The sequence below is a fragment of the Corvus moneduloides genome, chromosome 11, assembly GCF_009650955.1.
Source record: "Corvus moneduloides isolate bCorMon1 chromosome 11, bCorMon1.pri, whole genome shotgun sequence".
NCBI lineage: Eukaryota > Metazoa > Chordata > Aves > Passeriformes > Corvidae > Corvus > Corvus moneduloides.
This window is the reverse complement of record NC_045486.1, coordinates 13455770-13676974: the sequence shown is the minus strand read 5'-3', so window position 1 is coordinate 13676974 and position 221205 is coordinate 13455770. Positions and strand designations below refer to the sequence as shown.

Below are 221205 nucleotides of genomic sequence, written 5' to 3'. Positions count from 1 at the left end.
ACAGAGGAATATATCTTAAAAATATTGCAGTGTTTAAAAACTTCTCAGTTTGTAGTAATCTACGATATCAGATATAAAGTCTAATTTATGGACATCACGTAAACCCCCGTTTGGAATTATAGTTTAGAATCAGAACATGCAGTCCTGCATCAACTGGAGTATCAAATAGCAAATTATTTTCTTTAAAGAAAGATTTTTATTTTATTTTAACACTCAGTTTATTTGGCACACAGATCACACGTTCATTCCATTAATCATCAAGTGTGTGCTGGCTAAAGATTAACACCATCTCATGCTGGCATTTGATTGCATTCAGTTGATAGTTACTCTTCATTTTGTTGCTTTTGCAGGAAGCAATCACAGAAACAAGTCTAAAAACTTCCATTTGCATTACCTAAAATGTATTGGAAGCAAGGCCAAAACTGTTTAGGCTTCCCATTTAACTCCAGAAGCCCTGAAAGCTACCCAAGAATTTGAAACCTTAAGGACATTCCTGATTTACTTTACTGCAATGCCTGGGTGTGCCAGAGAAACTACATGCTTGTATTAAGAGGAAGAATAATGATTTCTGCCCATCACTGTAGGGTATAAGGATACACTTTCTATGCAAGTCACATTATTCTGAAAAGGTTTGGGAATCCCTTCCTCCAAAAGTTAAAAAACAGAAATTAATGGACTCAAACCACACTAGCAGTATATTCAACTATTTAAAAAACACTTGCCCATGCAGCAACAATGCCAAATACAAATCTGGCTACATTCCATATACAAGCCCCAAAGAAATGTATTCTTGTGGGACCCTCTCAGCTCCATTTGCATTGTAAATACATTTGCAAACTGAATTCCAGACCAGACCCCCATTGTTCCAGCTTCCACAAGGCATCACTAAGAGTGGTGAATTTAATCATTGTGCCAATCCATTTATTCACCTAGAAAACAAACACAACCATTCTGAGTGGAGTTCTCATGAGTGTGCGATTTAAAAATCAATGTGACTTGTTCTTGTAAGTCAATTAAGACCAGATATTAATGGTATTTATGTGTCTGAGATCAAGGCAGACACCTGATGGGGCTTTCATAACACCTACCTCCCACTGAAATCTCATCCTCTTACCTTGCTTATATGGGCTATTAAAAAGTTTAATGAATGAGTGATTGAAGTGCTTGTATAGTGTTTCATGATCCTTAGGAGAGATGCATGTAGCCTGAAAGCATTTTTATTTAGTCCTCTAGAATGATAAATCAAGGACTTAGGAATGCTGATGATTATCAGGAAATGAAATAGAGCCTGGTAATGCTTTTCCTGCAAGCACTGCAACAGTCCTTGCATTTTAGAAACAAGCATTACCTCCTCTATTCTCCTTTCTAAAGGCATAAGCACTGTAAATAACATTTTTGGACAAGCAGTAAAGGAAACAATCTTTACATTTCTTTAGATATTTCATTTCAACTCCTATGCTGTCCATTATGTTGGGTTCTGATATATCCACATGAAATTCTGCAAAGAATCAGTAAATGAAACTATTAAAGGTAATTATAATATGGAAGCATGACAAGTTAGAATATAGTCCATGCAATCAGACTTACTGTTATGAATAGATACATTATCCACAGTTTGGAATGTGTAACTAAAGCATCCAGTCCAAAATAACAAAATGCCTAATGATAATATGTAGATTCTGCAGCCACATACTACAAAAATATATGTCAGTTGGAGGCAATTAATTTCATGTCTTGCGAAAAGATACAGGCAAGATAAAAACCACAGCTTAAGGCTGGAGTTTTACTACCTGATGCAACCTATGATAAAAGCCTTTAAATAAAATAGTTGTCTTAAAGCTGAAAGGTTCCAGTGATTTAAAATAGTAACAAATACTGAAGGGTGAAAAAAATGAAGTATTTTTTTAAATGTGTATCAGAACAGGATTTATCTTCAAGGACTCCTTTGTTGGTTTTCAAAAAAACATTTTAAATTACAGCATGTAGGTAAGATTTCCATGCCCATTTAAGCAAATGTGTCAGTTGGCTGTCTTAAAATTTGTACTATCTGCATTAGTGCACAATGTCCCCCCAGTGCCAGACAGGTAACTGACCTGCTGAGGGACAGAGTAATTCTCCTTTCCATCTTTGATAAAGAAATATTTTGATACAGTCCTGCTCCAATATGTAAACATTCCATAGGGACTCCTTGTGAAACTGCAGCTCTGTTAAGAGACTTTGGGTATTTTTAGAATTCTGCCTCTTAACACAGGAATGACATTTCCAAGGCAGTTTGAAAACAAAAAAGAAGCTATCTGTCCTTCATGATAATATAAAGCCAAGTGTAGATTAATGGAATCAGTAATTTTTTTACCATGTAGGAAGTCCTTTTACACAAGTTACAATCTGCTTATTTGGCCAAATAATTCTACTTTGTGTAGTATTTTATCAAATGCTTGAAAGACTTGCCAGTTTTGAAAGATCCAGTTCCATATATGTAGGACAAGTTTTGTAGATAGTCTTGATAGTTCTTTGTCCACAAAGAACACAACAATACTGATTTTTCCCCAAGTTCTGAAACCACCAATCAATTCCTATCAGCTTTTTGAAAGAACATATCACTTGCCTAGCAAAGCACTGATAACTTACAAAATATTAAAATAAAAAGAAATCTAAATTGACTATGAAACGTGTTTTATAGTTGTTATGATTTTCTCTATGACAAAGTTTTGAAAAGATGCTTGAAATTATATTGCCACCTGCTGTTTCTAACAAAAAGCAGGAGCCAGGTCTGGTTGGCTATATTACTTAAAATTCTGCAAGTATAATGGAAATCCATTCATTTAAGTAATGCTTTGTGAAGCAGGGGATTGGAATCTCACTGCTCTTATCACCCATCTTGTATGTTCTGTGCTTCACTGGACTTCATATACAGTGCATTACTGAGAAAAACTCCAGGCTTTCTCTTATTTTCCTCCCTTGTTCTAGTCCCTAAATGAAAGTTTCAAAGACTTTTTAGCTGTTGTATAGATAAGTACCAAACAATAAGCTGCAAAGCAGTATTTCGGGAAAAAAAGTCATAATTTTGTCTGATGAGTGATAATTTCATAGAAATACAAGCAAAGCAGTTTAAGAGATTTTTGTGCACACTATAATCTCCACCTCGCCGTCTATTTCTCTATTATTGCTCAGTTTCCTGTGCAAACTCACAAGGGCAACACTTCTCTTGCTGTCAGCTGGAGAACACACCAGAGGATCTGCCCCTTCATCTACGGTACCTTTGGCCAGACAAAATTAACCACATCCAGAAGCAACACTATTCCAGACAGATCTTGAGGTCTTAACCTCCTTTGAAATAATGCAATTCAGTAGCCATTTGGTCTTAAACATACGCCTAAATGCCATCCTGAACAGTAAAATAACAGGCTCTGAAGCATTTTATTGAATCTGACTGTATTCCTTAACACAACCAAATCCTCCTTTGCAAAACGTAGATTCATTTAACTTGCAGGTTTACGGGTCCCATTATTCCAGAAGCTGTACCCACACAACAGCAGTGCTCAATCTACAGCTCCTAAAACGCTTCTGGAGCATCACAAGCAGCCCAGGAACACGCACCAGCACCTGGAGCGCGGTCTGGCAAACCAAGCCAGGGGCGATGGCCAAGGGCCGGATCGCCCAATTCAGCAGCAGCGTGCTGCAGAAATCACTCCGGCAGCGCAGCACGGCGGGGCCCGCAGAGCCCCGGCCGGGACACGGCAGCCAGGAGGGACGGGACGAGTCCTCCCGGGGCACGGCTCCCGCTGGGAGCTCCCCGCCCTCCGCCCCCGGCCAGCCCCGGCCCCGGGCAGTGGCTCGGTTCTTCCCGCAGTGCCGGGACACCCGAGACCGCCGGTCAGTCCCCCACCTCCAGCCTCTCGCCCCCCTCCTACCTTGTCCGCTTTGCCCACACCAGAAAATAAATAAATAAATAAATAAAACAAGCAAGCGACCGAGCAGCCGCCGCCCTCCCGCGCCGAAGGCAGCGGCCGGCTCAGACCCTCCCCACACCCATCTTCTCTCTTCCCCCACGCCCGCCCCTCGTTTTCCTCCGTCCTTCCCAGCCGCTTGAGGCTGGGGATAATCGCCCGGCAATTGCTTCGCACCCTCGGTGGGCCTGCAAGACCCCATGCCCCGGGACGAGGGGCTGCGGGACCCCCATGCCCAGCGCTCCCGGCCCAGGGGGATGTGCGGGTCTCCATCGGGACCCCGTGCCCAGCGCTCCCGGCCCAGGGGGATGTGCGGGTCTCCATCGGGACCCCGTGCCCAGCGCTCCCGGCCCAGCGGGATGTGCGGGTCTCCATCGGGACCCCGTGCCCAGCGCTCCCGGCCCAGCGGGACGTGTAGGACTCCATTCCCCGGCGCTCCCGGCCACGCCGCCCCGCAGTGCTGCGGGCGCCCATTGGCGGAGGCCCCCCCGCGGGCAGCCAATCGGCGTGCGGCTCCTTCAGCGGGGAGCGGAGCTGAGGGCGGGCGATGCGCGGGGCTCCGCGCGGCTCCGCGGCCGCCGGGCAGCGCCATGAACCTGGGGTAAGGAGCGAGCGGGGCCGGGCCGGGCGGGCAGCGAGACGCGGTCTCCACGGGGTGAGGCTGTTCGGGGAGGGACGGCCCCGCGGAACGCGGCAGTCCCGCGCCAGGGCGCGCAGTGCCGCGCGGCCGAGGCACCGGGAGCGATCTACGGGACAGAGCCGGGGGCTAGCGACCCTTCTTCGGTGGGAGTGCCTGGGAAGCGGTGGAGGGAGGGGGATGCCCGGGACAGCGCGTTCCGGCGGAGCGGGGGCAGCGCGCACCCTCCGCGTCCCGCGGTGCCCGCGGCTGCGGCACAGAGCGGCCGGGGCCGGGGTACGGGGGTGCCGCTTACTGGGGTGCCCCGGAGAAAGTTGCGTGCGAGCTCGAGCTGCGCTGGATTTTTAAACTCTGAACTTTTTTTTTAAATGAAATTTGAAGATGAAGTGTTATTTTGAGGACTTATCGTCATATTGGATTGTCCGAGCGCACGGAAGAAAGAAAGGCAGTTGGGTACTTTGCCACGTTTTTCTCTTCTCGTAAACGCTTATAATAGCGCTTGTTCCACTTGCAAAGGTGGATTGTTGTGCATGGAAGCACAACCAAAGGCTGTTTCCAAAGTACAGCCCCTCTTTGTGATCAGCGCTGGCATCCCGGGAGACTTGGTTAGCGATTTTTGCAGCTCGCAGTTGATATTGTTGGATTAATAAATTCTTGAGGCACATTGCTCTGTATAACAATATTGAGTGACACCTTTAGTGTCAAAGATCTACTTTGCAACATGCAAATCCAGTTTTTTCAGTATCAATAATAAAACTATACCCTCTTCAAGACGTGTTGATTTCTTTAAGTAACTTCTCAAAACATAGCTTGGGATGTAAAAGACTATCTGGAACAACAGTAAATACTGTGTTGTAATTAAATACTATTGTTCTTGTTATTAATGTAAGAATCTTACCATTATCAGATTACTTAATATTTCAGATTCCACTCTCTCTCTCTCATTTTGCAGCGATGGACTGAAGCTCGAAACTGAAGTGCTGGATGGAAAGCCTAGGCTAATTTTAGCTTCTTCTGGTATTTTTTTAATCATTTATCTCAAGTAATCTTTAAAGCTTCTTGAAGTTAAACCTAATATCCAAGCGACATGAAGCCCAGCTTTCCTGAAATATTTTTCAGAGTAGGAAGAATGTTTGTGCATTGTTATTTACAAGTCCTCTCTCTCACCAGCTCGATTCTGAACACTGGGTTGATAATGAAGCTCTGAATAGTCTGCCCACCAGGGAACAGGTGGCAAATAGTCTCCGCTCCTTAGGTTGTCATAAACAAATAAAAAGGTTAAGTGCTATTGTGTATCAACTGGCATAACTTGATAATTTCTGTAACTTTATAGCACATTACTTGCCCGGATAAAAGAGGCCTAAAAACTGCTTAATTTACACAGCATTACAGTCACATTTTTCAAGTAGCTTCGGTGTTTGCAATTAACATTTTCAATTTTCAATAAGCTGTTTATTTAGGCCGAATCTCACTACTGCCATCTGAGATATATATTGGAAAAATCTATGTTGGTAATTAAGTGTTAATAAATTCTGTTTCTGTGATTTGTCAGCATATATCTCTGTAATAAATTCCATTTTTGTGATTTATCAGACATACATTTCTGTACAAGCCGACTTTTCCTAACTGTTCTACATAGTCAGGATACAGAAATTCTCCATTAAATGCCCTTTAAATTATAATTGATTTTCTGCATTTACCAGACAGCTGCCTAATGAGACATTATGTGGTGTTTTGAGCCGCAAGGAATTCCAGTGCTCTTTACAATCATCCTTAGCATCTTTGGCTGGGGAGGGGCAGTCTGTGTTCCAGAGTGCTCCAAGATAAAGCCTTGCCTTGGACTGTGAACTAGCCTTGAATAAGCTGTCTTTTCCAGAATTGACTTGTTTATACACTGATATGAACAGCACTTCCTTGAATTGAATGGTGTCAAAAATTGCATCAAATTGTATTTGTTCTGAATTTTGGTTTCTGTGCTGAAAAACACTGCTCACATTCTTAAGAGCTAAAGTAGGATTACTGTCTCTCTATTACACAGAAAAAAATTCCAAAAAAATAGCTCTGTGTACAGGATTTCTTGAGTACCATCTTCCCTCTATTAATATTAGAACATTCTTTATTCATAAGTATTATATGGAACATGGTACTTAGTATTTTTGAGACTACCACACCTCTATGCATCCTCTAGGATGTGGGTTAAGAGACTGAAGAGGAGACAGGTGTGGGGAGCAATGCACTGTGGCATCTCAGTGATGGAGACAAAAAACCATCATGGAACCAAAGAAGGCATCGCCACAGGGTTTTCTGAGAAACAATGAATAGCAGGGGAAGGTCAGACTGGCACAATAATTTGATTAGATGTGTATAAAACTGGAAATAGTTTCTGAAATATATCTAAATTTTTTTCCAACATGCTTTTGAAGTGTGTATACTGAAATAAGTAAAAAAAGTAAAATAATCAGGGCTGATGGTACGGGGGAAGTACTTCCCCCCGACTTACAAAAATCAGATGAATATAACATTTTACTAATTTCTCGAGATTGTTTTTCAGGAGCAAGTTGTTATTAAATACTTCTTTCATATGTTTGTGTTTGTTTCCCAAAAGATAAATCAAAGCCTGCCATGAAGGTAAGTGGAAAAGTTTTTAGAACACGCAAGTTTACTATTTATTAACAGAAAATTTGAGAACTAACTGAACTGTTTAAATACTTGTAATCAATTATATTTATGAGAGAGAAGTATGTGCTTATGGGTTCCTTCTAACTTGAGATATTCTGTTATTTCTCAGGTTTATAGTAGCTGTTCAAAATGATGAACTCAAAGTTCTGTGACTATTTTTACCTTTTCAAAATGCTTTAGTTTCCTTGGCCAAGAAGTTAGAGCAGCAGAGAAAATCATCTAGATCAGAACGTTCAGAGACCTTAAAGGAATTCTGGTAAAATAGAGATCAGAACTGTGTTTAATTTCAAGTTTGGTCATACAGGTTGTCTCTGAGTAAACTGGAATGCAGTGGGCTTGGGAAGGAGAAAAAGCAGAAAAAGGTCCCAATACATAGGAAATAATTACAAGTGTACACAAAGGACCTTGGAAAGGATAACTCTTTAGTACAGAATGGAAAATCAAGATTGAAATACTGCTGGCTGCTGGGTGAAAACATGTACCTGTTTGGAGCCAGGCTTCAGAAACACCAAAGTAAAGCAGAATTAATGTTTATTAAATTCTTTTAAATGTCATGCTACATAAAGTTATTGTTCATACTGTCACTTTGAAATGCTCAAATTCAGGTGCTGTGTTCTCCTCCAAAGTATTCCTGGTACTCATGAAGATATTTCATTAGCTTATACAGAGTTTCTACTGATGGAACAGAAAAGAAAAATGACACCTGTTTTACTTGTTGCTTCAATCTTGTTTTCATTTGTTATGAATACAGTTTTATTTCCTTTCTTAATAGATGGTGAAATCTTTTTGCTTTAACAGATGGGTAATAAAGCCAGAGCACCTAAACAGACCTTGAGAATAAAGCACACTGGGCTCGTCTTGAGGCCAACACAAAATGCTTGTATCAAGCAGGAAAATTTAACAAAACCAAGGAGTGAATCAAGCTTATCAATGACAAAAGGTGAAAAGCTGCAAGTTAATAAACGCTCCTCACATGAAGCCACAACTAAAGATCACTCTTTGATTTTCCAAAGAGATAAGACAAACAGATACCCTGATTCAGAGGATCCTAATATTGTGAAAGAAACTAAACAGAAACCTCAAACCCCATGTGTATCAGCTGAAGACTTTAAAAGTTTGGTGTGTTTAACACAAGAACAGCTTCAACAGATACTGATGATTGTTAAAGAAGGGAGAAGCATCTCTGAGACTCATAATGAAAAGCAAGAGGAAATGGGTAAGATACAAACCATAGCATACATTTGTTTTGTGGAAACAGAGCAAAATGTGAAAGCTGAACTCTTTTGCATGTTGGAGAGATGTTACTCTTATGTTGGATGGTCTCAGACAAAGTACCATTTGCCATTATGGATGTGAAATTGTTACTGTGAAGAACCAAACATTTCATAACTGTAACAGTAAAAAGGACTGTTTGATCGATTTCCAGTATTTCAAAGAGCAAACCAGCAAGAAATGCTTCACGCAAAATAAGAACCATTTTACACTGGCAGGGAAAACACAGAACTGCCCCAAGGAGCAGGGGCCCTTCTGGTTTGTGAAGAGTTCAGGCCTTCCTGTGTGTCTCAAGAGCAGTTCTGCCATTTTCCTGTGGCCCAGAGATGGACTGTGTCTTTTTGCCTAACTGGACTATTACTGCTGAATAGTATTTTTCTTTTCCCCTCCCCAGTTCTTCTATTCAGAAGTGTAAGAGTTGTTGCTTATCTTCCTTCATTGCATCCTTCCTCCTGTTGGTGGATCTGTGGAGGGGTCAGCTCTTTGCACCAAGAATAAGACATCCTGCAATTAATAAGAGTCCCAAATTCTGAGCCCTTAGCCAAGAATAAGTGATTGCTAAGTCTAGCATTTTAAGAATACCCTGTGAAGGTCTAACTTATGTGCCTTAACTATATAAGTAGGGCTGAAAACACTTCTGTTAAATTGTGGGGAATCTGCAAGTTTCTTCTGCTCTCAAAATACTTACTCAAAGCTGAAGGAAGTTTAGTGGTTATTTACATTTATATATTTATGTTCTACCACAGCTTCTTATGAGGCATCAGAGGAGAATGTTACACCATCACTCCAGAAAGATTGTGAAGTGTCCCTGGTTCCAGATGAAGCAAACTCTGATTCAAGCAGGAAACAAGAAGAACATCCACAGCCAGGACAAAAAGTTACGTACGTACATTTGAGTTATTGTCTACAAAAATTGTGTCTCCAATAAAGGTTCATATCATATGTTCTTAATAACATTAATATTGTTTATAGATGCTAATTTCAAAGTTACCTTTAAAATTTAATGGATCAGCTTTCTAGATAAAAATCTTCCCCCTCATTCCTTTTCTCTAGAAAGGATTCCTGGAAACCTGCTGACATGTTTAGTACCTTGGGTGAAAGAGAAGGGGAGAAAGCCTTATTGGAATTTAAAAAGGCCCAGTGGAAGAAGGAATTAGGTATTTATGATGTATAAAGTACATTTTTGATCAATTTTCATTTCACTCAAAATGCCAAGAAACTTGATATTCCTTATGCCCGTTTAAATTTACTTATATCAGTACAGTTGCTACAAATTGAAAAGTAAATAATAAGCCTCCAAGACAGATTAAGATTCTTGAATTTCAAAAGTTTATGCAAAGATTATAAATTCTTGCAAGAAACACTTCTTTGCCAATTAAATATTATCTCAAATAGATGTATTGTTATGCTTTGTATTTTAGGTGCTACTTGCCAGCAGTTTTGTCACATTCTGACAGTAGTTGGCAGCCATTATCACTAACAAATGCATTTGGTCTTTAATGGGAACAGCATCACCCCAATCTACAAGCGTGACTGCATGAAATTGCAGTTTGAACTTCAGAGAGTTTGCAGTCCAGCTCCATCACCAACCAGAGGGAATCTCTGGAGAAAAGTAAAAATGTTTAAGACAGGAATAAATTCTTCCTGACAAATTAAGCTTTTTGTGATTCACATGGAGGAGTGCTGTGTTTTGTTCTGAACTTGGATTTAGGCCATTTGGTTTCGTGTTTAATTCTGCATTGTCACTAGCTTCCAGTATTGCTCTGTTCGTTTTAATAATGTTACAGTTGTTCAAGACTGGTATAACAAAATGGAGAGAGTTTATATACTTGGTTATTTGTTAGTTTTCCCTCTTTCCCTGGGAAATTAAGCCTTTGGTGCTTTTTAGTCTTCTCAGAGAGACTCCCCAGTTACCTGTACAGACACTCACTTTGCTCTTAAGAGCAAGGTCATGACTGAGTGGTCAGACAATGGTGACAACTCTTGTTTGAGTCCATTTTACAGTCCAAATGACAGGGGAGACATGTATTGTTGTCTTTTTCAGTTTTTTAAACTGCTAAATACTGTTTGTAATAGGAACTCTAGTAATTGCTAGAGTTTGGTTTTGTTTGTTTTTTTAAGATGAACAAGTAGCACTGAAGAAGAAACTGAAAGAAACTTCGGAGGGAAACGTGGGCGATTTCTGGGCAAAACCTGGCAATAATAAAACCCATAAAGTGGAAACACCTGACCCAGACCAGGTAAGGCTGTCAAGAAATACAAGAGCACACAGTTTCCCCAGTACTGCTGCAGAACAGTTTAACTTCTAATTAATAGAAGATTTTATTTTCTGTACAAATCTGTACAGATCTGTAGAATCCAATACCACTGGTGGTTTAAGCCCTCTCAGGGCATGAATTGCTGCATCTCCCTGGTCCACACTTACTTGTTGCTCCAGTTTGTAACCTCTCAGCTTAAGATCTTTGTAACCTGAACAACCCATTCCTGTCCTTTCATTTGGATTCTTGACTAAAAAGTATAAATCTTTTCTTGTTCTGTTTGAGGAGTAGTCTCAAATGTAATTCCTGGCTATATAATTGTATACATTGCTCATGAGCTCTCACACATATTTGATTGCTTACATAATGAGCATAGCAGTATGACTTTTAAAAAGTCAGCTGTCATTCTGAAAACACTGTGTTAGATAAATACATTATATTCACAAGAGACTTCTCCAGTGAAATTTATTGCTGTTAAACAGAAGTTAGAGTTGTATCTGCTATCAGTTCTTCCAGTAAAAGCAAATTGCACTTTTTTTGGTGGCATATTCAGCATTCCTAGCAAAGTTTTGACTGCCCCATAAGAATTTCTTTCAATCCGCAAAATTGATAAATAGTGGATAAAAGACGCTTAGTTACAAGTTTGGGCTGAAGTTTTAATGAACAGCAGCTTCTAGAAGTATAATTTTGTTAACAAACAAAACGGGTGAACTAAATAAGTCTTAAAATGGTCCCTTTATTTGCAGACAATGTTTCCAGCTGATTCAGTTCATGGCACTGAGGAAAACTCTGCCTGTACAGCTGCTTTAGCCACAGAGCCTGATGGAGTTGCACTGAATATTCCAGGAGCTCCAGCTGGGCAGTCTTCTGATTTCAGTTCTTCTGACTTTCCAGCTGGCAGTTGCACAGCATTGGCTTTCAGGGTGAGATCTTAAATTGCATGCAGGGTTTTTTTACTTATTTATTAACAACAAATGTTTGTCTCCAATAGTTATTTTAAATTAGAAGAATTCCTCAGACCTTTTTGCTGTATCTAAATAATTGTGTCTGAATGAATGTTTACCAAAATATCAATGCTTTGAAGACAGCACTTCCCAGGCTGATGTGAAGAACAGTACTAGAGGTGTGCCAAGCAGTATTAATTAGTTTTTAAATACGTGTTGAAGAAATAGAGAAGTGGGAACCTATATAAAATAAAAGATACTGATGGCAGAAGGTTCAAGAAGTAGGTTTTGAGTTAGGCTGGTAGGCAGTGACTGAAGGGAGTTTTTGGTCAGATGGCACTGAAAGTTCTCAGTGCTGCTGGAGCTTATTAAATAATAGACATCCATTAAGAAGCAGAAACAGAAGAATGAAGATGGTAGCTCCTTAATTTGAGACAGAGTACTGCTAATTTGATTGTGGTGCTGAATCTACCTGGAACACAGACTGAACAGTGAACCACAGGAAGAAAAAGGGATTTCTGTTCATGATACAAATAAGTAAGGTTTTCTGGAGTGAGAGGCTGATGGTTCAAGTTAAAGTAATATTCAAAGAATTCATCTTTCTGTCAGCAGTCAGACACTTGCTGCAGTTACAAATGTACATCCTTTGTTTGTGCAAGAGAAGGGCCCAGTTTTGCTCACCAACTGAAGGCCGAGCTTTCTGCCAAGTCTTTATTATGTGGTAGACAAGATACTTAATTTTTTTGTACAAGAACTAGCTGTTACCTTATTTCAGGAAGCTGTGCCACAGGAACGACCTTTTAGTGCTTTGAAACATGAGCAACAGAAGAAGTGGCTTGAAGAGTTGGACAAGCAGAAGGAAGAAGCTAAATTACGAAAAATAGAAGAAAAACTTAATTTATCAAAGGTATCTGTGGTTTAGAGGGACTTTTTGAAATAAGAGAAGTCTTTCTCTACAGTTTTGTTCTAAGAAATAAAAGATGTAATTAGTGAAGTGGCAACAAAGATGGGATTTCCTGCAGCATGTCCAGGTTTTCACCGTAAGGATGGACTTACTGGACATTGAGCCAGTGGCTGTTCAGTATTTCAGTGTCTGGTAAGAGAGCTTGCTGCAGGCATGGAGGCAGTAGTAGTGCTACACTTTCTTTCTCTGTTCCACCATTTGTAAAAGCACTTGGGTTTGCAAGGTGGTGTAGAGACCACGGCTAGACACTTAGGAAAAAGAAATTTTGTGTAGACTACAGGAGATGAGAAAAGACAAGTAGAGTGTGTCACAGTGATGCTTAAATCCTGTTTCTAGAAATATTATTTTAATACACATTCACACTCCTGAAAGTTTAAAAAAGTTTAAAAGCAAGCACTTCTCCAGAAAGTATTGAAGAAAATAGCCTTACCTTTTTTCATCCCCCAAAGACAGCCTTGCTGCCAGGAGTAGTTACAGACCTACACACAACACAAGTCGTGTCTTTTCCCAAGTTGTTGAAGGGATCAGGCTTCCTTTGTAAATTGGGTTTTTTAGGTGTGGGAGGAGGGCTGCAGGAACCCGGGAGTGACCTTTTTCTTTTTTTCCATGAAAATGTAGTAGCAGTATGTTTGTGCTGACCAGGTATGGATCAGCATTATAATTTGTGATCTGACTTGCATTTTAAGCAACTGAGACACTTGTTTTCTCACTTAAGGAATTAACTGCTGTCTGCATTGTAGCTTTTCAAATGTTCCTGTTATACAAAACGTGTATTTTCTGTTTTGTTAACCACACCTTACAGAAACAGTGTAATTGAATACTTTTTCTTTTTTTTTGTTGCTTGATACTTAGGCAGAAGAGCATGACAGATGGGCAGTGCATTTTGATTCTTTTAAGAACCACCTTAATGCTAATGCACAACATGGAATGTACAGAAAGCCTGAAAGTCTTTGCCTGTCACCTGACCACAAGGACCCGACTGCTTTCATTCACCCTTTGTCACCTGCAGCTTTAGGCAACCTCATGCCTTTACAGGTGGGAACTGCAGAAAAAGCTGCTAAAAGTGGTGCTTTGGAACAAAGTCAGAGAGTCAGGTGAGTAAGCTTTGTAAGGGTAATTATTTTCCCAACCAGTACATTTCTGGTACCTCCTCAGAAATTAAAAAAAAAAAGAAATTAAATAAGATTCTTTTAATCTGATCTTTGGATCTTATTGATTTGGCTTTTGCTTTTTTTTAAGTACCTGTTGTTTCACTGTTGAAAGGCACAAGTGGTTATATTGTTCATTAATAAAATTTACTGCAAATAACCTTACTTTTCTCCTTAATAAAAGGAATTTCATAATTTTTGAATTATGTGTGGATTTATAATTAATATAATGAGAGAACCTCCATATGAAAATGAAATCTAACTGATTCCAATTAAGAAAGGCTTTAGGATTATTTTCTAATGATTAAAAACATTTACATGTCCCTTTTTTCACAGTTTTCTCCGTTCCATGACAGCTCTGCTGGACCCTGCACAGATTGAGGAGAGGGACAGGAGACGGCAGAAGCAGTTGGAACATCAGGTAGACTTTGGTTTTACACTTTTTTTCACACTTTTTTAATAAGAAGAAAGGATGGAAGGTATTGTCTCATGAGTAAAGCATGAGATTTAATACCAGAATTCAGGGAGGCACTTGACTTTTATGCTTTAGATGACATGTACATTGCTTGGCAGTATTTCCTTCAGTCAGACTCTACAGTTCTCTTTCAATATTTGCAGAAGATTATTGCATTTCTGTAACTGAATTCCTGCCTCAAAAAATGTACAGTTGAGTCTTTAGAGCTCTAACAGGTTTGTGTGCATTTTCCTTCAGTCTCCACTGTTACGGAGGACTGATATTTACAGATTGCCACTCCATGAATCTTTAGTCTTTCATCTGCTTTACTGACATTTACATAACCTCTGTGGCACTCTGACAATGTGTATCTGCATGCTGGTGTCTCTAGCATGGTGTGAAGAAGTCTCAGGATAAATGTAAAAAGACTGTTCTGGTCATACTGTTGCTCTGCTGGATCAAACTCTTGGATTACTGACACTTTACCATGCCATAAATCAAGTCCCTCCGGATGGGAGAGAATTTGCTGAAAGTCCTTGCAAGGAGTTTCAAAGATTAACCGAGACTTTTCTTTGAGTTTCAATGCTTCCAGATAGTTGTTTATTAAGTCTTATCAGAGGAACAGAGCCACTAGCGTGACCCAGGTACAGCATAGAGCACAGAAAAGCAGGAGTGAGGCCTCTCTATCAAGATTATTAAGGTGTTACAGCCTTTTAAAGATATTTTAACCAATAGTTACTAAAAACATACATTATTTTCACTTTCCTACCAATTATTCAGTAACACGGGCAGGAACTGCGGAATTCTCTATCCAATCATCCCAGACTACTTTTACTGCAGAACATGGAGTAGTAGAAGAAGAAGGTTTAGAGAACAACAACAATCCTCCATTTTGATATTTTTACTCTTATCTATTTACTACAAAGAGAAGCCCAAAACCTCAAAATTTTTCACCCTGTGACAATCTTACATAGTAGTCTATCACCTAATTCACACCACTGTATTTTCTAGTTGTTATCTGACTGTTGGTAATTTTTTCCAAGGTTTGAAGCTAAAACAGTGTTGTTCAGGGGGGTAAGAACCCTTAAAAACAGGCAGAGAAATATTCTCGGCACTCTGGGCTCCTACAGATTACCATATGTGCATAAGGTGAAAATCAGACCTTCATCTCTTTACAAGAAAAAAAAAAGCATTTTCTAAAACATAAAAAGCTCTTTTTTCTGAGTATTTCAGAGTGCTCAATTGGGCTGGTGGTTTTCCAGAGACAGAACCAGGAATGCTTGAAATAAATTGTCTTGAATTTTTTTTTTCACTTGTTCAAATCCAATTCTACACATATACAAAAATACACAAATAAATACCTTACATTACTTTAGTGTTGTATCTTTTACTTTGCCTTTTTTTTTCTGATCCTGCCAGAAAGCAATAATGGCTCAGGTGGAAGAAAAACGGAAGAAGAAACAACTGGAGGAAGAGCAGAGAAAATGGGAAGAACAACAGGAAGAACTGCGCCTGGCACGAGAAAAAGCACAACTGCAGAAACAGTTTGAAGAAGAAATGCTGAAACAAAAACAAAAGGAGGTGGGGTTTGCATTATCTTTAGTGTAGATAGTCAGTGATAATACTGAATTTTGAGGAAAATGTTTCGTGTTCCTCACCTGCAAAATTGTGTCACCACATCATTTTGAAAATGAAAACTATCCAAAACGTCGACATTTGAAACCAAAATCTGCTTTTTTAATTAATAAACTTACCACACCATACAAGAGTAAGGCCAGATTGGTTTTTTTAACAATGGCCTTTTCAAGAAGAGAAATTAAAGAACTGGCAAAAATAGAAATGTAGTTTTAAATAGTGCAGAAACACCCATTTTAAAATGGAAATTTAAAATTTAAAAATACCTGAAAGTATGTGATCCAATTATTGTAATTGGTAACTTGATGCTTTTAAGGTGCTTCAGTACCATAAGTTCATCTGAGTGAATGTGCTTTCAGTCTGAATTAAAGACTTCTTAGGATATAGTGTGGAGAAGTCAATTTAAAAGTCATTCAAGTTCTACAGGTTTCCCCTGTGTAGCTGTTGCTAAGCTTTACACAGTGCTTTCATATAAAAGGTAAACCAAAAGTAGATTTTGACCTTTGGTTGGTACAGATTTTGCATTTCTATCTGTTCTTACCTCTGTGGAAGGTTAAACACTTGGTCTGACGTTTCATTCTTCCTTTTGGCACAGTAGCAGCTATTATTGTTTGCTTCCTCTTTGGAACAGTAGCAGATTCCATGGTGTCATAAGACAAGGTGATTCCAAAAACAGTCTTCTTCAAAGCCTGCAGAAATGTGGATTCCTGATTTCTCTGCATTTCCTGGATGGAAATGTGTAGCATCTGCCTGTAGATTCTTGAACAGACTGGTACAACATGGGGAAAGTCATCCTTCTCTGTAATTGCTCAGCTGCATGTTACAGCACCAGTTGTTCTTTCCAACTGCAAATGCAGGGGGAAGTGGGATCAGCTGCTCATAACAGTTTGGAAATGAGATTTTCCTTTTCCTGGTCTCCTGCATCTTGAACCCACTGAGTCAGGGAACAGTAACCCCCTGACATTTGCTGGGGAGCTTTTACTGACTCCTTCCTGTGAAAGTAGGAGGAAAATGGGGTTTATTAGTTTTGTTTAGGCACCTTTCATTTCATTAAACCACGTGTTACAGGAAGTCACAGATGGCTGACATCAGATGGCATCTAGAAAAAGAGGAATTTTTTAGAAAGGAAATAAATATCCAGATAACTTGGAGGATATAAATGCTCACTTTTTAGTGCTAGGATTGAAGATCTTTCATTAGTACACCAGAGGTTCTGAATTTATGATCATAGAAATTATAGGTTACGTACTGCACTTACTCAACTAGTTTTAGTTTTGAAAAAAAATATTTTCTCTAAATAAGAATATATGTAAACCTTGAGGATTATATGGTGATTAAATAATCCAATAGATTTTATTCTCAAAATAAATGAAAATAAATGATCACATATTTAACTTTTTCTTTTTTTTTTAAGGAACTTGCAACTCTTAAAGCCAAAGAGCTTTATCAGACAATGGAAAAAGCTCAGGAATTAGCCCATGGATCAAAACAACAACAGCACATTCCAGACTTGGCTCAGAAGGCACATGACATTTCAAAACTTCAGAACAATCTTGGTAGTGGCAAGTACAAGTCTTCTCATACTCAGTTTGCCTGCTCCTTTGGTGTTAGAAAGCAAGTTGTTTCTGGGGTTGGAGTTTTTTGGTTTTGTTTTCCTGTCTGCATTTGAGTTAGAAACAGCTCTTTTGCTTCACAAACCAAATTTCATTACAATTTATTTACCTTTCAAAACAATAGAAACGTTAACAACTACGGAGAATATTGTGTTTTAGTAAGTTTCAAATAGTGTGTTACATAAAGGAAGAAATGTATAAAGATAGTAGCAGGAATGCACAGGAATATTCTATGTGCTGTCAGATTTCCAGTGGAAAAGGGCGAGTATTGGGATCTGGACCAGAGTTCTCAGTAGTGCTTTGAGCTCTAAATCACAACAGCCTGATAACTCTGTAGCATGGTTTAAATTGAACTGGGGTTACTAAATGGAACAATTTTGCCACTTTTCAGGTGATACACAGTTTGAAAATTGTAATTCTGGCATTTCAGCACAAAGTACTGATTTCCCTGATGGTGTGAAGAGTAGTCCCCCTGAGCAGCAGGCTTCTCCTCGGAGGGACACCGCGGTGCAGACAGGTACAGATCCCGCACCTGAGTCACTCCAGACAGGCAGGGGGACCCCATTTGTGCAACTGAGCCAAATCACTGTTACTCGCAATGAATAAAGCTAGAAAGAAATACTTGCACAGACACAGACATGCTGGTGTATCACTTTGTTCCTCTATTTATCACTCTTTATTCTTCTAAATAAATTGTATTTCTGTATAGTTGTTACTTACCAGTTACAAATCCCACAGTCCGGAATATAGTGTTGACTTAGGGTCACAAGCCACATAGGCCCAAATTTATTAAGTAACTTGATTTGGTTCTCCAGTCTTCTGTGTTTTATCTCTTCCTTACTGAGTTTGCTTCTACTGGTCCTCTGTTCCACAGAAAAAAAGAATAGAAAAGCATTATAAAACTGTAGCAGCCATTTTTTAAATAAAATCAGTAATGGTAGATTGATACACATACAAAAGTCAACCAAGTAATTTGAATAGCTCAGACTTGGAGTTAAAATATAATAATTTTTTTTAGATTGCTATAATACTTCAGCATACACTGAGTCAGCTGAGGAAAGAACTGCATGTTGTGAATCACCTGATATTTCCATAGAATATAAAGAAACCTCTAACAGTAAAAAATACCAGAAGGAAATGCAGTATACGGATAAAAATAAACTTTCAGGAAAAGAGACTGGTGGCATTTACAGTGATCTATACGAGCAATATGCAAGAAGAGAAAGACAAATTAAGTCTTCAGAAAAATACAGCAAAAGACCTGACTGGAACATAAACAAGCCTGGGAAAAGATACATTCCAGCCTCAGAAAGGTACCCTAAACCACTGCAGAAACAAAGGGAAGAGAACAAAGTGCGCCGCCAAATGGAGCTGCTGCAGTTGGTAGAAAGGAACAGCCCTGGGCAGCTCAGTACAAGAAGAGGGGGGCACTCAGCCAGGTCTCTCTCACCTCGGGAAGAAACAACTGGGAAGAACAAGGGCCACAGAGGCAGGAAGGTGGGTCACCCTCTGCTCTCTGAGAACAATGATGTGTTTTTAAGATTCTTGTTCCTCAGTTTTACCTGGGTGGGAATTCAGTTATGTAACCAAAGCATTGAAGCTCTCCTGTTGCTCAGCCTTGTGTCAGCACTCTGTTGTTCATCAGGAGCAGCAGAACATTTTCAGATTTTGTGACTGAGTTTTTACTGTTATTTCAGTCTTCCAAAGTGTTGATTCCTTTTCATTTCTAGACTAACACTGATTCATTATGTAAACAGGGAGCTTGATTGCAAGCAGTGTGCAGGACACAGTGACATCACTGACTTGCTTTTTTTTGCCCAGTCATTGTGTTGTGCTGACAGGTGAGGTACAGCAGTACCTGCTCAAGAAAACAATGTTTATTTTTGCAGAGACTGGATTATTGAGAATGTGTACTCCATTGCCACAGAAATGCATCCTCCTTAGTGGAGTCATTGTCCATTTGCAGTAAGCATTATATCAGTAGAGCTTGTGGCTGGAAAAAAGTCTTTTAAAGAAAATACTACTGAATGTATTCTTGGCTTTCCTCTCTCCCTCTACTCACTCTGTATGCACAAACACCTCACTTTCTCACACCTTCAAATAGCAAAACTCTGGACCTTTCCTTTAATATCTTGGATTGAACCTTTCAGGTTTATAAATTTTTATATGCCAAGAACATAAGAAAATATACATAATATTTTTGATAGTGCTTAGAGCTGCCAAAGACAGAAAATTGGGGCAAATCCTCTTGTAATTTGTTCATTTATTTCATAGGCACTACAAGTCTCTTAAATGCAAATCTTTGATAAATACCTTTCTCCTGAACCCAGGTTAAACAGTCCTTTTGGAATTTCAGAACAAACTTGCTCTGGAAAATGAAAGCTTTTAATATTAAAAAAATGGAGATTTTTGGTTTTACTTTTGACTTCTTTGATTTTCTCCTAGGAAGAACAATTTCATAAGAATCACTTGAATGAAGAAAGGTACGTCAATACTCTGCATTAATGAAATGTAGAAGCACATTATTACTGAAATATACATGCTTTTCTTTCCTGATTTTTAAAAAGAATTTAGATGCATCTAATTTAGTATTAAAAACACACAAGACCAGACAGATTTCAGGTATAAAAGCAGAGTAAATGAACAAAAATCCTGTCCTCCAAGGTTTCTTTGTGTCTGCTATTTGAGAAATGAATCACATTACTGAAGTATTGTCTGAGCTTTTTTATAACCGCGATTGTTCCGTACAGGTCTGAATCCCCACCTGTTCCAGCAGTTAGGAACAGATTACTCCAAGTACAACAAAGACAGATCCAGGCTTCTCATTTCCTGGTGCAGAACCACCATGGTAGGAGAGAGAGGAGCAGCAGGGCAGACGCCCAGCAGAGGAGCTCCCCCGCTGCCGTCCCCGAGGCCGCGAGACCTCCCTCGGCACAGTTCGTGCCCTACGTGCGCACGCGGGAGGTTTATTACCTCGACCCTGAGGCACCGCTGAGCCGGCCCTCAACACAGGACCCCCAGCATCGACACCTGCACGGTACTGAAAGGATTCATGGAGAGGAGAACAGATGTTACAGTGATTTACAGCTTCAGCCAATTCCGTATTTGCTTTTTACTGAATTTTGCAGTGATCTCTCTGTGTCGCAGCAGTGCTGTGCAAAAAAAAGGCTGTGCAGACAAATTATACTCTGTATTAACAAAAAATAACTAACCATGAGATAAGTTTTAAAAAATCAGAAAAGCAACAAAAAAATTCTTTTATCCGTTTTTTGTCTGTTTACCTTTCATGAAGTATGATTGCACTTCTTGCATAACTGTATAGAGATTGGGGTTTAGGAATCTCAGTGTTGTTTTCATTTAAAAGTAGAGATTATAATCTTGATAGCAACCAACCCCTGATTTTCACAAACTTTCAAAATCTGCTGCTTTAAAATTAAAAGAAAATTAACAAAGAATATTATTAACTGATTTGATATATGTTTACTTTTAGATTCTTACCAAATGCCACGACAGATTTTTAGCTCAGATCACATTAGAGATCCTCTTCTCAATCCTGATGTAGTTACAATCAGAGAGAGACAACAAGCAATTCTCAAAGGATTGTCAAAATTACGACAGGTAAGCAAAAATATATTGGATGAATGTGCATGTGTATATATATACTGAAGTAAAAATTATCACATCATAATCTTAATTCAATTTCCATCATATTATTTATGTTTTGAGCCCTGGCCTCCACTTTTATTCCATTTCACTAATTTTGCTTTTCACGTGTTGCTTCCACCTTTGGACAGGACTTAGAGAGAGAATATTAGTCCTTAAATCAGCTATGAAACAGTGGAGTGCCTGAGCAAACCTGAAACGAAGAGAAATGGCTTTGTTTGGCATCCAGGTTTCCATAGTTAGGGTTGCTTGTAGGGAATGGATCAGTTCCAAAAGAATAGAATTTTAACACAACACTAGAACCTTGCTAATGAGATTTCCCCTCTGCAGTTCCCAGGTCAGGACAGAGCAGTGGGGTTGGTGCAGAAAGGTTGGTGGGGTAGTCTCCTGTCAGGCCTGGAAAAATACTGTAATTTGCAAACTGGAAGTGTGAACACTTAAAAAAATCCTTCCAAGACAGCTGCTACTTATTAGCATTTAAAAAGAAAACTCAGGATTTGTCAATCAGCCAGGTTTTCTGTAAAGAAAATGGAAATGAGTTTAATGCCACAGACACATGAGCTCCTGAGATAAAAGCCTGTGTGTGTTTGTGTACATTGTTCTATTTGTAGTCAGTTACTGTAATGGCATCTACTTATTAAAGCCTGAGTGAATTTGATACTCCACCTGTTGGCAATAAGGTGTGGGCCACAGCCACTGAAGCCACAGGTCTGGACATGCACATGAGCACTTCTCTTTTGTGCTTCTAAATTGCCTGACAGGGCTGCAAGACAAAAAAATATTTACTTCAGGCTTGCCTTTTCTTTGTGAAGAACACTGAAAATAAACATGTACCAGTATCTTCCCTTGCTTTTGAATGAGTCCAATCTAAAAGTGCCTTAGTGCTAGCAGCAGGATTTTTATCTGCCTTGAGAGAGGAAAATTTCATAAATAATCAATATAAAGGGAAGAAAACCTGACAGAATGAAGCACAGCAAAATTAACAGCAGTTAATGCTATTGATTACTTGTGCTTTAGAAAGAGCATCACTGCCACGTACACACAGTGCTTCAGCAGTAGCTAAATTCCTTGTGCAAACAAAGGCTTGTAACTCTCCCCAGGTCAGTAAGAAAAGCTCTGACCCAGGAACACTGAAAGGCTGCCAGTTTCTAACAGCTTCCAGATTGGTTTCATCAGATCTGGTCCTCCTCCCTGCTTGTTAACATTTTTGTTAAATATCTGCAGCTGTTAAGTATTTTGTATTCAGGCTTCTGATCCAAAGGAATCTACTCCACAGCACCTTTACTGGTGCCAGGAGCACGCAGGGGTCAGCACCCCCATCTGCACATCCCACTGTTGTTCATTTTATACTTTTACAAATCTGCCCCCCACCCCTGCCAGTTACTTATCTTGGAGTCCCACATCTGGGGGTTGGGGTTTTACATAACCTGTGGTTTTCTTATCTCCAGCTTACAAACACAACACACCATTCCAATCTAGCTAACACAAATAACTACATCTTCCTTTATGACACAGAGATGTTCACATTACAGTTATGGGCCACCTACATCTATTTCACTGATTACATTCTAGTTCCCTATCTGTTCTAGCAGAACCCGTGACTTTGCATCTTCACTCTTTCCTGCTGGTACTTTGGGAGTTTCCCACTCGTTACCACTTTCAGCTGGCCGGGGCTAGGTCTCTGCTTGGGAAGCAGTTACAGTTATCACTCCTAGCCTAGGGCTAGGTCCCTGCTTGGGGACCTTGTAGAACAGTTACAGTTTGCAGTAGAAGCTGGGTCCTTGTACTGTTCACAGCCTGCAATGATTCACCTTCTTTGGGCAAGTCCATGTTTTATACAAGTCCATGTTCTGTATTTCACTTCACTTGCCAGTGGCATTTTGCTTAAGATGGAAGCCAGATTCAAGGTACAATTTGATCTTTGTGCTTGCTGCAGATACAAAAGCCATGGATACTTAAAAAGGTTAAAGCTGGCACGCCTAGAAAAGACAGGAACCTAAAGTCATTTTTGCAGTGGCTAAAAAGTAACAGTAAGGTTAGTCTTTCAGTGGATCTTGGTTCTGCAAGAGAGTTAACTTAAACCATGTGGAGTTCCTTTTTAAATACCCTGCCAGCTGCAGAAGGCATTTAGGACATGAACTGTTCAACTTCAGTATATCTTGTATACCTATACCTAGTATTGTGTACTCCTCCTGATGTACAGGTTACACTTGTTTTGCATCAGTTACTTCATTGAGAAAGTACGAATAGTGCAGAATTTTGTCTGAAATACAGACAAAAAGCCAAGTTTTCTGTTTCAGAAGATAATCTAGTCTTGCTTTTTTACATTGATATATACAGATATAGAGTGGACTGGTAGTTTCAGACTACATACATACATATCTATATTTACAACATATTTAGCCATTGTTTTGTCCGGGGAAATTCACATAATATTCACATAATTTTGAACATTCTTTAGTCTTTGAACTCCAATACCGCTGAACTGAATACAGCTGGGCTGGTGCAGGAAGAGCCCAGGGAAAACACCAGGGAAAAGAGAAGGCAAAGGGAGGGTCAGTCTGACACTGCATTTGCTACAGGACAGCAAGTCTCTTCCTGTGTCTCAGGTCACAGCAGGAATAAGAACTAGCAACAGACTCACTTTCCTCAATGAAATCAAAAGTCAGTGGATAAGCCCAGCAAAGTGAACTATTTGTGACAGAGAAGGGCCAAAGTTTAAGAAAGAGGAGCACACCCTCCTCACCCCAGGTCAGTACTGCCAAGGCATCCCATTGTTCCTGAGGCAGCAGCCCAAGGGCTGCAGGTGACAATGGCTGGGTGGAGACACACCCCCATGGCTCCCTGGGGAGCTATTTGCCATTGCTGTGCACCTTCGTAGTAGCTGTGCAACCCATGGGATAAACACTGAACTCCCAGCTTGCAGGGTTACTTGTTCCTCAGCTCTTGGTCTATTTAGGGCAGTTTATTTTATAACTTGTTTTTGTGATGTGCTCCTAAACACAAGAAATGCTCTGTAAAAATAGTAATTATTGACACAGAGACTGAAAACACTGAGCCGTTAATAGAAATAAGCAGATCCTGTTGATTATTAGAAAGCAATTCATCAAGTGATTGAAAGTAGGCAGCTGCTGCCTTTGAAGGAGCCAGAGTGGAGGCTTACAGGCTGCTGTGCTGACTTTCCTTTGGTGCCACCAGGAATGTGTGTCTAAATTGCTGTAGGAGCTGCTGTCATGCATTAGGTCTGTACTGAGCTGTGCCAGCAGCCTTGTAACTCTTACCTTTGAGAAAGGCCTTGGAACTCTGAGAAAAATAATTTACTTTTCTTTGCTTTTTAGAAAACCTCCATGGTACCAAATTATTTTTGACAAGTCTAAAATAGATGGAAAGCAAGGGGCCAGTTGTATCACTATATATGATCCTATTAATTACAGTAAAAAGACTTATTTTTAATTTATGCACATACTTGGCATAGTTCTATCATGTGTGATAAATATGTGACAAATCCAGGAACTCCATTTTGCCAATCACAAAATTTTATTAATAAGCAAGCAAGGCAAAGGCAAATACCGCGCTGGGCGGCAGGGGAGTCTCCGCTCCACCAACTGCCGCGCCTTCCGCCAGTTCCAGTTCCTTCTTACACAGTTTCTTTTCCGGTTAACGCGTCTCTTTCATGGTATTCTGCGCATGTGTGACTTGTTGCTAGGGGGTCTTTTTTCCTCTTGGTGGTCGCAGAATGAAGGTTAGTAGTCATCCTCCGGTGTCTTTTGGTTGACCCCTCCTTATATGGTCATTATGCTCAAGGTCCTGGAACTAAAAGCTGGCTAAGCAAGTACAGATAGGGATTAGGCAAGCATATATTTGTCTCTGGCTCTTATCTAGATCTAGGCAGCTGGTTTCCTGCTACTTGATATTTAGTGAACAAAACATCCTGTATCCTTAACATCATGTATTACTTGATAGACAAGGATACATTTCCTGAGGGTTTTTTGTGACAGGTTTTCTCTATCATCAGTACTTACAAGAACCATTAACAAAGCAGGAACCTGGAACCTTTTGACAGCAAATCCGTATCTTAAAGTGTCTGACACTGCTCTGGTTCCAATGGCAATGCTGCTCTTAGAGTACTGTTTGTGTTAAGGCTAAAAGCCAATGCCCATCAAAGTTCGGGGTTCAGCGTCCTACAAGAATTCACTACAACACTGCAAAGGCAGAGACAGTGCACAAAGGAATGAGAAAGTTCAATTTCATACAGTGGAAAAGTCTGTTTTCCCTCTGCATGGTCATCCCTGCAAACTGGCCTGGCTTCTATGCCAGTCACGAAGGCTTCTGTAGAAGTTCCCTCTCCCTTGAGTGTGTGAGGTTCTACTGTTTTTTCTGAAGTTGTGTATTTCAAAACCATTGGGCCTTAACAAGGAAATTGTTTTTAACTATGAAACAATGACACTTCGTTAGTTCAGGCTGCATGAGGAAGACAGAACATTCACATTTCTATTTATTTCAGGGCCTCCTGCAGAAGCAGAAGGAGTTGGAGAACACTCTGATTCCCATTGTAGCTCAAGAGAACTTCATGCCACCGTTTTGAGAGGTACTATCAATGTTCTGACTTCTTAAAATGGAAATGCACAGCACTTTGCTACTGTAATTAATTATGAACCACCTCTAGTTTTTTTTATGAAAATTAAATTATGAGAATTTTGATAGACTACAGGGTCATGTTACCTTTTATATTGAAGATACATTAAACTAATGATGGTTTGTCTGTTTAGAATAAAGATGTGTCAATTTAATATAAACCACCAAAAACATGGAAGAAACCTGTTACCTAGGTTTTTGTAGAACTCAGTGTGTGAATTTTGATAAATAAAAAGATTAAGATGTATTCTGAATGGCTTATTTTTAACTATACAAAACTGCTTGTATTTCAATATTTAGCCACCTTTTAGGCTTATACAGTGACTATTCAGTACTCCCAGATTTTAAGACCACAGTTCATCACAATGTGGAACAATTCATTGATACAAGGGAGTTCTTTTTTTCAGAAAAGATTATTTGCCATGTTTGGGGGAGGGTAATAAGTGCTACACTAGTCTGGTACTGGTTCTTAACTTGAACAAATAGATCAATCCACTGTTTATAGAGGGAAAGAATCAACTTTAGGCAAAAGTCCATGGGTTTGGGGGTTTTTTTAAAGCTGCCCTTTTTAACCAGTAATTTTGTCCCTACTAATTTTGTGAGTTTAGTTACATAGTTTCAAACACTCACCTGGTACCAAACAACACATCCCAGAGAAAAGCAGTAAAATCAAATTACAAACAGGAAGACCCCCAAGCTCAGGACTTGGACAACCCGAAGACAAGCAGCAAAAGTTAAGAGTCTCAGCAAAACCAGCACTGCAGCAGCAAGGGTTGTGTGGAGACTCCACAGCTGCTCACTGTGGCTGCTGCCTGCCAGAAGCCCAAGGCAGAGGACGATGAACAAAACGAGCCAAGTAAGAGAGAATCGCTGAGGGGGAAAAAGTTGGTAACTCAGCAGATGTGAAATTAAAAAGACAGGATTAAGAAACAGGTAAAACTGTACTTACCCCAGTGCTAGTTCACAAAACAAACAAAACCAAACCAAAAAAAAGCCTGAAAGCCCAGGAATCATTAAGCTGAAGTGGGAGAGGATTGAGGTTTTTCTGATGCAAATTGAACTCCCACAGTCATTAAACCCATGTTTGTCCTCTCATTACAGTAATTACAGTGGCCAGATAAAAGCTAGGAGGACACTGATGGTGCTGCAGTAGCACAGAGCACCAAGTGAGATGAACAAATAACTGCTGTGCATGAAACCAAGCCTGGGTGTTCCCCAAGTACTTTGCAAACTATAAAAACCACAGACAAAGCAAGGTGTTAGCAAGTCCCTTGTGCATTAAGAGTTTATTTGATTTTTTGTAACGGAACTGCACCATTGGTTACTCTAATTGAGGTATTTAGCCAAAAATCCAGTATAGAGTCGTGAAAATAAGTACACTGCCTTAGAGCTATGTAAAAACATTGTACAAAATTTGTGTCAATGTCAAATAAATACATTAATTTTAATATTTATGTAAAGAAACGTGACTTGGATACTCTTACAGTTAAAAAAAGAAAACAACTGGCTCTTTCACATATTTTAGGCAAACATTCAGCTTTACATTAAACAGACCTCAAACTGAAGCCTAGGTAACAGGTCAGATACAAATGTAGAAACTTAAAAGTGCCAACGAACAAGATAATTCAAGTACAGTAAACGTTAAAAAATATATGCATTTATTTAAATTTTCAGATGGTTCCAACAGGGACAGGCCATCAGGAATTTAAATAGAACATGAAAACATCTGAGATAACAAGAAACATTTTGTTCCAGAATAAAATAGAAATCATTAATCCAACATTTTAGAAACAGGAAAGTCCACAGCAACTTAGAAAAAGAGACTTAAGAGTTCATTTCTTTTCTGAATATGGCCTGGAAGAATCACAGCAGCTATCCCAGCCACCAGGTGATAATGACTTTTCTGTATCCATGCTCTGAGTGTAAGCAGATAGAAAATAATTGCTCCCTTCTTGGTTTTGATTTGCAGGAGAAATTGGGTATGTTGTCCCCAGAAAAGTCTGATGAGTGAGTACATTAAAGTGGCTGAATTGATGGGACATGTTTAATTGTCTGCTATAAACCTGGAAGTTACTGAAAGGAGTTTGTTCAACTGCATTGTGTTTTTCTCCTTCAGCAGAGCATGTTGTAGAAACTGGAGTAATTGGCTGCTTCTCTTCCAAGTCAGTTTTGTAAGTCTTTTCCACAAGGCCAGTTTGTGCTTCAGGAGATAACTCTGTAACTGATAAGCAGCTTTCTTTAGCATCTACTCCATGTGGGCCCTTGGCCTCTGTCTGCAAAGCTTCCACATGAGTATCAAACTTAGAGGCATCACTGCAGATTTCTATTTTTGACAACTCATCCCCTGAATCCAGAGACATGTCCTCCTCATCCTTTTCATCCTTTTCTACAAGAACTACATTAAAAGAGAGAGAAAGACCTATTCTATTGAAATACAAACTTTGGTTAAAAAGGCCATACACTACTCACAGTGTTACACTTCAGGTCTGCCAGTCCAACAGCATTTAAGTCTTGGTCTTCTGCCACTCGTGTTCACTTACTCAACACACACACTTAACCCTCTGTGGGAGTGTCCAGTTACTCGGTGCTAAAAGCTTCTGCACACCATGTTCATATTTAGTGCTGGGAAATCCCAACTCCCAGCTCCAAAGGGGGCAATGTCAAAACAGCATCTAAAGTTACACAGCAGGTGAGTATTTGATCAGACAATTAAAGGAGTACAATTACTGACATCTCAGTACAGTTTATCTACTCTAAGTAGATAGAGATAAGTTTATCCTTTTCCTGAAAACATGCCCTGTCTAGTGCCTCAAATACCATCTTAGCCTGTACTTCTGTATTTAAGGTCTCTGGTGCTCCACCCCAGTTGCCTTTCCCCCATCATTTCAAATAGACAAAGAGTAGCTTGAGAGTTGGGTTTTCGTTGCCAGCTGTGTGTTCACTGACCAGAGTCAAGGCACACTGTCCCAGGACCTCCCCCCACACATGCAGTTTGGAAAGGAAAGCTTAAGTGTGTTTGACATTACCTGATTGTCTTTGGCCAGCACTGCAGGGAGGAAGGTGGTTCTGCTCAGTAACAGAGTTGTGATACCCAACAAGACTTCTGAAGTTACACATGAAGTCATCAACAGCAGCAACCACTATGCCATTATCAACATAAAATGCTCTCGAGTTGAGATTCTTTTCTAAGTACATAAAAGAAGGGTTTGTATTAATATTTAGCACCCATTATCAACAAAGGGGGAGAGGTGTTCCCAAATGTGGTGTTTACCTGTTAGGAAGACAACATGTCTCTGTTGTATGTTTTGAGCCTGAAGCCTGATGAGACAGTCCAGTTCTGGAGCATTTCGAGTTTGAGAATCACAGTTATGGTAAGACAGAATCTCAACCAAGTGCTTCTTTTGATAGGTGTTCAGAAGGGTGAGCAGGTTCAGGGCATTGGCATTCATCCTGCAGGGGGGGAAAGGTCACCATTAGAAACTATTTAAGGTCAGTCCAAATATCAAAAGACAAACATAAGAGTAACTTCTATTTAAGTGTATTTTGGAGGGCATAATGAATGCTGAAGCGTTTTAGCAGCTGGTATTGTAGAACCCTACTTACCTCCCCAGTTCCTTAAGTTTTTTTTGTATTTTGCAGTGGACTTTCCACTGCCATTTCCCATCTGGCGTATTGAGATCCTCCAGAAACTTCAGGAACTGTTTTAGTTTATCTGTTATAGAGATATTGAATAAAAGTTAAATTTTGTGGTATGCAGACTGAAAATACTGCTTCAGTATATACAAAAAGCTGTTTTCTTTTTCCATCACAGTACAGTCACGCAATTACAAACAGCAGCCACTCACTTCAAGTTTTCTTCCAAGCAGACTGGCCAACAACAGTATCATAAAACTGAGCTGCTGTTCTGTACCTCAGGTGCCCAGCAATGGTATTTAAAAGATGACCCCAGTCATACATGCTCTGCCTTGCTAAAATATTTTTTTAAATTGTAACTTCATCAACTATTCAATTTCAAATAAAGAAAATAGCATATTTGTGGATGGAGTAGTAAGGAATAAAAGGTTCCAGAGACATAACTACACAATGTGATACAAACTGAAGACAAAATCTCCCTGTTCATATATTGTTCAAGAAAGTCACTGAGCTGAGACAGAGACTGAATTAGCTGAAGTTCTCAAAGAACATCACAAAAATTGGAAGACCTGATCCTTTACTGTGGTGAGTTTGGGACCTCCCCAGGTACTGAAATATCAGGATTTGAGTTCTAAAGCTCCCAGAAGCATCACACCTACCTGTAGTGATGGACTCTGGGTTAAGGACAGATTCATCTGACACAAGAAAACCCCCAGAAACAAACAATTCATTGTAAGTGCGATTTTTCACATCATCCAAACTATCAACCCCTGCAAAGCTGACACAGGAGAGCCTCTTCAGAGTCACCAGGCCAGGGATCTGTTTAAAAACATTTGAAATCAGAGATGTAACCAGAGGTCACACAGAAAAAGGAACTACAGAACTCTCCTACCTACCAATGCCAGGCACCAAACTTCAAAACACATTTTCAAAAAATTAGTTTCTTGTCTTGCCTGGCAGGTGCTCTCTGGAGCATTACAGGAATAAGGTAAAGGCACACTGAGTACTTGGAGTAGTTTTACTCTCTGTCCAGCACAGGGTCTTAAGCCCCAGCTATCAGGAGTAGCTCAGGTCATCTGAGAGCTGCCTTCACCTGCTGTTAGAGCATCCCAGAAGCAGAACTACTTAGGCCTCTACAGCTCTGCAGCTACTAACAATAAATACGCACTAGCACATGCATGGAGGTGGAAGAAGTTACGGGTGAATGGTGGGACAAGACCATTTTTACCACAACCCTTTTGTTTCTTCAAACAGCAGCTGAACACAGGGCACTGTTCAATGCTGTGCTGGGAAGGAAGCAGAACTGCTCCAAATGAGCTCATCTCACTATTGGCAACAGCTCTCTGTAGCACACAGTTACTTACGTGGGACATACCTTATGGATGAGGTTGGCAATGTCTTCATTTTGGATAATGATCAACAGTTTATCTGAATCAGCTCTTCTTTTAAGGAACTGCTCTGGATGGCACTCTATATTCCCTAACTTTCTAAGATACTCCTGCCACCACAGAAAGAGGAGACAAGGAAAAAGTTAGTGAGTAGTTTGGTAAAAACAGTGCCCAGATGACACCCACAACAGGAAGGTTTTCCACATCAGTGAATCCCAGAGGGACTGGGCTTCTTTATCTCTCCCATACATTCATCAGAAGGATGCAGCAACACAGAGCAGCTGTTTCAGCAAGTCAGTCATTCCTATCAAATCACATACCCATGGCCAACTGACAGTATCAAACTGCCTGAGTTTTCAAGAAAAGCCAGAAGTTTTCAACTTTCATCTTACACATTTAACTACAGAAGAACAGTGATTTCTCTAAGTTCTCTCTACTATTAATTACAGGGGAAGGGAAAAAAACCCAAAGGCACATAGAGTGACTTTTCATACATTCTTTCTAAAATGGTAAGCTATCACATTTCTTCCCTTATTATCTTTTTTCTGTAAGGCCACCCCCTGGCAGGATCTTAAGAACCAACCTCCAGCCTGTTCTGTTTTCCAGCTCTAAGAAAAAGACTTACGTAAAAGCTAAATATAAGCAAGACTACCTCAAAAGCTCAAGGAAGAAATAGGACAGGACAGCCTACTTTTACAATTCACTTTCACAGTGAAAGTGAGTCCAGTTTCATACAAGTGGATTTGAAAGACACACTGTTCTGACACGAGAGAGAGGTTGAACTCAAACAGACTTACCTTGATTTCTCTGCAGAGAACACTTTCTTCCTCTTCATGAACATAAAATTGGACAATGTTTTTCTGTACATGTTTCATAATTTTGACCAAACTGTTAAAGTCTTCAGGTTTTAACTGACTTATAAAATCAGAAAAAGCTGGTTGAGTTGAAACATTTAAGTTTTCTGGGGATTTCTGAGTCTTTTCTGGTGGTTCCACGAGATCACCAGCAGAAGTCGTCTGATCCTCTGGTTTAGCATTCCCATGATCCGTTTTCTCCTTTCCTAGGGGGAGGCTTGCTGAAGGCTGCTCATGAGAGTGCAGCTCTTCCCCCAGGTTATTGCACAGTGGCTCTGGGAGCGGCGCCGTGTCGCTGTCCCTGCACACGGCCACCGTGTCGGGCACAGGCCTGGGAGCAGTGCTGCTCACCACCTCCAGTGCCTCAGGACTAGAATAGACTGGGGGAGTCTGCTTCATGCATGAAGAAGCCAAAATGACACTACTCAACTTTTCACTCAGGGTCTCTATATATTCTTGGACAGAAACCTCTGATGCCTGCAAACTGATGTGTTCAGAAAGTCTCATTATCCTCTCTTGGGCAGACAGGACTGGTGTGGACATGCCACTGACATAAGCAATGTTCTTTTGCTCCAAAATTTCTTGAATCTTTCTTGCAAAGAGCTTATATTCTTCTAACAGTGTTGTCTCTATTACTGCACTAATGGAATGCTTAGCTGTAAAAGGGTGATCTGTCAGCTCATACTGATCTTCAGGTTTCTCCACTTGTCCTGTGTAATGTCCATCTTCTGCTGTCCCCTTCTGTGTGTCTGAAAATGGAGAGCATGGAAACTGATAATCAGAATTCCTCTGTCGATTTACTACCCGGGGGTCATTGGGAAGTGCATCTGTTGGTGGCAAGTACTCCAGTGGCTCTTCTGGTGATTTCAGACCTGCAGAGGAAGAGTTCATCATCATCATCATCATCTCAAAAGTCACACACAACTGATACACTAAAACCTCCAAATCACAGCCCAAAACCAGCATTACTGTTATGTCTCTTCCACCAACCAACTTAAATCCAAAGACTCAAGTGTTACAGTCTGCTGAGGTACAGAAGCACAGTACATTTAACAGCTCCTGAAACAGTAAAACAACACAGTCCAAGTCTACTGAAAAAGCAGAATACAAGTCATTTTCCCAGAGATAACACAGGGTAAGCACAACATGATATGCCTCCATTACAAATTAAAAATTAAATTAGAAATCAAGCAGGGCAACATATTATTCAAGTATTTTCATTTGCTACTAGGTTAAAATCCTCACTTTGAAAAAGCTTATTTTGGACACAAATGACTTGGTGGAGTTGGACTGCAAGCTGCATCTGATCTTGCACCTGTGAACACAAGTTTTTTTGCTTAAAAGGGGAGGATATCAGTCTGATTGATTACTGGCACAGCTTCAGTGGTGCTGCAAGGACTGCTGAAAGCCCCTCATAACCCCAACTCACTTTCTTCACCATCCATATTCAAACCTATAGTTTTGTTTGTTTTTGAAGTGTTCACATTTCTAATTTGTGTCAATATGAAGCCAAACCAACATTCTCCACCAATATCTGTTTTCATCCAGCAGATTTCTGTATTAATCAAATACAAGAAACAACTGCATAGGCTACAGATGAGCTTGTGTACCAACATGTGATCCAAGAACAAATCTATGAAAGCTACACACCTTTAGAATAGGTTTTCATTCACTATTTGTAGGAATAGAGGAGTGAAAACCCATGTTACCTGTAATTGGAATAAGTTTCCAGTGCATTCCAACTTCCCCTACATTATTTGAGATGGGATGTTGCGTGTGATAGCCGTGTTCTATAGGTGCACTGGGACAGGCACCATAGTCTTCAAAGGTATTCCCAGTGCTTGCTTCCTAAAAAACAAACAAAATACCCATCTCAAAACAATACCTTGCTACTATTAAGCCTTTACATTCTGAGCAGTTGACAGAAAGAACACATCTGAGTTCACCAGCACACTGGCAATTCTGCCATCAATCAAGTCCAGTCAAACTTGGAAACGTTTCCATGAGGTACTTCCCTGGTCTGTCATGAAATAACTGAGGCAGTTATTTCCTGAGCACTGGCCTTACAGTATGGAAGCTGGGGGGGGGGGGAGGAAAGGAGAGGAGAACTGGCTGCTCCCTTGCTCTTTGCAGGCTGTTATATTGATACCCGACTAAAGCCATGAGATGTTGGCTTTGCTGAGGCACTGCCTGCAACTAGTATTGGTCTTAAGCCAATTTCATCTCACATTCCGTAGAAGCAGCACGGTGTGGATATTACAGGTAGGACAAACTCATTCCTGCTCTGTGACTTAGAAACTGGGCTTTGTGTGTCAGTACCAGTAACAGAGATCATGGAACAATCACTCTTGTAGGGTAATAAGCTGGAGCAAGCAGCTGGGGCACTGTGATCCCCAAGCACAAGGGTGATCTGCTAGTTGTGAGCTGACAGAACTCGTGTACACCACTGCACCAAGAAGGCACACAGAGAGCTGGGCATGCAGTGAAGTGCTCAGAATTCTTCAACTGCTCCTTTTTTATTACAGAAAGAACAGATATAAAGAACCAGGAGCACACGCTTAAGAGTGAAGAGAATTTCCATGTATGCTCCTACCAAACAGAAAAGCTTCACAGAAAAGTTAGTACTTATCTGTGTTTACCTCTGTAAAAAAGTAGAATTTTTTTTCATACTGTCTCACAATATTTATGAAAATAGTACTTTCACTGTCAGCATCTTAGCAGTTTCACTTACTTGCAAATGTAGTGTGTGCTCAAGGCCTGCTTCATTAGGTGGGAGCTGCAGACTGACATCGACAGGGTAGGGCAAGCACAGCACGCCAGCTTCCAGCACGGCCGGGCTCTGCGGGTCCGTGAAGGTAACACTGTCAGCCTGAGCAATGTTAGGAAGCTCGTGATCATCTCTGTCCTGAGCTGGAATGGATTCATATTCATATTTTTGTCTCATATCCTCTTCAATTTCCTCAGTGCCTATTGCTGAGGCTTGACTGACAAACTGTGCCAGGGCCGGGTCGCAGCGGTCAGCAGTGGCCAGCCTCTCCAGCAGCACTTTGAGGAACCCATGTGTGTTGGCAGCAGGGTCAGACACATCCACCTGCCTGAAGTCACTCTCGTGGCCACCATGCTCAGAATTCATTGAGAACACAGAGTGTGGTGAATCCAAGGTTCTGCCCCCTTAGAACAGGGCAAGGAGGGGAAAGGGAATCCATTACTAAGTCTTAAAATAAAAACAAAACCAGATCCCCCTGCAAACATGTGCCACGTACCCACAGTCTCACTCTTTAGCATTGGTTCATATGTATACATACACTTATTTTAACAAAAATGTAGACATGCATTCATCACATATTCTACATTAATAATCACTATTAAAAGACTTTTGAAGGTTCACAGAATTCCAAGCAGAAATCCCAACCATAAAGCCCACCCTTTGCCTCCTTCACCCCAACATGCCACTCAGTAGCTTTTGACCCTCTCAAGAGGACAACTAAGATCAGTCACTTCCTTCCAGTGATTCACACACACGAGAGTGACTGGTGCTTGATAGAAATCCCCTCTTCTTTGTGTCACCCTGCTCCCCAGTTTCCCCCTTCTGCAGGAGGCCTCTATCATTGCCTTGAGGAAAGGGTCAGGGAAACAGAAATCAAAGGGGTTTCTTCTGGCAGATCTTAAATCAGAAGATATCTGCGATTATTCTCTAGATAATTTCATGTGTAGAATAATTTAATCTTATTACTATTAGGTTGTTTCCTTTGTCCCACTACACACATTACTGGCTATTTCCAAACTTAACTATGCTTTTTCCCTTCAATCTAAACTTCTTAGGTATTATAGAAGGTTTTGGAGCCATAAAGAATTACAGCAAAGTCAAACTCTGCAGAAGACGTTACAATATCAAGTCTGCTGAGTGTTCTCTATTTGAAAGTCTTTGGATAGCTCCAAGGCAAGTAAACTCTTTGAAAGTCTGCCTTCTTTCCAAAGAGGCAGAACAAACACAACCTGCAGGACAATTCCAATTAACTTGTCTCCTAGAAAGAAGAAACCTGCAAAAAATAAACTATCTCTATGGATAGATCTCAGGCCAATGTTTAAATGAACCACCATGCATTAAACATCCACAGCATGCAAAAAATACTTAATCTATAATGATTAAATTATAAATATGCTTTGAATAACAATGTTTAAAGAAGAACTCTAAACAAATACTTTCTTACCTTCATACTGACAAATATTCTCTGAAGAGTCACTCATTTTTAGATATTTCTGTAAATTTTCAGGTTGGTTTTCCAGCTTTCTTTTCACACCACTTCTAATTCTGGGGTCTTCAGAATCAGAATCTCCACCTACATTTTTCTTCCTACACTGGATCAAATTAATAAGTTCTTGGAGTCTTTCAGTATCATCATCTCCAGGAGGAGGCAGTTTTTGTTTGGCAGCAGGGGCTTCATATTTGGAACGGATTCTTTTCCCACATTTTGCCTTGGCAAAGTCAGAGTAGTCTTCTGTAGCTTCGTAATCTGAGATGGGACTGAAGCGCTGAGGCTTCCGATTTCTGTCCAGCAGTTCCGTAGCTCTGGAAACGAGGAGCTGATAGGCCTCACAACCAAAAATATAGTTCTGTAAGCAGCTGTCAATGTGAGATTTGTATCTCGGGGCAGGATACAGAGATGTTTTGTCATCCAGCCGTGATGAGTACTCATATAATATAAATTCTCTACCAGTGCCACTGTAGAGTTTTTTAAAATATTCATTTATGTACTTTTCCACAACAGCATTGAAATCTGCACTACTGTCTTTACGGGACTGAATAAAAGCAAAATGTAGAGACTGAATCAGCTTTTTGAGTTCTGGAATGCTTTCCTTTCTTTCATCCAAAACCATGGTAGTTGAATTTTTCTGTGTTCCATATGGAACACTTTTTTGTGCTGCCATAGGAGGAAAGGGAACCCACAATTAAAATCAAACCATGAAGCTATAAATAAATGATGACTAGTTAGCAATATTCTGTGTTAATACATATTGGGTGAAACACAGTTTGGAATGACTGTGAAGAAATAATTCAGAAGCCAGGGAAGCCATATCAAGAAATTTCAACAAAGTTTTACTTTCTCAAACATGAACAAAGGAACCTACAATGTGTGATATTTTCTTTTGTGAAGAAACAAATATTTTAAAAGACCAACACCATGGCCGTAACCAATGCAAACTGTTACTCTAAGTCCATACTGACTGTGAGCAGTACAAAGTCTTCAACAGAATTTCATCTCTGTTTAAATAAACCTGTACACAACAGTGAACAAACCTACCTGAGTTAATTACATCTCTAGACTCTGGAAACAGAAACAATGCATGAAGCACACGGGACCATCCAGTTTGGTGGTCTAGAACACAAAAAAATAAAAACAGGTAAAAGGAGAGGACCACTACACTCCAAAAGACAATCCAGTACTCAAAAACCGACTCCCCTAAAAAAACCAAAACAACAAACCCAACTCAAACCCAAAAAACCCAGAGTATGCTTACCATAAGGGGACATCATTTGCCAAGGAGAAAGAAGAAAGAGAAATCCTCTGTCCACAAGTGGTTTTACAAGGACCTGTTTTCAAGCAAAAAGAGCAAACTGCTTCAAAGACATTTGCTCACTAGGAATACTCTTCCTGACTGTCAGATAATTCTGTCTTGGGCAGAGAAGTGCCCTGATACTTAAAAATATGCCAGCTAAAGAATTCCAGTGAGATTGTGGATCTTGTAGTATGCCTCAAATTACTAACTAGTAAAATTATTTTTAAAAACAGGAATAGTCAAATCTGTTGCACTCACAAGTTTCTCTTTCTCTAGTTTTTGAAGTAAACCCTCTAAGTGACTCCCAGAACGGGACTTCTCCACAACTTCATACAGGCTACAGTACATGCCATTCTTCAACACTGACACGATACAAGGGGAGAAAGAGAAAGTAAGAAAAAAAGAAACAAAATTGTAATTCAGAAAACTTGAAAATTCTAAATTTAAAGAAATTAAGCAAGAACTATTTACCTTCTTTTCCTCCTTGGTAAGTTTCTTTAAAGAACAATGCTGGTGAAAATTTTTTCTTCAACTGATCAATGCTGACAACTTTTTCAACCTCAAGCTTCTCAGGACTGGAGAAGAAGGTTGGGGGGAGATAAAAAAATAAAGACCTCTTTTTTTACCTTTTATATTCCTACCCTCGTTGACAAAATAAGAACTAGTAAATACATACTCTTAAGAATAATTTCTTTGGACTATCTCATGAGCCAGTGGTGTTTATTCCTGCACAGGAGTGTGTGTCACTTCAATGGAAAAAAAAAATCAACAAACCCACAAGCAACAAAACACCAAACAGCAAAGAGATGTTGACAGTTGTGTGCCCGAATTCAAGAAAGTTCTGGACATGCATGACTCAAGTCTTGTTTGACATATTTAAGGCACTTAGTCAGTATTTTAGGTTTTCATCTGAATATATCCAAGACTCAGCAGTCTCTACTCAAAAGAGTTTTAATAGAGCAATATTTTAAATGGTCTAAATGGTAATACTCACAGCTTGCATGGAAGGAAAGGTAGTGCTGCTGATTTTAGGGAAACGTGGCACACAAGTTTGCCTTTATTCCAAAGTTGTCCCCTCCACAATGTAATGTTAGATTTCTCTAAATTAAGATGGAGAAAGGAAGACTAAATTAAACCACTTGCCAGCTGGGACTGAAAGAAGAGGCTGCTGAATCTCCAAAACCAGTTTAGCAAAAATTTCATCCTAATACCAGACCAGACAACAACGTTAAAAGGTAACAGAAAGGATGTTATCAACCCTGTTATGTTTTTACCTGCTCTGAGCAGAGTAAGGGAGCTTGGTGTGTTACCTACACCTGTATGTATAAGCACACCCTAGATGCCAATATCAGAGGAATGATATCCTCTGTCCTTAACTGTCAACCACTTTCATACATTTAATTTTGCTTGAATTAGATTCAAAACAAAGCATGACAGAGGAAAATATTACTTGAAGTGCTATTGAACAGGAAATTCAGGAACTGAAGATCAGTTCTTACTACACTCTAAGTAGGAAAGGAGGGGGAAAAGGCTTTTGATTTTGTTCACTTGTGGTTCATTCTGATAACAGAAGATACACATGAAGGTGGTCTGTTTCATCATGCAGTATCAGGAACCAGCATGGTTCAGGACAGAATTCAGGTATACACACAGCATAACTAAACTGGTCAAACATAAAACTACAGGGGAAAGACATCAAAACCTTCCGTGTCTGTATCATAAAACCAAAATAATGGAATTCATTCTTACCTGTACTTCTATCTGTGTGGAAGGTGTTTGGTCTAAACAAAAGAAGACAGACAGAATGACTAGGTTGGAACAGACAATTCTGGCCACTGAATTTTACATTAAGGACACTTCATCAGTCTAACAAAACAGCAAGACTGGTAATTCCCTCTCTAACCTCAAGCTATGTTGCTGCAGCATCTTACACTATTTTAGATACCTTGATAACTGCTTTTAGCACTTCACAGTAGAGTCCCCACACCTGGACACCTTCCCATCAGCACAGGTATCCCACTGCATCTGTGATCAACTGGCCATCTACATATTCTCTCCACAAGCAGTAAGGCACCAGTGAAGGGTTCAGAGACACAATATACAGAATATTATTGTAGAGTACCAAGCAAGATAATGCCACAAACGTTTTTTACATCCACTAATTCCCTCAGTTAGGTAAAACCCCCCACTATTTGTGGATTCTACCTGGGCAGAAGGCAAGCAGGTGGGAAGAGCAGCAGAACTGCTTCCCACAGGGGCCACCCTGCTGCGTAAAACCAATCTTGCCACCTCTTGCTTTGCATTAGAAGTATTTATTAGGCTAAGTCCCTGTGACACATCCATTCATTTCAGCACTGTTCATTTAAATCAGTTCTAAGCTACTGCCAAGAGCTATGAATTCTTCATGCTATATGCAGCCTTTCCAAAACTCATTTCCTAGCTTACCTTGATGGGGGCACAAATTTTGGTCCTTGTACCATGTCACCTTTATAAGTAAATGAAACAACAGCATAAGGACAAACATGTCTTGGTCTTCGCCGGATCTCATCAAAGCCGTATTCATAAAAGTAGTACTGGGAAAAAGAAGTGACACCATGTTAAATCAGAAGCCTGGAGCAACAGTCAGTTTCTTTAAAAGCTGGTATTTAAAACAAGGAAGCTTTTAAATGCTCCTCTCGTATGTACAATAGAATACAATTAATTAGTTTTTTTACCTTCTCCCTCCTTTATCAATGACTTAGATGCAGACACTACTTCAGGAGCAAATCAAGAATGAGAAAATAATTTTGCTACATTTACTTGAAAGTATATTCTTGGTGAGAGAAGGGACAACTAATAAAAACAACAAAAACTTCAGATGAAAGTAAATATTGCAATGAGTTTTGCAGTCTATCCTTAATTCAGTCACAAAATTCTAATGTAAAATGTTAATTAAGGCAAGTTTGTAATGAGGAATGAAAAAATACATTCATTTTTTAGCCATCTGATTCAGTGTCCGGCCCAGTGATTTACAGAAGACCAAAGAAGTTGCTAATACTGAAGAGAATGCTTTCAAATAAGGATCTAAATAAGAAATCTACAGACTTGGTGGAATTATCTGACTGCAACAGATTACTGCAGTAAGAGATAGAACACCTGGAGGAACATAAATGCTTGGAATTGATTTCATTCTCTCCTCCCTCATCATCTCCAAACCTGAGAATCTGGAAAGGGGAATAAGGAAAAAAAAAAAAAGGAGAGAAAGAAAAATGCTATTCTTTCCCAGCCAACATTTTCCCTTTCAGGAGTCTCACTTAACAACCACAAACCAGTTAATACTTTTACACTTCAAACTCCCCACATTATGTCCTCTCTTCCAGCCTCCATTCCAGTCCCATGTACATTCCCCATTTATTTCCTATTCCACCTCCACCCTAATCTGAAGGAGACCTTTGCCTGAGGCTCAGGAACACACAATGGGAACAGGAGAGGCTGCCATGCTGTTCTGTGATTTCTAATGCAGGCACCAGTGGGCTGTTCACACACCCAGCTGCAGCTTTACAGGGAAGCCCAGGGTTTCTTGTAGTTCAGTGATTTTTCTCTCCATCATTTATGAAGTTTTTATGTAAGGAGGTAACAGTCTCAGCTTTACCTGAGTCAGTTCATAGGCTCGGTAAGCCAGCAAGGAGGTGACTTTATTTGCATTCTTTGAAACATGACACTCGTGCTTTGGAGTGGGATCCAACACACTCTTGACAGTTGATTCCATTGCTTTCATACCAATGTGGTCATATATGCTTTTCATTTTCCCCTGTAATAAAGCAGCAAAATTGTAAGCATGAGCTTTTTTCTGGACAATGGCAAATTGCTTCAAGTATCAAAGAAAGTAAGAGCAGAGAAAATAAAACAGGCCATTAAGAAAGCCACTTGTAGAAGCATATTATTTTCATACTTTCAAAGAAAACAATACGTTTTCACTTTTTAGAACAATTTATTATGTTTTAAGCTTAATATCAACACTGGATTTTAAATCTAGTAGAGTTCTAGTTTCTCTATAAGCAAATGATTGTGCAAATTAAAAGTAAGTTAGGTTAAAACCACCCGTGTGTTATCAGTAAACAATGTAATCTTTCAAGAATTGCAAGAAAAAATTACCTTTATTATTTTAAAAACAATCACATCTCCAGTTGCTCCAGATTCTAGAGGATTAGGCTGCAATAAATCAGCATACTTGGAGATATATACGCCTGAAAAGAGCATAAAAACAAACCAAATACATTATGCTGAATGTTAAAATATTATTAGAAGTTTAAAAAGCATTATATGGGATTAAAGCTCAATATACACAAAAGAATAAAGATACAATTGACACTCAAGTGCAAAGGTAAAATAATTTTGTGCTTTTCAGTACTTAATTATTTCACAGACTTAAAGGCCTCAAACACACACTGTCATTTGTTGGTCTGGCTGACTACCTCACATCAAAGAACTATAACTGAATTCAGATACTCTGAAAAACATCAATTTTGCTCAGGTTCCTCTCATTCCCAGTCTGTATTTAACTGCTCTAGCAAATTGCTCCAGACCCTCTACCAGCTAAACCAGTAAAAAATCAAATGCTCATAAAGCTTTTTTCTTCTCCACCTCGAACCTGTTCTGCTTTCAATATTTACATCACCTCTGTATCATGTTCCTCTTACACAGGATGACAAAATTAGTTCCTTATTTTCTATTTGAAAAGTTTTGCAAAAGGAACTTACTGTCTTTCACTCTCAAAACTCTTTAACACCTTGTGACTCTCGTAAGTCTCCAATCTATCTACGCTCTTCTTGGATTTGTGGATTCAAGAATTCTAGTTCTATCTACATCAAAACTGAGCTGAGCTACTGTGTCCATGAGGTATTTCTGAATACATACCTACAAAAAAACAGAGGCAGCCAGCCACACACTGCATGAGCTCTTTGGCCCCCCAGGTTTACTGGAAAGACATGGTACATGGGTTTGACTAAAGCCAAAATGAGAATTAAGTCTTCCTACTACTGAAAAACAGAGCTATGAAATAATGTTCTGATGTCTATTCCCTTTGCAAAAAACATCTTGCTGCGATATTGCTGCAGCCAGTGATAGAAAAAGGACTGAAAGTTCACACAATTGCATCACATTATTTGCCAACTGCTACTGAATAACACCAGCACTTATAATGAAGATAGTTACCCATGGAAGGGCTGCCGAGAATCGTGATTTTGGAGTGGCCAACCTGCAGCCCCTTTTCACATATACTCTGGATCTAAAGAGAACAGACAGTTTTTTCAAACAAGTCTATTAGGAAAGCCAGGATACGAACAGAACAAACAGTGAGAAATGAGAATCACAAAATTTAAATTGAGATTTAAAACAAAACCCCAACCCTTACAAACAGAGGCAACAGTAGACTGAATTCTCTATAAAACTGTTAAACTGTGGAAGTCAAACTCTGATATGGAGCAGCTACACAGACTCAACCTGTATCTTAAAAAACAACAGCCTCCCTATAACTTAAACACTGTTTATGAACATTACTTGCTTTTAATGCAGAAAATTTTATTATTTAAAACAGAAGTATTCCTGCCAAATGATTGCATGCTTAAGAAATCCTGGCTTAAAATAGCAGACAAAGCACAGAAATTCCCTTTCCATCACTTTGATTAGAAGTATATGATCAGAGACAGAGAGGACAATGTCCACTTTCTAATATTACAGGTTACCTTATTTATGCAAAAAAACAGAATAAACACCAAAGCCTAAATGCAATGAAAACACAAAATACTGCTCCTCAATTAAAAAAAAAAAAACCCAAACACAAACCCAATAAAAACTCACATGCCATCCAGAAAATCTATCCTTTTATTTATAAAACAGAACCTAAACCAGACAAGATACATGTAAAGGGAGTACCTTAAATATCAGGGAACAGAGGATTTAAATGGTGACATATTAGATCCCTTTCCCATCCTTCTACACCTTCCAGTGCTGAATTTTGCAAAAGTAACTTTTGCAAAAAGTTTGCAAAAAAGACAGTGTCAATAAAAACACTGAAAAAAACCAAAGTCCCAAAACCTCTTAATTGCTAAAGAAAGCATTTCCCCTGCAGTGTTTTGTTCCTCACCTGGCCCCGATCCACCATGAGGAATGCGTAGCTTTCCGAGAGCTCCTTCTCCATGCGCCCATCGAATTTCAGCTCTCTGCGTTTTTCTGTGAACTGTTCACACAGAAGGTTCTTAACACAGGCAGACACATTACTGCTGGCACAGTCAAGAGTCAATTCTATGTAAGCAGGTCCAAGTGTACAAAAATAACCAAAAGATAATCCAAATGAAATTACTGTATGCTACAATTAAATTTCAAAAACATTATACCTGTGGGAAATCTAATCAGCTTAATCTGCCCAAGTATTTGTTTTTTTAAGAAAAAGACACTCTTCAAACAAACCTGTGCAGTAACATTTTAGTTTGATCTTTGTAGCAGAACTGGATAGAACCATCCAGCCCAATGCCTTCCATATCATCTTTTAACTCCAGAAATAAGGCTTTTTCTCTTTTTAGGAGACAGATCTCTTACACTGTACTTACCTACTCTCTGTACTTTTGCACATGCACCTCGCTGCTGCTGAGGTGGTTTTTACGAATATTTCTCAGCTGTGACCACGAATAGTTAATGTAACAGTAGCAGAAAATGCTACAGTTTACTTTATAAATTCAAGATGATAATCACAGGGAACAAATTATATATTCAATTACTTCATATGTGAAGCTTTTTGGCACTGGGAATGAAAACTTCATTTCAGAGTGATGAGAGCAAGCCAAGGCTGGATTTAAGAGACACCACATAAGGCACAACAGAAGGACTTCAACCAAGGTGCTCCACTTACTAGTTCAGTAATCAACTTCAGTTAAAGTACTTCTTGGAAAACAAAAAAACTACAGAGACTATGGAAACTTATATCAGACATGTATTTTAATCTTAATTTTCACGGGAAACATCAGCCTTGCAAAGAAGACATTAAACCATCTTTCCAGCTTATTCAAATACATAAAAATTGAGAAACTTTTTGAAAGCTAAAAATACATAGAATTAAGTGGTGCCAAATACAATTTTTCTTTTAGTCTCTTTGGAGTACCTGGCAGGCAAGAGTTTACAACTATGCAGTAATAAACCTGCCTGAAAAATAGCTGTTTACATTTCTGGGGATGTGAGTTTGCAATTAAGTACCAATCACATAACTGAAAATAATCCCCAGGTCTCTGCCTCTAGACTGAGAAGAAGCACTGTCATTTGATTGACACCTTACTGAGAAGCAGAAGCCACAAATATACTCACTTCCTTTTCCAACAGTTCACTATGAACTAAGCTGGCTCTCTCGTATGTAAAATTGGACACTGAACTTTGATCCAAGTAGGAAGAATGCAGGATCTTCAAAATATCCTCAAATTCTCGAGAACTTAGAGGTACTGGCTGAAAGAGTGCTATAAAAGAGAAAAAAATAAAATAATTAGCACCAATATACACGTGAAAACATCCAAAATTTTCTAGTTCACTGAGTTTATGCATGAAGACAAATGGTTTGTGATTCAATTTCAAATACTAAACACCTAAAATTCTTCAAAAATATGAACTTTAGAAAGTTTATCTTAAAATTTCCTAGAATGATAGCACCTTACAAAAAAATCACATTTATGTTTTTTTAATATTACTCTTGAGCAGCTACTAGTTCTCAAAAGTTTGTAAGGCAAGCACATCAAGTCCGAATTTACCCCTTGAAAAACATCTAATATGTACTGCAAAACACTGTAATTAAACTTCCAGAACTGTAATTAACTAATTAACTCTTTTAAATTAAGAAGCAGGAACAAATTGTTCTAATAAAAACCTCAACAAGAGTTTCATAGCTTGGCCTCGCTTCAGAACTATTACAGGGGTTTTTGTGTTTGTTTGCTAATGGCAATTAAACTAAATATGAAGAAATTCAACACTGTTTGAAGAAGACAAATAGGCTCCTATTATTAAAAAACCCCACTGCCTGTGTTCATGTTTGATGATGTTATCCCCTACTACAAGTGCTTTAAAAGGAAAGCCTTTTACATGCTGTTGTACAAGTTCCCTCCTGGGCAAACTTTTGCCTGAGTTCCCACCCCAGCTTCTTATCTGTGTTTGGGTGCCAAGGTGACAAACAGATCAGAGGAGCAACCCCAGAAGGAGTGTCAGAGAATGGCAGTGCAGATTTTGAGAGTAGTGGTTAGGAAAATAACACCTCTGGGGGGACTGAACTAGCACAACACAGTAAGTGGTTTTTCTCCTCAGAATAACTTCCAAAACACAAACCAAAAGTGCAGGATTTTTACTGTAGTTACAACAGTTAGGAAAAACAACAATAGTACTAGTCTCACCAAAAAACCCAAATTACCATTATTCTAACAACAAATTAAATTTAATTACATCTTCAGAGTATATTCTCCAATTTCATTAAATAATATGTTAGTAGACTTAGACAGCAATCTTTCCCTCATCTGCAGAAAAGATTTACTGCATAAGCCTCAATATAAAACAAATGTTCCTAAAGAAAACTGAACTGTTCTGTGTTATTTAGTAAGAGCTGCACACTTTAGAATGCAACACCACATCTGCAAACTCAAGCAGTGATTCCAACACCAGCAACAATGAGCAAGTGATTTTTTAAGAGCAGAAGTTATGAAAGTGATTTAGAAACCATACTTATGTAACATCCTTTTTAGTAACTATGCCTACATTCTTGAAAAGCTGACAGCAACATGGGAGGAGACAGAACTGAGAGTGAATGGAATTCTCAACTTAGTATTACTGGGATTGAATGCTCTTGTACTGAAGAGAGAAACACTTATTAAGAGAACAGAAAACAAGCCTGCTGCAGGCGGACATGCCCTGGGAAAGCACGCCCTGTTCCACCCCAGCCCCAAACACCTCTTGGGCACTACAACACCAAGGTTTAATAACTCACTGTCAGAAAGATGTGGGGTTCATATGCTGCCAGCTCCTCAAAAAGGACCAGTTAAGGCAGAGGGTTATCTGTGCCAGCTGCTTGACCGAATTTCCTGGTTTTTTACCAGTTTTTACTGTACCCTTATCCCTTCTCCCTCCTTCCCCCAGGACATATGCTCAGTAAAAATCAGCCTCTCACTTCCACCTGGAGCCTAAACAAGGGGGAAACCACTGCAGGGTGAGCTAGAAAGAGCCACGACAAACCATACACAATGTCTCACCTACTTTCCCAGATGCAGATCTAGGAAGAGGCACATTATTACACGAATTAAGATCCTGTCACACGTGCAAATATTGTCATCCATGTTCCTATTTGTGTTTAAACATCTCCAGCTTTGTGGAAAGCTCTGAGGAGTGAGCAGAGACCGACTTGCCCAAAACCAGCAAGTCCCCCTATCCTCCTGCTAGGGAGAACCTGCATAAACTACTACACACTTAGTTCTAAACACACTCATGGAAAAGCCCTACCTAGTCCTTTAACTATGGAATACAGAAATTAAAGAAATTTTTTTAAAGGTTGTTACAGTTTTTTCTTCCAGAACATGAGGTACTGCAGACTTCCATGTTCTAAACCAAAACATGAAACACTACCCCAGTGAGGTGAGTAGCCAGGCAATACTTTTCAGTTTGTTACTTCAGCTGTGGTGTTCAAGGAGAGCGATGGTCTAAAACATTCATGTTACCATAGCAGGGCCTGTACCTCACTTCAAGGAAGGCAATCAGAAACAAGACAAAACTAAAATAAAACTGAGAAGTACTAAACTAGACCTTGCACAGCAGTCACCAAAGTGTGCTCCCAGGCAAACCACGAAATTACTGAGCTCATCTCCAGTTCTACATCACTTCAAAGACCAGGAGTGTGCACATTCATATCTTCCAGGCTTGCTGTACAAAGCTGATGGGGGTATGCTGCACCTTTACTGACCTGTGTTAATTAAGCAGTAATTAAAGTAAGGACTAACCTGCAGCATCCTTACAACATAAATCAATCATTGTAAGGTTTGCTGGCTTGTTCTGCATAGGTAAAAATACGTAAATAAATACTGGGTTTGTTCAGCTTCTAGCCAGGGCATTGGAACATATGTTAATTATTTTTAGGTGGAAATTGAATTTAGCTAGTAAGTACTACTCAAGGGACTGGACATTTGGATGTATGTCATGCCTGAGAGATTCTACTTTTCTTTCACAGCTGTCTGATGTTTCGACTTCAGAAAAGTGAGACTGGAGTTAGTGGGTTTGGTTGCTTTAAGTCAGAATGTGAAGATAGAGCTATCCTGCTTGAGAAATCCTGAACAAACTTTTAAGTGAAGATAAGGACAGGACTGATTTTCTAATCAGCTAACTTGGCAGAATGCTAGCACTCTTCACTCAGAAGTGCTCCTGCTACAAAAGCTCCATTGAGAAGCACCCTTTTAAGTCTTCATTTTTTTCAGTCCTCATTTTTTAAGATTAAGACCAAAAATCTGTGGTATTAATGAACCGTAACATTTTTACTTTTATGATTTTTTCAGCCTGAATGTCTTTTGCTCTCAAAAGGCCTAAACAGTTACAAAGTTCAAGGACTGAGAGAGTTCCCCACTTAGAAATATCGTGTAGCAAACAGAAGATGCACACCTCTACCAAAGAAAAGGAAAATCAGAAGACAAAAGACAAGGCAAAAAGGTGAAGCAGAAAATGGACAACCTGGACCTTTGTGCACATATTACTGAGAGTTTCATGGGTAAAAGCAAGACCCTTTTCCCCCACTCAGCCTGAGAAACAGCAGTCATTTGCTACTTTGATAAGACTCCAGAAATAAACATCCAGCTTTAATCAACAAGCAATCCCTTAAAGGCACTGACTGCGATGTCAGCATCATTTGTGGAATTATCTTTTGGTAAGGGGATCACTCATATAGCTCAGCAAGTGAAAAGTGCCCTTACAGTGCTTTAGCCTTAAAATTTGCTTTTCTAATCATATCAAGGATCTCTCAAGTTTCAAGCAAACTTGGAAACCCCTGAAGATCTGAGAACTGAATTAGAAGAGGCCAGGACAAGCCTGAAGATAAATGATAGATAAGCTGCTCAAGAGAGCATAACACCATTGCTAAACTCTATGTACCAAGAAAACAAACCTTCCAAGGCTTCTAAGGAGAAAGACAAATGCAGGCACACCTTAAAAAAATAATGTTGCAGCCAACCTTTCTTTCACTTGCTTCCTGAATTCCTATGCTAGGAAAAAGAATGAGGAAATCAGAAGTATTCTCTGTGCCAAATGATCACAGCTGTCTTTAAGAGATATCTTTCCTCTGGATGCATTTCTCCAGATTAATAAGGATTTCTGTTGACTTTCAGTCCGTACTTAAGTCTCCAGGAGGGCAGATAAACTCCAAAGAAGATAAATAAACAGCTAAAGCCTAAATTTTCTCTTACACTTCTGCTTTCCAGATTCAATTTTTAATCGCTTCACTACCAAAAACTGTTCCTGAAACACATTTCCATGTTTAAAAAAATCAAAAACCTACCAAAAAAAACCCTCCAAAGAGACCCACACACTTCTGACAAATCCTGTACGTACTTTGTGCATAGCAGCTAAGCCTTCACAATCAAGGCAGCAGTTATCTCTCAGGATGGTACGTCCAGGAAAGAAATGGTGGTTTAAAAAGCAAAACAAGGACAATTCCAAGACAAGGAATGATGAAGGAAGCTTCCATGTGTATTGCTTTGTGCTGGGCTTTAGAATCAAGCCAACAGAGCTCTTTTGAGAGGGACTTGTGACATTCAGATTATTTTGCAATTTAAGATGTACTTATGCACTAGCAATAAGGATGCCATAAGCATGTGCCACTACAGCATCAGATGATCCATGCAGCGCTGATCTTCCAGGTCAGTTCCAGAACTGACTGAATGGCATCATTTTTCAAATGACAATACAAATCCCAATAGCAATTTGGTTGTCCTCAAACAGCACGTTTGGCAGTCCATGATACGAAACCAATGCTCAGCACCTATAAGCCCACAAGCACCATGAGCTGAACGGAGCAGGGTCCACTTTGAGAGCTTCGGAAGCTCTAAGTCATCAGAATGATTAAAATGCCTGAGAACTTTTCTGCAGGCTGAGAAAGGGAAAAAAGGTGAGAATGGGTCAAACGACCTTGATATGAGTAAGTCAGTTTTTGAAGAATGGCTTCCTCTTCTACCCTAGAGGGCACAGAAGCCTGAGGTGTGAACTACACAACCTAAAACTTTTTGCACACTGCAGATGGCTCTGCATAGGCAAATGATGAATCAAAATGATCTGAAAAGGTATTCTGCAGGTTTTCATTCACATTGGAACCAAACGCTAAAGAGGAACTTCAAATATCGTTGGTTAAGTACTAAGTATTTCTGAAATACATTTAAAGGTATTCACATGTAATCACACTTGGGTGTGTCATACAAGACACTTCAGTTGTTCATGAGGCACCACGTTATATCCAGGTATTTTTCAGTCAGATGAATTATAAAAGGCTTTTTTTCCTCCAAATCAACCCAGTTCTTTCTACAATGAATCTCTGCCAGACTTCTATCACCCCACGGTGGGGTGGCAATGGGAAAGAAGGGAAGAAAAAGGAGTCATTACTGCCAAAAGGAATTATTCCATTACTGGAGAGAAAAGACTGGATAATGAAATAAACCTACCTTCATCTCTTCCTTACAGAAGAAAGTATTTCAAGAAGTTAAGATGTTACACTCTTCTCTGAAGAACAAGAAGCCTATTCAAACAAGTATTTCTATGATATGGACTAAATTACTGACTCCATATTGCAAAAGAGCAAGAACTGAAATAAGTTTCAGGAAGGAAATCAGACATGTCTTCAACTCCACTTAACAAAAATAAAGTTAAGCAGAAACCAGTGGAGTCTTGTGAAAAGCAAGAAATACCACAGGCTTTTAGAGGAAGAGTTACTCAGAAACAAAAAAAACCCAAACCCTGGACACTTGGAAGCAGAACGCTTCCAAGGTGAGGCACAAAAACGTGGGATGCTCCCTTCCTCCCTGCAAAGAACTTTCACAAGATAAGAACAGTCTTCTGCGTATCATCAATGAAGGACAACTCTGCTCAGTGTTTGTTTAGTCTGTCCTAACCAGGATTACACCCCTCTCCTACAGGGAGGAGGTCAGGGAGAAGAGAAAAGCGAACCATCTTCTCTGATGTCGGTGTCCCAAAGAACCATCTTCTCCACATGCGAACGCACCTCCAGAAGCAGAGCCGAGATCAACTCAAGCCCACCCTGATCGCATCCAGCTTCTCCTCCTTTTAAAGCAAAAGTCTGAAATTCAAGCCGAGTTTTTGCTTTGTTTTTTTCATCCTTGTGATAAAATAAAAGTGAGAAAGAAAAGAGGAGGGGTAGGAAAAGAATGTAAAAGCCTGACACTAAAATCAGCTCCCCAGCAGCCTCGCGAGTGCGAGCCAGCAGAGCCTCCTCCACACCGCAGGGTTTGCATGCAGCCGTGTGAGGTGTCTGAGAGCTGCCTGATGAATCGGATGGAGAAGGGAGCGAGGGAGAAAAGGGAGGGGAAGGGAAGGAACAACCTTTCTTTTCTCTGCTCTTCCTGGGGATCTGAAAGTTCCTCCTAACAGGCTGCTGGTCTTCTGGAGGCTTAGGCAGAGGGGGCGGCCCCCCGAGCATACCGCTGGGCGGCTGCTGCTGTTCATTTGCCGTCGAGATGCTGCTCCTGCGCTGGCTGCTGCTGATGCTGAGGTTTGTGGGGACCTTGTCCTCTGCAGCAGCAGCAGCCACCAGCAGCGCCTCCCCAGCGCTACCGCTCTCAGAGCGTCCGCCATTTTGTGTGGTGTCCTCAGCGGCTCCTGCTCTGTTACTCTCCACTCCGAGGACGCCCGCGCTGGTCTTCTCCGTCCGCTGATGCTGCTCCAGCTCCATCTCGCCGCCACTGCGGATCACGGCATCCGCCATTCCCTCCGGAGAAGCGAGCCAGCGAGCCCGGCAGCCCGCGCCTTCTCTTCTCCCCAGCACAGCGCCCCTGCCCAGCGCCAGCAGCGCCCGCGCCGCCCAGGGCCCCCCCTCCGCCCGCCTCACGGCAGCCCCCGGGCCGCCCCCGCCCCACCACACAACATGGCGGCGGCACGGGGGGCGGGACTGCGGCCAGCCCGGCCCAGCCAATCCGCTCGCGGAACACGTTATAAATAGGGGCGCGGCCGGGGCGCGGGCAGTGCTCACGCGATGGGGCGGGGGGGTCGCTCCGCATCCGCTGCCCCCGCCCACAGACACCGCTCGGGACCCGTTCGGAACGTCCCGCTCCCGCCTACGGGCACCGCTCGGGACCCGCTCGGAACGTCCCGCTTCCACCAACCGGCACCGCTCGGGACCCGCCGCCCTCCCGCCAAGCGGCGGCGCCTCCTTCGGGGCGGGAGCGAGGGGTAGCGCGGGGGCAGCGGGGCCGGGGCGCTGTCCTGAGGGGACGCCGCGCTCCCGGGAAGGCCGCAGCCGGCACAAGGCGCCTGCCCCGCAGCTGAGGCACGACGCACGGGAACGGGCTCCACCCGCAAAGAACCCTGCCTTCGGCTGGAACCTGCCCTGGCATTTCGGGCCCAGGAACGCTCCGGCTCCGGGGCTGGCACAGCCGTCTGCGCGAACTCCCAACGCGAAGTACAAGTTCACTGCACCGAGTGCCAGCGCGCACTTCCTACTCTCAGATTCAAGGGTTTTTTCTAAGACTTTGGACAAAATGACAACACTTCATCTTTGAAGAATAAAAATACATTATCATGGTTATGAAGGGCAGCCAAAAAAAAAAAAAAAAAAAACCCCAAACCCAACCGTGTATTTACTTCAGCAGGATTCTTTCATGGTCTCATAATGAGTTAGAACAGCACTAAATAACCTGTATGGGAGGCCAGAAGGTTAATATTTATTGTCCCTGTAAGGCTCACAACTTCTGGTGCAAGAGGGATGTGAAAATGTGAAAGCCAAAGCAAACACCTGTCATTGGCAGCTCCCAGGAATGCACCGGAGTGAACAGTGGCTGCTGAAAATAACCATTCTTGCAGCGCCTAGGAAATGCAAATACCAGATTTTAGTTTTACAAGTAACTAGCAAAACATTAAAAGCCCATCATTTGTTTTCTTTGTTAAAAGTATCCTAGTGCTGTAGTTGTTGAACAAATGCATATATTCATTAGCTATTTACACCAATTAACTTCAATCCCCGTAACTAGCTATTATATGTCACCTCGGAAGCAGTCACTGACCTTAAAAATAGGAAGTTTTCTTGCTTGCACTGTGTGCAAGGAACAGATATTTTAATTTGGCCCTTTTATTTTATTAATCTCTTTTTAGATTAGCTGTAAATCAGAAAATATAAATAACCCACAAATGGCCTGGTGCTGGTGGTAGTCTCCAGGGTGCTAAAAGATAAGCTAATAATTATTACTAGTTCTTAGGAGTGTTTGGGGACCCAGCAAGTTTAAACAGGGTAATTAGTGTTATAAATGAAATTGGTAATTCGTGCTTGTGCACATAAATGTATATATTAACTGTTAAAAGCTGCAAATGTTTATTAAACTATGAAGGTAGATGAGTTCTCCTCTGTGGTTGAAGGAGAATACGCTTGCAGAATTACGCCCATATAACCGGAACCATATGAATTGCCAAAGATGTGCCTTCGTAGTTTGTGAAATATGTATTGCCAAATATGTGCTGCTTCCGCTTATAAGTTATGTAAGTAAAGAGATATTATACCGAATATGGAAGAAAAAGATGAGGGTCATCAAAAGGACAAAAGAGGAGGACTTCTTACTTCAGCCTCGACGACCACCGGGAGGCAGAAAAAGACCCCCTAGCAACAAGATGCACATGCGCAGAGGGGACCACAAGCTACAAGCAGAAGAGCAATACAGGCACAAGAAAGCGGAAGTATGAGAGTATAAAAGGACAATGGTTTGAAGTATAAGCGTGGCAGTTGGTGGAGCGGAGACTCCCCTGTCACCCAGCGCTGCTTTTGCTCACATTCTACTTGCTAAATTATTAATAAATTGCATCTAAGAAAATCAAAGTGTGTTCTTAGTTGCCACACTTATAACATTAACTGTACAAATAAAAACGCCTAAGCGCAAACCCCAGGCTGGGGACAGAGAAAATTTCACAAGCCTTGGCAGCAGCAGAGAAGACAATACGGCCAGGAACTAATCAGATAGAAAAAGTCTGTCTCCGGGTGGAGGTAGACCTTATCTGGAGCTATTAACGCCACACCTGGGCAATGACCTGGACAATGATGAAACTGATTGACATCTCGGAGACGTTAAAGGAGTATCCCATTCCTGGAATTAAGAATAACTGTTCCAGGAATCAGAGATGGACCATTCATCATCCAAGATAGACAATTCATCAGACCCAGAAAATGCTTTGTGCAGTCCAACTTCGGGACAAGAAAACATCGTGAATGTGCTAAACTGCGAGAAGAATATAATTAATTCGGACTCTGCCCAAGAACTGTATAAGAAGGAACCAGCCGAAGCAACATTCGGGAACTTGGGGATCTGATGCGACAGAGGTCAGGTCTGTGTTCACCCAGCTCCGATCCCGGGCTCGGGGCTGACCTTTTTCTGATCGTGGCTTTCTGTGTGACCGATCTTTCGGCCGCAGAATAAAATCTATTACTTTATTAAATTTAATTTGGCTGAATTTCTTTCCCTCAATTAGTATCTGTAACTATAATTTACATAAATTACAAAAACATAACACCCAATATTTATCTAACTGCAGAAACGTGGTGTTCTATTATATAGAGGTAATAAACCCCACGAATGCAGTGTTCATCCTATGGATAAATTAACCCTATCTCCTGAGAATGTGATGTCCTGCCATTAGTGAGGATTCAGTGCTGGTAAAGAGAGTATTTACAGATATGTTGATATATTATTGAAATAATTTTGTTGTGCTTTACCTTGTTTAAATAGAATTTCCATATACAAGAAAAAAATGGAAATACCAACAATCTGGTGCTACTTAAGGCTGTGTTGATCCATTATACATCTCCAAACATGTCAAACTGCTTTATCAGTTTTGAATTTGCAGAGCTGTTAAAATCAGCTGTGGATGATTTCAGGCTGTGGATGTCTTCAGTACACAACAAGTTCAGTCGATTGGTGTTTGGACCAAACAAAGTCTGAAGTCCTGCTTATTTAGCAAGCAACACACAAAGTTTTCTTCATTTATCACTTGCTTTAACAAGATACATCTTTGCAGTTGTACAGGATTATTTTTATGTATCAATTAACCTAAGTCTGGGAGAGATCATCACAAAAATTACTAGGTATTAATTGAGAAATGCTCCAACAATTCCAGATCACTGCACCACACTGTGCATCTTAAATCCCAACAGATATCAAACAGGTACCAAGAATCCCAGTTCACAAAACAAATGTTCAGTGAAAAACCACCATGGGAAGAGATTACTTGAATACTCTGAAGTAAAAATAGGTTATAAAATCTGTCACCTTATTCTCTCTCCAGTTTCTGGTTTCTGTGGTTTTTGTACTTGCCAAGCATTCGACCATGACTCCCAGGCTTGCACAAAGTGGTTTCCCACCCCAGTACAAAGCAGCTGCAGATCCCCTTTCATTCTCAAATCAGATGATTTTAACACATTAATAATACAGATTTAGATCAGATTAAGAGCCACAAAATAAGACACAAGGGAGGGTTATATGCTCAAGGAGCAAACTTGGGTGCTTCCTCCAGACATTACTTCAGTATTCTTTTATGAAAGCAAATTTAGAAATTTGAAAATTAAATTAGAAATTTGAAATTAATCAATATGACTATATTGTTACAATTAAATTTAAGTAACCATAAATTACTATTTTACTTTTCATTATTACTCTAATGATGCAAAACAAATCTAATTTCTTCAAAAGCTTAAGAGCTAATTTTGTGCTAAATTTCAGGTGCCAGGAGATCAAAGATAGGAGAACTGTCTCATTAATCTTTCCTCCTAGACCATGCAAAGAGAAGAATCTTTGGAAAACTCAGAAAAAAAACCTAATTTTCACACTTGGAAAGAGCTTTAGTATCATTTACCAGCCATGGAGAAAATATGCCTACAATATTAAAAAGTGAGACAAAAATGGGGCAGCAGTCTTGACCTGGCTCTGTAAAACCAGGAACTAGTAGCAGAAATTCACCTAGTACTTTTTCTTTTTCCTAACAAATATGTGATCCTCAGGTAAAAGATTGAAAATATCTACTTGTATTTTTAAAATACTTTCGTTTTATAATTAACACATTTAATATCTTAAAAGTATTTAAAATTCAATGTCATCAAATCAGCTGTGAAGCTACACCATTATTTCCAAGAGATGGCAGCATCAACCTGGAGAACACATCACAGTATTTTAAAATCAGTATTCATGAATAAACATGAAATACAGAAGAAGTGTCCATTATGCATCTGAAACCCCCTTTTAAAAGGGAACAAATCTTCTTCTGTGTATGTGGAAGTTGGTTTCAGACTCTGTTAGATCCTGGGAATCAAGATTTGTCTGTTAAGTGCCAGGCACCATAAAACATCATTTTTATCAAAAAGTGCAATCCATTAAACTGCTATCTGAAAGTTCTGATACAGCTTTCAAATTCTAGAAATTCTGTGAAACTCCAAGCAACCTGGTTCCCACTTTCACAGAAGCATTCTTAAGGCAGAAGCCCTGGTTCAGATGGGTCATGCTAAATAGGATAATTACTTTTTCTGCCCTGCAATTTTGGCCCTATCCTTACCCAGATTCTGGCTACTGATTCTTGGTACTGAGCTTCACAGATCTCAAACTTACTGTTCCTGGTGTCTCCTTACAGACCTTCTGTTCCCAATCGCCATCCTGGCTTTGTTCTTTTCAGTGCTGCAGAGCAAATCTAGGGAAACAAAGATCACAGACAGTTCAATTTTGTGTTGTAGTCTCAGAGGACCCATGCAGTTCAGAGTCCCAAGGCCATTCTCTTTGCTCACCTTTCTCAGTCAAGACAATCTCTGCTTTTACCTGTATTGCTTCTGGTCCATCAGGTCTTCCATAAGGTACAGCTACACTGACTGTCCCCATCAGGAGCAGAAGAGCAAACAGGTTGCTAAGATTTGCCACGAAGGGATGGATCTGCCACCTCAGATCTCCTGCTCTTGAGAGCAGGACACCTCGTTGCACACCCTTCTCCCGGCGTGTGACATCCAGAGTGCTCATACCTCAGACTTAGATGAGTGTCTGCGTCCCTCTCCTCATTTGCCATCTCCTCAGTGGTCAACCTGGAAGCACCTCAGACTTTTCACTCCCTCTTGCCTCTTCACTGCTGCAACCTCTCAGACTCCCTTCTGGACACCAGGATTACTGACTGTGATACTCACTTGAACATATTTATGTATATTACTCTTCCTCTTTACTTCACACTCATAATTTTACATTTTACCCATCCTTTTGGGTACATTTTATTGTCCAAGCCCATCCCACCCCTCCACCACCACCACCCTCCTGCCACAATCAAAAGTCATCCTTTCAAAAGCAGTGACATTTTAGAAGTGCTAGAACTAAAGCTTACCAAATCCAGCATGGTATCAGCATTCCTAAACTGGAAAGCTTAATTCTTAGGATGATTTGAAGAGAAAAACCCAACATCATTAGGATTTATTAGATCAATCAGTAGCTAAGTGCATGTCAACTACAAAGCACAACCAAAACACTTGCACTCCAGAACGTTGAACAGTAAGCAGGTGGCTAAATTAGAGTAAACAAATGTAAATTAATCTTCTGAGATTTCCTGGCTGGTTGGTGGCTCCTGCATACCCCAAAATTAATCACCTCAATTGTGATCCACAAGGAATCATGAGGGAGAAACTGATGACAGGATGTTACATTTTTTGTTCCACCTACTTACTAAATTAATTATGTGATACAAAACTTTGGGGAATATGGTGAACTGAGTGCAGTAACTTGTTTCTGTTACTACTGTGCATTTAGCAAATTAGATCCAAATATGTACCACTTTATGAGAAACAAAATACAAGCTTTGGTCACTTATGTTAAAGCCTCACTGCATGTACCACTGAAATCTTTTTGTAGCCTTCTTGCACAACCAACCAAACCAAATAAAAATAAAAATGGTTTAATGTAATTTATTTGAAATGCTTCCAGAAAAGTTTAAGGCCATTATTTAAAAAAAAAAAAAAAAAAAGTCAATACACACATTCATTCTTTCTTCTCTATCTGAACATTTTACATGCTTTTTGCTCTTTTTCAACATTTTTGCTGAACAACTTCCCTACGCCTTTTCTTTTGCAGATTTTTCCTTTCTCTCATCTTCACTGGTATACTCATTCAGCTCTAAAAAATGAAGCAGTTGAAATAAATTACAAAGCCTGAAACAGAAAAGAAAATTGATTTTTTTTAAAAACTATAAATACAGAAATATGTTCTATAGGGTAAAAATGCCATTTTTTTAAAAAATAAAAATAGCTTGTTTTATATTGTTTATCATCTTGTCACACTGATTTCTGTAATGCACATCAGCATATATATATGTAAGATACTTAGTAAATTTTCTGTAAACTTGTAGAACACAAGAAAAATATTTTTGGCAATAACTTAGCAGTTTTTCTACTTTTGTTGTTACAAGTACTCTGCACAGGTTATTTTGTGTAATACCAAGAATCATTTAAAATTTGTAATATATCATTTTCATAGCTTGCCATACGGCACTGGCATTATTTCTTATAGTAAGGAATAAAATATTATCCAGGGATTCCTGAAAATTAACAGGATGTTCAACTATGTGTTTTAGACTGCATTTAAGTGACTCATCTGCTTCTCATCATAATGAGTAGGTTAAATCAGCCACCAGAAAACACAGTAACATTTCCAATTACAGTACAAAATTAAATGTAACAAAAACTTTTAAAACAAAACTTGAGGAAAGTAAAAAGGATGTAATACATCCTAAAGGAAAAACAATTCCCTTTTTGTTTAAATTCTCTCTACATAATCCCATGGGGTATTTGTAGAGCACCATTTATATCAAATCATCACTTAGTTTTAAAAACCAACTACATGTAATTGTAAACAGACATTTACAGAAGATTAAATGTTTTAACATTAGTGGTGCTTAAAACCAACAGTGGAGGTCAATGGAGTGCAAAATGCTGAAGAGGGCCTATTGACAAGCAAAAGCTCCTTTCCATTCTTACTCTGTTTGGGATAATATATATATATGGCACTGAAAGCAAACTACCAGCTTATTTACAAACATCCAGTATTCTCAGCATTTCATTTAATTCAGTGCTGGCTGCAGAGGTTTGGTTGTGGTTTTTTCAGTTGATTATTTTTAGCATTACATGCTTTGACAAATAAACCATCTTACTATGCTGACTATTTGATATACCCAGATTTTAAAAAGTTTGGTTCCTGGATCTTAGGACAGTGCTTCATTTTGAAAAATAAATTCCTTAAGAGTCCCTGGTTCCATGGCCCACTGTTTATAATTCTTGTTGATTTAATACCACAGGAGTTTGGATAGGTTATTGCAAGATTGTTTTCTTTTTTTGTTCCAAGAAACTATTTTTTCTTTCCATGCCTTTAAGAAAACATTATCTTGATACCCATCCTGAAATTCCATATTAAGTCCACATCTTCAGCTGCCCCTTTAAAGGGCAAATACTTAAAAATTAGGAAAAGGTTATTTATGTAATGCATATATAAACAGTAGTTTAGAGATTCTGTTGACAGCAGGACATTGAGAATAACTGGTCAAGTACCTCTTTCATCCACCTTGGGTGTTTATGGAATATAATCACAGGACATGAGTTGCAAGAGATTCCAGCTTATACAGATGGGCAGTTACAGTACAACACTCACAGGTACAAATACAAGAACTGCATTGACATTGTCACAAAAAGTATTCTAAAAGTGCTTCTCCGAATGGTTCCATGTATGGAATGCAAATACTGTACAGGTAAGAGACAGATTTTCTTCCACGAACTGTAAGTTCTTGTCAAACATTGGTTTCTATTTGCTTTTCGCTCTCACAAGAGTTCGTCTGCTCCATGCGCTCGCAGTCGGCGCTGAGCTCGCTGGTGTCCATGCTACAGTCTGACTCACAGTCCGACTGCTCCATCTGCTCCAGGGCAGCCTCTCCCTGGGGCACTCTGCGTCCATTGGGCGACACAAGGAAATGTGCTTCCAGCCCGCCAGCCTTGCCTGCACACGCAGCCTTCTCCTTGGCCTGGCGGATGCAGTTAAGCCACTGCTGCTTGTTGAAGGAGTCATTGGCTTGGAGAGAGTGAGTCTGGCTTTGGGATCCATTTTTGAAGCTGACTCTAAAGAAGTTTTTGACTGAAAGAAACAAAACATATCAAACCTCTGAATGCTTTGGCTGAATGGATTTTATAATCAAAGAGTGTATTTAAGTAACAGAATAAGCACAATCTTTGCGTTAAGGTCGGACAAGACCATGTCAGGCCAAAGAGAAGAGTCTGGGTATCTCCTTGTTTCTGGGAGAAGACCACGGAACACCACAAGCACTTCTAGTAACTTCATATTGCTGGATTAAATAATTTTGGTTCTGCCATGCATGAGCTATCCATAAAACTTAAAGTGAATCAGCAAGATGAAGGCTTCTACCACATTTTAATGCTGCTTCTCCTACTTCTCTGCAAAGCAGATTTCCAGAACCTTCACTGAATACAGTATCCTTGTTCCAGCCAAAGACTCCTCTCTTCCATTCACTTCACTAATGCAGTGGATACACACAAAAACCCGTTGAAGTTTTGACCAGATGAGATTTAAAGGCCCCTTGTAGTAGAAGAAGCATCTTCATAATATTAACTGGAAGGACATTAACGTGAATAGCAGCAGTCTTGACCCTGAGTTCTACAGTATCTGCCATCTTAAAAGAATTTTGGAATAGCAATCAGCATCTCCAGTACAAGGAAAGGCAAAACAGCTGAAGCGCAAGATTTCAAAATACACTTGCTTATAACTTTGCAGTTTTGTCACTACAGTTTGTATGTTATCCCCTTCTCAATTCAGTAATACAGGAGCAGGTGTGTGGAGAAATTCTACTACCAATATAGTGAGCTTTGAGAAAGAATTGAAAAGAAACAACTAAGAACATAATAAACCAGTCTGAAACAAAAATCAAGATGCTGGATGGAGCTAATTTTAGAGAAAACATTCTTGACACTTTATTGTGCCATAAATTGAGTCTCTCCTGATAGGAGAGAATTTGCTGAAAGTCCTTGCAAGGCGTTTAAAAGATAAAGCGAGATGTCTTCTGTAGTTTCAATGCTTCTAGATAGTTGTTTATTAAGTCTTTTCAGAGGAACTGAGCCACTGGCGTGACCCAGGTACAGCATGGAAGGAGGGAAAATAGGAGTGAGAGCGAGAAAGACTAATTATCAAGATTTACACAGCCTTTCAAAGACATTTTAACCAATAGTTACTAAAAACGTACATTATTTTTACTTTCTTACCAATTATTCAGTAACACGACTAGGAACTGCAGAATTTTCTATCCAGTCAATCCAAACTACTTTTACTGCATAATATGGAGTGGTAGAAGAAGGAGAAGAAGGTCTAGAGAACAACAACAATCCTCCATTTTGGTATTTTTTACTCTTATCTATTTACTACAAAGAGAAGCCTAAAACCTCTAAATCTTTCACCCTATGACAATCTTACATAGAAGTCTATCACCTAATTCACACCACTGTATTTTCTAGTTGTTGTCTGACTGTTGCTAATTTTTTCCAAGGTTTAAAGCTAAAACAGTGTTGTCCAGGGGAGTAAAAACCCTTAAAAACAGGCAGAGAAATATTCTCGGCACTCTGGGTTCCTACACATTCTGATGCCACATTGGCAGTCATCTTAAGGTTATGATGACCCTACATGAGCAAATACAAAAAGTTGTATTCATACTTCTCTCATTGTTGCTGAATGCTCCACGTATGGATCCGCCCAGGCGCACCTCTCCGTCCTGCAGGTCCTCCAGCACCAGCTCCCTGACGGGGATTGGCTGCCGGTACAGCTGGTAGCAGAGCTGGTCATTGTGAGTCACGGCTCGAGTGATCACCAGCACCTCTTCAAAGAGGAAGACATGCAGTTTCTGTTAAAAGATTAATAGAAAATACAGCATTATTCCTTTCTTGAAACATCATTAAACCAAACGGAACAAATGAAGTTCACCAGAAAGATGAAAATCACCAGTTTCTTCCTCTTAATTTGGTATTGAACTGGCTGATCTTCATCAGGTGAACCAGGAAACAGCACCTGTTTCGTCTTTCCCTCTCAGCTGTGTGGTAAAACAGGACCCCCTTCCACTGCATGAACATGCTACATAGAAGCAGTTCCAGAGCTGAAAAAATGCACTGCTTGCTTTGTTGCTTTTTAAAATAAATTTTCCTTAAGTTTTATTTACTTCCATAAATGTCATAAGTATCATACTTACACTAGTGTCAGTAATCAAAAAAAGATCTTTTTTCATTGTTTGCCCATTCAAAAGTTCTATTAAACACTGGGGGGGGGGGGGGGGGGGGAGGGGGAGAAATCTGGAAAAGACTATGCTCTCTTCTACTAATATCATATTTTTTTTTCTTTTCTTTTTGTTTTCTTTTTAACTGAAAGCTCAAATTGTGAAACTTACCAATAGTGTGGTGTCCCAGAGACTGGAATTCAAAGTACCAAATTTCTCTGGTCAATAAATTAACTTTGATCTCAACAAAGAATCAAATAAAGCATTTTTAATAACCACAGCCTTTGACAAATTTAAAATTTGTTGGTACATTTTGTGTGTTCTTTATAGACATTAATATCACATCTCTGAGACCAGAAATTTGTGGGTTTTTCCAGCAAGTATTGAAATTGATCAAATTTACAATTTATCCAGGATACTGTTAGGCCCCATAAAAGACAGAGATACATATAATCTTATTATCTCCCTATACAGATACTTAACTACAACAAAAAAGATGTGATATATATAATAATTAATATTTATCAACTTCCTACATATTAGAGTGATGTTTCTCTATGTGTGCTCACAGCTCTTTTAGCTGTCATGCAAAATGAGGGTATCTTTAAAAGTTATTTATGACAAAATATTTACTCCTTACCACTCCCCTGTTGTTCTTCAGTTCCCCATGACAACACACAGCACGTGAATTATCAATCAATGAATCCCTTTGGCCTTCTTCAAGATAAATAAGTCTCTCTTTGTAATATTGGCATTCAGATTCACCAGTCTTTATGTTGATTTCAGCCACAATGCCCTGAATTATATTTATCTGCAGAAACAATGAAAACACATGAATTTTAATTACACAGTCCAATATTCAGCTGTTTATGTAAGTATTTGCATTTTCATATTTTATGTAGTGTCCCTTAATTCACTAATAAGATAAAACTGCTATAATCTGCTAAAAAACCCCAAACCCAACAGTAACTCACAGCTTCTTCCAGGTGCTGTTGATCTGGATGATCATTTGGTGTGTGTCTTAAAATTTCTCTGAGCAGCAGTGGGTATTTAACCAAACGGCTTCTGGGGATGTCAAGGAAATTCCAAAGGTCCAGTTTGCGGCTAAAAGGAGACTCCAGGCAGCGCTGCAGGAAATCTTGCACTCTGTGATCTTGTTTCTTGTGATCCAGTAAAGCTTTGGCTGCTACTTGATTGCTGCAGTAGCTGTCATAGGAGTTCAGGCATGGAAGCTGAGGAAAGAATAAATAATTGTGTAGCTGAAGCAAAGCACGATTTCCTGCACTGAAAGGTTCAGGTGATTCAGGATATCAGAATTCATGCTGAGACTCTTTTAGCTGGAGATTTATCCACAGTTTATTGATGTAATGTTTCCAGCAAATATAACCTTTACAAGGGTCCTCAGACCACCTTGTTCAACATTTGAGTAATTTAGAAGCACTTGCTCATCACTCAGATCCTACAGATCTCCAATACTATTACAAAGCATTAAAAATATAAGTTGCTTAAGACTGAGCACTATTTAGTGCAGACAACAGTTAAACACAGAAGCCTGGCTTTAATTATGAACGGAAATAAAGGCCTAGGAATGAGCACTCCCAAACCTGGCCTTTTTCAGATCAGCAAATTTCTACAACCAAACTTCTACATTGCCCAGAGGAACCTTGACCAAACTAAGATGACAAAACTGTGCCTTATACATCTGAAAAAAAAATAGCTTGTCTGTTGATTAGAGCAAAATATCCATTTACAAAACCTGCTGCATTAACACAATTATATGGAAAATCTTTCAAAAAAGGAAATTAGAATTGAATATATTTGAACCAAGAGAAGTTCACTGATGTTCAACACACACCAGAAAATATTTTAAATTACTTTAAGCGAAGAAAACTGAGATTATTTTGACATTTACAAATCGTTATCATTAACTATTTGCATTATAGACATTATACAGTAGTGAGCATGATTCCCTTGTTGACCATAGGCCACACTTTCACATAGAGCTGCTAAATATCATTACTTAATTCCTTAAAGATTTCAAGCCCTTTTTCCCTGCTAAATTTCATTGCTTACATTTACTTAAAAGCATACTTCTCACATATCTAAAACCAAAAATAGCTCTTCTTTATTACAGTGAACAATTTTATCAACGAAACAAACAAAAGCTCTTTTCAGTGTTTATGCTTTTGGATGCTTGTGAACGTGAACATATCAACTTTATCTTTTGTGAGGCAGCAGCATCTCTTTTGTATCCCTGTCTGCCTTATTAACAAAGTTCTAGAAATCAATATCTTTAAAAACACTAACACCTATCTGTTACCTTGGATTGGAACGGAATGTCATCCAAAACTAACTGGGGAGTGCCCTTATACAATATGACTTTTCAAGGAAACCAGAACACAAACGGGGAGATTCTTAAAGGACCTACATAAGAAAAACTCTAGTCTGACTCTTGATTTTTATTTAAATTATATTAAATAGTGCTCAACTCCTGAATAGCAAAAGCTTTAAAAACAATACCCTAGTCTAAACCTTTTCATGGAAAATCCCTGAAAAAATATTCTATTAGGTCTCTAATAGTTGCTTTACCTTGTAGAAGTATTTTTGGGAGTATCTTTTTGACATGTTACACTAGATACAGAAAGGAAATTGTCCAATAAAAACTACGTTACAGCTCCAAACTAAAGTCCCAAAATTGGTTATAAACTCTGCCTTACCCAACCCACGAGGATGTGCCCAACATGTTCTGTTGATCCATCAGGTTTCCTGACTTCTTGAAGTCGCCTAAGGAGATCTGATTGTGATTAGAAAAAAATAACAGAAACCTCACTTTAATAAACCTGATGACTTAAATCTGTGTGCAATAATTATGCAAAGACTATTTGAGTTTTACCTTCATGTAGAGGAATTAGAGAGTCCAGTGTTCCAAAAATTTGGTTCAACTCTTGCTCTGTCATTATGGAAAGCTTAAGCATTGGGTCATGATAAGCCTGAAAAGAAAAACAAACATTTGTGGTTTGTTGGTTGCAAAATTTGTAATAGAATTTAAAGCTCCCTGTAAGTAAGTATCATAGCCATATATTAAACTATCAATCTCATATTAAAAAAAAAAAAAAAACAGCGGCACATTTAAGTGTTTCAGAAAGAATGGGAAGATTAAAATATGCTTTGCATTTTTTCCTCTCCTACTGTCTTAGCAACTATAAAAAACAGAGACTGTTTTAAATGTGTTATGAACCAATTAGTACTGCTTGTTGTGGTTTGGTTTTTGCTTTTGTTTTTTAAACATACCTTTTTTGCCAACTTCAGATCTTCTATCAAGTCTTCTTCTCCCTGGGAAAGTTCAAAGATAGCCTGTAAAAACAGACACAAATATTAGAAAATATCTTTATTTAATCTATGCTCCACTTGCTGGGTTGATGTTATATTGTGAACAGCTGTCTTAACACCATGTAACAGCATTTCTCTGCTAAATCTACAGAAATAAAGTAAGGCTTTATTCTATAACTACAGAATCGAGTGTAGTGTTTTCTAAAACAGTTATACCAGAATGTTCATTAAATGCTTATCTCAAATAGCCAAAGAATTATTTTTTTTTCCAAAGGGATGTGTTCCCAGATGGAGGAAGCTACCTTCATTGTGGAGTTTTGACTTGACTGTCTCTTAACCACTTACACAACTGCCTGCATAGGAGTTTGTTGTGTTCCATTTTAACACCTGCAGTGGCAAAAGTTACAGGGGGTTCTACCAAGTAGAAGACAGATCTTACTTAAAGCCTTTCTTTGGTACTGAGCACTTTTATTTTGGTACCAGTTCATTTTTTTGTTACAATGGCTGAGCTCTAGTTAACCACTGGCTGATGTTAGTTACTCCTCTTGAAGCACATCTGAGACTTTAAAACTGGCAGATTAAAAATAACAGTGCCCTAATTCACTAGTTTATCAAACCCCTATTGTTACTAACTTATTGCATGATTTCCTCCTTATACTGGAGTACACTAAGAGTTAAGGACATTTCAGGCTAGAATTCCTTGCTTTACAGTCAAGGCTTTCAACCAGTATAAATCATGGAAGCCCATCCCCAGCTGGAGCAGATTCCTGGGGCTCAGGAACACACATTCCTGCCAGATTTGCCAGAGTGCAGCTCACAGGCAGTGGGTCAGCTGTCCCAGAAAAGCATACAGAATGGGAACAAGCACATAGCAGGACCCTCCTGCAAAACCTCCTGGGATTCAGCTCGCTTATTTGGGTTGTACCAAGGATCCTGGCTCCTGCCCCCACACAGCAGTGACTGCTATACACTGTGCACAGTTTCTACAGTTTATTTTTCAATAAGCTGCCTTTGAAGTTTTCAATTACAAATTTATTTCCTATGAATTCTTGTACAATGTTAAAATTTGCAGAAGAAATGCTTGTCACTACTGTTGTTTGATTTATGACTCAGTCCCTGAAGTATTCTCAGGGAGACTTACAAGCTTTGTTGATACTGCTAGAAATTTCTTTAGAAAATAAAAATATCTTGATTCTGAAGGAGCTCTGTGTTGACTATAATATGAACTATCTAGACTTTATCTTATCTGACACACTAAAAGCACTGGCATGCTTCTTTTTTGCTTTGGAAGACACATCTTTTGATCAGTGTGTCATCTTTCTAGCACTGGAAACTTCCTCAAAGACAATCTTTTCCAAAAGGGAAATGATGGTGCATTTTTGTGTGTATGTATCAGCTGATGAACACCTGTTCCTGGCATAGCATGCTCACCTCTCATTACCACAACAACAAAATGAAACACTAAAATATCAACCATGACTCCAGAAAGTGTCAGACAGAACATGTACACACACGCAGCCAATCCCAGGACAATGTATCTCAGTAACTTTCGGCTTTGTTAAGGAAATACAATGAGCTGGATTTTACAAAGAATACATTCATCTAATATAGCCTGAGTCATAAAGACTAGGGATGGAATTCTGCTTCTAGTGGAGGTGGTGACACATTTTAATTGCAGGACATGTTCAAGTGCTACCCCAATGCCAAAAAGCATTCCCAAGTCCACATTTTAAAGGCGACCTTTGAATGTGAAATTTACGGTTAAAACAGATATATATGTGTGTATATATCTATACCTCTTGCCGCTTGATTTCCTTGGATGTAAGCATGTGATTGACACAGACATCAAAGGTCTCACTCCACAGTTTGCTGTCTCTCCTCTTTGTGTTAGCAGGGGGCACATTTCGGGACCATGGCCGTGGGCTGAACAGGTCGGGGCGACTCTCGCTGCGGAAACTGATGGACCGCTGGGAAGAGAGAATCAGGTTTATGTTACAACAGTTTCATGTTAACACTCTCCATTTTCTCCTTTTCTAAGGAACTACTATACATAGTTCAGTACAACAAATAAATGTTCTCTGATTAGTTTTTACTTTGAACTTCATAGCACCATTTAGTACCGGGAATGTAAGAGAAATTATTTTAATACAACTTCATGGAAGGGCAGGACCTCCCTTCCTGCAGTGAACTCTGTCCATGTCCTGTCCTCAACATGTACAAAACTTCTGCAATGCATTCCCATACAACAAGCACCAAGAGTGAACTATAGGGGTAATGCAGAATGGTGCAGCACACTGAACTAACAGAACTGGTCAAATACAGAGCTTCAATTCAGTAGACTGACAGGAATTACTCATACATTCCACAACTGTCTCATCAAAAATTTAGAATTAATGTAAATATTAGACACTCTACCAATGTGTACCAGCATCTCTGTACCTACTGTGTGGCCTGGTCCTAAATTTCAATAAAGCCAATTTCAATTTTAGGACAGACTTGAGAGTTCTAATTGCCTGTAAACTCTTAGAAGGATTTCAGGCTAAGGATGAATACTTTATGCTCTTACTATTCTATTTTGAAAAGGTTTCTTTTTTGCTTCATTAAAATTAGAGGCTGCTTTTTGAGGTCATACCTCTGAAATGATTTAACTACTTCACATAGTTGAAATACTCAACATTTTTATTGTTATTTAAAATCTCCCTTACATAACACAATCATCTTTCAATTGCCTTGGGTAAGAATATTTAAAACAAAATAAATTCTCTCAATTTCCAGGTTGAAAGCAGCATATACAAAGGACAATATTTGAAATTCTTCTCTGAAGGTAAGAGCCCATGAAACGCAAACAGTGCCTATAAATACTATGTTTTTACCATATCAGAAGACATGATAAAAATATAAACTTGTCTTTTAACAGAAGCTGTTCTAAGTCCTACTTGGAATTGACAAAGACCTTAACAATAAACACCCCCCTACCCCCCCCAAAACTTTGCAAGTCAGGTGCTAGTCTTCCTTCAAGAGTTAAGAAGATAAAGAAACACACATGAAATAACATGCTTAATTTACACTTATTATAATGAGGAATCATGGAGCAAAGTCAAATTAGGCCATGTTTTGGGAAAAGCAATCTTTCACATGCACTGACAGAATGTTCCTCCCTGCTCCGTACAATTCTCCACAGCCCTAAACTGTCCTCATCGGGCAGAAGGGACACAAAGAGGCTAAAAGACTCAAAATGAAACCAAACTCCCCAAAATCCTGCTTGCTTGTTTGCTTAGCATCCTTGCTACCTAGAGATAATAAGTATATATTTAATTGATTTCTGTCATACATCAGCCTTTCATTAACCATACAAAGTGTACCTCACTTAATAAGGGGCACAGGATTGAGGTTATTTATTAGTGAAATAGAGCCCTAAACTGAAGTTCTATCAAAAAATTTTAAAAACAAGTTTGAAGATAGTCTGATGCTATCTATCTTTGCTTTGTACTTGTTAAGAAGGGGGAAAAAAAAAATCCGCCATGATAGAATCCCACGAAAGAACTGCAGGAATGTCAAAAGAGCACTTCGCCATTTCCAGTCTTTTAAAAATATTTTCTTAGTTTCTGGCTTCCTTAAAAAACATATCCAACACACTGTTTAAAAATTATGGCCCTGTGGGATGATTAGAATTTTCATGTAATTCCAAAATTTTAAGGAGCTGGGGGAAAATCCATTCACAGCCCCTCATTTTGTTTACCGTATTTCTCTGGTGGCAACAGATTTCCCTGGCTGTTATAAGACTGTTACTTGAAGGGTCTATGTGTTACTGATGTTAATTAATGAAATTAACAGCCCTTAATTAGAGCTGCAGTAAAGCAGAAACCTCCATGTACTGGGCAAAGGCCACTACTGATCAAAGCCCTGGCATTCAGAACTGATGTTAAAAACAATTTTCTTCTTGAGGATTTTTAGAAATTTCTGGTGTCCTAAGAGAGATAAAAGTAATTTGGACTCCCTACTTAAATTTCAAGACACACTGATGAAAACTGAAGTTGCAGAGGAAGCCAGCCAGACTTCAATTTCTTTCTTCAGCATCAGCTGGAGTTCTTTTTCTGATCCTATTTTCTGCTTTAAGCCAAACAGCACAGCTGTAAATAAGACCAGGCAGATCATCATAATCATTAGTTAGGCTTGATGGAGACTGAAAATACAGCTGTGAATTAAACTGGCTTCCCAGGTGGATTAATAAATAAGAATATCTGCATTAGGTATAAAATACCTGTTAGCATTACATATCCTGCAGCTACACAGACAGACTCTGGCAGAGGTGAAGCTAACAGCACTTTATTAGTCAGCTGGTCTACCCTGCCCTACAGGATAGAAACAGAATGACTACAAATAGTCAATAACAAAACAAAACAAAACAAAAAACAAAAGCCCAGAAAGAAAACCAGAAAGACTTCAAATATTTTTTACTTGGAATCCTTATGAAAAAAGTATTGAAAATAAGTGGAAAATTGGAATAAAGTTAAGTATACACGAAAAAATCAAATACTTCTAAAATCAATAAAATATGCAAAACATGGAAAGTTGCTAAGAACATATCTTAAAAAAACCTACACAAATCCCAGACATAAATGTATCTCCTCATGCTGAAAGTCCATTAATGTAAAGTGGAAGTTACATGTACAGAGGTAAGGAAAATTATATACAATAAGCTTTTTTTTTCTCCCTCTTACACGTATCTTCCATTTAGAAGAATATCTAAGAAGGTTTGTTTGAAATGCTGTTGGAGTGGTCTTTTTCTGTTGACTTTGTTTCTTTTCTTCCAGGGGAAGAAGTTGTTTGTTCTGCATGTTGTGGTGATGACAGCAGTTTTCTGCATTTTACAGACACAGAACATCCAGCAGCAATGCAAGGAGAAACATGGGTTTTGACTGAAATAACAATGAAGCTACATAAAAGTTCACCCACTAAGAAAAATCAACTTTTTTTTTTTCTTTTTTACAGGAGATCACATGATGAAAGGAAATCTATACTGTTCTCAAGACACAGTGACATTGACGTCAAAACAAAATAAAGTGAAATAGCTATACATACTTCCCAGAATGTTTCTAAATAATTCCAAGTAGAACATCTGAGCACAAGGTCAGTCTTTTTTGTCCCTGCTCTACAGCTATTGAGAAAATCAGATAAGAAGACAATTTACAGCCAGGTATGAAGGAGTTTTGAGGGACATCACCAGCAGGATTTGGACAACACAGAAGCTGATTTCTCATCACAGCTCCTTAAAGCACATAATTAGAAGGGATGGTATAAATAACATCACTATTTAATCTGCTAATTAAAATATATTCTTATGGTCAGTATGAACAGAGCAAAACAGAAATGCTTGCAACAGTAGGACTTGCAACAAAGCCATTATTTTCCCTCCTATTTTTGACAAAATTTACCCTGAAACACATTAAATAGCTCTCATCTCGGGAAGCTGCTACTGCATACATGAAAGGATAGTTGTTTTGGTTAGTCTGAAACAACTTTATTAAATACAATATTGTTCTGGATACTGCATTGTGCAGTCCCAGAGGCCTTTGCTGCAGAACAATAGCACAGGTACCTAAATGAGGCCAACAGCTGCCTAAGGCTTAGGAAAGGGAAGCACCGCACTCAGCAGCAGTTTAGCCAAAAATTAAATCCCTTTCCACACTCCTCACAACTGGAACTGATGTGCCCCTTCCAGAGTCTGGCCAATTTCTCCTGGAGGCAGATTCTGCAGGAGATTCATAAAGCCCAGGGGATACAGGGAGCTCTGCTCGAGTCACGCAAACCACACCTGCACCGAGCCAGGCTGGGGGGTGCAGACATTTGGCTGATCCTCCAACCCTGTGCAGAAATCTGCACTTCCAACATCACAGGAACCAAAGACAAGAAAACCAATGTCAGAAAACCCTGTAATATCCATTTTCTAGGTAATTACCACTACAGAAAAATGGGGTTCTTGTTTCTCATAAGACTCTAAAGTTTTATTTCTTTCCTCCTTAACAGGTAATTTCAGTAAAGCTCTAATTTAGGAAGTTTTGATTAAGAAACATTTCTAACACATTCAAGTTACCTTTAAAGTTCCTCTCAAAGAAATTAAGCTTATTCAATAATTTTCTTTAGATCTTTTACATGCCTTCTTACATAAACTGTTTTAAAGAGGAAACAGTGGCTTTTGAGGCCAGACCCAGAGCAGCTGCAGCTCCCAGCTGTGACTGCAATCAGGAGTTGAGCACCCCAATATTTTGCCATCTCTAGGTCTGAAGGTACAAATGCTTTATAAACAAAAGTTTTGTTAGCCTCTAAGTATGTTCAGTATTATACACCTAATCTGTAACATAGAAACTGCATTTAAAATTTGTTTGCCCTTTATTATCAGCAGCTTTGGAAAATGACTTGGAAATTTCCAGTTGTTTACTAACTCTTTTGTTTAGGTAAGGTCAAAGTTCACTCTACAGGAAGAAATTTAGGCAGTCCTACCTGACCAACTATACCAAAAATAACATTTTCAAAGAAACCAACCAATATTAATCAAAAGCATTACGGAATATTCTGTTCATCAAATTTAAGAAGGAAATGTAATCCTTTAGTAAACAATTTTTATATGCTACAGGTGCAATAGTTCTCCTACTGGTAAGTGAAAAACATTAATTATCTGGACAGAGAAGTGGTTTTTTCAAGGTGAGAGTTGTGAGTTTTAAGCTGAGTGACCTTGTGGCCACAAGGTGCCTAACCCTGTTTGGCACATTACAGTGGGGAGTGCCCATGTGCATCCCTGCTCCCAGGAAGCCTGGGGGGAACTGCAGCTGTGTGGAAGCAGCAGGAATTGGTTACCTGCAGGGTCTGGCTGAAGCGCTTCAGCGGAGTGGCTCGCACAGGAGGGATGAGGCTGGCCAGGGATGTGACTCGGGAGAGAGGCTTGACCCGTTTGTTACTAGGCTCCTGCAGCACAGGGAGGAGGAAGGAAAGGAAAAAAAAAACCAGGGGAGTGTGAGCATAACCAGATAAAGATTGCCAACAGTTCTGGTGATTTTCCTAAGAAAGCATTTGCAGCAAGCATGTTTGCAAACCTGGTCTGTAATAAGGGCAGACACAAACAAAAGCACTTTCAAACACTGACAGTGACAGATTGCTCTTGGCTGGTACCTACAGGTCCTGGAAACAGCTGGAAAATGTAATGTTGGAGAAGTTGGCATGGCCAGGAATGGGGGAAGGGAGGTAAAGAAAGACAGTATCATTTGATTATTTTAACTCATTCTTAGCAGAGAAATTTTCATATTGCATATTATAATAATCTTCTCACTGAAAGGAATACTTTCAAATATAAACAATTCTGTTTGTGCCTTTGCATCTGGCACTGTCAGCATGTGACTTTATTCAGTTAAATGTATTTTCTCCCAGAATATATAATTTAGACAGAAATCTCTAACTCTTATTGTCTTTGAATGCATGTTCTTATGAAAATACTCACATATACAGAAAGGCATTAATAACATGCTTACCTATATTATTTTTTGCATATAATATAAAGGAAAACTAAACAAAAATCTACCATAAAGCACTCAATTAAATGTTTTCCTTTTCATATATATTTTAACAGCACAACAGCACTCAAATTAATGTATAACCAAAATAATATGCCAATTGTCCTGCAAATATATATATTTTTTAAAAATTAACAGAAATTGTAACACAGAAAAAAGTGATTATAAATACATAAAAATAGAACAGTTACCCTTGGCTTCCTAATCTCCATCTGACATTTAATGGATCTCGAACAGCACATGCAAAAGGCAACAGAAAAAGAGCCAAACCTTCCAAGTGAAGTTGAAAACCCCATCCAACACCATATTTCAAGGACATCCTAAGGCAGTTCATCGTTCTTTTTCAGCCATGCTTATAAAGTTTGCATAGTTTGCTATGCCTCCAATTGTCTGTACATAGCTTTAAGAAAATGAAGCATGCCTATTATCCTTTTCTTCAGAAATACAAATCCTTCTGGAAATAATGCAGAATTGTCATCCTTTTTGATATCAAAAACAAAAAAAATCTCAGCAGTGATGATCACCATCTGTATTACTGGCAAGAAAAATTCTCTTCCATTAGTGCAGCAACAGAGGAAAGGTGAGAAGCAGCTACATATTTAATTTACTTCTCAGCAGGCAGACCTGGAAATCCAGAAAAGCCAGCTGAGATGAGCGACAAAGTGTTTAACCCTCTAGCAAAAATAATGTATTCCATCACATGTGACACCTGGCATTAAAGAACTGTAGCAGTCTAAAGCAAGTTAAATCCTTATCTTCATCACTGCACTGTTATTCATAACCCTTCCTTTTCAGCCACCATGTCTTTGAGGCAGGTTTCAGAAGGAGCATTTTTTACGTCATTGCAGCACCACTCGCATACTCATCTCCAGCAGCATCCCACCCCCTCCCCCACTCCCCAAAAAAGAGGGAAAATGTTGGCGATTCCAGTGCAATTCTTCTCTAACTGGTGGCACAGCCATGAGCTGTTTCTGGTTCCTGATTATTCCGAGTTCTGGGGCCCAGATCACAGCCCGTGGCAGAGGCAGCTGGTCAGGAATCGTGCTGCACTGCAGTGCCAGGACATGGAGCCCCAGCCGGGTGGGCAATGCCATGCCAGCAGCACAGCTTGTGCCAGCACCTCTGCCTTAGCAGCACAGGGCACTTAGGCACCAGTACCCCAGCCCAAAAGCAAAGCCTGGAAATGAACGTTGTATGGACTTTCCAGGAGATAGGGGAGGAGGATTAGGATTAATAAAAATTACTGCTCCTTCTTTATGCTGTATCCTTTCTGGTATCCATTGCCCCATCCATTTCAAGGAGAAAAATGCTAAGGCAGTGTAGTTTTTACTGATGTTCGTGATGCAAAACCTCACTGAATACAGAAACTGATTTTAAAGATAAACACTGAGCAGAATTTCAGCCACCATCAAACACCATTAAGATCTTCTGGAACCTCTTGCTGTGAGCCACTAGAGGCCAGCTGTTCTCCCAGCAGGCAAAGCCAGGTCAGGTAACTGCAGTCCTGCCCTTCTGAGTCAGCACCCCACCTTGAATTCCTTATGCAATGTATCGTGTTCTGATTTCACATGGAAAATTCGGACCAGAATTTGGAACAGTTAAACATGCAGTTCAAATTTAGAATTCAATTTTATGGAAAGAAATCAGCATTATTACAAGATTCTGTCAAATAGCATTACTTAAGATAACTTCAGAAGCCTGAGACTTTACACCTTTACCAATGAGTTCTGAAAGAAAATCTTGTTAATCATAAGTTCTTAAGTATGAGAAAAGCTTTTCTGAATACTCCCAAACTGATTTGCACCTTGCATTAGAACCTGGGTGGTAGGTTAAGATACTGAGCTGGAAGTAAAAACTCATCAAATCTTAGTGTTTCAGGCGTCGTTTTATTCAGAAAAGTCTAACAACAAAAGCCATCAGCACTGAGTCACCCTTTCTACTGTAGAAAAATGGAGTTTGTACAAATAAGGCTTTGACTGTGCAATGAAAATACAGCACTACCATAGCAATTCTAAAACTGTCAGACAGCAATACTGAAACTGCTGCACATTTGATTGCAGGATTTCTGCTGTACTGTCTACATCCATTCTGCCTCTACCTCCCCTTTCATCAACACCCTCATTCTCAAGCTGGGTCACCTCTCCAAACCAGCACTGCAGAGAAGCTGAACAAACTACTGAGACCAATGATCTAGAGAGGGAAAAATTCCACAGTCAAGAGCAAGCCTTGAACAGGTGGGTGTTTTTTTCACCAAGGACTCTGTTCATCACAGCCAACATAACAAATGGAAAGAGGAGATGGTGTGAACTGTTCTGCTTTACCCAGAGATACCAGAATCTGCACTTGCACAATAGTCCAATATGTTATTTCCCTAATTTGTCTCTGAAAACCCTCCAATTTTCCAGTTAACCAGAAGTCCCAGAACCGTAAGATCCTCTGGGGTATGAATTTGAACTGTGTCTGCCCAGCACGAGGAGGCTCCAGTGAGGAAACACTGCACTGGTAGACTGAACATCAGACTCCAGACCAGCACTCTGAGTGTGCTCAGAATACTCAGAGCCACCAAAGTCATCACTTCCCCTCTCCTCCTGCCTCCCCCCTCACAGCTCAGGGAACTTTGAAATAGAGGGATCAAGAGATAGGATTTAGAGGCTGGATCCATTTGCAACAACTATCACCTGTCCAGATAGGGAACAGGGCCAAGTTATGACACAAAAAATTCAGGAGTTACAATGTTTTGCCTGACCTTTTAAAGCCATTATTATTGGTATTTTAAAAAACTTGTTTCAGAGTTCTGAGATTATCGCATGCTAGGCCGTATTTTCAGAGTTGTGAAGGCTTGCCAAAGCAATACGGGAAGTAGGTTTAAAAAAAAAGATCCAGACTATAGTTTGGCAGAGTTTCCAAAATGTGGAGCTGGTATATGTGAACAAGTAACATTAATCTGACAGGGCTTTAAATTTGATATAAGGCTAAATAAAGCTGAGGGAAACATGAGTGCAGGAACTTCAAAGGCTGAACAGTCAAGTGAAGTCAAATTAATACCTGACTAGGCTAGAACAAAGAGCAGATGTCTTTTGGAGGGAGCTGTATATTTGAACTCAAGATGACTTTGGTAACATTTGAATTCAGAGAGAAAAACATTTAAACTGGATGTACCATGAATACATGCAGCCTCAGAAAGAACTTGAAGCTGTGAACAAACTGATAAGCAAATCCATGTCCAAAATATGGATGGTTCTGAAAACCAGACAGTGGACATTTCAAATAACTGCTATATCCTTCTTAGTACATTTTTACAATATACTTTACTGGAGAATTAGTAGGAAGAAAAATTAATCACAACAGCATAATCAGTGATTGTCACCAGTTTAAGATGGGAAGCTATCAGACAAGAAGTTACAAAGATGCCGTGCCTCTTCAGGCATGAAGGACACAGTGCTTCCAATTGCTTCTTCATTCTAATTTACTCTTTATGTATATGTCCAATTGTATCTCCAGTATCTTCTATATATTACTCTAACACAATGGTTTGGACTACTTAGTAAGCAAGGAAAGCTCCATCTTTTAATGTATAACTCTCAAAAAATGACCCTTCTGCTGTGGGACAGCAGAAAACACAGCAATCACCTACAACTACAGCATTACTGGGAAGCCACACTCAGAAGACTAACAGCTGCCAGCCCCCTTTTCAGTAAAATTTAAGTCTTTTTGCCTTGCAAAACTGAGGACGTCTTACTTCCTTATCTGTGAAATGGTCATTTCAAAATGACAACATCCTGGCAAAAAGGTAACTTTTGTATCATTATTTTGGGTCTGATGCACACAGATTACCATTTAAAAGCCTGAATCTTAGCACACAGCACCTGCTCCCAGGGCAAGCTGAGCATTCAAACAGCCATGGAAGTGTGTTAAAGCAGAAGATCCTGTGAAGAATTAGGCACTTATATTAGCTGCAATGCACTGACAGCTAAGTTCATGCTATTTTTGCCTCTTTCAGTAGTGAAACTGGCGCCTAATAACTGGTTATATTGTATCCAAGAACTCATTACACAGATAAGAAAGCTTCTAGAAGGCTATTTAGGGGAAGAAGGTAATACTTTGGTGCTCTTCATCAGCAAAATAAAAAAAAAAAAAACAAAACCCTCCTTTACTAGTATAGGTAAAGAATGGAATTTTCCCAAAGTTCAAAGCAGAGTAAGTTAAACCCATTTAACTGTATCAATCAGTTTTTGATACATTGTCATTTAAGACCACCCACAGCTTAATTATTACACTTTGATGGATAAATTACTCTAGCAAAAGACTGATTTTCATTTCCTAACAAACAGAAAGAAAGGAAACAAAAAGAATGAGGCCAGATTCCCTTCATATTGCCCTAAGAACATCAGAACCAATGACCTGGATAACACATGCTGAATAGTAGTCTAGGTGCCATATAAAAGGTTTTCCCTTGCTCCAGTACCTCACTTCCAAATTCTTCCGTGCCCCTGGAGGGCTTAGCCACTGATTTCCTGCCAGTGAAGAGCAAATGTATGTTCACTGATGCTATGATTGTTTTTCCACCTGATTCTCTCATCTCTTATCAGCAACTTCAACAACAGTCTCCATGTCAGAGAACTGGTGCTGAATCCGACAAACAAGGGAAAATGTGTCCCTGAGGGGCCATTATCCTTGTGTCTGCTGCACTACTGTGACCAGGATATTGTGTTGATTTTTCTGATTGTATTTAAAACCAAACTCAACAAAAGGAATTTGCAGAGATTTTTAAGACAGCCCAGAAGGTAAGTGCTGTGTGAAAAATGGTACAGAAACTTAGCATTTTAGAATATTAGAATTTATCCTATTTAACCTTCAAAGGCCAACTGACCTCCCAACCCACACACAAAGGGGCTGAAATTGTCAGTGCCTGTTACAATTCCAACTTACTGGAGTTCAGCAAGTTCTGAGACATTTACAGCAGCAATTCTGGATTTGGGGTAGCTAACTTGCTTAACATTTTATAAAAAACAGCCTGGTTACCTTTTTTCCTTTTTATGTGAATCGGGACAAACAGATATCCAAAGCATTCATTCTGTGCTATGGGAGCATTCATTAGGGAAAAATGTTTTAACTTAAATTAGTCTCCAGAGTGTTAACAGTGTAATAAATAGAAGACACTATAAATTGAAACAGCACAGTAAGCTTTGTTTCAAACCTAATTCAAAAACAGTGCCAGTAAACTCAAACAGAACCACTCTGTTTCAGACTTCATGTAACTGGCTATATTTCCATATGCCTTAAAGGTTTCCATACTTTAAAGGTTATTAGTTTTTAGTCAACTTTATAAGGGTAAGTCAACATTTGTCATGGCAGGAAGCCCAACAATATTATTTTTGTTAGTCTGCTACTAGTTAAATTGGCTTCAGATTAAACAGCTCTAATAAATGCCCCCAAAACTTGGAGTTTAATAAAAAAAAAAAACAACACATTCAAGCTCTGTTCCACAGGATGTTATCAGTATTTAACCTTCAGCAGGATAAAAACCAAACCAAAACAAAAAAGGTTAAAATAGAAAAAACAACCAATGTTACAACAGTCTTTAACACAGCAAACACTTAAACCTAAAAATAAATTAAGCCAGGCATCTCAAGCTTTTGTACCTTCAGAGCAAAGCAAGTCTAAAACTAGAACAACATTCTCAATTGATTTTGGCACTAAAATACTAGGGTTTTATATTGAAACAGCAGAGAATTTGCCTTTGCTTCATAGTATCTTAGAAATATTCTGACTGCAAAATTGTAGAACATTGCCTCTTCCAGAACGGAGCCATATGGTCAAGCAAAACAAAGTAGGTGGCCCTAAACCAGTTGTACATATAGTTCAGTGTTGTACAAAGGTAAATAAATCATCCACACAAGTCCACACTAAAACCTGGGAGAGGCATCCCACTACTAAAAGTGCCAGCATCTCAAGAAGAATTTATTAAGCAATTTAATAAATTGACAAAAAGACAACTTGATCATCCAATAAACTGTGCGTATTGGTGATACAATTTTCCTTGAACTCCATAAGATCCCATGCACCACCTGCACTCCCTAATGGTAGCAGAAGGAGGTTTGTTATTCCTCCTCTGTCAGCCTCCTCAAAACCAACAAGCAAACAAAGGAAAATCCAGAGATATTTTGTTTTAATCACAAAGAAGAGAACCTGAAATGACTGCTGGGGTACAATGAAGAGCCATTTAGGGAAGTGGTGAAGTATTCCTGGTCAAAGACAACAGTGAAGTTTGCAGAATGTTATCCCACCACGTGTTAATCAAAGATTGGCTCCCGGTTGCACACAGGCTGCCCTCGTTGGTCACCACCCTTAGGACCTTGGATTTCATTTGCCATAGGCAAGACAGACCCAGTCAAGTGTCAGCAGCACAAGGACAAGTTGCATCCAGCAATCTTGACTGATCATTCATTTGTCTGCAACATCCAGAAATCAATACATCTATCAGCAGTTAGGAAATGAAGGCAAATTAACAGAAAAACCTCACACTGAGGTGAATTAACGCAAGCAACAGAAGCCCTGAAAAATCCAGGCAACTAATGTAGAGTTGATTAAACTCTGCATTTCCTCTCATTAGAAGCTGCTTGTACAGACAACCTAAGAAAGACCTTTTCCATTCTGGAACAAACTGGATATTAACCTGGACTGCCAATTAACCAGCAGACATCATACAGTAATTTACTGAATGGAAAAATAAAGACAAGCTGTTTGTTTGACACTGCCACTAAGCAGAACAGATCAGCAATTCCAAGTGCGGGGGTTTGACACATTTCCAGCTACACTGCACATGAACTTACCTGAAATATGTCAAAACTGCAACTTGCTAATATTTCATTAAAATGAAATACATACATTTGGGAAGATCAAAGAAAATGCATGACTTGGAGTTTATCTCATGATCTTTTCCCTTCTCCCTCTGGCTCCATGCCTGGTTCTCCTGTTAATGATGTGCCATGGCCTAGAGGCCGGTGGGTTCCCCTTCACATTCCCCTTCCTGCACTCCCCATTCCAAATAAACACCGTCCTGAGCACCAGGCAGCCCAGAGCTCCTGCACACCAGTGCTGGGAGGATGGCAGGAGACAACGAAAGACAGGCTGCAAACAGCCTGACAGACCTGACCCCGAGGTCTAAGATTCTGCACTGTAAGAGCTGTAAGCAAACATACAACATACTGGAGATGCAAAGGAATTCTATGCCCCCGTTGTAGTTTTCGGAGCCTAAATCCAGGTACTGTGCTAGATCCTGTATGGCAGAACAGGACATCCTTACTCTGAGGCATTCGGGACTTCCTTCCCATGACTTCACATTCACACTTCAATCTGTGGCTGTGAATGCTCTTTCTCACCTGCTGCCAACCCAGTCTGGGTGTTTGCTTCAGAAAAGGTGATAAGGGAGTTGCTTTAACCAGTGACACACGGAAAATGGTGTTTCTCATCGGGAAAGGCGTGGGGCTCCTTACAACTTACAGTAATTTCAAGTTTTACTAATTGTTTCTATTTCTGAATTATGAAGAACTTGGGAAGAGCCCAACACCTCTGTACTGTTCACACCTACAACTGCACTACAGGATTTTGTGTGGGGCATGTCATGATGCATGTAAAGACCATATAGTGTTTGCCATATTAACACGGGTACTGCAGTGTTTTGTTGCCCTTAAACTGCACTTAAAAAGAGCTATGACTAACTGTACTTGGACTAGAACAATAGCTTTTTATCAGAATCCAGATTTTAATGTTTACATATATTTTGGGAATTTCATTTGTCATTGTTTTGTGACTGTGCAACTTTTCTACAGAGTTTATGCCAAGGGAGCTGGAGTAGCTTAAAGAAAGAGCTGAAAGTGGAAAACCTCAGTTCTCTTTTCTGCCACTGACTTATTCCTCAAAACATCTACATAGCAGAAAATCTGTTCTAATCCAAACATACTAACATTTATGCAAATTTTGAGTTATTAAGTAATCAACCAACTTCGCATGTTAATAACTAGAACGAAACTCGCGTTTCCAAAGGCAGAAACGCCCAGCCCGGACACAGGAGTGCTCTGCTGCAGTGACACGCAGCTGTGGTAGAAGGCGCCCAACAGCTTTAATTCACCTTGTAAATATAAAAGCTGAAAGAACAGCTTAATGTTAAAGGATTTTTCCCCCCATACACTGACAGACTTCAAAGAAACAGGCTGCATACAACATTCCTTATAATGCCTTTGCCAAAGAGTAGCTTTTATTTCTGCTTTCTTAATCAATTTTTTGGAGTGGCGGGTGGTCTTACCCTCCTAAGACAAACAGGACGTTTAAAAGTTTCTTTTTCAGAATGCTGGAATCCCATCCTACTCTCAGAGAACAGCTCGAAAACATAAGGGTGCATTTTCTTATTCATATAAAACACAAGCTGTTTACACGTTGTAATTTTGATTGATCACATCTGTCATTTGATACTTCCTCATGCTCTCAGCTTTTATTGAGTCTTTTTCTTTGGAATTTGACTATAATCAAGCTGCCCTTCCTAACTGTAACAGAGCAACACTCCAACCTTCAGATTTGACAATTCAATTCATTCACAAAAAATCCCTTCATGCAGTAAAGGCTAAAACCATGTTTCCTTAATATTACCATTAATATAGTGAGTACCCTTAAGAGAAACGTTTAGTACGTAACAGCTTGTGTTTTCCATAGATGCATACACACACACGCACACACAGTCAGGGTGTTACTTTTCAAAAACACACAGTTGAAAAGAATTCCATTTCCCTTAAGCTCAATCATTAAGTCTCTCTGTGTAAAAGTACATTGAAAAGCAAGAGTGCAGCATCATCTTAGTTGTTAGCTTAAGCATCATAATTAAATAAGATCACTGGGCTTATATTAATTTTACTTCAGATCTATTCAAGTGGGGAGGTAATTAATCTTTGATGGAAATGTATTAAATGAACCCGGCTTAATATTTTGTCTTCAAGTTACTCAGCAAACAAGATTAATAAAGAAACTATATATTTAAGTAATAAAAACCTTCAGAGAGAAATGTTCTTCCTTCCTCCAGAGCACTCAGAATCCTTAATGTCACTGTTTTTTCCCCAAACACAAACCAACATTAACCTAAAGTATCTAATATTTAAGTTCTTCATAAACAATGTTGAATTTGAGTTAATGAATAAGATTTCTATTGTCGCTTGAAAGGCTTCCATGCTTTTTAAGAAATAGAGCGGTCAACCTGCTGATAGGGCAGGACTTTCAGTTAACTGTACATTGGATTAATTTTTTGTTTATTGTGACGAGGAAAAAACAGTTAATGCTTTAAGATACCATTTTACTGATTCTCTTCCAGTTCCTATGTAAGTTTAACAATTTGTAAGTAATACTTAGCGCTGGGATAAAATACAACTAAATCACTTCAAGCTGCTTATGTAAAACAGCTACTTCTCAGTCAGCTATTTTAAAGATTAGTTTTCCTAAAGACAAAAATCTAGATTCTGTTTCTTGCTTTATTCCAAAAGAAAGGTGAATACTTAGAGAAGGCAGTAAAGGATGCCAGAACAAAACAGGTATCTATACACTGCAGACTGTTCTCAAAGCACGTTACTTTTCCCCAACGCAATACAGGTCCCACCATAAAGAAAAAATAAAGTTGCAACCGTGTCAGCACTACCTCGGTCTCTTTAGCTGGGCTGGTCACCGTCTGCGCTTCCAAGGCGAAATTCGCCCTCTTGGCGGACAGGTAGAAGGGATAATCCTTGGCCACCATGGTGGCTGCAGGAGCGGCGGTCTCGGGGGTCAGCGCTGACTCTGTGCGAGCGGCGGGCGAGAGGCGGCGGCCGCGCCGGCCCTGCCCGGGCCCCGGCAGCGCTGCCTGTGGCTGAGCTGCGCCCCGGCCCGCGGCTCGGAGCGCATCAGCCGCAGCCGCCCGAGCAGACTGCCGCAGCGCAGCCCGGGGCGGGCCGGGACGGGCCGGGGGCGGGCCGGGGCGGGGCCCGAGCCCCGCGCACCCTCGGGGCCGCAGCCCCTGCCCGGCGCGGTGCCGCTGCCGGCGGAACGGGCGCTTCCCCCTTGTCGCTCCCGCAGCGTTAACAGCGCACGGACACAGGGACGCATTAACCGTGTGCTTCCCGCAGGGCGACTGCGAGAGCGTCTGGCTTTTCGGGCAGCCGAGTGTCCGACAGGAGGGCAGGACTAACAGCGGTCCCCAATGGCACAGTCCCAAAGCCAGACTGGCCTCCAGACCTGCGCACGGCAGTGGCACCTGCACTGAGTGCGCTGCGCTCCCGCTGATCAGGGCGGGAATCTGCATCATGCCACGGATGCCATGGTGCCACAACACTGAGCATTGCTTTTACTCGCTCCCCAGCACGCTTCTTTTTTTCTTTTTCCTCCAACCCATATTGTTGCTTTTTCCTGTCCGGCAAGCTGGAGTTTGTTTCTTGTGTTTTTAAATTCCACTTTTGTTGCTATTGTTCAGCCAAATGACTCCCCTGCCCGCACCTCTCATTGTATCGAACTGAGAAAGTGGAAAAACACCTCTGCCTAAGATGTCTCATAGGGCATTTCAGTGTCTGAAATTTGCCAGGCAAATTCTGTTTGATGGCTACCTTAGAACAAAAGTAGTGAAAATTTCCTGAAAAGAGAGAGGAAGCCTTAGGGACCCTGTCTGCAACACAGGACCAGTCTGACAGAGACCAAAATACTGGAGACAAGGAAAAGGAAATTGAGTAGGAAGCTGGATGGGGGAGAAGGGAAGAATATTTTCAGCCACAGGGAAGCAGCCCAACCAAGAATAACTTCACAGACCTTGAAACAATTGACTGATTTTAAAGGGAGATTATGTGATGGATGTGGCTTTACAAGCATCTATTTTTCTAAAGGCTGTTAATCAGATAATGATGACTTTAGAATAAGATTAGTCAAATGGCAAATCTAGTCCTCATCTGGACACTTTCCTTTGACTTCACCAATATCCCAAACATATAATAAGCTTTCATATTTACCCTCCTAGGCTTTTTCAAGAGCAGCTGCAGTACAACAAGAGATGCTCTCCTGTGCCTGTTATGCACATCTCTCTATCTTATGGTAGCCTGCCCTTAAAACAAAAACCCCACTAGGTTTCCAGCCCTGAAATTCCTGCAATATCACTAGAACAAAGTTATCAGTACTTCTAGATGGGCAATGATTCTAGAAGGAAATGTGACATTGAACATTTGGGTGTTCTGTGCCTCCTCACCTGCATCACAGTAGGGCAGGACACGATAACGTGTCCTTTCGTGTGAAAGCGAAAGTGTTGACAAGAGGCACAGAACAGCTTTCCTGAAGATAATGGTTAAGCAGACAGGATATACAGAAAAGACAGAGAGAGAGCAACAGGTGTGATAAAGACCTACAAACCACAATTGACAGAGGAAGCAAATATGGAATGATTTTTCACTGTATTCAACTACAGGGAAAAAATTATTCCCCGGATTAAACCAGATGGTGGCAGATTCAGAGCAAAGAAAAAGGAACTAATTCTTCATATTATATACAACTTTTGTATTACACACATTGGAAGTATTTGTCACAAGATGCTGCTCCTAAGAAATGTTCTCAGACACAAGTTCTTGACTACTGGGGCAGTATTTTGGGAAAGACCATGACAGGCTATTTGTGTTTCAGACTCTTCTCTAACCATCTACTGCTCACCACCACTGGATATTTGGTGTTAGGTTAGATCAATTCTTCAAGCCACCCCCTTTCTTTCCATATTTAAAAAAAACAATATGAAAAAATGTAGCATTTTATTTGAAGACTACATACAAGTCTTAGCTCAGGATTTCTGAAGCTATGAACAGTTACTTCAGTCACACGAACATACATGCACTTCTGCAAGTCTTCTTCCATGTGATGTTCAGGGGACACAGCTCTGAGCACAACCTGACAATATTAGGCAGTTTCACCTCCCATTTCAAGCACCACTACGTACAAATTGTAAAAAAATGGTCAAGAACCTCCATGAGAACACAGCAGCTGCTGTGTAACCATTTAAACCCAAGAAGCCTTGATTTCAAATACCATCTGTGTATGTTTGTTTATGAAGGTGTATGCTAATACCATTTCAAAAATCAGCTTCACTTAAATCATTGAGACAAAATACCTTCAGGGCATGTTCTCAAAGCAATCTAATCCTGTAACATGCTTCATGGCATGAACAGCACTTCACACAGGACAGGAGTATACTGGTTTGGAGATTGAAATAATGAACTTGGGTTTATACAGATTAAAAAATATGGCGAAAAAAGGATTATGTCATTTCTCCATTAATCAAGGCAGTGCACTTCAGCTTGACTAAGCATTCTTGAGAAACACAAGAAAAAATAGTTCTAAGAGGAATATGATTGTTAATAGGCAGGGCTTTCATGTCAATAAGTTTCAGAGCATCTTGTACCTACAAGATAGACTTCAATGACATGGAAAGTAGGATTCATTAGACTCCATGGACATTTGTTTACTCCACCAGAAGAGCGTAAATAGAGTTTTAGAAATGAAATTTGGACCCAAAAGTTCACTGATGAACAGCAGTGAACTTTATAAACATAATATTATCCAATGGAATAACAAATAGTACAATTGCAAACAACTCTCTCTTTCAGAGAGCTGTCTGTAGAATGCTATGTGCATTTATAAACAATGAATTATGATTACAGGTTAGTCATGGTATTGAATCCCTTCTGAACTGCATATCAAACACTTGGGAGTCCCTTCTGAGAGATCTTACAAACTTAGTGTGATTTACATTTCATTTCTACATTAAATTAGGCTGCACAGTGACTGCCCATCAGTAGTCACTGCATTGTGCGTGTGCACACGGGCCCAGGCAGAGCCAAATGTCAGTTCATAAACTTGTGGCTGAAAGACTCCCTAGAGAATTCCACTTATACAGCTGGAGAAACAAAGGTCCCAGTGATTCCACTAAGGAATTTTGTAAGTGTGGAGCCAGTGAGTCCACTCTTTCCAAAAATTATACTTAAGACTACAAGTCTACACTAACACTATAAAAATTGTAAATCTGAATTGTAAGGTACTTTTAAAAAAATAAACTAGTATTTCAGATAAAACGATGGTAGTGACTAGATTGCAAAGCAAGCCAGTGCATCAGTTTTGCCATTTCTGGAACACATTTTTTGTGGGTTTAATTCAGTGGGGAAGGTGTAGGAGGGTTTTTTAAACTTATTTAGGCCAACACAGAATTTAGTCAGACAGTTACTTACCTGTCAGAGAGAAATAAGGGAGGTATTTGGTAAGTCTGGAAAGCCCAGCTCAAAGGTGCCTACCACTGCTGACCTGGTTGAGGACTGAAATTCACTGACAGAGCTGTTCTGTGGTCATGGTGTTGACACCAATGCCTTTAGTTCATTTCCTCACAGATTCAAAACCTAGCACAGAAGTAACTCTTGCAAAAGCATCTGTCAGCACAGCAAAGTCCTTTGAGATGTTCAGGGTCAAACCTTACAAAAGCCTTAAATTAAATAGAAATATTGCATACACATTTCAAGTTAAAAAAACCTCAGTAGTTTGCACTTTATGGAGTATCTCTCATATAATATATGCACCCTTCCTTTCATTTAAACTGAAAGAAGGTAGATTTAGATTAGATATTGGAAAAAAAGCTTTTCACTGTGAGGGTGGTGAGGCACTGGCACAGGTTCCCAGAGAAGCTGTGGATGGCCCATCCCTGGAAGTGTTCAAGGCCATCAGGTTGAATGGGGCTCTCACCAGCCTGGCCTTGTGGAAGGTGTCCCTGCCATGACAGGAGGTTGGAATGAGATGAGCTTTAGGGTCCCTTCCAAAACAAACCATTCTGTGATTCCATGTGTTTGGTTTCACAACAAACAAACCAGTAAACCAGAAGCCACTGCTTAGGAGAGGAAGAATTTTGCTAAGAATACTCAAAGCAAAGCTACTATTCCTACTGTTCTGAAATGAGCAGTGAAAATCAGCCAGGCTAATGCTGCACACGCACACAATTCTGCACCTATGGAGTATCTCTGAAGCCTCTCTCCAACATGCTCCAGTATCTCTTCAGGATACTCATTAGGAAGCTCTCCTTACAGAGAAACAAACTAACAATCACCGACACCAAAACCACATTCAAAAAATCCAAAGAGAACTTTTGAAGAGGTCTTTTCAGCCCAACATTAATAATTTGAATCTGCTCAGAAGCTGGAATGCAGAACCACTGACAGTGTTGAGTGAGAAGACAGAAATCATATGAACTGCTAAAAACTAACTATCAGGCAGTTACCCAGCTGTTCAAGAAACTGTAACTTCCCCATTGCAAATGCAGATTGTTCACATGGTAATGAGTTACAATTTACTAGGTAATAAATATTAGGAAAAGATTGCTTGATTAAACACTTTGTTGCTGAGAAATTCCAATAAAAATATTAGAGCATAAGTGATTACCATTAAAAATGTGCTCTCAAAAACCACACCTGTAATTTTTCCAGGTAGAGTCCTAATCATGGAAAGATCAGTGCAGAACAATGAAACACATCTCTGTGGAACATGTGACATCACAAAACTGAATCCCAAATTTCTATTCTGTCTAGAGTCTCCATTTGAAGACCTTTCACATGATGCTTATCTGTGCCACTTGGGGAATAACATGAGAAGGAGGAAGTTATGTTTCCTCACTATTATCATGGGCTGTGCTTTGGGATTGGATGCCAAGATGCCCTGAACCGTTCCCCTAACTTTTGTCAAATACAATTAGTTGATAGCAGGAGTCTCCCTTGTTTTCCACTATGAATAATGGCTATTTCAAAATACCACCTCTACCCTGAAGTACACTCATGTTGAAGTGATGGAGAGCCATGATTCTCATGCAAACCATCATGAATGATTTATTGTATAAACACACACCCAGTTGTAAGGAAGGCTGCAGGCTTTCAAAGTCACACAGGCACTCAGTGTTTCTTCATACAAGTGTAGCTGGTAGAACAAATCTGCCCTGGGAGAGAAACAGATCAAACCACCTGCCAAGTTGTTTTGATTAGGTTTTATTTTGCTAAATTCATGTAACTTTTGATTGCCACAGGAAATACTGTACAGTTAAAGGATGCCCTGTAACAATCACATTCACACTGAGGCAGAAGCACTCCTTTCACGAGCTTCCCTAGGGATGATAATAACAGCCCATTTTAAATCTGCCTCAGGTTCACAAACAGAAATTGTTTTGGTGACTTCAGCTCAAGCCTAAGGACGGCTGGCCTCAAGACACTGGGAAGGGTTCACACTTCTCCACCCTGCTACAACACCCAGCAATACACACCACTTGGTGGGCCCTGATGAGGGAATCACAGGGTGTGGTGAGATTGGCTAAAATGATCCTCCACGAGTCACACTTATAAACAAAGAAGTTGGTTGAGTTTGTCTGAGTACACTTCCCTGGGGACAGCAGAAAGAAGGAGGTGGGGAGGATTGTATGGATTTATCCATGTGGATTTTAAACAGCTGCTCAAGTTCTGTAGAGGGTGAAATGATCACCCGAAGTGGAGTGTCCTTTCATGAATTTTTCATTGAATGGCATTCTAGGGAGAGGAAATGACTGGAAACACTTGTATGATGTTTAAATTAGATTAAATGTAATTAAAATACTTTTGTTTAAGTTACAGGCAGTGGGGGAGCAGGAATTTCTCTCCAGACCACTCCTGCTGACTGGAAAATTAGGTAACATTTCTTTATGAGAAATCATTATCCCTAATACAAAATGTTTAGCAAGACATCACAGTAGTGGTCTATTTTTTTGTTTTGATTAAATTTTATTAGAAAAACATTTATATTACATGAGTAACTCTGTAATATTTGTCCTCAGAGTGGATAGCAATTTGTAATTTTTTGCTGTATGTATGTATGTTTTGCTTATATATGTATGTATGCTCAGAAAAGAGCAAAAAGAAAATTCTATTTTATTCAGAAGCAACAGGAATTTCCCCTGCCTAGAACCAATCTCACAATACTGCCCAAATGCCACTTGGTTCATTCTTCCAACCATCCCCTCCAACTGCAATATGTAAAGCAAAGTTTGGGGTTTCTAGGGTTTATTAGACAAATCACATAACTGGGGGAGAAAAAACAACAAAAGCCAAACCAAAGCATACAAAAAACCCTAAACACAAATAAGCAAACAAAACTCGTAAAAAGAACCAATTGAACAAACAACAAAAGAAGAGCTTTCAGCTACACAGGTCCTTCTTCAGGTCAGAAATAAAACCAGCAAAAAAGGATAAGACTTGGGTCTTTTGAGTTGCCTTTTCCTATTCGCCTCTTTACCTAATTATACAAACTTCAAGCCTTGTTACACATATGTGTTCAGTTTGACACAGTTTATTGTGCTGTACCCAAAGTCCCAAGTGCTGACAAAGAACAGGATTTTAGAGTATGGCTGAGGTGAATTGACAATTTGCCACTTGTAAAAGCATAAACCTCCTTTCCCTCTCTACCCAAATTCCTCTTCCTCCCTCTCTTCCTGCTCTTCCTCTGGCACTGTGCCCTCTCTGTGTAGTCCTTCCTTATTGCAACTCTAACATTCATCTCCTCACACAGGTAAGTCAGCAGTCTAAAACTCCCCCAAATACTTTCTTTTCCCACATCTCTCATCTGCTGCTTTTGGGAGCTGAACAAGTTACTGTGCATGAGAAAAGCGCCAGAACTCACTGCAGAGAAATGGTGAAAAAGCTCTCAGGTACAGATAAGGACAGGGCAGGGAAAAGGCTGGTTTTTCTCCTCCTAGTAGCTCTAAACTGTTAGCTCAGCTTGTTTCATGAAGTCATACCCAAAGAATACTGTCATAATTTCATTTTTTTAGATGAGAGATTTGGATCCAAAGCCTTATTTATTTATTTTCAAAAACAAACCCACCTATTAATTTCCATAACAACTGTGCACTGTTACTCATCCAGGCAGTCATTTTTGCCAATTTGACTATCTTGAAATTAGAACATCTGTGCTTCTTGAATAAATACTTAGAACACAAACCTTGAGACTGATTTCATGTTCTCCTGAGCAATAGAATTAAGGTTGAAAAAGATCTTTAAGATCATCACACCCAACTGTTAACCCAGCACTGCCCACCACAATACATTAATTGCAAAAGGCCTTTAAAAAAAATTTAAGATTTGCAAATTAAGATCCCTGTGCAACACTAGTAGTTTAGAGATAATGTACCTTAGGAAAGTCTAACAATTGCAGGAAGTGAAATCAGAAGCATGAAAATTACAATTCATGTACCCTTTTCTAGACCATAGCCAAGGATGTGCCAGCAGTGTTCTAGACCCAAAGTTAAGCAAATAAAAATTTTTCAACACAGATTACAAGACATCCATGGGAGAGAGTGATGAAAGTCAAGCAAAATAGCAAGACTACTCAGTGCTTTACAAACAGAAACAAGAGTCTAGTATCTCCACTACACTAAAGCAGCCTTGCACCTGAGAGGCCTTTTTTTCACACTGCAATACTGACAACCCAGTGCAGAAATCCTCCACATTTGGTCCTGAATAGAGTTCCTTGGATCACACAATGCCTTACAATCCAGATTGTTACAGTGACTATGCAAATTACAACATTCCACTGTAGTGGTCCATTAATATCTTTAGAAATGTTGTTCAATTCCCGTATGCGATGACCTACGGTACAAAAACATCAGACAAAAATAAACACAAGAAATCATCTTTCTGTTACCCACATCCTCCCCCTAAGAGCAGGGAGGAAAACCATGGTATAACTTCAAAAAGAAGTGTCCTTCAAAAACTGGTAATGCATCAACAACTGATAGAACTACTCTACTCCCAGTACAACTGCACTGCAGACCTGTGTCTTTAAAGATGATGTGACATTAGGCAACAATGTGACTAATCTTTAAAAGCTGAAATGGAACATAACATCTTCAAACAGACAACAACTTACACAGACAACAACACAGATCTTCTTTGTTCATATCCCTTTATCAAGGATTAGAGAATTGAGAAACCATTGCCGGGAATAAAAAAGATTTCATTTAAAGTTACAAAATAACTGTCTTCCCAAGAGTAAATATAATTATGTAATCCCATCCCATGGTACAGAAGTTATTACAACAAGTTTAATTGACACAGAAAGATAAATAAGAAACAGTTTTCCTGAATACTTTCCTGATTTAAGAAAGCCAGCTGAAATTTCTGAAGGCTATCTCCTCTCTGGTCAAGTTGTTAACCACAAACTGCTCTCTGGCACTGATCAAGTTCATTCTGCTTTTATGTGATCTTCATTATCAAATCTGCAACCACAACCCACCACCAGTGCTCCATTTCCATTCAAGTTCAACTATGAATTTTGGACAGGTGACTAATGATCACAGTTAATTTAGTTCCCAAGATAGCAGAGATAGTCAATAGTTGGAAAAAATGTTCTCTGAAAGTAATTCCAACCATCAGAGAAAATATTGTTTACTACTTAAAAAGCTAAGAAACAACTCAAAATTGCATACTTCTTGTATCTAATAATCTTGAAAACATAGCAATTGACTGAACACAAAAGCAAGATCTCTTTACAAACATTCTGATTTTATTATAAAATTGGGATTGGTGTTACATTACATGGATATCAAATATTGTATCTTCAAATCCCTGCAAAAACATGAACTCTTAATAAAACTCTTACCCTAGTAAACAGTGAAGTGTTAATATAAGTTACTGTAGAACAACATGAGGAGACTTAAATACCAACCATAGCCAAAAAATTATTTTGTTCTAAGGATGTGTTTTATAAAGAGAGTATACTAAGGGAAAAGAGAAGCCATGTACTTTTAATGCAAGGCACTGCTTTCAGAGCTCAAGATCATTAACAGCTGACAAGTTTGTTCTGATCAACATGCAACTTTTGGGAAGGATTCTTCTGAAAACATGGGGATGTACAGCAGGAGAAAATCACACAGATTAAAAAAAAAAAAATTAGAAATCAAGTTGAGAAGGAAAGCTTTTATTCTAGACCAGACAGGAACTGGAATGAACAACCTGAATGGCTGAATGATTTGAAGGATTGGGATAAATAATTTATCTATCCTTTCAAAAGCCTTTGTATTTTCTGTCTGATGCACAATGGAAGTCATTAGAGCAATGCAAAGAGGAGCACAGAACAATCAAAGTGATTACCTAGGAAAATGGCAAATAATACAGAAAATTAGATACAGGATATATAAAAGGCCCTACTTCTCAGGTAAGTTTGATGCCATTCAGGAACACAGCAAAAGAATTTTAGAAGAGAAGGCATTGTCACATTAAATTAATTTTCTGTGTGGCAATACGTGTTCTGTAATTGATGGATAGAACAAATTCAGTGTGGAAGGCTCTGTACCATGAACAGCCCACTAGAAACCCACACACAACACTGCCCACTAGGAAACTCCCTGAGACAGTCCTTTTACTTAACGTGACCTTCAACCTTGCACACAAGCAGCAGTTTGAATAGACCTGCAAGTGATCTTGAATGTAAAAAAAAAAAAAATTCCTCCCAAGGAATCTTATTTCACTCTTCAGCTCTGAAACTGTGAGTTTGTGTATGAGTTCTAGGCTACTACAGAAGAGAGCAAGGTTACAGAACACTTCTTGGTAACTAAATTAGCTAAAGGTAGGAAATGGGCTTGCAAGCACTTTAACAAAGAACTGTTTTCTGAAATAGAAAACAGAAAACAAACTTGCAACCATCCAGAATTGCTAACTTTGGTTGAAGCAAAAATATTTTGTCACCTATAAAAGGTGAAGAAGGAAAAGGGAAGTAAAAGGTGCAACAGGAGTAAAAACAATGTTTTTCCAGGCTGCAGGATACAGGACCTTCATTTCGATTTAGATTAATAATTATCCATTAGAAACATGATAACATTCACTGCCTGTATACTTACCTTATTCTGCATATGATGGTTAAATAATGAATAGAAAAGTATAAACCAAGTATCAAGTGGGAGAAAAAAGTGAGCAGACTGCTGGCACGTGAATGTGTTTCAATAAAGCAGACTCCTGGCATGTGAACATGTTTCAATAAAGCAGAAGGAAAAATGTTAATCCTTATGTTGTACTTCGAGCACATTGTCACACATGGTACAGGTGTTTCAGTGTGCTCTGCCAGTTCCCCCTGAATTCACTACTCCATTCCTCCCTAAAACAAAACAGGACCTAGGAAGAGAGCCCAGGCTGGGTATTCAAGACTACCTAAAGGAGTTGCAATGATAATCCACAAAGAAAAATGGTTAAGTCCTATGAAATGTCCAGCCATTGCACTGATGAATCCAAATGGAAAGGCTGAAAGGATGCCTTCATAAAAGCATAGCTGTACAATAAAGATTGGAATGCACCTCATATCTGCAATAGAAACACAGGTATGTTATTACATACTGTTCTCTGGAATTTGGTGGGTTTGTTTTTGTACAAACACTTAGAGACTACCTGCTTCTGCTCCTAATTGCTTCCTCTAGATCTGTTATTTTTATTAAAATAAAGGATATCTATCCAAATGATTGCAGTTTTGCCACAATAAGGATCCATCTATTTTGTTAGCTCAGGAAGTGCCATTTGTTGCAGTACGTGCTATCTAACAGCAGATGTGCATTATAACGTGTCATTGCAGGATATATTAACCACAGCACATGAATGAGCCAAACAGCTGAAACAAGAAGCTACAAAGACCTTTTAGAAAATGAGCAGCCTCCCTGATCTCTGTGAAACTAAATCACCAATCTGGTATTACCTGCACATATGGGAAAGATACAATAACCAGGAAACAGATCTTATGTAAGACACAGTCTAATGCCTGGCACTTGTTCTACAATTGCTACCTACCCTACTAGCACCTCTTTTTTTGTCCCGAATTACGTGTTTACATACCTACAGTAGATCTATAATGGAGTTTTGATTCAGATATTATTTCCCCAATATACAACAGCTCAAGGAGGGAAGGTTGCTTTGCTTGTGGTGTACAGGTTTGGATTTTTTTAATCATTGCCTGCCCTCACATTCTTTCTCAACACCTGCAGCATTTGAGCAGCAAAAACCTCTAAGTCAATGAGCTTCTGATCCAACATTTCTGTCAGAATTGTAGTATTCCCCTCACCCTCTGCAAGGCAATCAAAACATCCCGTTAGCCAAGTTTTACATTTGTATCCAGATTATGAGAGAGCAGTTTTGAGTGAGATATTGCCAACTTTCAAAAATAACAGTAACAGAGATAAACCCAATTAACAAATAACTTCAAAGAGAGATACTCCTTGCAAAAAGAGAAAATAGATAGAGGGAAATCTTTAGCCCTGATTCCATCTCTGGTGTTAGAAGATGAACAGCTTTCACTATGACTTCCTATCCAACACAGCAGGAAGATGTCACCAAACACCATGCTGAAAAATGACATCAGAAATACTGTCCAGTGTTTCTCATCCTCTCTCTAACGCTACAGAAGCATATAGTACAAATCCAGTTTTGCCTCTGACCACAAAATACCCATGTACAGTTATCTCTGTAAGCACATTTTGCAGGCAAGTGGCTCAGGAACAGGACATTCTTTGCAAAGAAAAGCTACACAGATTTTGTACGAGTAATCCCCAAATTTTAGGGATCATGGACAACAATATTGAGCAATTGGTGTGCTTACCAACAAATTCAGGCTTGTAATTTGGATTTTTTTCTTTCATGTGGCCACAAGAATCATTAAGGTGATCTCTGAGACAGTGTTGTCTGCCATCCATAATCTCAGGACCACGTTTTCAGACCTTTTTACTAACTAGTAACAGCTGTATTTGTGAGGTGACCAATACTCGCAAAGTGCCTGAACAGTTCACATAACACTAAAAAAAAGAAAGAAATAAAATAATGAAATTGAATACTCGCCCCCGTATTCACCAGTGAAAAGAAGGGTGAGAATACTAAAGAAATATTTCAAAGACATAACACTTTGACCATAGTTTTTAAGATTCTTATACAATCATTTTGTTAAATATTTTTCCCTATGTGAATGAATTCCAATGCCTGAGACCACAGTTTCTCTCCTACTGTATTCAATTCTTATAGGGTGAGGATTATGCCTTGTTTGTGAAACTGGCTGGAAGTTTCTAATGGTTCTTTTCAGGAAGCATGCATCTGTTTTCCAAACCTGTTCCTTCCTAAACTTGCTTAAGTTGGCCCCAAAAATGTATCAGGAAATAACTGGAGGATGAGGGGGATGGGGAAGAAACTTTAAAGACACCTTGTCTTAATTAAATCTCAAAGTGTTACTTCTTCCTGTTGAACTGAGTCACGCAGGGCTGTAGCTGTCACACCTGACAGGGGGAGGGGAGGTGTCAGCATGGAGAAAAGGTTTGTATTTCAGCTGCCTCCTGTAATTGGCAGCCTGGAATTAATTAATGCAGTGGAACCAGCACACACTTGACTGCAGCACACAATTAAGCACGGCAAGCAGTATTGAAAAATACTGCTGCTTGCTTTAATACTCTTTTATTGGTACAAAACACGGAGAGGTAAAACAGGAAAGGCAAATGCCAATTAACAAAGACACAAGGGTGCCTCTGGCAGTCACTGGTACCATCTGGGTCTCAGTCTGCTGCTAAGCTATTACCTGAACAAGCAGGTACAGTGAGAAGTTATCTTACCTAATGAACAATAGCCTTTGTCATTTTTAGTCTTTTTTGTCTTAGAATTATTTTAAATATTCTGTCTAGAGCCATATGATTCATGGGGCTGTTACAAGTAGTCTCAGCTGGAACCTCTCAGTACCCTGTATCAGCATTTCAACTACTAATTCAGCTGGAAAGCCCGGGTCAGGAATGTGTCAACTCCATGGATTCATCAACTCATGACAGGAATGTCATTTCTGTAACCTTTCTTCTTGATCAGCTCTTAGTGCTCAGCACAAGCCACCTTCCCATAGATGAGGCCAGATATTTAACTTCCGTATTTTAAAGAACAGTCTTTGGAGGGGTATAGGCTTAAAAGAAAAAAAAAACATCCCCAGTTATTTTTGGAGCATTTCCTTCCATTTATTTTTGTTGTTAAGTAACAGCAGATCTTACATGAATATTCTTAGTACTGGGTTCTGCTTTAACTGCCCTGACAGAGTATTTGCAAAGCAGCAGCTGATTCCTTCACAAATGATGTACATAAACAAATCAGCACAAATTACTTTTGTAAATTTACAGCTACATTACATGAATACCTACCAGAACCTGAGTGCCAGTGACTGCTGCTCACAGAGGAACTTGCACCCGTTTGCAGCTTCACAGAGCTGCTGTTGATTCAGTTTTGCTATCCATAAGCATCAATTCAAGTAGTTATTAGTAATAATTCTATAAAGGAGAAAGAAGCCATTGAAGCAGTTTTCAGGTGATGCCATTCGAAACTCACAAGTGCAAGCTTGGCTGGCTCAAACTGTTTCCATATCAGGAAATTACAGTAATCCGAGAACAATAAAGGGGTTCCTTGATTAGCTGTTGTAATCCCCAAGGATAAGACCCACTTTTTCCATATAGAAGCTTCCACATGGAAGAGCTATAACATTTTAGCTTTTCTGATGATCCTTTAACAGACAAAAGATGTTAATGTTGCCACTAACAATTTGTTCCTTCTTCCATTTCCTTTTTCTTTACTCAATAGGAAATTTCAACTCATGGTTTTAGAGTTACTTCTAAGAAGTGGAAAGTGATGCAAGGCAAAACAAAATCTGTCATAGCTTCATTACCAGTGTAGCTGTACCTACATATACCATAGCAACTGTTTTATAAAGACTTTATCAACTCTCCCTTTCCCACTTGCATATAGGTTTACCTTTTGGAATGACCTCACATGTCAGGTTACAAGAAAAAAACCTGAATGCTGCTGAATGCACCGATTCTTTTCTTCTTAAACTAAGGGCACTAAAAGGAAACTAAGAGATGAGAGCTCTATCAGTAAATCCATCTGGCAGTTGTATATTTACAACTTTGTGGTCTGTTTAATGTTAAGAATTACTTTATAAGATGTCCTAATCCATATGTCTCATTTGTAGAGGGTTTTTTAGCCTACTTAAGTGAACACCACAAAGAGGAAATTATTTTTAAAGAGCACTAAGAAGTGACAAATGTGAGAAAATATATCCAGCAAGAGATACATTGTTGCCTAACTAATGGATGAAAAATTATGAATATGTTGACGTTATTTATGTTTTCTGCTAATGTAAATAAAAACCACTAAAAGCTGACAACAGTAAGAATCAGAGTATAGCTATACTACTGCTGCTAAAGAAATTACTTTGGAAACAAGGCATCTCATTTAATGGAAGGGAACATTCATTCATATCATGTCATGTCATATCCCCAGACACAGGAAAGAAAAAGTCTCCCTGCCAGGATGCCACAGGGAATATTATTTTTCCTGAGGCAAACTATCTTAACTTCCTGAGGAGTTAGGCAAAAGCTGCCAGTTAGGCATCTAATCCTATCCATGACCCAAGATTCCATTTAGAAAAGTCACTGAATTTAAAAAAACAAGGTAGAGGAATGAGGAATGACAATGGCAACAAATGGGCAACAAATATTAGCCATCTCTGACCAGGTAGTGTATTTTGGAACTTCTGTAAATGACATTTTTAAAGCCTGTGTGCAGATTAGTCAAGCGAGAATTTGATGCAGGTGCTGGCTAGAAAGTATTTTGGCACACAGAGATCAGTACATTTAGCTATGCTCTAAGGGCTCTTATCATTTTGGGGTTTGGGGTTTTTTTTCCTTCTTACTATATGACAGAACACCATTGCATTGACTTCATGCAGTAAACTGATTTTAACAAATTTGTACTGAAATACTTCCTGGCACTGCTTTTACTTTGCTTATTCTACAGCTAGGCCTCCTGCATCAGAAGACTGTCTCAACCACAGCAGGTCCTGAAATTCTGCAACCAGACCAAGCACAATTCTGATTACATCATAAATGAGTACAAGAACAGTAGTTTCCACTTCAGTAACATTTCCACAGTCCTTTAGGTTCAACGAATAAGTTTTCTTAGTACCACTAAGGCAAAATAAGCTCGTCAGCATTTTATAAGCCACAAAACCAAGCCAGAGAAGAGGTAAGTGTTACATGGAGTTCATGAGAAACATGTTCTGTAACCACAAACAGGCTTTTAACTTCAGGCAGTGTCAAACCCAGCCTCCACGTCACTTCCTTGGCCAATTCCACATAGATATGGGCAGCAAGTTCATTATCATTATCATAACTCTTAAAAAACTTCAGAGTGAGTGAGCAGAAAGGGCATAAAAAGCTGCTTATTCAGACAAGAGGTTCTAGTCTAAAAGCAAAAATGTCTTCAAACATCAAAACACACACTGCTTGAATGCAGAGCACATCTCATACAGAGTGCAGGAAGTCACTGTGCTATTCTAAGTGATGGTACAAAAGAAAAAAGCCACCCAAAAATCACAACTAACATACTGTTAGCAAGAAAGAATATGAAACAAGAAACCTCCCAGAAATAACACAATGCATACAATAAATAACACAATGTAAACAACATATTCCAATACAACAATGCTCTGACAACTCTCAGCTTTATGCCTCAAAGTTGACTCATTTCTCCTAAATAAGAAGCAACTGTGGAGCTTTCAGATGGCACTTTCATAAAAAAGGTAAGAAAAACTTTTTCCAACTACTCTGTACTACCTGTAAATACTTTCGGAACTTGAATTAATGGTTAATTAGTAAACAGTATAACAAGCACTTGTGTCGACTCTCAAAGAATGCTTTTGCCCTTATGACAAAACCCAGTTCACACAGTTTGCCACTTCCAAAGTCTCATCCTGTTTACATACCATCACATACACATCACTGACCACCTTTGGATCCAACAACAGATATAAATTAGACAAAAAATATCTGATTTAGAAGCTGAAAGATCTGATACAAAGATATTTATAAACAATAAAACCATATGCCTATTCAAATTGCAACTTGTCTTTGCTAGTATTTTCACACAATCTGGGTTCCTCCTCCTTAGATGAAATCAATGCTTTCTGGAAGAAATTCCATTAATTTCACAGGAAGAAGAAATTTACTGCCAGCTTCACACCCTGCAGCTAAGGGCTTGCATTTGGTTTGCTCTTTATTGAAGTCCTGGAAGTGTACAATTAGTTTCATTTACTTTCAAAGGTTTTCACTGACCTTTGCAGAAGAGTAACTGCTATGACAAGAACACAAAACACCTTGACCAAGCTTATCTATTTAAGCCTCAGCTATCCTATGTTTTCATTTGCATGTCTCATAATTCAAAGCTACAACTAAGTCAGTGAGACCTCTTGAAAGATGAGGGATTCAATAAAAGCCAAATAACACATAGCCAGTTCTTACATTTCATTGAAGAACTCACCTAGAATACAGAAAAGCAAAATGACAGAATGAGAACTTTGGCCTTAAGCAGGTGAATTGTAATTCTAGCAGTGCTCTGGACACTCTCTGTAATTACCAGGGCCCCTACACAGCCAACAGCTACACCAACAGGAACACATTCTTATGTTAAGTAATATGAATTATTAAAAGCTTTAATAATTGGTTGTTTATCCCCAACACTGCAAAACTAAACCTTTATAAATTGGAAATTTATTTCAGTAATAAGCAGCTGATATGGAGCAAACTTACCATTCACAACAGCACCATAATGCTTTGTTTTACTTTATCAAGTGGGTAAGTCACTCAGGCTGTACGATGCCTCACCAGGTGAGTGCCCTGCATATATTAAGATCAAGTTTGTTCTGAACACAAGGATGACAAATTGCCATTTCTTTACAAACATAATTCAGTACACTAAGGTGATTTGGAAGGGAAAAATCTCAAATTATAAGTTTTAAGAGGAAATACACAAAAATTCATAAAGTGTTTTTAATCAACATGCTAATGAAAAGCCAGACTAGTGGACTGTTGCTATCTTCTGAATTACATTTTTAGAAAATCAAATCAAAAGTCAATTACATTGTCACAGTGAGTTAAAATTGAGTAGAACCATTAAGCACACAGCAACAGATATTTAAATGTATTAAGTTACCTACAGTCAAGTTTGGAAATTAAATGCTTCAGCATCTTTGACAATTCTATGCAGATTAATGCATCCATCACTACCTAAGCATCTTTCAAAAAACCTGGCAAAAAATTCTAAGTAATGCAAAGGAGCATCTCTGGCAGCTAAACTACCTGCATTCCAGGAAGGAGAGCTTTAAAAAGATTGTGGTTTGGTTTCCAATTCTATCAAATGTTCAGTAAAGAAGCCAGATTACTGAGATAAATCAAGTGAATCCCTCCTCCATGAAGGGATTAAGCTCTTAGAGGCAAACAAAACTCAAAGGGCAACCTCTACCACAAGTACAAAGCACATATATACAGTTTAAATAATGTATTTTATGTACAAAAATGGTAGATGAAATCTGAACATTTCCCAAGACAAAGTCAAATCCTTTCAGTACTGCTTTCTTTGAGAACAGAGGTAAAAAAATCAGCTAGATTATTATAAACATTGCCCTAAGAATTAACAGATCAATTAAAAAACAGACCTTTTAATCCAACTAATGGCTGATTTAGCAGATAACACAGAAGACAGTACAGAGGAACTAAATGAAAAATCCTCTAATATAGCATCAGATTTACATTTTCTCCTGCAAATGTAGAATTGAGTGAATGAACCTTGCAGATTTACAATAATTTTTTCAATTTTTTTAATTGGGAAAAAAAAAAAATCAATTTTAAATTTTTGTAGTCATCTAAATGAACAAGTTGAAATAACTGTAACTATCTCAGAAGTTACCACTAGAGATGTTCTGTCCTCATCCAGGTGGGCTGACTTTACAAAACACTCTTGTTCAGCCTTCTGTATGTTAGTGGGTATATCTTTAACCCCGAGAGTATTACTCTGCAAGTTTTAATTCTCTTTTTTCTGCAGCTTTGTTCATCAGCAGTAGAGGTGACACACTAATATTCTATTGACAAACATATTCGTACACTTGTAAAACATAACATATTATGGTTTTTTGTAAAATACCCTTAGAGCATTTAGAAACACTTGTTAAGCTTCTGTTTGCTGGGGGGGTTCCCCTCCTGGCTGCCTTCCACACCATGGAAAGGGAACAGGGTGCAGGTGCATAAAAGAGGCAGCAGCTGTAAGCAGATACCCCCTCAGCTGTCCTGATTACAGATTTACAGTGATAACAGAATGATAGAAATAATAATAAAAATTTTTCCCTAAGAGATAAGAGGACCTAAGGGCTACCAAATGAATTGAGAAATCGCTGCTATGCAGAGATAATTTCCAAGGATTATTGTGGCATTACCACAACATTCTAAGATTACTCCAGAGAAAAGTATGAAACTTATGACAAATCATGTTACTCTTCTCTGTTATAAGATTGACCTGCTTGTGTCTCCCTACACTGATCTGCACTGGAGTGGCCTTGGCTGACAGCCTGCATTGGGATGCACTCCTTCCCATTGCAGTCACAGCACTGGCAGTGCAGAACACTCCTCCAGGAATTTCTGCATTTTGGTCGCAAAGCAGGTTAGGAAAACAAACACATGTAATTACTTGCATTTTTCAGATAAGGATCTGAGCAAGAGAGAAGTCCAATGATCCACTGAAGGGTACACAGAAAACTTAATGCTGATGATGGAATAAAACCAAGCCAAATAGACCATGTAACCACAAATATCTGAGTGAAACTTCTTATCTCTTTTTTTTAAAAAAACTACTTTCACCAGCTAAAATTAGAAATACCTACCAGAAAATTTTTAACAGTAAGCTTGTCTTTGTTTTTCTTGTTGCTAAGCTCTTGCTGAAGAAGTTATTTGATAATGATTTTCCTGCTAAGATGCAGCCTGTTTTAAAAAAATACAAAGCCTAGTATAAGAGGTTTCTTCAAAAAATAGAGGCAGACATTATCTATTATTTAATGAAAATCAGCTCAATATATAGATAAAATTACTTTAACTTCCCATTAGGTGAAACAAAAATACCTCCTCTGACCTGCTTACAGAACAGGCATCATCTGAAAGAACTGGTTGTCTGTAGGTCCTGGCTTCAGTAAAAATACAGTATAGGATCCCCTGCCCATACCTGTTCAGGGGATTTTAGAGTCTTACACTGATCTGAACGCTCACATGTGGTATAAGACAGTGCCTTAAACTGGTTTGTGACTAGGAAACCTTGTTAACAACAGACAAGAAAGTCTAGGCTGGATTGCCTGCATAAGTAGTAGAGGCTTCTTAAAAAGATCGTGCAAAACTATCTGTAGTGAGTAATTTCATTATCATTTAATTCAGCCACAGAGATAGATGGGACAATGCCCTCATAAGGCCTGTCCTAATGCTATGATGTACAGAGGCATCCTGGTGTATTTATGTCCAAACTTCATTTCCTGTGAGGGTTGGTCACTTCTAGAAGCACAGCCAAAATGTAGCTGGCATTGCAGAAATTTATGGACTTTAACTATACAGCCATGCTAATTCAATGAAACCCTGACTTGGCTTCCACTCAAGACTGCAGTAAGCACTGGACTATGTCAAACACTCCCAGTGGATATTATTTGAGGATGAATGGGCCATCCTTTCCCTCCTCAGTAGAATAAATATAGGTAGACTGCTTCAGTCAAAAGTTTAACATAACTTGAAAAACCGTTCAACTCTTTGGCTCCAGGCCACACACAGCACATTGTTTACATGGTGCCTTCATTTTTCTTATAAATTATGTCTGCACAGTCCATATTATAAATTCAATATAAAACACAGTTACCAATAATGATGTATAAAACTTAATTTTAGAAAATGTATGGCATTATACAATATTTATCACTATAGAACTAATATCGGTTCTTATTTTGACCACTAAATAAACCAAATTACAGTAACTCATTACTTGATTCAATTTCATTATGAAAACCTCCCCTACAGATCTTCATCAAACCAACCACTACATGCACTGCTTAATGGATATCCAACTTCATAGCTGCCAATAACATCTGGCTAATTTCAGTTCACAAATGCTCCCGTTTTGCCATGTGGAAAAAAAAGTAAATGTCAAGCCTGTTTCTGTAACTCAAAAGTAATTTAAACTGAATTCAAACTTCAAATGCCATTTTCTGTTATGGCAGAATATCATAAATTACACTGCTATTACTATCCAAAACAATTCTTTGAAATAGAACACAGACTTACGTACACTACTTTTGACTGAATCAGAAAGATAAAGAGTGCTACATGCAAATACCATAAGAATAACAAAATCTTCATATTTCTGAAGATAAAGTCCTCTTTTTTCTCATCTATTTCTCACTGAGGTAATTTGCTGCTGTTGGGAGCAAAGTCCACAGACTGAGTGGATGTTTTTGAAACATTTTTGATTTGGAGGCAAAAACTTAGCTCATTTTCTTCTCTTTTGTCAGTACAGCCAAGGGAAAAAAAATTGGCATTTCACCAAAACACACCTAGTCTAAGAATTGGTATAACCTGTTTCCAGATCTGCATCAGAAGTCTTTCACAGTTCCCAAGACTTTATTACAATCTAAGATTTGATCAACAGCTAAACCCCATGGCAAAAGTATAAGGGATAGCTTTGCAGTGTCTGAAAATCATCAGATTTGGGGTTTTATCACATCTTTCTTGCTCCACAGTTATACAGATTTCAGTTTCAGAATAGTAACACTGAGCATGCCTCATCAGGAAAAAAAAATTTGAAGAAATGTCATTTTCTAGGAACCAACAAATTCCCCAGCAAAAGTTCCCCAACAGAACTACTTTGTGGCTTTACTTCCCCCTCAGAGACTGCAGAATGTCAAGAATTGCATAAAGAAAGAATCTCAAAGCAAAGGAAAAGGCATATACAACAAATGTATGATGTTGTATCAAATTGTGCCTTGCACATGGATTTAAATAGGGGCAGACAAATAGATGCGAGCAAGTCACAGTAGGATACTGTTCTAGTTTGAGCTAAACTATAGAAACAAGTTAGTTTCAATGATCATACTTCATTTAAGGTATCTATGGACCATCTTTAATTTCTGGGTGAATACATACAAGAGAACACTTTCTTACTCAGTTCCCAGCTGCACAAGTACATTTCAAGACAGCTTGGTCTGTGTTTCCAAAGGTTTGGCATATTTGTACAGGCAGCTTCGCACTGAAGATGTCAAAGTTCATCACACATTTGTTGTCTTCACCGAAATAATCCATGAGATTTACTGGAACAATTAGCCAAATTCTAAGAAGTTGTTCACATAAATAAAGAGTAATTGTATAACTACACAGGAACTCTGAGATCATACTAGAAGTGTGGGGGGGGGAATGCAGCGCAACCAGCAATTTACACATTTTCCAATAGAGCACTTGTAGGCCTTATCTAATGAAAATAGCAAGAGAGTAACAAAACAGAGCCTTAAGATACAGAACATTACTCCAAGTAATGCCAACAGCAGACAGGGTCTAGTCTATGACAATCACATGAGGGATTAATAATGGATTAAGAACAGTCTCTGTATAATGAAGTCTGAATCCAGATGAGCACTGACCACCCTGCTACACAGCAATATTCAAAGGTCATGAATAATTCAGACATACTGTATACATCTTACTGGGCAAGCTGAAGACCTTTTATACTATGAACATGCAACAGACCACAGTTTATAGAAATAAAGGACCCAAATACAATATATATTTTAATTATCTTGACTCTGATAAGCTGATGTAGAAGTAATCCTCTCTAAGCTTATAAAGCTAGCTCGCCATACCTTAGCAATGAAATATAATTGAGTTTATAATTAAGTTTAATTATGTCAAATAATGTTTCAGCTATATTGACTATTAAATACATAATAAATGATCACTTTGCACTAAAAGCAATCAAAATTAATGAACTCTCATCCAGTGTATGCAAATGTAGCTTAAGTCTGGGTACCTTTTTGTTTGTATTTTATACAGGGACGTATTTTATTAATTTGCAAGTAGACAGATGAGCAGTAAGACATCTCAAGCTCACTCAATAGTAAGTGACTATTTGGTAGAACTTAACTTTCAGTAATGATAACTGTTCTATGAAAGAAAATTAAACAGCTCTTCTGAAATTTCACCTTCTTTATGAAACTGTTTGACATATCTATGTATGTTCCTTCTCCTCAACATAAGAACAGCAGCAACTTCCATTAGCTTACAACAAATTTGCATACAACCAATTGCAGAGGAGAACTGCACACCATTGCCCTGATTCTTCTTCTGGATGGGATTTTGCTTAAGTATAATTTTATTCTGAAAAGTCCAAGTTTTGTATTAGGTTTTACCAGGTTTTTGTTCTGGATACCTCCTGAGTTACTAATGATTTTACAGAGTTCAGACATATGAGGCACATCGTATCATCACCATTACAAAATTTGCAGTTACCCCTTTTACAACAGCCATTAACAATGCATTGCTGTTAAGTACCTTGCTGAGTGCTCTGTGCAATAATCTCCAGATAACAGCATTCACCACCACTTTGCTCAGTGTGATGTATTAACTATATTTAATAGCTCTGGAATACAGCTAAAGAGCCGGCTGCCTGCGCCTGAGTAAGGAGCACAACCCTCCAGTGCTGCACCAGGCTCATGAGAAGGTTGCACTGAATGAAGAACCACGTTTCAAAGCTGGGTTATGAGGAAAGAACAAAAGTCACAGCAGCAACAAAGAGCAAAAGCACAGACAGAAATAATCCAGAAGCTGCTCAGAATTTAACTAAGGAGAGACTATCTGCAACAGGAGGAACACAGAGCAGAGCTCATGGAGGTGTTTTAAATACAAAAAAGTACTTTGCCCTCTGTGATCTTTCAAGCTCAGTTTCTCTCTCCCAATTCCCCAGCCTTTAAAGGGATACCAATAAAATCTGAAGTTTATGTAAGTCATGTTAATTACAAAATGTCTGTAAATCAATATGCATATGCAGATCGAGAAGCTGTCACCATTTTAAGAGCACAAGCATGAAACACCAGTGGCTGAGTTAACCAGATAGACTGAAGTCCCCTGACTGAGTTAAGCCTCCCAGTGGAGGCCAACATGAACAAAGCCATGTCAGATAATACGCACATTTCCCTTTAAATACCAACTTCCGACCACAGTGGCCTTGTATGTTCATGCACTCAGTCCTCACAGTCTGCTGGCCACAGCTGTCACAAGTTATCACAAACTATTTGACATTGAGGGGATTTGCAAATCCACTTCTTTAAGCTGGCAATAAAATGAGCCAAGTCCAACCAGTCAGTTTAATAAGCCAGTTTATCAACTCCTGAAGCATCAACACCAGTCCAGGTCACTAAACAAATACAAAGATCATTCAACGTGCTTAGCCCCTGTCCTGAGTCAGCAAAGCTTCAAGCAGTGTTTCCTGTGAAAGGAAATTCTGTCAGTATGATTGATTCCCTTGGAAAAGACAGGTATGTCTGGCAATGGTCAGTCATAGAAAAAACTTTTAAATCTATTTCTGTAAAAGTATTGTAGACACATGATGACGTAATTGGCAGGAGACCCACATGGATGTTGCTTTCCCAGGTATGAAGCAATCCAGTCATTAAATAGTTAACATCCTCTTTCTTTGCCATCCCCCACCCTCTCCTGGACAAAGGTGGCCAACAGATACATTTACACAAACTGGAAAAGTTAGACAGTAAAGATCTTTCCACTGCCAAGCACAAAAAGGAGGTACATCCTTGAGGTGATGCTTGTGAAGCCAGCGCTGAGTGAGTGCACCACGAGCTTTTTACATCAGCAGCTCAGGGAGCTGGAGAACTGACCAGAGCAGGAGTCCTTCACCTGGTCATGCAAACCAGACAGTGTGCTGCAGAGGAGAGCCTAACATACTTACTTATTAAATATTTACAATATTTAATAAAAAATAACCAATTTTATTACACAGCCTGAGAGATTTATTATCTGTAAAAATGTAATGGTCTACCATTATCTCAGTTAAAATCTAAATTCATAATAGGGAAACACACATTCAAATTTTCATATTCTTAGCCCTGGAAAAAAATGCATTCATTGAAGATATACATACAAACAATTCGGCACATCTTTTCAAGAGCATAAGAGAATTGCTAGACAAAGGAACCTGAACATTTAATTGTTTACATCATGCTATAATCCAAAGACTCCAATTAAGTGTACAGCCCTCATTAAATAATTTCAAAACTGTCATTGCTCGGAAGTAAAGAAGGTATTGCGTTGGGCTAACTAAAGTCTCCTCAGAATGGCCATGACAGGCTAAGGATGGATCTCAGGCCAGCACCATTTCTCTAGCAATAGTTAAAAAAAAGCTGTCCAGGCAAGTGTGTGAAAGCAGAGTAAACACCTAGTGACAGACACGTAGCTTGCTCTCCCAGACTCAGAAATATGCAACTTCAAGGGCTTCCTCAGATGGATGGCTTCACTCAGTCTAATAGCTCTTGACGGATTTTTCTTCCATTAATTTACCCTGTTTTTTGAACTCCTGCAAAACCTCTGGTATCCACAATACCCTGTGCCAGAATTGTGCCACTGGGTGGTAGGTGAAATGGCATCCCTTTTGCTTTGGTAGGAACCTGCAAACAGCTTTATTTTGTGCCCTTAATCCAAGAAAAAGAATGACCTTACATGGACCACTTCTCATGAACTAATCACGCGCCATTTTGTTCCCAGGATATTTGATTCCAGTTTATGTAAGTTTCAGTATATTTGACTGTTTTTTAAACAGAAACTGTTGCAAACTTTTGATTATTCTAGATACTTCTCCTCACTCCTCTCTTCAGCCCCCTCTCCATTTTTGGGAATAAGTTACTTTGTATGTGAGGAGTGGAGAACAACACAGAAAGGAAAAATGACCTTGCATAACATCACCACAGCTGGTTTCTGTGAGGTATGAACTGATTATTTTTGACACTTTCCTTCTTTTTGAAATTTGCCATCACAAACATGAGAACAAAAGACAGCCAACTCTGCCTTGTAACAAAAATCTTGAATTACCTATAATGTCAGCTATGGCTCTCTAAAATCAAAACCAAGACACAAAAACAAACATTTCTCCTCAATGTAAACAGCATTTAAACACATGCAGAGAACAAAATGCCTCTACAGGTAAGTATTCAGCCACGGACTGCTGGGTTCCACCCGCCCCTTTTGTGCTACAGCATTCCACAGTGCAACTAGAAGACCCTCCAATATTTTCTAATCACATGAGACACTTGGTATTCAGTCTAGATACATCCTCAGCACTGTCTTTACTATTAATCATAAGCAAAATATGATGTGAAAGGAAAAACAAAGGTTTATTTGCCATGTCCAGGAGGCTTACAAAAGTGATAGTCCTCCTTTACTGGGGGGATGATAATCTAATGGGCAGGAACACAAGTTGTGAGAAAATGTGAACTCTTCCTGCCCAACTTATTTTAATGTCAACAGCACCGAGATTTGATGGGCACACTTGAACCATCACCTGAAGCTAAAAAACCTGAGGGTGTTGTTCTGAAGTCACATGCCAGGCTCATTTTCTTTACCAAAGGCACCTTCCCTCTCCAAGTCAGTCACTATGACACTTTAAGTCTTCTGTCACAGCCAGAGGCAAACTGGCCTTAATAGCAACTCCTGCCAGTGGTGAGGGCACAGTATGTATCACGTGCTGAACAGGAAACTGTAGTATTGCAATGTAGAAGAGTTCAGGGCAAAGTAAGTTTCAGAGACACAAGAGACAATACAGTCTGTACAGCATAAACTAATCAGCACTTTCTGGTAACAGAAAAAAGGGCTTGAAGTTACCTCAAGAAAAAAAGAAAATCAACTAGTGTTGATTTTTAAATTGTACATTTAAATAATCTGATCCTTCTTCAAGATACAATGCATACCCTTCATATCCTCATGGGATATTCCCCACCCTGTTGACCTGAGTGATTCTGAAGCACTGTAAGGAAAGATTCAAACTTCTTCACCCATTCACTTCTTACCCCTATTTTGTAATACAGACTCCAGCATGCATTTAAATTGAAACTGTGGAGTTCTGCATTGATGACAGTGGGAATAGTTTTCTTAACAGCCCTTCACACATTTTATTGACAAGATCCCTCTAAAGTAGGAATTTACAAATCTTTTAATGAAAATCCGAACTCAATAGTTTTATTAGTCACGGTCTTATAGATCAGCAACAACATCTAGTAAATTACTTTATCTCTTCTCCGACTCATGTTTGTCTTGCCAATAATAATGGTTACACAGAAAAGCAGTACCAAGGAAATAATATTTTATAAATTTTAAGTGGTATTGAATAACTGCAAATGAAGGACATTGTTATTATTACTGCCGTATCTATTGCTCATCAGTAAACCACAAACCTCATTTTGCTCAGTGCTTTCTGTCTGTATTTCCGTGGGGCAAACTCAGAGCTAAGATCACATTAGATCACCCTCCTCCAGGAGTTCTTCTATTTGCAGAAACTGTTCCCTTCAAGAAGTATTTAAATCTTTAGCTATTAGCCAAAAGAGAAGCTATATTCATCCAAGTATTTCTACAGCACTATAACAGATTCTACATAAGAGAATTTTACCTAATTGTCTTAATCATAGAAAAATAAAATACACACTCTTTGCAGCAACATAAAATAGTTAAATCCAGCATTTTCCATCCCGGATCAGAGTTAAGCATCTAAAAAACTATCAGTTTGTCCAAAAATAATAATAAATAGTCAACAATTTCCAATTTTCCCTGAAGAACAACAATTCCTTTAAAGGAATAACAATTCCTTTGAAGTTGGGCCCAATGGAAGGTCTGATGGGATTAACTAACATTAAAGTATTAGCTCACAGACAAGGTCAGGCTACTGTGGGTTTATGATTTCCCAAATAGTGCTGGATTCTACCCAGCTCACTTGAAGTGCCTGCAAGAGCTTGCATTTGTCTGCAGCCATCCAGGCAGGTGAGCCCTTAAATGTAATTAATTCCTCAAAGAACAGGTATACTTCAAACCAAAATTAACATCTGATCATTAAAGAAACCACAGCACTAGGTTTGACACCTGCTAAAAAAGAAAACTGTTAAGTAGTGTTTACTCTCTATTTTTTCCATTACTTTGTCTGTCTACACTATGTGAGAGGTCTACAGAAAAGAAAAGCTGGTTCAGCAGTTGACTGTAAATAGAACACTGCAAATATTGATGAAAACACTGAACAGAAGGAATGGCAAATTTTCCCACCTCTATTTTAGTTCCATGGATTTGAAATGATAACATCAAGTGCACCTTTATGTCACAAGTTTACAGGAAAAACAACACACATTGCAGTTTGCTGCGTAATTACCCTCATTAATAGTTTGGTTCAACATCCACCCTAATCAACAGAAGGAGTTTGGTTCTTATTGCCTGCATTAACCACCACTGACAACTGAAATGCAATTTCTCATACACCCATGCAATGGTATGAAAGGTCTGCATTTAAATCCTGCATTCACAAAGCCTGTTTATCATGATAATTATTTACTAATAAGAGATTCAATGCTTTACAATAAACTGTCATTATGATATCTTTTTTTCTTTTAAAGGTTTTAATATAGAAAATGAGAGCAGTAATATAACAAACTTTTTTTTTTTCATAACAAGCAGAACAAGTTTTTCATGCTATGAAAACAATACATCTGAGAAGATGGAACAGGCTTATTTCAGAATATTCCTAACAGCCATATTTTAGTTTTAGGGGGTAGAGAGGCAGGGCAAAAAAGAAAATTAAATTACTCACACTTGTATCCAGGCTGCAGATACTGATTGTATCTTCATCTTGAGTACTCTGTTTCCGTTTTTTCTATAAAGCAAAATGAAAAGAGAGCTCAGTTTTGACGAACAGTACCAACTACCATTAGCTTGATCCTGAAAGAAGTACACATAATGATGTCATACACATAAATATATGTGTATATATGGTTAATTATCTCTCATCATCATTATAATCACCATGTATGTGAATATAAACTCTCTTTTCACAAGTTGAAAAGCTACTTATTAGCACATAGTGAATTAAATGCTGTTCCTTTTTCTGCTTCAATTAAGAAACTTAGTTCTAACTAAAAGCATAAGTAATTATTCCATCTTGGAAATTTTACTTTGGCACTTGATACGAACTTTTGTAACGAATGAGACTGTCAGGAAAAGAAATTCATGTTTTTTGCTGAAAGCCTATACTTCAGATTTTTCAAGGCCTACCTTCAGCAATCAAGTCCTATCACTAGACAGTCAATAGTGAGGATAAAAGGTGACATGTACTGCAGGAGTTACATTAACTTATGTTAGGGTTTCACTTTCCATGTCAGTGATTGCATTCTGCTCTATATTCAGGTTTTGGGTTTGCAAATGGCAAAAAGCCCTCCCTCATGTAATTTCACAGGTTCACCACAAGATTAAATCTTCATGCACTTCAAATAAGTATGAAATGTCATTTAACAGAGCTTTGCATTTTCTACCAGGCCAGAAAGATTCAGGAAATAAGAGAAGTCACAGAAGATATGATTCTTATTTATCCAGCTGTGTTGTCTTCCACTGTCAACCAGAGAAGCAGTCACACATTATTATAGCTGGGATTCATTTTCCAGTCTAGAGAAGTCAAAGATGAGCAATTAAGAATGCAAAAAACCCCAGACAGATGACATGCAGAGTTCATAGCTGATGGGATTCCCAAAGCTCAGCTAAAAGGCAGAGACTGTGCACAATGCAGGTATTTTTCATTTTAAAAAAATCTAAAAACAGTATCCCTTCCCCCGCCCCCCCCATGTCCATTCTCCCAGCTCTTGCGAAGCCTGGAGGTTTTATTTCATCAAGCCAGTGAAACAACTTTGAATCCGCTAGGTCAAGCATATGGTTTCTGAGAACTGTTTCTTTGATGAAAAAAGATAAGGAATATTTATCATAAAATCCAGATGTTTTGATTTCATACTGTTTTAAAACTAAACTCTAGGTGTTGAAATCTTTTATATTTACTCATTTGTTTTCAGCAGATCTTTGACTCATTCAAATAAAATTTTTCTTATTTTCAGAAAATAACTTCTGATACTTTTTTAACAATAATTTCAAAGTCAGCAACAGCTGTGTTTTAACATCTTTATTATCCAGAAACTGGACCATGAGTTCTGTCACCACATTACACAGTGAGAAGTGTTTTATGAAAAGCAATTCTTCACCCTTAGGCTAAGCACAATCAAATCCCCTTTACTGTTACAGTATGGATTTTTAGCAACAAGTTTAAGGACTGACTAGAACACAGAAATTTCTGAACCAGACCACACTGAGCTATGAACAGAAATATCTGAAATAATACTGACTATGTTTGCTTATCCTGTATCAGTCTTTTGTAAGGTTCGTTTTTTCCCCACAGGATAAACTAATCTGAATTACTATTCTAGGGTTAGCAAATGTGAAGTCGTTGTGAAAAACACAAAACAGGGATGAAATCTGTCAGGTCAGTACTTTGGCCAGAGGGTAACATCTCCAAAGATTCTAGTGAACATGTTGCAGACTGTTCTTCAAATCTAATTAGAATTCTGGGGACCCAAATGCATGCATCCTTTAGCTGTACTCAAAAAATCATATATTGATTCCACTTAAGTCTAGGCCAAGTCTTTACTTCACAAAAAGAAATTATAAAACTGAAAAGTACCAGCCCTCCTACACAGTGGACACAGGTTAACTAAAAATGAAGGGTGTTTGCATTTGGAATACAGCTTTCTACAAGAGAAGGATAAATTAAAATGGTGCATGGATCTGGTGTACCTGAGTCTATACTAACTGATGCTTCTGGTGCATGGATGGACAGGATGCAACTACATCCAGAGCTTGGGATGGTGTTGCTTTAAGTCTGACATCTTAGACTCGATTTCACTGGTAATGGAGTGTGACAAATGACCACACACACAACAAATAAGCAGCTCCTTTGTTAAAAAACCAATTACAAGATTCTTACTGCAGTCACACGGCTACAGATCAACACAGAAGGTGGCACTTCCAACACAGCCCAACCCTAATGAAAGTGGATTGAGACTATAAATGACATAACACGAAGTACAAGTGTACTAGGCAAGGCTACAGGATGAAAGTGAATTGAATGAGGCAGGACGTCGTTTTCTGCAGGGGGAAAGTTACACAACAACTACTTGTGGGCTTCTAACTGCTACATTCAAAGTCGGGAACTGGGTCCAAAACACAGAGGTGTTGTGGCCAAAGCAGTGGCCATGAGGACAAGCATCCACAGCAAGGCTATTCAGGTAAAGCGCAGCACAAAATTGAGTTAGCAGGAATTAAAATGCTCACATCTTATTTAGAGGCAACCTCTTTGGTTATGTAACTAAACATCGATACGCTCCCAAGGAACAAATCAACTGTTCCATCAGAACATCAACTGTGATGTACCAACCAAAAGCAATGAAAAGACAGCTAAAGTGTAGGAAAAACAATTACATAGTGAGTAAATCTGGGACAGCCTCCACAAAACAGATCTCTTGCTCTACCTCATACTTCATTGTGCTAATCAAAGGATCATTCCTCACTTTAGTTTTGATCTTCTACTTACTGAAAAGTAATACACACTCACAAAAAAATCTACATGTTATCAGGAAGCTTGCAATTATTATACTCCTTATGTTCTCTGTTAGTGGTTATGCAACACCAGTCATTTCATATAGAAATTGTTAAATATTAACCACTGCAGGCAAGAATCATGTTTTAATATTTCTGAGAGTTTCAAGGGCTATTACCATTGTATAAGGGGGAGGCAGAACTCCATGAAAAAAAAAAAAAATCCAATAATTGAGCTACCAGACCACAGATAAATTTCTTTGCCCATAAGAAGTGGATTAGAATCTAAGACTGCAGTGGATATTGTGCAGGAAGCATAAGGCGCTCATTAAATTAATCCCTGCTCATTGTGAACATCTTTTTCCCAAAGGAGTTCCAAGTCCTGTCTCAGCTGCCACAGCACAATGCAGCTGACCCCTGAATCTGCCACGTCCCACAAAATCACCCCTTAATTGTTGCTCTCCATTTTATGTTTTAACTCACGTGGCACATGAAGCAATACAAACCTCTCAACAAAGGAGCCCAGAAGCTCTGTCGGGTGTAGCAGCCTCCAGCCAAGCCCAGGGCACGGCTGGGTGAGGAAGCACTGCAGTGTCCCACAGCAAGGCAGGCTCTGCCTCACTCCAGCCCCGCTCCCTCACCGTCCCCAGCACACTTTGACACGAGGATGTCCCACTGCAGCACTGAGTGAACACAGACACAGTGGTAACTCCACACTGGGCTATGAGCAATGGACAAATGCCATCTCACCACAGAGCATCTCTTTATTAAAATTTGTACGGACATGAACCAAACTAAATTGGAAAATGTTATGATGCTGTTTGCCTTGCTGGGAAAACAGCAAAGCTTGGAATACGTCAGTAACTCTTTTTTTTTTGCACAGTATTTGGAGACCTTAAAAAATGGGTACACATCTACATGAAAATAGTAGCAAGTACACCTTCTGATAAGGAAAGTGCCTGTGTTTTCTGACTGACCACACAGGTTCATTACCTGCATCTGAACATGTACCTCTAGGCTGAAAAAGCTTTTTGTATCACAATTTTGAATCCTAATGTTTGTGATCCTTTTGTTGCCCAAAAGGCTGTGGCTACATCCACAGTTACAGAGACAGGACACTTCCTGGCCTTAACATACCAGGAAAGAGTTGCTTTCCATAATTATCTCACAGGAGATGAGGAGATAAGATATCCAATTATATATTAAAGTAATGATTTAATTAAAGGAATTAGAGTAATAAGACATTGTTATAGGAAGGCTGGATTAACATAGTCTCCATCACAGTGTTTTAATTATCAATACCACAGATTTATACTTTACCACCTGGGAGATGAAATGCAAAGATGCACAAAAATAGCTTGACAAAACCCATCCTGTGATGGCGAAGGAAATGCTTTTCAGAAGAATTGCTGACTTTTGTTAAATCATCTGTCCATTCTAAATGCTTAGAAATGTGTCTGCACACAGATTGGTATCAAAATAAAAAACATTTCAAGACAATGTATTTGCATAGGCACACCATACCCTTCAGACCTTCTTAGTCACAGACTCATTTCAAAACCAAACACTAAACAATTTAAGGCCTTTTTTTCATACAAAAATCCCTTCATTGTAATGAAATATTTTTCCCATGCCCCCAAAACAAGAAGTCCAAAACAAAGAAAAATTAGAAACCATTTAATTAGTCTGTATTTAGTGTTTTCATATGAAAATAATATTTTTTAAAACAGTCTTTCCAGAATATACATCTGAAGACACTTCTATTTAACTTTGTAAATAATGGAGACATAATATATGATTTAAATAAATGTAATTAGGTAGAAGTGCATATATATACACATACACACCACACATATAAAAATATATACAAATACATATAACAAGCGGATATATACACACATTTGTAATTTGAAATAATTCAGAAAAGGGAAAACCATTTAGCTAACAAAGTTTTGTATCGTTTTTAGTGTTGAGAAAAAGGCAGGAAGGGATTCACTGTTCTGGGCTTTATGCTCCTCTCCAGTTTATGGTACACTTCTATCAGGGACAATATCTGTATCAGACTGAGTTAAAAAACAAAACTAACAAAAGAAAATCAATTTGAAGAGATCAAATAGAGCAAAAATAAAATCAAAAGGGATTAATGTGGAAGGAGGGGAGAAAACTGATCAAGTACTCAATAAAAAGTCAAACATCACAGGCCAGGTTTAAGCCACACTCCAAAGGGTGGATTATGTCTGCATGAAAAGCAGCATTATTACATGATTTTTTTTTTCTTTTAATTTGAAAAAGCAATCAGTATCTCCTGAGCCAGCTGAGAACACCTCTACAAGGAATCTTCCCACCCAAAGCATTATGCCTTAGGAATCACAGCCGGTGTTGAGGCAGCTCGGAATAAGGCAGGAGCATAACATCACTTCTTTATAGAAAGACATCAAATCACAGCAGTAATCCAGATTTCCATGTGAATTTCTAGTCACACTGTTTTTATATAACTTTTTTTTTTTTAAATCCAGTTAGCTTATAAATTCTCTTGATGTGTAAATACTTTTTAGCAGCAACATCCACACATATGTACTGAAATACAGATGTGTACTTCTAAACACCCTTCTAATTCTTAAGTCTCTAACATATACAGAAACTGGTAAGTTCAAAAGAATATTCAGACACTACAATTCTCATTCTTTTTTCTTTGTAGTTTGTCAGTGTGTCCACACCCATCCAACCAACACGTTGATCTCTCTTCAAAAAGCCCTAAAAAGCACCACTTGCCAAGACCATATTTATTCCTTTAATGACTCCAAAAATTCCATCTGCTGTTGCTCCTGTGTTATAAGATCTGTTTCAAGTTCCCATTTCAAATCACATTCAAATGATCTCAGTTATCAAGCTCCCAGTTAGTTACACCACACAGTATAGAGGACTCAGAACAGTCCAGCAATGAGGCACAAACACTACAAAACAGATGTTAAAAGGAATGCAAAAAGAGAGGTATGATGAAAGAAAAATCTACTAACTGGACTGGAAGGAAAGTAGACAATGTTTCAATTCTCCTGTCTAATTTAAAATGTTTCCAAAAGTTTAACAGTTGACACAGCCGGCAAACAGAAAAGTTAAAACACTTCAGTTTAGTCTTCCTAATACAAGAGGAAGAAATTCTGACTAAAAGCTTCAGCATTTTTCTTAGCATTTTTCATTACTCAGTTAATGAAATATGCCTTGGATCCAGCTTAATCACTGGGCAAGAGATTAATAATCTTCTGTAAAGGTTAGTTGAATAATCACTAATTTAACATTTCCTGCCACAGGTGATGGGCTCTAACCCCACCAAGCAGAGTTCAGAAGTGGACTAGAAGAGGCAGCAGTGATGTTGCATTACCTGGCTTCAAGCCAGAATGATACTGACACTGAGAAAAAGAGTAAGCCTCACACAGAATTATACACTTTCCATCATATCACACTCCTGCTGCACTGGCATTCAAGCATCTAAAATGAAATAAAGGGAGAGATGACAAAAAAAAGGCCAAACAAAATCAAAGAACTCGAGCCTGGCTGATACAATGCACAGTTCTAGACAGTCTGTATAGCAGGAGAATGTGACATATTAATCACACAAACAGCTCTCTCTGCAATCCCCAGCAAGAAATATCTACACTTCCTGTTGAATATGGGGCTTGATTCCGAGATAACCAATTGCAATTTCACAAGAAAGTGACATTTAATTCCCTAGAGTTTAAGCACTTTCAGAAAGAGGTGGCTCTTCCACCACCTTTAGAGGTCAGCCCTCTTTTCACTTTACCACAGCCTGTCACTCACGTTCATGCCAATACCAGTGAGCCTCCCTGTTCATCTCCCACTTCCGTGGCTGTACCACTGACAAGAGTTGGTGGGATGTGGAGACAAAAACATCTTAAAGAAAGTTTCCTCAGAGCATGATGCTTTTTTTAGCTGAATGATGCATTGTACATGCTTTTGGAGACCATATTCTCAGAATAGTGAATTCTAGCACAAAATTTTTTTGAAATTCCAGAACCTGCTACACAATTCTTTATGTTATATTAGCAAAAGGAACTTGCAACCAAAAATTCTTTAGTGTTATAACAAAACTGGTTTCCGTGTACATTTCCACTGCCCTCTGCTGTTTGGAATACCAGAGACATTCCAGGTTTCATCTTCTCAAGAGTGACAAAAAATCCTAAACATTATTGCTTTTAAGGGAGAAATGGCCAGAGATGACCCCAGTGCACAGCCTGCACTGAGCCTGGGACACAGCGAGGACAGTCCAGCTTCCCACCCTGCACACATTCAGCTGGCAGGAGCCCTGGATACTGGTGTTAGGAACAGAACTTGCTTGTTCCTGGTATTCCAAAGAAAACAAACAAATGAAAAAACAGACTCTGCTCTGTTACAGCACAGTGAAAACTGCAATGGAGGTGAGGTCATCTCTGCCACTGATGGCTTTCACACTTTTTAAGCACTTCCAGGAGTCATCACATCTCTGCTGGCCAAAATGGCAGCTCCTTGCCAGCCTCCCCTGGCCACAGGCAGCAGTCTCTGCTTCTGCACTGCTTGTTGTGATGGAGATTTTCCGGTCAATGTAATGCAAAAGGAACACTGTAGTGAACAATGAAATGAAAGTAATATTCAATGTGTTTAACATTAACAACAGGAAATGGGTGTGCATGTACGGGATGCTGTAAGGACAAGGATTAGCACAGCTTTGTTTCAGCAATGGTATTTACTCTGTCTTTATTTAACCTTCTTCCTTCCCCTTTTCGGAAGACGGGGAAGAGGACCAGTAACTGGAATCTAGAAAAGATAATACACTGAAACTTTTGCAAACTTTACTGTAAAGTCCAAACCAAATTTGCTAAATAAATTACATTTATTTCTTTAACATAAGAGTTTTCTGTTGCATGAGAATTCTCAGCCAGAATTTGAACAATCCTACATAAATTATGCTTTTAATTAATACAATCAATATCTAATGATTCTAAACTCACTTAGTATATAAATAAAAAATAAGATGCAATTTAAATGAGTCCATACACTATTTGGATTCATTTTCTGTTCTTCTCTCAAATACTTTTCAGCTGGGACCTGTCAGATCCAGTTCTTTATGTCTCCAAGTAATATAATCAGTCAGCATGCAAACAATCCCTGGATTCCTTAGTCTTTGGCAAGCTGAGGTGATGAAGTTGCAGCTCCTGGCCTTGTATGTTTGTGCTGAGGGAGTTTAGCATAGGATTGGTTGTAAAAGCGAGAATAATCAAAGTTGGGGTGTTTTAATGCTCTAAGTCTATTCTTAAAGGTTTTGTGCACTTGCAGGGCACACAGGCCCTTGAACACAGAGTCACTGAATCCCTTAGGTTGGAAAATCCCTCTAAGATCACCAAGTCCAACCATTAACCCAGCACTGCCGAGCTACCACTAAATCCATGTTCCTCAGTGCCCCAACTACGTGGCTTTTAAGCACTTCCAGGAATGGTGATTCCACCACTGACCTAGACCACCCGTTCCAGTGTTTGACAATGCTTTTGGTGAAGAAATTTTCCTTAATATCCAATCTAAACCTTCCCAGGTACAACTTGAAGATGTTTCTTCTTTTCCTGTCACTTGTTACCTGGGAGAAGAGACTGAGCCCCACCTGGCTACATCTTCCTGTCAGGTGTTGTAGAGCCTTAAGGTTTCCAGATCCCTGATTTGCCTCGCACTACAGGCCCCCACCTTGATCACATATTTCGAAGAACTTCAAAGTACAGTTTTAGTCAACATATACACAAATATTTTGAAATAACTTGGCTTTCTACCTGAGAGGACACTCTCTAGTTTTCCAAGAAAGGATGCTGTAAACTGGGGCTGGAGCTGCAAAATTTGAGATCACATTTGTTCACTGGTGTCCCTAATGGGCTACTCTTATTCACATACTGACAGCCCAAAATCAAAACTCAACACAAATCATTAAGAACAACCAAGTACACTAAACGCTAACCACTGCAACATGTAAGACAGGTTGGAAAGTTTTTATACAGCAGTTTGAAATGAAAGATTCTAATTCTATACTTTGTTCTACTCTTAATGAACACAAAAATCAGGAAGCATTTATCCCCAAAATATCTAACCTGAATCTCCCTTGCTATGAAAAAAGCCCATTTATTCCTGTGCTACACTTGGCAAATACAGAAAACAAGTGCCCACCTTGCAACTGTTCACACACACTCAGAGATAAACCTATACTCACATCTGATACCAAGTTTTGTTTTTCTATACACAAGATGCACAAAATCTTTTAAACCTCCCTCAAAGGCTGTATTCTCTACAGTTATTATCTATCTTGCTACTTTTCTATCCACATCTTTCCAAAGGGCAGTGTCTGTAACAGCACCCAGTTTTCCAAGTGATACCACATCCACATGCTGCTGAGCAGAATCATTCTGCAGTGTAAACACACTGTAAATAGGATGTGTTACAGCTTTCACTTTGACAATGGAGACAATAATGCATATTGCTACAAATATTCCCCTTTAAACCCTAGCATCAGCCAAAATTCACATTTTCAGCCTAGGAGATTGAGGCAGAGATGTTTACATGGGTATGACAGAAAAGCAGAAGCAAAGACCTAAACCCATCATCCTGCAGCAACCAACGACCAATGCAGAGAGAAAAATAAACCGTCCTCCATCCCACTGGGAATAGCAGAGTATATTACCTCAACCTTTAGCAAATTTCTTTCCTTATAGAAGGAAACATTCCTGCCAAACAACATTTTGGTTTAATCAATACCTAATCTTAAATCCTGGCATGCTTGGAAAGAGTATCTGTGCAATTCCAACTTATACACAAACAATAAAAAGTTAAACCATCTCGATTCACGCTTACCTGATGATGCACAAACAAGCAGCACCACACCATGAGTTATTTTGTATTGTACTCAGATTTTAGGAGGTTCCTTAATTTTCAGCGTGACAGTGAAAAGTCTTTGCTACAAAGAAGTCCCTATGTCTGTCCTTCAGTTTTCAGCAGGAACTACTCCCCATGCAGCCACACAGTTTGCTCGCTTCCTGTCATGCAACACACTGCAGGTGTCAGAAGCTGAGGGGTCTGTAATGTCGTGTCTATCTCTGCTGTGGTTTTTCTCTCACACACTGCTTCAAAATAATATTTTAAATAGACAAAAGTGTTTTACAAACAGCCAGTAAGTGAACAGCACCAGTGTGGTGAAGGTAAAGATATACTAACAGGTTTCTAAAATAACAGGTAGGTGTTTGGGAACTTTGAGTCTCTGTAACTGAAACAGTCCATCTCCCACCTGTGCAATTCTTAAACAGCAGCAATGGGCTTTAAACTCAAGGGCAGACAACTGTCTCCAAATGTAGATGTCTCAGCAAACAAAAGAGCTGGTAGATACTGGGCAGAACTTTTAAATATTTATTTTACAGATTTTTTTTTTAAGTATTTGAACAGTTAGGGGATGTGCTTAGCAGGAGTTCTTAAACTAACGGAAGCATAATGATAAAAAATGAAGTACAGGGTGTTTTAGAATCAGCCCAGAATAAAGGAGCAAAGATAAGCATGGCAGAGCACCCCAATTGTGCATAAAAGGTCAAGTGCAGGCTTTGATTTTATCACTAGTAGTTCAATGTAACTGAAGAATTACATCTCACTCTTAATCTGTCCCTATCCTGTTCAGTCTTTTGTGGTTTGCTCAGATCTGCACAGAGCTGTTTTTGCCAGCTGCAGAATTCTGCATTCTTCCACTTGGCAAGAATGTCAAGATAAATTTAAATTTGGGGAGCAAGATAACAGCAATTCAAACTTCATCTTTAAAAAAAACAAGTCCTTAGTGAGCTGCTGCAATCTTTCTTCTGATTGAAAATTTCTGCTGAGCTTGGAGGAAGAAAATAAAAGGTGAAACTGATACCAGTGAGCAACCAGTTCCTTTGAGAAGAGGAGCCATGACATTACTGCAGACAGAAAATACTGACTGAAAGACCTTTCAGAATGCAGACATTTTAGGCCAAGACTTAAAAAACTACTTAAGTACATCCCTCTTGGTGAAGGCTATTGGCCTGTCTTCCCTGCCCAAAGGTGAGCTAAAATCCAGCCTAGCCACCTTCTTTTCAGACCCTTCCAGCAGAACATACATATAAATTCTATATATAAGCCTGAAATATTTTTCAAGCATTCTTTACTCTCTCTTTATTAACTTAAAGGTATTTCTTAAATAATCTTTTACCCCATACAGGAAACCCTAATCCTCTGCTGTCAGAATCTGGTAACACCTCACCCAGGATCAAATACAGGAGTGCAGTTTTCTCAAGTGTTATGATATCTGTAGCCCTTTATTTGCACCAAGGATGAAGTCAGGTAGGCAGGCATTTTCCAATCAGATTTCCTGGTAGCATTTGGATTTCCGTATTCCACTTCCTGGAGACCACAACATGTAAAGACTTTTAACTTGTTATGCTTCTTTATATTTGCACTTGCACTACTCCTCAGGCCATCTATAACCACCTGCCTCTGCAGCCATCAGAATTTAAGAAGCCTAAAGGCAGATACTACAGATTTCAGCTTTGTGTCAGGCTTTTTCTCACCAGTCTAATAAACAACATTTAAAGCAGTGTGGCCCCCTACCTGTATCAATCAACACATATTAATGGGATGGCACAACCTGCTTTCTACGATCTGAGGACAGAAAGCATCCTATCTGTGTTTTTTCCCTGCAGTTGCACACGCGTCACCTCCAAGGTACTCTGCACTTTGTTGACAGCAGCATCAAGGGCATCCACCTGAAAGAAAGTGCAGCTTGAACTTACTTATATTGTAAACAGCCACACAGGTACCAAGGAAGGAAATCTAAGATACCCTATCTAGATTCCAGACAGCAACTTCCTCAAAAGAATGAGGTCCAGAAATCAGAACTGACAAACTCAAAATATGTAAATATATGAAAGCTGCTCCTTTGGCCCCTGTGTAGTTACAGCACTGTTGCCCACTCCAACAAAACATAAAATGAAACGAGACAGCAGAATGAACATAGGATCGAATAAATAGCCAGAAACATCCACAAAGCTCTGGAAGGGAATTAAATATTGCTGTAACTATAGTTTTCAAGAACAGAGAATGAACACCAGCTATTCATTATTTAAATTTTTTTTAAAAATAAAATTAAAAAATCTGACAACACCAGGTCTCAGAAAGTTTCCTGCCTTAGGATTCTCACTTGTAAAATGCCCAAAGCAGCATCAAGGGCTGCATCAAGGCATAAGGCTGGAGCCTGTCAAATGTTTGTAACCAGCAGCACATGATAAGTCATTATTCAGACAGTATACAGTTTCCAGTTGCTATATCAAAAATCACACCAAAATGCGAGCAAAGCTACCTAAGCAGATTCACTGTTGCTTTCTTCTGCACAGTTCTTAAAATTATAGATATTTCAAATAGGAAAATAAATACATAAAAACCCTTCTTCCCGGGCAGTATCCTACTGCTGCAACCAGGATTTTTTACTGCACAAAGGGGAAAATACACATCTCAAGTGTTGTGAAGTTTGACCTCTCCTTCCAAGCGCTGGGAGAGATGTTCATTAGTAGCAAATTCCCTGTAAGACATCGAAATTTACCCATCCCATCTCTCATAGTACAAACCACTGTATTTGTAGTTTCTCACATATTCTCCCAGAGATAAAGATCTGAGGAACTCTAAGATAATGCTTCCCAGAATGTGAAAAAGATTGCTATGGCTTGCTGAAGACATTTAAAAGAGAATAATTTTTATTTTTGCTTCTAGGACTGTAGTAGTCCAGAAGCAAATGCCACACCAAACTGCACCAGCCACTGAGCAACTGAGGACCCTCAGGAAGTGCTGCAGTTCTCTCCATCTCCTCCCAGTATCCTTGCAGGCAGGACACGAAATCTAATCTAATCTTTTTAGGATCGGTACAGCTGCCCTCATTTCATGACCTTTTCGCAAGGCTAAAGCTCTGCTTTGGACTGGAAGTGTCTCAGAGGACACAGGGATTGTTGAAACCTATGACTGCTACTTCTGAGGATATTTAAGGCTGTGAACAACTGAAAACAGTGCTTGGAAAATAAATAAGTTTTGTAAATTCAGTGAGGAGCCTGCTGGCACAGAGATTGAAACTGTTTTCTCATTGTGCATTATGAGTGTTTTAAGAATACTAAATTTAACGCTCTCTGAAAAGCTTAACAATTTAATCACAATCTAGAAAGAGACACCACCAGTGTACAATTTTTGCATTAAGAACAATGTAATAAATATTTTTAAGTGTGCATTTTACATATCCTTAGAACATTACTGCAAATCATGTCAGAATCATATTATATACACTGCTTCATACATCTTCCATTAGAATGGGATATCCCACTTCAAAACATGTAACAGAATCCAGCAGTTACAAAGATCTGTCATCATGAATGAAATTTAAGAGCTTCAACAGGTCTGAATTTACTTTAAAAATTTTAATTTAGTATTCTTAAAGAAATATTACAGTATGTTCTTACATACGCTTGGATTGTAAATTCTTTAGAGAATGTTTATGTGATATCCAGCAAAATGGAGACCTTGTTTTCTGGTTGCTACTGTAACAATAAAATTTGTTTCCAGGCTGCAATAAATAGAAGACACCACCATACTGCTGTTGTTATGCATTTGTGACAGATTTTAAAAGATGGCCATAATTGTTAAGTGCTGTGTACATTCTAACCACAGCATTAGCTTACAAGAGGAATCTTGCTCTTATGCTTAGAAATAATTAGGATTCATTCTACAACTGAGATGTTTGAGCAAATCTGGCTGTGAAAGCACCTCTGTGTTTGGAATGAATGAGAGCCCTCCTGGAGAAACCAACAAACCACTCAAAATGCTCCTTCCAATCAGAAAGAACTCAAATTTCCTTTTCTTTTCCCATCAGCTCTAGGACTGTTTGTAAGCTGTTTCAGAAGTTCAGAACTTTTCAGGAGGTTTTCCTCCTCTCCTGGTCCTTAAAGGGATTTTGTTTAGCTTTCTGTCACAATTACAACTTGACTAACTAAATTAGAACCTGTGGAACTGCAGAGGGACTGGAAATGGAGAGGTAGATGTTAGAACAAAACTTCCAGTATGGAGGATTTCCCAACTGTCTCTGGCTATGCTTTTGAAACCTTTTCCAAATGTGTAGTCCATCTATTTACTTTTACTTAAAATTTAATCCACAGCTTTAAATAATAATACGTAAGCACCACCAAATTGGAAGTTTTACAATCAGCTTAGAATGACCAGTGAGTTTTTACAGTACAAGCACTAGGAAATAAGAGAACAGACCATCATCACAATTTGGAGAAAATGGAAAGAGCAATGTTAAAAATGGATCTTTGTAGCAGGTTGTGATAACACCAAGTTCTCCTGCAAGCATCACAACAAGTAAACAAAACAGCAATTCAAGACCATGTGTGCAGCCATTCATATCCACTGGACATTTGAAAATAAAATTGCTAACAGAAAACACTGTAGCATCAATAAAATACTAATTATAGTTCAAAATTGCTTCTAAAATGTTGGTTTCTCAGACTGAGTGGCACCAAATTCAGCTGGACAACAGCATCAGTCTGTCAACCATTACAGGTTTCTGAAACAAAGTCACAGGAAATAGTAATTTCACATCACATGTTCTCAAAGAGCAGCCACTGGTGGAGTGAGGGGAAACAAAGACAAAGAAATGGGCAGAGCTGGATCTGAGTTAAATTGAACAGGGGTCAAGTTCATCTGCTGCTCAACAAAGAAAAGAACAGTAAATGACAGCAGGAGTACAAGGTTAACACCCAGTATGATTAAAGACAGGAAATCTGCTCTATAACAGAACATCCAACTTAGCCAAAGAGGATCACAATTGGACCTATCTGCTCTATCACATGCTGCTTCTAGCTCAGTATTGTCTGTATGTGCAAAATAGCTGGCATGGAGGGTTTACAGCATATACAGAATATTTCTACTATAAATAACAAACCACACCCGGAACAAAAATAAACTTGTTACAAAGCACTTACAAAGATCCATAAAATAAAACCCTACAACAGTAACAGAATGACTATATGGAGTATTAAAGAAAAAACCAAACCAATTTTTGAAAAGATAAAATTAAATTATACAAAACCCTTCCAAAAGGGAGATGTTACACTATTTGCATTATCAGAAAAATTCAAAGTATTAATTGAATAACTGAGCTTTAGTAAGCAAAAAAAGTCATGGTGGAAAAGTCTTGCAGATACGAAAGTGTAAAAGTCTGCGAAGGTCTTTTCATGAATGCCTCAGCCAAGTGCTCCATAAGGCCCTAAATATTTTTGCCCCAAGAAACATAGAATCTAAAGTGTATTTTCTATAACTACCACATAATTAACTTGGAAGCACCTCTGTAAACTAGGTGGAAAGGTTTAATGGCTATGTACTTAACTCATAGATGACTTCAGATGTAAAAGTTGTTAAAGTTTAATAATCAGCTACTGAATTAAGTTAATTAAGTCAGTGCAAATTCCTAAGCAGTACAGCACTCTCTAGGCAGCACAAGCAGTAATAGCCCATAAAACATGCACAAGTTTGTCTGAGTCCCAAACTATTGAAATCCTGGAACACTGAAGTCTAAAGCCCAGCCCACATCATTCTCCTTTGTAACTGATTTATAAACAACTCACAGATGTCTCTCCAGCACGTTCATGATTTTTGCCACATTACTGTATGCAGAGGACCTTGTAATTTACAGTACCCATTGGTTCTACAAAGAGATATGGCCATTTATCACAGGCCTAACAACCAACACATCAACAAACCATGTTTTGCTGGAATTTCAAATACAACATTCTAGCGTGACATGACCAATCTCGCATCACACGCTGTGGGTAGAAGTGACGGTCATCAAACCATGCTGACTCAGCACATGGCTTTGGAGTAATACATTTTTTAAGTCTTACAAATTGTCTAACTGGTCACTCTGAATTGGTTTATGAATTCAGTGTATACATTAAGAATACAACAATGCTGAAGTGTTTTGAAACTGCGGATGGAATCAACTGCTATCCAGTTACGCAAATGCCACACAATGAATTCCTGATAGCATCTCTATTTGTCTGCCAATATAAACCTTGCTGTTCCAAGAGAAATTAGTCTTGTGACTAATCAACAACAGTTCTAATGGTTTGCTCAAAACCAAAACCAATAACAAGCTAAACCATTTAAAACTCCGCCCATAGATTAAGCAGGGAGACATCAAACCCAACTCTTCTACAAACAAAAATCTGTGTCCAGGGTGTCTATTTGCTACCATTTATAAGCTCCTGTCTTCTGAACTAGAAATTCTGTATTACAAAAGGATATTTGTAATGCTCCTTACATTGCTGCTACCAGTGGTGTGAAGCTTCCCTGCTCCTGCAGTGCTCCCAAGGAAGAACTGCAAGAACAGACTTACAGAATTGCTTCTCACTATTTCTGGTGTCAGGTATCAGGGGCATTCTGGTCCAGGAAAGGTCAAAGCTGGACAGCAGCATTCCAGCTCCTCCACAGAGGCAGACCAAAGGCACGTCTGAGCAGAGCCAGGCAGTAAAAGAGACGAGCCGAGACAATTAAACTCTGAAATGGAAGAGCTTGAACCCACTGTAAGAAGACAGAGGAAGAGATGTAAAAGGAGCCAGTGGCACACAGGAATTCATCATCTGTTGGAAAGCAGAAAAGGAATATGGAATTCTTCTGTTCAAAGACAAAGGGGGATGAGTCGGGTCAGGGACCAAGCATCCACCTGGCATCTCTTTAACCTGCTGCAGGTCAGAAGACACAGGACTCTGCAGAGGTAAAGGGAGGAAGCAGCAGCACCAGAGCAGCCTTGGGGAGCAGGACACCCCTGCCTCAGAGCCTGTCTATGGCGTGGGAAGGAACTGACTCCTGACTGCTGTGGCACAACAGGTACAATTATTCCACTCCCAGCTATGCTGTGACTACACAAAGTAATCACTTATAAAAACATGCTGTCAATGACATAAAGTAACCCTCCGAGGAGGAGGAGGCTGTTTAAATTGTGCCTAGGAGTATACTGAACTAACAGAAAACCACACATGTTTTTAATGCATATGGTAACTTGTATTTTTAAATCATACTGGACATACTAAGAGATAATGATATTTAAGCATATTTGATGTAGAGACATTAGTGCATAACTTCGTTTCAACAAGTATGAAAAAAGGCCTGTATGATACCACTTCTAATATGTTTCTGTTACAGGTAACATCATTGCTTAAGCAAACAACTATCAGTGGATACAGAAATTAAGTAAAACCAGGCAGAATCCAGGAGAGGTACAGAGGTGCTTTCTATGGTAGTAAATAATTATGTAATTTATGCAATTAATCATCAAGTTAAAGCCATGAAAGAACTTCTTTTCTCTCTTAGCAATTCTTATCTTTTAATCTTGAGATTCGTGCACCCTGAAAGGGATAACTGAAGTGTGCCAGTCTGCACAAAAATATACTGTTTTCTAAAAAAAAAGTGTGGAAAAGTCTGGAATTCTTCTCATTTGGCATGACGAACATATTTTCCCCCACAAACATTTGTGCAGTAAAACTAGCAAAGAAACCACATCTAAAATTGACTTTCAGCATATTAACACTTATTTATGTCAGCTTTCTCATAAATTAGATCAGCCTTCCTCACAGGTGACCACATCTGCAGCTCAGTTAGATGCTTTTGCAAAACTAGAAAGGAAACAAGAAAGGACGAAATAGGAAGAAGACTCGATGCAATAAATTATCTTCAATCTTCAGTCAACTGTGCACTAAACACATGCCTCAAACTATTTCAAGTACAAAACGTTGGTTTAGATTTCACTATTTTTAGCACTGAAGATCTTCAGCCAAATTTGTTGTGCATGGCAGGGAGGAAATAAAGAAACCATCATAATGGTTCAGATGTCTGCTCAAAGCATGCAGGAAATGATGCTCTCTTAGTGGAACAGTGGAGAGACATATCAGAGACAAGTGCAGACAAAACCAGCATCCTCTTCAGTTCTGCCTACAGCCCAACATTCTTCACTAATCAGGTAATTGATTGACTGGCAGTTTCTTCATAGTCACCTCACACATTGTCATAGCAACACCGTGTACCACTACTTCTGCAAATGTACCGATTTTATTTAAGGTTTGTTGGGTTTGTTGGGTTTTTTGGGTTTTTTTTCTAGAAAAACAATCATTTGAAGACTTCCATTTGCATATCTAAGTCTAGAAGCATATCCTGCTGGCATAAACAAAGTGAGTGCTTTTAAAGGAGCAGGAAGGGAGACAGATAAAGTAGCTGAAATCTCAAACTCTCAAGAGAGATTCTTTTTCTTCTTGAATTCAGAACTTCCTTATTTATAAAACTGACTGCTCTTACTGTGGTAAAACATAGCATACAAGCATATAATTCAAGACTGTATCAAAACTACCAAAAAACTACAGAAGCTTTAATCCTGACATCTTCTAATTGTATGTCGATGACTGTACAAATGTAATCCTCATTTGATGGAATGCTTTATGAAATGAAGCTGTTTCCCATCCTACACAGCAACATAACACATTATTTCCACAGACACTCAGAGCAGCATATTGACCTGCTCTCTCATAAGCACCAAACAGCAAGGCTGAGGAAAGCCACTTATCTGCATCAAGGTTTTAAGGGAATGGTGGCATGGAGATGAGAACAGTGAGAGTTAATGGCAATCAGAAGATAAAGCAAAAATAGAATTAATACTAATTTCTGTGCCAAGATCTGTGCTGGTGCTTTCTTTATATTCATTATTAACCTGCCTCTGAACTGCCTCATCCCTTCAGATATTTCTGTTTCTTCTCCTTACCAAGTCCCAGGCACAACTTGCTCCCCACCCACATCATCTTACAATCTCAGGGTCAGCACTTGCGAATGTTGAACTGATAAACTTGCAGTGTTATATAGATGTCTTCCTCCACTTTGTGCTTCCATCTCTCTACTTTTACACTCACTAGCTTACCTCCATTTCTATATTTTATCCATTTCCACTCTCTTTCTCTCCCAGTTCTTTCAAAGCTGTTTGCTTTCTCCACCCTGACTATCCCTCTCTCCAAGCTGCAGATTCCTCCTCTTTCCTTCTCCAATCCTATATCCAGGATAGGATTTTGCTTTTATTCCTTTTCTATATTCTGTATTTTATATTCCTTTGCTTTATTCCTCTTCTATTTTAAGTACCACATCTAACACCTAATCTCCTATGTTCTGGTCTTCCCTTCAGTGTGGGATATTCTTATCTCCACAGGTTCTGTTTCTTCCTCAGGAATGATAGTTCTCACTATAAATACTTTCCCTCTATAATAGTCATTTGCTGGACACATGACTATAAAAATCTCTTCAAACCCCAAATTAACCTGATGTCTTCTGCATATGCAGGAGGAGATTTACAGCAAAAAGATTTCACTGCTCAGTAACTTTAAGTCTAAATTTTATCCCAACCAGGTTTGATTTACTCAGTTAAAAAAAGAAAAAATGAATAAACTCCTTTCTTCCCACTGATATCTAAACACTGCCCAAAATTCTGGAAGACACTGCTACCACTATCTAAAAATGACAGAAACATGGTATCATTCTGACATGAAAATCCCCATTGAGAGAGTTAAATGCGATCTCTAACCACAAGGCTCGAAAGAGCTGCTCAAGATGGAAATCAGCTTCTTCTGATAAATTAAGTAAGGAAAAGAGAAGTGCAGAGGAGTTTCTTTGGTAAATGTGTACCATCTGGGCCTTCCTTATCTTACTCTGAGGTTTACGTTGGTGTATGTTCAAGGCTTCTTTAACATGTCCCTCTATCAGCATGATACTGGGACGTTGAAACTGAGTGAACTGACTGCAAAGTGAGGACAGGGAGATGAACACAATGTTGCAATTCTGTGCTAATCACTTTATTCTTTATTATTTTTTGTGACTGTTGAAATGATCCTGTATTATAGTCTGTAATAATAGATATAGTAGTTAAAAAAAAAACATAGCCATGAATAAGTCAGCTCCAGAGTTGTGTTTGTTATACTCAGCTGTGGCTCTGCTCCACTGTCAACATTAACCTAGCTCTTTTAGCCAGCAAGGTTTTAGTCATGTTTGAGAAAAGACATCAAAGCCAACCTATTATCTTTCACCATCTCTATGAAAACCTGTGTGACTTCAAGTCTGCTTACGGGGCTTTTCATAACACAATTTTTCCATCCATCAAAATAAAGTTAATGCTCACACAATGCAAACATCAACAGACACTTAGCTCTCTCTTTTCCAGTGCTCAGCTATCTTGGCTTCAGCATCCAAACAGATCAAGTGAACGACTCACACAAGTTCTTCCCTCGATGCAGCCATTTGTTTCAAACAACTGCAACTGCCTACTATGCACTGTATGAAATACTACAGCTGTAGAACTTGACATCTGTGTAAGTAGCAAAATTTTAAGTTTCCTTAAAAATAAGGTGGCAGTCACCTGCCACCGATCTTCATTTCCACACATGAAGGAAGCACACTGAAGATCCATTAACTTGCTGCCTGTTTTCTCTAACACTACTATTCCTACCTCCTTTCAGGTTCTTGATTCTGAAGTGTTTTACTCCCCAGTTTTCTGTTCTTTGTGTACAGCTCGCTCCACCTGCACCACACAGGATCACAGACCTCATGCTGCCACTGTTAAACCAGCCCTATGTCTTTACTTCAGTGAGCTACTGCTCTGAACTTGGGATCATTGTTTCTTCAGCTACGACTCACACCTACAATACTCTTCCTACTATTTTCATGCCCACCTTCTTCCTCAATTACTTTTCCAGCATAGCTGGGAGAGAACTGGGGGAAACACTGAGTCAATTTTATTTTTAAACTAGCTCTGCACTATATAATAAATCTACAGCTTAGAGGTTGTTGATATTTTGCCTACACTCTTAGGGCTGTTGTGAGGGAACTATTCTCTCAGTATCACTGACAACTTCATCCCTAACACAATAACAATAGAATAACACAAGAAATAGTGACAATAAAAAGCTCACAGTAAACAATAGTGGATGCTCTATTTAAAACACCAAATTAGAATGCAAAAGCCAGTACCAGATATTGTAAAAAAAAATTTTTTTTAATGAAGTCTACCATATTATAGCAACACAGATCAGTAAATCTGTCAATACCATTTACTCTTTTAGCAAAGCACTTAAGTAATGTCTGTCTACTTAACTATTTTGTTGGAAGAAGCTCAGAGAAAACAAATTTATATGGTCTCCCAAGTACAAGTCAGTCCACATTACAGGTAATGGTAATTTAGTGTTTGCAAGGCAGAAAAGCCCTTCCTTTAACCAAAAGATTACTATGACTTAGATACAACATGCAGTGACTTCTCTTGGACTGTATCCCAGGCTCCAGCACTTACACACATGGCAAACACACCACTGCCATTGCAACACCACCATCACATTAAGTTTTACACCAAATGGTGTAAGGGTTCACAGGCCACAGGAGACGGAGAGGGGATAACAGATGACTCTGAACAAATTAACCTACCTAAGAAGCTACCTTGGAAACCTGAAGAGGACAAGAATAAAAGCTCCTGATACCCCCAGCAAATATTAAGATTCTCAGTGTCACTTGCATTGCTTTTTCATGTATCTTTTCAGTCAGTTTCTGAGGGAACACACAAGTTTCCATATTTCCTTACTCAGCCATGCAAATAGAAATAAAACCAATTCCCTTCTGCCTTGTAAGAGGCTCACGTAAATTTTTGTTACAATTTAACTGTACTTCTGCAAAGTTTACATAATACAAACTTTCAATAACTTTACAAATATCTACATTAAAGAGTATCAGTCCAGTTTTCATTATTTATTTTCAGAGATGAAAACACACCCTATTTTTTTTTAGTTTAAAGTAGGTTAATGTATAGTGTGATTATGTCCCGCACCCCTCATAATACAACCAATCACTTTGAAAAAAAAAAAGCTGGCATTTTTAAAAAGCCTTTGAGAAGGGTACAAAATTTAAAGTTCTAATTGTTTTGCCATTATTTTAGTCCTCACAGATCATGGTTTAAGTACAAAGTTACACTGCAACAGAATGAAGCAGGAGGGAATGCTATAGTGTAAACAAAACAGTACTAAACTTACCCCTCTGAAATTCCAGCCCTTGGTGGAAGGAAACAAGGAAAAGTTATTCTGTTGCTGCTGTTTTGGCCTGCAAGATGAGACAAAGAAAAGTGTTTACATTTTCAGCTGCCATATTTTCTACCTCAATAACAGAATGACAATAGAGGGAGAAAAGAAAACACATGCTTCAAGTACTAAGACACTTAGACTTCCTTGGCTGTACCTCTGACAGGTTTCTGTCTTCAGTGTTAAATATTTTAATTCAGACTGAGCACTAAGGGACATGGCAGCCTTTCAAGCCTTCAGAGGTGCTCTGACTTGATGTCTGACAGCAACTTATTCCTCCCACTGATTTTCAGCAGAGACAACCTTGACCCAAACAGTCTGTGAAGCTGCAATTACACCACGTCATGCAAGATGGTGCAGCTGGACAGGAGGGGGACATTTCACATCCTTTCATGCTGACAGTGGAGCTACACAAAGCTGTAAAAAGCAAGGTAGCCAGCCTCTTGTGTGATGCTAAAAACTAGAAGCTGACTTCTGTTTTTGTTCCTTAAAAAAAAAAAAAATTTCTTTCTCCTACCCTATAATTAACACTGTACAATTATGTCTGAAAAGTAACCATAACATGGCCCACTTCTCTCCTAATGAGTGCTTTTCACCAGTAAGATCTTCAATTAGTTCACAAAGGTAGGCAAACATTGCTGAGATTTTACACATGGAGTCAGATCAAAGCTTGAGTGACCTGCTGAAGCTGACCAGATCAGCACATGGTTTGGCAGCAGGACCCAAGTGCTGAGCACACTGCACCTCCAACCATGCAATTAGACACATTACAGAAGCGACCATGAATAGTAACAGGAACACAAAAACTTGGTTAAAAAATAGCAAATTAAATGGCTGCTTGTCAAACCTCACCATCCAACAATAACACAACAGATATTGAAGTTAAAGCACTGAACTAACACACAGGTTCTTCCTGCTGCTTATAGCTCCTGAAGGACTCCAACACACCAGACCCCTATCTCTTTCCTTAGAGTCAGGATAGCAATAGTTTCCACTGTCTTTTTTTCTGTCTTTTATTGGTGTAAAATATTTGGTGTACGGATGCTTTAGTTTCCACGTTCATTAAACACATCATAGAGCTGTGATCACAGTAAACGTTTTTAGATGCCAGCATAACGCAAAAAATTATAATCATGACAATTAAGTAATTTTTGTAACATCAAAGGATGAGATGTAAATCTTCTTAGTTCTTCACTGCACCAGCCTGCCAACCAGAAAGAATATTAATATTGAAGTGCATTGGTAAAGTCATTAAAGAGCACAAGGCGGCACACACGACAGATTTTAGTGTTAAAGACTGCGCCACTAATAAATCCTCCTCTACTGCAGCTTTCCAAGTTAAAATATTATGAAATTGAATTTCTAACCTAAAAGCCTCACTGGAATAATAAGTGCATTATAAAAAGAGAAAAATGTGATTAACAAGAGCGACTTACACAAATTATCAATTGTCCTAATGGTGTTTTGCACCTTTTTATTCACAGATGATCTCACACTGGAACCAGTCAGGTTTTTGAGAAAGCACTGCGAGCTTTCTATAAAGTTGTGCTCCTTAGTAATGTTTCAAAAAATATATGTTTGAACTTACATTTCTTCATTTTTATCTTATATTTTAATGCTGTTCATGCATTTAATTTCCCATTTTGTTAAGAATTGCAGTAGTTCTATACTAATTAAGGTGAATGTAGGGGAAGCAAAAGACATTTCAACTTCAACAAAGCAAGTTTTATGACAGTTTAGACAATATTTCAAAGGAAATGAAGACTTAATTAAAAATTATCTCTCCCCACAATCATTCTGTAATGAGAACTCTTTAGTAAGCAATAAATTTGTCATACCATCTATCTGCACTCAACTAAAGTCCATCCAGCAGAAGAAGGATGACTAAGCAATTGTTATCATCAACCTGTAACTTTCCCATTCATTGATAGCAACTCAGACTACACAAAAACAGCCAGTCTTTATAAAGAGCAAACATATCAAATCTACATTTTGCCAGTTTTCACAATAGGTATCCTCTTTCCTATTATCAATCAAGAGCCTTACCTCATTTTGGTGAGAACGAATCTCCCCATCATTCACAGTGGTCTGCTAACTCTTCATTTTAATACTACTGTGGCACTATTAAAGGGTCTTAAATGCAGCAGCCTAATGAAACAACGTCGTTTTACCGAACAGTGTTAATTAAAAAGTCAGAGAAACATATGGAGGTCACTCTGTGTTCCTCCATGACTTGCTGACCTGATCTGATACAATCAGGGTACAACAAAATTCTTCACAATTTTTTTTTCCACCTAATGTGTGCATCACTCTTCTAAAACCAAACTGAAGCATTAGACTCATTTAGCACCCTATGTGCTACCTTAAATGCTTTCTTCAAAAATTTTCACTCTCATGCATTTGGCCTGACTATTACTTCCCTATTTTCTACTCTACCAGGGGCATTTGAAGTCTAGAACACAGTGAATGTTTCAAGTCCACTTTCCCATTACAAGCGAGCACTTCATACAGCCCATCTCAAACGTACCAAGGTACTAGAACTGTGGAAGGACTGTCCCACTGTTTTCCTGAAAGACTGTTTCAGAAATCTCGCTGTTCCCATAACCAGGAATGATCTAGGTTAAACATATTTGTAAATTGTTTATGATCACCATTCTGAACAAACATTTTTCAGCCGAACACACCCCTAAATCAAAATGAAGTGACATAAAAATTCTGATTCTCAAATGCACTTCAAGTGACAAAACATAGTTCTATCAAAAGCAAGACCTCATTTACAGTTTTCAGTTTGGTCCCTCACTACCTTAAAGTTATTTTGATCTCTTGGTCTTCCCATCTGTCAACATCAGTGAAAACTCTACTGAAAAAAAATTGAAGTATTGCAGATTTTTCAGACAGATTTTAAATTAATGTTTTGCTTTTTTTTTTTTTTTCTTTCCCCTACAGGACAATATTACTGTTACTTCAGATCATTCTGTTTACTGGATAGATCCTTTCTGAAATACAGCAGCACATGAGCTAATTAAGAAACAGCCTATGTTATAAAACTATTAAAACACCAAATTACTATTTGATATTTTAAATACAAAACTGTCAAAGAATTCTATTTTTTAAACAGCCAATAGATACTACACTTTGGTAGGGGGGATACCGGTCCAATAGTGTATTAAACAAACTTGGTTCAGTAACAAAATAATTTACAAGACCAATAATAAAAATCATCACTGGCATAAGTAGGTAGCAGATAGAACAATATAAAACAGCTTGAAGAAAAAAGGAGGAGATATTAACAGGGATTAAAAGTGATGAGCAGACCTGACTTTTAGAGGCACATAAATCTAAAATAAATTACTCAGATACTATATAGTAAGGCTTTTTCAAACGTCAAGGACGAGGCAGGGATGGTTCCTATAACTGAGTGCACTGTGCTGAACACTCTTGAAATGCACCAAATAGGTTATCACGGACTAGATTATGGTAAGAAAAGGAAGCACAAAGGTAAAGAAAGCAGGAGTTCCTCCCTAAAATTACTTGCAACATGAATCTCAAAGCTGTAATTTCTAATACTTGACCTTTCTTACACATGGATCTCTTTTTGTTTAGCCAAAAGGCACCAAAGCATTTTCTCCTCAACACCGCAGTGTTAAGAAGGAAAGACTGAAGGGTGAGGATATAAAGGAACTCTCCAGACTGTGGGAGGGAGGGGTCACCAAACCCTCCATCTGAGCTTGGCTTGGGGATCACTATGGAAAGTTTACCTTGGGAATAAAACCTTAAGCCAAGTCCCTCCACTGTGAGGAAAGCACAAGCAGAGACCTGTCCCTTGGAAAGGCAGCCCTGAAGAAACTCAGCATTGAGCCCGTCCCTCTGAGTGTCAAACTGCTCCTCCTCATCAGCAGAAGTTTTAACTGTGTATCCTCCATTTCATCCTTAAGCTCCAGCAACGTAAGCCAGGACATAGCATCTTCATGCCTTAGTAACTAAAACATACCTTAGATCCCTTGAAACATTTACCAGGGAATGACTGACTTGCTTACCTGCTAGCTCCTAGTGATCCTGCGGTTCAATAAGAATAATTTAGAATTTTACTGAACTAAACTTTTGTTACTGCAGGAACTTCTGACATTGGTAATACCCTCTGTGTTCTGGCACTTTCTTTGACCAACTGCTTCTACCACTATTTTGCAGCCTAGGGAATAAAATGCATTTGTCCTTAAGATGGGCAGGGTTTTCTGTTTAGGTTCTCTCACACACATACTATGGATATATTATAAAAATATTTATATAAGGCCAAATTAACATGCCTTCCAGAATAAATCAGTGGAGCTTTTTTATGCAACTTTTACTGTGCTGTAGGTTAGTTATATAATGACAATTGGTAGGTAAGTGTATAAAGGAATCGAAAAACTAAAATACAGACCGAATGTTTTAAAGATTATATTACATTTACTAACAAAAGTGCGTTATCTGCCTTGAAGCACGTTGGTGAGTTAAGTTTATGGCAATTCAGATTAAGCTCACGCAACTTTTATATCTTTATCTGATCCTCCAGTCTATCTGCACACAGAATCACTGACTACAAGGGTATCTTTTAGATATGAATATCCAAACTGTGCGTGGTCTGTTTAAAATATTCAGCTGCTACATCCGTTCAAAGATAAAAGCTCATTTCGCAAATCTACATGAATACTCAGATAATAAAAGCAAAGCTCAAACCACTTAGAGACAAACTGTGCTAAGTAAAAATTCTTTTCAATCTGCAAAAATAAAGGTTGTTACTACAGCTGTGAATATTTTACAAAGATGCTGTTAAATAATAAATAGTACTTACTGCTCAGATCTGTTCTTTTTGATGTCAGCTGCTCAACCTATCAAAAATGTACACTAAGACACAGGTCACAAAAGCACATTGATTTTAACACACTGGAATAGTTGCAATATTAAATTTCACACACAGAAAATGTCGAAGTGGTTTACCTGGTGAAGCCTGAGATGTGCAAGAGCATTTTAGCTTTGAACAATAGTTTTGAATACTGATTTTCTTAGATATTTTAAGCAACAGATAATAATGTACCTTTGGTACTGATTTTAAAAGCAGAAAAAAAGCTCATGCTTTGACCTACTTAATAAAAAACATCGACTCATCCATTTGTAATCTCAAATACTACTTCTCTTTTATACTAGGCCTGTGCATTTTGGCCCTAAAAGGAGATTGTGGAAAATTCCATTTTTTTTCCAGAAGAGTAAAACAAATCTAACACAACAGAATCGGGCTCAGAAAATATTTAAGTTCCTATAGAGAGTTTACTTGATGGGATTTTCTTGCTAAAGGCAAAGTAACTCCAAGACTGGGTGCATGTTTCATTTGCCAGGGCCCCATCCTGCAGACAGAAGCTCGTCACAAATGGGTAACTGGGGGTGGGGTGGCCACTCAGCTGAGCAAGACTGAACACTTCGTATCTTGAGAGAAACAAAAATACTGAGAAAAAAACAATGACTGATTTTCAGCTGCTGTGCTGACTTCCTGAATGTGAACATAATCTTTTATTGTCCTACTATCGTGAACTGGCATAAACGCATTAAGAAAGAAAAACAGCCCCTGTTACTGTGGCTGCAAAAAGCAGGTACATGTAGCAGTGAGCTATCACACACCTACTCTTTTCCCATGCTTTCTGCAGAACATGTTTATTTATACTGTGAATCAATGCACCCTACCATAAAATATCCCATCACTAGCAAAACCCAAAGAAGCTACAAAATGCTTTTTTTTCGTATCTGTATTTGACTGCTTTCCTGGAAAAATGAAAAACATCTCTATGAAAGATGAAAATAAAAAAATCTGAAGGCCAACTGAAGAGCTATGTTTCAATCTAAAAATCAGGTATTCCAAATGATAGAACGTTTCACCTTCTGAAGAATAACAAGCTTGATTTAAAGCTTTTACCATAAATTATTTCTTCATTTCTAATTACTGCAAGTTAATGCAATAAATGCCATCAATACACATCACTATAAAAGTATCCTCCCTGATATACATGAACTCTGGTCACATCTGAAAGAGAAATCCCTGGCTGACGCCCAACAGGAGGACTCAGACTTTTCTGCTGTTTGACAAAGGTACAGCTGCATTAATGCTGGGGAGGATGTGAAGAGAGTCCTGTGTTATGTTTCTGTAACAAAATATCACCATTCATGAATATTGTAAAAGGCTGAGATGAGAGAGGTAATTCACAGCCTTACTTTGACTATGCAGCCTAAAAATATTCTTGTATCGTTTCAATTATGTTCTGAAGAAAAAACGGCAATAACACTGGTTAATTTTTAGTCATTACCTCGTCCCACTGGTGTATCTCAGAGACACGCTGAATTCTTTACAGGGAGAACAACTGCTCATTCAAAAGAAATGTTTGCTCATTTCCACCCAACAGCCACAGAGGATCCTGTGGTCCATGAGAAAAACAAGATCTGATGGTAAGGCTTAAATGCCCCATCATCACAGCATCAGAAAAAGCCAAGCCTCGGGGCAAAAACCACAACACTCATGCTCAAGGAAAGACAAGTCTGCTTCATTTTGTTTTCAAACTAGAACCTAAGGCTGGGAAATCCACTTAGGTTAGCAAGACTGTATACTTGCTGGTTTGACAGGAAAAAAAGGGTTTTCACACAGAGAAATCAAACAAGGGATTTCATAGCTGCTAAAAATCCACCCAAACAGCACTTTCAGCTCAGCCATAGAGAACCTACTAACACCCTCAAAATCCACTCAAGTGCCATCACATCATGTTCTTGATAAAGGAAATGGGTGCGTTCTGAAAGCCCTTTCTGTTTGGATTCATCTCATCTGGCTCTTTCTGAAGGTAAACTTGAGTTCCTGTGGAGCTGTGATTCACTAACAGGCATTCAGAGAGAACAGAAGGACTGAACAAAGAGGATAACAGTACTTAAAACAAGTAACATCTGGAGGCAAGTCGGTCCTATACACGATTTTAAACTACACTGCTGGCTCCTTATCCTTCATTTGCAACTTCATATTTTTCTGCATTACAGTTTGTATTTCACCTGAAAAGGCAAAAAATGTACGTTTGTAACTAAAACGTCATATAGGATCATCATTATAGTCCACTTAGAGACTTCTCTGTGTTGGAAAGTAAAACATTCCTGCATACTTTTCAAGAGAGCTGTGTGATACTTTCACACCTTGCTCTCAAGGATACGGCACTAAGCCAGTCAGTCAAGGAAAGAAATCTGCTTTGATTAAATGTGATCAGTTATAGAGGAGTAACTTTCAGCATAATGTTTCACTGAGCAAGACTGTTCTTGCTCGAAGGGTTTTACACTGAATGACAAGAACCACTCCTGCAATCTCTATGCAGACAGACCAGAACATCTTATCTTGAGATTGTAACAGGCCTGTCACCACCAGAGCTAATAAACTAAACTTTTCCAAGTGAATGCAGCTATGCCCATAACTTATCTTCAGCATGCAGTAACTGCCTCTCCAGGAAAGTCAAATTATACCACAATTTTCTGTCTCCATTAGTTCTGCCCTCCAGCATGCCTAAAGGATTGGAGACTGTCATGGCAAATTCCATTTAGCTACTTTGTCACATAGAGGTCAATAACTTGGATGTAAAAATCTCACCAAAGTTTAAATTCTGCAACATCCTCGGGCCTTGCTCAGAACACAAGCATTTTATGATGGCATAACTACACCATGGACAACAGAAATTCTCCCACACTTTGAGCATTGTCAATTAAATAAAGAACAGAATATTAAGAAGTGGGGGGAAAGTCAGAAATTCATAGAATAATACCATCATTAAGGCTACAAAATACCTCCAAGATACCCAACCTTTGACTGATCACCACCATGTCAACTAACCACAGCACTCAGTGCCACATCCAGCTGTTTCTTGAACTCTTGCAGGGATGGTGACTCCACCCCATCCCTGGGCAGCCCATTCCAATGCCTGACCTCCCTTTCAGTGAAGAAATTCTTCCTGATGTTTAATCTGAACCTTCCTTGATACAGCTTGAGGCCATTTCATCTTGTGCTGTCATCTCCTCTTGTCCTCCTCACGTTAGCAATAGCAAAACCTTTCATGGGAAGTTGCACTATTTATATCAAGCCTGAGGGACAAAGCTTCAACTTTTTAAACCTTTTGCCATTTCTAGAGATTTTTTACTTAGAATTTTTTTTTTAAATCCCAAATCATGATACTTTATCTCTTTTTCCTTTGGGTGTTGTTTTAAAGACAAGCATCCAATAAAACCTGGGAGAGAGCACTTACAATCTATTAGATTACCAAGACCAATAACAATAACAAATGCAACAAAATATTTAAGATACTCACAGCTGAAACATCTGTATGCATGTGATATCATTATGTGATATATAGCTGCAAGTTATCAAGATCAAACTATGGAGCTTTTAGATTTACAAAGACATTTTTGCTTGTAAGACTTTCACCTGCATTACTAGCAGATTGTACACCACAGGGGCCCAAATAAATAGTGATTTCACCTCCATTTCACCACATTTCCATCTAGTAATAGTAATTTCCATCTAATAGTAATAGTAATTCCTATTAAGTTGCATAAATAACTCTAAGAGCAACTATCAGCCCCCGGAGCTTAGAAAACTATTTTCTCCTCATATATAACAAAGTGCTCTTCACTATTTTCTTATTCAGCTTTAACAAATTTTTTTAGATCTCAAAAATAATTTTCAGAGTATTTAAAATATTTATTAGTTTAGTTTCCCTTTTCTTAATAAAACTCATTAGAACTTTTCCTTGCGGCCACAAATCCCCTGAGCACCATAAGCATTTTGTGTTACTCCCTGACAGTGAAGCTACCAAATCAAGCCCTGAAATGCTTTCAAGTTTAGAAGTTTATTCATATCATAAACACCAGACTGGTTTCCCCTTTGTTCTGAATGAAAGTGAAATAAATACGAACAAGGCAGTTGTATGCCAACAAAGGCCAGTTTACAAGTACAAGGAGAGCTAGATTTAACAACAGTTTCAGGATATTTCATTTAACACTGACAAATTTATTTCTGAAAAAAACAGGAGAGTTTTTGAAGGCAATTTATAAATAGATGCTGAAGTCAACAAATACTGACCTCTACCATGTGACTTGTGTGATCCTGACCTTTGTTGCACAGTGAGGTCAGAAGGCTACCAAGATAATTTTATCTTCAAGAAGGATGTAAATAATTTACATAATGACTAATACTGTTAATAAAAACCAAGTTATAGCTCCTGAGCAGAAGATTTTGTACTACAAATTTGGCTTAAGAAGTTTCTTTACAACATAAAACATTTGAAGCCGGTGCCAAATTTTGCATCTAATGTTTCTAACACTTTTCATTGGTCTGTGGGATGATACTTCAGCAATACATTGAAAGGGTGTTTCTACTCTGAAACCAGACACACCTGTCAACATATGTGGGTTTCTATGCAAGAGAATGACTTCCTATTAAGTAAGCAAACCCCCATACTTTCACTGAAGGGACATTTAACCTGAGATGCAAAAGCAAAATGTTTTCAGTTAGTTATTATTCACAGCTGGGTTCCCGTGGGAACATTCACTGTTGCCATAGTAATTACTATAGAAACCCTGAATGCAATGGAGTCAAACCTGTTGAAACTGTGGTACCATTAAAGCTCCATTCAAAATAACCACTCAGGACAGAAAATGTTCACTAATATCTGCTTTTGGCAACAACAAGTTAGGTTTTCTAGTCTCTTCAATATCAATACACTAACTACGTTAATTTCAGCCCAAGACCATTTTACAAAAGAAACATGAAACCTTGTTAAAATAATCTTCTTACAAGTACAGAATCCTTTATTTTAAACTAACATCATACCAGTGACAGCTCTGGAAGGGTTCATATGTGTTGTCCCAGGTCAAAGAAGATTCATTAAAAAGTTCATTTATCAGCAGGAGATATCTGGAGCTAGGTTTTTTTTTCCAAAATGCATATATATGTATATATAAAAAATAAAATTTATCTCTATGGATACATATTCACACTCCTATACTTTTTCTTTCCTTCTTGATTACTATCCCTGCAAAATCAAGCATTAACACATGAAGTGAGGCAGGAAATGGGATTTTGCTGTAAAGTAGACCAGTGATGAGCCACCAATGGAAGAAATTAGTACCCACACATCTGCACACACAGTTTTGTTCTTTATTTTCATCAGGTTTTTGGTTTTTTCCAGACACTCTCCACTATTAGGTTTCTTCAGAAACTTTTAATGCCATGCCTTTAAATTAGAACACATTTATCTTTGTTCTTACTCTTGCTGATAGCTAATGTATTCGGGTTTCAGTGAGGTACATTAGAGACACACACTGCAATATTCCATTATAAAAACTGAAAAGCTCCCTACTCACAAACACAGGAGAACAGGCTTTTTCAGCCTCTATACAGAAAGCACTGGAACACAAGGACAATATTCTCAGTCACTACAGCAGCTGAAGTGAGTGTCAAACTACAAGGGAAGAAATCAAACAGATGTTGATTTGATCAATGATGATGCAAAAGTATTTAATGTTTCCTTTATGGTCACAGATACCAGAACTACTGTTGCTAGCCATAGGTGAGTGATCCTACTCCTAAATATGTAAAGTGCATTTCTGGAGCCAAGCTGTTGGATTTTTTCCAGTCACTTATACTGTATCTCTTGATTAATAAAACACTATCTGTGCTTTCAGGACAGCATTTTTCATTTCCAAATGTGTCAAAAATGCTGTTCTGTGATTCTATGAACTGATGTGAGAGAGTTCACTTCATCTGATACTCTCCCCACCTCCAACTGAAGAGTGGTCACACATCAAGGACTTCAGGCTGCTGCAAGATTCACTAACAATATTATCTAAGAGCCCTACAAGCAGATCTCCCAACCCCGACAACTTCAAACCGAGAAAGAAGAGATATGCAGTGATTTGACGAGTCAATCACTCAGAAAAGTGGCACAGTAATGAAGAACAAGCTTGCAAGTCTGATGTTCCAGTATGGGCTCTTTGCTCAGGGTAAAGATTGAAGATAAAAGCTGCTTTCTCACTTCCAAGAGACCAAAGTGGCACCAGAGCGAGGCGAAGCCGCATTCGCATCCCATGCACGGCATGGGGTGAGATGTGACCTCGTGATCTCAGCCAGAACTAAAGATCAGGGGTTTAGCGCGGAGCACACCCGGTGACAGCACAGCCTCAGCTCGCTGCTGCACACACAGTCTCTGCTTGCTGAGCAAGGTCCTTCCAGTGGCAGCAGCCCCCAGGCTGTGTCCCACACCTCAGCTCTCACCACCTCTGTGCTCCCCTGCCATGACAGGGATGTGGTCAGCTCAGGGCAACACTTGTGCTGCTGTTCTTTACCAGGGATGTGAGTGGCCACGCTCTCTGGGGCCCTCTTTCACCATGCTTGTGCTAACTGGGATCTCTCACCTCAACCCACACACAATTATGTTAAAACTGGAGTTCATATGGTCTGGTATTTTTCATATCTACTAAAAAACGAAACTAGGCAATGAGTTCAAAAGCTGCTGGCAAGACCAACAGCCCAGTCACATGCCATTTCCTGGGGAAACCAGGCTCTCTTCAAACCACACACACACCTTTTGCAAGTCTGACTTGCTGAGGTACCTTGAAAAGCAAAGAAAATGGTTCCAGAACTCCAAGCTGCCATGTCCCTTGGCGTCCTACTGAGAAAGATAAAAGTTGGGGGGTTATTTGGTTGGATCTTTAAACTCAAAATGTGTCATAACTTTTATTCTTCAAGTAAATCTATGGAATGGGGAAAAAAGGCTGTTCTTTAAATTGTCATAATGAATCAACCTCCCTATGTGGGAAAAAATGAAATTATTTTTTCTCCAAGTTCATAGAATCAGGTGACTCTTCTCAAGAGAGAAATATTTAAAATTACTAACAAGTGAAAAATATTAAATGTTAATCCTTATCCACAAAGATAAACATTAACACTGTGTCTGATATGCAAACAAGCTTTAAAATGATCACTAAATTCAATTGTGAAAAAAAAAGACAAAAAAAAACCGCAAAAAAGAAGCATCACAATATTTTTAAGTTATCTTTAAATCGAAACCTGATCATAACAGTTACATCTTTGCTTTAGTGGAATACAAACAGAGTTGCACTACACTCGTAATGGAGTTCTACTGTGAGCAAAAGCCTCAGCTAACAAAAAAAAAACTTGCCCTATAGTGCATTTGAGATGTAACTGATTGCTAAAAGGCTATTAAGGCATTAAATTACCATAGCAGACATTTATTGTAAGCATGCTCTGATATCAGGAGTGTCAATCTTTGCACACCAATTACAACGCCTAATAGACATTAACACATAATAAAAAGGTAGGTGTTACTACATTTTTACAACTGCTTCACACAAAAAACCTTTCTGTTCTTACAGAAATCTCAAAACATGTACGAAGTACTGTTTAAAGAACCTGAAAATTTAGATATTTCACTTTCAAATAAATACAAGCACTTGAATAACTGAGCTTGTTTTCCTACACAAGTTAGCACTGTAAACAAAAGGAATTCACACGCTTTGTTTAAGTTTCCACTTGATTAAGTCTGGAACAAAGCAAGACAACAGTCATCCATACTGATCCCAAATCTTGCTCTGCAGCACCACAGTGTTGTTTACCTGAGCAATTTCTAAACTGCTGGGCTAGGCTGAGAAAACAGGTCAGCATTTCCTCAGGGAAAACACAGCTTGTTGCTTCACCAGACTACAAACTGTCCTCACCTAGTCACCCAGCCGATGCAAAATCCTAAATCAACTGTGACCTAATGATGGATTAGACAGTTTTGGGGACTACCAATATGTTGGCAAGAGAGTCACAGATTCCTTACTGGGCAAAAAATATTATTTTAATCACCAATTAAAACAGTTTGACTAGAAATGGGTAAGGAAACAATACTCAGAAACCTTGATGGAATTTAACATGAGACCATTTCCTTTAAATAAGGACACCAGAGATTCAGAATCCAAAAAAATTTTTGCCAGTTCTAGAGTCGTTGGTCAATCTTCCAACCTGCCCTTTGTGACAATTATGTGTTTCTGTAGGTAGAAGTCAGTTGCTGGAAGGCCTGAGGCAGGAGCATGGTAAGAGAAAATCATGATCACATCCTACCTGTACTGCTTATGAGAAAAACAAACAGCTGAACATTCATGGCCTGTGTTCCTCAGGGAGGCAGGGACGGCTGCTTCAGTTACATGAAATTACACATTCGTAGAGGAACATAAGAAATCACTATTCTGTTTATGACTACAAACTTAGCATATACAGTTTTTCCAAATTAAGTGCACAGAGTCAGGGGACATTTCACTGTTGTCTCCTTGCAAACAGGCTGTTTAGGAGCTGCAAAAGAAACCTGCTTCACCTGACAAGAGGAAGCTCTGAAAAGCACACCTACAGACCTGAAGGACACTGCTGGTCAGAAAAGTCCAGCCTTACCCATCCCGCACACACAGTGAGCAAAATCAAACGCATATAACCTTCAGAGAGATAATTAAGACGTGATTCTGGTGCTAAAGAATTTACCTTTTCAATACCTTGATACAGATACTAAAAAACTACCATGAAACCAAGTCTTGTAACATTAAGTCCTTCAAAAAAAAGACAAACACCAGCAAGCGGGAGAAGTCTGGCCACGGCTTAAATGGAATTAAAAGATGGCATATTTAATGAAGGAAACAACCCCGGCGGGGGCAGGACCCGCGGCGAGGAGCGCCCTCCGCGGGGCTCAGCGCGGAGCGGACAGCAGCGCCCTGACGGCTGCGGCTCCCAAAGCTCAGCTGCCTCGCTGCCCCAGCACACGGAGAATGAAAAGATCACACTCCAGCAGAGTGAAAGGCAACAGCTGGAGGAGTTTATTAAAATTTTGTTATTTCAGGAATAATAAACCAGCAGATTATTAAATAAATTTCAACGGTTTATGATAAACTAATTTAACCCCCTAAATCCTATATTTTCTCCCTGCTTTCTTCTTCATTTGTATGGAGATTGGTGGATATTTCCAATAGGTTTCTGTTTTGTTATGCAGTGCCCCCACAGCACTGCACAGGGGAGAAAGATGAAAGAGCTCTTTGGGTCAGTTGCTAGTTTAGATAAAGAAGGATATCTGGTGGAAGAAAAAAACCTCCAAACTTATGAAATCTGATGGATGGGACAGAAGAGGTGCTATATACCAGGGCAGATACAATAAAAGCATATCATGACTTTCCCTGCCTGCACTTTGATACAAATCCCTTACTGATTTGTAGTTGACTTAGCATGACTCCCTCCCTGCACTGAGTTAGAGAAACAGCAGATCTGAGTGGGAGGGAAATGTGCCTAAGCATGCCCAGGTACAACCTGCCAGATCTAGCTCTGCTGTAGTAATAAATAATGGATTATAAAGTGTCAAATGTGAATGTACCTAATGAAATTGCAGAGAGACCTCAGTTTTTAAAAATCTGAGTGCAACTTCTCTTTTATTTATTTATCTAGTCATATACCACTTGATTTTAATCTATGGAATAAAAACACATTATATAGCTTTCAAAATAGAGTCATATTTATCTTACTATTCTCTACAGAGTGGAGCTGGGGAAACCCCAAGAGAGAAAAACAGAGCTCCTTCTTTTTGGTGCAATTTGCAACGATAAATGAGTCTTTGAAACAAAATCTTCTCTACACTCAGAAGCATAGTAGTAATTGAATTCCCTTTTTTAAAAACAACTTCAGAATCCATTTCTTAAAATGAAGACTTAGCTGGAGAGCTCATAAACTACAGTCAACTCCTGGCCTTCACCACCAAGTACAAAGCCCAACAAAGAAGGTGACAACAAACCACATCTATTCCTGGCAATACATTAAATTAGTTTTTAATTCATGCTTCTTACAATAATAATTAAGCTCAAAGTCAGGGAAGAAAAACATGATTTTTTCATACTAACTAACATAAGAGGATATTCTGACATATTTGCAGGTATTTTTTAGTCACACATCTTTAGTGAGTTTCTGTTCATAATGACCTTAATATTCATATCCCTATTCACAGAGGTTTTCTCTTTCCACATCAAAAGAACTAAGTCTGCTGAGGAAATTCCTTGTGTAGTTTTAAGGCAATGGAACGACAATCTAATACAGAAAAGCCGTCTTTTGTGTCCCAGAGATTTGCAGGTGACCAAATGTATTCAGCTGAAAGATACACATTCAAATCATTGTCTCTGACACCTACCTGTTGAAATTTTCAGGGCCCACAGGAATATGCAGTTAATTTAACCAGTTCATACATCCTCCAGCCTTCCCTCCCCCTCAAAGGAAAGACCAAATGACGAATCAGCCTTCTGTTTCTGATCTTTTGTTTCCAACTACTGCAATGTATAAATATTTCCAAAGAAATACCGTTTGTGTTCCTTAAAAACTTTATCACCAGCTCCCTCTACAGCCAGAGAATTATCTAAGAACTTTTTTTTTTTTATGGGGGGGAAGGGAGGGAAGGAGAGGAAGTGTCTTCCTATCAGTATCAGAGTATTAACTAGAAACTCAACTGTAATATGGGCTGAACAAGCATATAAAATAATAACAAACTGTTTATAAGAACAGATTCTGGGATCTTAGCGAAAAGAAATCATGACCAAGGACAGGAATCTTTAAAAAGAGAAGCAGGGTAAGCATACAGGAAACAGATGGTTACCAGTGGTCGATCACTGGGGTTTGGGGTTTTTTTTACATTAAAAAAAGGTCCCACTTCATTTAGACACATGCACATCCACCCACACAGAGAATCAAGATGTTTCAAAGTGATTAGCAGAAACTCACACTCACTGTCCCCTGCTCTGCCAGTAAGGAGCTGCACAAGAAACTGGGATGGAAATGGCCAGGGCAGCTGAGCCGAGCTGGCCACAGGGATATTCCATAATTCAGGAGGTCATGCCCAGTATAAGAGGGAGCCAGAGGGGGTCGATTGTTGAATGAGGATGGGCATCGGTCAATATCTCGTGAGCAACCCTACCGTGCATTGGTTGTTTCTCTGTCCCTTTCATTACTATTACTACTACTGCTGGGAAAATCGTTAATTGTAACAAATAGTCTTTAAATCTTGTGAATTCCTTTCGCTTTAACTAAAGCAGGACAGTGCTTAGTCCTGTATTAATGTGTGCAAGTGGTTACTGCAGCCTTAAAGTCTGTGGGCCTGAGCAACACTGATAAGCAGCTGTGTCTTGGTCAGACCACATCAGCTGGGGTGCATTCAAAGGGAAGAAACTTTCTTTTTGGAGGCCTGTGATCAAAAAAGGATGATTTCAGGAATGGAATGTTCCCCAAATGACCACCAGAGACCCTCAAAAGACCCCTACTCTAATGTAAATAAACTCCAAGAAGCGATTTGAATATGCAAAAGAATTTGTGTGAAAGTTTAGCATGTATGTATGAGTTTGGGGAAATGTAATGAATATGTATAAGTACATAGATTTAAACTGGTCTGTTAGGTAGTGGGTTAGGCAGAAATATCCCCCTCACGCCTGGCACCTAAAATAAAAGTGATGCCTCTTTCAAATACTGAAATTACAGTGCTAGAGTGTTTTATTCCCAACTTTGGTGACACTATCATTGTCATTAGTTAGGGGTTAAGCCACAGCAACCATGAAGGAGGGAAGGCAGTGTTTTCCTTTACTCAGCTTGTTAACAGGTTTTCTAATTTTCAATTAGAAATTTTTACTATTTCTGCAATTTTTTGTGGATTTTTTTCAGAAGATAATAGAGAAGGAAAATACAGCAAGATGCTGCATATCTGAATGAGAAAATAAGGCTCTACAGCATGAATAAGAACTAAGCTGACAAATTTCATCCTTGTTCTAAACTACAAAAACTCATTTAGTCGATGTTTGGAAGACAGCACTTAAGGAGATGTTTTTATCCTCTATAATCATAATTTCAACTTACAAATGACCAAAACCTGAGTTAGGGATGGTGAGGCCTCCTTCCATAGTGTATTAGTTATTAACATTGGTGATCCAAGCCTAATCACCTGTGTTATTTATCACCCCGACAGCATGCACTTCTCTAATCCACAGAGGGGAAGAATGAAAATAAGTTTAAAAAATTTAACATACCAAGATATGAAAGCCTGGTTACTTACGTAAAGCTGTACAGATTCAGCTTCTCAGTATCAGTGATTCCTATTCCAGCCAAGAGAGTTACTCACAAAGTCCAAAGTGACATTTTTTATTAAATTTATTTTCTAGATTTCACCAGGATAGCCCGTATGGAAGAATACAAGAACATATTTCTATAAAACAAATGGACTGACAGATTTTTACACTCCTTTCCTACATCAAAGTAACTAAAAGTTATAGTGTTAAAACATGCTTCATTGCTTTAATAAATAAACGTATTTCACTCCCTCTATACACTCCCTGTGAACACTCAGTTGATTTGCCAGAGTACAAAAGCCATGTCACCAGCCTGTGCACTAACACACATTCATAAACAAAATACCATTGAGAGCAGCCTAAAGATGGCATTATCTTTTACTTGGATAAAAAGTTCTTGATAGTCAGCTGGAACAAATTTCAGATATTTCAGAAATGTTTGTTGTATCTCGCTCCCTCAGCTAACAACTATAATAAAGAGACATGCAACTCTGAAAAAGCAGGTAGAGCCCATCAGTCATAACCAAGAATGCAGCAGATGTTTTAAGAGGCACACCATCAACAGAAATTATTTGCAGTATGACCTAGAGACAGTGTAACAACATGTACAAGATGCAGATTACAGCTTTATCCAGGAATCTAGTGAGTGATGATCTTTCACCAAAAAAAAGAAAAAATGAACCCCCTGCAAAAAACCACCAAATATTACCTACAAGCAGCAACCTTAGATTCATAAGGTGGTTTTTAAACAAGCAATCAGTAACTCACCTCTGCTGCTATTTCTTTATGCGATCCCAGAAAAAAAGCCAAGGGCGGGGTGGGAAGAGGGAAGGAGAACAGCCAGACACGAGAGAGGGAACAGACACAGCCGCTCATCCGAACCAAGGCTGCCACCTCGTGGGCTCGGGCCGGGGGCAGCCCCAGCGCTTTTCTTTCTCAAGGCAGCAATCAAGAGGTTTTTGATCCCATCCAGGATGAGGAAATGCAATCCATACTTAGTTTTGTAAGACATGATGATTGAACATATGTTTAAACTTGTACTTGCCTCTGGGGCATATTTTCTTCAGCTACAAAGCCCATTTCAAGTGTGCATGAGGTAAAGTCAGCAGCTGGTGAGTGCACTTACTTTAACCATTTCAGCACATTCTCATCTCTCACTGTTTGTGGGTGTGCTACAAGCCTCATGAGTCACCCTCTCCATGCCCTACGTCATTCTCCTGGATCTTCATCCACTTCCTTTAAGGGACTGGTCTCAGGCTGCAAGTCCCAATGCAAGTGATTCCCCTGTAACAATTTTCAATTCTACTACTCCTTTTATGGGCAGAGAAGTACTTTAAATAAACTAGGAAAGTTAGGTAAGATAGAAGTGATTTTATATATATATAGTAAATATTTATCCACTTTATTAAGAGTAGTTGGTCATAATTATTATGTTATGCTGACTATCCTGAATATTCTTCAGCTTTCCAAGAAAAGCATTTTCTCTCTTTGTAATAAGACATTACTAGAAAGCAACTAATTCAAGGCCTCTTGCAGAAAAGATTAATTTTATCCAGCTATCTAAAGTGTTAATCTGTAATTTATGGGGTTCCTTTTTGTACACATTGTAACCTTGCATTCTCCAAACATGTATGTGCCCTTTTGTAATCAAACATCTGCAGTTAAACTGCACTTAACTAAAGCCAGTTTAATTCAGCTCTCCAGGATGACTCATTTCTACTGATTAAACAAGGATATAGGAGAAACAGGGAAAGTTGTGAAACTTGTTTCTCTTCTTACTGTAATTCCAGACCATAATTCTTCCTTCATCAACTAGCAGCTGGCAAAATGTGCAACAGAGTCAAGATGATTTATTGTCACGAAACCTTATTTCCCCACACAAGCTAAGAGTCAGTTTGTGCACTTGTCTGTCTCTGAGGTGCAGAATGCAGCAATTTAGCTACTCTGTTCTGATCCTTACTGAGGAAGAAGGGCTGTCATTAAAACCACAGGCATTAAGGTAAAATCTATGTGTATCTACTATTATGTGGTATCTACACAGTTCCTCATAAAGTGAAGACGCACATTTTCAGCTGCTCACTACTGCTTTCCTATCTTGCTTTTACTCATGGGGGTTTCTTAGTCATGAGGATGTCAGTTCAAGTATTATTGTAGTCTCAGTTGACCCTATTATTTCTATTTTGCTCTTAAACAGATTAATTTATATATTAAAAAAAAAAAAAAGCACTTCAAATATAGGTTTGTACAATACTCCAGAATAACTACTTTTTCTATACCGAAGAGTTTCCAGACATGTGCACACTAAGATATGACAGTAAGCTGTTCTCTTTCAATGTATGCAATCACAGAGCTGGGTTTAAAATTAGTTTTTGCCATATCTAAATTCAGTATCTAAGCATGTCTTCCTTCTCACTACACAGACTGGAGTTTCAATAGCTTCCCTTCCCCACAAAGTCACTAGTCTCAGATTAGAAAGGAAAGCTGAAACAAACAATCTGTTACAGCTTAAGAAAAAAACAGAAAAAGACATTAAGAAGTTTCTGTCCTCAAATTTAGTTTAAGCCAAGTCATAAGTACAGAGTCAGAATGCACTGGAGTCCACACATAACATTGCGTGTTTGGTTAGTTTTAAGATTTATAGATTTATTTATTCATAACATGGACAGTTTTCAGAGAAATTTGGTCTAAAAGTGATGAAAACTTTGTCACAAAAACAGCAGAACACTGCATACTTCATAAGGAATACGGCAGAGTATTTGGAGACAGAAATGGAAAGCCAAGGCACCACAAACTCTGTCATGAGACACCCAGAACCCCAAATTTCAATTATTGGTTTTAAAAGGATTAAATACATCCTGACTTAATCCTAGGTAAGATGATGGAGGAGTGACTAGCAAGATTTCATCCAGCCTAGAGGAAGCATGTTATAAAATCCACACACAGTAATAAAACCTGGAAAATTTCCAATTCTCCTGCACATTTGTTTTGAAAAACAATGTGCCAGCCAGCTAGTTCACAGAAATCATGGATGAACTGACACAGTTCCCACTTGCTCCCTTATCTTTAGTTCCTTTCTTGCAATTTTCAACATTAGGAAAGTGAGAATCTGCCAAATCAGGAGATTCTACAATTTCAAGGCTCTCAAGCCTTGATTTGTTCAACACTCTTCCACACCAGCTCAGACAGCTGATACTGTTGATGTTATGACCATCCACCAAGTTCCTCAGCCTTCCTGCTTATCGAGAGCAGCTTAATTTGGTTCACACACAAACTGCCATGATACTCTGTAGTTTTCAGACATTCACAGCAGTCACACTTCTGCTACTACCACCATTCTGCTGCTGCTGTAATCTTGATTGTGTATGTTGGGGTGGGAGGAAAAGCAACAGAATCAAGTGAAGCATTGCAAGTTGGAGAATTCAATTATTTTCTTCATCTGGTAGAGGCACCAAACTATGGAGATATGAAACACTCATGAACTAGAATGGCAGAGTTGGTAAATGGCTGTACAAGGTAACTGGGGTTCAGTCAATTATTTTCTCCCCCTCTGTTTCTAGGGGGCCTTATGCAACATCAAAGCCTTTTACACGCATCATAAGTGATGTTTAAACGCTAGATAAGGTCTTGCTCAGGGCTCTTCTCTGTGGAGGCTTTTGATTTAATTGAATATTTCACATTGTCACTGTATGCATTTAACAGTAGACATTTCTAATCTTGGTATGACTAACACCAGTCCTTACAAATACTCACATTTTCATGAAAATAAACCCAGAACCATCAGAATGTAAATAAGTTCCAAGAATCAGACAACGACTAAACAGCAATAAATGAACAATGCAATAAGGCAGTGCACCATTGCACTTTATTAGGCTCAGAAAAATAACGTTCATTCAGCTCTAGTACTCACAGAACTCCAGAATAAAAACCAGCATTTTAGAAACCTAACCAGACATGCATCACACTGCTATTGATAAAGTCCTCCCTGGGCCTCCTTTTCTCCAGGTTAAGCAATCTCAATTCCCTCAGCTGCTCCTCATCAGGCTTGTGCTCCAGCCCCTTCCCCAGCTCTGTTGCCCTTCTCTGGACACACTCCAGCACCTCAGTGTCTTTTGTGTAGTGAGGGGCCCAAAACTGAACCCAGATTTGAGCTGTGGCATCATCAGTGCCCAGTACAGGAGGACATCCAATGCCCTGGTCCTGCTATCCACAGTATTGCTGATACAGCCAGGATGCCACTGGGCTTCTTGGCCACCTGGGCACACGTTCAGCTGCTGTCAACCAGCACCCCCAGATCTCTTCCTGCCAGGCAGCTTTCCAGCCACTCTGGCACCAGCCTGGAGATGCAGGGGGTTGGTGTGACCCAAAGGCAGGATCTGCCTTTACCTTGTTGAACCTCACACCACCAGCCTTGGCCCACTGATCCAGCCTGCCCAGATCCCTCTGCAGAGCCCTCCTACCCTCCAGCAGATCAACACTCCCACCCAACTTGGGGTGTAATCTGCAAATTTACTGAGAGTGCCCTCAATCCCCTCATGCAGATCATTGATAAAGATATTAAACAGAACTTTTCCCAGATCAATACCACAAGCAGGACACAAAAAGCAGCAAAAGATACCAAACAAAAAAAAGGATTTGTGTCAACTTCCCACCCCTTGGTAGATTTGGGAATCAGGAGGGAAGCCCACAGTTCTTCCTTGTCCTGCCTTTTCATCCAAAGACTTTGTTGAGAATGTTCCAGAAGACATGTTTAAAAGAAACTACTTTCAGGGACTATAATGCTGTTAATTTAATATTACATAAAAACCAAAGCAAAAAAAAAAAAAAAGATTTTATTTGATTTCCTGACAAGCATGCAACAGGAAACAGAACATTCATTTGCTAATTTCTTTAATTCTTCAGCTTTTCAAGAGTATTTCTCAGACTACAAAAACAACAGTAATGTTGCTTTTTGTCCATATGGGTGTCACGCTTCCTGTCATTAATTTATTTGTTGTTTGCCACATGGTAAATAAATAATGTACAAAACCTCTAGCAAACAACAGCAAGTAAAAACCAGCAGGATCTCAATAAAAGGCTCTCATTAACCCAGGTGGAATAGTATAAAAGCCTTTACAACACCCTGTTCCCTTCATGAAAACACAAACCAGGCGCTAAAAATGGTCTGTGGCAATTTTAATCAAAAAATTGTTATGAAGTGTAAGCATTTGTCCACAACCACTGTTTAATAGTGCAATTGGTTTTATTCCTCCAGTACAGAGTAAATTTTTTTTCTATACACAAAGTAGAAACTACTGACTTTGTAATGTCTCCCAGGGCATGAATCTCAGGAGCCTCACAGCACTGAAGGTGCTGATGCCAGCATAGCAGCAGCATTGGGAGATTAAAACATTTGCCATATGTGAAAGATTCCCTGAGCACAACTGCTGCACTGCTGAAGTGAGCAGGAGTTTTTCCATTGCCCATCCCCCATGACACCCTGTACCATGTCATTTGCTAAAAACTCAAAACCAAAATAAAAAATTATTTCCCTTTTTCTTTCTCTGTTATTAAATAATGCAGACTTAAATTTATCTGTTATAACAAATAACTGTTTTACTTAATTTTCAAACTACATCCCCCAGTATTGCTGTCTACTAGTGTCTCAGAAAATGAGAAGTAAAGCTTACCAAATTTTTTCTTTTTCCATTCCTCCTCTGGCACACTGGTTTATTACAGCAGGGCTACTCATGGTAAGGGCTGAGCTTTCAGAATTCATTTTTTTTCTACAAAAGAATAACATCAAAAAACAAGAAAAATGCTATTTAAGTAAAGATTGTGGTTACTAATTAAGTAGAAAACTGAAACTTTTTAAGACAAGAACTTTTAAAAACCAAATGCAGTATGTTTTACTCATTTAAGTAAATGTCCTACATCAATGGGATTAATTGGATGAATACACTGAGAAGGATTTGGCAGTTTTATGGACTTGCTAGTTATGCCAAACCCAACACTGATTGTCTTCTGTTTACTTTTCTGAACACATGCCAAGAGAGTTGATGTCAGCAAGCCTGTAGCCAGGGCTGTGCATCACGGCAGTTCTGTTAACTCAGAGCAGCAGCCACAGCCAGCACTGCTGTGGAACAATCCACACACACAATGTAGGGAAGGAAATTTCAATTTCTAACATGTAAAGATTTACAGAAGCTTTTTAGCATATTTTAATAACTTAAGATCATACTTTGCCAATTTGCAGAAAATAACCATTCATTCATGGTTGAAGTCCCACTCTAAAACAGCACAGACATATTCCAGAGCTGGCAATAGCAATTCCCAAGTTACACCACTTACAAAAGGTCTATATGGTCAAGTAAGTTTCCAGTAAATTACTTGCATGGCAAGAACAAATGAAGACTCTACATAATGCAAGTTAATTCCACCATAAAACAGTAATTATTTTTTGGTAACAGGATCCACAATGTTAACCTGAAACTTGTGAGTCCTACAGCTTCCCTCCCCACTCCTGCTTTCTTTTAAAGGAGGGGGGAGGATATTTTTAGCCATCAGTCATCTTATTCAACTTGATTTAACACCTGGTTTCTATTATGGTCAGTACAAGACCTAATGAATTAACAGAAATCAGACTCAACTGTACATTAATTAATACCTTCTAGTATACAACCAGAAAATAGGCTGTGCTTGTCAAGATAATAATCCCATAGTTTTTCAAGAAGGTACAAAGAACCATTAAAAAGCTGGTTTAACCTGTGTGAAACCTGGGCCAAAATCTGACTTGACAGATCTCAGGGACAGCATGAAAAACTGAGTGCAGGGCACGTGTCCCGTCACTGGCACGTAGATAAGGCCAACCTGCACAAAATAAATGCTCTGAAGAGAATGCCCATCTTGGTTTCAAAATTCTGCCCATGCAGGAGTGGATAAACAGCCCTGGCAAAGCCCTGTTTATCAGACAGAAGTCCCAGGACCAGCAACCAAATTTTGGTCCTTACTGACATTAATGTCTTGTTTTTGCCCGCCCCTTGCTGTGAACAGAGCCTGTGGCACTGACCCTTCAGAGCAAACAGGACAGATTTGCAAGAATAGGTCTTTAATCTTGAATTTTTTTAACATCCCTCATAATAGAGAGGGATACAAGTCTATTTTTGGGCAAATTTATTTCTTGACATCTTGTTTTAAGCATCCAAAAAACTACTCTGAACAGGAAAACAACAAAAGCCTCACCTCTCTGAGGGCAGGAACAGAGACTCAGCCATCTGACCTCTTTTTGGATCAGTGCCTGGCCTCAAATTTACTCCTGATTCTCAAGTGCATCATTTTGGAAGAAACAAAAAGTAAGAAAAAACAAACAAAAACACCACAAAGAAAAAAAAACCAGCAAAACCAAACAAACACAAACCAAAAACTCAAACCAAATCAACAGCACAAAAACCCCACCAAACAAATCCACACAAAAAACCCAGTAATTCTAAAGCTGGCTGAGCAGCAACATGTGCTGAAAACTAAATTATTACTTGCCTCTCTAGTCTATAATAACACAGGAAGAGGAGAGTTTTTCTTAAATACATTTTAAAGCAACATTGCAAGAGTCCATACTTAATATCTTCTGCAAAGTGCCCCTTTTTGAGGAAGCCATTTCCTAACCTGGGGAAAGCCCAGATTCTTCAATGATCACACAAGTTATGGCAGCAAGAGTTTTACCTCCTCTTACAGTCACCCATACCAGTAAGATCAAAGGTTCAGGGCAAGGTTGGAAGCAGTCCATTACCTCTCAAAGTTGGAAGGTCAAAGATTCAGATTACAAAACCACAAGGTTGCCATTCCAGAAAAAAAGGTACAACTTCCACTGTTCACCTGTGAGCTGGTACTAGAGCAGCACAACTGTTCAACGTATGACTAAAAAAAAAAAAAATAAAGTTGTTTTCAGCACTCTCCTCCCCACCTGTGGAAATATCCAAGCCAACACTCCATACATATCTCTGCACTGAGACTTCCACACTCAAACTAGAGCAAAAGCAGAGGCCAGAAGCGATAAAAGTTATTGTGTTATTCTTTTCTATGAACAATTGATGATAAAGGTTGACATAGATCTAACAGAAAATAAATGAAACATGGAATTAGCCCAATTTATGTTCTCAGATGCTCCGCAAAAGAAAACCACATGAAGTAAGAGAGAGAAATACATCTTGTCAAACCTCTCAGCTCCCTCACATTCCCAGCCTGATATCTGAGAACAACAGTAGCATGCTGTGCACTTTGAGTGACTTTTGTCTGTATCAGCCTATATCAGCTGTCTACATCAGCTTCTTTCGAATCACACTCCTTGGTTACTGTCTGTGGAGATGGAGGGCACTGCCAAGGTTTGGAGGCCACGTCAGGATTGCCATTCAGCAGCTCTCCCCAGCCACACTTTGGAGGTTGGACAGCAGTGAGTCAGACAAGCTTCAGGGACACACTTTTGTCACACTATTCCTGTCAACAGGTCTACACGGGTCTTTGTAGACGCTCTACCAGGAGCAACAGGTAATTAAACAGTTGATCCCCACAACACTGACAAGTTTTATGGCCTTGTCAAAATACCAAAAGTTTTTTAGTTTCTAAATGGCAAATGGAAAACTGGTCTCTGTCAACACTTTACAAAGTCATAGATACCAAATATTACCACTACTACTTACTTGAAAGTCATTTCACTGAAAAATTCTCAGCCTGTAGATTCCCTACTCATGTGCCACAGAGTTCGCATAAGACGCTTTCTTGAGAATAAAATATTATTATTTAAATATGTACAAGGGGGATTTATCTTTTCAAGCATTAAGAATATTTTACATATATATTAAGAATATTTACATATTTTACATATTTCCAGCAAACAGAAACTGCTTCAGTAGGTCTAAAATAAAACTGATTTTTTTTTTTTTTGTGGAAAGAAAATTGTAAGGCTTATAGTCTCTAAAAAATATTGTTCATATTCAAAGTAAGCCACACAAAATGAAAGTTAAAACTAACAAAGGAAACTTTGTATATGTTTAAAAATATATATATATATGCACACAATCAGAATACTACTACTATCCTCAGAAATCAGCCTCCAGTAACAACAACATCTTAGAAAATTAAATGCAATTCAAGAAGCAAAAGAACGATGTTCAGAAACAAATGTGCTGCTCACAGGTGCCTCTTTCTGTATCGCCATCCAACTCTTGTTTGGACTTGAACTTCATGGCATAGGCAAGATTCATGATGAAACTTGAAGGAGGAAAATAAATCTATCATCTTCCCTCTTAACAACCTGAAGCCAGATGCCAAGGCAAGTCAATGAATATTAAGAGACTGCTCAGACGCATTCTGTTCCTGAGCCTCTGTACACTGAACCTTGCCTGTTCCAGATAAGGGACACGCACTTGAATTAGGTGTTGTCCTGGAGATCGTGCTGTGCTGTAACTGCAGGAAGTGGGCAAAAAGCTACTGCAGAACAAAAACATAGGAAAACAATGCCAAAGAGTTTATTTATAGCAACTATGTTTAACACTACTGTCTCTGTCTTACTGAGGAAACTTGAAGAAACATCCTTGCTGGTTTTGAGGAGACATCTGAAATTCAGACTACTTAATCTTCTATGACCAAGTATACATTGCTTAACACTAGAGTCCCCATAGGGAAACATGCACCCGAAAATTCTTTTATGTTACCTCTTCTATGCTTCCATTAAAAACACTAACTCTGTCTGAAGCCTTATCAGTCCATCTGCCTCAGAGTAAATTCTTACACCACATAATGGCACAGAAAAGCCTAGCAGTGGTAAGCCACTAGCTCAAATACTGACAAGTGTGTTATATTTAAGTATATTTTATTCATTTGTATTTCATTTTGGGAGTATGCAATGGCCCTTAAGTGGACAAAAGCAAAGCAGGGGGAAAGGCTCTAGTATAGCACAGCACTCAAGCCCCTGAACACCTGCACAGAACAGCACAGCAGGATCGTTTGAACACAAAGACATAAGAAGGTTCAAGAAAAGTATTGAAGTCACAATACCCACGGGTTCAAACCTAACTTATATCTGGAAGAATGGGGTAAATATTAGCCAATCTTGTTAAAACTGATTCCCTACACAAAGCCCATTTTCTCCTCCTCCTCTTTTTTCCCCCCCTCTCCTTGTGTTACAGTGTAGATACACTTTGATCCTCAGGCTAAAAATATTTTTTGCCTTTCCCTCCACACCCTATTTGTATCTCTAGACAAGATATTCACAGTAGCCATAGTTAAAAAATAACATATCATTCAACAGCTGTTCACTATAGTTAAAGCAAAAATAATTAATATCTTCTGATGAAACATGTTCCCACAGTTCCTCACCCTCACTAAAATGCTTTGCATTGTTGAAATAGTATCTTGTTATACTTAGTTGATAAGAGAACTGTGAGGAAAAAAAAATCTTTTCTGAACTCTAAGAACCTTCAATGCAGAAACTATTATTCTTTTTAATGAAAAAAAGAAGGCAGTAGCATCACTATGTAATGGGCAATAATGTGCATCTACTACGAAGAAATTGATGTGTTAGCCAGCGTCATTCTCCGAAGCCAATGTCTTTACGCTCACAAAGCCTGAAGAGCTGATTACCAGTTCGCAGGTGTAGTGTAACATCTCCAAAGAGGCCATCCCCATTCCCTCACTAACTGCCTGAAATCTGCCATTTCAGGTGAATGAACACACTTACCCTTGCATCGCTTTCTGAAAAGGCAGGTTTCCACACCCGAAGTCAGCAAACACAACTATCTCCCATCTCAATAGCACTCAGCTCCCACCCAGCTGCCGCCTTAGGCAAACACTTTGTTCAAGGGCACATTTAAACTTTAAAACAAACTTCACAATGACAAACTCTAAAAACAATCTTTTCTTCAAATTGTTTTTCTGAGGCTTTCAGATATGGCAGTTGCAAAACGTCTTTATGCCACTATAGCACACTTCAGTGAAACCAGAGTGAAAACTCAAGAAGCTCTTGAACAATATTTTACAGTAGCAGCCAGTGCTGAGAATTCCACTTTGGATGACCACTTCAATCCCACCCAGCACACCATAAACTTGGTTTCACACACGCCATGGTTATTTCAAGTTTTGACCTCAATGAACACGTGGCATACCATTACTTACCCTCTTGGAGTCTTTAAAAATGCACCTGATGCCCTAAGGAATGATGTTTTGGAGCACCTTTCCAAATACCTATTTTTGAGAGTTTTTATTCCTGTTCTGAAGGCATCTCATTAAAAATATTTGCCTTCTGTCCTCCTCAGAAGTGCAGTTAAATTTTATATAGGTACTTTCTACAAGCATATACACAAAGATATTTGGAGGCAGCAGTTCAGAGAACCACAGATGCTGCATATTTCGGTGAATCGGTCAGAACTCTTCAAGGTGACAGAGAAGAAGCTTTAAAGTAATAGAATGATCCTGCCTCACAGCAAGTGTTGAGTTTGGCACCCTCTCCCAAAGACACACACTTGCTATAGACAGCAAGACAGTCTATCCAGCATATATAAAAGACAATATTTAGTTTTGAAATAGCATAAATGATGTACTTATTCTCAGCACAAAGTACATTAAAAGGTAGAAGACAATTATTAAATAAATAAATAGATAAAAGTTCATTCCAGGCTGAAACCAGAACACTGACATGAAAGAGTGCTCCATGCTGGAGAAATACAGCCCAATATGAGACAACACTGTCAATGGAACCACTCCTCCAGTTAACTGAGCCTTAGCTCTTTTCCCTAAAAAATACCAAAAGAAATGGAAGGCAACCAATTACATTAGAATGCATCTAACATTACCATCAATGAAAGCCCCCAGAGAAGTTTCCCAGCATCAAAGAGAGGACAGGGTTACACCTCAGCTTTCAGATCCATTTAAATACATTTACATGGTAGGACAGCAACATCAGGGACACCACAAGCAGGTACATGCACACGTTCTACTCCCAAAATACAAACACAGATTTTCCTAAGCAGGTTATGGCTCAGGAAAGCATAAGAAAGGACTGACACTGCTGGTTTAGTCTGTCCTGCACACCAGCATATTATATAATACTGTCCATTACTGCCATAAATACAGGAGAGCAAGGACTCATCCACACTCTTCAATCTGCCAAGTTATCAGGAGCTGCCAGTGGTTTCAAGTCAAACTTTAGCAGTGCAGGGCACAATAAGGAATGTTTGTGAGCTTTGTTGTCACTTTTAGGGATGGTAGTTGATTACCATATCAATAAAAAAATAATGCTTCAGTACTCTTGCATCTTAAAACATGCAACCAAATCTCTCATCTGATTAGGACAAAACCTAACATTATGAAACACTTGCAAAGACTTCAACAAAACATTTTAAAGAGGTTTAAAATGCAGAAGATACACACAAAAAATGAAATCTACTGTTTAAGCAGAACGCAGAGAACAGTAAGTACTATACTCTATTCAATACACAGAGATATCAAGAACTTTTTTTGCCACTGATGTTGAAATTACTTATGTCACCCTGAGACAAATCTGTTTCTCTCTGGACTAAAAGATCCAGATGTTCCTATTTCAAGTCTCTGGCTTCAGCACCAGACAGCAAAGAAAACAACCTGTCCCTTCTATCAGCAGGCAGTTCTCCAGCACTGCCCATTTCTCTACCCTTTACCCCTCTCCAAGTTTTTATTTCTTTTCAGCAAAGCAAGCAAACAAAACACAACAGTATAATAATGCAGCTTGCACTGGAGACTTAATGCTAGCCTTTAGCCAGTTTGACATGCAAAAGGTTATCTGACTTTTATCATAAACTATGATTTCAAATGCAAATACAACTACTTTTAAGCTAAACATACTGCATTGTGCTTTGCAGTTGACACTATGCAGGAAAACAATGTTGAGAGGTTCTTTCCAAAGAATATGAGTATTTATGTTCCCAATTTAGTGACTCATACAACCAGCAATTTGAGATTTATTTAACTCTATCCTCCTCAAACTTCTGTATTTGAAAGCAAGCACTAAGTTTCAATTCAAAATTGTAACAATAAAACACAAAGATTTTTTTCTATGATTTTTTAAATCTAGGTTTTACCTAGAGGAAAATTATTTCCAGAAATATCTTTTTGCTGTTTCTGTAAAGAATATTAAAAGGGCTATACAAAGCTAAGTCAATTTAAGGAACAATTAACTAAACAAAAAAGACACATTTTTTGAAATTAAATCTCTTTCACAGTAAAGGCAGACTCCGAAAAAAAAGAAAAATGAGATACAGCATGCATGCCCAATGTAAAATTAATGCAACCACTGTCCCTTTTCTTCATATTCTTCTCATCCTTTCAGCATATCCCTGCTTCCCTTTTGCTTATCTTCACCAAAAATACATTAAGCACAAATGAAAACCAAGACAAAGATCACCACAGCTGAGATAAATACAACACACATTTTTCCCTTTATCAGAATCATCACTGCCAGGAAATGGCAGGTTAAAATTTTATCTACCTGGAAGGGTGTCATATTTTCTGCCTAAAATTAAAATTATGATCCTTTCAGCCTACTGTCTTAATAATCATGATTATTTCATTCAGGATTATTGCACAGTTTAATACACTTAACTGAAGTTTGCCAAGGTGGCCTTGCATTTATTTTCTGGGTTATTTAATACATTGAAAGGCAGACAAAGAGTTGTATTGTCCTAAAATTGAGTCTTTACAGCTTTTTGCCTGCAATTGCTAAGCACAGTCAGAATCCAAACCAACATGGGAGAGTTTTTAGAATCCAAGTCTACATGGCAAAGTTTGCAAGATCACCCCTCCACACAACAATCTACTCGCTTGAACGAGTTTTTTCCTAGGCTATTAATTACTTACCTATGGAGCATCAACAAATGTTAATTTTGACAGCACCTACTTCTGTAGGCAAAGCATTTTAGGGTTCAGCCTCACCTAAGAACCTCACTGTCCACAGGGGGATCCAGGCCTGGGATACCCTCATAACTGCACACGTCCATACAAACGTGCTGGTGCTGCAATTCATACATGCCTTTAACCTCTCCCAAGGAAAGGCCATACACAAGCAAGAAGGAGTCAGTCATCCCCAAAATATACCCTGTCCAAGTAGCTGGTTGTTGTCTTCAGCAAATAGGTGATAGTCCAGACAGTGTAATAGGCATACTCCTAGTTATAATCCCAAAAATTTATTTAGGGGAAATGGTGAGGTGTTTAAACTAACAAAAGCTGCACTTCTCTTTAACAACTGAAATGTCTGAGAGATTATACCAACAGAGCAGCTGTTCTTGTTCTACAGAAACCACATAAGTCCAGATAATTCTTGCCAACTTTCCAAGTTTATGCAAGCTTCAGTGGTGCAAAAGCCAATAAACTTCTTTAAATGCAAGTTGTACCACACATTGATTACATCTGCAGAGCTATGAGGGCAACTAGAGGACTGTGAGGGTAATTAACTCTACAGAAAGGGAAAAAAATAACAACAACAATATGGGGCACCTTTCTGGTGACATTTCTGGTTGCATATATAATGATTTAACACAAAAGGCCAAAACCCCTCTTTTATTGCCAAGAACATAAAGCTTCTGCTTCTTGTCCAGTTTAAACAATTTTTGGAGGGAATTGCTGGATTTTACTACTGGCCATACCTTCAAGTACTGCCCTCAGCAGTGGTCTGGGTGAGACGTGTTACTGCAAACGATCTCCTCCAGCCACAGCACTAGCCTCCCCTCAGGATACTCATCAGCACGCGATTAGGAAGTAATAAATGTACACACGCCCTTGTGTTTAGGTATTAACAGCCCGATCCTTTCGCCAGGAACGCTTTCAGCTGATCTCGGGCTGTGCCGAGCACCTGCGAGTTAATCATTGCCCACATTTCGGTACTTGACAGAACATCCCTGCACGTTCTACTCCGGCTGGCACTACAGGGGAGAACAGTCTGTGTGTGCACATCCTCTGCGTTACATTTGCGGGTGGAGACCACATGCTAAATAACCATTAACTTCATGCTAAATAACCATTTATTTCAGAATAGTTACTTCATAGCTGTTATAGTCAAAAGCAAAGCAGGAGGTGCGTGTTAATCACACATTACTGGAGCGTATTTAGCAAGTCCTTTCTTTCCAATTTTTTTAGCTACTACACTACAGTAATTCTACACACTCCTAAAGACTTGTGCAAGACCTCAGCCATTTGTTAATTCCAGATTTCATATGACCCGAACAACTGGAATCCACAACACACCCCCACAAGCTGAGAGGCACACTTTGGTAACAAAGCAAAGACACTTACATAGAGGCTGGTTGAGTTAAACAAAATAGTCTTCCACGATCATTTCCCAGCTGCCCTCCATATTTCACAGGAAGAAAATGGCAACAAATTATTTCTCCAAATACACGTCTCATTTATACGCTGATAAGGTGTCTGCAAAAACATACAGCACATACACAAAGCACTCCAAAAGGATTCTAAACAAATTTATTACAGCATTTGTAGCAGCAGGCAGATGCTTCCACAAAAAAAAAAAAAAAAAAAAAAAAAAATATATATATATATATATATATATATACACACATATATATATATATACCCAGAAAAATCCTTTCATCAAAGGAGATTGTTCAAAAACCTGAATCACTGAAAACATACAAATAAAACTCCAGGATAAACAAAATTTAAGGGGTCAGGTTAATTTTCTTTAATACCTAAAGCAAAAAATTTAAGATAGGAAAAAAGAAACACGTGAGCTTTTTAACACAGGAAAAAGCTCCTGAGTCAATATGAAGGTATTACACATAAGCTCCCGAGCAGAACCAGGTATCACCCACTTCAATTCATGAACAGCCAAACAAAAGTTTTGTTTAAGGACGTGGTCTCACTGGCCACTTTCTGGAAGCAACTCCACATAATACACCTCCAAATCATGTTCACATGCGACTCCCACAACTTGGAATCACTCCAGAACAACTGTCTACACAAAAGCAGTCCTGAGAAGAAGTGAGCTATTCAAATCAGAGCGGAGGTCTGCGAGAATGTGCAGGGAATGATACTGAATGTTACACTGTCTTCGCGGTCACGAGGCCCTGTCACACTGCTAACCCATACACACCGCTCCGACGGGAAAGTGAATGGGATCTCTGTTCAAAACAATGGGACATCTTGTTTACTGAAACTGGCTAACAAATACATACTGAGAACAGGTATCATGTCATACATAGGAAAAATTTAAACAGAAGGACTAAACCCACTAAAAATGACAAGCCAGAGGTATCCCCGTGCATTCCCTTACTTCATCTGCACCAGGGCAGCTCTGTTTCACACACTCTACTACCTGCATTCTGCAAGCACTATTATTCTGCAATAAATACTTTGGTCTATTTGTTTCCAAATCTCATGGCTTCTCCTATTCTGAACTCAGATTCTGTACGGATACAACATCCGTCTCATAACCTGTTGCACTCGGCAGACCTCTGTACATGCTACAGAACTATGCAACCAAAGTAATTCCATAGCAAGTGTTTTGAGGATGAGGGAATGTCCTCTACCCTTTAACTATGAAAATGTACTAAAGGATAACATTTAACTAGAAACTGCATTAATGAACGTAGGTATACAAGAACGTTTATATAGTCGTAAGATTTAAGAACTATATAAAAAATAAATTAAAAAATAAAATCACGGGGAAAAAAAATTTACCAAAGCTGAATTTCTTGCATGAACGTAAATGGTTCCGTAGTAGATCACAGCTCCCGGCCGCTGCCGAGCACAGCACGGAGATGAGCAGTAGCGCACTGAGCCCGCAGCCGGCACGAACCCCGCCGCGCGTTCACCTGCGCACCGCAGAGACCAGGCTGCGGTCCGCGCACCAGCGCCGCCTCCCATCGCAGCCCGCTGCGAGCTGCGGAACCTCACTCCGCAAGTGTAACTCATTACGCTCCCTGTTTGTTTTTTTCCACTTTCCTTTCGGCCCGAGCCTCCCCCACCTCCTCCCCCGAGGCGGGGGCCGTGCGGGCGGAGGGAAGGGCCGAGAGCCGGCTCCGGGCTCCGCCACGGCAAACAGCAGCGGGGGTACAGCCGGTCCGTGACAACCACCACGGGGCTCAAAGGAGGCGGCCGGCTCCGGGCACCGCGGCCCTTCCCTCGAAACCCACGCTCGTGTAAGATTTGCCGCTAAACAAACGCTGAAAGTTCTTCAAAACCATAAACTAATAACAGCATCCGAGAGGGAGCGGGTCGAGCGCCCGCCAGCCCCGGTGCCGCCCCTCAGGGCACCTCCCGGGACACGAGCGGAGCCCGCGCGTCCCGCACCGACCTGGGCAGCGCGGAGCTGCGGCCTCCCCTGCGCGGGGCAGCGCGGAGCAGGGCGAGGAGCTGGAGCAGGGCGAGTCCCTTTCCAGCCAGCAGGAGCTGGCGGGAGTCCCCTCCCGACCCGCCGTGGCACCGCCGCCACCGCTCCGTGCCGAGTCACGTAAGGCGCGGCGGGTCCCCCCGGAGCGACCTCCGGCCAGCTCCGCCACTGCCGCCTCCGGCTGCCCCAGAAGAATCAAGCCCGTCCAGCTCTGCCGGGCAGCGCCCACCTGCCCAGCCCCGAGGAACAGCACTCACCTTGCGCCGTCCTGCTCCTGCTCGGCTCCGGGCATGCGGCTGGCGGAGCTGCCGCCCCGGCCCGGCGGCAGCGAGAAAGGGCTGCGGAGGGTGAGTAGCGGGAGCCGGCGGCAGCGGGCGGGACGCGGTGGTCCCGGGGCTCCGGGCGGCCGTCAGGGTCAGCCGGAGGGAGGAGACGCGTCTCCGTATTCGCCTCTCCCCGCCGCCCGCCCCTCTCCGCCGGCCCCGCCCGGCTCTCCGCCCTTCCCGCTCCGGCTCCTTTCCCGGCTCCCATCTGCTCCTCGGCTGTGTGTTCTGTCCTTCCCTTCCTCTCCGGGTCACTCCTGCACTGCTCATCCCGGCGAGGGGCGGCCGCTCGGGCCCACAGCAGCTGCCTCCGCAGCCCCGAACGCCCCTAGGTCTGCCGGGGCTCCGGGCTGCGCTGCCCCGGCCTCCCCCCATCCCTCGCCTCCCGCCCGGGGAAGGTGAAGGAAGCCAAGCTGGGGTCGGGAACAGCTAAGGAGGCAGACCGACCAAAAAAAGGCGAAGTACATCACGCCACGTTAAGAATCTCAAACGAGATTAACAGCAATGGGACCAGGAGTAGGTCCCATTAGGTTAAAAACTTGGGCAAAATAGTGACAAATAATGTACACATGGTAACAGGCATGTGTGTTTTGGACAAAAGCAGTAGTATGGAAATACATTCAAAAGTCCTACTGACCTGGAAAAATACAGAGATGTGAAGCTGGAGGCATGTATATGATGAGCACTTTAGATGAGGGACTCTTTCTGCTGTTTGTACTGTACCTGGTAAAGATAATCTTATTTTCTGTGACTGAAGTCAGTATAATAGTAATAAATACTAACAATTACATCACTTAAATACAAATTCAAATGTAGCTGGTAGGTCTCTCTCACAGTAGTGGCATTGCCAACATAAAACAGCCAACGGAAAAACAATAATAAAGAAACTCACCACATTTTGTAGCCCAGACACCAGAAACACTTTACAGTAGAATAACTAATAATTAACTAGGGTTTGGCCTTACTTTCTAAACCAACATCTTGCAAGGAGATTTCATCTCTCTGTCACTTCTAATTGCTGAGGATAGGAATGTGGAATGGAAGAGACATATGGACATCAGACCTTTCTTTAAGTAAAGGTCTCTAATTCCATGTCATTTCTTCAGGCTGGAACACTAAAGTAATCTCTAAACTCCACACTGTATGAAAACATTATGGAATTAAAATCGTATTTAAAGAAACTGGTTCTTAAGGTGAATTCTTTTTAAACTAGGGACAATTTAACTGGATAATAGCCATCAAGATGCTGTAGTAGTTTTACATAGTAGTTTACAGCTGGGGATTTTTTCTACTCTTAAAGTAGCAATTCACATAAATTATACAGGTGTGTGGAGACCTGGCACTTCTCTTGCCCTATGGCAAAGTCAAGGGTTTATGTCTTAAGCAACACCAGCTTATGGGCAAAACCTGGGCTCCCAGCAGCATTGATACAATTAGCAGAATGGAGAAATCTGTGAGGTTGCTTAAGTCTGGTAATTTCTTAAATCTGGTAATTCCTGGAACACTGAACCTGTCATAGCTGCGGCCAAGAAAAGTGGAAAACAGACATCCACCCCCTGCTTTGGTAGTGCCTGTTACAAAAGCAGAGATGCACAGGCTGTAAGTGCATGTCCGTTTTTTATCCAGGGCTTATCATGTCCGTCACAGAGAGTGACAGTTCCAGACCCCTGTTTTAAAGCTTAATTCGGTATTCATTACCAGGAAATGGGAAGAGATGCTCTGTTTAGAGACTTTTGAGTATTTTATGTGTCCACAAAATTTCCACTTATTATGCACACAGGGAATGAACAATTAGTTGATGTAACATTTATAATTACATAACAAAATGGAAGCCGGTCAAACACATCAACTAAAAGCATTGTCCAGGGAGACTGGAAACTTTTTAGTAATTACTCATTTGCATTTCTTGGGTTTAAAGATGATAAATTATAAAATGCAATTTCTAATTGTTGTTTGTTCAGCATTTTAAAATCATAAGCATGGAATTTTCTTTAGTATGCAAAATATAAAATTCAAATGTTAAATGTATTATTACTTCAGTCCAAAACATTATCTTAAAAACACAGTGATATCTGACTTACACTTAAAAAAAAAATGGTTAGCAAGCCAATTCAAGGGTAAAAACATCAATAATCAAATAAATGTACTGGTATTTCTCAGCTTTGGAGGCAGTCTAAGCAAAAAAGGTGAAGTTCAGAAACACGAATCCTGCCCTGTTTTCCTGATTCACTGTCACTGGTATTCCCACTCCACCCTCAGTAGCTGAGCATTGTCCAACTGTTCAGCAAAGAGATGGTGACTTCCTTCCTAACACCTAAACACACCTTGGCATGTTTGCAAAAGCTACAATGAAGAGCAGACAGTTTCCTTTCTGTTGATGACTCATGGCTTTTACGAGTACATCCCCTCTATTAGACATTGCTAAAGACAAGCAGGTCTAATTCTATTCTCACTTTTAATTATTTTGAAATAAGTATGATGTAACTGACAGCAATGAAATCACTCCAGATTTTCATCAAAATTATAAAGGAGTCACTCTTGCAAACCAGGTTCTCATCAAGCAATGTACTTCCAGAGGAATAGTACCAAGGAGTGCTACGGGGCTGAAACAGGCCCCTGCAGAGTCTGCCCCGAGGTACCTCACACTTCAGAGGTCTCTGTGGGGTGTTGTAAAGGAAATAAAACATTGCTTAACATCTGCCCCAAATCTACCTCTTCCTCCTCCTGCAGTTCTTGCTGTGCCACTCTCCCATATGCTCCATCAGTAGAGGATTTGCTGCAGTGGTGCCACAGAACCCTGGGACATGAACCAGTGCCCTGTGGTTCCACCACACAAGTTACTGCAAAATGCCAAAGCGTTACAATAATCTCTTACCAAATACACTGAGTGGTCACAGACTGCTCAAAGAATCACCATTACGGCTCAAGACCAAGGCAAGAAACCCTGTTCTGCCTTCAGCTGACACCAGCCCACCTTTGTTCCCAAGTGGACCTATCTCCTATTCCTCATCTAGTTCCTACCCAGTTCTCATGTAACACAAGCACAGTAACACTTGCTCATGGCCTGTGTATGACCAGTTGTACACTTATGAAGAAAAAAAATCTCTCACTCCCATCATTAGTATCTGATTTCATAACCAGACCCATTGAGATTGGTTGAATCACCTGAGAAATAAAGCATTACTAAAAAGGGTGTGACCACTGCCTTCTGGAAAGGCCTAAAGAATGTTGCCAAAAACCACTTTTATATCGTGATTATAGTTCTACAACTTGCACTGTAAATTATTTTTACCAGACAGGAGCTGGCTGCCCTGAAAATACTCCTGGCACTGGTTTCCTTAATGTAAAATACTTCTGGGGATTCTTCTTCTTTAGAAAACAGTTTAATTTGGTAGTTATGTAAAAAATAAACAAACAAGCCCATTCTCCAAGTGTTTAACTTTCCCTTTTACTACGCAAGGCATCCAATTTGAGAAGTTTAATCCTCTGTAATTGGGTTAGAAATCAATTTTTTTTAACTATGAAGAAGGTGACTTCTTTTTTTGGGTTTGATCTGTATTTTTAGTGTACTATCAAAGGTAATGAAGAACTCCTGGTTTGCAGTTATTGGAAGGAGTCAATATTCCAATAAAAGTCAGCCTCTAAAGGTTAATTTAGTTTAAAATGGAAAAAACACGTTATCAGTTTACCAAGTCTTTGGTATAATCTAGGGTTCTATGGCTATTAAGAAATGTAGTAATAAAGAAATGTAAGAAATGTTGTGTTCCTCGGATAATGTATTATGGTTATCAATAGCAAACTATTTTAGGTTGAGTGAAATCTCATCATAAACCTGGCTGGCTATTAACAAAAATTCAGAGCAAGTTTTGTGAACAATTTTATGTTGATTTACAGTTAAAGGGTTAATACAGAATTTGCACATGGAGCAGATGTGTTAGAGTTTAGAATTACTTGAAACCACAGATACACACTTCCCCTGTGGAGACAAAACGCCAAATTGATGGACTGCCACGAAATAAACTTACCTGACTCATATGATCAACAAGACAGCCTCTCTTCAAGCAGACCTTTTTGCACACCACTAGCAACTAAATAGCTAGAATTCCAACTAAATCAGCAGCCCAACAGGACAGCATTCCATCCACTCACTCAGACTAGTTCAATCTGCCATCTATTGTCAAGGCTTGCGACCCTACCAGGAGAGTCTGGAAAAGAGTCTGATTTTTGTAAATCAGCCTTGACTGTTACAGCTTTAAGTCTTTTTACAACCTGATGAAGAAAATTCTCCAGATGTTGATTTCTTCTTGCATAGATTTTTACTATTCTAACCTATTAAGTCTATTATATTATAAATTATTGTATCTAACATTATATAACTAGATTCCCTTCATTTACCTGAGCGACATAAGGAATCAGAGTGGTTTCAAGGCCTACCCCTAAAATTACAGTTTGCAAGGTTCACTGACTGGAGCAGTGCTTTGAAATCAGTTGGATGAAAAGAAACCACATATAAATCTTACGTATTTATCACATCCTCTTTGACAAAATGAATCCAGTCCAGGTTATTACAGTTTTGTGGATGTGGATAGGTTTCACTTGGCATGCAGAACAACCATGTACTGCTAGGAGACCTCAGGGGAGGGTACAGGAAAAATAATTACATAAAATCACATTAACACCATTTTATTAAAAAATAAAATCAGACCCAGTCTGTTCAATGCAGAAGATTTAGAAGTTAAAGTTTCTTAGAGTTGCACGACTATTATAAAAAGACCCATCAAAACAGCCATTTCCCTCCCTCATGTAGAGCATGAACAGCAGTTAGCAGGTCTGGCTGCTTGTGTGCTGTGTGGAACTGCAGTCAAAGGATGCAGGATAAAACCACTGCACTTTTAAGCCATTTCTTTTTAGTAGTATAAGAAAAGCCCAATGAATGAAATGGAATAAAAATATTTTATTTTGATATTTAACTTCTAAATTATAGTATGATAAAAAATTATTTCTGCAAATGTCAGGTGCATTCCATTTTCAACAGTTTATGTGTCCTTGGACACATACAAATTATGACAACAACTGTACTCATCATTCAAAATGCTGAACACGCTGTCACATCTTGAGCCTTCAGCTTTCCAATGTTTTTTCCACCCTCCCAGAAAATACACTATAAAACACCCAATGTCCACACACTTGAGAATAGCAGAAATTAAAAGGGATCCTTTTGCCATTAACATGATGTTTAGAATTTACTAATGCTTGAAAACAGTAGTAAACTAATCTCTAACATGTGCTAACATATCTTTAAAAAAATAATTTTTACAAGGATTTTTGATGCTATTCTCATTAGAGAAAAAAAAAAAGAATTCTTGCCAATTCAGTACTATGTTCTTCCAGCATCTCAATATACACAAGTATCTTTCTAATTGTTTTAAGAACTGTGACTTTGTAAAAAAACTATACTAAGTTAGATTAAGTATTACTTCTCTTACTTTTGTATACTTTAAGTGTGGGCTGTCCTAATCTATATTTTCACTTAATTATATTGTTTTTCTTCTGAGTACATACAATATGCTGCTTCCACCTTAAAATAAGAAGGAATAAAGGAATTTTTCTTCCCTCACATCCCTAGATTTAACTGTCATCTGCACAGACTTTTCATAATTAACAAATAAGTTTTGCAAGATTGTACAGCAAATTTTGAACAAATTAAAAAAAAACAACTTTAATGACAAACAATTCTTTGTGCAACTGCCTTAATCCCTTTTCAACACTCAGCTTTCTTAGAGCTCAAAATGAAAACTTAATTTCATTTAATGGAACAAGGAAATCTTCCCAATCTTTAGCCCAGCATTAAATAACAGTAAGCAAGCTGGGACTTCCCATGGATGAAAACAGCATTACCTCCACCAGCTCACTGCTAAGAAACTGCCTCCTCCTCCTCATGTTGTGCAGCTTTGGCATTTCTATGCACAGCAGATCTTCAGCACACAAATTGTGTCACCTTTCTGCCTTGTCTTATTCAACCCAAACCCTTTCTCCAGTAAAATAACAAGAATTGCACCAAATCAAGATCCTTCATAGCTGGGTTTAATGGAGGAGCATTTACCTCTAAGTGATTCTGCCTAATTTGACCTTCAAGTACTGGAAAACATGGAGAATTTTGCCTTCAATAAGGCCCAAGGCACAGCCTTAAAAAAAAATCATCAAAGGTGCACATGATTCACTGTGTGAGTAAAATTACCTAAACTTAGATATTGCAAGTTTTGAAGTTTTCCAGGTAATGTTCTCTGAAATTCAGAAAGCAGAGAGAGTAAGGAACATTACATTAATGGACAAGGCCCTCCAGATCCAACACATGCATCCAAATGGTCACAGAATTCCATATTAATTACAATTGCAAAGCATGTCAGAGTTCTGCCATCAATGGTTATACACAAATAATTGTTACAGCACTTTCTTATTCCATCTGTGATAACAATCTCAAGAGTCTTTTGTTTGGAAATTCAAAAGATTAAATACAAACTGACGCAAAGAAACCCAAACCAAAACAAAAACAACGCAAGAAAACAACCCGTGAGCCTTACAGCTACTCAGCCAAAATAATCACTTAATAGTTCTAGCTCATGCTATTAAAATGGATAATAAAATGCAACAGTTAGCAATGTCTAATTCTCATCTATTAAAACTGAGAGAATGTTTGAGGTATTTGAGTTCTCCCTTAATTCTCCCTAAAGTAACTTCCTGCTAGTGGAATGTGAATACAGGTTCAATGAGACAGAATTTGACTCCACGAGCAGAATGAGCAAAGGCACATTGGTAAGGTATCCTTTAGTATTTGCTGTTCCCACGCTTATTGTAATAGTGCCTGGAACTGCAGTTATGCAGATGTGTTTAACTCTGGAAAAGCTGCTCCTTGGAAACAGGAGGGACATTTTGAATGAGGATTTACTCAGCTGGTCACTGCAGGAAGCAGGACATGCATGCTCTGTGTCAGCAGATAAACATGGCCAGTTGTAGTTTTTGCATTTTTCCTTAATACAACACTAGTGACAGTACATGATCTTAATCACTAAGTGATGGTAACTAGTGAAAACTGCAGAGTAACTCACTGGCTTCTGTTTACTGCTTGACTCAAGATAAAGCATTCCTGCCTGTTAACTGCTTGGCTTGGCTTGGTTTACCCCAGGTGGTGTTGTAGCACCATGTCCTCAAAGGACAGTATGAACCCCCCCATAAAGCATACTCATCTCATGGCTGAACAAACCCAGAGTATCTTCAATATAAAATGCAGTCTTCCTTCCCCCATCTCTTTATTCTTTAGATTAGCCCTTCAGGAAGAAAATAGGAAACTTTGTTTCCATGGTATCACTCAGCATATGGAGGACCTGTATTTTTGTCTATTACAAAAAACGACACTTCAGCCTCAGTATGGTGCTGTTTGTGAGTCACCACAGCCAGACTGCAGCAGAACAGGGAGACATGCACTGAAGTTAAATACTGAGACACATTAACATCTGGGAAAAAGAGACTGAGGAAAAGAGCTCCAACATTTCTAAAAGAAAATTATTTCTTCTGATGGAGAATTTCTTGATCTTACCTTTGGCATTTTACCTTGCTTCTGAAAAAAATCCTGTTCTCATTCACTACAACACTCCTGCCATCAAGTACATCAGCACTTAAAACTAGAGGCTGGACTACAAAATTTACTAAGGCTTAATGTTCCAAGCTATTTTATGTCCAGTTGCAAAGTTATTCCTAGCAAAAAATACTAAATTTTGATTATGGCATCTATAAACAGTGTAATGCCATGACATTTAAATTATAACAGGAATAATTTTAAATGTATTCTCTTCTATTTTTCCATGCTACATTTTTCAAATCATGAAAGAGTTTTTATAAAAAGACCAACAGATTCAAGTTTACTGGCCACAAAAAAGAGAATAACAGATCTTCTTCAGGGGCTGTTTGTTCCTTCAAGTAGATTTAGTGCTGAGACAGTGTGGTAGTTAAAGCACAAACAGAGGCTGTTGATAAAGTGGCAATGCATAACAACGTTGTGATATATTATAAAGGAGCAATTGCCTGCAGTTCATCAGTGTGGATATGGCAATGAAGTTCTGCTTTACATATTCCAGGCACTAAGAACTTTGTAGCAGTCATTACAGGAGGTTCTTCTTCCCCTATAAAAGGGAAAAAAAAAAAGTGAAGTTCGTTAATTGAAACAGTGATTTTGTATTTGGTCAACATTTCAGAAACAATGCAAAGAAAACTTATGAAAAACCTCTGCACCCTCTTGTCATACACTCCTGAGGCTGAACCACCACGCTCAGTAAAACCTTATCAAAAGATACAATACTAATTTTCTTCCCAGGCAGGACTTCTTTGGGAAGACCATATTAGTGAATGGACCTAGTGAAGGTCTGGTTGTTGATACTTCCTCAAAATTAAACTGGCTTGAACTTCAACTGAGGATGCCAAATATGATGATCTCTTTGGGGATTTTTTCTTTGCACATCAATACTCTGCATAGGAACTGAACTGAAAGAAAGGATTACAAATTAAGTGATTTAGGATTTTAAATTTCGTGATTGATGATTTTTTTTCGAAAGATTATATCAGACTGTGCTTTAAGGAAAAAAGGAAAGATCTTCTTCTGAGATGCTAAATGTCAGAGCTATTCACATCTGTTCTGATCAAGTAACAGGTAAAAAATAAGTAAAAGACCAAAATGTAGTGTGAATTCAGAGTAATAATAATGTCCACCTCTCAGAACAAGAATAAAAGTTAAAAATTCAATTTAATCCTCTCATTATCAGGCATCTAAATATTAGGGCTATAAATGTTTTGTATGTCTGGGACACTAAAGAAATTTAATGGGTTGCACTCTAAAAGGCAGATGATGCTCAGTTCCAAATACTGTCTCCTGTCTACCCTGTACCTCATTAAGACTGTGCTTTGGGTGAGGCAGGTTTGGGGGAGAGTCAGTCAGAGTGGTGCTTTTGGATGAGGACAGTAAATGGGAAAATGGCAGAAATTACAGTGGTTTCTTAAGACACTGGAACATCAGTGTTAAATCCAACTCTACCAGCAAGAGCTCTAACGTTTAACCTCTCCAGCTGAAGCATGTTAACAAGGGAGTATGTGACTTGAGAATTAATTACTGGGAAGACTGCCTCTTTCTTCCAGTGCCTCCTTGCAGCTGGGATACCCAGCTGACAGCTCAGTAATTGAATCAGGAGGGGACACTGGGAAAGCATTCTTACAGGGAGACCATACATTTTAAACCAGCATCCTACTTTCACTAGAAGCATTACAGAGATATCTGTAATTTTTCCCACAAACGTGACAAAAGGCTGAATTAGAAGATGGTAGGAAACTAAAAAATATCGTTTTAATTTTGAAAACAGAGTAATTGTGACTTAATTAATTAAATCAGTAAATCTGGGGGTTTTTCCACATGAAGTTTTTTTCAAATTTTAACTATTTAGTCCTGTAGACTATCTACCTGATAAATATAGGTGCTATATCTGTAAATCAGCATTTGTATTCTCTTCCTCCAAGATAATTCTGGCATCAAACATTAGTTATGAATTATCTTAATAATATTAAAAAATTAATTTAGCCAAGAGAAAAGTCTAGTTAACTCACTGTCAGCACTCATTCCAGAAAGCAGAACAGCATACTACCATCAAAATGCAATATTCACCTGTTGTAGCTGCTTATGGAAAATCTTAGCAAAGTGCAGTTTTATCATGTCAATACAATTGCTGGAACATTCCACGCTGATGAAGTTGTGATGACAGTTCAATATCCTATAACTAGTAAGGTCAGACCAGGTTTTTTTATATAGCCTGAGGCAAAATTTACACCTTCTAACTGGAGGCATCTAAGATGGGTATCTATTCTGGTGAGTGTCTTCCAAGCATTTAAATTCCTCCACTGAAACCCACTTGTTCATTCCCCAGCTCCCTATGTGGTGAGAAGCCTGATGTCATTCTGAAACTTGAGCTGTACAGAAAATATCCCTAAAGGATCCAGTATGTGCTGGAGCAAAATAGGATGTCAGGTTTAGATTTATGGCTGTCTGTGAGAATGCTTCACCATATCACCCTCTTGATTACACCACACAGCTGTCAGCTGAAATCCCAGCTGCCAAGGAGCCCCTGGAAGGAAGAAAGAAGCTATCTCTCCAATAATACGTCAATTAATGAGTAGTGACCTATTAATAGAATTTTAGTGAAATCTTATCTAGCTAAGATTTCCTCCACACACTGTAAGTTAAGAAAAAGATTCGTTTTCCCAAAGTTACTGTACCTGTCTTACCATCTTTATACCATGCTTACCTTTCTCTGCAGCCTTCTATATGGCTCCTCACATATTATCTTACCTATTTGGAGACAGCAGAAATATGCACACTAACTGAATGTAAGTTTTGAAACACTGCTGTATCTTACCTAAACCTGATGATGAAGAAACACTTCCTGTAATGGAAGATGTTTCCATTTGGTCTGTCAATAGTCCTTCCATTAAAGGTAAAGATAATTCAGAAGAAGGAACAGATGAATCGTAGATTCCAGAATCTCGAGGCATGTCTTTCAGATTTGAAGCTTTAACAATATGTAACAATGGCTGAAGGACAGAGCTGCCATCACCTTGAATGTCCTGAGTTTCTGTATCTTCTCCAAGGTTTAAGTGCTGAATTATACAGTGAGAGTCTGAATTCCCCACTGAAATATTTAGATCTGTTTTCAGGTAAAAATCACCATCCATCACCTGTTTATTCACCAAGTCATTTAAAACCAAGCCTGAATCAAATTTTTCCATGACAGGCTCCGAGTAGTGTAAAGAAGGCAGAGGGAAGGGAATAAATTGTTTCTCAAACCAATCTGGTTCCTGATCAATGAACTGATGCATATTGCAAATAGCAACATAAAGGGACCTCCCAGATTTGCTCCTGAAATAATTCCTTTTACTAATGTTAACAGGAAACACATCTGAATCCTGTACACTAAGATCTCTGGAGTGTAAGTGTGAATAGAGCTGGGGGAGATTGTCCATGAGTTTGTATTTAGTGCTTAGATCCAGAATAGCAGGGATGTCTCCCTCACAGGAGTAATCGAAGTAGACTGCGATGAACTTGCAGAGGTCAGCTGAATTCTGCTTTGCCTGACGAAGCTTCTCTGCAACAGTCAACACAGCAAAGAGAAAAAGTTCTCCTTTTCCTGCATCTTTGGTGACTCCTCTGTGCTTCCAGTTCTTTTTTTCAACAAAGTATTTCATTCCTTTGGAACACACAATGATGATAAACTGGGACTCATTTATTTTTTTAATAAGCCACTCCTTCTGATCTTCTTTACAGTTTTTTAGATCTTCCCACAAATCTAAAGCCACCTGGAAAAAGAAAAAAAAAATTCTGGTTGATATTAACTTTTATGTATGTAAACCCAAGTAGTTCCTTAAAAAAAAAAAGCACTATGGATTTGATACATAGCAGTATTTCTTGGGGAATAAAAAGAACATAGGAAATGTGGCTGCACCAAGTAAATCAGAATTTACCTATGGAACTAAATTTGATATCATCAACCCACAATAAACAATTGTGCTTGCCTCAAACAGTTTACCATTGTATGTTTGGGTCCATAATGTGCTGAATGTAACAGAAGTAAAAGAATCATGGAACTGTTTAGATTGAAAAAGACCTTTAAGATCAAGACCAACCATTCACCCAGCACTGCCAAGTCTACCACTAAACCGTGCCCCTAAGTGCCATATTCACTTATCATCCTTGCATACTAATGAAGTGTGATGCCAATAATTTTCATATCTAGATAGAAACCTAATTAGTGCCTATAATATCAAGTCCTTCCAGTTAGGATGCAAAACAACAGCAGTTTTATCTGATGAGAAAGCTCTGAAAATTTTGTCCTAAGAGTTATCTTATTTTGTACTTTGTCAAGCTCTCTGACCATTCGACATGATCTGAAACGCTGGTGTACAGCAAGAGGAGGGACACAGTGCTTTATCTCACAGGAGGAATGAGTAGTAGGATAAGAGAAAAAAACAGATGCAAAAAACTTGCATAATAGACACACATCAAAACGACTTATAAGATCTTCTTTGAAGCATTTTTCCAGAGAACAAAAATTTCTCCTCTGCTATGTATCACCCACAGCAGAGTGGAAAACTTTGCCCCATCAGAAGACAGAGCAGGTGGATGCCCAGAACACAAGGACTCCTGAAAACTGCTACCACACAGCTGGCTGCAGGAAGAAAGTGATCCTGCCTGAAGTGCTCAGTCAGCTGGACTGGATGATCACTGTCAGTTCCTTCCAAACAGACAACTCTATTCTATGCATGGGGAAGAGGAGTCATTTTACTGCTGTTGGGAGATGCAGGTAGTTTTGTGTCTGGTTTTGTTTCTGTTCTTCAAAATCCTGTGTGACCTGCTATCTGTGAGAAATGATTTTTATTACAGACAAGTTATTTTTAAATGGCTACTAAATGCCACTGGTTTTATCCTTTATGAGAAAACATTCCAATTCCATACGAAAAGTACTTGTGCAATTCTTCTGTTATGCACTGAGCATCACTTTTTGTATTAAACTCCACAGTTTTATTAACAAAATATATTATTTCTGTACATAGATGCTATCAATATTTTGTTATATAAATTTTAAATGATGCCTGAGACCATGGTACTTTGTTAGAGCAGTAAGAGCTCACCTCAACACTATTCCAAAGAGAAACAGTGCAGCAGGGCTTAAGTACATCACTAAAAGGGGTTTCAAGTAAGTTACTTATGGAACACTTTATCCTGAACTGTTTTAAACAGACGAAAAAGTTCTGACCATCCCCACCAAACACGTGAGGCCTCGGTTGTGTTTCTGTGTTTGGTCACCAGAGAGCAGAATTGCTGTAATGAAACCCAGCTCCAGCTCACCCCGTTCACATCCCGGGGATGGGAGGAAAAATGCAGCACAAAGAGACCAACGATTGTCCTGCCTTTTTCCAGCTGGAAAGTGAAAAACTGGCCACATATTGATTCTATTTTAGAAAGCAGTATGAGATTCTAAGCCTACTCATTCAAAGTAGCAATTTGAACGTCTCTCTCATACCTTTCAAACAAAAACAAGGAAAAAAAAAGAGTTGCTGATTTTACAGTATTAATGGAACAGATGGGAAGTAAAAAAATAAAAATCAATTAGTAAGTACATATTGTCAACAAGTAATGCTAATAATGCAGTTTTTGCTCTATGAGTAGAAGTCTTGAGAGATTCAACTTCTTTTAAATTACAATACAAAACATATTTTAGGAATACCAAAGTATATTAGGTAGACAAAAACACCTCTTTGTGGCTGCTGACTATAAAGATGCAAGACCTACCGAACAGAAAAAGCACTTAATTCAAAGCAAGCTAAACATGGCTGAATGAAAGTCCTGGAATCATGATCTTTCACTATTCTGTTGGTTTGGGTTGTTTTGGTTTTTGGGGTTTTTTTTGGTTTTTTTTTTTTTACACTGGGTAAGATCTGTTCATTTCCCCAAGTAAAGTACATTTAAACAGCCAATATTTAGAAAAATAATGAAAGTTATCTCTGTGGAAAGGAGGGACTGAAATACCTACTTTTCAAGCACAGATTTTGGGAGTGCTGTTTCAATTAAGGAAAAGTTGTTTACGTATGAAATGTTGAGTTTACCTCACAGCCACAAAAGTCCTGAAGAAAATAAGCAAAGCATTGGATGACATTAATGTGTTTCTGGCAATCTTTACTGGAATAGCAGATGAACACTTTTGGCCGAGGACGAAGTCTTTCCACATGGAGACCTGCAGCATATGCTGAAGATTCTGAGCTCTCCTCATCTAGATGGGAATATATATTTTCTAAATTGGAAGAGAAAAGAGAGTTTACTCTATAAAGCTTGATTTTGTGTTGGGTTTTTATTACTTTTGTAGACTCTTTACTAATGCATACAATAATAGGGTTTTTTTTCTGAAGACTTTCCTCTCCATCCTGAAAAAGAAAAGTTGCGCACACTCTATTTATCCAGCTTAAGAGTCGCTACATGTGGAATACACTTTCAAAGTTAAATGTGCAGTTATTTCTGTCCAACTCAGAAAACACAAGGAAGGTTTAATTTATAGACAGAATGAGGTGGTTTCACCATTAACCAGCTTCTAATCTCTGTTCAAATATTATAAGCCTAAAAGATGTATCATCTTCAAGAGTTTCCTGTCTAACAAAGTCTCTTGCCCTAAAAACCCCAAACCACAAGATAAGCCAGGTAAGAATATTAAACTCCAGGTCCACAGACCCCTTCAGGATATCATACAGGATCTCTCTAGTGTATATATACACACCCGTGTTTGGACATTAATTTGACATTAATTTGAATTAAGATATGATTAATTTAAATCAAAATAGCTATTACTGTTTCTTTCCTTGCATAGATGCTTTTATGCTGGAACAAAAATGTCTGGCTATATGCCAGATTAATTCAATCTAGTTCTACAGCTGGTTAAGCTAATTCGGAATAAAGCATGAGTATCTCAAAATACAAATATCCATCAAGGGATTCAATTCAGAACAATTCATCAGGAATAACTATTCTGGAACAGCCCTCTCTGTAGACAAATCCTCAGTGATTTGTCTGGGTTTTTTGTTGGAACTGTGCTAGCTGCGAGCAAAGGGATAACTACAGGAGACCAGAAGGTAAAAGGATTTAACCCAGCTGGCATATAGCACTTGCAGTATATCTCAGTGCCAAAATTCAGGTGGATAACACAGATATCTGAGGTTTGGAGAAGTACTCTCTTTTTCCATTATTCATGAAACCACGGTTCTCCAAATTCTGTAAAAAAAGCCAATGGATTTTTAACATTTAAATGTATCAAGTGTTGCTTGCCAGCTCCTGGATACAGAGGAGAAGTCAGCAAGGAAGGATGGAATCTAAGTTAGAAAAACATCTGCAAGCAGGGCTTAGAGTAAATTTAGGAAGATGGCTTAGAATGAAAGGTAAAGGCAACTTCCAGGAAAGTGAGCAAATCTGGAACAGTAGCTGTAGATAGTATTCCAGAAAGCACTGTGAATTGTATTGGCATCACATGCCTTTACTTTCCTTCTGATTTAAAATGAAAATGAATTAGGTATTTCTGAGAAAAAGAAGGGAATGTTTAAAACATACCTATTTACAAACCTGTTTGTAATCTACATGGTCACATAGTACTTTCTCAAATAAAAAGAAACATGAAATAAAAAATATTTTCCAATATTGCTTTTGATCTCTCCTTTTTACAGTGAAGCCTTGATCTGTGATACAACAGTGTCTAGGCAACCAATTACCCTCAAGCACTGAGTAAGAATTTGCTACAGGTTTCAATACACAAAAAAGCTGAGAGGAGGAAGGACAGAGAAATAGAAAAGAAAGATGTTCAGATAAAGGTATTTCTGGAATTAACCTACCAATTAAGACTGTTCTGGTTGCAAAAGCATATCTTTAAACTGAACTTTGTACTGAATAAACCCTCTTACCTTGCTGTTTCTTGCGGCACATCACTGTGAAAAGCGTGGCAAATGCAGAGATGACAACCAAAGGGACTGTGATGGCAATGGCTCTGATTGGGCCAGCCCACGGGGAGTGCACTTGGAAAAAGCAAGCAGAATTAGCCCCATGCAAATATGCTATACTACAATTATCTGAACAAATCTTCACACTGGGAAGGCAAAACTGCTGCAGTACTCTATTATCAGGTAATTCCTGAAGATACAGTAGGCCCAAACATCATGTCCTGCTCCATTTCAAATTAGGTTTTATGGTGGTTGTGCCACTGCCACAGCATCAGTGGCTCACACAAGTAACAAGAGCTGCAACTCACACCAGCCCCAGGAGAACAGCCTTGTGTCAGGTGTAGTTTTGATGAGATATGCAGTGGTCATTTGGACCTGACACGTTTTGGTTCCAGGGTGCTGAACTTGCCACTTAGAAAGACTGCCCTCTTGCAGAGATCACCCTCAGCAATGTGCATTAGGATTCAGTGCATTTTTCCCACTGCCTCCATCTGTGGCTGTTTTGAGGCTGCAGTTACACTCTGAAATCCCTGTTTAGCTTCTCAAAAACAGGGCTGATCCACAGGCATGTGAAGCATCCACCTGACAGGTTCTCCAGACCGCTCGGTTTGGTACCAGGGCTGAAGAGCACAGGTGATGTGTTTAGGCTGCTCCCACAGTTTCATTACACTGTTCCCACACTACTGCACTGTCAGTTATATACAATTAAAGTTATGATTCCTCATATCCACATATACAACAAAAGCCACTTTCCCACAAAGATTTCCAATGATGGATTGATCTAAACTCCACTAAATATAAATGTGGAGAGATACACATGTGTAGGCTCAAGTGTCACCTCTACTCCTTTCTCATTATGTCAAAAAAATCACAGCACAATTACCTCAATAGTCTATCTTATGGCAAACAGAGGTCAAATAGAGACTTACTTCCAACATAATTAAAACTGAATCTAAATTAATACGTTAAATATAGTATATTGTTTAAAAAACAGAACTCATACCTGGTTTTAGTGCATAGTGCATTGTTTTCCTTGTTGTGTTAGTGTCATCAACCAGCTTGGAAAAGTAAAAAATTAATTTTATTTACTTTCTGCAATACGTAAAATAACTGTAACAGCTCTTATGACCAAATGTGAAGAAAGTTACTGTTGAAATAGTTAAAACTAAAGAGCAGCACAAACTAGTACAACAAAAATTGACCAAGCAACAGAATTCCAATTAACAAAAATAAAAATCAAAGTCCAGGAATTATGCAGGCCCCCAACTTCAATTTAAGGCACAGACGAAAGTGCTGTGCACTCAGGGAAGCAAAGCTACGGAAAGGCCAAGAACATTGTAAAAAATTTACTTGCCCAAGTTACTTCAGTAGGGATGCTCGAAGTTCAATTCTACCAGTGTGGTTTGAAATATTTTAATTTTACTCCATTTTCCCATTAACATCCTCACTTAGGTGTTGCACAAAAGACTATTCAGAAATATTACCTCAATTATATAATCCCCTGGAGATACGTTCTGAAGAACACAACTTGTAGTGTCTGTGTTCTGCTCCTACATCAAAGAAAGAATACTTTGCAAGCCATTCACATACTTTTAATAAATAATTCACATTGGTTTAGAAATAGGCAGAGCATTCTTGTATTCACACACCTTAAACCAGCAAAACTAAGTCTGCCCATTCAATTACACAATCCTCTGCCTGCAGAACGAACTTCTGTTATCCAGGTCCAATGGAGCCCTCAAGCCTGCTTTTGACTGATGAGTGCTATCACAGTACAACTGTTATTTACATAAACAGTTCCAAATAGTTTTACAATTTTAAAACTGATCCTATTTTATATTAAGTTTTTAAAGCTTCTATAAGACCTTAGAACACCTCATGTTAATAGGTGTTGTGCTTTTAAGAGCTTCACAACTCAGCCACATACCTGTTTGCAGGTCTTTTGCTTAAATGGCCCTTCATGCTTAAGTTTGTAGTGAAGAAAGTAGTACCTAAACCCAAAGTTGTGAGGTGCATGATCAAAGGACACTTGCATGTTAAAACCTTGCTGGGTAACATTCACATTCCTTGGCTTCCAGTCTGTCAGAGGAGATATTCATGAATCACAAAACTACTCTTCAAGTACAGTAACTTTTTGTAAGATTAATATATTAAAATACTACATTTTACTTACAAGGTTTGCAGACAATGTTTTCTGGCTGTAGCAACAATTCACACGCTACAAATATAAAGAAAAATTATAAATTATACAGCATCAAACTGCTATGCTACTTAAACAGAAAAAGAACATGGGCAAAAGTGGGGAGCTCATCATTTTGAATACCCCCACTTCTTTCCCAGACTCTAATATGCCTGGACTAAATACATTTTGCAAACTTAACTTCTTTGGCATGATTTCAAGTCCCTTCTCATCTTGATATGTGAAACAGAGATCCATTAATTTGAGTAGCACATTTCTTAGTGAGACGAAAGGGATAACACCAGGTGCAGCATGTCAGGAGAGAAAGTTTAAGCTAGTCTTAAATACATTTACTCAGAGTAAGTATGCTGAGCACTACTACCAATGGTACAGCAGTCTGCATTAACAGACGGACTTTAAAATACCTTAGGAAAGTTTTACAGGGAAAAAACCCCTTAGCAGGACAAATATCAACAGTTCACTCCAAAGGGTACTTGCAGTTTCTCACCATACTGTGTGAGCACTGAGGAGCTTATTCAAGTTTCTTCTCTCTACCTCCAATTGCTAAGTAATTTAGAGAAATTCAACTTGATCTGCTGCTATCCAATTTTAGATGTCCTCCTCTACATCCGTCTCTAGACAGCTGTTTTTAAATTGTAATCTCAAAAGCAAAAAATAACCTTCCCTTCTCCACAATGTCCAGAGAGAAGCAAACCATCTCCATGAGTGAAATGATCCTGAGAACCACAGAACAATCCTGTTCTAGGCAAACCTGCAATAATCTCAGGCCTACCTGAGACTTTTCTCCTGGTTGCTGCCTAACACATATGATCGCACACTAGAGATTTATCTATGGCATGCAAATTCTTTCTGCTTAACACCCAGATCTTCCTTCCAAGACAGTGTCAGTAACTACTTATCCCAGACTCATCCAACATCATCATCCACTAAATTCCTTTGTTGGGAAACCCAAAACGTTGGGGAGAGGGGAGGCCCGCTGAGGAGATGACATGCAATACTATATTATATGCAATACTATATTATATGCAATACTTACATCTAGTTCGGAAGAAAAATGGGTGATAATTACTTTCATTTTTAATGGAAGGAAAAGGAACAATCTTGACAAAGTAATCCGTTTCAAACTTCAAATTTACGAAGGGCTGGGACTCCATTCCCTACAAAAAAGACAAGATTGCAACGTATTTTAAAATCAACTATTATAGTTGATACAATAGTTGAAATACTAAAAGTATTTTTCACAACAAGCCCCCAGTTTTGCAATCAAAGGCTCAAATTAATACATTAAGAATGCTTTACCTACTCCTCTATTCCAATCTGACATGAGGAATCTCAATACATAGTTGGATGTAGACCATTACAGACTTGCATCTGTACTCCAGAGTCACCAAAATCAGAGTTCCCAACTTCAGGGAAGCTTCTATCGAAAGGGACAAGATCTCTCTCCAAAGCAACAACCATCATTAATTTCACCAATAATACTTTTGGGAACCAACCAACTCTTTGACACAGGCATGGAGTAATAGGACAAGGGGGAATGGCATCAAACTGAAAGAGGGTAGGGTTAGATTAGATATTGGGAAGAAACTCTTCAGTGTGAAGAAGTGAGGCCGTGGCACAGGTTGCCCAGAGAAGCTGTGGCTGCCCCATCCCTCCAAGTGTTCCAGGCCAGGCTGGATGGGGCTTGGAGCAAGCTGGGATAGTGGGAGGTGTCCCTTCCCATGGCAGAAGGGTTGGAACTGGATGACCTTTAATGACCCAAACCATTGTAGGATGATAGACACTTTCAAAACTACTCACACAGTCAAACAACACTGGAACTATTCTTGAAACAAAGCACTTACTGTTCGTTTAAAACTGGGGCTGAGCTGCTTTGGATCCTTTAAAACCATCTGCTGGCATTGTCTTCCCTCTGATTTTAACTCCTCAAGTATTACTCGAAATCCCTTCAGGTATTCAATCCCTACAAACAGCAGAGCATTTAAACAGAAGATGAATATTTCAAAATGCATTATGTGGTATTTTATGTAATTTGTATTTCATTTGTCTTTAAAAATGAAACTTATCAGTCATACAAAATATGTTTGTACTTAATACCTGTTCTTGTACATCAGTTCTGCACATTCTATCTTGCCTATCTAGAATTCAGTCTTTGGCAAAGGCTACAATTACTACATACTTGTGCAATGCTTAGAACAGAGGGGCCCATGCCTCATCTGGGGCTTCCAAATTACCACTGCAATAGAAGTTATCAGTACCTTCTTCACCTTCAGAAATACTTTATAGTAACTTCACATTTCCTAGCACATTACTAGCAATCAAATATAATATTTTGCTGGCAAATTATAGAAATATTCCTTTATAAATTTTACTATCATCTCTGAGACTACCAGATTAAAATGATAACAATTGTTACAACTTCTTTAGCTCTAGTACAGTAAGGGATAACAGAAAACTTGACTAAAAGAATGGAATTTATTCCAGTGCATGTATACTTCCAGTTATTTATAACTGCTGCCAGAACTACACCCGTTTTGTTCAAGTTACTCCAATACAACTTATCTCAGCAGTGTCTTTACAATGTTCTCATCACAGAATTACTTCATGACACGACTAAACTGAGTCACAGTGATGTGAATATCCCAGGAAAATGCCAGTGTTAACCCTGTGACAGTTCTGTGGCTCAGGTATCGAAGGCACTGCACAGCTCTTTAACTCTCACTACTTCATCTAATTACATCTCCTCAATAGCATTACACATATTTATCAATGACACAGACACAGCTTTTGTAAGTTAAATGCTACATAAATCAAAATGGACTCATTTCAGTTTATGCTATGCTTCTCAAACCAAAAAATAAAATCCCGTATGTATCACTTCCACATTTTCCACCACCTCCTCTGGTTCACTAGGTTTGTGTGTTTTGATTAATGTTTTATAATTTTGTAGAAGATAAAGCGTTGCCAAACGTGTTCTCACTGTTCTATGGAACAAAAGCACTATTTGTCCTTACATGAAGACCCTGAAAGAGAAAGTGTCCAGTTCCCATGTTACCCAAGCTGTCTGAACAGCAGTTCTGTCCTCACATTTCCCAAAGGATTAACCTCTGATGATTACAAGGAAGAACACCAGGCTTTGTTTCCCATGGGTGTCTGATCCATCCAGTCTGCAGCTGAAGATTACCAGATGCTTTCAACTGCACAATTCTGCAGAATTCAGTAGAAAAAATAGGAGCTTTGCAAAGATGTTAACAATTCCTTTCTTTTTAGGCAGTTTGCATCAATGATTCCAAGCATTATTTAATTATTTGACTTAGTACCTATGACCAGGAAGTTATTACCAAACCCATGATGAGTGAGTCCATTTCCCTCTAGAACTTACCAATGGCATTTGCTGTCCAAAGGATCATCACAGCCACCTGCTCCTGGCATGCAAATTGACTGATGGTGATGTTCTGCACATCTCCAATCATGTGTCTTCCCACTGAATTCAGGTAAGGAGTGCAGTCTAAAAATATGGACAAATAAGCACTTTTAGAAAAACATTGCCGCTGACATAAATTCCCTAACGTCTTCAAGATTGAGCTAAGTAAAATTACCAGTGCATTATTTTCTGTAAGTACTATACAGCAAATCTGGATGAAGTTTTTGTCTCAAGACACCAAAAGCCACAAAACTTCATAAATCATTGAGCACAACCACTTTCACTGGTTGCCAACCCACAGTTCACAGGACTCCCAAGGAAATTACCAGTTTATACCACCAGTGTAACCTGTACCACACAACGTGTTGGGACTCCCAAAAGGGAACAACTTTTCCTTGTAGTTGTTCAAAGGAATATGAAGACTGACATTAATTTTGTTCATGTACAGTGCTCAAAGCAAGAGAATGTTGGTCAATGATCAGGCACATATGAGAACAATAAACCATGTGAAGCTTGAGAACTGCTCAAGAAGAGCTTTTGAACCAAAACACTGCTTGATCCTGACCACAAAGAACCTACTGCCTAAATCCATGTCCTCTCTGCCACCCATTCTGCAGCCACATCCCTGCAGACCACCTAACTGCCACTGGATTCACTCAGGACTGGTTTTGTCTTGTTATTCTCACAAAGTACAGTGTATTCCCTAAAGTTACAGCTCCACAAACATGTTAATTATAGAAAACTTTAGCTTTAATTAAGAAAACAAAATACAAGCAAAAGATTCCTGACTTTGTTGTTGAACTTTACCATGTCTTTTTGTTTTCAAAACAAGAAAACAAACAAACCCAAATTTTATTACTTTTAAAGCTTTACAATATTTAGGCTCATACTGTGCGGCAGGAAGAGAAGTAGTAGGCAGGGGATTCACTAGTTCTGGAGCACAGTATACATGAAGATGGGTGTGCAAAAACATTCTGTTCCTGAACTAGTGAAACCAACAAAATCCGGAAGAAATTGATCAGTAGATTGTATATTAGTGACTGATGATTAATTCAAAATAACTGAGATCATTTACATGCTATATATTCACCTATACAGAGCTTGTAGAAAAGAAACATGAAAAATCAAGTGCTATGATTCACAATACAGGAAAATCAAATTTAATTCAGAGGTGTGATCTTAAGGGCAAGGAAAGAAAAATTATTAACTGTAAAGGAGATTTAGAAAATGGCTTTTTACTATGAATAACCATGGCAAGGGGTCTTTTATATAACTGTCACAGACATAAGAATAGAACAGTCTGTACAACACTGCCTTTTACAAAAGCTGGGCAGTTGGTACCGACTCTGCTGTTTGTAGAATTCGGTTGCTATGAGTGAACTCAGTGACAGCATGAACTTCCTCTTAGGAGGAGAGAGGATCTCTTTCAATGGAAAGTTTGAAGTAACTGGTTTTTGCTCGGTCTGGATCTAATTAATAGCAAGCCCAAGATCTTGGATCCTGGTTACTAGAATTTTATGGTCAAATGACAATTTGCCAAAATGGAATATAGCACAAACGCCTGAAGTCTGACTGCAAGTCACTGATTCACAGTTTTAAAGAACAACAGTTTTAGGAAGAAAACAGCATGGAAAAATCACACTTTTTAGGAAACCACTTCTTTTACTCGAATACAAGTGACATGCTAAAAAACAGACATTTCTTTTTCACCTGAATAAATAATCTAACCAACTAATTTAGCATCATAAAACACAGATTGCTAGAGTTGCTGTGTGGTAAAATAAAAGCCCCTAAATCACAGCTAGCAAGCCAAATTCTCTTTTGTGCTGGCTTATTTTTAAAGGTAAATATGTATTTCCATACCACGTGAGCTCTTTAGTCTTCATATCAGCAAACTCTTTTCCTAGTCCTGCAGAACTCAAATAACTCCTTTGTCCAGGAAGCACACAGTGCCAGCACAATTGTGAATTAATACTTCTCATTGGTTAAACACAGTTTCTGGTGCCAGAATTAATGGAAAAAACATGACACATACTGGGATTTAAAGAGACTCACTGTGTTAACTAAATGTGGAGATCTCTGTTCTGACTGGTATTATTTCCTAGTTTTCTTTATGTAGATTAAAAAACAAAATCATACTTCTTTTGTAGTGATCACCTACATCTTGTACAATCTGACACACTTAAATTTTGCTCATTTTAAGTGTTAAGATCAAATTAGATTTAAAAAAAATTCACAGTGAAGGACTGCAAATTCAGAAATTAACATCAAAATTGAGGAGCAAAAGGATGACCAGAATGAAACAAATCACTATTGTTAGGCTTCCTGAGGCATGCTCTCAGTGATGAAACTTTACCTACATTCAGCATCTGAAATAACTTCTTTGGGTAGGCAGAAAAAACCAGCTATGACTTGCACTGGCATTAAAACATTGATTTAATGTAAATGAGGACCTTGACTGGACACTGAGTTTATACTGATGATGGCCACTACCTGCCCACATAAGGATAAATTCTTAATGTAGTCAGCAGTCCTACTTTGACAGCTAGACAAGAAACATGACAAAACATCTAAAATAACCGCCAGCAACAAGGTACAGCCATTTAGCAGATGTTTGAAGAGGTCTGAAGTATTACTGCTGCAAGCTGTTTATCACTGTTACTATGGCAGAGATTACTTTGTTCTCAGTTTAGCTGCAAAACCACCACATCTGCCACAGCTCTAAAACCATCTGTCTGCACTGCAAATGTAGACAGCAGTTTTCCACTGGCCTGGGCCTTGAAGACTGTAGCTGATGAAAAGTTCTCACTGATTCAACTAAATGAAGAGATGCTATTCAATATTCTTCAATATTCACATTCAATATTATCCTTGCAACAACAATTTTTTAAATATATGACCTGTATACCTTTTCTACCTCGAGACACACATTATGTCATTTTCACCCAAAATCACACATCAGAGAAAAGCTCTATAAAGCTCAAAAGAATCCTTTCCTATGTCTTCGTGTGTACTGAACCTTTCAGTGACTACATTTTTACACAGAATAATTTTCTATAATGTTCAGTCTAATACTGGGCAAATGATGTAGGCCAACCTGAAAGAGAAACTACTACAAATTGTTAGATAGTTTTACTATCAGTGAAACACAGAAGGAGATCTACCAGACCCAGCAGACACAGATTTTCTAGATTTTAAAATTATGTCAATATTGAAGAGCTTATGCCATTCCTAGAGCCAGTTTAGGAGACATGTTGCAATATATTGACAACTGGGATGGAGTCCTTGATTTTTGTGAATATAGTGCAGATTTTCAACTTACTGTCATATTTAAAGGTGATGTTGAGTAGTCCATTGTTCTTTGTGACTGATGACAGCCCCTGGAGAAAAAAACAAAGAGAAAGGAAAATCTGAATATAGTATTTGCATGAAGCCATGAAATAGTTGTTGAAGTAGTATGACCTGCCCAGTAGATGGGAATCACAGAAGCTTATTTTTGGAAGAAAATTATGTGATATTCTCAACTTCCACCATCTAGGTGAATTGTGTCTGTACAAAAACCATACCTTTAATCAGGGTTTAAAAACAAATCAAATTGGGTTCTCCAGGGGAAACGGTGCAAGAGAAAAGAATGTCAGCCAAAAAGGACTCCACAACCATGAAAAGGAGTATCAGAAGTTCCAAGAGAGCACCATTGCAGAAATCCATTATGCTACCTCAGACACTCTTTTCTTTTATCAAATACCATTAAAGCAGATACTGCAAACTGAAGACCAACCAGAGAACTGCTCTGCCAGGGTGAAATCCAGGTTGATGAGTCTGCTGTCTCTTCTCTACTTACAGAAAAGAACTTTGGTCCTCAGAGATGCAATACCTTCCCCTTCAGAAAGCACTGAAATTGTTTTGAAACACAGAATGTAGCATCACCCTCACAAGACACAAAGCTGAAAACTGGAACACTGATTCTTATGATACAATATCATTCCCTGAAAGGCAAATGACATCACATTTCCCATCAGCTTTAAAAAAGTACCACCCATTTACACAGCATTGTATCTGGGTTCACTGTCACAGTGCAAACAGCAAAAATCAACAGTATAAAACTTGATAAAAGTATAAAATGCAGCAGTAATTAGGTGTTGTCAGGATCATGCCCGAGCACTCACTGTGTGTCCCTCCACAGCCAGACCCAGGTATGGACAAAGAAAAACAAGGTAGGAGCTGTCAAGTGAAAAAAAAAAAGTAAAGCACTTCCTAAAGGATTAAAGCAATTCAGACCTTGATAGTAGTGTTACAAATTTGTAATCTCACTCTCTTCTTAGGTGGCTTTTCCTTTGTTTAAGTTTGATTCAGGTTGGCACTGAACCAGCTGTTACACAAAAAAGCTTCCTGAAACAGGCTGTAACTTTTCCATTAATACTTGATCTATTATGACTCACTTTCTGTTTCTCTAAACTTTATTAAATGTCATTTAACTTATAGCAAAAGTAAGACATGATTTATTTGATTTAAAAAATCTCAAAGAAGTAACTACTGACTTTTTATATTTATAAAAGGAGATTAACCCTCAAATCAATTGATACTTGTCTTCCTTCTGTCCTAGAGATGAAGTTTTGAGACACATAAATTTTACCAAATTACACAGAAAATTAGCACACGTATTTTAATTCATTAGATAGGACTTTTATATGCTATATGAAAACAAAAAGGCAACACTTTTCCTTTAATTACATTTCTACTGGGATTAAGGTGACAGACTATATAACAGGAGAAGCATAAATAAATATACCACAATCATTGATAATTTAGATGCAAAAAACAGACATAACATAAGCCAAACTCTGCTGAACTTATTGTGCACATAAGACTTACTAGTTGCAAATATTTGCTCCCATGTGTAGAAAAGGTGCAAAAAGGCTGCAGTAATTAGTGAGAGAATTAGGGTCACCTTCAACTACTGAACTAGATAATTGTTGTATTAGTTGTAAATTAAAACATGTAAGATACTCAGATAATTTCATCATGCTAAACTCTAGTGTTAATCCCTAAACTACTTACTGCTGTGAGCTTAAAAATATATTCTTGCAGGAAGCATTCCCTTGGTTTTGAATTAAAGTAATTGTGCTATTTAGATGGCTTATAGCTAGGAGAACTTTTTTAGAGCATCTTTAAACCTATAAATACTAATGTTACAGCCTCAGGGCTCTACATTCTCAGCTAATTGTCCCTGCCCATGGCAGGGGGGTTGGAAGTAGATGATCTTGGAAGGTTCCTTCCAACCCAAACCAGTCTGTGATTCTATCATTAATTAACCAGCATTTGTTGAATTTACATTTGTTTAATTTAATTTATTCTGAACTTTACTAGAAAGGAAGTCTTTGTGTCCTGGAGCTTTGTCTAGAAAATCCCTGTGGTCTACATACTTCTATACACGTGGACTGAGAAGAAATAAATAGGAAAGAAAACAGACAAAATATCTTTTCTGAAGAACTCTAGACCACTGATCTTTGGACAGATAATCCAAGTTGAAATGCACACATATTAAATTACAAACAGCTTTATTTGTCAAAAAGCTGGGGGAGTACAGGAGGCATTAGCCACATTAAATCTCACATTATGTGAGCTCAAAGCACAGAACTCCACAGAAAACATGATAAGCTAAAATCCAAATCCTGTATCTACATTGGGCAAGCACAGGAAGAATTTCCATCACACATCTCAAATCACAGAGATCAATGCTGGATTCTGCTCCTCAATGCATATAAATGCCTGAATGATTAAGATCCCAAGATATCTTAAGTCAACACAGATCTAAGCAAGACCAATACACATCATCTCCTGAAGGAAAACAGCTCGTTTGCATGTTCCAGGCATGTATAGGCACTTCATTTTATTTAAACATCCATCTTTCATCATGAAAGAGCACAAGTATTAATAAAAGGCAAAGATTATTACACGAAGTTAACCTCTAATTTTGTTTATATTTTCCTAATACCCAACCCTCATTTATAGTAACAGCTCAGTAATGAAATGCATTTATGACAACTTTTGGTGACAACACCAATTACTAGGCCAGAGAGGAACAAAGTTAGGATTACATATCCAGAAATAAAGCTTAAATGAAATTTGTAACCACAGGAACTAACTGTGCCTCCAAGAAAAGTTAAATTTAACTAATGTCTGCTGTCAGGCATAAATTAGATACAATTGAATGAAATGAAAAATCTGTTTGATTTTATTGAACTTTTCCCCTCTCTTCTTTTTAACCTAGAACATACAGTGTTTCATATTTGAAAGAAACATCTATTTTTTAAATCTGGCAATTCCTGCCAGAGATAGCATTGGTGATAGAAATGGATGGGTGATTTCAGAATAGTTCTATGACTAATCTTTATTACAAATAATACTGAAATATACTCCAACATTCATCTTTTGAGTAAACAATCTCTCATTCAAAAAGCCAGTTTCTGTGTGTGAATAGGTACTGTCAGGCAGCCACTTGAACATCAATACTGGGAAACACAGAGGGATGCTAGCACTAATTACAGAAATCTGGTAAAGGAGGTAGGAAATCACTACCCCTCAAGCACAGCCTTGTGCAGCAGACCAAAACAGTAATCATGATTCATCTTTCATACGTTGTTAATCAATGCACACATGGTCCTAATTTCACACTCCCATGAGGCAAACTGAAGGGACAATTGTTTTTGAACTCTAACATCAAGATGAATAATCAATGTTTATCATACTCGTTGCTCAGTAAAACAAGGGTTTTATATTTGACATCTGCTCTTCTTGTTTTAAAGCTTTATTGATGCTTTCGACCAAGTAAAAATATTTTCTATTTCTAGAGTCATCAGTAAAATGATAAATTATCTGTATTATTTAGATGCCTGCATTTTGAATTGCTTTTAAGAGAATATAACAAAATACATAATCCATGTTGATGTTTGCTATATAAATTGTGTGTACTCCATTGACTGCAGAATGAGTTCCAAGCCCTGGGTGGATGGGTTTGTACTGTTATTACTTATAAACTTCATGTGACTGACAACTGCAACCATGCATTTTGTCCAGATTTACCTTTTGATATATATATATGTTCCTGCATTGCATGCAAATTATGGGAATAGCACTTAAAAGAAAAATCTCAGTGACGCTGAAAAGTTAGTTTTAATTTAAGTGAATTAAGTTAATTAAAGGAGCAACAGATTTCTTGGCGCCTATTTCATATTTTAAAGAGGAACCTAGACTCCTCTAAATAGACTGGTTTTAATTTCTTTTACTAAGATGACATCTTTTGTCTTTGCTCTAATGTAAGCAACATAATTTACAAGAAGCTACCAGATTTTGGTTGGATTTTTGCTGGTGGCTATTTAGTGTTTCATCTGTAGAGCACACAGGTTCAGCTGCAGAGGAGCTGAATGTGTCTTCAGAGCACCTGGAATTTGACCTGAGACATGAAAGGCAAAGCACTGCTTTTTCTTCATTGTAAATTATGTATTGGCTGGGAACAAAAACCATCACTTTTGAGCATGAAGGAATGTCATAGAATAAAAGAAGCATTTAGGTTGGAAAATACTTTTGGATCCCTGAGTCCAACCACCAACCCAGCTCTGGCAAACTCACCACTAACCCGTGTCCCTCAGTGCCACAACTACACAGCTTTTAAACACCTCCAGAGATGGTGACTCCACCACTGACCAGGGCCAATGACTGACAACTCTTCTGGTTTAGAAGCTTTCCCTCATACCCAAACAGAATCTTCCCTGGCATAACTTGAGGCTGTTTCCTCTGGTCCTGTGACTTGTTACCTGGAGGAAGAGACTGACCACACCTGGCTACAATTTCCTTTCAGGTGTTGTAGAGTGATAATGTCCCCCCTGAGCCTCCTTTTCTAAAGGTTAAACACCCCCAGTGCCCTCAGCTTCTCCTCATCAGACTTGTGCTCCAGCCCCTCCAGCAGCTTCCTTGTCCTTCTCCCGACACACTGCAGCCCCTTTTCTTGTAGAGAGGGGCCCAAAAATCCCCGATTATCCTGTCATTGGAGCTGGTTACCTGGATCTTCCCTAACACATCCTTGCCAACAATCAGCCTGTCATGTACAAAGATCCCAGTTTTTCTTCCATGCTGCTTGTGAAAATTCAGTGGTCAATCTCCAGGGGGTAGCACATTACTTGCACACAATTGTCCCTTAGGTTGTCTGGTAGATCAATCAGGCCCTTCCTCTGATCTGGAAGGGCCCTTTTTTCATGTGAACATTCTTTAAGTTTTGATTTTTCCCAGCACAGCTCAGCCTTCCAGGGAGTAGATGTCTGGTGACCAGAGGCAGGCACAAAACACATCCCTTTGTTTTAGAACTGTCAGGCATGTTCACATCTACCATATTCCTTCTCCCTCTCCCAGAATACAGCTTTTTACCCCAATTTGAGCCCTATGACTTGGAAACACGTTATGAAGCATCCATACTAGCCTTTATTAAAAAATGTGCTAACTGATTTAACCAACAGTCAAAACCTTCTAAGTAAGAAATTCAAAACCAGGACCATGTAGATGCCCCAGAGTGAGATATTAAATTATATAATATCATATTGCAAAGTGAGTTATAATCGAGGTGTAGCAAAAAAAAGCCATTTTAGGTAAGAATCTGTGAGATAAAACTTACTTGGAAGAGTAACATGTAGTACTTATTTTCCTAAACCAAACACAAGAAACTCATACTCCCCTTGAGTTGTCCTGACCTTTTGTGATCATTAGATATCTCAATGACATTATCCATGGTTTTATGGTTGACTTCCCGTATTTTGTAATTACATTTTGTCCGAACAATCCTTCTGCCACTTCAATGATGCGTTATTCTCAAGGTTCTCCTATCAAGAAAGGATATTGAATTGAACAGCTGCTGGCTTAAATCCCACCAGAGAAGGAGGTGGTCCAGAAAGGTATTCATGGATACTCATTTCATGGATTTGGGGATTTTTGAGGTGAAACATGCTGGCTGAAGACCACGAGCCACAGCATATCCCATCTGAACAAAAGAAAACAGAAAACCAAGCAAACCAAACCAGTAAAAATGCCTTTTCATTATGCCCCACTCCTGCCTGGTTTAGCTTCTATTTACAAAAGGCAGCGTGGGAGGTTATCTTACACATTAGTTTGTCTGACAGAGAAGTGAGAAACCATCGTAAGGAGAAACACTACAAGAAGTATTTGCAGCACAACTCTTCAGACACAACATGGCTCCAGGCAGTTGTTCACTGAAATTATGTGAATTGGCTTCTTTAAGGAACAGGCAGTTATTAGGGGCACAACTTAACAACAAAGGAAGCAAGTTTAACCTATACTGTTCACCACCTACCATGAAAATCTTAAATCTCTGAGTCAAACTCAGGAATGTAATGCAGCAAAGCGTGGCATAGAATGGGCAGTACCAGCTCTGATTTCTCTCATGCAATTTGAAAGTTTGCCTAAGAAGTTTTCTATTGTTTGCATTGACACAGTTTATTTTTTTCCAACATTCTTGTGCAAATTATGTTTGGTAAATTAAAAGCATTCTAAAAACAAACAAAAACGCCCCAGAAGTTAACAGAATAAATATTTTCAAACAAAGCCCATTTCCCACAAACAATACTGAAATGTGCTGGTCTAAGGATATTTGGACAAAAGCCAAAAGCAGTGTTCTCTTAACTGTGGGACATGACCCCTGGCAGGAGAATTCCGAGAAAAGACGAGGTGTTTGAGAAGGGGAAGAAAAAGCAATGCCAAGACAGGTGCAGGAGTGGTGATTACAACTGGGAAGGAAGGGGGCTACAAATGGTAAAGCTGCTTTTAGAAGGACCCAAGACAAATTAGTTTGAGAAATACTGACTCACGCTGTAAACAACAAACAGAATAACACATATCTGAAATAAAGGAGGAGAAATTAATGAAACCTATAATGGATTTTTATTGCTTAGCATACTGTAAAATCAGCAAGCTGACTATTCCAGTCAAAGAATATCTTTCTTCTTCTGGTAGGAAGTTATCCACAACCTCAGTAAGCCCACAGGGTTCCTCACACTTAAGAGGAATGATTGCATGAGCGCTGGATTTTTGCTTATGCCCAAGCACTTCTAAACTAACCTGTCCATGAAACAATTAAACAATCTATTTTCATTCATTCTATTGTTTGTGCACTTACTGTGCACACAGAGCCATAAGCTGAGAGGAACAGTCTGTGTCTCACAAAGATGTTCAAACACAGTTAGAAGACAAACAAGAAAAGGTTTCAAGAAGTGACTGAAGCATGAGAGATCAAATGGATATATATTATTTATATTAATATGTCCATAATAGATATGGGTATGTTCATTCATTCATTTTGCATATCACATTGAGAAATGACGTGGCTTTCAGAGGACAGAACATCAGGGGAAAAGAAAAAAAACCCAAAACTTCAGAGTTACAAATTGTATCTTTCAAGATTTTTTGCAAATAAAAGTTTGCAGCTGCTCCTAAATGAGTTAAGTATTTGCAAGCGAGACAGATCCAAAAAGGAAGTCTTTGCCTTTAAAGCTGAGCAAATGCAATGGCACCTGGAAAACAATTAAAGGAGCTTATTTCCAAAATCATAAATGGCTCCCAAATAATCTTTTGCTGCCAGATTCCTACCTTTCAATCTGGAAACTCCCAGCACAAGCTCTTTGTTTGATTTCAGGTTTCATCCAAATGAACAGAAAACCTGTACAAGTAACTAGCACTGACTTCATAGGTTCAGTTTTAAGCTTCAGCCAGAACACAATTCACAATTATGACTAATTCAGGGTGGGTTTTTTACTCTTCATTTCTCAATAAAATGCCAAAGTGCACACACACAAAATCCCTCTAAAAATTCTGTGGGAAACTGTCATCAAATCAGGATTAACTGCCTTATTCATAACTGCTTAACCTAAAAAAAATTCTAATTTGAAATTTACTGCAATTTTGGACATTTTTATTGCAAACAACCTCAGAGTAAGCAGACTACAAATACTCTGTTTGCAGTACAGGGTGAGTTTATCCAATTTGTAACTTCTGAAAATGGCAAGAACAGCTGCTTGCAAGGAAATCTTTAAAGCAGAACATCACATGAAGGCTGGAATGTGAAAAATTTGACATAGCACATCTATTTTGTCTTGGTGTATTCAGACAGTGTCTTCCCCCCAGATCCTTCTCCTGTATTATTTGAAAGTCACTGAAATTCTTTAAGAGTTTGCTGTCAGAAAATATGCATATTCCTAGAAAGTTCACTTTAATTCTTACTGACATGAATGAAACATACAGGCACAACTACAGAAAGTATTACATATTCACAAGAGACCTTGACTGCAAAGAATATTAATGTACATTGGTTTTGTAGGACCAACATATAAATAGACCAAAGCCTTGGCTCAGGAGGATATGGTGGCAAGGTAATTTAGCAGTAACTGCACTGATTAAAGTACCACAGAACTCATAAAACTTTTAAAGTAGACAGGATTTGGGATTCTTCCATCTTAATCCCTCCCTTTGAAATAACACAATTATTTTGGACATAAAAACCTATTCTTAGGGATTTAGAAACACACAATTGTTTAGAAACACACACTCATCCACGAGAATTTAAAACTGAATTCATAAGCAGTATGGTTCTAGTCCAGAAATAACCAATGATTTATTTGCCAACCCCCCACATTCTAGCTTTAAAGAATCATTCACCATTCACCCAATAGTATTTTTAATATCTCACATGAAACTCATTTTTACAGGAGATGAAGCAAAAAACCATCTTTCTTTAAAATAACACAAGCATCTCCTCCCAAAGTTCCCATCCTTGTGAGCTACAGAACTTAAAAAGCCTTGGGCAACGAGAAGCCAGGACTTGAAATGTGATAGGCATCTACTCAGCTGGAATGAAAAGGTGCCTTTGGCACTAAGTTCACCAGCAGGAGGGACACAAGAAGTGCCACATTTATTCCATACACAGATGTTATACAATCTGCTCATCAGAAGTGAGGGGCAGATTGCTGCAGTTCCAGAACACACCAGCATGATGACTGTTCCAGACTTTTTTACTGTGGGTGAGTAGAAAAAAACAAGCCATAAAAATGGAGGGGCCATTATGTCAAACACAATGACTAAAAATACTTTTTGGTTAGAAGTAAATATTCTTGTACATCAACTGTGCTAATAAAATCAATTACCTTTCCCTACAAATCCGCTCCTAGGAAGAAATCAAGTACTCCTCCCTTTCTTCCCTTCCCTCAGTTAATGGACAAGCTGCAGAAGCTGCTTCCTGCAGGCAGACTCAAGCCTCAGTTGTGCTGCCCTTCCTTCAGCTGTGTTATAGGGACAGGCTTTGGTTCCTTTGCTGCTGCACTTTGTTACTCCCACCTCCCCAAAATCTCTGCCATGTGAGATTCTTACTGCTGAACTACGTACTTTCAGGAAATAATTCCTTCTCAAAGCCTCTGTCTAGTCCAGGTCCACAGAGGAGATGACAATTACTCCACAGCTTAAGCAGTAATGCATTCAAGAGAGAGGATTAGAAGGTCCAGTGCTTGCTGTGTACTGATGATCCACATGGCTGAACTTCAGAGACACAGGCAGATACATCTGGTGGCTGCAGATTGAAAGCTTTGGCTGCCAGGGAATTTATACACCCCTGGTTACCCTCTATGGAGTACAGCCATCATATCTGCAGCCAAAAAAACTCCATTTGGAAGTGTCAGAAACATAAACAAAGCTGCACAAACACTTCTTGCTCACCTGAAGGATACTTGGAAGAAGTAGTAGTAAAATACTCCAACTACACCAGCACGTCTCTGCAGGGCAAACTGGAGGTTCCCCACTTACAGACAAGTAGGAAAAGCTGCACCAAATAATCAACACCAGGAATTTGAACACAACAAAACAAAAGCATCCAAAACATAGTTTTCTGAGGAAACATTCCTGAGAATGTTTCTGAGAACTGCCAACCTAGAATGAAGTTCACCTCGTGATTCAACCCCTTCTTTACACAGAATAGTTTCTGCCATCAGGATTGTTGAGGCTTTTCACAATGAAAAGAAGGATGAAGAGAAGACAGAATACATTCCAATTTTCCTGTGTGCTCATCTATCTTCAGTACTTGGATTCAAAAAGCATTAAGCATTGCTAAATTTTAGTGTTGGAAAAAAAACCCAGGGAAATAAATGTACGTTAAGTATTTCTGTACTGGCAAACTCTTTAGGCATTCTGTGCTATCAAGTCCCATGCAGTATTTAACTACTTAAAAAGGGAACCTAGATACAATATTTAAAAGAGAGATTTAAGGTTTGAAATGGTACTGAAACTCCAGTCTGACTGCATTCAGTTTCCACAAATGAAAATCACACCCTATGGATATCACACTTTATAACACACTTGATCAAGCTGAACATTTTAAGAGATGCATTTTTCCTAAATATTTCATGTTAAGTGCTTTTGAAAGGTGGCCAAAGCAAAGGTTACACATCCTATCTGTACAGTACATGGCCAGTTCCTACTGCCCTTTTCATGCTAATTAATACAGCACTTGACATGAAATGTGATAGCTGCTAAAACACTGCCACAACCTGTACCACAGCCTGCTTGGGCTTTAAATTACTTCATTAGTGACACTTGATTAACTACTATTTAAGCTCCTGTGAGATTTTCGTTCTAAATCTTTCTCTAGAACCTTGGAACACTTTTTGTTCTTGTATTACTGGTTAAAATTGATGTATGACTAAAAAACCAAACCAAACCAAAAACTCCCACAAACCCACGGCAAAGAACATCTGTATCTTGAGAACATTTAATTTTTCAGTCAAATCAGATTTTTTGAAATTATAAATATCAATACTCACTAATAAATAATAATAATAGGAAATCATCCAGTGGGAAGAATTACAGGAACCCTAAAATCAAATGCCTGAGGTGCACATGCAGGCTTGGCATATGGATCTGTTCTGTCATGGCCTACTCTGACAAGATGCAGGAAAGGTACAAAGTCCATTTAGCCTCAGGAAAAATACCCCTGCTGTGCTGCACTAAAGAAATACCTCTGGTTTCCACACAAGCAGCACCAATAAGATCCAGGCTCATTCCACACTGTCCTCACAAGTCAGAGGAACCTGAAAGGAGGGTATCCTAAACTGTAATTTTGCCCATCTCACTAAAATTATAAATACATAGAAATAAAAAAAAATCCTTTTAGAATCCTACATCAAGCACATGAGCTGTTCAAATGAACACAGCACACAGCATAAGGAGAGGCAGGTTTCAGTTCATGCCCTTCAATGATACTCACAGTAACTAACAGGTTTCACAATGAATCCTTAGATTAAACTTTTCTTGTGTTTAAAAGGAAGGAGTGCTTTGGTTTTGCATACATATTTAATTAATTATTTTTTAGCCTACATATCAGATAATAAAACTCTTCCAAACTGTCCAAATTAAGTAATAAATCCTGATGCTATTAAGGCTTGTTTCCTATTCTGTGTTCCTGCAAAGCTGAAAAAAATTCCACACACCTGAATAGTTTACTTGATGTACAGTTGAGTATTTCAGGATGTTAATATATGATAAAGATAAAAATTTAAATCTTTTTTTTCTGCTGGTTTTCATGTTCCCTGGACAAACATGTCCATTTAAAATGCAGTTATTTGAAACACTTCAAATACTTTTAAACGTAGAGCTGTTTAAGTACTACTTAACACATGAAAAACACACCAAAATGCCAACCTGACTGCTTGAAGTTTCCATTAATAAAGTTACAATCCATGGATCTCACACCTTATAATACTTTTGAAGAGGAGACAACCTGAAGAAATGCACTGAGCTGGAAGAACCCAACCAACACACAGGAATTCACACTCTTAAAAACCCAGCCAATTACAAACACAAAGCTCGGAGACTTTGAAGCAATTTGGCCACTGCACAGCAACTCATCAAATCGTTGCTTATTTGGCACGTAGAGGTGCCTGAATATACCTGAAAATACATTCCTACTGTTCCTTCTGCCTTGAAAAGGTTAGGCATCAAGACTGAAATAAAGAAAATATGTGACATTACTAAGCAGTATCTTCACACAAAATACTATAAAGCAAAAAAACATATTGGAAAAAGCTTGTACTCCTCTTAAATACTTCTATTACATGGATATTCACGGTGATTTTTCTGAAATCAGACACTTTCACCATAGACCATAGACTGAAGCAATTTGAAATGGAAATATTTCCTGTCCACTCACTGCCAGTTTCTGTTCCCAGAGTGATATAACAGATGACATCCAATACAATAAATTCTTTTATTAACCATAAATTTGAGCCTGCTTTAGGGATTTGAAGTGTTCAGTTTCATGCTGAAAAAATGTAATGTTATCCACAGACCATCAGCATGTGTAACAAAAACAGAGCCACAGGTTATGTGACTTTGATCAAATTATGACAAAATTTCATCTGAATTTAAAAATACTTGAAAAAGCATTTACACTAATTGTTTAACCTCTTATTTTTAAAGATCCATGCATACTAACTGATCTTTTTCTGCAGGAAGGAATCACTTCTAAGAAATAAAGTCTCTTTACAGAATGACAACGAACAAGTTGTCTTCTAGCACTCATTTAAGAAGCAGAATGCAATGTAAGTTTTAAGACAGCAGTGAAATACAGATTAAAAAGTTAAATTGAACCTGTGTTTCTCTCAAACTTTCACTTGACTTCTTTCTATCAACATTAAATTTAACACACATACAGCTCATCTGAAAACACTGAACAGGAAAACATAAAATACAATCACGTTATTGTAGTAAATTGAGAAGTAGATCCAAAGATCATCAAGTTTCACTTCCAGTAGAAATGATAACTTATAACAGGAACACTTATTGGACATAATTGTAAAATGTAAACATGGAAACAAGTGGTTTTTTCGTTGCAGTAAAACCTAACCAGAGTGGGAGGAGAGGGAGGAATCACACCTATAACTCCAAGTCAGCTTGCCACAGACAAGCACATAGATAAACTACTGGAGTTTGCATACTGGAGCTTCACTGGTTGAATGGAATATAATAAACAATAACTAAAACATGTAAACCAAATGCAATGTGGTTACCCTGAGCAATCATCATCCACAGCTACCAGCATTCTTAGGCAACATTGGGTGTTATTCTAGCACTTCTTTGGGGCTTTGATGCCTACATTTACTGCCAGAAGGTAATAAAAAGAAACTTCTGTCATTGCAGCTCATTCTTTAGAGAGATGAATGTCCCATTTTCAAACCTCTGCATGACATTTCACAGCCAGCAGTCCTTAATGAAAATGAACCCCAAAAGTGAATGGCATGATTAGTGAATTACTCTTACAAATGCAGCTATATGGAGAAACCTAAGCTACCCCAACTTGCATTATTCCTAACTAATGAATAAAAGATAAAGGTTTTGTTTCCTTTGATGTTGTGAAGAAGCATGGAAAAATAACTTTTCACCTGTTAAGGGTCTGGCTGAGTTAGGTGTTTGTTTTTTCTTTTTGTTTCCTATTTTAACTCTTTTCGTAGTTAACCTATTACTCCTGTCAGAAGGTAAACTAAGCTAATCATTAAACACCAGGAACATAATTTGCTCAAAACAGCAAATTAAACAATAAAGCAAAGTTTTAACTATGCAACAGACAATTTTACTGGTTCTTTGAAAAGTATCTTAGCTAAACTTTTTGTAGTCAACAACAGAAAAAGCAAAACCTTAGATATTCTTTCACAAAAAAAGGATCGGGCTATATATCTGACCCTTTCTCCTTTTGGGTCTGTTAACACTTGCTTTGTGAAGCAGTACCAGGATACCTCAGATAAAATTTTGACAGAGTAAACAGAATGAAAGCTCCTTATAATGGGGAATAATCCTTAACTGTACTCCCTAACTACACAAATTTGCTCATAGATACTGTATTAATAAGAGACACTGTCTTCAGAGCAAGATAAGAAATGGAGAGAGTTAATAAGACCCCCACTGGGTCATTCTGTAATTTTAGTGGTAATCTGTCCAAATTCCATTCACAAACTATAGGCTGGATGGTGAAGTGCCCCCCTTGGGTTACAAACGAATACACCACTCTTCATTTCCTGGCAGGAAGGGTTGTATAGCATTACCGTGAGCTCTGTATTCCACCACGGACTTGGCTGCATTTCAACAGATGCTGAAGTGATTTCTGAAACATTATCATCTTCTTTCTTGTGAAAAACTCACTGTTAAAAAATGCTCACATGAAAAATCTTCAATACTTTATATGCTCATTATACTAACCTCAACCTCTTTTGGTGAGACACCTTTTAAAAAGTTATCTAAATTAACACAATTCAAGGGTGGGAATTTTAAAAGCATCTGAATAGTTACATGGAACACTGGGCCTAATCACAAAATTAGCTTGGGGATTTCCTGACTCCCCTGTCCAGTTCCTCCGCCTCCACGCTGTAGTTCACCAATTCGGAACATATACTTAATATAACTGCATGGGGGCTTCATTTTCTCCATGTCACTGAAATTACTCCAGTTGTGAAAAGGGGAAAAAACAAAACAAAAAAAGTAGGGATACTTTCAATTCAAATTGCTTTAATAATGCGATTTACATTGCAGCTCACAAATAGGTGCACTAAAGCAGGTGAGGAGGGAAGGGCAAACACCAACACCAAAGTGGGAGGAAACAGATGGGAGTGAGAATTTCACTAACCAGCTTCACTGCTGAGTCAATAACTACATAACTACACCCCTGAGCCACAAAAGAGAACAAATCCCATTGAAAGTTAATAGGAGTTAGGGCACTCCATCCTTTTTCAGAATCCCACTCCGAGCTTCTAAGGATCTTCTCACACTTCTAGGGTGAAGCTTAAATCACTCATTTATACCCCATATCTCTCAAACTTCAAGGGCAAGCCCAGCACAAGCTTGAAAGCTTTGCCAAAAAGGTTTGCAATTCAGCAATGTCCCCTTCCCACACCATATTCAAAGTTCATCCAGACAGAGCACTCTTTATGCTCAGCATAAATTGCTCAAGTTGCGAGTTTCAACTTCTGTCCTCATTTTGTTACTACTGCCTGCAACTGGGGCAAGCCCGGACAGGAAGATAAAACTGATTCCCATAGAAACTGCAGGAATAGGAAGCAGTGCAGGCAGGCTTTACAAGGGCTGTGAGACAAGATACAGACTGGCACCTCAATAGCTCAGACAGAGGAAATGAATGGAATTTTCATTGGCTGGGCAGCCATAACCAAAGGTGCTCTGGTACACTTGAGGGGGGAGAAAAAAAATCACAGAATCATTAAGGTTGGAATCAAGGAAGTTATTCCTGTGGGATAAACAAAGATACAACTTTACAGTGCGCTCCCAACTCTGCAAGAACACACCACATGGGTTGTTCCAGGATACACCAATGCAACACTACGACTGTAGACAGCAATTATCAACAAAGCCTAAGCAGCAGAAATTGCCCTGCCAGCCACTGCTCTGGGTCAGCCGGGCCCCCCAGTCCTGCTCCTGCTGTTGAGCTCGCTGGCTCCACATTAGGGTGGCTCTGAGCAGCACTGCCCCTGCTGAGATCATCACCCAAACCCTCCCCACATGGGATGCATTGGGGAAGGGATGTGCACGGTGAACTTGTGATCTCCTTCAGCAGGTAGGAACATCCCCATAAACACAAAAAAGCAGCCAGAGGAGAGGCTTGTACTCCCCAGCTCTTGCATGAAGTCAGTCCCAGCAGCTCAGGGCTGGGCAATCACACAGCATCACGCCACTTCAAGTATGAAAGAAAATCACATCAAAATGGAAGTCAAAGTGTTGCCACTGATTTTAACAGGTAGGGTTTTAGCTCTTTAAACAAAACAGCCCAATAAAACCAGAAACAAATCCCTTAGTTTTCCATGTTTGAAAGGAAAACAGACTGGGGAGCTGTCTGTACAAGCAGATGACAGAGGCCTGTTTGGAGTTTGCTTAAATCACTGTATAATAAAAAAAGATAATGTGACTATTTTAAGTTGTATTTTTTAATGCTTTCTGATTCCAGGCCAGTCACACCTGGAATTACATATGTTTAACTGAGCAGCTGGTAACTTACAATTTTAACAATTTCAAAGATTAACTGTTTGGACCTAAACATTCTCATATTACGCTTTTCTATGAGCTAAACTAACTTCACATATAATTTTATTTGGGGGAAAAAAAAAAAATCATTCTCTTCCAGCCTGTAAAATGAAGGTTTTAAAAAGGGGACTTTCACAAATCAGATTACTCTTCAGTATTTTACGTACAAATAGCTGAAACTAAACTTCATTATAGATAAGCAAACACAGAACAAATCTTCTTTCATGAATACCAGAATTCAACCCAGCAGCCTGGAGATCCTCTTGGAGTTCCTTAACTTTTAGATGAAAGTATTAGAAAACATATGGAAATATTTTTATGCTGTAATTACAAAACTCAGGAAAATAAGTTTATTTTATAAAGGTAGGGTGAACTTTAAGCAACAATACGAGTTTGAGATTCCCATGGAGAACTAAAATCCCCCATTTGAAAATACAAAGCAAAGTTAATTAGAAAACACAGTTTGAGCAAAGAGGGCCCTTGCAAAGAGTTCTTAGAAAGGATCACCTTGAATGTGTTTGATGCTGAGGCGACACCATAACTTTTCTTCACACAAAAGCAGTCATCTACAGAGCACAACCAGATGTTAAGTTTTCTTTTCTTAGTTTCTGTAAACCTCTGTGACCTCCCTCAAATTAAAAAAGGGAGTAGCATTTTTAAAGCCACAGGAGCTATCATTAGTGAAGCATTCTAAGGATTTTCATTAATTCATAGCCAGCCAACCAGGAATTTTCCCACAGCCGTATACAAAAAAAGTCAGGGAAGTCATTGATTGCTTGGTTGGATTTGAATGTAGTCAGAAGTAAGATCAGAAATACCTAGTCCCTCCCACTGATATAAGAGTGAAGAACATAGGCAAGGTCAGAAATTAAAATCCAAGTCTGCCCACCAACCATGAGGAAAATCCAGCAGGGCCATATAACAGGGGGTATAGAAATGGTTATTACACCCAATTTTGTGAGATAAAGGATCATATGGATAGATCATTACAAATCAATCATTTGGAAACCTTAAAGCCCAGAATGTGCAGCTCCAAGCAGATCTGCAGGCCTATCATGTCCTTCAGACAGCAGCCTCAAGATCTGATTGATGTTGTCCAGTTGTTGGAGTAATACCCACCGTTCACAGCAACTCATGTCCCGATACAAACTTTGAGTTGGGGCCCTTTGAACTCCACACGCTCCAGAACAATCTCTTATTGTTCCTGGGAACCCAGGGCTCAGCACAGAAGGAGCTCCTACTTTCAGTGTGAGATCCTCTGAATACAAAGGCTGGAGAAACCAGAAGAACAGATTCCAGCAGCGCTGCCCTCCAAGTGCCCGCACTGCCCTCGGCACTGCTGCAGCTCTGCAACGTGTCCAGGGAAAGGAGGAGGTCTGGGAGAGCTGCGGGCTCGCTCACTCCATGCTGCCAGCAAAAGGTGCATCAGTCAACACAGAGGGCAGCACTTGACAGGCACCTCTGTGTGCCAACAGATCACCAAGAGGTGCAAATTGGATTCAGGTTAGTCATAGACACACAACTCTGGTTCTCCTGAATCAACCAGAATGCACATCTCAAGAGTTTATGCTTTCAGGTGTGACACCTGATGTAGCATGAAATCTCCTAGGACAAAGCCACCTCTCACATTTATTTGGGCACACTGGAGTATGAATGATGTGCCCCAAAAGCAGATTTACTCTCTTGCTGAATAACAGCCCAAGGAGGAATAATAAAAATAGGATGTCTGGAACAATTCTTGTAGTGACATAATATTGTACCAGCTTCCAAGTGAGAGAATTTCAGAGAATACAGTATCTCCTGGAACATGCGCTGATGCCTGATAAAACTCTAACCCAAGCCTTAATTATTTTTAATAATCAAATCAAACTTTGGGAGAACAAATCCCTACCTGCACACTTGATTTTCCTCACACTCTTGGAATCTACCATACAGAGGTGAGAGGAGGAGAACAATGCTGCCACTTGTACCTTTAAAATCCAGAAATGATGTCTTAGACATGATGCTGAAAGTACAGTTTACAAAGTGAAATAGGTTGAAGTGTGTTAAAATACACATTTATACCCTGGTTTGGCTGGCAGAATTTTGGTTAACCAGAGTGGTAATACCTGTGTTTCTGTTGTTTGAATACTGCAATGAGCCTGTCCATTACTGGCATAATCCTGTATTCACTACTTTACCAAGAATACATCTGGTCAAAGTCTTTATGATAAAATCACATCGAAATATTGGGTGTCAGGATGTGCCACTCCTGTTGAGGAGAGCTGGAGAGGACAAATAGGACGGTGAAACAATTACAAAATACTATATGCATGAAAGGGTAAAATCCTTTTTCAAGTTTGCACTTAAATTTTGACCCTTAAATAAAGTCTCACATTACCATAATCTAAAATTAAGTACTTCAGATGTACTGATCTGTTGATTATTTTAAGTTATTGTAACTTACACTTTCATTCAATCCTTTGTTATAATTAATATAGAGATAAGGATATAAAAAATAAGCATTCATGTAACTCATACTACTTTTATGTGGTTTTTCCCAGGTATGATGTATTAATGCGTAACATTCCTTTTTAAATGTAAAAACAACAATAGGAACATCAGCACTAACCTCAACTTCTAGAAGAATGTATTTCAAATACACCTCATTATAATGGTAGCAGTATATATAAAACCAAAGCAATATACTTGAAAAAATTTTTTACTTTCAAAAACTAAAAATGGCATTCAAGCTTAGCAGTTCTGCAGTAATACTGCACACTCCTCTTGTTTGCTTCTAAAAACACATGCTAAATTTATGGGTAAAATTCAGCCTTTGAGCATAATTAAGCAGGCAAGTTCACATCAAAGCTTTGTTTCATCATCTTTAGACTGATCTGTTGGAAAAGACAGCTGGTCCTTATTACACACCCTTTAAATGTTGCAGTTTTAATTAAGAAACATCCATGTTACATTAACATTACCAAATAATTAACTAAAGAAATGCTAGTATAATCTAATCGTGACAACTTAACATTCTTTCACCAGTGGACTATACAGTATTAATCTATTAAAGGAGAATTTGTTCTTAAATAAATGTCTCAAGATTTTAAATTAAGTCTGATACAGCAGTTTCTACACTAGTACTTACTCAAAAGCAGATTTTGAGGGCAATAAGGCAGGGAGTGGAGTTCAACATCTAAAGTAAGGGACATGTTCTAGAGAGGAACTCAATCAAATCCGTAACAGTCCCAAGCAACTTCAACTGCAGAAACCCTGTTAAGTCAGCAGCTGATGAATTCCCATCATATTCAAATTTCCCAGTTTCGTGCAAACACATAAGGAAATATACAATTTCATTGTTAATACTGAGAGTTAGTTTCAATTACATAAATGTATGTTGCCATATTTTTTTCCTCTAGGTCATGTTTTTAAATGCTCATTCTGAAAACACAGCATTAAACTGCTCAGCCTCGCAGTTCCTGAGGAAACGGTGATCTGCTACTTTAAACACTAACATGTTTAGGCTACTTCATGCATTTTTAAATTTATTTAAACAGGCAGATTGCCATCAACACTTTTTGACACTAGAGTAGAAATGGGTTGTCATTCTCTGCTACATTACTCAATAAATGAAATTCAAAAAAAAAACAAAAACAAACCCTGGAGGGACCCTGAAGTCAAATTCTAAGCTGAACAAAAGTCATACAGATGCCTACCTGCATGACTGACCATGCTTGCAAAGCCTTGCACTCAACATCTTGCATTGTGTCTAACCACAGAACACACGAAGCTTTAAGTGACACATCTCATCAATCCTGAAACGCTACCACATTGTTCTGGATGCCACAGAGAGATCTATTGATTCTATAAATTCCCAAAAAATAGCAGATATGGAACTGCTGGCATCTGGTGTGCAGAGCAGTAAAGCAGCTCTGGAACTGTCTACAGATTAAAGAACTCCCTCACAGCAAACATTAACACCTTCCACCATGCTCCATCTTAGGTCTGTCTTCTGCCTAATACCTTTCAAAATTTTTAAATACTCTGCAAGAGAAAATCTGGGTTTTTTAACTGTTGGAAAATAACATTAAATAGAAGGGACAAATTTAAACTTTGGTAATTTCTTACCATTTTATAGGGTGTTTTTCCTCCAAAATAAAGTTCCCAAAACATGTACTTAACTGGGAAAAGTACTTCCATATGACTTAACTCTGTGTCTGGCAGATTCCTAACTGTGGAGAAGCATGAGTCTACTTTGGGATGCTTGAGGAGACAAATGTAGGGACACAACAGCATGAGCCTAAAGAATAATGAGGCAGGCAGAGCTCCCAATAGTGGAACAGTAGGAAATCTTCAGTCTCTGCTCTGAAGTGAAAAGGAAATAGAAAGTTCCTTACACAGAGAGCACAGAAGGGGACACAGGGAATTTCAGGGAGAATGCACGGGAACAGAGCCCCTAGTCTGTCTGAGAAGCTTTGCTTAGCAGAGCAAGGGAAGGCACAATTCTGCTAACAAGGAGGGGAGGGTTGGTAAAATGCTGGATTATTTATTCTTCCTCATCATACAGTCACATTAAATTTAAGCTTTATACTGAACACAGTTCAGTGCCAGGAACTTCAGAGGAATTAAACATATGAAAATAATTACTCATGTGTGTAGTCACATTAGAATCCACAAAAGTTGAGAGTAAAGCTGCTCATGTGTTTAACACCGAATAAATGAATCTGAAATATATTCAAATCATCCTCAGATCGCAAGTCTGTCTTCTCTGTGCACCTCGTGGCTTGTTTACAGCACGAGAAAAATTCAGAGACTACTTTTCCAGAAGAGCTCCCCATGTGGACACACTTATTCTAGATTAAAAGAGGCCCCTCTCTGAACTACTTTTTTCTGGATAAAGGTATATATACAAGGTACTAAGATCATCCATATGGAAAACTACTTTGCAATACTATTCTACTTTAAGCAAACATCTACCCTAATCTGAAATAATATTAAGTGTTGGAATACATCAAGATTTCTTTTAAACATCAATGAAAGAAATCCTACACCAAGCAAAGTCAATCCAAATTCTACAATCCTGAACCCATTGAAATCTGACAATTCTTAGCCACAGTAACGTTAAGTTACTCATCTTGTTGAGTCTGCAAAACAAATGCCAGTGTATTGCCAGAGAAGATGAATAATATGGGTTATAAATGTATTTTGTGATGGAAGTTGTAAAAAAAAAAACCGAACAAAAAATCACATCTAGAATGTGATTTAGTTTATAGTTTTGGAAACGTTAGGTATTAATAATTTCAGGAGCTATGAATAAAGCCAAAAAATACTTCCACATCACATTCGTTTAACCATAGTCCAGTAATATGCTCTCATTCAGTCAGTTTTTTACTGCTACAAAATATTGAGCACACTTAAAACTGTATTTTGTACAGTGAAAGAAACCTGTGCATTACTTGTGCATGTATCTATATCACCTGTGTGTGTATGGAGAAATATGGAACACAAGATTCTCAAAAACAACACTCAGATGATAAAAGAAAGATTCACCACAGGGAAATGCACCACACATTTACATTTTTAACAAAGGAAAATACCCAGCGTGAATGTACCTAAATGCACGTAAACCCAGCTAGCTACATTTTATTTCTCCTTGAACAACCATCAAAATTTAAATGACATATTTTTAGATTATTTATGCCCTTGAGAATTACCTCAAGTCAACCACTTCATTTAATGCAAACTAGACGTTTTTACTTTCTCTATATAAAATGTTAAGATTTATTCATGCCCTTAACATACATTAATTAGACACTACTTATAAATAACCTGCAATAAGAATAACTATTTGAATAGGATACAATTACTTAGGGCTTGTGTCTTTTCAATCAGTCAGTGTCCCTGCAGTGTTTAGAGTGGCAGAGGGGAAGTGGCCTGCGGTTAAACAGAGGAAATACCAAGGAATTTTAATAGAGCAAATAGTCTCTTTACTTCCTACAGGGTACTACTTCAAAGGCAGCCCTGCTCCAGAGCAGACAATGTGTTAGAGGGGCCATCAGTCATTTAATAGTATGTCAAGTCTACTCAAAACTTACATGCAGTCCAAGATAAATACCACATAACTGAGACAATGGGTACCATCCTGCAGTCATTACTCTAATAAGTGCTGCCCTGCCTGCAGTATGGAGGCAACCATGTGCAAGGGTGGTATTACAAAATCAGACTACAAAATTATAACTACACAGTCAGACAAGGTATCTAATAAACTGGCTAGGGAAGTCTGAACTTGAAGCGGAAAATACAATAAAACCAGAAACGAGTACAAATATTTTACTAGCTAAAATGGTACGTTAGTTGTGAGCAATAAAGACAAAGGGGAGGGGGTTATGCTAATTGGAGAGAGTGTAAGTTTGCTGATGTAAAAGCCAGTCAAAATCGTTATATTAAAAGAATTATATTGTGGTACATTCCTGTTTAACACACACAACGATATTAATTATGTAAGCAAAAAAATGCAGAACAAAGCGCATCTGCATATTTCTATAAACGTCAATATACATTAATTCAAGTGCATTACAACTCACGTACTATGACTTGTAACAGTGATAATTTACTTAATAGAAGGTGCAAAACTTGACACAAATATACAATGGTGTTATGAGCCTGCCCATGCCTGGTGAAACACACAATAGACGTACTCAGCCAAAACATTTTATTGCTAATTCTGTTAAAAAGACCTTATAGGGAAGTCTAAACCTACAACTGTTCCATCCAACACAAAGATTTAGATCCTAAGCTTTACCAGGGTTTGAAGTTTGTTTTTCCACACTTCTTTTACACATTTCCCCATGCCTTCGCCTTTCTAAACTATGCCCTACAAACTTCTGAACTGTGTGTTGCAGCAACGTTCTCAAAGGATCTGATCTGAAACCAGGAAAATCCTTAGTGACAGTCTAACAAAAAGGAAAAGCAATGAAAGTCAGTTGTGTTCCCTCCAGTGTTCCCGGATCACCACGCTTCAACTAAACCTGTAACCAGACATCGGGAGACAGCACAGGAACAAACCAAATCATACAACTCAAAAGTTATTAAAAACGTATTAAAAAAAAAAAAAAAAGCAATCGAGAAAAGTCTGACAGCAAAACACACCAGAAACGGGAACAAAAGGCAAAGACCAGTAACAAAACGTTTATCACCTTCCTCCCCCTTCCCCCTCCCGTAAATTTCCTACATCCTCTGTATAATGATCAGGCCCGGAGCTAAGACCCCAAACCGGCCTCGAATCATTAAAATAACAAAGCCCCAGCGATCGCTTTTATCCAGGTCGGCTCGGGGAAGTGGAAAGCGCTGGTGGTAAAGGACCTGTTGAGTGACTTCTTCACACTCGCCGGCTACGAGCTGCCTCCCCCCTCGGCGAGAAACCAATAAATATCCCTCGCCGGGAAATGCCACCCTCTCTCCCGCCCGCAATTAACTTCCAGATGCAGAGCCCCGGGGCAGCGTTATTTGCTGCAGAAGTGTCCCCAGGGCAGCCGCTCCCTCCCTCCGGAGCAGCGCCCCAGCTCCGCGCGGCTCTCCCGACCGCGGGACAGCGCCCGAGCCCCGCGGCTGCGGAACTCGCGGAACTCCGCGCATCTCCCCGCGCCTCGCCAAAGCCCCTTCCCCGCCGCGGCTGCGGGCGCGGGGAGCCGGCAGCACCGCTCCGCTCTACTCACCCTCCCTGCGCACGCATCGGCCGCCGGGCCCCTCCTGCCGCCGGCTGCTCCGGCGGCCGCAGCGAGCCGGGGACCGCCGAGACAGGCGGCGAGGGCGAGGAGCAAGGAGCCGAGCTGCAGCCCCGGTGCCATGGTCCGCAGCGAGCCCGGCGCGGGCGGCGGGGCGGGGGCGGCAGCGCTGCCGCCCGGTGCGTGTCGGTGTGTCCGGGTGTCTGACGGTGCGGCTGTGTGTGCATGCGCGCCCGGCCCGGGGGCGGGGGGTTCGCCCGAGCCCCGGCCCCACCGCCCCCGCCCCGCTCCAGTCCTGGCAAGCGGCAACAATGGGAGGGAGCGGGACCCCCTCCGGCTGCTTTGCTTTGCACTCTTCCCTTCCCGGGGAGCCCTCAGTGTGCGGGGCTTCCCCGCTCCCCGGGACAGCGGGGGGCTGCTGCTGCCTTCCTGGCAAGTAAGGGGTCAAGACAGTACCTGGCCGAATTCCCATCTTGGTTATATGGTGCGGTACCATATTCCTGATCCACTCACTACATTGCAAGGAAGAGAGGCATCACTTAGTGACACAAAACCAAAGGAGTATGGTCCAGGTGCTTCACAAGATCAAGGCCACAAGCCAAAGATCAGTCATAGATCTTTGACGTGCTTTTATGCATTACCGAATCACAGAATCAATTAGGTTGGGAAACACCTCTGAGATCATCAACTGCCATGTCCAGTCTTTCCTTAAACACTTTCAAGGGACAGTGACTCCTCCATCTCCCTGGGCACTCCATTCCCATGTCTAACCCTCACTGTAAAGAAATTCCTCCCAATGTCCAATCTAAACCTCCCCTGGCACAGTTTAAGACTGTATCTTCTCATCCTGTTTCTGCCTGGGAGAAGAGACCCCACTGGCTACAACCTCCTTTCAGGTAGCTGTAGAGGGTGATAAGGTCACCTCCAAGCCTCCTTTTCTCCAGGCTAAACAACACCAGTTTCCACAGCTACTCTTTAATTACTCTTTAATTAAGGAAGACAAACTGGAAGAATATAATGTCATAAAGTTTTCAACTGCAGAAAATGCAAAGGAATTTGTACATGGCAATAAATATTTCAGCTTATTCAACTGGAGTTAATTCTGATATTACATGCTTTGATGAAAATACTTTTCTTTAAATAAATCCCATTTATGATAAATGTCAAATGCAAGCTGGTCTAATATATCAGTAAATCACATCAATTTCAACCCCTTTGCCTCAAAGTCATGTAAGAGACAGAGCAGCCCAAGGCTCTTCCGAGGCACAGGATGATTCAGCTTGGAAGAGACCTCAGGGGTCACTAGGCCTAACCCTCTGCTCAAAGTAGCCCTAACTTCAGTTTTAGATGAGGCAGCCCAGGGCCTTGTCATATGTCCCTTTTAGATATCACTTAACTCCAATCAGTTTTGAAAACCTTGATTTTAGTACATTCTGTTTGCAATGATTGCTCTTGGACAAAAACATCATCCTAATGGAACAGACAAACCCATCAGTATTTTATAAAAGACATTACAGTTTGGATTAAAATAGTATGTAAAACCACCACTAAAGCAATCAGTTGAAAGGAAACATGACCAGCTGGTAATTTTTAACTACTATTGGTTTTACACCTGTCATAGGGTTTTCCATCCTTTGTGACTAGTGGTGAAAATAATACAATAAAACTTCCTTAAACTGCTTGTTTAAGTTGATGGATCACAGCCCTGGCACTCATATTTACCTTTGAAAACAGGTTTGTGACTTCAGGAAGGCTATAACCCTCCACTGTGATATGAACAGAAATTACATTTTTGCCATTAAAGTTTTTTTTTTAGCAAAAGTTGGAGGTTAGGCCATAGCTCTTTGCGGCTCTGGGAACAAAAGGTTCTTACTTTTGGTGTCCATTGCCCCTGCAGGCTGGAATTCTGAAAAAGGTAATATTAAGTCTCTAGGTGGAATCTCACTGATTTTATGATTAGATATTTTTGATGGTCAAGTATACCCAGGCCAGAATGGAAGTTTAGCATGTTTTCTCACTGTACACCACACTCTTCTGTCTGGATATTCCTGCTTTACTTTCTCCTTGCATTACTCAGAAGTAATCTAACAGACTTGAAAACTATATGAGCATTTTTATTTTTAATCAAGTCAGGCTGCATAAAACCCATGTAAATAACTAGTCCTTTTCTGTTTGAATGAATTACAAAGGACATAAATACAGCATCGTGTCTAAAGAAAGGAAGACATATGTACAGTTCATTTACAGGTCAGTAAATACCTCTGCTTCCCATAACCACCTGTGACAAGCAAGGATTCCCTGTTGAACATAACACCACTTATTTGCAATTAAATCTTCTAAACCATAGGGAAAACTGTTTGGCTTTTTCTGTTAACTGAGATCTAGACTGCTGGAGAAGCTGTAATTTTTAAGTGCGGACAAAATTAGAATTATCTGTGCCATTGATGCATTAGCCTATGATTTTAACAAAAACAGATACACAACAAATAGTGCCAATGCCTCGGTAGCAGAATAACTGAAGAACTCACAGCTGCCACTGGTTGCACTGGCAGTACCCAGAAAGCAGCAAAATGATTGGTCATATTTACTGAGACCTCAAACCTAGCAGCACAAAGCAAAGATGCCATCTCACAAAACCAGTATTGATACCTCCTTCCCAATAGTTCAGCCTACGCTAATAACAAAATGACACGTCTGAAAAACAATTCCTCCATGGTGCCACCATGTCCAACTTATCCCGTGAGTGAACTGAATACAGAAGTAGTGCATTGCTCCGGATCCATTTAGAATAATTTATACTGAAATCTTTCGTGGAAAAAAGTAGTGGAGAGGAAGGAATCAAATGACAGCAGTTAATGTTTCTAACTGGAGTCTCCAAACTGCTGCGAGCTCATGGAAGGGCGAAAGTGGCTGCGAGGACTCTGCTTATCTGTAGGTTCTTTTGTCCTTTTTACAACAGTCTCTTGTTTCTGAGCAGTATAGAATGCATACTATCCAAAAGTCATGGGTATCAATATCCTGCATTCTACAGCTGGTTTTGGTTGCCACTCTCCCTTCTTGCTTAAAGCTAAAAATCCCTTTTTTTTCCTCCCCCTTTCTGAGCAGCTGTTCCCAGATGGAGGAGACAGTGAGAACTCAGCAATCCCTATAAAAACATGAAAACTCATGTACCAAAAATTTCTGATAATATGGTTAAAAATTCCCTACAAAAACGTTCTAATGCTCAGCAAAAATTCATTCTCGGTCTTGGAAGCTGTATGCTCCATCCATAGTTCATATTTCTAGCACTGAATTCTTTCCCAAGAGAGACTGACCTTGACTGCAAAAGAAATCAGCTTACTTTGGGGCAGAAAGCATTCATCAGGCTTGTAGAGTATTCAGTTGAGTCAGACAATCATGACTATTGCAATATCACAATATCGCAATATGTCAACAACTCCTGTTACAGACACTGCCCACTGTTAGGAAATGAGGACGAGATGCAGTGAACCAAGCAGACAATGTGCTAAAAGAGATGCCAGAACGGAAACCCCTCAATGTGAGGGTCTTCTGGAACTTCATCTGGCAGATACTGGAAGACAGAAAATCAGATCTTTTGAAAATACCCACTTACATGAAATTGTCCCACTTCCATGGGGATGGTTTATCTATGGGATGAGCACTGAGCATAAAATAGAGGAAGAACCATCTTCCAGTATCAAACTTTAAGATCAAAACTAACAAGTGTGAAATGGATGTGGACACTCCTAGCAAGGGCATGAAAATTCCCACCTATGTCAGGGGTCATAAAAATACTGTTTCCATGGAGTCTTCTGTATTATAACATGCCACAGTTTCAAATGATCTGGCCAGGCTCAAGTGAAAGGTTATCAACTGATAAGAAAGCAACCTCAAGCCATAAGATTGAATTGAAATTTGAATCAAGTCTATCAATTGTTATGAATACCTATCTTGTTCAAGGCAACTGTTAAATCATTAGGCCTTGAGAAATGTGACAAAAATTCATGAAACACAGAGTTCTCAAAGAAAAATCTGTATTACCAGTCCCATTTTATAGATGGGGAAACTTAAGCACCGAGTCATAAAGATGCCTGCTTTTATGTCTTGCACACATGCTCAGGGCTAAACCAATAATTAGATTTGGAGTCAGGAAAGACTCTGTGCCTTAGAATGGCAGGAAAAGACCCCTGTGTGTAGCATTCTTTGGTTTTAATTTGCTGCTTTCTGTAGAGACACACTCTGCTTCCTAAGGTCATCCAGACAGTACTCATGGGTGCAAGCCTCCAGAACAATTCCACCCAAGTGGCTGCTTCTCTCTCAGGAGTGGCAAAGAGCACCCAGCAGGCTGTCGTGGCAGCCAGCTGCCTCCTGCTGTGGCCACACGTTTATTGGCACTTTGGAGTAGCTGCTGCTGTGTCCAGATGGGAAAGTGGAATTAGATGCATGAATTCTACTTTGACACTGGCAGCCACCATTTCTATATCCAGATGCTTTGCAACAGGTCCTGAAACTGAGCATCCAGTCCTTACTGCTGGCTAAGCCAGACCTTCCAGAATCCCATGGAGTGTACTGGCAGGGATGTTTCTCTCCTGCTCACTTTTTTGTCACAGTGTCATGTTTGAGACTTTTCTCAAAAATCTCAAGTCTGTCTCCAGATATTTGGGGATGTGTTGAAGCTTGTAGAGTTCAGAGAGAAGGGAGTGAATGGTCTTGTGACCTTTCTGGATGACTTAATCTCTTCTACAGGAAATTGCACTCAATAACCAGAGAAGTTTTAAGTCCTATATTCCTAGAGGCTCAAGTCAGCATCAGATGTAGGAGTATGTTATGGTGAAAAGGAAATGACTGAACTAAAGCAAATACTATTATATGAAAATTACTTCTGATCACCATCAAATCAACAATTTGTCAGTGATCCATGGATGCAAATCTTCATATAATATTACTCCTCCCCAGACCTCACAGTTCCCTATATTGTATAGAGGCCTCCTTCTACTGGCAGACGATGTTTGCAGCCAAATGTCAACTTTCTGTATTTCTGTTGAGTTTTGTATCTGTTTACTCATATGAATATAATAAAGGAAGTTCTCTAAGATTATTCAACTTAGTGATGTGCCACCAAGCACACTCCTCCCTGCTCCAAAAGCACACTGAAGTGACTCACCCTGTGGCCACATGTTGTTTCTGTGGGAGCAGGGCAGGACTGCATCTTTCAGCAGCAGTCTTCTGTTACACTGGATTAGGTGTAATATGAAACTGCACTTTTAGAGAAGAGTAGATTTATGATGCAAAGAAAATTTAAAATTGCATGGATGAGTCATTTTTCAATAAAAATGCTGTTGAACTAAAAATATTCCGAACCAACAACTGTATCCCCAAACTTATCTATGTTTTATTCTTTAACAACAAGTGAATAATTTGTAATGTTCAATTTTAAAATAATGTATTTCTGCAATACAGAAATTTTATGTCAAACAGCTATTAAAAACATAAACCAAGATCCTCGCAATGCAGTTTGAATAAATGCCAGAAATGATAATGAAGTAATGTCTTTACAAAAGTTTCCAGTTTTAATTCTACTCTCAACCCTTTCTTATTGCAGCACAATGCTTCCCATGCAGACAGCCTGTCATTTTCCTTCTGCAGGGAAATATGGGGGAGGGAGGTGGGGCGGGAGAACAACCCTAACCTGATTTAACAGTCTGTTGTGCAATTCAACAGCATCCTGTGGCAATGTCTGCAGAATTAATCCTAGCACACTAAGGGACCCCTCACTGAGCATAACCTGCCTTAAACCCTTTCCCATTTAACTGAGGGAGAGCTATTTGCTCAAGCACTTTGGGATGAC

At 39.0% G+C, this 221205-nt stretch overlaps 4 protein-coding genes and 1 long non-coding RNA gene across 22 annotated transcripts; 1 reads left to right on the top strand and 4 right to left on the bottom strand.

Annotated features, from left to right (window-relative positions):
* The first annotated feature begins 4447 nt into the window (after nucleotides 1-4447).
* CCDC66 (coiled-coil domain containing 66) lies at nucleotides 4448-26103 on the top strand. Of its 9 annotated transcripts, none has more exons than XM_032120311.1 (19): nucleotides 4448-4548; nucleotides 5537-5601; nucleotides 7190-7212; nucleotides 8062-8479; nucleotides 9282-9412; nucleotides 9593-9692; nucleotides 10657-10775; nucleotides 11540-11716; nucleotides 12513-12644; nucleotides 13554-13795; nucleotides 14186-14270; nucleotides 15723-15884; nucleotides 17353-17500; nucleotides 17943-18068; nucleotides 18570-19048; nucleotides 19997-20034; nucleotides 20302-20588; nucleotides 21042-21169; nucleotides 25719-26103. In XM_032120311.1, exons 1-19 carry the CDS (start codon nucleotides 4538-4540, stop codon nucleotides 25797-25799), a joined length of 2952 nt encoding a protein of 983 aa, XP_031976202.1. In that variant the 5' UTR covers nucleotides 4448-4537; the 3' UTR covers nucleotides 25800-26103. The 9 variants fall into 9 exon arrangements, with proteins under 9 accessions (XP_031976202.1, XP_031976205.1, XP_031976201.1 ...); XM_032120314.1 differs by having other exon boundaries at nucleotides 9282-9417; nucleotides 9589-9692; nucleotides 17353-17494; nucleotides 17982-18068; XM_032120310.1 differs by having other exon boundaries at nucleotides 9282-9417; nucleotides 9589-9692; nucleotides 17353-17494.
* On the bottom strand, nucleotides 16553-18571 carry LOC116449171. The gene is made up of 2 exons (XR_004242262.1): nucleotides 18272-18571; nucleotides 16553-16930 (listed from the first exon to the last, which is right to left on the bottom strand). It is a non-coding gene; the product is annotated as an uncharacterized LOC116449171 (long non-coding RNA).
* Nucleotides 26104-27116: 1013 nt separating the features above from the next.
* On the bottom strand, nucleotides 27117-51349 carry TASOR (transcription activation suppressor). 4 transcript variants are annotated; one of them, XR_004242260.1, is made up of 24 exons: nucleotides 50868-51349; nucleotides 44619-44764; nucleotides 43408-43500; nucleotides 42477-42549; nucleotides 41418-41509; nucleotides 40915-41073; nucleotides 39729-39856; nucleotides 39033-39064; nucleotides 38278-38383; nucleotides 37755-37858; nucleotides 37542-37645; nucleotides 37245-37317; nucleotides 37028-37102; nucleotides 35936-36646; nucleotides 34456-34895; nucleotides 33434-33572; nucleotides 31668-32596; nucleotides 30858-30980; nucleotides 30142-30301; nucleotides 29453-29561; nucleotides 29121-29299; nucleotides 28876-29034; nucleotides 28319-28521; nucleotides 27979-28070 (listed from the first exon to the last, which is right to left on the bottom strand). XR_004242260.1 is itself a non-coding variant. In XM_032120306.1 (23 exons), exons 1-23 carry the CDS (start codon nucleotides 51247-51249, stop codon nucleotides 27682-27684), a joined length of 5079 nt encoding a protein of 1692 aa, XP_031976197.1. In that variant the 5' UTR covers nucleotides 51250-51349; the 3' UTR covers nucleotides 27117-27681. The 4 variants fall into 4 exon arrangements, 3 of the variants coding, with proteins under 3 accessions (XP_031976197.1, XP_031976198.1, XP_031976199.1); XM_032120306.1 differs by lacking the exon at nucleotides 28319-28521 and having other exon boundaries at nucleotides 27117-28244; XM_032120307.1 differs by lacking the exon at nucleotides 28319-28521 and having other exon boundaries at nucleotides 27117-28070.
* Nucleotides 51350-56939: 5590 nt separating this feature from the next.
* On the bottom strand, nucleotides 56940-167408 carry ARHGEF3 (Rho guanine nucleotide exchange factor 3). Of its 7 annotated transcripts, none has more exons than XM_032120339.1 (13): nucleotides 167276-167408; nucleotides 155341-155436; nucleotides 132452-132518; nucleotides 110470-110532; nucleotides 71979-72086; nucleotides 66920-67090; nucleotides 65085-65147; nucleotides 64687-64783; nucleotides 64511-64587; nucleotides 62768-63025; nucleotides 62434-62604; nucleotides 61241-61427; nucleotides 56940-59656 (listed from the first exon to the last, which is right to left on the bottom strand). In XM_032120339.1, the coding sequence occupies exons 1-13, from the start codon at nucleotides 167308-167310 to the stop codon at nucleotides 59316-59318; spliced, it is 1734 nt and encodes a 577-aa protein (XP_031976230.1). In that variant the 5' UTR covers nucleotides 167311-167408; the 3' UTR covers nucleotides 56940-59315. The 7 variants fall into 7 exon arrangements, with proteins under 7 accessions (XP_031976230.1, XP_031976231.1, XP_031976232.1 ...); XM_032120340.1 differs by lacking the exon at nucleotides 167276-167408 and adding an exon at nucleotides 166367-166383; XM_032120341.1 differs by lacking the exon at nucleotides 155341-155436.
* Nucleotides 167409-172008: 4600 nt separating this feature from the next.
* Nucleotides 172009-215484, bottom strand: IL17RD (interleukin 17 receptor D). The gene is made up of 13 exons (XM_032120901.1): nucleotides 215349-215484; nucleotides 191852-191909; nucleotides 188488-188613; nucleotides 186950-187068; nucleotides 186142-186262; nucleotides 185079-185123; nucleotides 184833-184984; nucleotides 184390-184455; nucleotides 183909-183963; nucleotides 182870-182980; nucleotides 181037-181221; nucleotides 177793-178729; nucleotides 172009-175518 (listed from the first exon to the last, which is right to left on the bottom strand). Exons 1-13 carry the CDS (start codon nucleotides 215478-215480, stop codon nucleotides 175403-175405), a joined length of 2223 nt encoding a protein of 740 aa, XP_031976792.1. The 5' UTR covers nucleotides 215481-215484; the 3' UTR covers nucleotides 172009-175402.
* Nucleotides 215485-221205: the final 5721 nt, after the last annotated feature.

What these genes read in the sequence shown, in the direction of transcription:
- CCDC66 (XM_032120309.1), top strand. An exon ending in CCAGTGGAAGAAGGAATTAG is followed by an intron (nt 9,693 to 10,656) that starts GTATTTATGATG and finishes TGTTTTTTTAAG; the next exon opens with ATGAACAAGTAGCACTGAAG. An exon ending in AAACACCTGACCCAGACCAG is followed by an intron (nt 10,776 to 11,539) that starts GTAAGGCTGTCA and finishes CTTTATTTGCAG; the next exon opens with ACAATGTTTCCAGCTGATTC.
- TASOR (XM_032120306.1), bottom strand. Translation starts at nt 51,249, where the DNA reads ATGGCGGATGCCGTGATCCGCAGTGGCGGCGAGATGGAGCTGGAGCAG. An exon ending in AACTAGAGAAAGAGAAACTT is followed by an intron (nt 37,318 to 37,541) that starts GTGAGTGCAACA and finishes GCTTGAAAACAG; the next exon opens with GTCCTTGTAAAACCACTTGT. An exon ending in CCCAGAGTCCATCACTACAG is followed by an intron (nt 29,562 to 30,141) that starts GTAGGTGTGATG and finishes TCTCTATAACAG; the next exon opens with ATAAACTAAAACAGTTCCTG.
- ARHGEF3 (XM_032120339.1), bottom strand. Translation starts at nt 167,310, where the DNA reads ATGCCCGGAGCCGAGCAGGAGCAGGACGGCGCAAG. An exon ending in ATGGAAAAAGAAAAAATTTG is followed by an intron (nt 132,519 to 155,340) that starts GTAAGCTTTACT and finishes CTCATCTTGCAG; the next exon opens with GCCAAAACAGCAGCAACAGA. An exon ending in AGGAAATCAAGCGGCAAGAG is followed by an intron (nt 65,148 to 66,919) that starts GTATAGATATAT and finishes CTGTTTTTACAG; the next exon opens with GCTATCTTTGAACTTTCCCA.
- IL17RD (XM_032120901.1), bottom strand. Translation starts at nt 215,480, where the DNA reads ATGGCACCGGGGCTGCAGCTCGGCTCCTTGCTCCTCGCCCTCGCCGCC. An exon ending in GCCCCAGTTTTAAACGAACA is followed by an intron (nt 186,263 to 186,949) that starts GTAAGTGCTTTG and finishes TCTTTTTTGTAG; the next exon opens with GGAATGGAGTCCCAGCCCTT. An exon ending in AGGACTTTTGTGGCTGTGAG is followed by an intron (nt 178,730 to 181,036) that starts GTAAACTCAACA and finishes TTCTTTTTCCAG; the next exon opens with GTGGCTTTAGATTTGTGGGA.